The sequence below is a fragment of the Dipodomys spectabilis genome, unplaced genomic scaffold (assembly GCF_019054845.1).
Source record: "Dipodomys spectabilis isolate Male_0828 unplaced genomic scaffold, ASM1905484v1 ptg000784l, whole genome shotgun sequence".
Taxonomy (NCBI): Eukaryota; Metazoa; Chordata; class Mammalia; order Rodentia; family Heteromyidae; genus Dipodomys; species Dipodomys spectabilis.
In genome coordinates this window covers 79,618-357,756 of record NW_024871461.1, presented here as the reverse complement: position 1 = coordinate 357,756, position 278,139 = coordinate 79,618, and the positions used below count along the sequence as shown (strand labels likewise).

General features: G+C 55.8%; 7 protein-coding genes and 1 long non-coding RNA gene across 17 annotated transcripts in view; 3 read left to right on the top strand and 5 right to left on the bottom strand.

The window, feature by feature from the left end:
• The window catches only part of Sec61a1 (SEC61 translocon subunit alpha 1), a 12,406-nt gene extending 12,170 nt beyond the window's left edge, over nucleotides 1-236 (bottom strand). For both annotated transcript variants that reach the window (XM_042673245.1, XM_042673246.1), the window contains exon 1: nucleotides 121-236. In XM_042673245.1, the coding sequence (XP_042529179.1) occupies nucleotides 121-127 (7 nt within the window). In that variant the 5' untranslated portion in view covers nucleotides 128-236. The remainder of the gene's footprint in view (nucleotides 1-120) is intronic.
• An 11,602-nt stretch (nucleotides 237-11,838) lies between these two features.
• Kbtbd12 (kelch repeat and BTB domain containing 12) lies at nucleotides 11,839-53,147 on the bottom strand. Of its 6 annotated transcripts, none has more exons than XM_042673255.1 (8): nucleotides 53,016-53,147; nucleotides 47,864-48,091; nucleotides 44,051-45,224; nucleotides 41,647-41,718; nucleotides 41,222-41,492; nucleotides 38,869-39,019; nucleotides 22,682-22,879; nucleotides 11,839-12,631 (listed from the first exon to the last, which is right to left on the bottom strand). In XM_042673255.1, exons 3-8 carry the CDS (start codon nucleotides 45,118-45,120, stop codon nucleotides 12,453-12,455), a joined length of 1,941 nt encoding a protein of 646 aa, XP_042529189.1. In that variant the 5' UTR covers nucleotides 45,121-45,224; nucleotides 47,864-48,091; nucleotides 53,016-53,147; the 3' UTR covers nucleotides 11,839-12,452. The 6 variants fall into 6 exon arrangements, with proteins under 6 accessions (XP_042529189.1, XP_042529193.1, XP_042529188.1 ...); XM_042673259.1 differs by lacking the exon at nucleotides 47,864-48,091 and having other exon boundaries at nucleotides 44,051-44,424; nucleotides 44,635-45,224; XM_042673254.1 differs by lacking the exon at nucleotides 47,864-48,091.
• A 516-nt stretch (nucleotides 53,148-53,663) lies between these two features.
• On the top strand, nucleotides 53,664-70,860 carry LOC122102519. Its single transcript, XR_006146518.1, has 3 exons — nucleotides 53,664-53,936; nucleotides 66,477-66,570; nucleotides 70,572-70,860. It is a non-coding gene; the product is annotated as an uncharacterized LOC122102519 (long non-coding RNA).
• A 44,194-nt stretch (nucleotides 70,861-115,054) lies between these two features.
• On the top strand, nucleotides 115,055-205,469 carry Mgll (monoglyceride lipase). Of its 3 annotated transcripts, none has more exons than XM_042673249.1 (8): nucleotides 115,055-115,087; nucleotides 116,947-117,091; nucleotides 155,397-155,503; nucleotides 181,618-181,754; nucleotides 182,850-182,960; nucleotides 192,176-192,265; nucleotides 199,012-199,227; nucleotides 203,220-205,469. In XM_042673249.1, the coding sequence occupies exons 2-8, from the start codon at nucleotides 116,967-116,969 to the stop codon at nucleotides 203,343-203,345; spliced, it is 912 nt and encodes a 303-aa protein (XP_042529183.1). In that variant the 5' UTR covers nucleotides 115,055-115,087; nucleotides 116,947-116,966; the 3' UTR covers nucleotides 203,346-205,469. The 3 variants fall into 3 exon arrangements, with proteins under 3 accessions (XP_042529183.1, XP_042529186.1, XP_042529185.1); XM_042673252.1 differs by lacking the exon at nucleotides 115,055-115,087 and adding an exon at nucleotides 116,027-116,114; XM_042673251.1 differs by lacking the exon at nucleotides 115,055-115,087 and adding an exon at nucleotides 116,032-116,114 and having other exon boundaries at nucleotides 199,147-199,227.
• On the bottom strand, nucleotides 115,200-116,658 carry LOC122102511 (basic proline-rich protein-like). Its single transcript, XM_042673244.1, has 2 exons — nucleotides 116,526-116,658; nucleotides 115,200-116,401 (listed from the first exon to the last, which is right to left on the bottom strand). Exons 1-2 carry the CDS (start codon nucleotides 116,656-116,658, stop codon nucleotides 115,200-115,202), a joined length of 1,335 nt encoding a protein of 444 aa, XP_042529178.1.
• A 5,084-nt stretch (nucleotides 205,470-210,553) lies between the features above and the next one.
• On the bottom strand, nucleotides 210,554-220,551 carry Abtb1 (ankyrin repeat and BTB domain containing 1). Of its 2 annotated transcripts, none has more exons than XM_042673260.1 (12): nucleotides 220,432-220,551; nucleotides 220,270-220,332; nucleotides 220,143-220,198; nucleotides 219,610-219,754; nucleotides 218,980-219,139; nucleotides 218,864-218,909; nucleotides 218,395-218,511; nucleotides 218,195-218,313; nucleotides 214,317-214,418; nucleotides 213,226-213,393; nucleotides 211,057-211,257; nucleotides 210,554-210,955 (listed from the first exon to the last, which is right to left on the bottom strand). In XM_042673260.1, the coding sequence occupies exons 1-12, from the start codon at nucleotides 220,485-220,487 to the stop codon at nucleotides 210,749-210,751; spliced, it is 1,440 nt and encodes a 479-aa protein (XP_042529194.1). In that variant the 5' UTR covers nucleotides 220,488-220,551; the 3' UTR covers nucleotides 210,554-210,748. The 2 variants fall into 2 exon arrangements, with proteins under 2 accessions (XP_042529194.1, XP_042529195.1); XM_042673261.1 differs by having other exon boundaries at nucleotides 214,317-214,415.
• A 33,814-nt stretch (nucleotides 220,552-254,365) lies between these two features.
• Mcm2 (minichromosome maintenance complex component 2) lies at nucleotides 254,366-267,589 on the bottom strand. The gene is made up of 16 exons (XM_042673253.1): nucleotides 267,506-267,589; nucleotides 266,734-266,963; nucleotides 265,356-265,531; nucleotides 264,968-265,231; nucleotides 264,111-264,330; nucleotides 263,735-263,942; nucleotides 262,652-262,786; nucleotides 261,937-262,128; nucleotides 260,306-260,399; nucleotides 259,158-259,408; nucleotides 258,922-259,048; nucleotides 258,466-258,578; nucleotides 256,946-257,194; nucleotides 255,447-255,629; nucleotides 255,225-255,380; nucleotides 254,366-254,987 (listed from the first exon to the last, which is right to left on the bottom strand). Exons 1-16 carry the CDS (start codon nucleotides 267,509-267,511, stop codon nucleotides 254,877-254,879), a joined length of 2,715 nt encoding a protein of 904 aa, XP_042529187.1. The 5' UTR covers nucleotides 267,512-267,589; the 3' UTR covers nucleotides 254,366-254,876.
• A 1,491-nt stretch (nucleotides 267,590-269,080) lies between these two features.
• Tpra1 (transmembrane protein adipocyte associated 1) lies at nucleotides 269,081-277,323 on the top strand. Its single transcript, XM_042673248.1, has 11 exons — nucleotides 269,081-269,111; nucleotides 272,697-272,838; nucleotides 274,124-274,256; nucleotides 274,966-275,052; nucleotides 275,127-275,199; nucleotides 275,298-275,377; nucleotides 275,503-275,613; nucleotides 275,724-275,784; nucleotides 275,871-275,973; nucleotides 276,075-276,155; nucleotides 277,024-277,323. Exons 2-11 carry the CDS (start codon nucleotides 272,711-272,713, stop codon nucleotides 277,277-277,279), a joined length of 1,113 nt encoding a protein of 370 aa, XP_042529182.1. The 5' UTR covers nucleotides 269,081-269,111; nucleotides 272,697-272,710; the 3' UTR covers nucleotides 277,280-277,323.
• Nucleotides 277,324-278,139: the final 816 nt, after the last annotated feature.

Genomic DNA, 278,139 nt, shown 5'->3' with positions numbered 1-278,139 from the left:
GGGGAGCAGGCCGGGCTGGGGCCGGGCGGGCGGGGAGCAGGCCGGGCTGGGGCCGGGCGGGACCCGGACCCCCGCCTCGCGGGCTCCGGATCGCGGGCGCGTCGGGCCCGCCGGACTCACTCGCCATGGCGGAGGCTGCGAGGTCCCGGCGTCCCGCTCCGCTCCTCTGCCCGGCGACACAGGCTCCGCGGCCCGAGCGACACGTCAGTGCTAGCCGGGCGGCGAGCGGCGCGGCGCGGCGGGGCGGGGCGAGCGCGCCGCTTCCGCTTCCGCTTCCTGCCACGCACAGCGGCGGCCGCGTCGCCTCCGCCAGGACCACGACGCCCGGCGTGCGTGCGTCGGAGCGCCCGGCGCCTGCCGGGAGGACGGCGCGAGGCCTGCCGGGACGACGGCGCGAGGCACGCCGGGAGGCCGCGCGGGCTCCTGCTTCCTCGTGACCTGCCCGGCAGCCCGGAGGCGGCGCGGCCGGGGGGGGGGGGGGGGGGCGCGGCCGGAGGCGGGGGGCGGGGCGGCGCGGCCGGAGGCGGGGGGCGGGGCGGCGCGGCCGGAGGCGGGGGGGGGGGCGGGGCGCGGCCGGAGGCGGGGGGGGGGGGGGGCGCGGCCGGAGGCGGGGGGGGGGGGGCGCGGCCGGAGGCGAGGGGGGGGGCGGGGCGCGGCCGGAGGCGGGGGGGGGGGGCGCGGCCGGAGGCGGGGGGCGGGGCGCCGGCGGGGGGGGGGCGGGGGGCGGGGCGGCGCGGCCGGAGGCGGGGGGGCGGGGCGCCGGCGGGGGGGGGGGCGGGGGGCGGGGCGGCGCGGCCGGAGGCGGGGGGCGGGGCGCCGGCGGGGGGGGGGGCGGGGGGCGGGGCGGCGCGGCCGGAGGCGGGAGGCGGGGCGCCGGCGGCGGGGGGGGGCGGGGGCGGGGCGGCGCGGCCGGAGGCGGGGGGCGGGGCGCCGGCGGGGGGGGGGGCGGGGGGCGGGGCGGCGCGGCCGGAGGCGGGGGGCGGGGCGCCGGCGGGGGCGGGGCGCCGGCGGGGGGCGGGGCGCCGGCGGGGGGGGGGCGGGGGGCGGGGCGGCGCGGCCGGAGGCGGGGGGCGGGGCGCCGGCGGGGGGGGGGGCGGGGGGCGGGGCGGCGCGGCCGGAGGCGGGGGGCGGGGCGCCGGCGGGGGCGGGGCGCCGGCGGGGGGCGGGGCGCCGGCGGGGGGGGGGGCGGGGGGCGGGGCGGCGCGGCCGGAGGCGGGGGGCGGGGCGCCGGCGGGGGGGGGGGCGGGGGGCGGGGCGGCGCGGCCGGAGGCGGGGGGGCGGGGCGCCGGCGGGGGCGGGGCGCCGGCGGGGGGCGGGGCGCCGGCGGGGGGGGGGGCGGGGGGGCGGGGCGGCGCGGCCGGAGGCGGGGGGGCGGGGCGCCGGCGGGGGGGGGGGGCGGGGGGGGGCGGGGCGGCGCGGCGGGAGGCGGGGGGGCGGGGCGCCGGCGGGGGCGGGGCGCCGGCGGGGGGCGGGGGCGCCGGCGGGGGGGGGGGGCGGGGCGCCGGCGGGGGGGGGCGGGGCGCCGGCGGGGGCGGGACGCCGGCGGGGTGGGGCGGGGCGCCGGCGGGGGGGGGGGGCGGGGCGCCGGCGGGAGCGGGACGCCGGCGGGGGGGGGGCGGGGCGCCGGCGGGGGCGGGGGGCGGGGCGCCGGCGGGGGCGGGGCGCCGGCGGGGGGCGGGGCGCCGGCGGGGGCGGGGCGCCGGCGGCTCATCCCGGAGGCCGAGATCTCGCCCCAGTCCGGGGACTTAACCTACCGTGAACGCCCGCCAGGGCCGAGGGCCGCCCGTGAGCCGTGACCCCGGGGAGAGAGGGCAGCTGGGCCTGGGCGCTGGGCAGCTGGGCCTGGGCGCTGGCCGTGGGCAGCTGGGCCTGGGCGCTGGGCAGCTGGGCGCTGGGCATGGGCAGCTGGGTGCTGGGCAGCTGGGCCCTGGGCAGCTGGGCCTGGGCGCTGGGCCTGGGCAGCTGGGCGCTGGGCAGCTGGGCCCTGGGCAGCTGGGCCTGGGCGCTGGGCCTGGGTGCTGGGCCTGGGCAGCTGGGCCTGGGCGCTGGGCAGCTGGGCCTGGGCAGCTGGGCCTGGGCGCTGGGCAGCTGGGCGTGGGCAGCTGGGCGTGGGCGCTGGGCAGCTGGGCCCTGGGCAGCTGGGCCTGGGCGCTGGGTAGCTGGTTGCTGGGCCCTGGGCAGCTGGGCCTGGGCAGCTGGGCGCTGGGCCTGGGCACTGCCCCTCAGCTCTGCAGCTTAAGGCGGGTGTGCCACTACATGAGCCACAGTGCTGCTTCCCGCTTTTTCTGCTAATGTGGTGCTGAGGAATCGAACTCAGGGCTTCGTGCACTCCGGTGAGCAGTGCTCCACCCCTGAGCTGCCTTCCCACGTGTTTCTTTATGAATACAATGCATCTTTTTCTCAGAATAACATATAATATCTTTTACTGCACTTTAGTATTTACTCATACAAAACATACAATTGGCTGCGTCAACTCTAGATACTATCGAGCTATTGTAATTTATTTCCTTCCAGAACAAAAATTGGATTTTATTTCTTAATTCAAATAAATACAGGAATACACCTTTCCATGAGAGGATCCTGCTTCTCCATTTAGAGTGGGTGGATGGGTGATTGGATGAGGAATGGGTGGATATACCTATGAGGAGCATTTCTATGCGGGTCTCACCTGCACAGTATCTTCATGAGTTCTTTTTGTTCTTCTTACAAACAGCAATTTTCTAAATATTCAGGCTAGAAGCATTGGCATCACTCTCACTCTGAAATGTGAGTTCTAAACTTGTAGCACAGTGCATCTTGATAAAGTCACCTCTAGTATTTTAAAATATGTAAACAGACATGAGTCTTGTTTACCTACAGAACAATAGCACCGGACCTCAGCCTAGGATATCTTTTGCTACTGTGAAAGAATCAGCACACAAACACAAGATCAAAGTCAGGAAACTCACATTTTTCTGTCAAACTTTTACTGCCTCATGGTATCAGAAGTAATTGCAAATTGATAGGAATTGGACTTTGATGAATGACTTGAAATGGAAGTCTACTTTCTGTATGTTCAATGTAAGAGCAATGAATAGAATGGCTAACCATTGAGAAATATGTTCTATAGTGTTTTGACCTTAACAAGTGATATATATATTTTTTGGTTGGTCATGGGGCTTGAACTCTGGGCCTGGGTGCTGTCCCTCAGCTCTTCAGCTCAAGGCTTCAGCTCTACCACTTGAGCCACAGCACCACTTCAGTTTACAGGTGTGAGCCACCGGCACCTGGCTAACAAGTGATATTTTAATGAAATGACAAAAATGTTTTAGTTGAGTGCCAGTGTGCCTCAATGTCTGTAATCCTAGCTATTCAGGAGCCTGAGATCTGAAGTTTGTGATTCAAAGCCAGCCCTGGCAAGAAGGTATGAGACTCTTATCTCCAGCTAATTGCCAGAAATGCCAGAAGTGGAGCTGTGGCTCAAGTGGCAGAGCACCGGGAGTGAAAAAGCTTAGGGCAACTTTGCTGCTGAGATTTATTATTTTTTTTTGGGGGGGGGGGGGGTCCGGTCGTGGGCCTGAACTCTGGGCCTGGGCGCTGCCCCTCAGCTCTTCAGCTCAAGGCCAGCACTCTACCACTTGAGCCACAGCACCACTTCCAGCTTTTTTTTTTCCTGCTTATGTGGTACTGAGGAACCAAACCCAGGGCCTCGTGCATGTAAGGCAAGCGCTCTACCACTGAGCCAACTTCCCAGGCCTGCTGCCAAGATTTATTAAAGATGTAAAACCCTAGCATCATAAGCCAGATGGAAGTCCAGGTAGCACTCAGCTCAGGCTCCACTGGAGGGCTCCCCTCCTTAAGGGTCCCCATGCCCCTCTGGTCTTCTGAGGTGGAAGAAGGGCAAGGAGAGGGTCCTCTTGATGCACAGCCTGGAAGTTGAACAGCATTCTCTCACTCCATGCATGTGCTACAGGACAGACCACGCTTACCTGAGGAGGGGGCTGGGAGACAGCCATCCCCCTGTCTCAACAGGTTGTAGAGAGAAAGGGGTCCCTCAGAGGGAGGAAAGTGGGGGGAGGAATGTGGAGAGTGGTTTGGACAAAGATAGACTCCGGTGGCTACGCTGGGTAATAGAGCACCAGAGCCAGACTCCATCACAGCGTTGAGACCTAGCAGAGGTGGACAGTTGGGCCTAGGCCTCCAGAGGAGGAGAAGGGGAGAGGAGGGAAGGCAGGCAGATGTGCTTGAAACCGTGGCCAAAGGGGAAACTCCAAGAGGCTCCCAGTGTCTGGGATCAGACAACACAGGAGTAAAGTATGGGATAACATTGCCAAGGTCCTACCACAGATGATGTGTGCAAAGGTAAAAACAGATGGAGCCAGGCTCCAGTGACTCGCCCTGTAATCGTATCTATTCAGGAGGCTGAGATCTGAGAATTGCATTTTGAAGCCAGCCCAGGCAGAAAAGTTCCCATGAGATAAGTTTTAACTCCAACTAATCTCTCAAAAAAGTGGTGTTGTAGCTGGGCACCAGTGGCTCGTGCCTATAATCCTAGCTACTCAGGAGGCTGAGATCTGAGGATCGAGGTTCAAAGCCAGTCCAGGCAGGAAAGTCTGTGAGAGTCTTATCTCCAATAAACCACTAGAAAACCGGAAGTGGTGCTGTGGCTCAATGGTAGCGTGCTAGTCATGAGCACAAAGAGGCTCAGGTACAGTGCCCAGGCCCTGAGTTCAAGCTTTGCGAGTGACAATAAAAATAGATGGTACGTAGGTAGGTTGAAAGATGTGATAGAGAAACAACTAGAAAAATTTACTACACGTACTGGAGTTCTGGCTGGGCAAGTCTTGAAGTCCTGATAGGCCGGCAGGCTAAGAAGAGGCAGGCCTGGTGGTCCACAGCAATATGCTCACTCAGGGAAACCGCACCTGCTCTCACAGTCTCTCATTGGCTGGATGACGCTCTGCTACGCCTACAGAATCTTGTCAGCTCTGCATCTGTGGAATGGAATCTCTGGGGATGCAAGCATCTGAAGATGGAAAATATTTACTACGCAGATTGCATCTGTATGGAACATCTAAGACTTGCCCTTGATCTCAACAGTGCAGTGTAACAAGTGCTTGGACATTTTTAGTACATGAGGTGGTGTGGCAACATGGAACAAATTTACAAAGGGGCACAGATGTAAACAACATGCAGACGCTGCTCCACTTCAAGCGGAGTAGAGCATCCAGGCCCTGAGCCCTCCATACTGACTGCTCACCTAGAGCATCCAGGCCCTGAGCTCTTCATACTGTCTGCTCACCTTACCAGTCTCATGGAGCACATTTGTCCCCTGTCTAGGATGATCTCCATCACAGCACCCAGAGTTTAACACTGGAAGGGTCCGGCAAGCCCTCAGGAGCCACTGGGTGGGAGGGGGGGCACCTCAGGCCTCTAGGTGTCTGCCATTCACTCCCCACCCTTGAGTTCAAACTACAGTAGTGCCAAGATGAGTATTTATTACAACACAATTAACATTTCTTTCTGTGAACAATTATGCAAGCTTGAGAAATGCGGTCATTCAGTCACCACCACACCGGTGTATTTCCCTATCGTTCAGATGAGTTTTTCGCCTTTGAAAGCAGGCTTCTTCCCTGAGGATATTGTATTTGAGACTGCTTCATACCTGTTACTCAGCTAAGCAAAACCGCGTATTGTGTTGCATTTCTTTCCTTAAATTGTCTGTAACTGACCCGCCATCTTTTAGTTGGTTTGACTTTGCAAGTACTGGTTGGCGTTTTCATGTTCTCTGGTGGGGCTGGTGTAGTAAGGCATCAGCCAATCTCTGCAGGCTTCCTCGAGTCCGTGTTTGTGTTTTAGATTCTGTCTTGCTTCTCTACAGCCTATCTGGCTGCTCTTCTGCTAGCCTAGAGTTTTGCTGTGCTTGGAAGTCCGAAACCATTCAGATTACCAGATCTTTGTGTCTTCTCCCCTTCTGGAGCCCTCAGCAGTGCGGGGGTGGGGCTGCCAGCCGTCTGGTTGCTGAGGAGGAGAGAGGGCGTGGAGTTTGAGACTTCCTCGCGTCCACACGTCACCCGTGTCTGCAGCTTGGCCTGAGCACCCCACCCAGGGTTTCCTGGTCCATTTCTCTTGGCTGCCGGAGGACAGTGCTGCTTACCCCCACCCCGTTGAATCTGAATGTCAGGAAAGCAGGGAGGGGAAGCCTCTCACAGGTAGCACTCGGGATGTAGTTTAAAATGTTCATGAAAATCAAACGTAGATGGCTATCCTGGCTTTCTTCCACTAAGTCTGTGATCCTTGCGCCCATGGCAGCCTTCTCTTCTAGGAGGAGCATCTGTGTTTAATACTAGGGTTACTTTGATTTCCAACCTGTTTCTGTGTAGCGTCCACCCACCCGCCCACCCGGCCCCTTTTGTGCGCCAAGTTCAGCAAGCCCTTCCACCTCTGCCCTGGTCCTGCCGCTTGCCCTTTCCCTTTGGCCTTGCAGGAAGTTTGCCTTTTCGGTTTTTTTAAAGTGTGTTTACTTTTGCTAAAACACATACAAAAATACACAAATTGTGAGTCAGAGCTCAGTGAGGTTTATAAAGTGGACACAGCTGTTCAGCCGCACGCAGGTCAGAAGTTCTCTGACTGGCTGTCTCTGCCACACTTCTTAGAAGCAGCAGATGGAAAATACTGTGGGTCTCTGCTGTGATGTTCGGCTCTGCTCCTGTTGCACAAAAGTAGCTAGAGACAATAGTAAGTGGGTGGACATAGCTATGCTACATTCTAATAAAGCTTTATGAAGAAAGGCGGGGCAGGATTGACACTGCAGGCTCTGACACTTACTTGCGCTCAGCCCTCTGCTGCCCAGTGGTGTGCCACCGAGTCTAAGTGCCACCGAGGTTCAACTCCGCAGACTCTGCCTCACAAAGGTACCCAACCCAGCTCCTGAGCTTGCCACCCACTGCCCTCAAGAGCAAGAGGCTGCCTCACTCCCTGCACGTTGGGTGTCATTTAAAACTGTTCAGAGCTGAGGCCAGACCTTAAATTCAGAGAGTGCCAGGAGAGCCCTGAGGACATGGCCTTGTCACAAAGCATGGGACATGTTGGGCCAGTGAACTCAGAAGTGACGTGGGTTTTGGTGGCAAGCAGTTAAAGGGAGATTGGTGATTGCAGATCAGCCAGTCATACAATGGAAGAAGACCAAGACCAGCTCTCCTGGGCTCAGCAGAAAACCACACCACAGGAGAGCAATGCCTGGTATTTAATGAGAGCCAGTATCTAGGTGTGGGGCACTCAGAGGCAGCCAGTCTGGGAAAGCAGCAGCAAGAGAACCCTGAGGGTCCACCATCCCCGAGTGTCCTCTCAGAGTGGAGCAAAAGCCAGCGACAGCCGCACTGGTGCCAGAGCGTGCAGTTGCTGCGTGGGGCTGGTGGCACGTTGCCTTTGGGGTGCCGCTAACAGTGAAGTTGTGACCCAGTAATCCCACGTCGTCTTCTGCACACCTATACACACAGGCTTGAAGTCTTCTTTCCCCATTGTTCCGCTCTGGAGATGACCTGGTGAGTGAGTAAGGCCTTCATCAAACAGCAGACTCACCCAGCCCTGAGACAGGATGGAACTTGGGTGCATGGCATTCTTGTGAGCCATCGAAGCAGAGCTCCAGAGAGGGGCCGGGAGCCCAATGCAGGTCATAGAGTGTATGTACAATGTATAGGAAAAACAAGGCGGACAGCAAACGAACCTGTGAGGAGCGTGTCACCCTTCTCCCATGCTCTTCAGAGCAGCTGTTCTGCATGAGCTCAGACATGGAGGACAGCGTTGACGGCAGGGGTGTGGAAGACAGTGTCACGCCAGAGATGTCAGAGAGGGAAGGGAAACTGCAGAAAACCCCAGTGAACACTGCAAAACAGCAAACCTTCACTCGGTTCAGTGGTGGATTTGAACTGGCCGAGAAAAGAAACCTCAGATCTGCACAGAGGCCGTGAGCAGAGAGTAACACAGACACCACAAAGCTCACACATGCTCAGGGGAGAGGAGAAGTGGAATGTGACGAAAGTCATGAGCAGACACATCCAAGAGCCTCAAGAGTATCAAGTAGGACCTTTACAAAGACATTCACCTCCAGAGCACGAGCACAAAAAAGAAAATGCTGAAAGACAAAAAGAAGTGGGCTGGGAAGGCGGCTCAGTGGTAGAGCGCTGGCCTTGCATGCCTGAGGCCCTGGGTTCCACTCCTCAGCACCACATAAGCAGAGAAGAAAAAAGCCGGAAGCGGCGCTGTGGCTCAGGTGGTAGAGCGCTAGCCTTGAGCTGCAGAGCTGAGGGACAGCGCCCAGGCCCAGAGTTCAGGCCCCACGACTGGACCCCCCCCCCAAAAAAAAAAGAACAAATGGAAACGAGGTATTTAGGGAAGAAAAGTATGTTAGCAGACATAAAATGCAAGTACGTCAGTGGTGGTGTTCGAGTGCACTAAATCCAAGCAAAAGGCAGAGGGCAAGCCCCTGGGACTGCAGCCAGGCCGCAGGCCTGCGAGGAGTCACAGCCCTGTGCCTGTGCACAGGACATGCCCTCGTTCTGGCCAAAGCTTGGGGGTCTAGGTCTTGAGAGCTCCAGGTCTAGCCCTGTCTTGAGAAGGTCCTGGCCCCAGCTGGCCACTCTGCCCACAGCCTGCCCAGTCCAGGCGCACTCTGCAGACCTTCCTCAATCTAGGACTTCCCAGACTGCATTTGTGTTTGACCTTCACTTCCTGCATCTCCATGAACTTGCTAAGTACGTTTAGCTTGTTTATTTGTCTCTGGCTTTGTATCTGACTAAGTTATTTCAGAAGGGTTTCAGTGGCAACCTGGCTTCACTCATCAGAATGAAGATAAAGTATGAAAGTACCAGTCACAAAAACCAAGCGGCACGAATTGATGTCTCTCCAAGGCCAAGGTGTGTGGCCGTTTTGCTCCCGCTGGGCAGTGCAGAGACCTGCTAGAGGGGAGACACTACCTTGCAACAGACGGAATGGGGGAAAGGAAATGGCTTTCCACAGGAGTCTGGGCTCTTCCCCGGCCGCCACCTTGTACTGGCAGGCCCGGAGGGCACACATGGGGGGGGGGGGGATTCTGGCCCCTTGGCTGGCCTCTGAGCCCTGCTGCCCTCCCTGATTTGGGCTATCTGATCAGCGTCCAGAACCTTCTCCAGCACAAAGCAGGCCAGAGGCCATCTGCGGGTATGGCTTCCTCCCGCCCCAGAGGTGTCAGCTTGGAGTGTCACTGCAGGCGGAGCACAGGCCACGCGGGCCACTGCAGGCTCCCTGGGTGCTGGTGACAGGCTCACCACCAGACCAAGGTCCAGGACAGCCGAGCCCTCCCAGATGGCAGAGATAACAAGTGTGCTACCCAAAGACGGTGGCTTCAGAGAGCATGCTGGGGACTCACTATGACATTGTAGCAGCCAGCAGCAGACCCGGCTAGGCAATCATGGCTTGTGGGTTACCTAGGCTCTCCCTAGCTTAGCTCCCTCTAAATGAACAGCCGGCATCTGCAGCTCCCCAAGGCGAAGGGCAATCACCCGATCCAGGGGCCGGGCATGGACCTCCTGCCCGCCGTCGGACTTCCTGGCCACCTTTCTGCGGCAGAGATGCCCCTGGCCGGGAGGCTGTGTGTGCTGGGGCAGTGGCCCGTCTCTGTGAGGGGTGCCCACCCAACCCAACCAGGTCTGAGGGCACGCCTGCACCTCTCTCCTGGGTGACCTGGGATGGCCTGGCCAGGCCCCAGCCCTCCCCTGGGGCCTCCCTTGCTGACGGGAGCCTGGGCCTGGGCCCAGCCTCTGCCCAGCAAAGGCTTCGTCCTTGAAGCCCTGTTGCTGGGGCTCAGGGAGCCGCTTTGGTGAGGCCTCAGGACTCCTGTGAATGGACCTTTCCCCCCTCTGATGTCTGAGGACAGGTCACCGAGGCCCTCACTGCCCCCCGCCCCCCGCCCCCACTGTCCCCCCGGGCTCACCCTCTGCCTGTCACTCCTGGACAGGGGACCCATCTCCTCCAGGCACTGGGGCCTTTGTTCAAAGGAAACACTTCAAATTGCAATATGAAAACCAAAGTGCAAGCGGTCTTCCGTTAGTCAACTTTTATTGGGTGTCTGCAGCCTCAGCCTGACTGTGGTCCTGGGGGGGGGGGGGGGGCAGCCCGGCCACACGGGAGAAGGAACGGAGCTGCTGGAGCCCCGTGGGCGGGGGGTGAGGGCAGCAGGCTCTCAGCCGCAAGCGTGAGAGCCAGACACGGAGCCCAGGCTCGAAACGCCCCCGAGCGAGCGCTGGCAGCTAGAGGTGGGGCTGGGCCTGATGGCACAGCTGTCCCTGCCAGGGCACCGCCGTCCAGCCCCACCAGGGCTCACCCCGGCTCCTGCAAAGTTCCCTCTGACCCGACCTCTTAGGTTGCAGGTTGGAGGAAAGACTCGCGGCCTCTGGGGGAGACATTTGGAAATGGAGCCTACTTTCCCTCGACGCCAGGGCTCCCTGAGCTCCAGCCCCTTCCCATCTCTGCCGGCAGCAGTGCCACCGCACGGGGTCCAGTCCAAGTGGGGGAAGAGGTGAGCTTGCTGACAGGTGAGCCGCCCTGAGAGCCTCTGTGGGAGTCCCTGCAGCCAGGTGTGCGTGGACAGGCAGGTGAGTGTGTCACAGGCAGGTAAGCGTGGACGGGCAGGTGTGCGTGTCATGGGCACGTGAGTGTGTCACGGGCAGGTGAGCGTGTCACGGGCAGGTGTGCGTGTCACGGGCAGGTGAGCGTGTCACGGGCAGGTGTGCGTGGATGGGCAGGTGAGCGTGGATGGGCAGGTGAGCGTGTCACGGGCAGGTGTGCATGGGACAGGCAGGTGTGTGTGTCACGGGCAGGTGTGCATGGGACAGGCAGGTGTGTGTGTCACGGGCAGGTGAGCATGTCACGGGCAGGTGTGCGTGTCACGGGCAGGTGTGCGTGTCACAGGCAGGTGTGCGTGTCACGGGCAGGTGAGCATGTCACGGGCAGGTGTGCGTGTCACGGGCAGGTGTGCGTGTCACGGGCAGGTGTGCGTGTCACGGGCAGGTGTGCGTGTCACGGGCAGGTGAGCGTGTCACGGGCAGGTGTGCGTGGATGGGCAGGTGAGCGTGGATGGGCAGGTGAGCGTGTCACGGGCAGGTGTGCATGGCACTGCGGGCGAGCGTGGTGGCTCCTTGGCCGGGGCAGCGAGGCTTCCACACGTGGCAGTGGGTGCTCAGCTTGGGCTGGTCAGGGGACGTGTGTGGTGCCCACCCTAGCTGTGCGGCGCGGCGCGGCATGGTCGGGAGGTAGCTGCCTTGCAGAGAGCTGGCCGTTGCCCCACTGGGTGCTGAGGGAGCAGCCTCATGGCAGGCCCTGGGGCTTAGACGCCCGCTCTGGTCACCTGGGTGCACGGGGACAGCCCCAGAGGACAGACGTGGCCCCAGGGCGCAGGGACCTCGGGTCACCTGTGGGTGACTACGCTGGGCTCTGGGTCGTCCCCTGCCAGCCTCAGGGACATGGCCAGCACAGGGCGCCACAGAGGAGCTGTCCATCTGCGCGGGGCCAGCCCTCTGGGAAGCCTGGAAAGCTGCTCGGCCCCCAAACGCCTCTGTGGTGCTTGAGAGTAAGCGGGAGGCGCGGGTGCTATTGGGTGCCCACTGGGCCGGCGGCGGGGCGGTGTCCCTGCGGGCTGCAGCGCTGGGCGTGAGGGGCAGCTGAGCACAGGCAGCGGCGGCGGTGCTCCCCCTCCCCCCCACCCCTCCCCCCCTCGCCCCGCACCCCTCCCCCTCCCCCTCCCCCCCGCACCCCTCCCCCTTCCCCCTCCCCCCCGCGCCCCTCCCCCTCCCCCCCTCCCCCCCCTCTCCCCTCGCCCCGCATCCCCATGCCGGCTCCACCCCTGGCTGTGTCCGGCTGGCCCCAAGCTGCAGAAGGGTAGAACCTGGTAAGTCGCAGAGTCTCAGAAGCCACTCTGGGCTGGACGCAGACTCGGCTGCTCATGGTGGTCTGGTGGCACAGACCGAGTTTCCAGTGTGGCTGTGTGGCCGCTGCCAGGCCGGGAGCTCACAGCATGTGCAGCCCGGGCCACAGCACACGTAAGGAGCTTTTGGCACCGTCCCCAGGCCCTGCCTGCTAGGGCCTTTGTGCTTCAGGTGTTGACCATTTAGCAGCTGTGTTCCTGGGTCCCAGGTAGTAGTGCCAGCAGGCTGTGTCTGCATGTTCCTGCCCCAGGGCCTTTGCCTGGAGTCTCCCATGGCCTCCCCATGGATGGAACCCTCAGCCACTTCATACGGAGAGGACCCCTCTGGTAGCACAGTTCTTGAGGCCTAGCTGAGCAAGGTCCTCGCTTGGGATGCTGGTCCTCGGCCATCCCTCCTCCTGTCCACCCATATGGTCCTCCCAACCTTATGGAGCGCCCTCGTTCCCTGGGCTGCCACACACGGCTGCTCTACGCTTGCAGGCATGCCCCTCCCCCCCTCCTCCGGCAGCCATCCTCAGTGCTCACCGCCCTCCACCAGGTCCGAGGGGGGGGGAATGAGGTCCCGGGGGTTCATCCTGGCCACCAGGCAGACATCATAGCTGTCGTGCATGAGGGCGTTGGCCGCCACGACGTTCCACTGGTTCTCCCAAGGGTCCAGCTCCAGGATTTCTTTGGAGATAACCTCGTGGCGGTCTGAAAGGCAGTGCAGTCACAAGACACAGCCGCATCTCTAAGCCACCCTGGTGTGGAGCTGAGGCGGAGCAGAGCCCGACGCAGCCGCCTCTGCCCCGGCATCACGCACCACCGGCAAAGACACCCGAATGGAGATACTTTAAGCAAAGGCACAGTTCCTGACACTCGAGAAACCTTGAAAAGCCACACTGCAGTTTCCATTAAAATACTGGCCCAGGACTGGCACCCTCGTCTCCAGCCAGGAACTGGTGTGAGCCAGGCCGGAGTCCTGTCCCTGTGTGACTGGCCCCCGCGTGTTTTGGATGGAGAGGGGTGCGGAGACTCTGGGTAGCTGGGCTACATCCTGAGGGTTTAGCAAAGGATGGAGGAGGGGTTCAGGACAGCTCAGGACCCACGCCCAGCCCGGGACCTGGAGGAGGACAGCTGTCTGGATGCAGACAGAGCACCTGGCGGGGTGGGCAGCGCCTGGCGGGGTGGGCAGTGTCTGGCGGGGTGCAGCGCCTGGTGGGGTGGGCAGTGTCTGGCGGGGTGGGCAGTGTCTGGCGGGGTGCAGCGTCTGGTGGGGTGGGCAGTGTCTGGCGGGGTGGGCAGTGTCTGGCGGGGTGCAGCGCCTGGCGGGGTGGGCAGTGTCTGGCGGGGTACAGTGTCTGGCGGGGTGCAGTGTCTGGCGGGGTGCAGTGTCTGGCGGGGTGGGCAGTGTCTGGCGGGGTGGGCAGTGTCTGGCGGGGTGCAGTGTCTGGCGGGGTGGGCAGTGTCTGGCGGGGTGCAGTGTCTGGCGGGGTGCAGTGTCTGGTGGAGTGGGCAGTGTCTGGCGGGGTGCAGCGTCTGGCGGGGTGCAGCGTCTGGCGGGGTGCAGCGTCTGGCGGGGTGCAGTGTCTGGCGGGGTGCAGTGTCTGGCGGAGTGGCCAGTGTCTGGCGGGGTGGGCAGTGTCTGGCGGGGTGGGCAGCATCTGGCAGGGTGCAGTGTCTGGCGGGGTGCAGCGCCTGGCGGGGTGGGCAGTGTCTGGCGGGGTGGGCAGTGTCTGGCGGGGTGCAGCGTCTGGTGGGGTGGGCAGTGTCTGGCGGGGTGGGCAGTGTCTGGCGGGGTGCAGCGCCTGGCGGGGTGGGCAGTGTCTGGCGGGGTGGGCAGTGTCTGGCGGGGTGGGCAGTGTCTGGCGGGGTGCAGTGTCTGGCGGGGTGGGCAGTGTCTGGCGGGGTGCAGTGTCTGGCGGGGTGCAGTGTCTGGTGGAGTGGGCAGTGTCTGGCGGGGTGCAGCGTCTGGCGGGGTGCAGCGTCTGGCGGGGTGCAGTGTCTGGCGGGGTGGGCAGTGTCTGCAATGTCTGGCGGGGTGCAGTGTCTGGCGGGGTGGGCAGTGTCTGGCGGGGTGCAGTGTCTGGCGGGGTGCAGTGTCTGGCGGGGTGCAGCGTCTGGTGGGGTGCAGTGTCCGGCGGGGTGCAGTGTCTGGTGGGGTGGGCAGCATCTGGCGGGGTGCACTGTCTGGCGGGGTGCAGCGTCTGGTGGGGTGCAGTGTCCGGCAGGGTGGGCAGTGTCTGGCGGGGTGGGCAGCGTCTGGCGGGGTGCAGTGTCTGGCGGGGTGGGCAGCGTCTGGCGGGGTGGGCAGCGTCTGGCGGGGTGCAGTGTCTGGCGGGGTGCAGCGTCTGGCGGGGTGCAGCGTCTGGCGGGGTGCAGTGTCTGGCAGGGTGGGCAGCGTCTGGCGGGGTGCAGCGTCTGGCGGGGTGCAGCATCTGGCGGGGTGCAGCGTCTGGCGGGGTGCAGCGTCTGGCGGAGTGGCCAGTGTCTGGCGGGGTGCAGTGTCTGGCGGGGTGCAGTGTCTGGCGGGGTGCAGTGTCTGGCGGGGTGGGCAGTGTCTGGCGGGGTGGGCAGTGTGTGGCGGGGTGGGCAGTGTGTGGCGGGGTGCAGTGTCTGGCGGGGTGGGCAGTGTGTGGCGGGGTGCAGTGTCTGGCGGGGTGGGCAGTGTCTGGCGGGGTGCAGTGTCTGGCGGGGTGCAGTGTCTGGCGGGGTGGGCAGTGTCTGGTGGGGTGGGCAGTGTCTGGCGGGGTGCAGTGTCTGGCGGGGTGCAGTGTCTGGCGGGTGGGCAGTGTCTGGCGGGGTGCAGTGTCTGGCCGGGTGCAGTGTCTGGCGGGATGCAGTGTCTGGCGGGGTGGGCAGTGTCTGGCGGGGTGCAGTGTCTGGCGGGGTGGGCAGTGTCTGGCGGGGTGCAGTGTCTGGCGGGATGCAGTGCCTGGCGGGGTGCAGTGTCTGGCGGGGTGCAGCGCCTGGCAGGGTGGGCAGCGTCTGGTGGGGTGCAGTGTCCGGCGGGGTGCAGTGTCTGGCGGGGTGGGCAGCGTCTGGCGGGGTGCAGTGTCCTGTGGGGTGCAGTGTCTGGTGGGGTGGGCAGTGTCTGGCGGGGTGGGCAGTGTCTGGCGGGGTGCAGTGTCTGGCGGGGTGGGCAGTGTCTGCAATGTCTGGCGGGGTGCAGCGTCTGGCGGGGTGCAGTGTCTGGCGGGGTGGGCAGCGTCTGGCGGGGTGCAGTGTCCGGCGGGGTGCAGTGTCTGGCGGGGTGGGCAGCGTCTGGCGGGGTGCAGTGTCCTGCGGGGTGTAGTGTCTGGTGGGGTGGGCAGTGTCTGGCGGGGTGGGCAGTGTCTGGCGGGGTGCAGTGTCTGGCGGGGTGCAGTGTCCGGTGGGGTGGGCAGTGTCTGGTGGGGTGGGCAGTGTCTGGCGGGGTGGGCAGTGTCTGGCGGGGTGCAGCGTCTGGTGGGGTGGGCAGTGTCTGGCGGGGTGCAGTGTCCGGCGGGGTGGGCAGTGTCTGGTGGGGTGGGCAGTGTCTGGCGGGGTGGGGAGTGTCTGGAGGGGTGGGCAGTGTCTGGCGGGGTGCAGTGCCCGGCGGGGGGCAGCGCCCGGCGGGGTGGGCACATCCACACACTCTATTTCTGTGCTGGTCACACAGCTTCCACAGAGGAACAGGCCGGGTCCCAGGGGAGCGGGGGTGGCCCGCCATGTTGGACCATGTACAAACCAGGGGCAGGGAGGAGAAGCAGGCGCTTTCTCCAAAATCAGGTTTCTGCCTATAGAGGTCTTTAAAATGTAAGATACTGCGCTTCATCTTTGTAAGATAACAAAATTGTGATTTCTCCAAAATATTTTCATGTTAGAAAACTGAAACATAACCCTAAACTCCTATGCAATGATTTTTTATAACAATGTTAATTTTAGACTAAAACATTTTCTAGTAACAATAACAATTTTCTCAGCAAAAGATCCCTTCTATAGCTCAGAAACTTGGCCTCCGCAAAATGAGACCCTTTTGCACAATAGCGTGATAATGATTGACAATTAGTTGAGCATATTAAATGACTACTAGTGAGGAGGCCTTCCTGTGGCTCAGGTGGCTCACACCTGTCATCCTAGCTACTTAGGAGGCTGAGATCTGAGACTCTGGTTCAAAGCCAGCCAGGGCAGGAAACTCTGTGAGACTTTCATTTCCAATGAACCAGTAAGAAGCCAGAAGTAGAGTTGTAGTTTGAGTGGTAGATACAATCCTTGAGCAAAAAGGCTCAGGGCCTGGGCAAGTCCTAGGACTGGTCCAAAGAGAATGAAAAGGAAGTATAGATTTAAAACATGGAAGACCTGGAACTCTAGCCTACTGCATTTTGTGGCCAGCAGGTGGCAGCAGTACAAGAGTTATTTAAACCAAAATTTGTACGTAGAGGCTTCAGTTCAATGTGTTCATTGCAGTAGGGTCTCTGAAGTAGGGCTTTGCCCCCGGCCGCCCCAGCCCCAGCTTCATTTCCACTCACTTCCCTTCCAAGCTTTCAGTCTGTCCACACTCGCTGAGAGCCAGCCAGTGCTGTGTGCCTGTGTCCGCCTGGTCCCATGGAAGGGGGGGGGGGTTGGCTGGAGAGGCAGCCTGGCCGCCAGGTCTGGAGTCTCCAGGGACCCAGGCTCCTTTCAAGTCTGTTTTTCACCCTCCATCCCCATTTCCAGGCTGTTTCCAATTACTTATCCCACCCTGGAGGACACGTGTGGCCGGCAGCGGAGCGCTCAACCGAAGGAGGTAAAGGCTTCTCTGCGCAGCGGCAGCCTGGCTCTGTGGTGGAAGCAGGGACGTCAGGGGGGACTGCGCGTCTCTGCGCCTCTTTCCCCGCATCTGTGAGGTGGGCCTGGGCGCGACCCCGGCCTGGGTGGAGAAGGCCGTCTGCACCGGCATGCACGGATGTTTCCTGAGCAGTGTCTCAGCGCAGGTTTGGTGGCAGTGCTGTTACGTTACACAGGGGACTGGGCACAGGGGTTTTCCTCAGGGGTCCCGGAACCAGCGCCCCTCGATGCCTGTCTGTGGCAGAAGGGAGTCTGAGCCCCCAGCTTCACTGGCCTCCACGCACTCCACCCACTTGCGGTGGAGGTCCCGCCGTCCCTTCCTAGTCCCCTCTGCCTGCCGCAGGGACCGCGTAGCTTCTGCCAGGCACGGGCTCCTCTGTGGGACGGGCCTCTGCGGGACGGGGCCTCTGCGGGACGGGCTCCTCTGCGGGACGGGGCTCCTGAGCTCCTCAGTCCTTGAGGCAAGAGGGGCCCCGCTGCACGGGCCTGCCTCTCCCCTCCCGGCCGGCAGGGCTCCCCTCTGCTGCAGTCCACCCAGCTCTGCCTCAGCTCCTCACTTCCAGCGCGGGAGGGCAGGGCGCGCTGGCCACCCGGACTTGCTCCGTGTCACCGTGACAGAGCGCCTGGAGACGAAGCTTCTTGGAGCTTGCAGGTTCTGCGGTTCCAACCCCTGTTGGTTGGTTCCTTCACTTTGGGGGCTCCAGCGCGGGCTGGCCCCTTGACTGCCAGCCCGCGGGGTGGCAGCAGGGCAGAGCTGCTCACCGCCTGGCCGTGGGAGAGGCTGGGTTCCCTTGGAAGACACCCCAGGGACCTCACTTCCCCCCTCCCCACAAGGCCCGGCCTCTTACAGCCCACCGCCTCCCAAGGCACTGGGCGGGGCTCTGGAGCGCAGTCCTGACTCAGCGACACAGGAGGCCCGGCCACAGGGATTGGGTGCCATCTGCTGGGCCTGCTCCTTTTGCTGTGAAGTTCTTCGTGCTCTGGTCTGAGCTGCTCTTTTGATGGTAGAAAACATTTTCAGAGTAAGATTTTTCTTTGGCCTAGGATAATGATCCTCACATGAATGCTTCCCTCGTATCTGGGGTGCCAGGAGCCCCCAGATTTCTGCTGGCTGCGGTGGAATCTTACGAACTTCTTGCCCAGGCTGGCCTGGAACCTCAACCCTCCTTGGGCGCTCCCATGTCGCTAGGATCACACCGCCGCTCTTCACGGTTATGATTTCTCATATTCAATTCTTCTGAACTTGGCTGGTGACGGCCCCTTTAGCCACGAAGAGTGGATGTGGGCTGGGCTGGTGGAAGTGCTGCTGAATGGCGGCCATGGGCGGCCAGTCCTGGGTGTGGCCAGGGCTGCCGATGAAAATGGCGGGGGTTGAACACAGAGAGGTCTGTGTGCAGACTCCGGGGGGAGCCTCTTGTCTGCAGCCAAGGCCAGCTGGCCCGCCAGCGTGGGGCTGGGTGTCCAGCAGGCCCTGTGCCCCCGGCTGGCCCGCGGAGGGCACACGGGCCAGTGCACTGCCAGGCTGCGGTGCTGTGGGAGAGCTAGGGGACAGAACAAAACCTGGAGCTGGGGGAAGATGCAGCGGATGGAGCAGGTGGGGGCTGATGCTCTTCCTGAGTTGGTGCCGGCGCTGGGGGGGCCTGGCGGGAAGCTCTGTGCTCAGTCCACTGTGGGATGGCCAGGATGCCCAGGGCCCACGCCCTGGCTTGCCCTGGTCACAGGACTCTTGCTGGGTTCTCAGAGCGGGAGTAACAAGCTCCTGCCGCTAGGCGTCCTCAGCCCCTGCTCTTCTCTCTTGAGAGGCCCAGGACTTGGCCTGAGCTGTTTCTGCCTCTTCCAGGCAAATACCGGCCTCCAGCGGACAGCTCGGCTGAATTCTCACGGTGGCAGCCCACAGCCAGGGAGCAGAGGGAGGGGCACGACCCTCTCTTTGAAAAACAGCATTATTGATGTATAACGTATACACCATGTTACCTTTTAAAGCCTATATAACCCAGCAGCTTTCAGCAAAGAGTCACAAAGATGTGAGGCCCCCGTGTCCACCTAATTTCCAAATATTATCAAATCACCCCTCAATAAATGCTGCAGCAAGAACAGGTGACACCTCCCCGCTTTCCCTGCTCCCCGCCGTCCCCGGTCCACCGCGTGTGCCTGCGTTTGCCGTGTGTGGACACTTCAGGCCAGCACGAAGATGAGCCGTCCCCCTCAGATCGTCTCCCCACGGCTTGTTCACACGGCGGCAAGTCCTTCCTTTTTCTTGCCCAAGAACCTCCCACCGTGTGCATGTGGCTGAGGTGAGAGCATGCGCATGAGACAGAACACACTTGCACCAGTGCGCAGGCCAGCTCCAGACTGCTTTTCTCAGCAGATGCGCAGCTGCGGTGGGTGGCCACCAGCACAGGAAGGGGCGGGTTCTCCACTTGGTTGACACTTCCTGCTCTCCAGCTTCGCGTCGGCTCCCCCAGGGTAGGAAGAACTCTCTCACAGTGGTTTTGACTGTTTCCTGAACAGCTGACTACGTTGAGCACTTGGCCATTTCTTTTTCTTTTTTTTGGGTCCGGTCATGGGGCCTGAACTCTGGGCCGGGGCGCTGTCCCTCAGCTCTTCAGCTCAAGGCTAGTGCTCTACCACTTGAGCCACAGCGCCACTTCCGGCTTTTTTCTTTTTGCTTATGTGGTGCTGAGGAATCAAACCCAGGGCCTCAGGCATGCAAGGCAAGCGCTCTACCACTGAGCCACCTTCCCAGCCCACTTGGCCTTTTCTTTATGTGCATTGGGAAAATGTATGTTCAGGTCTCTCTCTTTTTCTTCTGCTAGCCCTGGTGCTTGAACTCAGGAACAGCTCCCAGGCCTTTTTTTTTTTTGTTTTTGTTTTGTCGGTCCTGGGGCTTAAACTCTGGGCCTGGGCTCTGTCCCTGAGCTTCTTTTTGCTCAATGCTAGCCCTCTACCACTTCAGTCACAACAGTACTTCTGGCTTTCTCTGAGGAGTTTATTGGAGATAAGAATCTCATGGACTTTCCTGATAGGCTGGCTTTGAACGGCAATCCTCAGATCTCAGCCTCCTGAATAGCTAGGGTTACGGGTGTGAGCCATTGGCTATTTTTTATTTTTGGTTTGTTAGTTTAGAATATAAGTCTTTACCTGGTTGTTAAATTTATTTAGCATATTCTATGTATTTTATTCTTTTTGATGATACTCTAGATTGTCTTCTTAATTTCATTTTGGATTGTTCATTATAAGAATATGAAAATACTTTTCTTTTTTTGGTATATGAGTCTTATGTTCTACAACCTTGATGAATTTGTTCATTAGCTTTAATAGCTTTTTTTTTTTTTTTGTAATTTCTTAGGATTTCCTAACTACAAGATCATGTCATGGGTAATTACTTATTACTTTCCGACCTGAATACCTTGTAATTTCTTTTTCTTTTTTAATTGCCATGAATAGAACTTGAGAACAATGCTGAAGTGACAAAAGTATATAATTTGTCTTGTTCCTAAGCCTTCAGGGTGAATCTTTCGGTCTTTCGTCACTAAACCTGATGTTAGCTGTAGATCTCACAGATACCCTGTCAGGTTCAGAAAGCCATCCTCTATTTCTTTTGTGCTGAGTATTTATATTATGAAGTGATGGATTGTGTCAAGTCCTTTCTTTGCATCTATTAATATGACTGTTGGATTTTGTCCTTTTCTTTGTTAATATAATGTATGGCATTGATTTAATTTTCAGTGGACAAGTCGACCTTGCATTTTTGGGATAAATCCTGATTTGTCTTGATGTATGAATTTCTTGAGTGCTGTTGGATTGTTTGCTGGTATTTGAGCGAAGACTTTGCATTTATATTCTCAAAGGTATTTATCTTTCTTTTCTTCAGTATCTCAGTCTAGTTTTAGTATCAGGCTAACCCTGGCCTCATAGAGTAAGTTGAGAAGTTATCCCTCGTCTGTATTTCATTGGAATCTGTAAAAGCTTGATGCCATGAGTTCTGACCATTTTGGAATACAGCACTGGGTTCCTCAGCCTGTTGGAGAGCAAAGACTGAGGCCAAGTCCTAGGCTCCCTCAAGAACTGTGAAGGGTCGAGAACCGAGCCACAGTCTCGTGGGTGCTGAGGGAAGATGGAGGCTCTGTGTCACGGGTGAGGCTGAAGACGTGCCCAGCTGGCGGCCGTGGCGCCCCGGATCTCCGGCCCTGCTCTCATGGGGAGACCCGAGGAGTGCCGACTGTGCAGTGCGGCCAGGGTTGTAGGACTGGAAAGTGCCCTGAGCCAGGAGACCCGAGTCTTTCCCAACAGGCCCTTTGCTTTAGAGGGAAGTTCTACATCTTCTAGGGTGTCTGCTTTACAAAGGTGCTTTAGAAGATGGTCCACACCAGAGGCAGCCAGTGTCCCAGCTCACAAGACGCACGAGATCCACTGACAGCACCGAGAGCTGTCTCCACCAGACAGACAGACCTGCTAATATCCTTAATACTCCCCTGTAATTCCTCTATTAATGTATTATACCTGTACATTTAAAATTAGTTTGTATTTACTGGTTACACACCTACACAATTTAAGGACCAATAAGTTTACAAGTTTTCTTTTAAAGAGAATTATCCCTTATTTGTGTATTTTCTCTCCATTCTGGCTGACTCTCCTGGCACTGATTTGTATATCTATGTTCTTTTTTCAAAGGCCTCCTCTTATTCAAATGTTGGACCTCCTGGGCTTGATTTTTCTTTCACTTTTCATCTTTTTTTTTTTTTTTTTTTTGGTCAGTCATGAGGCTTGAACTCTGGGCCTGGGCGCTGTCCCTCAGCTCTTCAGCTCAAGGTGAGCGCTCTACCACTTGAGCCACAGCGCCACTTCCAGTGTTCTGGTGGTTAATTGGAGATGAGTCTCATGGACTTTCCTACCTGGACTGGCTTTGAACCATATCCTCAGACCTCAGCCTCCTGAGTGGCTAGGATGACAGGTGTGATCTACTGGTGCCTGGCTAAGAATAGATTTTTAAGATTGGTAAATATTTGTAATTGCTGAGGCTGGATGATGGGTAGTTAACACTTTTACTATTTTACTACTATGTGCTTAAAAAGTTCCTGTGATAAAAAAAAAAAGCTTTGCTTTTTCATTCTGTCTGTTCTTAGGGAGCTTTCCCAAAAGGACTTTTTAAAACTGTCTTAATAAGGGCTGGGAATGTGGTTCAGTGACAGAGCGCTTGCCTAGCATGCGTAAAGCTCGGGGTTTGATTCCTCAGCACCACATACACGGAAAAAGCCAGAAGTGGCGCTGAGGCTCAAGTGGTAGAGCACTAGCCTTGAGAAAGGCAGCTCAGGGACAGCGTCCAGGCCGTGAGTTCAAGCCCCAGGTCTGGCAAAATAAATAAATAAAAGAAAAAGAAAAAAGAAAGAGTGTGGAATGGGTTGATAAAGAGCAACAGGCCTCAGTGAGTCTGGCTCTCCCACAGGCGCCTGTGCCTGTCTGGCTCTCCCGCGGGCGCCTGTGCCTGTCTGGCTCTCCCGCGGGCGCCTGTGCCTGTCTGGCTCTCCCGCGGGCGCCTGTGCCTGTCTGGCTCTCCCGCGGGCGCCTGTGCCTGTCTGGCTCTCCCGCGGGCGCCTGTGCCTGTCTGGCTCTCCCGCGGGCGCCTGTGCCTGTCTGGCTCTCCCGCGGGCGCCTGTGCCTGTCTGGCTCTCCCGCGGGCGCCTGTGCCTGTCTGGCTCTCCCGCGGGCGCCTGTGCCTGCCACTTTGAAGTCTCTCCTCACTCCTGCGACTTCTCTGGTTTCTCTTCTCCATATTCAATTGCTATGCGTCTGTGGGCCAGAAGCATCATCAACTCAAACCCACTGAGTGCGCAGGATGGCTGGGGACGCGATTGCTCTGCCCAAAGTCACTGGGCTCTAAAAGTGATGCCCTACTAATCAGGCCGGCTAAGTTGGCTAAGGGAAGTCAAGATCAATGCCAAAGAGGTCACAAACCATTTAAGACTGGCCCAGTACCTGCTCCATGGAAGCCCCCACAGACATAGAGCTTCCCGTCCACTGCTCCCGCGTTGGTGGAGTTGGTTCGGAGGGAGAGGAGGGGAGTTGGCATGGAGGGGCCCTCTCGCCAGAAGCCCCCGTCGGGGTTGTAGATCTCCACCACCTCAAGGCACTTTCGAACCTGGCCCCGGTCACGGCCCAGGCAGCCAATTCCACCTGGGGAGAAGCAACCAAGGAAGGAGGTGATTAGGAGATACTGACACCACTCCTTGTGGCCTAGCTGTGACTGTAGTTTTGTGGGCCCTGACTTTGCTCTTTCTCATCTACTTTTAAGATAATTTCATGTCTTCTATGTGGTCACAGCCAAGTTCAGTGCCATAGTTCACAATGCTTTCTGTGTTTATGCATGAGACTGATTCCACGTAGATTCTACAATATCCAATGTTGGTTGTGGGGCTTAAGCTCAGGGCCTGGGCACTGTCCCTGAGCCTCTTTGTGCTCAAAGCTAGTGCTCTACCACTTGAGCCACAGCACCACTTCCTGTTTTGAGTGGTTTAATGGAGACAGAAGTCTCACCGACTTTTCCTGCCCGGGTTAGCTTCGAACCACGATCCTCAGATCTCAGCCTCCTGAGGAGCTAGGATGACAGGCATGAGCCACTGGTGCCTGGCTATGAGTGTCCTTTTCACAAGAACATCAGGTTTGGATGTGAGGGTCATCTGTCTGGGGCGTCAGCCTCACCTGGTCTATGGGGCTGATCTTTCCCATCCTGATTCAGTGCAGGCCAGTCTCGCCTTTCTTTAGTTGTGTGAACATTTCCCAGTTAGGAAAGGGTGTTTTTTTGGTACATCTCAAGTTTGTAGTTCCAGGGGGGCCCTAACTCAAGTGCCTAGGACATTCTTCATGTTGGATGATGCAGCTCATTCAACCCACAGTCATTAATGGCCTCTATAGGCAAGGTAATGTGCCAAGTGAGACTGAGTTTGAAAATATCTTCCAGGCCTTTATCCTGTGCTCCAAAAACGAATGAGGCAAAGGGCATGTATTCAAATAAGCAGAATAAAAAGCATCTTAAGAAATGCAACTATGATCCAGAATGTTTCTATGATTCTAGCAATGCTAACAAGTAACAGAAATAACACTCACAGATCTTCAACTTTAAGCGTAACCCTTCAGGCTCTCCTGCACCACTGCATCAGGCTCTGCACAGCAGGCCTTCAGGCCAGTGTTCGTTCTTTGCCCACCGGCAGGGGTGGCTGCCGGGCTGCGGCGACACGCCCCTCACCCACGACCCCGCGGTACCTGAGCCCGTCACTGCCTGGGCTGCAACGGCCCACTGAGAGGTCCGTACAGCACCTGCGTGGCGCGCCCAGCTCTCTCACGGAGACGGCCCTGGAGAGCACTGTACAGGAGGCTCAGGGCCCGCACTGGCGGCGTGTTCAGAGCTAGGCCATACTCGGATGCCAAGCGTTCGCCACGTATCACTCGCTGGGACTCAACCCAGCAGTGCTCCTGCCACTCCTCCTCTCCCCTCCCCCCTGCCGCTCCACTCCTCCTCTCCCCTGCCCCCACCTCTCCACTCCTCCTCCCTTTCCCCTGCCTCTCCACTCCTCTCCCCCTCCTCCCCTCCCCCCTGCCACTCCTCCTCTCCCCTCCCCCCTGCCACTCCTCCCCTCCCCACTGCCTCTCTACTACTCCTCTCCCCTCCCCCCTGCCTCTCCACTCCTCCTCTCCCCTCCCCCCTGCCTCTCCACTCCTCCTCTCCCCTCCCCCCTGCCTCTCCACTCCTCCTTTCCCCTCCACTCCTCCCCTCCCCCCTGCCTCTCCACTCCTCCTCTCCCCTGCCCCCTGCCGCTCCACTCCTCCTCTCCCCTCCCCCTGCCACTCCTCCCCTCCCGCTGCCTCTCCACTCCTCCTCTCCCCTCCACTCCTCTCCCCTCTGCCGCTCCACTCCTCCTCTCCCCTCCCCGCTGCCTCTCCACCCGATGGCATTGGGTGGGCAGTGTTCCCATTGTCTCCTTCCCTTCTGCTCATGGGTTCAGCTCCAGCACCAGCCCAGTGCCTGGCACACAGTGCGCATGGCATGAATGAATGAGGCATTCAACTTCGTCTGCATTTCCCGCCCACCCAAGTGTGCACACCGTAAGCTCATCAAACACCAAGGCCACCTTTTACAGCCCCGCAGATCACAGGGCCTGCACACAGCACCCAGTGAGCCCGGGGGGAGGGAAGGCTGCCCTGACAGCTTGTTCTTAACAAGGCTGCGGCTTACACCAGGAATCATTTTTCCTCTCTGCTGCTGGGGTCTGGCCTGTTTTCTAAGTGAGAATCCGGGGACTGAGGCTCCAAACTTGGGTGCTCGTAGCTGCCATTTCTCTTATCTCTTATCCACCTGGATAAATAATCCGTTGCAATGCCATATCTGCGTTGCTGGGTCTCAAGGTGACGCCCTGGCCTCAGCCACTGGCATAGCCTGCTGTCACGTCTACTTTCAACATGGCACGGTGGTCATAACAGGCTCTGGAATCTCCTACTTAGGGGCAAGAGGCTGCGAAGAAGAGGGTTTGTCCATGATGCAGTGCTGAACACCCACAAGGTAGGAGGAACTTAACTGTCTCTTTTTGGACAATCCAGGAGAGATGCTACAGGACTGGTTTGTATCACAGTTACTTCAGAACCAGTGAGTGGAGCAACAAAAAGTTAAATGCAGTCCGTGGGAGTCAGGCCCAGGCACGTTCAGCATCGGCACCCTGGATCTGATGCCGAGGTTTCAGAAGCACCAAAGAAGAGCTGCCCGGCACAGTGCCTAGAAAACAATGGCTCTGGTCTTGTGAAGAATGAGAATGCTTGTCATTTCCATTCCTCTGTTAGCAAGTGTCTTTAATTATAACGTTCAGCACTTACTCAACAGCGTCAACCTCTGGACCACGTGCCCTTTCTCCTTGACTGGCAGACTGTTCACAAGCTCAGCTTCCTGGTGCTCTTCTGTGTCCTGGGGTTGGAGCCTGGATCCTGCCTCTCTCTCACGCAGGTGCAAGTCCACCTCCAGTACACACCATTACCAGCAGAATTAATGAGCTTAAACTGACGGTGAATCTTGATTAGAAAAATAATCAAAGGCACGATCTTTATTAATAAGTCAGTACTGGCACCACAAGTAAAACCTTTTGATGAGAGAAATCCTAGGGTAGGATCTGCACATCTTCAGAATTTCAATGAGATACTGCCCTATCTTTAATTTATATGCCAGCAGAGTATCAGAGCACGACTCTCCTTTATTCAAAAACAGGCAAATGAGTACAAGTTATCTTTATAAGTCACACCCAAAAGGACCTCAGATGCAAAATATATACCTGCGTATTTTTTGTGTGGGGGTAGGAAATCCTAGGCCAATGTCTCCTTCCTCATGTTCATTTCTGTGCTGATAAGACTTCCTGTTCTGGTGTTTGGCTGGTGGGTCCTTGCCTTCTGAGTGTGGGACTCAGCCTCTCCTCCCAGAGGGCGGGGAGCTGGCTGCCGGAATGAGTGTGGGAACGGGATGCAGGCCCCTGTGCCCTGCAGGTGGCAGGCTTATTCTACTCTGCTCTGGGCTTGATCCAAACAGGAGGGAGATTTTGTGATGGTTCTGACAAGCTCCCAACCTTCACAACTGCAAAGCCAACCTTGGGCAGTGGGGCTGTGGGGGCTCTCGATGCATTAAAAAGCACCTGGACTTCTGGAGACTGACTCTAGCTCGGGCGCCCGTGTCACCACTTGCTGACTCCATGAGGCTGGCCAGCCGAATTCTTCTATGCCTCCAAAGGTCTCAACTGCAAGGATAAAAACTGTTTCATAAAGTCTCAGGGTGAAAGACTGGAGCATCAGCAGAGGAGAGGGGAGAAGGACTCTGAAGTATCGCCGTGGGAGTTTTCTTTTATAGTCTCATGAACTGAGTGGCCACCATGCAGCTGGTACTTGAAGTGGTAACACTTGTTTTCTGTTTCTAAGTAAGCAGACCAGAGTTTGCTGAAGTTGCTGGAAGCTAGTGTTACTGTAATGATTTGCTGTGTATAGAGTCGCTGATTCTGCGGTCAAACTGCATGTAGATGACTTTCTGGAGGCTGGATAGAGAAGCAGAAGGCAGAGGGTCCTTCGGCCAGTCTCAGGCGGAGGAACCTGCTTCCTGGCCCCCGCAGTCTCCTGACACAGGAGCTGCAGGCTCCTTCTCTGCTGACACAGGGCCTGGTGACCGGGTTCCTCATCACTCTAGTTATCAGCTCTGTGAGTTCTCTCCCATGACCATTCTAGAGCCATAGCCTAGAAACCACGGTGCCTCACCTCCTGACGGCCAGGGCGGGGGCTGAAAGAAGTCCTTACCTGCCTTTTACCAGACTGTGGGTGGCGCCAGGCGACCTCAACTAACCGTATGTCTGGGATCCACAGAACTGGGCAACCGTCACTACACATACCGGCCACTGTCTTCCCTGCTAACACTTCACTGTCCTTTGTTGTATTTCCTAAGAATATCAAATAAATAACTGAAAGCAAACACCTTGCTCCATGGAGCAGCACTTAATTTGGAAAGAAAAAACATGTATTTGAATTGTCTTTTTCTGTTCGAGTAGAAATGTAGACAGCTAATAGAAAGTTCTGGAGCTAAGCACATAAAACAGCTGCAGTGTTGTCCTGTTTTATCTCCAATGACTCCCCCACGCTCGGCTTTCTGCCTCAGCCCAGCACTGGCCAGCCGTTTCCATTCACACAGGCCCCTCTCCCTTGTCTCCCCTGGGCTGTTGCCAGCTTGTCCGACAGAGGTCTCTGCACAAAGGCGAGTCTGGGAGCCCTGATCTAACAGGTCAGAGGCAATGCCGTGGGTGAATGTCTCAACTCAAGCTACCCGGTTCTGTAGACTTAGCCCTGCCTGACTCCTGTACCCTCGCCTTCCCTTCTTCACATCCCTGTGTCTCATCTTAGGCTGCCACAATGCAAGTTCCCCCATGGCCAATCTCCCTCTCCCTTTCTCTCTAACTTGACCCATGCTGCATTCCTGTCAAACTCCTGTTTCTTCACGGCTCGGCTGGCTACATCTCTCAAAAAAGTCCTTCCTGTGTCCACACAAGATGAGCCATTTTCTCCTTGGGCTTCCATGGTCCTCTGACCAGAAATCAAATGTTTCCATAAATACATATTGCTATCCACCCACCTACCTACCTACTTAACTCATGCCCACCTCTCGTTTGTGCGCCTCCCCCCGTGAAGTCAGAGTAGCGTTTCACCCCCGTCTGTGCCCCAGCACCCCCTACGCTCAGCACAGTCACATCACGGGCCACTGAACGTGTGGCTGGACCAGCTCTTCTCAGATGACCTCATCCCAGCTCTCCGGCTCTCTTACATCTATTAGGTCAAAACTGAGCAATGAGTACTTTTGCAGAAGTGGCAGATCCTGAGTCCAAGTAACTCGTATAGAATGCTTGGCAGTATGTAAGTCTGGTATATTCATTTTGTGTCGAAATAAAAGGATTTACAGAAAGTGTCATTTGTGCTGGGCGCTGGTGGCTCACACCTGCAATCCTAGCTACTCAGGAGACTGAGATCTGAGGATCACAGTTCAAAGCCAGCCCAGGCAGGAAAGTCTATGAGACTCTTATCTCCAATTAACAACCAGAAAACCAGAAGTGGCACTGTGTCTTAAGTGGTAGAGTGCTCGCCTTGAGCTGAAGAGCTGAGGGACAGCGCCCAGGCCCAGAGTTCAAGCCCCACGACTGACCAAAAAAAAAGAAAAAAAAGTGTCATTTGTGCTCATTTCTGTATTGATCCAAGAAATGATAGATGAAGAGTGATAAAAAATTGATTTCATGTATAAATTAGGATCAACAAACTGAAGATTATATGTTCTATTTAAAATGACATTTCTTTGGATGATTGATGTTTTTCTTTTTTTGAAGAATGGGTTTGAACTCAGGGCCTCAAACTTGCTAGGCCCTCTACTGCTGAGCATGTCCTCAAGATTAGTATTTTCCTTTTATAAGAAAATGTTTCCTTTTTAAAAGCATGACTTTTTTGTTTCAACTTCTAAGATACAGTGTTATTCTGTCAGTGAATTGAAGGTTACAGTTGATTATATTCTTAAAGACTGAGGAGTGACAACATGAACAGTACCTATAATGCATACAGATGCACATGAAGTATTACCCATACCCAGGATTGTCTTTCTTTGGAAGAGTTGCTGTTGGCACAGCTTTTAGCAAGTTCTTGTCTGTTTCAGTCAAGCTGTTGTGGCAGGTCAGGGGGTGGCGCGGGCACTGACTGAAAGGCCCACACCCAGGGCTGAGAGCACTGCCAGCGGTGCTCCACCGCCAGCACATCCCACTGGGAAAGCTGCCAAGCATGCTGACTGCAGAGTCAAAAGCATTTGATGCTTCTAGATAGTTGGTTTTAAGCAACCTAAAATTTTATATGCCTATTACGCGTTTGTACCAGGTGTGATGGAATAACAAGTTTCAAGTTTTAGTTTTTGTCCCTGAGACACTTGGAGCCTTCTGGGAAATCCTATCAACTACAACAGCCTGGATAACAGCACGGGGGTTATACCCAGATTGGAGATGCAGAGTAAGATCCTGACGCACCACACAGCCAGACATGCAATGTGGGCCCTCTGTCGGTGAGGAACACAGCTACAACCAGGCTGCAGTCTGGGAGCCAGAGGTAACTTCGGTCTTTCAGAGTATTCATTTCTGGGTACTCCACTGAGACTTCCAGAAGATGAAGGGTTAACACACTTGGTATCTTAGCTAGGAGTAGCTTGTAGAGCTGCACAGCCAAACACGGTTCAAAGCCTCTTCAGCTATTGAATTGAAGCCTGGAAAACTCTAGCAGACAGAACATGGCAGATAGCTTGCTCTGGAACCTTGTCAATACCGGGGTACCTTGACCACTTCTCGGAATACTGGGGTTTATGCATGCTGTTTAGAAGACATGCTGTATGGCCGTGGTAATGCCTTGTCTAAAAGCTAGCCTGGGAACTGCTTGCGTGTCACACCACCTTCGAGCAGGGGCTCCCTTGGCACTCCCTCACAATGTCTGCATCCCAAAGCTCCGTCCTGCCAACATTCATCCCACAGTCACCGAGGGGTTCCCTACAACTTCCATTCTAGGCCCCACTTCAGGCCTACTGACTCAGGTTGTCAAGGGTGAGGCTGGGAATGTGCCATTCTAATATGCAACGCAGGCAATTCCAGAGACATCTAGGTTATAAAAAATGGCTTCAGGAGGAAGAGGCAATATCCCTTCACAGTGAAATCTGGCCCTCTCACCTCTGAAATAATTCACCGTTAAAGTGATCTTTGCAGTGCATTTACTGTAATAACCTTTTATGTAACGTTCCCTTCACTCCTCTTTGATGGCATTCAAGCCGAGTCAGCTCAGACAAGGCTGTAATGTTTGCAGCAAAGCAAGGAGGCACAGAATGGGTTCCTGGAGGAACAGCTTTAAAGGTTGAGACATTAGCTGTGTAGGAAGACTTAACATTAGCTGTCTCCCTTGACAGGAAAATGTAAAGCTCCTTCTTAAAAAGAATTCAACACAATGGGCTGGGATGTAGCTCAGTGGCAAAGCGCTTGCCTAGCAAGTGCAACGTCCTGGGTTCGATCCCCAGTACCAAAAAAGAAAAGACAAAAAAAAAACAAAAACTCAACACAAGACCTGTAGGGCTAATTTTTTGGTGGTCTTTTATGCGATAGTGGGATGGAACTGGCTACACAGGTGAGAACATTCAATTCAGCTAACGAATATTTACCAAGCATCTTCTACAGAAAGCTAGGCCCCAGGCCGGCTCTGAGGACAGACCCAGAGATGAAGAAGACAAGGTGTCTTCCTCCTGACAGTCTGAGGGAATGTCACAAGGGCAGGGACAGGTGAGAGGGAGCTGACTGGGGAACTGCATGCCCCTCGGTGAGGGCCTGACGTGTGTGGCAGGCAGAGGTGGCAGACGCTGTGTGCAGAGGGGCTGCCGCCACCGTTGGGTTGGAGAGAAGGGGCAGGAGGTGCAGGGCTGTGAAGCAGTGGGGGCCGCTGTGCACAAGGCCCTCTGGAGCTCACTTTCCTCCTTAATTTTGCCTGCCCCATCAAGCTGAAGCCACTGTGAACACATCTGACTTTTAAAAACACGTCACAGCCCATTCATGAACACACATTTGAGAAGCATAATTTATCAAGAAACATAACTAACAGTATGAGTTATAAAATACTTGGACGTTTATTTTGCTCACAATGATTTTTTTCCAGAGAGAACCCCCTATGCCATCGTTAACCAGCATTTCATAACACAGCACTTCAACAAGGACCCTTGACTAGGCTGAAGAGAAGTGGAGCACTGGTGTCCCATCGTTCTCAAAACTTTACTAATAAGACTCAAGCATTTTATTCACTTTTTGATGCATGACAATGAAATTTAAAACAAACATAGGACATACATTTCCTACAGCGTAGGCTATATTATCTTAAGTTTTCTGAACTACCTCTGGGAGGTGTTTAAGATATTTTAGATTAAAGCAGCCTAATTATCTCTTAAAACCAGTTTTCACCAACCAATGACAAAGGTATCTTAAAAGGCATGGCTCACTCCTGTGATCCTAGCTTCTCAAGAGGCTGAGATCTGAAGGATTATAGTTTGAAGCCAGCTGGGGCAGAAAACTCCATGAGACTCCTCCAAAATAACCAGAAAGAGCCAGGCCAGAGGCATGGTTTATGTGGTAGAGTGCCAGCCAAGCAAGCAAGCTCAGAAAGTACAAGGCCCTGAGTTTAGGCCTGGTACCAAAAGACCAAAAAAAGAAAAAGAAAACATGGCAGTAGCAGCGCTCCAGTGTTGGCCTCTTTCTAAAGGATCCCGGTGGCTTGTCACTGGAAACAGCATCACCGCCACACTTCCCAACAAAACGTCACCTTCCTGAGTCTTTGGGCGGAAAATGTCACAACGAAAGTCAGCCAGTTCTAAATGTCTGCATTCCCAGTAAAGGTATCACTTACTTGTATAGCTTATATAGATGAAGTCATTTTAAGCTTTCCAGGAAATTATCCAAAAAAAGCCAATTACAGTGTGGTAAAGCTGATAAAACACACATGTAACCATGTGAACAATGGAGTCACTTAAGCCAAGAATCCAACCATACCTTTATCTTTATGTGAAGAACACAATTTGCAGATTTTCAGAAAATATCCACTGTGCAGCTAATGTGCTCTTTGCCTAGTGTGCCATAATCCCAGATGCTGAAATCCAAATCACTCATGGTATCTGAGAGCATGCTTTTCTAAACCAAACATTTCTAGAATAAAAAATTAGCACAGATTTTAACTGAGGCCAAAATTCTCAAATCTTTATAACTCAAGACTTTAAAAATGGGCTTTAGGAAGCATTCAGTTTCTGGGGTTAATTCAAAGGTAAGGCCTCATGTGTCTGTTCTTCCTTCTTGCAAATGGATTCAAATCTGAAATAGGTGTCTTAGGAAACAAAGATATAACTCAGGACAGAGAATCTGTCTGTCTGAGAATGTATCCAACTTTGACTGAGCACATTCAAAGAGCTGCAGAAAGTACAAGGAATAGGTCACTCACCCATTAGGAATGGATTGGAGATTTTAAGTTTTGAAAGGCGAACCACTCCTTTTACTCTCCCTCTGGACAATACAAGGGCTTTGGGACACTTTAATGACATTTAGTCCTTTCCTATTTAGATGCTATTAATTGTAGTTTTTAGGACTACCCTTTACTACTGTTTTATTATCACTTTAGAATTATGAATTATCTTAGAAGTCAATGTTTCAGTATTTATAAGGTACTAAAATATTCTGCCAGTTTCTTTCTTTCTGTTAGTAAACTTTCTTTAAAATCCTGGAGATGGTGGTCTGCTTAGTAACTGCTGTCAGCTTTACGCTGTTGGAGAATGTCCTCGTCTCATCCTTATTCTTTGGGCTTAGATTTCTAGGCTAGCATTCATTTTCTCCTGCAGATGAGTGTTTCCTGAATACCATTAGCCTGTCACTTTAGGCCACCAGTCTAGTCTCTAGGTTCATTTAATATCTTGTCCTTGGTATTCTTTAGCTTCACTGTTGGATTTTCCTTTCCATGTATACATTTCTGGTTTATTTGCTGAGCTTGACCTTTTTTAAAAATAAGTGTGTGTGAATTACCATCATTCTTTAGTTTTAGAAAATTCTCACAGTTTTTGTTCAGACATTGCCTTTGTCCCTGAATTATTGCATTTTATTGCTGTGGTTAGGGGCTCTATAAAGAAATGAGGATATTTCGTCCACAGTTCTGCTACTGTGTGCAGTGGGGACAGCCTCTTAGTGGTGGACGTTCATGTGAGAAGAGGAAGGTGCAGGTCCCGGGAAACCCCACACTGCTTGCTCTAACAACTCATGCTCGCATGAGAACTCACTGGGTGAGCACTCCTCCCTGGGCAGTGGCCCTCCATGAAGTAATGACCTACAAGGTCCCACTGCCTTGGAAGCTCTCAGCATGGGGATCAAGCCTTCCACACAGGAGCACTCAGGGACAGACTCACCAAGGGCAATGCAGTCCAGTCCACTCTTACTCTCCTTGTGGGGCTTTTAAAAGATGATTGGTCCTCCACGCTTGTTCTCCACACACTTAACCTCTGTCTCTTTGTGTTGCATTCAGAAATAAGTTATTTCTTCAGAACTCTCTTCCAATGTACTAAATCTCTTTATCTTCATGAATTCTCTTAATTTTGAGTTATAATTTTATTTATTATACATTTTTTATTCTTGGTAAAGTTGATTATTCTTGATCATCTTCCGTAATTTCCTATTTCCTCATTCTAATTTCCTCATCTTTTTTTTGTTTAAACACAGTAAGTTATTTTATGCAATGTGGAAACTTTGGTGCATCTGGCCCCTACTTTTTCTTTTTTTGCTATTACTCCATTGTTTCTTGCTGGAGGTGCCTTCTTTCTTGAATTTCAGTGGTTCTTTTCCTTGAAAAATTATTTGTGAGGAATTATTTTGTGGTATGTGATAAAGATATATTCTTCTAGCTGATGAGAATTTGCTTCTTGAAGGTAATTGAGGACACTGAAGTGCTCCAAAGCACTTCAAATTTAAGAAGATTTTTTTCTCTCTGACTGTGAACTCTGGCTTATTTGTGCCAATGACTTCTCAGTACTTCTCAGGGCTGGGTGGCGTGGTCTTTCACCCAGAAAGCTCCAGCGTTCCAAGGCACGTGCTCTGTGGTCTTCTGAGATGACAAGTGAGAATCACACTTCCAGCACAGTGATGCAGGATGGAGCTCTTTGGAGCACCGGCTTTATACAGAGTGCTCCTCAGTTTCTGACTTGGGTGGTTTTGGCACTGAAAGCCTGGGGAAACTGAAGCTTAGATTTTTTTTTTCAGTGTAACAAATTCACTTAGGGAGACATAATTTACATGCTATGTTATACAAGTGTGTGCATAGTTTAACCATCTTTTAGTACATTTACAATGCCGTGCAGCCATCCATACAAACCGGTTCGGGGTAGCCCAAGATTGGCTGTGCTGGTTGTCTTTGTGACTGACTGCTCTACCAACTGTTGACAATGGATGGGTTTGACGCTATTGTCAGAAGTTACAAGAAGTTACACTTGTAACTGTTACCTTATCTGGTAACTTTCAGTTTTCATTTGTAAGTAATTTCAGTTTTCACTGTGAGTATGAGTGCTGCCTCTTGTAGCCCACACAGCTGAGCTTTCTAGGCAGCCCACCCTGGCAGAGCTAGCATGGAAGGGAGCTCCATGGGGCTTGAGACAGCTCAGGTGAGAACAGCACAACTGAGTTCAAGCTCAGTAATATCTTTTTACATTTTTGGCCAGTTTTCGGGCTTGAACTCAAGGGCTGAGCACTGTCCCTGAGCTTCTTTTGCTCAAGGCTGGCACTTTACCCCTTGAGTCACAGCACCACTTCCGGCTTTTTCTGTGTATGTGGTACTGAGGAATGGAATCCAGGGCTTCCTGCATGCTAGGCAAGCGCTCTACCACTGAGCCACCTTCCCAGCCCAAGTTCAATAATTTCTTATAAAAAAGTGATGGCATTCCCCCCATCTCAGGTCCTCAGCCCCTCCCACTACATTTCCCGGGGCAGCTTGTACCCAGACCTGAACTCCTCCCTGCTCTGGAGCTCCTGCCAGGATAGGTGGGCACTTCTATTTTCTGCCCAGACCTACCTGTGCACACAAAGGACCTCCCCTTCTAGCCTGGAGTTACAAGCTACCACCTGGATGGGGACAGATGCCATATTTCTCCCTCTCCCGTGGGGAAAATGGCCCCATCAATAAACCTCTTTATAATCCTTCTCCTTATGTGCCTGTCTCTGTGTAATCTTCCTCCTGTGTGTGACTGTCTCCGCATTGTCCCCTAGGACCGCTGGGATGGATTCTAACAAAAAGTTCTCAATTTAGCCAGGCTCCAGTGGCTCACGCCTGTAATCCTAGCTATTCAGGAGGCTGAGATCTGAGGATTATGATTCAAAACCAGCCTAGAAAGTCTGTGAGACTCTTATCTCCAATTAATCACCAGAAAACCAGAAGTAGCACTGTGGCTCAAGTGGTGGAGTGCTCACCTTGAGCTGAAGAGCTGAGGGACAGCGCCCAGGCCCAGAGTTCAAGCTCCATGACAGATGACTGACCCTCCCCCCCCCCAAAAAAGTTTCAATTTGTTGTTTGTCTCTGATTTCTAGAGAGCTGAAAATTTTATTTATTTTTACAAACTTGTGTGCCCTCAAATCTTCTTTTCTGGGAGTAGTGTGTCAGCATCATAACTCCACAGCTAGAGATCACTTACTTTGACTCAGCATTTTGCTAACTAAATTCTTACTAACATAACAGAGCTTAGGAGCTTAAAAAAAAAAAAAAACTCTTTACCCAACATTTTTAGTTGGAACACTAGTCTGGTCTGGGTCCCCGGCCAGCTATGCAGAAGGGAGTAACACTTTGTCCATATTTATGACTACCCAGGGAAACTTTGTACAAACAACTCCAGCAGAGCATCTCTGTTAGTCGGTGTCCATCACCAAGATGCAGTGCCTGGGGTAAGCATCTCACAGGGAGGAAAGCTTTGTTCTGGTTCACAGTTTCAGAGGGCCCAGCCTTGTTCTTTTGGGCTTGAGGTGGGAAAGGGGGAGAGGAAAAGAGAATGGAGGGAGGGAGAGAAGGAGAAAGAGGAAGAGAGAGAGAGAAGAGAGAGAGACAGAACTGCTGTGTATATGACTTCCTCCCATACTGCGTCTAGCACCTCTCTCCAACATCACAGCTAGTGGCCAGCTTTTAACATATGAGAATTTGGGGGACACCTAGACTCAAACTGTAATAGTCTATAATATAAATGGCTCCGTAAATAGCTGCTATAATGCCTAGATGCTTATTCTTCGGGTATTGTAATACGTTACTTAATTTAATCTCAATAACTCTAAGTAGGCAGGCCAAATTTAATATAAATAATAATATTAGAAAGATTTATGGGGCCAAGATTAGTGATTGGTAAAGAAAGGATTTTAGTCTGAACCTACTGAACTCCCAAACTGGGTTATTCCCCACTCTAGGTCAAGCCTCATGGGGAAGGGCATGGGCGGGGCTCTCTGGGGGATTTCTGGAATCTGTCTAGGAGGGGGAAGAATTGTATTTACTACATGGAGTAGGGAGAGGTCGCACCATTAGATTGTCAGTGACACTGGGGGTACTATAGTTCCCCCAAAGCAGATAGGGCTTCTGCTCTAACAGTGAACCAAAATTATAAGGTACCCTTGGGTAGTGTTTTAGGGTTGAACTGTATATGGTATTTGCCCAAATTCCAAATATATACACAATGGACAGTGAAATATAAGAACACCACAAAATCTTAAACAATGGAACTCCATTTCAAAGCTTATAAAATGAGTTTGGGCTCTTTGGGTTGAACTTTACAAGGCAGCAGATCTACCCCCTTTTTACAGGGCACAAAGCGGTCCCCAGTTCTGAATAGCAAATAGCTAGGCACTGCATTTTAAGCCCCCAGTAATACTTTTCTGAGTCACCCTTTCACTTCCAATTCCCTGTTGTCATTGATGTACTCCTTTTCTGTGGGTGCCAGTCCTCAGGGCCTAGGCACTGTGCTCAAGGTCAGTGCTCTGCCACACTGAGCTACCTGCACACTCTCGGTGTTCTGGTGGTTTACTGGAGACGAGAATCTCATGGACTTTCCTGCCTAGGCTGTCTTTGAACCATGATCCTCAGATCTCAGCTTCTTGAGTAGCAAGGAATACAGGTATAAGCTACTGGCACCGAGCTTGATTTGTTCTTTATATCATCACTTCACTAATATTCTTAAATTATGCTGGTTCTGTATGATTTCTCCTTTTCATGATCATTTTCTTAATTCTCTAGCTCATGTCTTCATAACCTGCTTCTCAATTTTCCTATAGTACTGGCTCTCACAACTGTCCCTATGGGTTCATTTGCTTGTCTCTTTTATCTTCTACTCGTATAATCCTCATTCTTACCTCTCATGCTGCTTTCCCGCTTGCTCTTCCCTGCCCCTCCCTGAGCCCCCTTTCTGGAAGACTATACTTGTTTTCTATTTCACCTACAGGAATTTTATAGTCTGTTTAGAGCTCTATGCCATGAAGTATTGGCTTCCAAGTGTCTAAAAGACGTATTTGCCCATACAAATTACCAAGAAACACCTGATCATTTCACCCCACATTTAGCCTAGCCTGTGGCTCCACATTTCAGGATACCTCATTCTGGTTCAGTTTAGACATCACTTTCGCTTTTGGGTTGTCCTAACTTCAATTTTCTTAGTAGATCAACCCTTTACTACCGTGAGCAATTTACCTACCCTACGCAATTCATCACAGCTTATAGCTATTATTTCTTCTTAGGCCATGACATAGCATATGATCTTAAATAAGGAATATTTATTCAAAGGAAAAAATTATGTGAGTCTCATAACTGAAGTAGTCATAAGTTATGTTACACAATGTTCTTGCTCTTAAAACCATTATTAATACATTGTACAGTGAGTACATGAAATATTTTCTTCATGCTGTGTGCAAACAGCCTAGAGATATCAGCCTTTCTTCAGTTTTTTTTTTAAAATTTCTATTCAGATGCTTGGTTTGCTTTTAACTCACATTTCATGGCTTCCCTTGTGTTTCTTTCCCATATTTCTGTCAGTTATCCACAGTGCATATGGGAGGAAATAAAGAGTTGGCACAGTTAACCATTTTAGGAGTCTAATCAGCCTCCTGTACACAGGCTTTCCCAAACTTAGGGAAAGGGCAGGGTAGGGAAGGAACCGAGGAAGACGGGGGGGGGGGGGGGGGGGGGGGGGGGGAAGGGGAGGGGGGGCAAGGGAGGAGGAGGGGAGGGAGAGGGAATGCACTTAGAAGAGCAACAGGCGTAATAAACCCAGGAGAGCAACAGGCGTAATAAACCCAGGAGTAAAGCCAGAACTACAGGGGGTGTCTGGAATTTTACCCACTTTAGTAGAGGTGCATTGAATTCCTTCACCAATCCCTGTGGTTAGAGTCAGACCACACATGAGCAAGAGACAAGGAAAATGCATTCAGCTGAACATCAGTGGCAGCACCTCTATAGACTTGTTCGGGTGAGTAAATGAGGAAGACTGGCAGAACCTGCAACCCAGGCTTACTACTGCCGCCCTTTCTTCTAATGGCACACAGTGGTTCACACCCCACACCCAATCACTCAAAGTGTTAAAGACTTATTCCCATTTCACAGTATACCACCTGGCAGTATTTAAAAAGATGTATCAGTTTCACTCCAAGGCACTCAAATATGCTCTTTTTTTTTTAATAGTTTATTATTTTTTTGGGGGGTCCGGTTGTGGGGCCTGAACTCTGGGCCTGGGCTGTCCCTCAGCTCTTCAGCTCAAGGCCAGCGCTCTACCACTTGAGCCACAGAGCCACTTCCGGCTTTTTTTCTTTTTGCATATGTGGTGCTGAGGAATCGAACCCAGGGCCTCATGCATGCAAGGCAAGCGCTCTACCACTGAGCCACCTTCCCAGCCCTCAAAAATGCTCTTAATGGACTTCTATTTAGTCTTATTTGACAGTGTTCTAGAAAATTAGAAAAGAGGAAACCCTTATCCAGTGTTTGAATTAGAAGGAGAGTACCTCCCTTCACTTAGAGGCTGAGGAAGGTGAAGGTGTCATGAATGGTAGCAGTGTGCTGCTTCTTACCCAGAACGTAGATCTCGCCGCTGGCCACAGCTGCACTGAACCGGTACTTGGAGTACTGCATGGGTGGGAGCTCTTGCCATTGATCCTGGGTGGGGTCATAGCGCAACAGCTTGTTGCTTAATCTATCAGGCTCTTCCTCGGGAAGATCCATCTGTGTGAAATATGACAGCCAATGGAACAATGTATCATTTCGCTGTCTTTGTGAATAATGGTGGCAATTAATCAGAACAGACAGTGGAGGAGATAAGTAGAGGTTAACTGTATGGCTCACATTCAAAGTCATACCACTCTCTGGCCTTAGAGTTATAAATACACAGTCAACATCAGGGGAATTTATATATTCTGTAGTAATGGGACTAATGTGCAGGGTTAAGAGGCTGTAATCAGTGATTTTTAACAGCAAAATACTTTTTAAAAAAATGAAACAATTGGAAAACCTTAAAAATGAAACCAAGGTCTCTTGTACTCTTCAAAGTAATATTCTATTTTTTTTTTTGGGGGGGGGGGGTCTGGTCGTGGGGCCTAAACTCTGGGCCTGCACACTGTCCCTCAGCTCTTCAGCTCAAGACAAGCGCTCTACCACTTGAGCCACAGCACCACTTCCAGTTTTTTTCTTTTTTGCTTATGTGGTGCTGAGGAACTGAACCCAGGGCCTCATGCATGCAAGGCAAGTGCTCTACCACTGAGCCACCTTCCCAGCCCATAATATTCTATTTTTACCAAACTTTATAATTGTAGATTCTAAGATCTTTGTGAGAAACTAATTTTAGTAAGTCATACTTTATATTTTTCCAGTCTAACAGTTTCGCAAACATTTATGTTTTAGAATTTTTACATCACAATTATGTGAATGGTCTGAATTCAATTTCCAAGGTATATAGATTAATACAATTTATTTAAGGATATTTTATATATCCACTTTTTTAATGACTAGAGATAGTAAAAGTGAAATAATTACTCTGACACAAATGTAAATAGCTTCTACTTATAAACATTAGGTGAAATACTTTTTGTATATAATTTACATGAAACTTTTATGACTTAAGCTAAGATCTAAGTATTCAGCAAAGAAATAATTACCATACTTATGAAAATTATACACAATTTTAAAAGACTAAGAATTATGATCGCCATAGTGCACTGATGGCCCATTTATCTTGCAATTATAATAAAATTTATTATAATGTATTATAAATTTATAAATGTGATCAGATTAGCAAAAGCCTTTGTTATGTAATACATACTCATGTTGTCTGTTCAGAGACTACAAAATTAGTAAATATTTGCTTTTCCTTCTAATATAAGTATTTAATCTCCAGTAAGAGAAAAACCTGTCAGCTGTTTTTGGAGCTCATTCATGCAAATTAACTATGTAAGTGGAAAAGTTTAAAAAATATTTAACTACAAATAATGCATCAGTCTTCAGCTACTGTGATGAACTCTGTACTGCTTTTGGATCTAAAGCACAAATAAAAATGTCACAAAAATTTTAAATGTATGAATAAAAAATAAAGTATGAAGCTTAGGCTTTGAAAAGTTACGATATACTTGTAAGCAGCAGAAATCAAGCTTATGAAATGGATGCAAAAGTATGAGTTGAACCATGAAGCAACTCTAAAGAAACAAGACATAATATTAGGCAAAAATGAATTCACTTTTTATCGGGGAGATGGCCAATGAGCTAGTAAGACTCATTCCTGTAAGAAAGACAGGAGGCCAGGCCAGGCTGGAGAGAGGACTATGAGTGTCCTAGGCCCCAAGAGGAATCATAAGCAGGGGTTACTGTGGTCACACAGCTTACTGTTTAGCTTTGGCTTGCCTGACTTTGGCCTCTCTCTCTCTATATAAACAGTATTCTGGTTTTTCCATCTGTTGATGCACAGAAAAAAATCAAGCATTTATAATGAAAACATCTTTCTTGGAAGTGATGGTGCTGTACCTCACAGAATCTGTGCCTCACTTTCCCATCTGCAGTTAGAGTGTTAAGTGTGGAAAAGACCTAAACGTGCCTTGCCCTCGGTCATACAGCTGTTGGGCAGGCGGCCTGGGATGCGGCCGCTGCCATCCACTTAGATGTTCCAGGAAGAGGACCCTTCCCCACAGCATCTGTCATAACTAGCAAGAATGGCAAGGGTTGTGAAGAATGAATACTGAATGAACTTCTGTCTGAAAAGCACACTTCAGAATCCATTCTCCTAAAATTGCTTTGCTACTTAAAACCTTAGTTTGTATTTTATGAGATGTAAGACATTTTGCAAAATGTAAATCACACTGTTAATATCCAACAGCTATGTTTTTCAGCAGTCAGACTCTCCACAGACATGCCAATTAGATACGTAAGAAGTTTCTTAACCTGAGGGGTCCAGCCTCCAATCACATAAAGTTTATTATTCACCGTCAATACAGCATGACAGGCTAACTGTAATGGCAGGGGAGATACTCGCTTCCAGCTGTCCCGTTCTACAGAGTACTTATCAACACAGTTTGTAATAAGATACTGGTTTTTTATTTTCATCTGTCCTCCGACAACATAGAGGTCATTCTGAATACTGCCCAGAGCATAGAGTTCCCGAAATTCAGTTGTGCATAATTTTTCCCAAAACTGGTTTCCTCTGTCATGATACCTGTAAGTTAAGAGAAAAAGAACCCAGGATTAGGATTAACTTTAAAACAACTCACCCAAGAAATATATTTACGTTTCTTTTCCAACTAAACACAATGAAATCTGTCTAGTTCAAGGGCAGAGGCATTTAACACAAGATAGTGGTATTGACTCACTTTGTATTTTTAGGGACTGGTGAATAACATATAGAATGCTGAAAAACGATTAATGACATCTGCTTTAAACATCTGTAGGAAAAATAATACACACAAAATTATAGATTATCTGAGACCTGCCGTTACTTCAAGAAAATCAAGAATTGGAAAGACTTTCAACACATCATTTATTTTATCATGAAAGAATCAGTAAAAAAGAGATAATGATACAAAATTGTCTTACACCATGGAAATAAAGTATCACTTTAAAACCAAATTTAAAAAATCATGGTTTGAGGGCAGAAGATCTAAAAATACTACAGCTTAGGATTTCTAACTGGGTAAGCTGAAGGAGCTAGAAAACTAAGAATTGCTGCAGTTTTAACTGGCTTAAATTGGGTCATGAAAATGGCATAAAAATTCATCTGTAGATGTCTGTTGGGCATTGAACATCTATTTTAACCTGTGTATGTTAATTGTGGCCACTTCTTTCATGAATAGTTATATTGGTGAAGGAAGTCTTGGGAGAAAGACATTCGGGGCACACAGATGATTTCCTGACACCTCCCAGAATCCAATTCACAGCTGATTATGGGAGGTGTGAGTACACTAGTCACTGACTGTACAGGCTTATGGATATACTTTACTGTGCTGCATGATTATGGTAAGTGTAATGTTTTAGTTTTTATTTTGTTTTTGGGTCAGGTCGTGGGGCCTGAACTCTGGGCCTGGGCTCTGTCCCTCAGCTCTTCAGCTCAAGGCTAGCACTCTAACACTTGAGCCACAGTGCCACTTCTGGCTTCTTTCTTTTTGCTTATGTTGTGCTGAGGAATCGAACCCAGGGCCTCATGCATGCAAGGCAAGCACTCTACCACTGAGCCACCTTCCCAGCCCCAAGTGTAATGTTCATATTTTATTTAGACAAGGTCTCCCTACGTAGTCCAGGCCGGCCCTGAACTTGTGATCTACCTATTTCTCCTCCCAAAGGTTGTTATTATATAAGTTGACCAGCATGCCTGGCTGGTAAGCACTTTTTCCATAACTTGATAGTCTTAAAATATGTGGACTAAATGTTCCCATAAAATCTAGAAAATATGCCTGGAATTAAAAATAAAACCATGAAATACCAGGGAAATACCACAAAAAGGTGCTATTTGGAACACAAGAATAAAATATGTTTTTTTTTTTGTTTTTTTTTTGCCAGTCCTGGGGCTTGAACTCAGGGCCTAGGCACTGTCCCTGAGCTTCTTTTGCTCAAGGATAGCGCTCTACCACTTGAGCCATAGTGCCAACTCAGGTTTTTTTCTGTTTATGTGGTACTGAGGAATCAAACCCAGGGCTTCATGCATGCTGGGCAAGCACTTTACCACCAAACCACATTCCCAGCTGCAGGACTTATGTGTTTTGTTCAGAGTTCAGTTTTAGAGTAACCTCTGACAGATAATCATGTAACAAGCATTTCTTCATTTGTCCTGACCCTCACTCCTCAGAGAAAGCACTTGGCTCCAGGATTGCCAGGGAAGCTGGATGGGGTAATCTTTCCCTTGAACACAGTTTGTCAGGGCTGACTGCAGAGACACAGCAAATCTTATGATGTCTGTCTTCTAGGTATTTTAAGGTAGGAAGGCAGTCCCTAGAACCACAGGGAGTATTTTCACTACTATTTTTAACTGTATGGATTTGAGGAGAGAGAAAGATTAAGAATCTGTATGGGGCTAATGAGACAAATTAGTAGAATGAATATGTACCTAGTTCAGAAAAATGGGTTTTGGTTTTCTGTGGCAAAGTTTAAGAAAACAGGCTTGAGTTGAAATATACCCTACCAAGATTGAGAAATACATGTTTTCTGGGTGAGTTGCTATTTAACTTTTGTAATAATACTTTGAACTAAAATGGAGAAACAAAATGCCCACAAAAAACTCTAAAACTTACTAAGAAAAATGGATATAGCAAAAAAAAAAAAGGATATAGCTGTGTCTGGTGGTGCATGTCTGCGATCTCAGTACCCAGAAGGCAGAGGCAGAGGATCAAGTTCAAGGCCTTACTGTGAGACCATTTCATGGTATACACCTGTATTATTAGCTACATGGGAGGAAATAGGTAGGCAAACTGTGGGCAAAAACACAAGACACCATTCAAAAAATAATGAAAGCAAAAAGAGTTGGAGTGCCTTCTGAGTGCCTACCAAGCAGGGGATCCTAAATTCAAACCTGGTCTGCCATAAAACTACGGGAAGAATACAGTAATTTAAAAATGTACATTACTTCATCATCAATGCTGTATTATGCTTATGCCTTCTCAGGAGCCTTCAGGGTAGTTTTCATTATGTATCATTTAAGATGTGACGACCCTCTCAGTAGTATTTTCTTCTACTGTTGCCAGTGTCAAAACAGGATTTTAAAAAAGATTGCAGATAGATACAAACCTATAGATTTCCACATTCTTATTCTTTTGTCTTGAGAGCCTGGAGGCGCTTGCTTCTCCAGCCACAATAACAGTGTTGTTTTCCATGACGACACCAGTGCACACAGTTCCTAAACCATCCCCATACTTGGGGGATGAAATAAAGTAGGTCTTCCGTGACACAGGGTCGAAGCAAAAACTGGCATCCCCATAGTTCCTATGTCGTGACCTGATTCCTGAAGCGTTGTTGCCAATACAAAGCAGAAGACTGGTGGTTTCCATGCCATAGCGAAGGTTCAGGGGGTGCTGCTGGGGTGTCTTGCTGGCTTTGAATGCATTTTGAATGATGTCAATGCAACCTGCGTCACACAGAAGCATTGTGTTCCTTTTTAGGGCCTGTCTTAAGAAAGAAGGATTTATAAGTTCTAGCCTGACTTGCTTCAAGAGTTCAACAAGATGCTCTTTACGCAATTCTTGGTTATGATTTACCCATCTTAGAACCAAGTCCAGAATGCTCTCCTCCCTGGAAATGTTTAGATCATCTGATTTAATAAGTGCCAAAAGCTGGTGCACTTCAATGTCTAGTATTTCTTCATGTAAGCTCACCTCGGCAAAGTGCTGATATAAGTACTTCTTTGACTGGTCAGATAAATCTTCAGCTCCAATCTGATTTGCGAAGTAGTGGATTCCTACACAGTTGGAGGCATCCATGTGGTCCATCATGTATTTTTGGCATACACTAAATACTTCTTCCATCTGCATGAAATAGGCAGCTACAGCCACGGTCTGCACGTTGGTGTTGCTGATCTCTAAAGCAGCACTGTACATGTAATTTAGTATCACTGACACACTTTCTGCTGTGATGTCATGGAGTACGACTTCCCTCTGAGTACATTCAAGTAGTCCACAGGTGAACATAGCTTTGAAATAGGGACTAAACGCAGCCAGAACCAGTCTATGGCAAGGAAATTTCTCCTCTTCTGCTATGAGTACTACATCAATCATTTCTGCAAATTCTTTCATGTTTTTAATTCTATTCAGTAAATTTAAGCTATGCTGGTATTTTTCCTTTCCCTCAATCTTGTACTCCATGACACTCTCTAATTTCTACGCGTCTTCTTTAAGTTTAGCTTGATTCCTGAAGAGCTATTTGCATTTCTGATTACTCACAAATAAACAGATGCCATGAAACAGTCCTGAGGGTAAGAAAAGAAGCAGTTTTTCTAAGAAAAAAATGTGCCATAATTGAAATATGCCATTAGTACTATGAAGTATTTATTAAGTATTCATTCCAAGCAGAGAAGTTTAACTACTTTTTTAATGAAAATGACTTTGATAGGTAATCTGCAAATTATTAACTGCTACCACTACTGCTTTTCTGACCTGCAGGGGTGAGGTCTCCTCACCCCTGCCACCATACCACCTAGTAGTAGATATTTTCCTAGAATTGGACATTTCATCTTCCCTCTGTGTGAACAAAGAAAAACAGTCTCGTAAGATGAACACATTTTACTAGTTACTGAATATGGCTGGCTGGCAGGCAGGCAGAGCACACAAGGACATCAGTATTCTAAGAAGGTATAGTATCACTCCCAAGGTTATAGCCACTGCCTCCAGAATATATACCCAATGGCCAACTCACAAAACCACAGCAGGACCATCCATCCCCTGAAGTGGGATGGCTGAGGGTCCACTAAAACTGCACTCAAGCTTTGATATGGGGCAAATAATTCAAACTAGTAGAAAATAACAATTTTCCCTTTTATCAAGTGTTGGAAAACACAAGCAAAATGTCTGCTGACCTGAGAAATTTGTGACCTTTGAAACGTAATCATCCTACACAAGATACTACACAGAAGCCTTCCTGCTTCTCTATCTTTCCTCCTGGCTCAGCTCTATTTTGTTCTCTATTTCATAGTGTCAGAGACTGAATTACATCAGGCTTTCCAAAGCACTGGTCTAATTAAAAGTGCCTTTAAGCTAGTGGAGTCATCTTTGCCTTCCCGGGGGCAGTGGAAACGGGGGGTTTCGAGGAAGTTAATTAGCTGCTTTGATTTAAAGGACTTTCCCAGAGTCAGAAGCCCCCTTCTGAGGGGAGGGAGGGTCTCCAGGCGCCCTTTCTTGCTCTTACTTGGCTGTAAATGGCAGAAGAGTTAGTACCTGGAGTTAAGAAAGGAGAGGCAATTATTTCAATAACAAGAACTCAAAAACTGTCAGCTATACAGGCTAGAAAATTTCTCACTTTCTGTAACCCTGAAAAAAGAATTAAAAATCTCACCGGAAAGGGCAGTTTTGTGTGTGTGTTGAATTAACAAATTTATGCATGATAGAAATGTCCAATTGTAGAATGGCAACTGTAAGAGCTAAGAAACACTGTGCTGAAGTTTGTGTAATTAGAATAACCAGTCAATCTCAGAAGGTGTGCATTTCAAATAGCAACAAAACCCTCCCTGCTGGATTTTCTGGCAATAATGATTCAGTCTTGTTTCAGTAAAACATAAGGCTTTCTTGGAAAGGCCTTGCTGGTGAAGAGTGAACTTTTGCTTTGGTTTCTATTTTTTTGAGAGAATTCTACCATGTGCAGTTAAGAGGCCATTGTATTTCTCAACTTCTCTGACACTATGACTAGCTCAAATCATATAGCCTTCTTGACACACAACCATACCAAAGTGCTTTACACATGGCAGCTGCTATGTGGAGCTGAAAAGAATATAAGCCTTTCTCCCAGCACTGGGAACCAAATTTGAGGCTTTACATGTTAGGTAAACTCACTACTACTGAGTTACATCCCCAGTCCAGAAAACAGACCTTCTAAGGAAATAAGTATTTTTAAATGTTTATTATTCCATTAGTGTTGACGTAAGAATCCCCCAAAGGTCACAAGGCCAGAGGACCACGTGCAGGTCCTCACTGCAGCCACAGCAGGCATTTCCAAACCACTTCCCAGAGCCCTGATCTTGACAGTGTTAGGAGAATGAGGATGCTGAAGACCCAAATGTATTGACCAAACCCTCTAATTTTCTATCTTTTAGACAGAAAGCAAACTGCTTTTGAGAGACATTTCAGCAAAAGAGCTATTTTAATTAAAGCACAGGTAAAAGTAGTTTCAGATGTTAGGTTGAAGCCGGGCGCTGGTGGCTCACGCCTGTAATCTTAGCTACTCAAGAGGCTGAGATCTGAGGATCGCGGTTCAAAGTCAGCCCGGGCAGGAAAGACTGTGAGACTCCTATCTCCAATAAACCACCAGACAACCAGAAGTGGCGCTGTAGCTCAAGTGGTAGAGAGCTCGCCTTGAGCTGAAGAGCTGAGGGAAAGCGCCAAGGCCCAGAGTTCAAGCCCCAAGACCGACCAAAAAAAAAAAAAAAAAGATGTTAGATTGAAATAAGTAGTTAATTGTGTACTTATTTTCTTTCTAAACATGCTCTAGGTAATCTCATCCTCAGCTTCCTATGGGTGGTGTGGGTGTGACTGGCAGTAGATGGCTCCCATTCCCATCATGGCTGACTCAGGGCCAGCCAACATGAGCTCAGGTCTCTGGCTCAAGGATTGGGATGCCCGTGGGATGGAGATGAGACGGTGGCCACAGCTGGAGACATGCTCCTATCAGCCGATGAGGACATAACAAATCTAGAGAACAGTGTGGACTATCCATAGTAATGGAATTTGAAACAGGCTTTATAGTTTTGAGATAGTTTAAGTTGGTTTGAATTAGGATTGCTGTGGTGTATAATCAAGCATCTTTATAGTTTTGTGTAAGTGGTATGTGCAGAACTACTGAGAAAAGTTGCCTAAGGTAGTTATAGTTGTACATCATATGTCCTTGTCATGTTCTTACATTTTCTGTTATCATACTGTCAGCAAGAAGAGCATAGAAACCTCTTGTCTTCATTTTTCCTTGATAAAAAAGCATTAATTACTTGTCACTATTCTGTTTGCTTCTCTGATGAAATGGCCAGAACTTCTTTTACAGATGAAGGCACCGAATGATGAATCTAATTCCATCTAGCTCCAGCATCTGCACTTTAACTCACTTACTCCAGTGCAAGGGTCAGCAAACTAGGGCCTGAAAGTAAATATTTAGACATTTTAGGCCAGATGGTTTCTGTCACAACTACTCAGCTTTGCTATAACAGCACAAAACAGCCATGAACAAAAAAAACAAATGAACATGGCTATATTCCAAAAAAGATTTGTTATATATTAAAGCCCGAGTTCACATATTTTCACATGCCCTGTTTTCATTGTCACAAAATACTCTTTTGATTTTTCAAGTCATTTAAAAATGATGAGATCTATTCTTAGCTAGTAGGCTGTAGGAAAACAAGTGGCAGGTTGCTGACTGCTGATCTAATGTTATAAATAAACCGGTTCTCTCAACTGTGAGTATGACAACACCCTGTCCGGTTGACTAAGCTACATTTCCCTTAAGTGCAGCTGAAGGATTTGGAGAAAGTGGTCCTGTTTTTAAAAAGATCCTTTAGTTCTCAGATATAAAACAATTTATTGGATAAATACTGTCCCTGGATGTAGTTCTCTGCCTCAAATAACTGACTTTGAAAAACAACAAAAACAAGAACTTTCTTAAATATAGAAATAACTGTTTCAAATATTCTAAAGAAACATTTTACTTTTTTTTTTTTGCTAGTCCTGGGGCTTGAACTCAGGGCCTGGGCACTGCCCTGGGGGCTTGAATTCAGGGCCTGGGCACTGCCCTGAGCTTCTTTTATTCAAGGCTGGCACTCTACCAATTTGAGCCACAGTGGTGCCACTTCCAGGTTTTTCTGTTTATGTGGTACGGAGGATCAAACCCAGGGCTTCATGAATGCTAGGGAAGCACTCTACTACTAAACCACATTCCCATTCCTACTTTTTTTTAATGGACATACATGTTTCCTAAGTATCCCTTCTTTCCACTTGCCTGAAAACTACTCTAACTGGTATGGATTAAATGCATTTACAGATGAGAATCCTGAAAAATGCCTGCGAAGTTAAATTAGCCACTATATTCACAGTATTGTCTTTTGAGAGTGCATAGAAGATACTAATATGGCAGATGTGGCCTCTGAAGCGAGGAATTCTGGATTTGAATCTGAGTTGACTGCTAACTTGCTATAATCTTAAAATTATTCAACCTTTCTAATCTTGTTTCCTTCATCTGTATAATGGGGTGTATACAGTATATAAGTAGTTGTTAGTTTTTGCCATTCAAGTGTTCAATAAATACACTTTACAATGAATGTAGCTGAAAGGTTAGGAACAGGGATGTAGACTTGGTTGGGTTTGCATTATTGAGCTCTGGGTTTGAATTCTTGTTTTAGTGTTGAGTAATAGGACCAAATTTCTCAGCCTATTAAGTCTAGTTTTCTCAGGTGGGATTTCTCTTGAGAATTTTATTAAGAATAGCTGGGAGAAAAAAGGTCATTCACCTACAATATGTGATTTGCTTAGTAAAACTTACTTGGTAAAGTTGATGAAGGATATACCTATATGCATGTTTTTCAAACAGAACAGTTATTTGGTTTTGTATACAAATCACTTGTAGACACACATATGGCTCATAAATGAAGAGAGATGGCATCAACTTTTCCTCATAATGAAGGCAGAGTGCATTCTCCTTTCATTAGCAAAATAAAATTGTGTAAATGTTCTCAGTGATATCAATGGGAAGTTATTCTCTGCTCCAATTTATAGAAGACTTAACTGGAGCATTCATAACAATAGTACCCACAATAATGAAGAAAAATGAGTAGCAAAGATAAATATAAACCACAAGAATAAGGCCTAATTACTTTGTGAATGCAAAATGCAGTTATATCCATGGCCATTATAGTTTTGAGAAATGGACTCCTATAAATTTAATGTGGGGAAAAATTTCAATTTCCTTAAAATACTTGTGTTTTGCTTTTATAGTGCCTAACTTTTTTTCTTTTACATTGTCTTACAGTTGCTAAATATGCCTTCTTTTCCTAAAAAGTTCTCCATGTTTTACAGAAGTTAAACTAGCTTAAATGTATAGCAATACTGTTTAAAACCACAAAAAATTGGAAATAAATTCAGACATTAATAGACTGTGATATATTCATGCAGAAGACTGTTGGTACAACAGAAAAAAATGAATTCTACATGTGTGAAAAAGAGCAGAATATGTGCTGCATACCATTAATGTATTTAAACAATGCCAAACATTATTATATTTTCTAATGGAGTAAACCCAGACCATATAGTAAACAATTAATGAGTCTGATAAAGGTTACTATGGGACTAATGGTTATCACATCCTATTCTCAGAACTTCTCTGTAAATTTAAAATTAGGTTAAAACTTATATTTTCTTTAAGGACTCAACTGTAGTGCAGTATAAAGAAATAAAGGATAATTATAAACACCAAGTTCAAGAGGTGGGGAAGAAAGGACGGGTAAGTAGGAAAAGGTGACAGATTCAACTGTAAAATGTTTACTACCCTCAGTGGTAGAGTGCTTGCCTTGCGTGCATGAGGCCCATGCACGAGGCCCAGCACTACATAAGCAGAAAAAGCTGTAAGTGGCACTGTGGCTCAAGTGGTAGAGTGCCAGCCTTGAGGTGAATTGCTGAGAGACAATACCCAGGCCCAGAGTGCAGGCCCCATGACAACAACAAAAACAAAAAAGTTTAAAATCCCCATCTGAGTGGTGGGTACACCACTTTACTCTTCTGTATGCCTTTTTGCATATCTTAAGTATTACATAAAACAAGCTGAAAATAAAAAATTAGTATTAGTCACTCAGAGCTTTTGAAAACTTAACCAACCCTGTTTGTGTATTATCTATAAATTTGTTTGAAAAAAATGACACATTGAGTTTCTTTTTAACAAGTCAAATTGTAGGCAGTCCAACTAATCAAAGACTAGCAAGCACAAAAGATTAAAAACTTTCCATCCAGTCTGAATGAGAATTGCTTTGAAACTGTGGTCCCATCCCTCCTTCTTCCTTAATTTCTCTGGCATTAACCTGTATAATGGAAAAGTTTACTAAATTCTTGAATCTGTACATATATTTTCCCCCACAAAAATGTTCAGTAGCGTGAGTAGGCTGAGTAGATTATAATTGTGATAGAGTTGATTAACATCAAGTCCTTGATTTTTATCAAAGAAAAAACTGAAGAGCAGAGAAATGACGTGGACAGGGCCTTAAAGCCACACAATTTGCTTAAAACTCCTTAAAAGCAGGGGAGATAAATCATGAACTTGTAATCTAGGGCTAAAACAGAAAAGGCATAACTGAAAGATTTTGGTTAGCAAACTAAGGAATACTGATATAATGTCAACCTTATATCATGTTATATTTTAATGCATTTTAATATATATGTAAATATGTCAGAATATATAACAATGTATTACTATAGCAATATGATATATTCACTATATTAATTATAATACATAGTATATAATGTACTTAATATACAATGTCCTAGTACAAATGTTTAAAGCAACTTCTCCTTTTTGGTTGGGGGGGGTTTGCAAGTTGGAGACTGCAATGTACAAATCATCCCACATTTAGTAAAACTATCGTGGGCCTATCATTCAGGCATAATGACGCTTTACAACCTAGAAGCTCTCACCTTTTCCTTCCTCTTCTAACTTTTCCTCTTTATACTTTTCAATCTTTTAGTGGTAATGATGTGCTAACAATTCTAATGCATATATGTGGTTTTCTTGATTAGAATATCCTCCTGTCCATCTGCAAAAATGTAACTGGCTCTTCAAAATTCAGCTTAGATATCACTCTCCCAGTGAAGCCATCTTTTGCTTTCTGGCTGGCTCGATCTTTTTTTTTTTTTTATTGTGAAAATACCATAAAGAGGGGTAAAAGGCTGGCTGGATTTTGTCCATTATGCTGTTGCACTGTTAGTATCATTTACTTAAACATCTCTCTCCCTTTTCAAAGATGAATGTACTGAGCATAAGGGGCTTGTCTTAATGACTTCAGGATTCTTGATAAGAGCTGCTCACTGTGGTTTGTTCCGTGAAATTAATGCATTAAATTTCTTTCCTTCTTTCTTTTTATTGGTCGTGGAGTTTGAACTCTGGGCCTGGGCGCTGTCCCTGAGCTCTTCAGCTCAAGGCGAGCGCTCTACCCCTTGAGCCACAGTGCCACTTCCGGTTTTCTGGTGGTTTATTGGAGATAAGAGTCTCTTGGACTTTCCTGCCTTGGCTGGCTCTGAACTGTGATCCTCACATCTCAGCCTCCCAAGTAGCTAGGATGACAGGCGTGAGCCACCGGCGCTGGGCTAAATTCTTTTTTTTACCCCCAGGTTACAAAATTCATGACAACTTCCCTGCTCTTGGGTTTGTACATAGTAAACCGGAATCTTGACTATTTTCTCTTTAGCTTCCAGAAGTCAGGCTTCAAGTGGCTACCGTCGCCTTGCCCAAGGCCGGTACAGCATTCAGCATTGTGGCTGTGATGCCTTGCCCACAGCTCCATGCAGGGTGACGCGGGCTTCCCGCGGAAAGCGGACGCCGCGCCCCAGCACCCTCTGGACAGCACGGAGGCGGGCACTGACCCCAGAGCTGCAGCTCACCTCGTCGCTGCGGTTGTGCGTGCCGTGTCCACGTGCAAAGCTGACACATCCCACGGTTACTGGGGGGAAAAGCTCTGACAAGGGGGTCCCGGCTTCCGCCGCAGCCTCTGCATTTCCCGCGGGGGCGCTGGGGCCCTCAGCTCCGGCCGCGGCCCCGGCCCGGCCCGGCCCGGCCCCGGCGACTCCCCTCGGACCGCACCCGGCCCCGGCGACTCCCCTCGGACCGCACCCGGCCCCGGCCCCGGCCCCCGCCCTCGGACCGCACCCGGCCCCGGCCTCCCCTCGGACCGCACCCGGCCCCGGCCCCGGCGACTCCCCTCGGACCGCACCCGGCCCCGGCCCCGGCGACTCCCCTCGGACCGCACCCGGCCCCGGCCCCGGCCCCCGCCCTCGGACCGCACCCGGCCCCGGCCCCGCGCCCCACTTACGGCTGCCGCTGCGCGCTCGCCGCTGCCCGATATGGCCTTGCGGCCGGGCTCAGCGACCTAAACAGACGCGAGGAGGGCGCTGGCGGCCGTCCGGGTGACAGGTGCGGCGGGTGGCGGCCCGGACCACGCGCCGCGCGGGCGCCGGCGCCAGGATAGACGACCGCGCCGGCGCAGGGCCTTCCCGCGCGAGCCCACAGGACGGCAGCGCCGCGAGGGACGCTCTGGGCCTGCGCAGGGCCTTCCCGCGCGAGCCCACAGGACGGCAGCGCCGCGAGGGACGCTCTGGGCCTGCGCAGGGCCTTCCCGCGCGAGCCCACAGGACGGCAGCGCCGCGTGGGACGCTCTGGGCCTGCGCAGGGCCTTCCCGCGCGAGCCCACAGGACGGCAGCGCCGCGAGGGACGCTCTGGGCCTGCGCAGGGGCTTCCCGCGCGAGCCCACAGGACGGCAGCGCCGCGAGGGACGCTCTGGGCCTGCGCAGGGGCTCCCCGCGCGAGCCCACAGGACGGCAGCGCCGCGTGGGACGCTCTGGGCCTGCGCAGGGGCTCCCCGCGCGAGCCCACAGGACGGCAGCGCCGCGTGGGACGCTCTGGGCCTGCGCAGGGGCTCCCCGCGCGAGCCCACAGGACGGCAGCGCCGCGTGGGACGCTCTGGGCCTGCGCAGGGGCTCCCCGCGCAATTCCACAGGATGACAGCTTTGTGGGACACTCTGCGCCTGCGCAAGGCCTTGCCGTTTAATTCCATAGGCTGACAGAGCCTCGTGGGATGCTCTGCGCGTGCGCAGGATGTTCCCGCGCATCTTTCGCTCGCCGCCAAGCCTCGCGGGATGCTGTGTGCGCGTGGTCTTCCCACCGAAGGACAGGCACCAGAGCGGCCGTGAGGGGAGTGTGAGGACGCGTTGAAACACGATTTGGAAATCAGAGGTGAAACGTGTGTCATTTAATCTTTTAAAATTGCACACCGGAGAGCTGGGAAGGTGGCTCAGTGGTGGAGCGCTCGCCGTGAGCCGAAGAGCTGAGGGAGCGCCCAGGCCCAGCGTTCAGGCCCACGGCCGACCAAACAACCCGGGCGTGCGACCTCAGGGCGCGGGGGCAGTGGCGGGCAGGACCGGGGGAGGCAAGCCTAAGACGCGCGCCCCGTTTTGCAGTATAAATGCGGCCCCACGTGGAAGTCGTGGGCCTGAGCTCGGGGCCCGGCGCGGCCCGCAGCTCTTCAGCCAGGGCCCGCGCTCCACCGCTGAGCCACAGCGCCACTTCCGGCTTTCTGGTGGTCCCCTGGGGTTGAGAGGCTCACGGAGTCTCCTGCCCGGGCTGGCTTTGAACCGCGACCCCCAGCTCTCAGCTCCCGAGTGGCTAGGATGCGGCGCCCGGCGCATTCTGCTCTCTAATGGCTTTGTGGCCCAGGGCCTCGCTGTTGGCCAGGCGGGTGCACTGCCACCTGAGCCCCGTACCTGGTCCTTTGGCTTTGATTACTTTTTGGTAGGCTCTCCCTTTTTGCCTGAGGCTGACTTCAAACCATGATCCTTCTACTTACACCTGCTGTGTAGCAAGGATGATAGGTGGCCTCCACCTACACCCGGCTTGTCTGCTGAGATGGAGGTCTCACTTTGCCCAGGCTGGCCTGGAGCTGTCGTTTACCTGATTTCTACCTCCGGAGTGGCTTGGGATGACAGACGTGGACTACCACGTTTAGCAAGTTTGCTCTTGTATTTGTTGCTGCAGCAGGCAGCCCTCCCTGGACCATCAGTTTCCGATTTTTCTCTGCTCCTCTAAAAGCGGGAAGTGGCCTTCACTCATGAGGATGGTGGAAGGACGACTGGCTATATGGTACAGGGAAAGGACGCCTCCCTTAAAAGAAGAGTCGTGTCAGGAATTGTGTCTCACACCATCTGTAATTCTGCCTATTCTTGAGGCTGGGATCAGGAGGAATGTCATTACAGAGTAGCCTGGACAAAAAGTTTTTGAGAGCTGGTCTTAACCAGTTAGAACAAAAAGCTGGGTGTGAGGCATGCACTTGTTATCCCAGCTGCGCAAAAAGTCTAGGAAGGCTACAGTCCAGGCTGGCCAATGCAAAAAGCAAGGCCCTATTTATAAAGTAACAGAAGCAATAATTACAAAGCAAAAGGGTAGAACATCTGCTTGGTAAGCTTAGGCCCTGAGTTCAAATCCCAGTAATGCCAAAAAAGTGTTACAAAATATTTACTGTTTGGATAAGGAAACGGTATTAAGTCAGTGGGTTTAAAACAAAACAAAAATAATGAGATCTGAAGATTGCTGTTCAAAGCCAGCCTGGGCAGGAAAGTCTGTGAGACTCTCATCTCCAATAAACCACCAGAAAACCAGAAGTGGCTCTGTGGCTTAAGTGGTAGAGTGCTCACTTTGAGCTGAAATGATGAGGGACAGCGCCCATGCCCAGAGTTCAAGCCCCATGACTGACAAAAAAATACTGCTTTTAGTAGTGGTAACACCAATTTGTTATCTTTAGTATTTTATAGCTCTGGAGGCCAGAAATACAAAATAGGTTCTCAGTGGTTTAAAATAAAGGTGTCATCAGGAATGTGTTGTTCTTTCTGTAAATTGTAGCAGTGATGTCTCCTTGCCTTTAACAGCTTCTAGAAGTAGTTCTCTCTCTCTCTCTTTTTTTTTTCTTCTGGTCGTGGAGTTTGAACTCAGAGCCTGGGCACTGTTCCTGACCTCTTCACCTGAAGACTTGAGCCATGGTACCACTTCTGGGTTTTTTGATGGTTAATTGGAGATAAGAGTGTCAGGGACTGTCCTGCTGGCTTTGAACTGTCTCCTGAGAAGCTAGTATTACAGACATCAGTCTGTAATCATAGTTCTCTTTCTTTAGCATAGAGTTCCTTCCTCCATCTTACAAGCCAGGATCACAAAGCTATGATTTTGGCAACATCTCTTAAAACATTTTAGAAGGTACATGCCAGTATTCTTGCATGCATTTGTATTTGAATTTATTTACAGTTATCTGAGGAAATTCTCGTAACCATTTCTCACAAACATCACAGTTCATCACTCTGATACAAACTCTTCTCTTTATGTCTTTGTATTGTTGTGATAAAATATGTGCTACACAAAATTTTCCATTTAGGGGACTGGCTTAGTGGTAGAGCGCTTGCCTTGCATGCCTGAGGCCCTGGGTTCAATTCCTCAGCACCACATAAGCAAAAAGAAAAAAGCCGGAAGTGGCGCTGTGGCTCAAATGGTAGAGCGCTAGCCTTGAGCCGAAGAGCTGAGGGATAGAGCCCAGGCCCAGAGTTCAGGCCTCACGACCAGACCCCCCAAAAAACAACAACAACAACAACAAAATTTACCATTTAGCCATTTTAAATATTCGATCTGGTGTTATTAATTATATTGACAACGTTGAAAAACTCCAAAGATCCATGTATTGAAGCGTGGTCTAGGTGGTGCTGTTAGGAGATGGTGGAACCCCAGGGTAGCCTAACAGGAGGTCCTTGGTCACTGGAAGCATTGGGAAGAATTGTTATTGACTGAAGGAAGGGATAAAAGATGTCCTCTTCTGCTTCCTAGCAATGCTGTAAACATTTTGTTCTATCACACACTCCCACTCCCCACCACTGGTAAACCCAGGTGCCACCAGCCACCCAAACCAGTCTTGGACTGTACCCCACAAAACTATGAGCCAAAGTAAAGCCTTTTGTCTTTATAAGTTAGTTATCTCAGATATTTCATTATGGTAATGAGAAATGGACTAACACAACCACCATCATTGTTTCCAGAAGTTTTTCATCATGCTGAATGAAAACTTTGTACTCATTAAAAAAGCAAAACAAATCAATTCCCACTTTTCCCTTTCCAGAAGCACTCACTAACTTATATTCTGTTTTCTGCCTTTCAATTTGCCTAGTTTGGGTGCCTTACATAGTCAGAAGCATGTACTACTTGTCATTTTATGTGTATTGAATTTAGCATAATGTCCTCAAGGTTTATCTATATTGTAGCATATCCCAAAAATGTCCATATTTTTCATGGTTTAATAATATTGCATTATGTCACTTTGAAAACAAATATGAGCCAGGCGTGATGGCTCATACCTAGAATCCTAGCTACTCAGGAGGCTGAGATCTGAGGATCATGGTTCAAAGCCAGCCCAGGCAGGAAAGTTTGTGAGACTCCAATAAACCACTCAGAAAACCGGAAGTGGTGCTGTGGCTCAAGTGTTAGAGTGCTTGCCTTGAGCTGAAATGCTGAGGGACAGCGCCCAGGCCCAGAGTTCAAGACCCATAACTGACAGACAAAAAAAGGAAAAGGAGAAAAAAAAGGAAACAAATATATCTTGGCAAAGCCCCTTAAAATGTTTTAGAAGGTATACATATCAATGGTGTGCTCTCTAATGCATTTGTATTTGAATATTTATTTGTAGTTATTTGTGGAAATTCCTCTCACCATTTCTCACAAACATCACTTGATCTATTAGACCCATCTAGATCTTTCTGTAATTGTTTCCATTCCTGTATTTTATGTATGAAGCTCATGAGTCTTTCTCAGCTTTCTTTGAAATACTCTGATTTCCTATTTGGCTATTTTATTTCACTGTTTTCATTTGTCTCAAGAGGAAGTGGGATATCACATGCAGAGTTGGAGCTTGGAGTCCTGGCTCTAAGTGACTTTAGTAGAGTCTCAAAACAATCATTTAATTATTAATGAAGTGTTAATATTTATCAGCCATATTGATTTACCAAAAACTAAGTCCAGGACACTTGAAATTGGGGGTTGACTTTTTTTTCTCTTTTTTTGTTTGGCAATATTGGGGTTTGAACTCTGGGTCTTGCTCTTGCTAGGTTGGTGCTCTTCCACTTAACACCTCTAGCCCAGTTTCTTTTTCTGATTATTTTGGATATCTATAGAGTCTGCAAACTGCTCTGAGCAGACCGGCCTTGAACTGTGGTTCTTCAGAGGAGCTAGGGTTACAAGCATGAACCGTCAGTGTCTGACTGGGTTTTGACTTCAAAAACAAGCTGGTGGCCACATGTTCAGTACTCGGGGAGCTGTGTGTGTGGGAGCACTGCTAGCTCTCGGGGAGCTGTGTGTGGGAGCACTGCTAGCTCTCGGGGAGCTGTGTGTGGGAGCACTGCTAGCTCTCGGGGAGCTGTGTGTGGGAGCACTGCTAGCTCTCGGGGAGCTGTGTGTGTGGGAGCACTGCTAGCTCTCGGGGAGCTGTGTGTGGGAGCACTGCTAGCTCTCGGGGAGCTGTGTGTGGGAGCACTGCTAGCTCTCGGGGAGCTGTGTGTGGGAGCACTGCTAGCTCTCGGGGAGCTGTGTGTGGGAGCACTGCTAGCTCTCGGGGAGCTGTGTGTGGGAGCACTGCTAGCTCTCGGGGAGCTGTGTGTGTGGGAGCACTGCTAGCTCTCGGGGAGCTGTGTGTGTGGGAGCACTGCTAGCTCTCGGGGAGCTGTGTGTGGGAGCACTGCTAGCTCTCGGGGGGCTGTGTGTGGGAGCACTGCTAGCTCTCGGGGGGCTGTGTGTGGGAGCACTGCTAGCTCTCGGGGAGCTGTGTGTGGGAGCACTGCTAGCTCTCGGGGAGCTGTGTGTGGGAGCACTGCTAGCTCTCGGGGAGCTGTGTGTGGGAGCACTGCTAGCTCTCGGGGAGCTGTGTGTGGGAGCACTGCTAGCTCTCGGGGAGCTGTGTGTGGGAGCACTGCTAGCTCTCGGGGAGCTGTGTGTGGGAGCACTGCTAGCTCTCGGGGAGCTGTGTGTGGGAGCACTGCTAGCTCTCGGGGAGCTGTGTGTGGGAGCACTGCTAGCTCTCGGGGAGCTGTGTGTGGGAGCACCGCTAGCTCTTGGGCCTCCAGCAGTTGCAATGTCTTTTCTTTTCGTGTGGTCCTTTCTGGGATTCTTGTTAGAAAAGCTCAGGCATTTTTGTTGGTGCCTAGCACATTGTGTTTCTCATTTAGAGATTCATCTTCCAGTCAGGTACATCCACTTTTGAGTTTTCCCAACACGTTAGCTTTCCGCTGTTTTAACAAATCCTTGAGATAATTAGCTTATAAAGGAGCAGGCCTCATCTGTATAGCATCTTTGCAATAAAAAAAATAAAAGGAACAGGCTTACTCTGGCTTAACGGTTCTGGAGCCTTCACCCCGAGAGCAGGTGGCCTCATTGTCTTTGGGCTTGGGTAGTCCACCAGGCAGAAACATGAGGGGGGCAGAGTCACTCCTTTCAGAGCCAGGAGGCAGAAGAGGCCCATCCCTACCAATCTGAAGACTTCCCACGAGACTGCAGGTCTTCAAGTTGCTACCACCTGCTAGTAACACTAAGCTGGGACCAGATCCAAACCGGAGCACCACCAAAACTGAAGAGGGCCATCAGCCAAGACCTCTGTCCTGTCCACCTTTGTGGCCCACTCATTTGCCTAGTTCAGGCTCTCAGTAGAACAAAACAAGTGGTCAAGGAAGGGTTACTGATTTTGGATGATTGCTAAGGAAGGTGAGCTTGTGGGGTTCTGCTCCCTGCAGCCTCCTGGCTTCCCATAGCTCACTCAGGTCCCTGGGGAAGACGCAGATGGTAATCAGTCTGTCTCACATCTAGGTTATGAGGGGGAAGAAATAGGAGAGCTGGTGGGTGTGAAAGTGCTTTAATAAAGTATAAAGTTACACCAAATCATTTTCTCCTGACAAGGCACATATTATTAAATGTGAATCTTTTCGTAAAGATCTAGAAAATGAAAGAAACCCAACTCCTATTGATAATCTATTTCATCCTGTCATAAGGTAGATAAGGATCATAATTCATTTGGAGTTTCTTCTATTTTAGGATTGTATCACAGAGAAGCTCGGAGGATAGAGTTGTTTGCTAAGCCACACTTTTCCTCTTGTGTGATGGTAAGCTATGTTCAGATACCTCTTCCGTCTATCCTGAGGTTATTTGAGGCTGCACACAATTTAATCCAGTAGATACAAGGTTTTAAAAAGTTATGAAACCTAGAAGCCAAACTTCGGTCTGTGTCCCACGTCCATTTCTTTTTGTATAGCAATGAAATCCCCAAATCCTGATTAGATGAATAATAAAACCCTGTTTTAGGTAGGTTCTGAGCAGTTTCTTTTTTTTCTTTCTCTCTCTCTCTCTCTTTTTTGGGTCCAGTCGTGGGGCCTGAACTCTGGGCCTGGGCACTATCCCTCAGCTCTTCAGCTCAAGGCTAGCGCTCTACCATCTGAGCCACAGAGCCACTTCCAGCTTTTTTTTTTCTTTTTGCTTATGTGGTGCTGAGGAATCGAACCCAGGGCCTCAGGCATGCAAGGCAAGCGCTCTACCACTGAGCCACCTTCCCAGCCCTCTCTCTATCTTCTTTTTGTCAATTGTGGGCCTTGAACTTTGGGCCTGGGCACTATCCATGAGCTCTTCAGCTCAAGACTAGTGCTTTACCACTTGAGCCACAGCACCACTTCTGTTTTTTTGGTGGTTAATTGGAGATAAGAGTCTCATGGCCTTTCTGCCAGGACTGGCTTTGAACTGCGATCCTCAGATCTCAGCCTCCTGAGTAGCTAGGATTACAGGCTGTTGGGAGCCAACAGTAAAGCTCTAAGGTCATCTTGACCCCTGTGCTCACTTGAAGGCACGTACAAGGAGCTGACTTACTTAAAAAACACCAGATGCCCGGGATTGCTTTGCTATGTTTGCAGAGTTTGTTTTACTTTCTACCAGTTGACCTTGTCTTGTTTTTACTGCACTGTTTTTACTGAAATTTTCCTTGTTTTTCTGGACTATTGTAACCTTATGTTACCTCTTGACTTCAATAGTATATAATAAGGAGAGTTAAAAATAAACGGTGCTGCAGTCTTGAGCTGCAGACCTCCCGACCCCATCCTTTGTCTTATGTCTTTATTTTTCCGTCCTCGCCCCCTAATTCAGGATTCCATTTTGTTGCCGGCAGGCTCCGGCATCAAGCATGAGCCACCAGTGCCTGGCTTGAGCAATTTCTTAACATGAACGTTATTGTTATTGTTCACTGAATTATTGAACAGAGACATGATTTATCGCACATATTAAGATATATGACCACTTGGCTTGACCAGTCTAACAAATAATTAGAATAGAGTTCTCTAAAGTAGAGCACATGTATTTTCTTTTGCACAGCTGCCTGGACTGGAGCGTTTCAAGGCTGCTGAGGTGGCTCCAGGGTTTCAGCGACCCAGGCTTATCTCTTGTTTCACTTCCACCAAGTATTGCCCATGTTCCCCACTGCTGCCAGCTACAGGCAGGAGAGGGGGAGGGCAAGCCCTTCCCTCTAGTGGATACCCAGAGGTCACAGACATGACTTCTGTTTCCTGTCACTGCCTCCAATCAAGCTGTTTGGTCAAAGAACTTCAAGGGAAACTAGTTTACTCAATTACTAAAACAATACTGAGAATCAGTATATTTTTACTCATAAGAAATGGGGAGTGAGATTCTGATATACCTAGAGATAGCATTTTTTCCATACACCTTGTCTATAGATTTGTTAACTCACAAACATTGATTTCATATTTCACAAAACTTTAAACCTGTCCTTGCTACTGCCCCCTAGATGTAGTTGTACATCGTTGAGGTAATTGTGTGACTACGGATTCTTTGAGGGCAGGAACTCAGTTCTTTACTGTCTCCCCAAAGGCTAACACAGTACTTGGCACAGAATTGGTTCCCAGCCAGCTGTTGTATGAATAAATAAATAAATAAACTTAGGGGCTTCTCATCACCTCCTAATTCCAGTTCAAATGCCATTTCTCTTTTTATCTCTTCCAGAGCAGATCTTGGTAGATATTGGTTCTGTCGTCTGTGTTTCCAGAGCACCCCCACTTCATCCCACCACGGGCAGATAGCTTCAGTCCTTAGCATTGAAGTCGTTTAGGGTTTCATGCCTTGCCAGATGGTGAGATTCTTCAGGGAAGCACGATCCACTGATCTCTGTGTCCACAGGGATTATTAGCACATGGCTCCTATGGCCTGAATGTTCCCTCCAAAATTTACGTTGACATTCATTTGCCACTGTGAAGTACAATCATTAAAAAGTGCTAGATCAAGAGAGCAATGCCTTCAAGATGGATTAAGGCCATTATCAAGGTAGTGGGTTAGTTAGTGCAAGAATTCTACCCAGGTGTCTCTCTTTGTAACATGTGTTCTCACTTGCCCTTCTGCCATGTTACAGCATGTTACAAACCTGACTTGATTGTATGCACTTATGATCCTATATACACAGGAGGCCTTAGGGAGGACGATTCTGGCCTAAGGCCAGTCCTGGGTGAAAATGTATCTGAAAAAAACTAAAGCAGCCAACCAATGGTAGCTCACACCTGTAATCCTAGCTACTCAGGAGGCTGAAAACTGCAGTTTGAATCCATCTGGAGCAGGAATGTCTCCAATTAACTACCAAAAAACCATAAGTGGAGCTATGGCTCAAGTGCTAGAATACTAGCTTTGAGCACAAAAGCTCAAGGATAGTGCCCAGGTCCTGAGTTCAAGCCCTAGGACTGGCGTGCACGCACGCACACACATACACCTTATAACAGAAGAACCTTTGGGCCTTAGTTAAACAGTTTTGATGAACAGCTACTATATGCAAGCCACTGTTACAAGTACTAATAATATAACACAAATAGAAAACCACTTCCCTGTGAGACAAACACAATACAAACAAGATTTGATAGATTCCCAAGCAACAATAAGGCTGTAAAGGAAAACAAAACAGGCCCAACAACTGATGAATAGATGTACATATATCATGGATATTATTCACCCATAAAAATGAAATTTTGTCATTTACAGAGAAATGGATGGATATGGAGATCATGTTGAGTGACATAAGCCAAACTCCAGAAAATTTCTCATGTTCATGTTCATTTCTGGAGTATAGACATACAATGATGATGAGGTACTGGACCTGAATTTTAAATGAGGACAGCTTGGAAGGCATCGGTGGGAAAGGGATGGAGGTAGAAAGGTTTACTAAGGAGTAAAGAGGATTGAAGGATATTACAGATATGTGTATGTTTCTGTCTTCATGTGTGTAAGTATGGCATTATGAAAGCCATCAAACACTGAAAAGTGGAGGGAAAAAGAACAGGAATAAGATGGAGAGCTGTACATTAGGTATATCTTCCTTTCATTGAAAGATCTCAGTGAAATCCCCTGCTATGACAAATGAATGGTAACACAAAACTTATTTTTAAAATTCAGGCTAAGGGAATAGAAAGGGGTGGGGTAGGGCAATTAGAAGAGTGCATGTCAGCGATGACCTGAAAGATAGGAAGGAATCACATGGGAATTCCAGGTGGCTGTTCCTGGCCATGTCTGTTTACTGCAGACGTTTCTTCTAAGTGAAGAAATCCCCTAGCAATTGGGAAAGAACAATCTGGGGCATGGGTGTAAGGTTTAATGAGTTGCCATCAGCCTGAGGCCCTAAAGCAGTGTATGAATGAAATGATAGAAACTGAGGGGTCAGTCAGGAAACTATGTGAGAGCATAACACAAGAGAGAACAAAAGCTGGGCGTGAAGATTGTGTGTGTCACAGTCCCAGAACAGAAAGACTTGCAGATACTCAGACAACAGTGAGCAAGGTCAGATGGCATGGAGAGGTTTGGTCTGGGACAAGGATTCGGTATTTGACAGAAGTCAAGTCTGAGCCAGGCGCCTGTCATCCTAGCTACTCAGGAGCCTGAGATCTGAGGATCATGGTTCAAAGCCAGCAGGAAAGTCCCTGAGACTCTTATCTCCAATAAACCACCAGAAAACCAGAAGTGGCGCTATGGCTTAAGCGATAGAGCACTCAGAGTCCAGAGTTCAAGCCCCACAGCCGACACACACACACACACACACACACACACACAAAGTGTGTGCTCATGGGCTTTCTCAATGACAATGTAGAGAACAGAAGGTAAATTAATGGGAGTGAAAGAGAAAACAGGATAGTATTACTCAGTGAGGCTGACTAGTAAGTCTTAAAGTGTCATGGCTTCCTGTTACAATGTTACATGTTATTCTGGGGCTTATTTTACTGATGAAATAGTCCTAAGCAGGCATTGAGCGGGTTGCAGCAGTTCCTCCACATGGCCAGTCCAGGACCTTGGCTGCAAATGGCTTTCTGCTCTCCCAAGGGCTCCTGGGTGTTTCTTTCTTGGTTCAGGAAGAGGGAAAGAGCATGGAGAAGATTGTGGAGGCCCAGCGCTGGTGGCTCACGCCTGTAATCCTAGCTACTCAGGAGGCTGAGACCTGAGGATCATGGTTTAAAGCCAGCCTGTCCATGAGCCTCCTATCTCCAATAAACCACTAGAAAACCAGAAGTGGCTCTGTGGCTTAAGCGGTAGAGTGCTTACCTTGAGCTGAAGAGCTGAGGGACAGTGCCCAGGCCCCGGAGTTCAAGCCCCTCCTCCCCCTCCAAAAACAAAATTGTGGAGGCTTGTGTGGGCCAACTTTAGATGAGGAAATTCTGTTATCTATTTACCTTCTGCCCCAAGGACTGAGTGGTAGGCCACTGGCTGCAGGGGAGATGGATTGTTCCAGAAAAGATAAAGGACTGAGGCAAAAGATGAGCTATCTCTTTCCTAGGCCTGGAAGGAGTGGAAACTACGTGCAGTCCTACGAAATGGAATGTCTGTCGATCAGGATGGTTTAGGAAGCAGAGTCCTAATTAGGACAGTTTAGGAAATGCTGAGTTCTGTGCCCCTTTTGGAGGATCAAAATGCAGTCCAAAATGTTTCCTGGGCGTTTTTGACTTTGAGACCTCTGGATTTCTGAGGTGAAGATGGGTCTGGATATAATGCAAACTACAATTCAGTGGGATGCATGTAGGAAAATGGCCAGGCAAGGGTGTGATAGAACAGAAACTCCCAAGTCTGTATAGAGCCTCAACCCAAGTTATTGGACATGGGCAGATTCTGTGCAGAAAGGAGGAAATTGTGGGGCCCAGGTTGAAGAAGTCAGACAGAACAGCAACCAAAATGGAGACAGAAAGGCTAGCCATTTTCACTGTGGAGGAGCAGAGAAATGAACGCTCTTACTGTAAGAAATGTGAGAGGAAAAGAAATAAATTTTTAGTGACTTCTGGTTGCTTGTGGGAAGAGAAGGATGGGAGGTCTGAGCAGGTATCTAGGAAAAAGCCACATAAAATCTCTCAGAGTGTCGAATGCCTAAACTCTTTTGAAGAATAGAGAAAAAGGGGAAATTCTCACAAATAAGTTTGTCAGTTAACACATGTAAGGTGTTAGGCGAGGAAAGAACACGCAGGAAGAGGTAAAGGTGAATAAAAGAAAAGTTTATTGGGGCACGCTCCCAGGCAAGCTTCCTGGTTGGGATCAGAGAGGTCCTGCAGAGTCTGGTTGTAGCAAGGTTTATATGGCTGGAGTCAGCAGGAACTTTTAGCACAACTTGTTTTGCAAGTTCGAGTGGTTTCAGACCAGTGCCCCCGAGGTTGGGACAGGTGGTGTAAAAGGAAGTGGCTTTTCTCTGCCTCTGTCCTCCATGGGCCTGACAACACATAATTAGATTTGTAAATTAGTGAGTCCCTGTCTCCCAAATCTTCTCAAAGCAGCTGTAAAAGAAGTAGCGGAAGCTGGGCACTGGTGGCTCACGCCTGTCATCCTAGCTACTCAGGAGGTTGAGATCTGAGGATCATGGTTCAAAGCCAGCCCAGGCAGGAAAGCCCATGAGACTCTTATCTCCAATAAAACCACAAGAAAACCGGAAATGGGGCTGTGGTTCAAGCGGTAGAGCGCTCGCCTTGAGCTGAAGAGCTGAGGGACAGCCCAAGCAAAGAGTTCAAGCCCTACGACCGACAAAAAAAGAAGTGGCAGACTAGATTTGTTCATGAATTGAGCTGCTGTCTGTGTCCCATAGAGCTCTAGTTAAGCTTTGCAGCAGGCAGTAGTGTATAATTACAGGATATTCAGCACTTGTAGTTTGCACAGTGCTTTTTTTGCTTAGTCTCTTGTTCCTCCTCACATCACAGTGGGGTGCGGGGCATGCAGTGTCCAGGATGTAAGTGGTAAATGAGAGGATGGCACCCTCCCTACATAAGGGACCTGGCACTGGAAACTCCATCTTTCAAGTTCATATTTCCTGTACTAGCTTCCTCTCATACTACTTCTGATTTTCCCTTTGCATCTCTGTACCCCAATTTTCATATTTCTCCAGATGTATGAACTAGGTTTTGTGTTGTCCTCTCTTCATAGAGCTTAATGGAGAAAGACTTTGTGACGCTGTCCTAGACGCTCTCTCCAAGGCAGCTGGAATAGGGACAGGTGGTGTGGGAGTCAAAACCAGCCAGAATTAGGAGTTAGGGATGCATGGTACAGCAATTCTTTTGACCAGAAGAGTGCCTATAAAAATGATAAGAATCAAAGCAACTGGTGTCTGGGTCCCACTTTGTACTCTCCTGAGTGGTCTTTACTTTCTCATTACTGAATAAACTCTTTACAACTGTGCTCATTGTTCCTCTTTTATTTTTATACTATCAGTGAACAAGAACGCATCGGGCTAGAAAAAGGATCGGATGGTAACAAGGCTCATGCATTATCTTGACACCCAACATGGGGCCAAAGACAGCAAAAGGTAATGTAACCACTGAAATCCTGACACTGGTCTCCAGAAAAGGCCTTGATTTTCTGGACATTGTCTGGCAGCTCAAGTGTTGAGAGGAAGTGAGGTGGAACTTCCCAGTGGGGTATCTCTTTTTCTTTCCCCTTAAGACTTCCTCCCAGGGAATGGGAAAGCTCCTCTCAAGTCTCCTTTAGCTTAAAGGCAGGGAACCTGGGACCTTCCCCCCTCACAGAAGGGAGCTGCTGCTCCAGGAGCCAACCAGGGATTCATACCAAATGCCAAGGCCATGTGGATGGGGGTGGGGTGGGGGCTCAGAGGTAACTCTTTCTGGGCCAGCCTGTTCCTCCTGTGAGTGGCTGGCCCAGCAGCAGTGGAGGACTGTCTTTCACCAGGTCTGGAAGGCCTCTGTGTTGCCTGAGATTAGGACTAATTCCTGTCTTTGTCCCCAGGCAGTGCAGTGGTCATGCTGCTCTCCAGGCTTTGCTTTAGCCAAGGGAGTCAGTCCACTTCCTCAGAAGGAGCTATAAATTGTAGCTTATCTCTGACATTCACCAGCCATCCTGTGGTCCACAGTTTGTCTTTTTCCTCTCTTTGGAGTTCTTCTCTGATCTCCCTCAGGAGTGGGTGACCTTTACAGTTCTGGAACCCTGCTATAAGTGGTCCGACATTGGACTCCAAAAGCCCCTTTGGTCCTGGTCCACACTTCTGTGAGCAAGTGGACAGACAGAGCCACTCTGACAGAGTGTGGGTGCTCTCACTGTGCTCAGACAAGTGTTGATCTTTGCTCTCTTGATCACTCTTGGTGTTAACTATTGTCACCTGGGCTCAGGGGCTCTGACATGTTTGACCATTATGTTTGGGCATCCCTTCTAGGGAAAAAAAAACCCCAGCATGCTAGGGAACATGTTTATCCTTTCAATAAGTGCTTTGTCCTGGGAGGGGCCAATCTCCTGGGTGTTTGCTTTTCCAGATGCATGTCTTTTGGAGATACCCTTTCTCAGTTTGGCAGCACATTAATTATTTGGGGCCAGAAGACATCGTTAGCTGGGAGAAGCTGCTCTTCCTCTTTTCCTAATATTGCAGCTTGTGAGAGAGTATAAGGGTTGAGGCAAAGATAGTATTTCCCTACTTCTAAGTGCACTGTTTGTTTCCAAATTACTGGCTCCTGTCTGCCATGCCTCATTTCCCCTAGTCTATCCAGACTCAACTTTACCCTTCCAGCCAAAGTACAATTTGAGATCGAGGCTTTCCAATTTTGGCAGGATTGGTGATATTGGAGAAAGAAAATCCCACAGGAACTTAGAGAGCGGCAATGACCCGTAGGGTAGAGTAGGTGCAGTGGTAGCAGTCTTACCTACAGACATATGGGACACAAGCGGGAGAGATGGCTCCCTGAAATTAAAGGGCCCTTTGCCCTGGGGATGCCTGGGGACAAGGCGTACCCTCAGGCCAGCTCTGTTTCCTTCCCATTTTGCAGATGGGAACCCATAGAGATGGTCATAGGTATGTTTATATTGAGGACACAGAAAATCCCAGGGGTGATTCCCACAGGGATGTTTAAGCTTGGCCTCAGACACTGCCAAGATAAATAAATAGTATGCCTTAATCACAATCCAAAAAGTCCAGCCTTTCTCCTTAAAGATCATAAACAAACTAAAACCCATGCAACAGGGTTCAAAGGCTAATTCATATACTAATGTTAAGCCTTGTTCCAATAAAGTTCTAAAAGTATTCATTCTTGGTTACCTATGTTTAAGAGTAGAGATTCTGTTTGCTGTTGGCAAAAAAAAAATTTTTCTTTTGGGTCTGGTTGTGGGGCCTGAACTCTGGGCCTGGGCACTGTCCCTCAGCTCTCCAGCTCAAGGCTAGTGCTCTACCACTTGAGCCACAGCGCCACTTCTGGCTTTTTTCTTTTTGCTTATGTAGTGCTGAGGATCAAACCCAGGGCCTCAGGCATGCAAGGCAGGCGCTCTACCACTGAGCCACCTTCCCAGCCCCAGCAAAAGTTTTTTTAGTCTTTGTTTTTCTAACATTAGCGATGTGATTTCATCCAACTTAAGCTTTAAGATGGTCTGTGCCATCTTGTCACCCCGCTCCTGCATTGGTCTATCAAGTATTGGGCAAAAATATGTCATTTACCACTGGAATTCCAGATGAAAAGCGTTAGCACTCTAACCAAGGGGTACCTGACTCAACAGGCTGAAAAAGGGGATGGGGGAAAGCTACCTTAAACATTTTAATATTTGTTAGTACCTAACAAATGTATCTAAGGGTTATAATTTAAAAAATTTGGAATGTGCAAATTGTCTTAAATACTGATTTAAAGATTATTTTCTAAGAACAAAATTAATACACTGGTGTAAAACTAAGTAGTAAATAAGCCAACATTCATTTAAGTGTTTATGTCAGTGTTCTACAAGTGGTCACTTTTTAACTAAGTATCTAAGCCACCTTGGATACAAAATGGGGAAGGACATTACATTCATCATGTAGCTTTAATGCCAAATTAATGTCCCAAGCACATACCTCATTGTGATTAAAATGGCTTGGTTGCATATAATACTGTCAATCTTAATTAGTATCCTAAAACTCTATATACAATAAATATAACTAAATTGTTTAAGCAATTACTGTTTCAAACTTTCATCATGACTATTCTTAAGTCTTTTGTCATAACAGATTCAATACTCTACAGTATTTATAGTCAGACTTATAGAGGAATAAATAACTCTTACAAGTACTTATTGGCCAAACTTAACTTTTATTCCTAATAAGTTCCAGATAAACCTTGATTGGAAACTATTTCTGTGATCTCCTTGTTGCTTAAATTTGGAAATAAAGGGATCTTATTGGCACAGACAGACTCATCTAAACTCTCAGTCACCCCTCTCCAATATGGGATTGAACCAACCTTATCCCAGCAATAAGCAAAAACACCAACTGGAACATTATCCCAGCTTACAGAGGAGTGCAAGGCCCTTACCAGATACAGACTCCAAAGATGAGTCAAAATAAATTTGTTTGATTTTTTTTTTTGGTTGTTGTTGATTTTACTAAATTACCAACCCTCAGGTGTTTTCTTAGAGCCACAGAAACTAGCCAAGACAAGAGCTGGCTCCCAGTGTCGTGAGTTCTCATCTCTAGGTAATGAGTTAAGCATGTAATCCTAGAACAAGCACATTCCTTTAAATATGTATGCATGATTACTAAAAGGAAGCTCATGTCACTAAACAAAACATTGCAGTCCATGAAGTCCATACTAAAATTGGCCCAAGTCCTAAGAGTGTCCTTTACATCATTTTCCCTAAAGCAAGACCATGTGTTCCACTTACTTCTTATTTCTCTTTGGTCTCCTTTCATGTGAAATAGTTATTCAGCTTTCTTTTGCTTTGAGTGACCTTGACATTTTTGGAAAATTCAAGCTGGTTATTGAGTCATTCTGTTGAGTTTGTTTTTCAATATTTTCTCCTGCTGTGTTAGATTCAGGTCATGCACTTTTGACACACACGTTAACTTTGAGGAAGATTTGAAGAAAAATATACTGAGCAACTCTTCTAGTATTATCCTGCTTACATGCCTCCCAGTGCTAGCCTGCTTACACCCCTTTCATTATTAGCCTGCTTGCACCACTTCTGTCCAAAGCAGAGCTTTCTCTTCTTTGTTCTTGTTGCCAGTGTGTCTTTAAAGGTCTTTTGGGATGCCATTAGCTGTTAACATTTTTCATTTTAGTTAATCCAAACAAGGCTTCATCTTTGGGAGTTAATTCTGGGGGTAGAAAAGGCTGTGGACCAAAGGTTTTCTGTCTGGGTTTAAATCTTAATTCTGCTTCTTAGACAAGTTTTACTTCTATCATTGAGCTTTAGTTTCTATAGATAGAAAAAAATGATGAAATCAAGCACTTGGCTTATACGACTTCTGAGATCAAATAGGAAATCAGAGAGTAGCAAACCCATGGCTTGCAGTGTGTGGCATATTAGTTCTGATGTTTTTTTCCTTCCTTTCTCTGTCTGCAGGCCCCACTTGGTGCCTGTTCCAGGACTGCAGATGCTGTGGTGTCAGCACAGAGGCACATTTGTCCATGAGGCCTCTTGGCTGAGTCTGATCCTGGAATTGCTCTGGACTGAGGTGAGCAGCCTTGGCTAGGTTTCACCTCCTCCCTGGGGACAGTCTGTGTACAGTGACTGGTGGTTGAGGGGGTACAAAGGCTCTCATTTGGGATAACTGAAGGGCATCCTAGCTCCAGAGTCCTGTCTGAAGGCCGCAGAGGCCTGGGCTGCTGTTGCATGTAGCTCACCTTTCCTTCTGGTCATTCCTTCCCCGATGTTCCTCACTCCCCAATAAACCACCTGCACACACATCTAAGAGCTCTGAATCTTCTTTCCTAGTTACATGACTAGCTGGTCATGTAACTTCCATCTGAGTCTTAGTTTAATTTATGTCATTTATTTTGGGGGGAGAAAACTATACTGAAAAATATATCCAAGTTAATAAAATATAGTAAATACAAAGAAGTTCAAAGAAAAAAGTAAAGTTCTAAGTCTCAGTGATTTTGTCAGCATCCATTGGTCCGTCAAGGTGCATGTGTGTATAATGTGGGGGTATGTTCTGTACAAATGAGATTGTGTGCTCTGTGTGTGTATACACATACACACACACACACACACACCAATCATATTCATTGTTCCAACAACCTCTCATTTCCCCCTCTAATACCCACCAGTTTCACCCAACAATCCCCCTTGTACATTCTTGTCAACTTTCCCCCTTGTACATTCTTGTCAACTTATTATTTTAGATAGATTCAGCATATGGAACTTTTAGCTATAGAATTTAAAATTTATTATCATCAGATTTGTCCCTTTTTTCCTTTTGGAGCTTCTAGGATTCTCATACTTAGAAGTAAAAGGTTGATTAAAACCCTCCACTGTTGGGTTAGTAGCATTCTTGTCTGCATTTTCTGCGTTTGATTTTTTTGTAGCACTGGGATTTGAACGCAGGGTATCACACACGGCAAGTGTTGCACTGAGTTGTATCCTAGTCCTTCTATTTAAAACGTTAATAAATTCATAGTCAAAGGAGAGTATCCACTATTTTTCCTATATAGTCAGTAATTTCTCCATCAGTATTTATTAAACAATTGATCTTTTCTCTACTAACTTAAAATTTCCAGCTTGATGATCATAAGCTAAATTCCTGTATATGACTGACTAATTTTTCTGGACTCCCTGTCCACCCTCTTAATTTCAGACTTCTGCCTGCCCTTCCATCTGTATCACTATTCATGTTTCCAAACAGTAATTTGACTCTGTCAACAAGGTAAATGTCCCTTTCTTATATTCTTTAAAAACATTTCATCATGCCCTTGTCATCCCAATGCCCAACAGGATATAAGTGGATGTAAGTGCAATGTAAATAGTTGTTACAGCGGTAGTTCTTTAGGAAATAATAAGACAGAAGTCTGTTCAGATAGATAAGTGTCGTGTTGTGTTTGTTTTTTTCATTGAGAATTGAGCTGCGGGTCTAGCACCTATATAGACCTCTACCCTCCCATACCTTTTGCTTTTAATTTGTTTTTTTAGATAGCCTTTCATGCTAACTTTACCTGGCTGGCCTTGAACCTTGATCTTCCTACCTCTACCTAAGTAGCTAGGTTGTTTTGTGATAGGGTCTTGCTAACTTCTGCCTAACTGTCCTTGAACTGTCTTGAACTCCACTTTCCAAGAAGCTGACATCATAGATACATGCCACCATACTTGGTTAGATGTGAATATTTAACTATGTATTAAAAAATGTTTTTGTACTGGTTCTGGGGCTTGAGCTCAAGGCCTGAGTACTATCCTTGAGCATTTTCACTCAAGGCTAGCACTCTTACCACTTAAGCCACAGCTCCACTTCTAGATTTTTGGAGGTTAATTGGAGATAAGAGTCTCATGGACTTTCCTGCCTAGGCTGGCTTCAAACCACAGTCCTCAGATCTCAGCTTCCTGAGTAGCTAGGATTACAGGTATGAGCCACTAACACTTGTCTTAAAATATATTTTAAAAATAGATTAATTTAAATGTTTTTTGAATCTGTGGATGCAGAGGAATACCTGTATTTATTATTGCTTAAGGTTTGATGTATAAATGACATTGAACACTAGCTTATTTATTGTATTATAAATATTTCTTTCCTTTATTTTTCAATATTTTAGAGTTAAACATAATTGTTTCTGGATGCCAGTGGCTCATTCCTGTAATTCTAGCTACTCAGGAGGCTGAGATCTGAGGATCACTCAGGGTTCAAAACCAGCCCAGGCAGAAAAGGCCGTGAAACCTATCTCTAATTAACCACCAGAAAACTGGAAGTCGCACTGTGGCTCAAGTGGTAGAACACTTGCCTTGAGCTGAAGAACTCAGGGATAGTGCCCAGGCACAGAGTTCAAGCCCCACGACCTACCAAAGGAAAAAAAAATGTTAATGCTGGTCACCTGTATCTCATGCCTCTAATCCTAGCTATTCATGAGACTGAGATCTGAGGATCATGGTTCAAAGCCAACCTGGGCAGACAATTCCAAGAAATTTTTCTCTCTAGCCAAAAGCCAGAAGTGGAGTTATGTTTCAAATGGTAGAGCACTAGCTTTGAGCAAAAAAGTTAAGCAAGAGCACAAGGCCCTGAGTTCAAGCTCCAATACTGGCACTCACAAAAATACTTGATGATTAATGGTTTTTGCATCATGGTTAAGATATATTTTTTCCATTTTAATTCATAAACAGTTTTTTTCTTCTAAGGTCTTGATGGCCTTGTCTATCTTAAATCTTTAAATATTTTATCCATTTGAAATTTATTATGCCCAAGAGGGATGTGGAGATGTGGATTTTCCCCTTAAGTATTTAAATTTTCTAACCCCTTTATCACCTGCTCTATTTGGAGTGTTCTGATCTGAAATCCCTTGTTTTTTCTCTCTTAAAAAAGATTATTTTTAGCCGGGGGCGGTGGCTCACGCCTACAATCCCAGCTACTCAGGAGGCTGAGATCTGAGGGTTGCAGTTCAAAGCCAGCCCTGGCAGGAAAGACTGTAAGACTCCTATCTCCAATAAACCACTCAGAAAACCGGAAGTGGCACTGTGGCTCAAGTGGTAGAGTGCTAGCCTTGAGCTGAAGAGCTGAGGGACAGCGCCCAAGCCCAGAGCTCAAGCCCCACGACCGACAAAAAAAAAAAAAAAAAAAGATTATTTTTAAATGGATAAATACAATATAAAATTGTAAAAATTATGGTGTACCATGTCATGCTTTGATATATGTACACATTGTATAATATGTTTAAATCAGCTATCTCTATAAGCATTTATCATCTAACTTTTCTTATATTCACTTTCTCTTTTTATTGCTGTGTTCCCTTTTCCTCTTGTTCTGTTTGTTCTGTCTTCCTAACATTCCACTTTAATTTCTATATCTTGACTTAATATTCTTTGACAAATACTGAGACAAATTTCTTTTTTTTTCTTTTTTTTATTGGTCCTGTGGCTTGAATTCTGGGCTTGGGTGCTGTCCCTCAACCCTTCAGCTCAAGGCTAGCGCTCTACCACAGTGCCACTTCCAAAATTTCATCTTTTTCTTTCTTTCTTTTTTTGGCTATTTCATGTATGTTTTTCTGTATCAATGTTAGAATAATTTTTAAGAAATATTGGCTTGTAATTTCATCTAGAATTCCAAAAAATGTAAAATATTACTTTAGGGAAAGAATAATTTTTCAAAATTGAGTATTCCATTCCAAATCTAGTCCATACCATCTCATCTATTAAAGTATTCTGTGGTTTACCTTGGTATGATACATATTTATCTTTTCACGAGATTGGTTGTTTAACTTATTCTTCAGATATTAGTTAATATGTGAACTTCTTTTCTACTTCTTTTCTAACTGGCAAATGATTGACAAGTAAGAGGTAAAGCAGCTTTCTTACATCCCAGCGCATCTTGGGAAAGGCCTTCCTTGTCTTGGTGGGTAGCACATGTGTGTGTGTATCTCTTGTATGTAAACACTGCTTTACACATCGGAGGTGTGGTGGGAAATGTCATGATTTTTTAAAATTTTAGTATTTTTGTTGTTATACAGAGGAGTTACAGTAACATAAGTCAGGTAATGAGTATATACCTTTTTGGACAATGTCTTGCTGTCTCCTAGTTTTTCCCTCTGGTCCTGCCACAAGTTGTATAGTTCATTTTCAGCATAGTGTCTCGTAAGTTCCACTGCTGCATTTGTTTACCCTTTGTCACTTCATTTCTGTGCGATGTAATGATTCATTGAGTGGGGTCCTATACACAATCTAGCTCCTTTTCTGCTTCATTGCAGGGCAGCTGGAGTTTTTTTGAGGGGCAAGACAGTCAGATACAAGCCATGTGTCATACATACACTTTTGGTTGTTCTCTGTGTTAGTTAGCTTCATGTTACTGTAATAAAAATGTGAAATAGCCAGGTACTGGTGGCCCATGCCTGTAATCTTAACTACTCAGGAGGCTAAGATCTGAAGGGAAGCTAGCCTGGATGGGAAGGTCTGTAAGCGTCTTATCTCTAATAACCACCAAAAGCCAGAAGTGGCTCAACTGGTAGAGCAACCAGCCTTCGGTACAAAAGTTCAGGGACAGTGCCCAGGCTCTGAGTTCAGGCCCCAGACATGGCACAAAACAAAGAAAAAAAAATCCTGTAATCACCACCTGAACAGAAATGGTTTATTTGGGTGCACAGTTTTGGGTGTTTCAGTCCGTAGTTGGTTGGCTCTATTGTTCTGTGCCTGTAGCAGGCAGAATATTACAGTGGGAGCATGTGATGGAGGAAACTTCTCACTCAGACTTAGGAAAAAAAGAGGAGAAGCTGGTGGCCTCCCACCACACCTCAATTCCTAAAGATCCCCCACTTTCCAACAGCGCCACGGGCTGAGGCTCGGGCCGTTAACACGTGGTCTGTCAGGGAGCACTTCCATACCATGGCACCAGCCACCCAGTCTTTAGCTTCCCATGCGTAGAGGTATAAGACTGCCATGTGGTCTACGGCCTTAGAAGGCCAGAGTGCTGAAGACATTTTTCTTTTTCTTTTGTTTTTGTTTGTTTGAAATAACTTTAAATGAAGGAGGCTATAATTGCAGGAAAATCAGGATCCTTTGGATATTGTTTAATCCCTGTTACTTATGTATTTTTAGCACCATGTGATTTTCTGCAATTGGCCATTACTTTCCAGTTTGCCAGGATCTTGCTGTGATTTCTGAGGACAGGTGTTTTATGTAATTTTGCACCCATGTGACTTTGTTTTATTACAAGTGAGTTTTGACGACTTTGTGGCCCTGATGTGGCCTAGAAATGTTAAGAAAAAGCTTATGACCAAGAGGAGTTAGGGGAGTGATGTCCTGGCAGTCAGGGCTTCACAGCAGAGCTCTCTGGAAAGCTCCACATTCTTGCCTCATTAGTTTGAGTCTACTTCCTGAGTTCTCCTCAAAGTCCCAGTGTTGTAGGGTGAATAGTGATATCTGTGGACTTTAAAAATCTAGACCTGGAGACTCTGTTCAGCCCAAGATTGGCTTTCATTATAATTATTTCTGACTTATTTAGTGGCTTTCCACTCCTGCCGCCATCCTCCTGCCTTTCTGTCCCTTCAGTGTGCTATGAAAAGGTGACCAACCACTGGGGAAGTCAATTTAGGGCCAGGATGGTGGGATTTAAATATGACTGTGTAACTGACAGAATGATTCATTACCTCTTAGGTCCTTGGAAGAGATCAGAGTTTCTCAAACTGAGTTTCATGGGCTGATATGAATCATAAAATGTCCTAAGCACAAAAAGTTCTCAGGGTTCCAGGGCCAAATTGGCTTAGGGATTGCTGCATACTAATTCCCCCTCTCAGAGCTGTACAATGTACATTAGCATATTAAAAGTTCTGAGAAGTACAGCGGTAAAGAGTCCAGTTTTAATTCTGCTGAGTGATTAAGCAAGTTTATTAGTCCAAGGGACAAATTTTTTAAAAAACCAAACAGGTTTCCCTTAACACCAATTTTGGAAGGTCTTGAAGAGATTTAATGGAATTTTTCTTCTTTGGTCACAGTCCCTGCAGCCCATTAAAATGTGTATCAATGTGGAATTCCTGGAGCTAGATTTTAAGTGAAATGCAATCAAAATCTAATTTTGATGAATTTATTTATTTTCCCAAATGTCATTGGTGTATTTAAGTGCATTAGGTACAAGAAATGGTGGGCCTTTTGCCTCCCACGGGTCCTTTGTCAACTTTCAGAAAATAAGTTTTCAGTTACATTTACTGATTAATTAATTCAAACAATAAGTGTGCAGTGTCTCCTGGGTCCGCTGTTCTGTGTTGAGTGTGAAAGCTAGAGGAATTTCAGAATCCATGCATGGTAAAGGAAGAAAACTTGGAGCCGGGCACCAGTGGCTCATGCCTGTAATCCTAGCTATTCAGGAGGCTGAGATCTGAGGACCACGGTTCAAAGCCAGCCCGGGCAGGAAAGCCTGTGAGACTCTCATCTCCAATAAACCACTAGAAAACCGGAAGCGACGCTGTAGATCAAGCGGTAGAGCGTTCGTCTTGAGCTGAAGAGCACAGAGACAGCGCCCAAGCCCAGAGTTCAAGCCCCAGGACCGACAAAAAAAAAAAAAAAATAGGGAAGAGAACTTGGAAAATACGAGAGTGCATAGACATCACATATGTGGCTTCTAGCCATTCGGTGAGTACAGTGTTGCCTGACTGTTGGAAAGCCATGGGAGGGAAAGCTCCAACTTGGGCATGAGAGGAAGAAATAGGTTGTCTGTTCCTTGAAGCCCCTGAGGGTTTTTCTAGGATCATAGCACAGACTAAATCCCAGTGTAGGGCAGCTCACAAATAGCAGCAATACTGCTGTATAAAAAGCCACCTCAAAACTCATCTGTTTAATATACTTGCAGGAACTCTGGCAGGCTTGCTGGGTTAATTAAATCTAGGCTCTTTGGGAGGCGCTGTTTTAAGCTATGGTCACCGTGGAGGCTCTGCCTCTCATTGCAGATCTTTAGATCAGCTGGAACATCTCTTCTCAATGTATCTTAGCCTAATTGGATCAGTGGACTAGCCAGGGACATTTTCATGGACATAGCAGAGGCAAAGAGGGAAAGTGCAATTTCACAAGGACGCTCAGGCTTCTGCCTCTGTGAGGGACCGGGGAGGCAAACCTCCTCCCTGCTGGCTGCTGGTGTCTTCGCATCTGATAGGGGAGCCAGTGATGCCACCAGGGCATTTGAAAACTCAGCACAGGATCTTGGATGGAGAAGTGCTTTCTGGGTTCAGTGAGGTCTGAGTTGAGGGCTGAATGCTGACTGTGAATAAAAAGTAACTGCCCAGGTATGGTAGTTAATTTTGTGTGAACTTGATAGGGACATGCGGACAGCTGGTGAAGGACTCTTTCCAGAATATCTACCAGGGTGATTTTGAAAGACTTAGTAAAGAAAATCTTCCCTCGCCAATATGGCGACATCACCTGATTTATGGAAAGCCTGTAGAACAAAAGGCAGAGGCAAGGGAGGCCATTCCCTTTTCTTGAGCTGGCATATCCACCCCTCCTGCTCCTGGATATCACAGCCTACTTTTTAGGTGTCAGACATGACTGGAAAGTTACACTATTGGGTCTCAGAGCTGAGTGACACCCTCGGCTCACTGGGATTCCAGTTTCAGATGATGGATTGAGGAACTTCTCAGCCTCCATAATAATGTGGGCCAATTCCTATAGTAAATATTTTTGCCTCTCTGTTTTTCTCTTTCTCTCAGTCTTGTCCCAGTCTCTATCTCTGTCTTTATCTCTGTTTCTCTCTCTGTCTCTCTCTGTTTCCCTCTGTCTCTTCCTCTGATACATGAGTAGAGTGGCCTCCTAGCCTGTGTTCTAACCACATTCTTGCCCTTGATAGATACCTGCTTTCTCTAGTGCAACTGAAGATCAGGGCTGCAGGCAGTGCATACAGTGTTTCTATATACATTGGAAGATAATGTTCTTCCACCTCCCCTCCTGGCCCCTCCTTAGGGACCCACTGGAGGATTAACTCAGCCAGCCATAAGATGGCAGGAATCTTCAGAAAAGGATTGCATGGTGGATACATTTAACAACATATCTTAGGCAAAAAGCAAGGCAAAGAAGAATGTATTAGACTAGGGGTAGACTCATGATGAAGAATGGTCCTCTGCCTCACCCCGAGTCTGGGGTTGGCCCTGTGATTTGGCCACTGGAGCAGATGTAGAGGGGAGACAAGCTGGGGCTTTTTTGAAGAGCTGATGAGTCAGGGCTTGCCCTCCTGCTGCTGGAGGCCCCGACTCCCAGGGGGCAAGTCCAGGCCGCCTGCTAATGACTGGAGACGGATGACATTAGTCAGGCCAGCCCAAATTTCTGGCCGCATCACTAATGATGTGGCCACTCTGGTCTGTACCTGAAGAGCCACCAAGCCAGTGCACAGGACTGTAAGAAATAAGGACCATCATTGATACAAGCTACAGAACGTTGGGGTGTTTTGTTAAAGGGGAAGGTAAGTTATATGTAATATTAATATGTCATAACTCCAAAACATTCTTAATTGTAAGATCACTATAATTTTAATCATTTCTATGTACAAAAAATATTGCCCAATTAAGCCATGACATACCATTCACTTTAAGACACACCTCAGTTTTAAAGATGTTAAAGTGTGAAACAGTTTAAGAATTGTTAAAATACAGTATATAAAAGAGATATAGAATATCACAGAACTAAGATTAAACATATATGTTACAGTAGCAAATGGAAATACAGCTTAGTCATAAGGAGAAAAAGATTTTCAGGCTGAAAATATCTTGTTATAAATACCTATTTATCAAATATTAGTAGGTTCTTTTATGAAGCCTGTATTAGAGAGAGGTAAGGAAAAAATAGTAAAGAAAAAAGGGCTGGGAAGGTGGCTCAGTGGTAGAGCGCTTGCCTTGCATGCTCAAGGCCCTGGGTTCGATTCCTCAGCACCACATAAGAAAAAAGAAAAAAGCCGGAAGTGGCGCTGTGGTTCAAGTGGTAGAGCGCTAGCCTTGAGCTAAAGAGCTGAGGGGCAGCACCCAGGCCCAGAGTTCAGGCCCCACGACCGGACCCCCCCCCCCAAAAAAAAAAACCTAATAGACCTTAGTTTACCTTTTCTAGTCTAAGAGAAGTTGACTAAGAATTGTTATAATCAACTCCACTAAATTGTTATATTCACTGTATAATTATGTTCCAGTCATTCTAAATGACAATTATTTAGTTTAAGGGAAAAGTTACAATCTATGAGAAACAGTAGCTCATGTACTTAAGGGACATGTACTTGTATGTGACAGTAGCTCATGTACTTGTATGTGACAGCTTATTTAAGAATTGTACATCTACAGGTTTTAGCAAATTATTTTGATGATGTAAGTTTTGTTTTGTTTTTGCCAGTCCTGGGCACTTGAACTCAGGTCTGGGCACTGTCCCTGAGCCTCTCTGTGCTCAAGGCTAGCATTCTAATACTCAAGCCACAGCACCACTTCCATTTTATTCTGAGTAGTTTTGGAGATAAAAGTCTCATGGACTTTCCTGCCTGGGCTCAGATCTCAGGCTCCTGAGTGGCTAGGATTACAGGCGTGAGCCTCCGGCGCCCCGCTGATGTAAGCTTTTTAAGAAAGATGGCAATGAATTCTTTGCCATAAATCTATATTTTTGTTACAGAGAATGACCATAGTAATCCATGGCCTATGAAAGGCCATGGAGGGATGGAATTCAAGCATGAAGTACAGTCATTTATGAATTATTTTATCACATAACTAATGCAGAGCTTATTAGTTTTCTGCCACTGTGAAAAAGTACCTGAGGTACTAAGCTTAAAAGGAGGAAAGATGGGAAGTGGCTCTGTAGCTCCAGTGGTAGAGCGCTAGACTTGAGCTGATGAGCTGAGGGACAGCACTCAGGCCCAGAGTTCAAGGCCCACAACTGACAAAAATAAAATAAAAAAAGGAGGAAAGATGTGTTCTGGCTCCTCTTTTTAGAGGTTCCAGTTGGTGGCTGCTTTGCTGCTGCCGCTTGGGCCTGTAGTGGCGCTGTATACCAGGCATGGCAGGAGCACGTGGTAAAGGCGGCCTGCTCTCCTCTGGCAGTTGGGAAGCTAAGAGGGGGAGGAGAGGCCAGGGCTCCAGTGTTCCCCTCAAGGCCACGCTTCTCCGACTTCACCAACCAGGTCCCACCTTCTAAAGGTTCCACCATCTTGCTCAGGTGCCCCAGGCTGGGGACCAGGACTTTGACACGCTTTGATCCAAATTATAGCACAGAGGATCTGACTTCAAATGTGAACAGTTAGTCTTGAGAGTTTAGCCAAGACATGGGCAGATGCATTTGCTGGCTTTCCTGTGCTTTAAAGATTAGCCTCACCATGGGAAAAAATATTCCCATACTGTTCTTTCATTACAACAGAGTTGCAGTGATTACAACAGAGTATATGAAACCAACTCACAGTATTCTCAGAGAATTACTTCTTCAAAAGGAAAATGAGCCGGGTGCTGGTGGCTCATGCCTATAATCCTAGCTACTCAGGAAGCTGAGATCTGAGGATTACGGTTCAAAGCCAGCCCAGGAAGGAAAGGCCGTGACACTCTTATCTCCAGTAAACCACCAGAAAACCAGAAGTAGAGCACTAGCCTTGAGCTGAAGAGCTGTAGGACAGTGTTCATGCCCAGAGTTCAAGCCCCATGACCGGCAAAAAAAAAAAAAAAGGAAAATGTATGATAAGATGACCAACCTTGAGAAACCATTGGGTTCCAGATAAGGAAACTGAGGCCCAGGTTGTATAAATGACACCCCTTTAGTCATGCATCTACACAGAATCAGGCTTGGATTAGAACAGTATCTGCCTTTTAGGAAGAAAAGTGTTAATGTTTCTTCCACAACCTAAATATTCATTAGATTAGGATAAATGTTACATTCTCTGAGAAGTGCAGTCAGCGCATTTATGGATTTGGACCTGTAAGAGTCCACTCGGGGATCGTGCATCTCAAGGCCGTTCCTTTTCCCACAGAGTCACGTCACAACTGCGGCAGCATTCCTTTATTAGTTCTCTCACGGCCACGGATCCCCTTTTTTGTTTGTTTGTGTTTTAAAACCATTGCAGCTGTTTTGCTGATCTTATTTCCTCACTGGGAATGTGCCCGGTCAGCTGTGGGGAATAATATTTAAGAAACACAAATTTTAACAGTTGCATACATCTATTTAAGAATAACAATGCATTCAGGGCTTCCTAGCGTAAAAAAATCTTCCACAAGCGTGTTTCAAAGCCAGAGTGCGCCAGATTTCCAAAACATTGTGGAACCATTAGCAGGCGTGCATGGACTTAGTAAGCTGGTGCTCCTCCAGCCAGGTGTGGAGATAAAACGCTGTGGAGAGATGCAATAGAATTTCCCAAATTAAACAAATTTTTAAAGTAGTAAACGTGACTAGAGATAGGGTCTTGAGTCAACAAAGAAAACCATAGTAGAGTTTAAGTATGACCCAGGATCAAAAGGATCATTTATTTCTGCCTGGCACTGTTGGGAACTAGTGGGCCTTTATGACCAGGGTGGGGGAGGAGGGGACGGGAAATGGAGCCTTCTCAGCTGCCATGGCATACTATGTGCTTCCACTGTGATGAGCCAGGCCACCACAGAGCCAGAGCCAAGAGACGACTGAAGCCTCCAAAAAAATGAGCAAAACTAAGCCATTTCTCCTTTGAGTTGTTCACTGTAGGGATTTTGTCACAATGATAAAAGCTAACTAACCAGTAAGGAACCGAAAGACCAACCTTGGAATTAGTGGCAGGAGCTTACCTTAGCAAATGGCGAGAGAGCAGCATGGCTCCCCACTCTCTGCAGAACACATGCTGGTGAGAATGGTGTGGGGAGAAGGCATTCCCCAGAGGATGGCTAAAACAAACAAGGAAGACATGAGCATCCTGCGTTGAGAGCATGCCCTCCAAAGAGACTTGGCCCAATGATCCAAAAGTTGGTTTTGAAGGAAGTTACTGCCCAGCAAGGAAGAGTTCAGGGGAAAAAGGGGTGTGGTGTCTCAAGATGGTATGTGGAGCCCTGGCTGTGCCATGGGTCTGTGTGCCGGCTGGCTCCCTACTGTATTTCCTTGAATATGCACTGGACGGTAGAAACAGCCTGGGCTTTGGAGCTAGACAGCTCCCAAGTTCTGGTTTTGCAAATTGACTGCATTACTGGCTTCTGCAGATAATTGAACCTAATTTAACCAAGGCTTAGTGAGATTAGCAAGGCGGCTATCGGCCACACCTCTGGAAGGAACATTGCAGAGGTGTCAGGCACTGAGGTTTGTCTTACCTCAGAGTTCATGGTCTCCACACAGATGTTCACGCACTGGCCTGTACTGCACCTGTAATAATGTTTAACACACTGGAGTATGACTCAGTGTTTGCGTTAACTTCAACACATGTACTTGAGTCTCAGAATGCAAACTCACTTAGTCTGACTTCTTGTGTACAGTAATATATCCCTTATTTGTAGTGTGCATGGCCCAAGAGGCCCAGTTGGTGCTTGAAACCATAGTGTGTTCGTTTCATTGCTATGACAAAATCCCTGACATAAAGAATGGAAAGGAGAGCTGTCTGCGGGTCCATGATTTGAGTGTCAGTCCATGGTATCTGACTGTACGTCAGTAGGCCTCTGGTGAGGAGGAGCACATAACAGAGAATGATGGGAAGGGAAGCAACAGACAGGAAGGAGCCAGGGACAAGACCTACTCCTAAATCAGCCTCCACCTTTCGCAGCCCACTCAGTTATGAACCCATCAGCGTATTAATAATCTGTTGATGGGGCTAGCGCCCTCAGGATCTACCACTTCCCAAGGCCCCATCAACCACCAGGGCGCCCAGGCCTTTAACATATGAGCTTTCTGGAACATTTCAGATTCAAACCGTAGCACATATAGGAACCCTATAGATAAGATGTTTTTTCCTAAACATATATGTATATGATAAAACTTAGCTTATAAAACAGGCACAGATGGGCTGGGAAGGTGGCTCAGTGCTAGAGTGCTTGCCTTGCAAGCATAAAGCCCTGGGTTCGATTGCTCAGCACCACATAAGCAGAAAAAGCCAGAAGTGGTACTGTGGCCCAAGTGGTAGAGCACTAGCCTTGAGCTGAAGAGCTGAGGGACAACACCCAGGCCCAGAGTTCAGGCCCCACGACCAGACCCCCCCCCCCAAAAAAAAGTTATAAAAACAATTACATTTGAGATGATATAGCAAGAAAAACATCTTTTTTTTTGTATGCAAACCTTCCTGTCCTACCTTCAAACTGTGATCCTCAGATCTCAGATTCCTGAGCAGCTGAGATTATAGGCATGAGCCACCGGCAACCAGCCCAGATACTTTTTCTAAGTAGAACCATATAATATATGTACGTTTGTGTCTGGATATTTCACTTAAGATGTTTTCAAGGAACATATATGCTGTAGTATATTTCAGAATTTCATTCCATGTTAAGGCTGAATAAAATTCCATGATATGTAGTTAGCCTTGTGTCTACAGGTTCTACATTTGCAGACTCAATCAATCATGAACAAGAATATTTAGAACAAGTATTGTGTCTGTACTGAACATGTGTAGATTTTTTTGTTGTTATTCTCCTCCGACCATTACAACATAGCTAATATTTACGTTGTGTTAGTCTGCAGGTGACTTGAAGTATAAAGATGGTTCTATGCAAATACTGCACATCATATAAGGGACTTGAGCCTCCAGCAGATTTGCATCTTGGAACCAAGCCCCTGCCGATTACAAGAGACAACTGTGTATACCATATTTGTTGAAGTCATTTGTCATCTTTCAGTGGACATGATCAGCTGTCTCTACGTTTTAACTGCTGTGAAAAGAACTGCTGTTGACATTGTTGCAGACATTGATACCTGTTTTCAGTCCCTGATTCCATTCTTTTGGCTGTCTATCACAGTAGAATTTCTAGGTCATATAGCAATTCTATTATTATTTGTTGGAGAAATTGCCAAACACTTTGCCTTAACAATGCACCATTTTAAATCCTCCCCATTAGTGCATAAGTGCTCCAATTTCTCTACATTTTTGCCAACACTTTTTTCCGTGTTTTTCTTAATAGCCATAATAACTCTGAAGTGCCATTTCTTTTTCATTATGCTACTCCCATACCTCAATCTCCGGATATATATTGCTCCCTCTTTAAAATAATAACCCATGTAGAATTTTCTATCCTATAGCCAAAATAGTTTAGAATTTTCAAAAGGATCTTATTAAATGTTACGGAGAACAAACTAAAACTCTGAATATAGAAAAGCATAAAATAAGTTCAGCTTATTAAAATCTGAGTTTGTAGACTTAGAACGGAGGCTTCATTCCTCACTTCCTACTTGCCTACCTGCTAGAACAGCTCTTCGGTAGAACAGCTCTTCATGAGAATTCTTTATTTCCATGTCCGTGTGGAAGGCATCCTCCAGGGTCCACAGACTCAGCCTCTCAGTCACATTGTGACAGTTGTTACCTACGCAGGGAATGGCTCTAATTTACTGCCTCTTCAAGGCCTTCACACTTGGTCTTGTTTCTGGATTGGTAATGCTTTTTTCCTAGTTCTTAGGTTGTGGGCAAAATGTCCATGCCGCCTTTCATATAAGATCTAATGTATGGGCTACATTTCCAGCAGATGGCCGTGCCTGCCCCTGCTCCCCACAGCTCCCACACAGCAGATGTCATTAGCACATTACAACAGTGGGCTGCAAACACCCAGCTCAGATATAAGTCTGTGGGATCTGTACAGGGCTTCTCTGCTGTTGTCTTACATGATATTTTAGTATCAAACTACCCCAAAGGAGTGGTTTGGAAAATAACAACTATTTGTTTATGTCTGTGAGTCTGGTGGCAAAATGGATTACCTAAGAAGCCTTGTCTAAGTTTCCTTATGAGGTTCTAACAGTTGGTGGCTGGCCTATGATCCTAAAAGCCTCCTCAGCGCCTGTTTGACAATGGGCCGGAGGAGACTGACTGGCTTAGGCTCCTGGGTGCATCCCTGGCTCTGAATCTTGTCTCAGACAAGATTATCAAAACCTTCTCAGCCTCCTTCCCCTCCTTTGAAAAATGAGAATGGTGGCTTTTGAGAAAAACCTTGTTAGGCTTTTGTAAAAAAATATGTATTTCACCACAAGCCTTTAGAACATGTTGGTCACAGAGCAGTGCCCAATCAATTATTGGCTATTATTAATATTCACTCAAGGTCTCAGAATTTTTGCCATGAAGCCTGAGAGTTTTATTGACAAGGTTTTGGCCTGATGTCCCGAACTCTGAAAACGTTGATGTGAGTATACATGAGTAGACATAAATAGAGAGAAGAATAAAAATGTTCAGATTGGTCTGACACAAAAGACAGTTCTCCTTCAGCAATTATGAGGCTATAAAAAGAATGAGAGCAGTATTAATCTTCTCAACACATTTCCAAAACAACTTGACTCAAAGATAAATTACAGTACAGACAAGTACTAAGTACTCTGGAAGCGCCCTTGCACATCCCTGTGAAAGTTTCAGGGTTGAATGCTTTTTTATTTGGAAGCAAGAAAATTAGCCAGGCAGTATGAAGACTGGAATTGCCAAGACTAGACAAAAGCAAACACACTCTGCCTTTTAAGGAGGCGTCCAGGGTGAGCATCGCAGCTGTTCTCCTGTTGGAAAGCAAACCCCGCCCCTGGCTCCGGGGACAGGAACATATAACTACATTACGATGACCGAGGGGAAATGGCAAAGGAAAAGGACAATGCAGAGCATGGTGCGTGCTCTCTCGCCGATCGAGGCTGCTGGGGTGCGGCTGCAGAGTGAAGCCGCAGAGTGAGTCTTTCTACCAATCTGGTGAGGCAAATGCAGCAAGATACCACATCCTTTTGCCTTGTATTTTTTCCGTATAGTTATGTCAGGTTTACAAAATGGGTTGTGGAGTCATTGGTAATGAAAACAAAATGGACATACAAGGTTGAGGCAAAAAGCTGTAATTCTGTGGAGTAGAGATGTCTTTATTGATGTATGTTTTGAAAAGTATTTGGAGGTCTTTTAAGGTCATCTATGAGAACACCAACTCTTTCTGGAGTACATGATGTGTGGATTTCGCTTATATCAAGTCAGTACTTAATCATAGTTATTTATTTATTTTTTGTCAGTCGTGGGACTTGAACTCAGGGCTTGGGCACTATCCATCAGCTCTTCAGCTCAAGGCGAGCACTCTACTGCTTGAGCCACAGTGCCACTTCTGGTTTTCTAGTGGTTTATTGGAGATAAGAGTCTCATGGACTTTCCTGCCCAGGCTAACTTTGAACCATGATCCTCAGTTCTCAGCCTCCTGAGTAGCTAGGCTTGAGCCACCAACGCCCAGCTTTTAATCACGTTTTAAATCGTAACTTATAGCACAGAAGCATAACTGAAAGCATTAATGAAGGAGACAGGAGCTATTTTCCTCCTGTAAAGGGTGCAGACTGGTGGCATTTGAATATATCCTCTTCACATAGCAGGAAGGTATAGTCTGCTGTATGTTGTATTTTAGTTTCATACATTTTTGGGTTAATAACTTTATAACTAGATCAGAAACCTGAATGGCAAGTCAGATATTTTAACCCATTATTCCAAGTATTTACTTTTTAATGAAAAAGTAATCATTTCTAATTCAATAGATAATCATGGAAAGAAGGCAACTGTATGTACATGCCACAGTCAAGAAATACAACTACTGCAAAGAAGATGTATTTGAACCATTTTACTTAACAGAAAGAACACTAGATGGACAGGTGCATGATTCAGAAGCAACTTTGGGATTGAAGTCGGATGGCTTTCAAAGGATCATGGTTGGAAGCCTGCCCAGACAGGAAAATCCATGAGACTGCTCTCTCCCAATGACCACCAAAAAGCTGGGAGTGGGAGGGTGCCAGTCTTGAGTGAAAAAGCCAAGTCGGGGAGTGGGACCCTGAATTAAAGCTCCAGTACCAGCACCCAAAAAAGTAACTTTGGAGTTCAGCATACAGGACAAATTGGCAGCTGAGAGACTGAGACACAGAGATAAATGAATATATGATCTCAGTGGTCCAGGAACAAGCTGAGAGGCATTTGACATGCATAGCCACTAGTGGAGAAAAGGGCATGTTCTTCTAGTCAAAGAGGAAAGCTGTCTGAGCACATGGATGATGAGCGGTGAAACAAGGCTTTTGGATAAGTTGGGTTTCGTGATAGAGCTCTTGCCTTGCATGCATAAAGCCCTGGGTTTGATTCTCAGTTCCACATAAACAGAAAAAGCCAGAAGTGGTGCTGTGGTTCAAGTGGTAGAGAACTAGCCTTGAGCCAAAGAAGCTCAGGGACAAATGATTTTCACATAAGGTTTTATCTTTAAATAAAAGATTCTTTCAAAATAAAAATACAGGGCTGGGAAGGTGGCTCAGTGATAGAGTGCTTGCCTTGCATGCATGAGGCCCTGGGTTCAATTCCTCAGCACCACATAAACAGAAAAAGCCAGAAGTGGCGCTGTGGCTCAAGTGGTAGAGCGCTCGCCTTGAGCTGAAGAGCTGAGGGACAGCGCCCAGGCCCAGAGTTCAGGTCCACAACCGGCAAAAAAAAAAAAAAAGCAACAAATAAAAATACATAAGATAAAAGTAGGACAAAATATGGAAGAATTTAAAAAATAAGCTTATTGCAAAGGGCTGTGTTACTGCTTATAACAAAATATAATCGTTACAAATCCCAGTGCTGTCTTGGTAAACTTACCAAAGATTCTCTAAAAACTCCCCCTTAAACCTCAAGAAAACGAAACCCCAGAGGAATATGACATTGATTGTGTGTCTGCGATGACCTACCCTCCTCTCTGGGGCTACAGTCTCTCTTCCTGAAGTAAACTCTGCTTTCCTTATGACCTTTGCTGTTGCTTTCAGTAGACTTCACATCTTGCAATCTTCTCTGGCACAAATGCAAGGACAGAGGACGCAACTAAAACTTCTGTAAACAGCAGCAAGTAACTACAGCTCCCCCACCCCCCACCTCCGCACCCAGCACTGGGCTCCGAGGCTGACGCAGGCCTGGTGGTGAGGAGAGGCTCCCTGCCAGCTCCCGCGGGCACAGGATGATTGCTCCTGCGCTTTGCGACTGAGGGCGTGGAGTGCTTATGGCTCCCTTGCCCTGTCGGCAGAGTCTCCTCGCTTCCATTGCCACCGTGTTGACAGGTTACTGTCTGGTGTGGCTGCTGCCTTGGCTTCCATTACCAGTCACTGTTGGCTCTGTGCCACTCCCGCCACCAGCTCCTTCTCAGTTTAAGTCCCAGTGCTGCCTCAGCTGAGTTTTCCACTCGACCACTTTTCTGTGTATGTGTTGGGGCAGGTGTGTTGGGGGGAGGGGGGGGCAGCACTGCTGCCTCAGCTGCTACTTCTCTTTTTTTCTTTGTTGATGAATCAGTTGCTCCCAAGTAGGCAAGAAGACTACTCAAGGAGTTTTACTGGGGCTAATGTTGCAACCCCTGAGAGCACCATAGGATGGTGTTGCCCTCCTGACTTACAGGTTTGGCAAGCACCCTGCTTATGTAGCCACAAGGGACTGTGGCAACGGCATTTGCTCTGCTTGTGGCACAATTGCTATCACCAGTCAGGACAGTCCCTTATGTTAAGGAAGGGTTGTGTTTACACCAATCACAGGCTTTCTGCTGGGCCACCAAGGGGATTGGTCCCCCTCTGACCTGAGTGGGAATGGCTGCAGGGTCATCTAGAGTTTGCCAAGGCTTGGGTGCAAGTGAGTTGCTGTGGCAGTGTCTTCAGGGCCCTCCACTGTGTGCTGGCAGCGGGCTGCTGTGGATCTTACGGAGCTTCCTCAAGGGGGCCGTAGAATGTTCAAAGCTTCCAAACAAAGATGGTGCCAGGGTCAGTTAACTGGCTGCTTTGCTGATAATCCTCTGCTCAAAGGGGGCTCCCAGGGGGGATCTGAGAGTTGTCAACCAGTGTAAAGTCATCTCAGCCCACTGAAAGGAAAAACAAACATTAGAATGGGTGCTTACCTAACCATTACACCAGCAGTGCTCTAATAACATTTAGCAGTGCTTTGATAATGCTTGACAATGCTCCAGAGAGAGGTGCATCCCTTCATCTGTTTCCAAAGGGAATGCTGTGATGTTACCACACTTTCTAGGCCAGGAGGCAATAAATCTTGTAAATACTGCTGGATAGTAAGTAAGTAGGTTTTGCTGGCCATCGGGCCAAAGCATCAGCTGCAAATGCCCAACTGTAACTTGAAAGTAACCCTCACAGCATGCAAACAGACAAGTGTGGCTCAGTGAGGCATCCTTGATAGGCACTGGAATTTGGGGTATTTTTCAGTCAATTGTGGGGTTTGAACTCTGGGCCTGAACACTGTCTCACAGCTCTTCAGCTCAAGGCAAGCACTCTATCACTTGAGCCATAGCACCACTTCTGGTTTTCTGGTGGTAAATTGGAAATAGGAGTCTCACAGCCTTTCCTGCCCGGGCTGGCTTTGAACCGTGATCCTCAGATCTCAGCCTCCTGAGTAGCTAGGATTATAGGCGTGAGCCACCAGCACCTGGCTAAGTTCATGTATTTTTCACAGTGTAGTATATATTCCACTCTAATCATTCTCCTTTTGACTCTTTTCATGAAAAAAAAAAAACACATTCATACCTTGCAGGTCACACAAAAGCAGTAGAACTGGATTTGATCAAAGCCCATGTTTTTACCTGCTACCTTCTGCTCTAGTCAACAGAGAAATCACTTTGCCCTTTTTGTATTTATTTTGTTGATACTGTATATCCTCTCTTTCTCTTAACATCTTCTTTCCTAACTAAAAGCCTTGATTCCCTTGATGGCCTTTGAAAGGAGAAGCAAGCAAAGGCTAAGACTGTACATAGAGTCGCTTTGGTAACTCCAAGGGAAGGAAGAGCCTAAGGGAATGTGCACTTGACCTAGATAAGTGTAAAAACTCCAACTTACACAAACATGTATGAAGAATAAAAGATAAAGACCTAAATATTTGCTGTTTCTAAGTAAGTTACTATATTGGAAACACATTCCCACAGTCTGTCTTAATAATTAAGTTGATTCCGTTACTGTCCTATTTCTAAGAAAGTACCAGTAGGCTGAGCAGAATGGTTGTCCCTTGGCATCCAAGGGGGATTGTTTTGGGGCCCTCATGGGCACCAGAATTCATGGGTGCTCAAGCCCATTTGCATAAAACACACATTTTTTTCACTTGCTTTAGATAATCTCTAGATTGTGTATAGTATCCAGTACATGTAAACACCAGGCAGTTGGCTGCCTTAGTGAATTGTTCAGGAAATAATTACAAGAAAAAAGTCTGTACATTTAGTATAAGTGTAATTGTTTTTCCTGAGTATTCTCGGGATAATTCTCAGGTTGAATACATCTACCCATGCAAAACCCATGGATACAGAGCACCCATTACATCTACACTACTAATGTTTTCCTAAGTCATTAACACTTTCGCTGCATCAGGGAATTTCTTGAGTATCGAAGCTTTTAGAACTATTTTCTGTGCCCCTTGGCTTTTTCCCCCCATGTTTTTTCCATTTGTCTTTTTGCTTTATATCTTAGGTGTTTTACTTGATTATATTTTCTGAATCCTTAACTTGGTATTCTCTCATGCCCATTATGTTTGATGTGCCCATTGATAGTTTCATTTCAGTAGACACATTCTAAATACACTGGGGTTTTGACCATTTCTTTTACACAGCAGCAAATAAGGCTGCACATGCAAATTAGAATATATTATTTCATACGAATGTCTGCCTTGTCATCTCTAAATACCATTTATCACACAAAAAGGAAGGCTTTTTAGAGGAAAGCCTGACTCCAAATGCCAAGTGGGAAATATACAAGAGGGACCAGCAACAACTCAAGAGCGGGAACAGCAGGGAGAGTCACTGTGGTGACAGAGGTTGTATCCAAAGAGTTCAGGAACCAATTAACACAGTCTTTGCTGGCCAAAGATAGGACAACTGGGCATCAGTAAAGATCATTACTATGACATATTGGAGTATACAATATGCCGAAGTTAATAATAAACATCTCCCATTTGGAGAGTCCTAAGAAGCCCATTACTGTTCTTTAAAGTGGCCATACAAGAGAGGAATCAAGCATTTATCAGACTTTGCTATACTTCCAGTTCATCGAGTAGTATATGAGAAAGTTCTGTTTAGGGTGTAGTCTAGGAGTATAAAAAGTCCAGGGACGTCGTGGTCTTTTCTGGCTACTTCTGCCAACATGGGGGCGTCAAGGAATCACTGAGACTGGGGTCTTCAGGGTCCAGCTCTGCACTGGGCAGGCAAAGCCTCTGGTTGCCTGCAGGAATAGGATGGCCTTGACTTGTTCCCAGGTGGGGTCCTGTGAGGTCAGGCAAAAGGCTGACAAGGGGCAGGGCCAGTTAACATGAACAGCAGGGAAAACACACCCTGACCACATTTCTTCTTCCGTGTTAAACCCTGTATAAGCCCACCCCAAAATCCAGTCCCTTGCACAACCTCCAAACCCATGGAAGATCTGTGCCCTCCTGTTCCTTAATAAACAGGGCTCACCTGTTGATGATTGAGTCTGGCCTATTCCTTTTCCGTTCTCCTCTATTTCCCCAACAAAATGGTATAGCAAATAGATCTTCCCCTCCCCTTCCTCTTTCCTCTCCTCTCCTTTCTCGGTGCTGGGATTACAGACATGTAGCACTATGTCTGACATAACATGCCTCTTAAAAGAGACGCAGCATCACCAGTGATGCTGTCTTGCTCTCCTCCGATCACACATCAGATAAAGCCTGTAGATCTACTTACCAATTTACAGAAATTTCAAGGACAGAGGGACATGTTGAAATCACAGTAGAGATGCATACTGCAAAGCTCAGACTATGGGAAACCCTGCCCCACTAGGAACCCAATTTCTCAAAGAATAAAATTCATGGATGACTATAGATGAAAAGAGATTTAAAACATATCTACTAATAACAGCCTATATTCAGGGAAATTTGACCATTGACAATTTCCTGATATTAAGGAAATCCTGTTAATTTTGTATGTGTAATAGTGATATTGTGGTTAGATTTTATTTGAAAAAGATACAACTATAATCCTTTGCAGATCCCACTGGACTGTTTACAGAGGAAAGCTACGTGACGGACAGGTGGGCGTGGCGGCATGCTGGAGGAGCAGGACCCTGTGGTGCTGGCTGCTGAACTTGAGTGGTAAGCACAAGGGGCTCATTCCATCACTCTCCACTTACGCACACACCTGGAAACCTCCAAAATGAAAAGCCAAAAAAAGCTAAGTTGGTAGACAAATGATGGATTTGAGAACATACCTGTGTCTCACACCACAGCCAGAGGGCTACTCTGGCTAATGTAAGAAGTGTCTAGAAATCTAGAATAAAATGAGGCAACTATCCAACAAGAAAAGTCTCAACTCTTGGATGAACCAGGAATATGTGGAAAGACACTTAGCCCCACCCATGAAAGGAGTGAGAACTAAACAATACAACGAAAGCAGATTGGCAAGAATCTGAGTAAGCTGTACTTCCCCAGCAAGGCTGGAGGAACAAGCCTCCTGAACGAGGTGAGGAGCCACAGCTCCACAGATGAGATCCTGGCTGGCGTTGCTGTTAGGTTACAAATGCACAGGCAACCTCATGACTATGAGAAGATGCCGGACGAACCTAGGAGTGAAGCCTGGTTTCCAGCAGTGGCCAAATATAGCAGACTGGTCAGATGAACCACGGTGTGTCCTCTGAATGAAATGGTAGGAAGTGAGAATGTCTCTAGGAGCAGATCCTTACCTGGGATAGAGAATCATCACCCATAGTATTATGAGTGGAATGTGTCCCCAGCATGGGTCCTTACTTTATACATAGTCACAGAGCTGATCCAGTCAAAGCGAGGTCCGACCCAAAGGGACTGTTGTCCTTAGAGGGAAAACTTAGAGATACACACAGGAGAAGTCCCGAGGAAGTGATGGTAGAATTTGAGGAGCATCTCTGTGCAATGTCTATTGTACTGGTGGATCAATAATACATCTCTGAGCCAAGGAGAGAGGCTTAGAACAGATTTTTTTTCCTCACAGGCCTTTAAAAAGGCCTCAACCCTGCCAGGTGTGTGTGTGTGTGTGTGTGTGTGTGTGTGTGTGTGTGTGTGTGTGTGTGTGTGTGTGTGTGTGTGTGTGTGTGTGTGTGTGTGTGTGTGTGTGTGTGTGTGTGTGTGTGTGTGTGTGTGTGTGTGTGCGCGCGCGCGCACGCACACACACATGCGTACATGCACCAACACTGGGATTTGAACCCAGGGCTTATGACTGTCCCTTAGATTTTCACTTACGGTTGATGCTGTGCTGCTTGATCCATACCTTCACTTCCACCTTTTTGCTGGTTAACTATGGATCAGAGTCTCATGGAATTTTCTACCTGGGCTGGCTTTGCACCTTGTTCCTCAGATCTCTCAGCCTCCTGAGTAGCTCGGATTACAGGCATGAGTCACCGGTACCCAGCAATCACATTTATCTTTGGCATCAGCATCTTTTCTGCTTGAAACCTACTTCTTAAGTTGCCTAGTATAGATTTCTAAAGTTCGTCATCTGTACTTAGTTCTGTCATTTGGATCTAGACTGTTCTCCAGCAGCTCAGGTGTTACAGGCTCAGTCCCTAGCCTGGCACAGTCCCCAGTGTGGCACTCCTGGGGGGGGGCCCTTCGGAGGTGGGGCTGGTGAGAGGGCTGGAGGGCTTTGGAACACGTGCTCCTAGTGGATTGGGGACCCGCCGTCCCCTCCCTTTCATTTCCCTGCCATGACTAGGCAGTTCTTCTCTGCCAGGTGTCCACCGTAGCATACTGTGCCACCACAGGACCCTGGACTGAACTGCTAACCTTTACTCTCGACACCTTGATTTAGCTTAGGAATTGTTTTCATTAACAAGGAAACCAAAACTCATTCTTTGCTTGGATAGCTCCTCTGAAGTGGATTCAGGAGGCTCCGGGAAAAAGTCAAACATTTTATACTTTATTTTGGAAAAATTTGAATGTACCTAAAACAGAATAGTTTCTGTCAACAACTATCAATTACCAATCCATTTTAACTTACCTCTCTTCTCTTATATTGTGATGGATTATTTTAAAGTCAGCCTCAACTATAGCAGTAATATTGTCGGGTACCCTACATTCATATTACGCTCACGTATTCATAACTCATTGTACTAGTTTATCAGGAGAGATTAGGTATTGTTTTTGTGGTGCTGGGGATAAAGTCCTGGCCTTTTCGAATGCCAGGTATATGCTCTACCACTGAGCCATACCTCCCATTCGTTTGTGTGATGAGAACTTTATATTCTATTTGCATCTTAAATCTCTTTAAGATAAGGAATCTCACCTGACTTCCTTACCTTCTTCTTCTTCAGACGGCCTGTCCTGTAGTTTTCCCTGTCCTGTGTGCTATGATTAGTTGCACATGGGTGATGTTTACCAAGTTCTCTTGTTACCTTTGTTTCTGGTCAACTGGTAGATCAGTTGAGAGAATTCAGCTATCAGCCACACCCACCCACTGTCAAGGTCCCCATTATCTGTGGCCATCTGGTTTTAGTAGGAATAATGGTGTTTGTCCAGGTCCATTGTGTGACAGAGTAGACACTGGCGATGCTCCAGTTCTGTCACCTGCAGAGCAGGGAGATGAGGGCAGTTTGGATGAAGGGCATGCAAGTGGCCTGGGCCTCAAAAGATGTGGGATGAGGGAAAAAGTCTTCTTTGTAGAAGAAAGCCACTCTTCTACAAAGCACTGTGTCTTGACCTTTTTGCCCTCTGGCTGTTCTACCCAGCAGCCCTGTTTTTTCTGTCTGACTTTCTCTGGTTGGGAGCCCCTGTAATACAGGCACATCATCGCCTCTTGGCACGTGCCTTCCACCAAGGGCCTTGCGCAGAGCTCAAGCCTGCAGATGGTGGGGGTGGGGCCGGGGTGGGGGGTGGCAGGCCGAGGAGGGTCGTTCAGTGAGAGCTGGTCAGGGCTGTGTCCCAGGCAGGGGCTTGTTCCTCTGAGCTGTAACCTACCCTCTGTCACCAACCTTCCGGAAACCACCAAAGAAAGAAGCAATAAGCAGCCTGCTGGGAATACCACACAGCCTGGGGGTGTTGAAGGAGTAGGTGTGGTTAGACATACTGGAGTCAGAAATCTGGTCTATATGGAAAATAGCAGCTCATTAGCATGTGTCAAGTACAAACCTGGGAGGGGGCCTCGTCAAGGCTGCTGAGTGTCTGGCCACTGGCAGGACACAGCATGGCTGCTGGCTCTGCTCGGTCCACTCACCAGAGCAGCTGTGGGTGGCTCTTCCAGCCCCCGTCTCGGCCTGCTCTTTTCCTCGAGTGTGAAATAACACCATCGCTTGGACTCACCCATGCATCTTTAATTTCATCTTTAAAACCCATGTCCTCCAAGAACATCTCTGATTTTTACTGTTTCCCAAGCAGGCGTTCCTGCTGGGAAGAAAATGTGGAACCCATTGGCACGAGTACCAGAGTGTACTTGGCAGTTACATTTAGGCTCTGTAAAAATAGTGCTTATTTTTTTCAATTATAAAAATAATGCATGCTTTTAATAGAAAATTGGGAATATTAAAAACTAAAAGGGAAGAAATAATTATCTATGATTTCACTGTGTAGGCCACCCACTGTTAACATTTTAGTGATTTCCTTCCATTTGTTTTCTATGAATATTTATACGGTTTGATTCATTTTCTGGGTACGTTCTTGTACTTTTAACTTAAAGTGGTCACATGAGGATTACATTTGGTCTTCATGACCGAACATAATATTTCTTATCTACTGTGTATAAAAGTTCTTCACAAACCCCAGTAATTTTTTTTAATATGTGTTAGCTGGGCAATGCAATGCTAGCTAAGTAGAGAGGGAGGCCGAGACCAGCCAGGCATAAAAGTTTGTGAGAACATATCATAAGCAATTGTGTGTGTCTGTCATCCCCAGAGACACAGGAATTGTAGCTCAGGCTGGAAGTAGGAGAATTGTAGCTGAAGCTGGCCTGGGCGCAAATCAAGGCCCTACCTAAAAAATAACCAGTGCAAAAAGGCTCTGGAGCAGGGTTCAGGTGCATGCCTAGCATGGTTGAGGCCCGTGCTGCAAAAGTAAGCAAATGAAGATAAGCCCTATTTTATAACAACTACCACCACAACAACAAAAAGCAAAGATGATGTGAATAGCTAATTTGGAAGGGAAAAGTCCTATTTTCTCTCCCTCTCCTCAAATATAAATTTCATGGGTTGGTGAAAGAATTTACTGAGGTTTATTGGGTCAAAGATGTATCGGCAAAGATCTATTAGGACCCCATGAAAGAAAAGTGCCAGGCGACTAGAGAGAACACAGCTCACAGAAAAAGGTTTGAAAGTCGGGTTTATTCCGGGGTCCTGGGCGTGCAGGGTGGTTCCCCCAGGAGGAGCCGGTGTCCTGGCTCCTCCGTCACCCTCTAGCAGGACCCTCCCGTCTCCAGATAGACTGTGGAAACTGAGCCAGCTCCCCGGCTCCCCGCACTCATCTCTTCCTGTTAGGTTGGGAGGAGGGCAGTTGCCAGTGGAAAGGGCTGGGTCTGGCTGCTCCTCACAAGCCTGCCACCCTCTGCCCTAGACTTCCTCTACTTCACCCCTACTGTCAGAGGCAAGTTCACAGTCTGGATGGCACGCCTGGTTAGTGCAGGTGATCCGGCTATATCTCCTCTGCTGGGCTCAGGGCTTCCTGGCTGTGCGGTGTGCCACTGCGGCTGTCTTCCGTGCCCTGGCTCCCCGAGCTGTGCTGTGTCTCCTCCCTGCTCCCTCGCTTCCCACTGTCGAGGAGACCAGCTGGGAAAGAATCAGGGACAATCCTGGGCTCAACCTGCTGTCTTAGCTAGTGCTGTCTTACCTAGTGCGTTGGAGTCTTTTAACCCTTTCCACTTTCACTCAACACAATCCTTTCATGTAATAGTCAGGAAACAAGCAAGGTAACAATGTCTAGAAGACAAATGCTGTAAGAAATGGGAGCTTTTTTTTTTTTTTTGCCAATCCTGGGCTTGAACTCAGGGCCTGGGCACTGTCCCTGAGCTTCTTTTGCTCAAGGCTGGCACTCTACCACTTGAGCCACAGTGCCAGTTCTGGCTTTTTCTGTGTATGTGGTATTGAGAAATTGAACCCTGGGCTTCATGCAGGCTAGGCGAGCCCTCTACCACTGAGCCACCTTCCCAGCCCTGAGAGCACTCATTTACTGAACGGTGTGCACACTTCCCTGGCAATGTGTGTGCCCGTGCGTAGTCATCCAAGTGTCAGAGGCAGTGGATTAATAGTTCTAAGCACATTAAGTTTTTATAGAGACATTTTTGCTGCAGCTCAAACCCCATTTCACTGTTTTAGATTTTAAACAGAAATAAAAACTTTAAAGGCACCCATACAAGAACAAAAGAATTATCTTCCTCATGAAAACCACTGCATTACTGTCTTTTTAAAATCTGTTTAAAAGTAGGAGTGTGAGCTGGGCACTGATATTTCATGCCTGTAATTCTAGTTACTCAGAAGGCTGAGATCTGAGGATCAGAGTTCAGTCAGGTTTGTTAGCCCCGGCACACCAATTAATCACCCAAAATCCAGAAGTGGTGTGGCTCAAGTGGTAGAGTGCCAGCCTTGAGCACAAAAGCTAAAGGAGAGGGTGGGGTCCTGAGGTGAAGCCCCCTACCAGCACAAAATGAAGTGAATAAGATAAATACAAACAGGAACATGTCGGACATGTAGACATCCAGAGAGAACTCTTGTAATTCCAAAGGGAGCGTCCATGCTGGGGACCAGCTGTACCACTGGGAGTTCTCGGGACCCACTGCAGAGTACGTTGTGGACTGCATTAGCTTTCCATGCTGTGGCAGAGCGCCCGAGGTAGCTCAGCTGAGGTGCAGACAGGTTTCAGAAGTTTCGGTCTGTGGTCAGGACCTCTTGCTTGGGGCCAAGGTACCACGGTGTTCGTGAGCGTGTGGCTGAGGAAAACCGCTCACCTTATGGTATCCGGGGCTACCCAGCATGCTGTACCCAAGCACACTGCGGTCGCTTACCCCAGAGTGGTCCTAGAGATCACAGCGCACTGAGGTGAAACCAGGGCAGGGCTTCCACTTGGCAGGGCCAAGCGTCCACTCTCCCTCTTTCTCCCAATCCACTCTTGAAGACAGATGCCCGTGTGGCTGTCAGGACCAGAGTCAGGTTTCCTGTGCCCAGGTGCCTCATCCCTGCTCCTACCGTGTCAGCACACACACGAGCAGTTTTGCAGCTTCTCGGTTGTAGCACACACACGAGCAGTTTTGCAGCTTCTCGGTTGTAGCAGTCTCGTAGGGAAGAGGCGGCCCTGCCCCCTCAGCAGAAGGTGAGTGAGACTTCATCACACGATGGAGCACAGAGAAGGTAAGGAGACTACAGAGCACTAATAGCAGGCAGGAACACAACGTGACCCTCTGGCCCTCTGACCAGATCCGTGCCCTAACTGGCTGGCACGAGCCACTGGCACCCTGCTAGAACTTTCTTTTGTAAAGTCAGGATGATTCAGGGATTTTTTTAGAGCAGCGACACTGATGTACAAACCGACACCAAAACCACAGTAAATCTTACCTCACCCCTCTTCCCTCCCTCTCCTCACAGGACCGCATGTCCAGCCTGGCTGCTGCTCCTCCCTCTCCTCACACGGCCGCGTGTCCAGCCTGGCTGCTGCACCTGCTCCTCCCTCTCCTCACAGGACGGCGTGTCCAGCCTGGCTGCTGCACCTGCTCCTTCCTCTCCTCACAGGACCGCGTGTCCAGCCTGGCTGCTGCACCTGCTCCTCCCTCTCCTCACACGGCCGCGTGTCCAGCCTGGCTGCTGCACCTGCTCCTCCCTCTCCTCACAGGACCGCGTGTCCAGCCTGGCTGCTGCACCTGCTCCTTCCTCTCCTCACAGGACCGCGTGTCCAGCCTGGCTGCTGCACCTGCTCCTCCCTCTGCACCTGCTCCTTCCTCTCCTCACAGAGCCACGTGTCCAGCCTGGCTGCTGCACCTGCTCCTTCCTCTCCTCACAGGACCGCGTGTCCAGCCTGGCTGCTGCACCTGCTCCTTCCTCTCCTCACAGGACCACGTGTCCAGCCTGGCTGCTGCACCTGCTCCTTCCTCTCCTCACAGGACCGCGTGTCCAGCCTGGCTGCTGCACCTGCTCCTTCCTCTCCTCACAGGACGGCGTGTCCAGCCTGGCTGCTGCACCTGCTCCTTCCTCTCCTCACAGGACCGCGTGTCCAGCCTGGCTGCTGCACCTGCTCCTTCCTCTCCTCACAGGACGGCGTGTCCAGCCTGGCTGCTGCACCTGCTCCTCCCTCTGCACCTGCTCCTTCCTCTCCTCACAGGACCGCGTGTCCAGCCTGGCTGCTGCACCTGCTCCTTCCTCTCCTCACAGGACCGCGTGTCCAGCCTGGCTGCTGCACCTGCTCCTTCCTCTCCTCACAGGGCCGCGTGTCCAGCCTGGCTGCTGCACCTGCTCCTCCCTCTGCACCTGCTCCTTCCTCTCCTCACAGGACCGCGTGTCCAGCCTGGCTGCTGCACCTGCTCCTTCCTCTCCTCACACGGCCGCGTGTCCAGCCTGGCTGCTGCACCTGCTCCTCCCTCTCCTCACACGGCCGCGTGTCCAGCCTGGCTGCTGCACCTGCTCCTCCCTCTGCACCTGCTCCTTCCTCTCCTCACAGGACCGCGTGTCCAGCCTGGCTGCTGCACCTGCTCCTCCCTCTGCACCTGCTCCTTCCTCTCCTCACACGGCCGCGTGTCCAGCCTGGCTGCTGCACCTGCTCCTCCCTCTCCTCACAGGACCGCGTGTCCAGCCTGGCTGCTGCACCTGCTCCTCCCTCTCCTCACAGGACCGCGTGTCCAGCCTGGCTGCTGCACCTGCTCCTCCCTCTCCTCACACGGCTGCGTGTCCAGCCTGGCTGCTGCACCTGCTCCTCCCTCTGCACCTGCTCCTTCCTCTCCTCACAGGACCGCGTGTCCAGCCTGGCTGCTGCTCCTTCCTCTCCTCACAGGACCGCGTGTCCAGCCTGGCTGCTGCACCTGCTCCTCCCTCTCCTCACAGGACGGCGTGTCCAGCCTGGCTGCTGCACCTGCTCCTTCCTCTCCTCACAGGACCGCGTGTCCAGCCTGGCTGCTGCACCTGCTCCTTCCTCTCCTCACAGGGCCGCGTGTCCAGCCTGGCTGCTGCACCTGCTCCTCCCTCTGCACCTGCTCCTTCCTCTCCTCACAGGACCGCGTGTCCAGCCTGGCTGCTGCACCTGCTCCTCCCTCTCCTCACAGGACCGCGTGTCCAGCCTGGCTGCTGCACCTGCTCCTTCCTCTCCTCACAGGACCGCGTGTCCAGCCTGGCTGCTGCACCTGCTCCTCCCTCTGCACCTGCTCCTTCCTCTCCTCACAGGACCGCGTGTCCTGCCTGGCTGCTGCACCTGCTCTTTTGCTGATGCGCATCTTGGCTTTTGTGCCTCTCCCTCCTCTCTCATGTCTAGTAAACTCCTACTTATCCTTTGATAACCCACTCAGATATTCCCTTCTTGGCAGCCTTCCCTGATTCCCAGCCACTACTAGGCAGACTTTAATATTCCTCCTTTTTGAGCCTGTATTAAAGCTTCCACATCTCCCTTTGCACTTCTGACACAGCACTCTAATTATTTACCCATATGTTGATGTTTTACACTAGACTGTCATTCTTTAAAGTCAGGGACTCAACCCTGGCTTTGTAAACGACGGGAATAGACCTGCAGTGACTGATGAATGAGTACGGATGACATCACCGCATGTGTACCCATACAGATCTTCATTGTTTAAAAGATTGTTCTTTCTCTGCTAAGACACCACTTGTGTCTAGCACACTCTTCCTCCTACAGAAACCCAATGAGCACAGATTTACTCTTATATAATGTATAAGCCAGGGGACTGATGATACATTTGCCTGCAAACTTGCATTGTGGGTTTGTCAGGTCTCCTCAGCTAAATAATCCTGTAAATGGGCCCCACACCCCGGTACTGCAGGCATTGCAGAATTTTAACTCAAAGCCTTTGCTTGAGTAGCTGTTCCTCCTTTCTGCTCTAAATGAGCCATCTGGGCTGCTGTGTTAGCAGTTTCCAGAAAGTGCTCAAGGATGCTAAAAGCTAGGAGAGAGATGGCCGTCCTGCCCTGGGACACTGTAGAAGTCAAAGGTTTTCCAGGGAGTAGCTTCTGTTTGGTGGGCATTATGTTTTGCCCTGCTATGCTTTTCCTGAGCCAAATATCACAGCCACGGTAGCAGTCCTGCAGGTGCATTTTGTGCTAGTGCTATTCCAATGCTGGAACTGATGTCAGCATTTTCTAGGCTTTGACATGTAACTGGTGTGAAGTCTTGGAGCCGTGCATGCCAGTGACCCTCCGCCATCCACAGAACTTAGCAGTGGCCTGAGAAGCTCTGGGGCAGTGTCCGCACACACTTGGCATGCGCCCTTAGAAAGCGGACTCCGTAATCTCATGTCCAGCATGAGTTTTACTTCTGTAGGTATTCACTTTAAATAGCCTTAATTTATAAACATCTTAAAACTAAGAGGACTTCTAATGTCTGACTGTCCCCGAACTAGATTTTAAGCATTGGACATGTAAAAGCAAAACATGTATACTTACATGTATTATGTCTTCATTTGCTCATTTGTTCATTTCTTGACTCCTCTAGCTAGGATATAAATACCCCAGAAAGACTGAGTCCACGCATAGGGACTCCTGCTTACGCTCTCAGACATTTAGGAGGCAGAGCCTGGGAGGACTGTGGTCTGAGGTCAACACTGGGAAAGATGTGGGGCCTTATTTGAAAGATAAACTAAAGCAAAAACTATGGGGGTGTGGCTCACGTGGTGGAATGCTTGCCTAGCACGACTGAGGCCCAGAGTTCAAACCCAAGCCCCAGTACTCTGCCTTTGTCTCCTCTCTCCCTCTCACACACACACGCACACGCACATGCACACAGAACAAATAGAGCCTCTTGTCTCTTATTCTCACTGTATGTATAGAACCAGGCACTGGGAGGAGTCTCTTTTTTGTAGATTCAGTGGCCACATCGGCCTGACCCAGTGGTGCCTCCTGGACTAACCAGGGAGCATCCCGGTGGCCGTCCCCTGCTCTGCCTTTGCTCCTGTCCCTTGTCAGGCGTGTGGCCCATGCTGACTACAGGCCTTTGCCTCTCCTGACCTGTGAGTGCTGTTTCCCTCCACAACTTATTATCTTTGTTTTGTTTTCCATTCTCTTTCACGCATTCTCTCAGGTTAATTTTTAATGAAACATCTGCCCACAGGTTGGATGCTATGGTCTCAGTGTGGGTGTTTCCAACATGTGTCTTGGAGGCTCATTTCTAAGTGTGACATTGTTGAGGTGGGCCTCGTGAGAGGGTCTTAGAGCAATGGGGTGTTTCCCCTGGAAACACTTGTGGGAGACCTACCCTGTTTGAGGCTAGCCTGGGGAAAAGTTCAACAAAGATGCTGGGCGCCTATGGCTCACACCTGTAGTCCTAACGTAGGAATTTGGGGTTGGGGAGAGAGAAGCTCTGGGTAGAAGAGCTTGCAGACACTTTTCACCCATGGCTTGGGTGGAGTGGTATCTAGCTGGCATCCCAAGGTAGGAGGGGGACTAAGATCAAGAGATCCCGTGGCTCTCGATCAGCTGCAGAAAGGGTCTCCATGGAGAAAAAGACTAGAGGCGTGGCTCAGTGTAGTCCTGGAACCCAGAGCTCAAACCTCAGTATGCCAAAAATGACAGAGATAGATATATATCTGTTCAAAAAGAGGCTAATCAGATAAGGAATGTTGCCAGCTTATTTGCAAGGACAGAAGGAGGCGGGGGAGGAGGACTAAGAGGGACCAGGAGCAAGAGGAGAAAAAGCTTAGCATTTTATTAAGTTTTCAACAAACACACTCAACTAAGCCTGCTGTATGTGCCCGGCAGTCACGAGCCTTATTCTCAGGGAGAATCTATTTGGAAATATCCAGGATACAAATACAAGACATGAGCAACTTCAAACTTCCTAGTAAACCTGCTGCCAAAGTAAAAAGATACAAAAAGCAGTTAATTTTAATCATTATGACGAGATCAATATATCCAAAATAACCTCATCTCAAAGTGTTAACAACATAAGAACAATTGATACTATCTATATGTTAGTTACTCTTTTAATCTGGCTTCAAAACCCAGTGTGTATTTGATGCTCTAGATTTCAAGGCGTCAACAGCCATCTGTGGTCCCGATGCCCTATTGGTCAGTGCTTTTCTACTCAGTAAACAACAAGGCAAGCTATGGTACACAGTTAAATACATAGAAATAACCAGTTTGAGTATTGCACATGTGATGCTTTGTGGAGTCTTAGAAAGAGTGAAGTATCAGTAAACAGGGCAGGTGATAGGACCTGTAGCTACTGCCCAGAGTGCAGGCTTCCATCTCTGAAGCTGACGCTCGGGGAGCCTGGGAAGAGCCTGGGAGGAGCTGTGCGGGCTGGGAAGGTCCCTGTTTCCTAGACCATTAGCTGAGATTCTACCCTTTCATGGTACAGGGAGTAGGGTCTAAGAGCAGTTCCTCCGTTTTAGTGTTTCAGATGTAGCTTGCTAGCTCCCTCCTCTTTTATTTCCAGCTTTTTGTTTTTTAATCTAGAGATTTTAATGAATCCACCATGCCCTCCAGACTTACAGTTACTCTGTGCTGGTCTTAGTAAGCACTGGGTGCCAGGAACACTTAAAAACATTTTCTCCCACATGCTCTCCTATGCCACTGGCACGTCCTTTGAATGTACAGCTCCCTTGGTATCCCTTAAAGGATGAGCCCTAGAACTCCCCCCACGAATGCCCAAATCCACAGCTAGGCCGTCTCCTATGTAACACGGCAGAGGATGTGCATGGAGCCTGTGCACTACGCAGAACCCGGGCACTTAAGCTGTCTCTAGATGATTTGTAATGCCAAATACGGTGCCTATAGTTTTATATTGCATTCTTTGGGAAGTGACGATCAGAAAAAGTATTGGTACCTGTTTAGTAGTTTTTCAAATATCTCCAAACTTTTGTTTGATTGAATCTGTGGAAGCAGAGGCCACAGATATAAAGGCTGGCCTGTGTTTACCTCCTGTGCATCATAGTTACGCCTACACAGAGGGAATGCACAAGTGTCACCAGCTCTTCCCTGGGCAGCTGCAGGATTTTGTCCTGTCTTTTAAGCAGGATGCCTGACACCCAGCAAGTCTTCGTGCCTCTGCTGGGCTTGAATTCAGAGTGCTGTCCCTAGCCGCCACCACCAAGGCAGGCGTGAAGTGAGCCTTCTGTGGGCCCCGTGGGCCGGAAGTACTTGTCCCTAACGGTGGGGTGGGGGGTTCTCCCGGGAGCAGCACCTCCACTCCTGTCTGTAGACGGGCCCCACTGAGTCCAGGCCCTCCTTGCTTCCTCCTTCCCCCTCTTTCCCATCGCCTCCTCTTCCCATGCCTTCCCATTCATTCCCAAGTGCCCCACGTTCCTCCAGGAAACTCTCAGCTGAGCTCAGGGAGTCAGCTGTGCTCGGCACGTCCATAGAGGCGATTAAGACACCCCCTCTCTGGGAAGGACGCCGGGGTTCTCTCACTGTAGGCATGCCACTGCTGGCTTCTTGAAAATTTTGTTCCAGATAAAGAAAGGAAATGTTTCTTTTCTCTGTGCTACCTCTGCTGGATCCCTTCTGGATCCTGTCTGGGCTGCCCCTCATCCGTCCGACTGAGTTCGCCGTGTCCGTACAGGAGTGTTTTTATTACTATACCCATGCTCCTTATAACCTCTAAACAAATGAGTTTAAAGTTAGAAGTACACCCACACATTATTTGCAATTTTCTGGAACTTGGACTTTGGGGGTTCCAAGACTGTCTCTTTGAGAGTGTCACATGCCCACACTCTCTATGTCCCTACACTGCTTGCAGTCATCTAGCTACTCTGCTTAAACGGTGCACATCCTTGTGCTGACATATCATAAGAAGACTGAGGCAGGGAAGAGCTGAAGGACTCCAGCATGCTGGGTTACTGATTGTGGTAGCAACAGTTCAAGCGCCGTATTAATTAGAAGGATGTTAGCTGCTGGTCACAGGAAGGATCCACATCTCAGTGACCTAACTCGTCAGAAGTGATTTCTCATTTCACTGCACAGCCCAAGTCAAGTTGTTGGGGTGGGGTATTTCTTTGCTCTATACAGCCATTCAGGACCCACATTCATTAGGTTGTGTGGACCACAATGCCTTCTAGGAATGCTTTTCCCCCATGATTGGGAGACAAAGGGAGGGAGATGAAGGGAGGAGGGGAGAGAGGGAAAGGGAGGAGAGGTGTCATGGGTTAAGCCTGGTTGTTGGCACATTCATTTCCTGCCATACTCCATTGGCAGGATGGGAGCTCCGAGGGCAGCTGGAAGCTCCATGAAGGACAGGGCTAGCAGTCTCTGCCAGGGATGACTTTAATACACCCTGCAAGTCCTTTTCTTTTCTTTTTTCTTTTTGTCAGTCTTGAGGCTTGAATTCAGGGCCTGGGCACTGCCCCTAAATTCTTTTGCTCAAGGCTAGCACTTTATTTACCACTTGGAGCCACAGCTCCACTTCCAGTTTTCTGGTGGTTAATTGGAGAGTAGAGTCTTGCGGACTTTCCTGCATGGGGCTGGCTTTGAACCATCATCCTAACATCTCAGCTTTCTGCGTAGCTGGAATTATAGGCGTAAGCCACCGGCGCTGGCTCTGTAAGTCATGTTTCATTTCATGACACACAGGCCGATGGGCCAGAGGTGGTCTAAAAACCATAAAGAATATATATTACTAGGGGGACTTTCTGCATTAAGTCACTTGGCCAAAAAATAGTTTAAATATCAGCTTCTGAGAGGCTACACAGACAGGAGGAGTTCCTGACATCAGTAGTTCTCTAAGAATGTAGATCTCTGATCCATTTGGAGTTTGTTCTCCTGTAGGGTATGAGTATGACTTTAATGTGACTGCTTCCCAGATAACCTTGTTTGAAAGGCCATTGGGCCCCCCTAGACCTTAGTGACCATCTTTACCAAATAGTACGTTTCTGTATGTACTTGGGTCTGTTGTTGAACTTTGTATTCTTTTTGAAAACTGGGCCATTGGTCTATTTATGTGCTAGTGCCACACTGTTCTAAAAGGTATGCTTTAATTTCTAATAAGGCTTTATTGCATGACCAGATATTAAAAAGTTTCTTCTGTTTTTTCCTCCTGAACCCAACATAATAAGCATATGTTCTACTACTTAGTGACACGCTCAGCTCTTCTCTGGAATTAAAAGAAAGTAAGAACAAAGCTGAGCACTGGTGGTTCACACCAGAGAACTGATCCCACAACCTTCCTCTTCTCACGATACCCGAGTCAGGGAAAGTTCAAGTTCCTTACATAAAATAGCATAGTATTCTTACATAACCTCTGTATGTCATCTCGTGTAACTGAAATAATCCCTATGCTTCTTACCTAATAACAAGACAGTATGAAAACATCTGTACGTGTTTCATATAGATCCCAAATTTTTCCTCCACCATTGTCAATCCAAAGTTGGTTGAATTCTTGAACGCAGAGTCTGGCTTCAGCACTGCGTGTGCAACCACTCTGTTTTCTTCTTGCTCTTATGATTTTTTTTTTTTTTTTTTTTGGTCCGGTCGTGGGGCCTGAACTCGGCCTGGGCGCTGTCCCTCAGCTCTTCAGCTCAAGGTTAGCGTTCTACCACTTGAGCCACAGCGCCACTTCTGGCTTTTTCTGTTTATGTGGTGCTGAGGAATCGAACCCAGGGCCTTCGGCATGCAAGGCAAGCGCTCTACCACTGAGCCAACTTCCCAGCCCTGCTCTTATGATTTTGTCTGTAGAGGGGTTGAACTTGGGACATGTGCTTACTGCATGAGTACGCTACCATTTGAGCCGTGTGTCTAGTCCTTTTTGCTTTTGTTATCTTTCAGATAGGGTCTTTTACTTTTTCCTGGGCTGGCCTCCTATTCCAATCACTCTTCTTATTGTGCCTCACCAAGTAGCTAGGATTGGAGGCATGAACCACTATGCCTGGCCCTAGCACACAATTGTGAGAAACTATTGTATATAAGAAAAAGTCAGGCAAACAAACCAGATAAGCCTGCCCATAGACCTCTTAGGGCTTTGAAGGAAATGTAGAAAGTCCGACCCAGGCCTGCAGAAGGATGTGGGAACCCAGGCGCCCCAATTCCTGTTATCAGATTCTTCCCTCACCTGAAACCCTAGGAATGTACTAGCAGTGCAGAATGTTAGAGCAGTGTCCAAGGCGTGTGTGTGTGTGTGTGTGTGTGTGTGTGTTTGTGTGTGTGTGTGTGTGTGTGTGTAGGTGGGGGGGGGTTCCTCCCCCCTCAAGCAAGTGGCTTCCTCTACAAAATGGCAGCCTCCTCCCAGACCTGCCGGGCGCTTTGGTTGTTTGAGGACCATGCGTGTGACAGTGGGTGAGGGAATGGGGCTTCACAGGACGGGGGGTCTCTGCTCCGGACCTTTCGCAGGCAGCGTGGAAGAAGCACGATGCCGTTCCCTCCTGATCATGGGCCAGCACTTTTAATATATGCAAATTCCCTTAATGTCCACAAAAATTCTGTGAAGGAAATATCCTTATTACCCCTATTGTATGGATGAGGGAACAGGCAGAGAGGCTAAATAACTTGGTCAAAAGTCTAAGTCCCGAGGGTCTTCTAAGTCCCGAGGGTCTGTGTCCTTTGCACCACATGCCCTTTGTGTTCCAAACCAGACAAGAAAAATCAGAGTTGGAGGTATGGCTCAGTGGTAGAGTGCTTGTTCGGCTTTAAGGAGGTCCTGGGTTTGGTCCCCAGCATCTTACACACGCGCACACACACGTGCACATATTTAGGATTATTAAGGAAAACTGTAGTTCATTTCCCCCTCCCCAATCTCAATTGTCTGTCCATGTCTGTACAGGGTAGTGCTTTGTGTACCGCTGCCCAGCCCTTCACTGGCCTCCCCTGTGGGCCTCCCGTGCTAGGTCAGTGGCACCGCTTCAGAAGAAGCCCAAACAACCGTGCGTACATGTGTCCTGGCACCTTTTGCTCCCGCACACGGCCTGGCACCTCTGTTCGCTGGCAGTCTGTGCTTCTTATGCCTATAGTGACTCCAGTGGAGTAATTTTTATGAGAACCACTTTCCTCTGCCTCACTAACCTGATTAGCCTGTGGGAGAATTCTTCCTCCTCCACCGAGTCCAGATCTCATTACAGTGCTTGGGCCCAGTTACTGGCATTCAGCACTTGCCAAATGCAGTTAAAGGAAGTGACATGTGGGTGGGGACGCATACTCTCCTCCTGGTAGATTTGATTGTACTTAATGGCCATTCCCAAGAGGCCTGCCCTCTGTGCATAAACACATGGTAAAAATAGCCCTTCACTGGCTGACTGTCTCTGAGGGCTGGAAGGACCGTTGTAGACCATGCGGCCCACCTTGATCTCTACACAAGAAGCTGACTGCAAAATTGAAATCTGCTGGGGTGAAGGAGCCTGAGCAGGAAAGAGCCCTAATTCAGCCCTCCCTCCTGAGCGCTACCCTGCGTCCCGACCCTCTTGGAAACCAACACTTCCATGATGGCCTGCTTTATCAAGGCCCCGGGGGCACTCTTCTTTATATAATATCTTCCCTTAAATGAAGCCATGTTTTAAATCTGTTACACTTAATTTTTTAAAAGCTTTCGTAAAAACACATAAAGATAACCCTACAAATACAGTCGATGCAAGTGAAGCTGAGTGTTAATGCCCAGCTGCACATGAATGCCTTTGTGGAAAGGAAGACGGCAGCACCCAGATATGTCAGACCCCTCCCCCAGGACTGACAGGAAGGACGGAAGCTGCTAGAGGGGGACTTTCTCACAGTGGAGCGTGATGTTACCTGATGCCCGCCTCCCTGGCCTGCTCCACACCTCACTATACAGGCAGGAGAGGGGTGACCCATGAGGTCAGGAGGTGCCCTGCCACTCCTGAAGGTCGGTCGCCTCAGGCACACCAAGAGTCCACAGAAGGGCCTGGTGTGGTGGGGCTCAGGCCTGTAATCTCAGCTGGTTAGCAGGGTGAGATCAGGAGGCTGACCCTGTGAGGCCGCCCCCAGTGAACAGCAAGAGCCCATTTTGTAGCCGGACGTGAAGGGGTTGGAGTGTGTGGAGGACGCACAGGAGAGCAGACTGGCTGCATCGGCCAGCTATTGCTGCATAACAAGCCAGTCGAACTTGCAGGCCTACCAGGCCGCAGCTTCTTCAGCTCACGGTTTTGTGGAACAGCGGCTCGGGCTGGGCTCTGCTTGTGGTCTTTTAGTCTTAGTGGAACTTCCTCCTGCATCACTGGACGTCTTCAGGTCACAGTCTCCAGAGGCGCTGGCGTTTGTCTGCCTCAGGGCCTCGGCTCCCCACATGGTCTATGACCGCGTGTGCTATGGCTGTTGTCGGGGGGTTCACGTGGCAGCAGGAGGGGAGGGGAGGCGGCCTCTTGACACCTGGCTCACTCTGGCCTGGTGTCCTTCTAGCCACTGTATCATGGCCAGGGAGGTCAACCAATCACTCCACCTTTTGAGGCAAGCGCCTCCAACCAGTACAGAGGGCGGGACACAGGGAGGCCATTCCCTGGGGCCGTGGATGAAATGGATCATCACACCATCCAGGAGTGCTAACAAACTGTCCTAATTCCTACCCGCACCAGCGTGTCCTGGTACGAGCAGCCCGGCCATCTGCTGCCACCAGGATGCTCACCACGCTAGCTACGGTGGTGTCCTGGCACCTTCCCTGCTCTAGCTTGCCTTGGTCTTTCCCCTCAGGCCACATAGAACTGGAGACTCACAGTACATGGCTAACTTAATCTTATTTAAAACTTTAACTTGTGCATCTATAGCTTTTCTTCTTCTTATTGTTGTTGTTGTTGTGTACCAGTGCTGGGGCTTGAACTCAGGGCCTGAGTCCTCTCCCTGAGCTTTATTTGCTCAACGCTAGTATTCTACCACTTGAGCCACAGCTCTACTTCAAGCTTTTTTTGAGTTGTTTATTGGAGATGAGAGGAGTCTCAGGCTGACTTTCCTGGCTGGCCTGGCTTCAAACCACAGTCCTCAGATCTCAGCCTCCTAAGTAGCTAGGATCACAGGTGTGAACCACCAGCATGGGTCTATTCCTTATTTTTAATACTGTGTGTGTGTGTGTGTCCTGAGGCATGAGCTCAGGGCTGGAGGAATGGTCCCTTAGCTTTTTTTTCTCAAGGCTGGTGCCCTACTGCTTGAGTCACAGCTTCACTTCTGGTTTCTTGGAAATAAGAGTCTCATGGACTTTCCTTCCCAGGCTTGGTTTGAGCTGTGATCCTCAGGTCTCAACCTCTTGAGTAGCTAGGATTATAGGATTACAGTCATGAGCTACCAGGGCTTGGCTGAATACAATTTATTTTTAACCAGTACCTACAGACATAAAAATTGTACATAGAGCCAGGTGTGGAGATACACACCTTGAATTCAAGGTCAGCCTGCGATACATAGTGAGACCGTGTCTCAGAAAGATTATACGTATTAATGGGGTTGCATGTGATGTCTGGATTCGTGTATAAACTGCAATATTTAAATCAGGTTAAATCATATCTATTTCTTCAAGCCTTTGCCACTCCTTTATGCCACTCCTAACCTTCAAAATCCTTTCTCCGAACCCTAAAATGCACAGAACACAGAACACTCAGCTAGTAGCCCCACCAGTGTTTCCCGTTCCTTCCTAACGTAGTTTCCGCACCCTGAACTACTCCATTTTCTGCCACAAAGTAGACAAGTCTTTCATTCATTAATCCTCATTTTATAGAGACACAAGAAGTCAGTCGGGCACCTGTCTGTGATCATGGGGTTCCAGGCTAGTTGAGCTCGGGTCTGAGCCCAGGGCACCCAGCTCTGAGGCCTGTTGACCTTGCGCCTGTGCTCATGGTCGTCTCTACTTGCCCTCTCCGTCGATTCCCCCTCACTTTCTAAGTCTGCCCCGTTTGCCCATGAGCTGACCTCCCCAAGGCCAGTCACTGAGCCGAGGCACAGGCCCCAGGCCTTGTGCCTGACGTCTGCAGGCCACAGCCTCTCTCTAGAAGCGTACTTGGGGCTGCAGTCTCTGAGACTGTACCTTCTTCATACCCTCCTCCCCCTCCTCCTCTTCCTTCTCCTCCTCCTCTCCCTTCCCCCCTCCTCCTCTTCCTCCTCCTTCTCCTCCTCCTCTACCGCCTCCTCTCCCTCCTCCTCCTCCTCTCCCTCTTCTCCTCCTCCTCACAGTGCTTTCCCCAGGATCACTGTCCTTCCAGTCGACCTCCCCTGGGCAGTCTAACCCCTGCTGAAGACATTGGTGATCACAACTGGCAGACCGCTTTCAGACCTTCACCTCCGCCTGGACCGCCACTGCGGTCCCCATAACCTGCGGCACCTCCCTTCCTTTACGTTCTACAGTTCAGGAAGGCACCACCAACCAGTGACATGAACCAAAACCGCAGGCTGGCTTTTCCGGAGGTGATGGGTAGGCAGAGACCGGCACTACCTGAAGGGGGCAGTCTCTGCCCAACGGCGGGCAGGCCGTGGCCAGGCGCAGCCCAAGCCTGGACCTTCAGAGGAAACCCAGCCCAACACGATTAGGTCCTGGGCGTTCACTGTTGGCTGCCTGTTCAGATATTGTAAACCATCATGCAGGCCGAATCTTCTGCAGCCCAGGTACACGGCAGCTGCCAGCCATGCCACTGCCTAATCTCCCAGGCGGCTGGCTGTCTCTCCAGCTAAGTGGCTATGTCTGGACTGAGTCCTAGTCTGCCTCTAGCCTGAGCTCTCCGGGGTTTCGGATCCACAAGCCCAGCTACCCAACAGCCCCTCCTATCCCAAGCCCACATGCGGGCTTCTGCCAGAGGAACTGAGAATCTAGATTTGCCATGTGAAATCACCAGCTTCTAAAATGTATGGTAACAAGGTTTAGATGGAAAGGCAGTTTCTCTTGGGTCAGAGTTGATGTGTGAGCCACCAGGCTGCCACCCGACTTAGCATGAGCTAAGCCACCACACACCACAGACAAGGCCTCGCCAATCTCCACCAACCCGAGGGGGTTGTCAGGTGAGAAGTGGGTGCCAGGCCAGGGACTCCCCGCAGGCACACTGCTCCTCAAGGCAGCTGCTGCTCCGCTTTAGTAACTTTGCTCAGCTTTCTTTTCCCCCAGGGTCAGTCGTGGTCTTGGTTGTGTCCCTCAACGCAATCCCTGTTCCCGCCGCTGCTCCTCCCTACGTGGAGGGGCATAACTGACCACCCAGACTCCTGTCATTGTAAGAAGATGAATTCATGGCGCTACTGCGCGTAAGACAAACTCCTGGCTCTCTTAGGCCTCTGAGATCCATCCCACCCTTTCTCCTCACAAAAGTACCCAGTACTTTCTACTCTCCTCTGGCCTCAGAGAGACTCTGAAGCTCATTAAGAACACTTATGTGGGCAGAAAAATGCCACTTTTCCTTGGGTTGTCAGCCAGCCTCTTCATCTTAGGCGCAGGAGCAGATTCTGCCAGCCAGCTCTTCTCTTGAAGATCTTTACATCATGTGTCACCCAAGAGGTGAGGGTTTGTTGGCCCAGGGAGCTCCCTGCCAAAATAAAGAGCCAGGCACACTCTCTAATAAAAGTCTTCTGTGGGGCTGGGAAGGTGGTTCAGTGGTAGAGCGCTTGCCTTGCATGCACGAGGCCCTGGGTTTGATTCCTCAGCACCACATAAGCAAAAAAGAAAAAAGCCGGAAGTGGTGCTATGGCTCAAGTGGTAGAGCTAAAGAGCTGAGGGACAGCGCCCAGGCCCAGAGTTCAGGCCCCATGACTGGACCCCCCTCCCCCCCAAAAATAAATAAAGTCTTCTGCGTCTGAAAAGGTGGTGTGCTTTCTCCAATTATCTTGCTAAATACATCAGAACACCGTGAACATTGGACAAAGAAGAAAGAGAAGAAAACTGAAAGAAATACCTGACCAATGAAGGGGCCAGAGACCATGGACGACACGGTGGAGCGTCCCTAGATTTTGTTTGCTTTACGTATCTCTGGTGTGGGACTAAGGAAGCCCTAACCCAGACATGCCATGCAGAGACTGAAGGGGAAGGAATTCACCTTCAAGTCATCCACAGGAAACTCACTTCACAAATGTAATGAGGCTCTGAATAGAACAACTCAAGCAAGCTGCAAACAAAACAGCCAGTTGGGGCTGGGAAGGTGGCTCAGTGGTAGAGCGCTTGCCTTGCATGCATGAGGCCCTGGGTTGATTCCTCAGCACCACATAAACAAAAAAAAAAGCCAGAAGTGGTGCTGTGGCTCAAGTGGTAGAGCGCTAGCCTTGAGCTGAAGAGCTGAGGGACAGCGCCCAGGCCCAGAGTTCAGGCCCACGGACCAAAAAAAAACAAAAAAAAAATGCCAAAAGCTGGATACAAGATCCATATTTTTAAAAACCCACAAATTTTATCCTCATATACTAGAAATTAACGTGAAAAAACTGAAAGTAGAAAAATAATATTTGCCAGGCACCAGTGGCTCACGCCTATCATCCTAGCTATCCAGGAGGCTGAGATCTAAGGATGGAGGTTCAAAGCCAACCCCGGGCAAGAAACTCCGTGAGACTCTTATCTCCAATGAACCACCAGAAAACCAGAAGTGGCGCTGTGGCTCAAGTGGTAGAACGCTCACCTTGGGCTGAAGAGCTGAGGGACAGCGCCCAGGCCCAGAGTTCAGGCCCACGACCGACCAAAAAAAAAAGACACTCCTAAGCTGTTTGGCAAATACGGGTATAACCACCATCAGAAACACACAGGGCAATTAATGGGACATTCAATGCTGGCAAGACTGCCAAGAAGCTGGAGTGCTCGCGGCTCATATGTGCAAACACTGCTTTGCGGCCTCTGAACACGCACACGCACACCCTAAGCATGCAACTTCTATGAGCCCAGAAACATCACTCCAGGACATCAGTCCCAGATGATGAGGACACAGTAGGGGGGAAAACCCTCAATATCCTTCCACGGGTAGGTGGTTAAATAAAGTGTGCATCTACCGTGGGATGGTCCCGTGCCGGCCAGGGCTGCGGGGCGCGCACGCGCGCGGACAGCCCGCGCGGTCAGAGGGCTCCTGATTTGGCTTTGATTGTTCCTGACCGGGTCGGGCTACGGGTGGGCTGCGCCTCCTCCCCGCCTGGGCCGGTATAGGCGCGCGCTCCGGCCACTGCAGCCCCAGACACCCGAGGACCCTCGGCCCGCGCCTCCCAGCCGGCCCCTCCCAGTCCTGCCCTTGGGCGGCGGCGGTGCGCGCCCGGCTGCGGCCGCCCAGGGACGCCTTCCAGGTGTCCCGGCAGGGGAAGGAAGGCCGTCCCGTCTGGCAGCCGCCCCGCCCCGCCCCGCCCCGGCGCCCGGGCCGCCTCCCCCCGCCCGACTTCCAGTTCCAGGCTGGGGCAGCGGAGGGGAGCGTCCGCACGCGGTGAGTGTGTGCGCGCGTGTGCGGCCCGGCCAGCGTGCAAGGGCGTCCAGTGGAGGCGCGTAGGCGGGGCGCCGGCGCGCGGGGGGCCGCGGGCCTGGGTCCTGCGGTGCTGTCAGTGGGGGCGGGCGCGCGCGGGCGGGCTCGCCGGGCGCGGGTCGGGGGGCGCGGGGGCGGGCTCGCCGAGCGCGGGTCGGGGGGCGCGGGGGCGGGCTCGCCGGGAGCGGGTCGGGGGGCGCAGGGGCAGGCTCGCGGGCGCAGGTCTGGGGGCGCAGGGGGGCTCGCGGGGCGCGGGTCTGGGGGCGCAGGGGGACTCGCCGGGCGCGGGTCGGGGGGCGCGGGGGCGGGCTCGCCGGGCGCGGGTCTGGGGGTGCGGGGGCTCACCGGTCGGGGGGCGCGGAGGCTCGCCGGGCGCGGGGGCGGGCTCGCCGGGCGCGGGTCTGGGGGTGCGGGGGCTCACCGGGCGGGGGTCGGGGGGCGCGGAGGCTCGCCGGGCGCGGGTCTGGGGGCGCGGGGGCGGGCTCACCGGGCGCGGGTCGGGGGGCGCGGGGGCTCGCCGGGCGCGGGTCTGGGGGTGCGGGGGCTCACCGGGCGGGGGTCGGGGGGCGCGGAGGCTCGCCGGGCGCGGGTCTGGGGGCGCGGGGGCGGGCTCGCCGGGCGCGGGTCGGGGGGCACGGGTCTGGGGGCGCGCGGGCGGGCTCACCGGGCGCGGGTCGGGGGGCGCGGGGGCTCGCCGGGCGCGGGTCGGGGGGCGCGGAGGCGCGGCGGCCCCGTGACAGCCCCGGGCGGGCGGGCGCGCGTGGCGGGTCCCCGTCCGCCCCGCGGGGCCGGCACCGCGGCCCGGCGCCGCCCCCCGCGCGTCCCCACCCACCGCGCCCGCCGCCGCCGCGCGGCCGCCCGCGGATAAAGTGGCGGCGCGGACGCCGCGCCCAGTCGCCGCGCAGCCCGCCGCGCAGCTCGTCCGCCCTGGCCGGCCGCAGACCCGGACCCGCGGCGCTCGGGGGAGGCGACGGCGGCGCTCCAGGCCCCGGTAACCGCGCCCCGCCCCGTCCTCCCCGCCGGGGTCGCCGCACGCGCGGCGCGGGCGCCCGGTGCGGGTGCGCGGCTGTGTGCGCGCGTGCCGGCGCGGGCGCGCGCCCCGGGCCCCAAAGCGGCTCGTCCCCGCCACGCCGCCTCCCGCCGGGCGCGGGGGCCCCCGCGCGGCCCCGCGCCCCTCCCGCCGCCGGGCTCCGCTCCCCGCGCCATCCCCGCGCCCGGCGGGAGGCAAAGTTTGTCGCAGCCGCGGGGCGACTTTGCGGGGAGAACCCGCGTTGTGCCCTCCAGGGAGCGGGGGGGGGGGTGCGGGGAGCGCGGAGCGGGAGCGGGAGCGGGTGCGGGGACGGCGCCGCCCGCGGTGGGTTTGGAAAGTGATGACAGGAGCCGTGGCGGGGCGGTGCGGCGCCTTCCCCGCCCCGGAGGGAGGGAGCCAGCCGGGCGGCCGGGAGCCCGGGAGCGCAGACCCGCGCGGCGCGGCGCGGGAGCCGCCGGACGCCGCCCGCACGCAGGCCCGCCCGCCGCGGCCCGCCCGGCGGCATGGACGCAGGTTGGTCTCCCGCTCGCGCGCCGCCCCGCGCCGCTGCGGCTTTGTACGGGGCCCGGCCGGCGCCGTCTCCTGCCGATCGCGGCCAAAGCAGGCTTGAGGAAGAAGTTCCCGCACGATTTAAGCGAACGCGGACGGGAAGGAGGGCGCAGCCGCAGCGAGGCCCCCAGAAAATAAAGTGGGCACCCCCGGCCGCCCGGCGGGGCGGGCGGGTCAGCGAGGACTCCGAAGGAGACTTTGCCGTGCTGTCGGTCTGACCGGACGTGTCCGCCTTTCTTTGCAGGACTGGAAGGACCTTCCAGAATGCCAGAGGAAAGTTCCCCAAGACGGACCCCTCAGAACGTTCCGTACCAGGACCTGCCCCACCTGGTCAACGCAGATGGACAGTACCTCTTTTGCAGGTACTGGAAGCCCGTCGGCAAGCCCAAGTAAGTCCTCACGGCCGGCCTGGCTGCCCTGCACCTGCGCCGGCCTCCCCTTCCCTTTCCCCCTCCCCGTGCCCTGCTTCCCGTGCCAGCCAGGCCGGGCACCCCGCACCGTACTGGTTGCTGTAAAATGAAGACGCACACATGTTCTCTTTTCATGGTAATAACTGGGATACAGATTCTACGGGGTGGCGATCTGCAGAAATGTCACTTGACGAGTTTTGTCCAGCATTCACCAAAAATCAGCCCAAACAATTAAGGAATCCCCGAAAGGCACAGGAAAATGAACATTACGTGTAGTGTGTGTGTGTGTGTGTGTGTGTGGACTAGTGTGGCCTGGTGTGGCCTTGCTCCCTCTTCCTGCTGTATTCTGAGCTTTGGAACGGGGCGTCTGGGTGCTGCTGTGAGAAGGCCCCTTTCCTATGAACCGCCCGGTCCTCCTTGTTGTTGGAGATAGGCCTTGGGCAGGCTGACAGCTGCCCTCCGCTGCTCTGCTGCTCTTGGACGAAGCAGGAAAATTCTGCTGTGGGTGTCAGTCAGGGAAAGAGATTATTTGTGGCAACCAGTTGGCCTGGTGACAAGGGAATGTTTCCTGTGCCCTCTTCCCTTTCCAAGGGCTGTTTACCTGGCCCCTCAGAGCTGGGCCTTCCTCCCTTGTCTTCAGTGGTGGTGTGTGATTCAGGCAACTGGGTGCTCCCAGAGTAGACTCGAGGACTTTGGAGTCCTGGGTTGGAGCCATAACTTCAGGGGTGGCTAGAGGGCTTGTGGTTGTTTTCTCTAATGGACAGCAATCCCGTCAGTGCTGCAGGATCTCCTCCGGAGGAAAGGGTGTGCGTGTGTGCATGCGCATCACCTAGTCATTAATTCTGACTGAACTGGCTTAACTGGCGGTCACATCCTGGTTTAATTTCTAAAAGTGTTGTGTGGCGAGTGATTTGATTCATGCAACACAGAGGAGTCCATTCTTAATGCCCAGCCCATACTTGGGGGGCTTTGTCGGTTCAGTGTAGTGAGGGTGTCCTAGTTTGGAGTTAGAAAAAGAAAGAGGGCCTGGAGGCCTCCGGGGGGTGGGGGGGACTGGCGGGGTGGCCCAGTTGGCTGCCCTCGCCTTCACTGTGGGTGGTTTTCAGAACCTCCGCCCAGTGGCCCACAAGTGGCTCTCTGCCAGGCTGCTCTTGCTCTGCAGAGGTAACCCACCTCCGTGGACAAGGTCAGCGTCTGCTGTGGGTGTGGACAGGATTGAGCCCTGCGGTCAGAAGAAAGGCAGGTAGAAAAGGGAAGGAGAAGTACCGTGGGGAGCAGCCCTGACACGGATTGTGACCAAACCAGCCTTTGCCGCTCACGAACTTCCATCCCATGATGGCGGTGATTCCAGCCCATTGTCACCACCCACCCCTGCCTCCTGGAGACAGGATTGATGAGCTCCCTTAGGGGCTTGAGGGCAGTCTGGAAACATTTTACAACTGACTCTACCTAGAACAGGGTCCTGGAAGCCCCCTGGAGTAATAGGTGCAGCCCCATGATTGCTGGGCCAGGAGAGGGCCAGGTGGCTCTGGAGAAGGCCCATAGCAGTGGGGGTGTTAGGGAGGTACGGGCTGTGGGCCCAGGGGTGCTGCGGGGAGTGGGCTCAGGGTTGGGCAGCTGCTGGACAAGCATCTCCAGATCTGATAGGAGAGCAGCTGCTGGCTGGCTGGCTGCCCCCTTACGTGGCCTCTGGAGTCAAGTAGTTTGCTGTCTGGAAGAGGCTAGGTACCTCAGGTCATCTTGGACTTGAGCCCTCTCCTCTCCCAGGCCCTTTTCTTCTGCTCCCTGCAATAGGGCCCCTCCCGTGCACAATCCTGCCTCCTCCCAGCTGGGTAGGAGGGAACAGGAGGGGAGAGAAAGAAAGGAAACTAATCCTGGCTGAACTTGTTCCACCAGTCAGGACCACAGGAACCCACCTCATCTCCACCTGCTTCTCTACCATCTTTCCCAGAGTGGTTGAGACCTGAGGAGGCCTTGTGGCGGAGGGAGGGCTGGGTCTGCCTTGGTCGCTTGGCTCTGGCTTGGGTTGATCTTCTGGACAGCAAGCTGCCCTCTGCTCCCTGGACCTCCCAGGAGCATTCCACCCTCAGCAGAACTTGCCGGACGCCAGGACTGGCGCCGCAGGTGCTCACGCACAGTCTCTGCTGCACGCTGGACAACCGGCCTAGCCTGCTTTCTGGAAACGTTACGTAAATTCCTCAGACTGACAGGCACGGAGAAGAAAGCGCGCGTTGGGTAGTCACTGCGCTCTGTACAAACACAAGGCTGTGTTTAATATGGCAGGCTAGGGTTTCTGGGCTTGGTTATTGTGATCAAAGCATTCATACCTCCGTGTGTCAGTCCTACTCAGCAGTATATACAGTCCTTAAAAAATATTTTTACTGGTTCCGGTAGATGTCTTCTGAACTGAATACCAAGTAGGGATCTGGGGTCTGGAGTAGACTGGCACAGACTAGATCGCAGTTAGGGTTCACAGTGGTCTGCGAGACCAGCTTTGGTGGTGTCCTTGCTGCCCTCTGTGGGAGGAAACAGGTCCACCGTGGTGGCTTGACCTGGACGCCCCAGCTAGCAATACCTGGCCTTGTTCTTCTTCACAATCCACCCGCCGTGCCTGTCAGACTTTACCCATGGGGTTGTGTTTTCCTGTGCAGATCATATCCTAGGGTAAAAAGAGTAACCAGTTCTCCAGAATCTTGTATTCCATCTGTGAAGCAAGAAGTAGATTAAAAACAAATATTCAGTCTTACGCCCTGGCAACTCTTATCGGGACCCCATGCTGGGACTCCTTCAAATACTGTGGGTTTCTTTCTTTTTTTTTAAGCTGGACTCCCACTGCAGGTGTAGTCATTGCCAGGCGTCGAGGGGCCCAGGGGTCTGGGACTCTAGAGCTGGGAGGCTCAGGGTGACTCTGAGTGCTGGTCTGTTCCATCAGGTGGCCCTCGTCCGCCGATGCGGAGCCTTGAACGGATGACTGGGAGTGGTGTGGACACAGGGCCGCAGGGGAGGGGCCTCCGGCCCCTGGCAGTGGCTGAGTAGCACTAGGCGTAGGGGTAGCAATTCGTCCTGAACGCTGATCTGATGACCCGGAAGGCTGGAGAGCTTGGTAACTCTCCAGCTCCGACCCCCACCAGGTGGCTGCTCAAGGCAGGAGCGAGTTTGCTTCACCTGCGTGCAGGTGCTAAGTGTTTGGGTTGAGCACAGGTGTGTCCTTCAGTCCAGTGCCCCCTGTGCTTCCTGCATTTGACTTCAGTGGTTGTCCCGAGACAGAGTGTCCTGGGCGGGGGGTGAGAGGCCTCGAGAACTGAGTCTCGGGCCCTCAGAAAGCCTCTTTCTCTTGTATCTGTCTTGGCATTTTGTTCTGCACTCCCCCACACTTGCTGAGCTCTTCCCAAACCTAAGCCTGTCCACCAGTCCTCCCTGGCTCTGCCTTTTTGTTTCTCATTTCAGACTTCAGCACTGTGGTCTTCCTTCTACCAGCCTGCACCAGTGTCCTCCCCCAGAGCGGCCTCCTTCTGGCCTCCCAGCTCCCCAGGCCCCGGCAGGATGCTCCTGTGTGCTTGTCAGGACTTTGCTGTGGGCGACTTGGAGTCAGGACTGTGATTGGGGTGCGTGGCTGGGGATGAACTGACGAGGCTTTGTCACTTCTGCCTTTGCCTGCAATCCTGCGGGGGCTGTCTCCTCTCCGTTTCGGGACCACCCATCTGCCCTGTTTCTGGGTCACTTTGGCTCTTCCTAGGCACTTTCTAGAACACTGGCCGTGGCGTGCTAGCACACTTCTCCCACACATCGCCCCAGCTGCAGTGCACGCATGGGGTGCACGCTGCCCTCCAGCCCCCACAGCGCCCTCGTGCCAGGCACTCCGGTGCCACCCTGCCACCCGTTCCAGGGCTCAGGGCCCCTCCCAGCCATCGAGATCTAGACCCTGGAGAGGAAGAATTGTCACCATCTGCCTGGGCTTGACTTCCATCCCCTCTGCCTTCCGGAAACTTCATTCTCAAAGATCAGCCCACACTCCTCTTGTTTTCTAGGCGGGTTGTGGCCAGTTCCTCACCGGCTCTCTTGCCCCAGGTGCAATACATTGGTTCCAGTTTAGTGAAGGCAGCCCCTGTCTTGAGCACACAGAGGAGCAGGAAGGCCTGTCCCAGTCCCACTTCCCCTTCTTGCCTCACGCACCTGGATGGTGTCTCCACACCTCTGCCTTGTTGCCTGCTGGAAGGCCTGTGCTTGCCATCTTCCTGAGCTACTTGGTGGCCACCTGAGTTACCTTCTGGTGGTCTCCTTCGATAAATGACCATCAGGCCCTTGCAGGTGCCTTTGCACCTTTACCGTGGCTGACGGGCCGGGCTGTCCCTGGCTCCGCAGGCCCCCAGCAAGCAGGCAGCGCGGGCTCCTCGGGGCCTTCCCTTGCTCGTCAGGCCTCATTCTGCAGATCCACTCAGCACACACTTCCTGTTGCCCTCTCGTGTGCAAGCGTGTGGCTGCCAGGGGGGCGTGCTTGGCACAGGCCTCTATCTGATGAAGGGACGGTTAGAGGCCACGTGGAGAGCCACCGTGTGGCATGGGTCCAGCACGGGGCTCCTGCCAGCCCGGTGTGAGCTCTGTAAAGCCCCATGCCGCACGAGCACAGTGTGGGCTGGACCAGCTCCTTCCACTCGCCCGGGGCCTCTGACCAAGTCCCACCTTTGGGAAGGTGCGCCTTGCACCGCTCTGGGTGGCAGGTGAGGGAGGCCAGGCCTCAGCAGAGCGGCAGGTGGCACGGTGGCGACCGTTGAGGAAGATAGAAGTTGACCATGCTTGCTGAGAGAGGGCGCGAAGGGAAGGGGTGAGCCCAGGTGAGTCACCAAACGTCAGGGAACAGCGCGTCCTAGCAGCACACGCCGTTAGCGTATCCGTCGTTCAGGAGATGCACTCCCACGGGGAGCACACATGCTTCCCCAGACACGGAGACATTCATCCGAGCAGCTCTGGAATAAACCCTGGGCAGGGTGGAGGACAGAGCCTGGGCTCCCCAGGCCAGCCTGGCCCCCGGCTGAAGCCAGGTCCAGCATCACCGGGAGGACCCGGGCGTCGGGACCAATGAGTTCCCAGAGGAGAGGAATCACACGCACCCTGTCTCTTCACCGCGGGCATCCAGAGTGGAAAGGCTCGGAAACGGGCCCCGCTGTAGATAGCTTCATCAGATGGCGCTTCTTTGTGCACCTGTCTATTCTTTTGCCTATTTTAAGGATCTCCCAAAGTTTCCTTCTCTCAGGAAGCTGTTATTTTCCTGCCTCGGCTTTTTCCTTTTCCATAGCACAGCCGACTGTCTTCCTTTTAAATAGGGCATCTCTTCTGGGCTCTTTTTTCCCCCACTCCTCGGACAGCAGAGATCTTTTGATGGTGAGAGGGGAGGCCTGCCGCGGCTCTGGCAGTTGATTTTCCAACTGCTTCAGTAAGGGATAATTTCTTCCAGTTGCTCTAAGAATGTTCTACAGATACAAGTCTGGCTTTGTTTTGCAGTGGAGGCTAAGAAACAAAATAGCAAAATAAGCAGCTCTCTGAATAGCAGCCATTGTCCACCATTGTCTATTTATCGGCACCTTTTAGGTTGAAATCTTAATCCCAGATGCTTTGTCCAAGGGTGCGAACCAAGCTCTTGGTCTTTGTGTAAACGGAGGAAATAGCCTTTGGTGGTGCGAATTTTTACAGCTGGGGTGACAAGCTGACCCTTGTCCCCATCTGTGAGGGTCGCCCCAGGCTCTTTGATGGGAGGTGTTTGTCATTTCTCACAGCCTTGCTCCCTCGGGGCAGGGGCGAGTGGAACGTGGGGGCGCTGCAGAGTGCTGGCCGTGGGTCCCCCCGTTGCAGCGCCCAGGCCGAACACTCCGGCTCCGTCTGACAGGCAGAGAATGCTGCCCGCGGGACCCCCGTGGCGTTCTGTGTGACCATGCAGTCGTGCCTACCTTTCCCACAAAGGTGTTTCCTGAAGGGGGGGGGTCATCATTCTATCAACTTTCAGAAAGCAAAGAATGAGGGCAAAAAGGAAGGACAGAGAGGAAGGAGGGATAGAGGAAAGAAAGAGGAGCCGGGTGCCGGTGGCTCACGCCTGTCATCCTAGTGACTCAGGAGGCTGAGATCTGAGGATCGCGGTTCAAAGCCAGCCTGGGCAGGAAAGTCCGTGAGACTCTAATCTCCCATAAACCACCACAAAACGGGAAGTGGTGCTGCGGCTGAAGCGGTGGAGCGCCCGCCTTGAGCTGAAGAGCTGAGGGACAGTGCCCAGGCCCAGAGTGCAACAGGCCTCACAACTGACAACAAGTAAAAGATGTGGAGAAGGGCAGAGGAAAGAGATTCATCACATGGCACGGCCATGCCATGGGGAGACGTCTTCAGATGAGAAGGTTTAAACAGACAGGTAGAGGCACTGGGGGAGAAAGAGATGCATAATTGGTCCTAAGTCATAGACGTCTGATGGCAGACTTGGCCAGTTCACATCTGAGGACTGGTTGTCTGGGGCCTTGTCACCTGGCAGGGGGCCTAGGCTTCTGGTTCCAAGATGGTTACAAAGGGACTGCAAGAAAGACTGGCAAGGCACAGGACATAGATCAACATGGAGGCAGAGACACCCAGTTCTATCCTGCGTTTAGTTAATTCATGGACCCAGGTAATTCTTTTGTGCCCTTCAGCGAAAGCAGCTTTACTCATGGATTTAAAGGATTAGAGATGAAAAACATCTAGTCATGAAAGCTCTGCCTCTGTAGACATTTTAGAAGTTTCACTCTCTGTGTTGGCCTTGAAGGAAGCCATTCAGGAAAACCTTGTCTGTGGGCGACAAAAATGATGGGCAGTGGAGAAGAACTGAGGTACTGGGGAGAGATACCGGAACAGAGCCAGCCCGGGCCAGACCAAGGTCCCTTCCCACCCCTCCCCCAACCCCCCACGCCCTTGGGGAGTGACCCTGACGGCCCCCTTGCTCTTTCTCATCTGTAAGATGGAGAAAGAAAGTAGCCCCTCTCCCATGGAGTGAGTCCACAGGTTTAATGGAAGTGTGGGGTGGTTTGGGCACTTGGAAGGCGGTGGAAATGTGACCTCTCACCTGGTCAGGTCTGTTCTGTGGCTGTTACTTTAGAGTTGCTTCCTGTCCCACCCTCTTCCGCCCCAAGCCCTAGCAACGGAGCAGACGAGTTTTATAAACGGCCTTGGCCTGCTCCAGCAGCCACGGGTCCCTGCCTCCCCTGCCCTAGATGACTTGCTATTTCCAACCGTCAAGTCTCACTTCCACTTCCTATAACCTTCCATGGGTGCTACAGGCTCATTGACTTTACACGAGAAAGCCTCAGGAACAAGTCATTGCTGGTGAAGTTCTTTGTAAAATAACACACAGATAATTTGACACGCTTAAGTCACACCAGTATTTCTAATTGTGTGTATGTCCGGTTTTTTTAAGTGCCTTAAAAAGCATAATTTCATTAAGGTGTTGAAGAGAGGAGTTACTGTTTCGTAAGTCAGGTGATGAGTACATTTCTTTTTGGACAGTGTTACCCCTTCCTTTGCTCTCCCCGTTTCCCTTTCCTGTCCCTGCCCACCAGCTGCAGAGTTCATTTTCCACGCAGTGTCTGCTGAGTACTTTTAGCATTGTTCTAATTGGCACATAATAGTTGTGTGTATCCTGGGGTACAGTGTGATGCTGAATGGCCAGGTCAGGATGACCGGCATTTGCCATCTCCCGATGCGCTGACCGTTTCTCTATGTGAACAGGGCTTGGACTCCTCTCCTGTGGTTCTTTATAAAATATAGAATAAGTTGTTGTTGTGGCCTGTAGTTACCCCTTGTGCTATAGAGTGCTAGAACGTAATCCTTTTCTCCAACCGTGCTGTGGTGCCTGCTCCTCTCCTCTCCTCTTCCGCCTTTCCAGGACTTTATAGGTGGACTGTTGTGCTCTCTGCATTATAAAATTAACTTTAAAATGCTGCATCTGGTGAGGTTCTGCTGCACTTGTCTTTCTGGGCCAGGTTTGTTTCCCGTATTAATGTCTTCTGGTTCCATCCACAGTGCTGCAAAGATAGTGTTTCCCTCATGTTCACAGTTGAGACTGTTCATTTTATCCAGTTACCACGGGAATGCAGGTTTCTCAGTTTCACCTCCCTTGATCTGTGCTCAGGAGAGGTGGGGCTGGACGGGCTGGGAGGTCTCGTCGTAGTATTTGGAGGAGCCCCTGTTGGGAGGTCTCGTCGTAGTATTTGGAGGAGCCCCTGTGTGTGTTCCGTCGGGGCTGCACCAGTGTGTGGGAACTTCCTTTTCTTCTGCGTTTTGGCCAGCATTTTTAAAATTGTATTGCTTATTATTTTAATGTGTACACACATGGGATCACTGTGGTCATGACTCTGTTATCTGTCTTTGCTACTCAAATGACCTTTATAGACACATCTGATGATCAGATCTACGTGATCATGTGATCATGACTCTGTTATCTGTCTTTGCTACTCAAATGACCTTTATAGACACATCTGATGATCAGATCTACGAGATCATTATTCTGTTATCTGTCTTTGCTACTCAAATGACCTTTATAGACACGTCTGATGATCAGATCTACGTGCTAAGGCAGCCGTTCCAGGTAGACCCATAGCTAGGGCGTGGCCAGGAGTGAGCTATGGGTGTGGGTGCTGTACTGCGCTTCCCAGACTGCAGTGGCAGAGCCCTGGGAGTGTCCAGCATCCCCCCATTGCTGTTATGGAGTCTGTGAGGTTCAGTCCAGCAGCTCTTTGCTGGCCCTGGCCATTTCCCTGGCTGTTTCTGAGGTGGGCTGCTGGAGAACAGGTGCTGACAGGCCCGGGGCGGGGGGGGGGGGGGTGCCACAGGCTGAGACCCTGGGGACACTCCAAATAGCAGAGGTCAAGAAGGAGTATGTTCTGATGCTTTTCAAGTCTGGTTGTATCAGGTTCACCTGTGTCCCTGTGGCCAAGCAAACCAGGAGGCAGAATGTGAATGTCCAAGAAGCCTGGGTGGGAGAGGAAATTTCATGGTCATTTTTGAAATCTAACACTTTTCTCCGTCTTAGGGCTTGAAGTCAGGACCTGGCACTGTCCCTGAGCTCTTTTGCTCAAGGCTAGTGCTCTTTGTGACTTTGAGTCACAGCACCACTTCTGAGACAAAGATCTTTGTACTGAATTTGGACTATGGTGTTGAAGTTTTATTATTGCATTTGCCTTTGAGTGACTTTACATGAGATACCACCTCTAATACCTTCCAGTAAGTTCCCAGAGGTTGTTTTGTTTTGTTTTGTTTTGTTTTTGGTCCGGTCGTGGGGCCTGAACTCTGGGCCTGGGCGCTGTCCCTCAGCTCTTCAGCTCAAGGCTAGCACTCTCCCATTTGAGCCACAGCACCACTTCTAGCTTTGTTTCTTTTTGCTTATGTGGTGCTGGGGAATGGAACCCAGGGCCTCATGCACGCAAGGCAAGCGCTCTACCACTGAGCCACCTTCCCAGCCCTCCCAGAGGTTTTATATTTTACATCATTGACATGTTTTCCTCTCATGGTAGTAGAAAAACCTGGAAGCGTCTCCAGGGCTCATCTGTAGAGTTTTGTGACTGGTGCAGAACAAGGGACCAGAACATTTTCCTTGCCTGAATAGAGGAGCTTCCAGTGTTTACTGTGGGGAATCAGGTCAGATGATTTGCAGTCTCTGCTGCTGTGGAGCTTTGGGAACAGAACAGATCATGGTGTTGAGACTGTTTCAGAGGGGCTGACTTCCTTTGCAGGAAACGGAGTGCCTAAATCTCAAAATCTCCTTGTAGAATAAGACGCCAAGAATAAGAGCATTCCTTGCAGAAAACCCTTGAGATGATGGATGCCTTTGTCCCCTAACTCTGATATAAAACTGTGCGAATAAAAACATACCTGCAAGAGTGAGCTGCAGGGTTGCTGATACTTTCCATTCTAGCCCCTGAGTCAGCATAGGTGGCAAAATCTGGAGGTGTCTGGTTCCTTGTTTTGTTGTGAGACGGATGGTACAACTACTGACTTACTCCAAAGGGAAACGTGAACAGCGGTGGAGGGCCACCAGCAGCCTGGATTCCTGGCCTGAGTTCAGCTCATGCCTTACCTGAATCAGGTCTCACTCCATGTGGAGACACAGAGGGAGAAGGCCCTGCACCATCTTGAAGAGGGCTCTGTATAGGAGTCTGCCCGTGAGGGCCATGGACTCGGCCTTGGGATGCTAAGAAGTTCAGGGAACTTTCAGCCGGCTCTGTAGGGTGGAAAAGGGCGTTGTTGACACAAGGCACCCACTTTTGCATAGGTGGGAAAGGGTTTAGTGTCCCTTGAAAATGCCAGGAACTCTTTGGAAACCAGGGCAAAGTGCATGGCAGAAGGCGGAATTGGAGTGTCTAGTTCGGGAGCCTGATTTGGATGGTTGTTGTATTTGTCTGCTAGGACCACTATAACCAAATTCCACAAGTGAGGCAGCTTAAAAAGCAGAACTTACTTTCTGACAGGTTTGGAGCTTGCAGTCTTCAGGCCAAGGTGAGAGCAGATGCTTCTCCTGAGCCTCTGCTAGCTGTGCCCCTCTGTGCGCCCTTCGGAGAATGGCAGCCAGAGAGAGTCCTGCCACAGAATCTGGGCCTCCCTGGGAAGGATGCAGGGTTCACACGAGGCTAGTTGTTGTTTACAGTCTCATACTTCAAAAGCAACTGGGAGGTCTTCAAGGCTCCATATGGCCGAATCGCTAGAGTTGGATGAGCATCCTGCCTCTTGACATCTGTGCTTCTCTGTGGGCTTGTGCGGATGCCCAGCCCATGTAGAGTGCTGGTCTGTCCCTGCCCCGGTGGCCACCTGGCTCAAGGACAGCAGATGGGAGCGTGTCTGCAGTAGGCCCTGCATGGAGAGCACACCCTGAGCTTGTCGGTAGATGCCTTCCCTTTGGCATCTCTCTCCCCTTCCCACGGCTGATTTTCCACCTCTAGGGTAAGGCACATGGTTGGTCTTGATCAGACCGTTTTTCTATGTGGTTTGCAACCACTGCTAGCTATAGGACTTCATGATGACTGAGACAAGTTTCCATGTGGTTCCAAGACATGCACATACTCTCTGTCTTTGGCGGGAGTCATACACGTGCAGTTCAGCGCCTGCCTTGCTGGTCTCGGACAGCCAGACACACAGGCATTCCCAGGATGACCAGGCGTGCGCAGCAGAGTGGGGGAAGGGCTGAGAGTGTGTACCAGTTCTGCCTCCAGACGGACTGATAGGAGAAAATCCACACCCATGCATCGCAGCCTCTGTCTGTGTTCTGATGGAGGGGAGTGGGCGTGGGGTGACTGCTTACAGCTCAAAGGGCGCCAGAAGGCATCCAGGGCTTGAGAGGACCAGGGTGGGTTGTAGCCCTGTGTCTCAGCATGAGTAAAAGCCCTGTGTGGTGCTGGGAACAGTGGGTGCTGAGCAGGAATTGGCCAGCTGTCTCCCCAGTACCCATCTCCTTTTCCATCAGTAGGCCCCAAACCTGAGACCACGGCTGTGCTTCCAGCCCCTGCATCAGTGGTGTCGACCCTCCTGCTCAGGGGCTGATCCTGCGCCAGGCTTAGCTTTTTTCGCTTTAAATGCTCCCCTCCTTGCCACCAAGCCACAGTGACTGATTCTCGTACCTTGTATGAGTGAGATTTTTTTCGCCCAGCAACTTCTGGGAAGAGGCTTAGGGCATGAAGGGAGGTAAACTAGACATGGGCCCGGCTTCAAGAGGCACTGTGAGGTAACGAGGTCAGGCTGTGTGACCCCTTGGATAGAGCCCTACAGGGCTGAGCGAACAGTTGCATGAGCTAGTAGGTGTGGCAGCATTTGCCTCCACAGTGCAGAGAATCGGTCTATGTGGAAAAGCTGCCAGCCTGGGGGCACCAGGCAGGTAGGAGACTGATAGATTAGAAGGGTAGATGCTGGAGCCGAGGAAGGAGTGAACCAGAGTGTGAGCAGAAGACATCATACAATGTTCTTGTGATGTTCTCTCTTCTTCAAAGGTCAAGAGAGGTTGTCTTCTCTCTCCTTGCCCCTTGCAGAGTCTGCCACCCAGAGGTCTGCATACTAAAATTCTCCCTGAAGATATATCTTAAAAGCCTAAAGCAGACAGGAAGAAAGAAATGATTCAATTAGGGCAGAAATTAATGAAAAAGAGGATAGAAAAATGGTAAGAGGAAATGAATCTGAAGTTGGCTATTAGAAAATATCAACAAAATTGGCAAATTATTAATCTAGAAAAAGTAGAAGACTCAAGTTACTAGATCAGGAATGAAAAAAAGGATGTTATTACAAATTTTCCAGAAATGAAAAGGGTTATAGAAGACTATGGCAAACAATTGGATACCAATAAATTGGATAACTTGGAAGAACAAGGAAAAATTTATAGAAAGATATAAACTACCAAAACTGACTCAAAGTAAATGGGAAATCAGAATAGACTTGGAGCAAGAATTGTACCAGTAGCAAATAAAACTATCCACATGCAGAAGCCTCAGTATGCTCTAGCAAGCAATTTTCACCCGGGCCAGTGAGGAAAGTGTTGCTCCTGGTGCCCTACAGTAAGGCCTGTGATTGGTGCTAAGTTATCAATTTGCATGGAGGGCCTGCTGTGGATGGGACTGACACAATCCTTCATTTGCTTGAAGGTTGCTGAGATAACCCTTCGTTTGCATGAAGGGCAGTGATCGGTGCGCATGCCTTTGCCACACACACCCCTTTTTGGTATGTGAGTAGGATCTGCAGCTTTTCTAGTCAGTCTGAATATGCTTTCTTTACTACGGTTGTTGCAACAGGAGGACCATTAAAAGTCTTCTCTCTAGCCATTTTCTTGCTTATTTTGATCTAGCATTAGAGGAGCACGCTGTACATAGTTCCAGACAGCAGCCAAGATAGAAACAGGAAGGAGATGTTAGAGCAGGAAAGAATGGGAAAGGGTGGACCACTAGGCCTGAAAGAAAATAGAAGGCCACAAAGAGCCAGAAACACAAAGTTGCAGGTTCCTAGTGCTAGGAGAGCTCTAAGAACAGTCAAGCCGTAGGTTTTGTTTTTGTTTTTGTTTTTTAGAAGGCTGATGTCTCAAGCTTGTAATTCTAACTACTTAGGAGGCTGAGATCTGAGGTTCAAGATTCAAAACCAGCCTGGCAGGGAAATCTGAGAGATTCTTTTCTCCAGTTATTTACCAAAAGATGGAAGTGGAGATATGACTCTAGTAGAGTGCTAGCCCTGAGCAAAATAGTCAAGCAGTGTGAGGCCCTTCAAGCTCCACTATCAGTGTGTGTGTGTGTGTGTGTGTGTGCGCGCGCGCGCGCGCATGGTGCACACATGCACATACACACACATACACGAGGCCAGCAGACCCAAAACCCCAGGCTGGAGAGCTGTAACACTTGTTGCTAAGGGGGCTGAGGGTCCAGAGACCCCACACAAGCCTGCCACAAAGTGTGCACTCAAGAAGTGTTTGTTACCCATCTGCTGACTTGGGTTTTTCTGCAATTCCTGAATAAAATCATGAGTAAGGAGAAGCAGCTCTTCTTCTAGTTCTGGTAGTCCCGGCCCTGGAGTGCCCAAGAACCTTCCAAGAGCCCACACAGTGCTGGAGACGGCAGGTGGCAAAACACTAATGCCCTTGCTGGGATCTGAGGGCTAAGTGAAGCCCTTCACCCGGAGAAATCAGAGAGCTTTGCCGACGAGGAAACACTAGGAGTCCCTTCCTTACACCCTTCTAGACCAGGTGCTGCCTTGGGAGTTCCCTACGGCAGGCCAAAGAAGAGCGTGTCTGGCTGGCTCTCTGAAGTCAGCTCCCAAGAGCCTCAGACATCCTGGGGCACCATCACCCCTGAGCTCCCAGGTGAGACCCATTCCTTTGGATACGTGTCTTAAGAATGAATGTTTTGTTTAAGCCTGTATCATCTTTGGAAATGGGAAGGAAGCTAATTTTTAGGTGTCTCCAAGCCTGTGTCTGCCATATTGGCTCCCCCTCACCACCACCCCCAACATCTGTGGTGTGGTTGGCAGCATTCTTGCTACTTTATTGCTATAGAAATTGCGTCTCATGCAGTCTGATGCTAGTTAGTGGCAGAACCAGGACCAGAACCCAAATCTGTTTGCTCCAAAAGCATCGTTCTTTCTCCAGTACTCATCTCCGCCACATGAAGCATCCACGGGGCTGCGAATGTGACCCAGTGGTGTGCAGCAGCTGCCCAGCCCTCAGGTCGGTCCCAGGAGGGGCGGTGATAGCTGCGTTCTACTGTGACGAGGAGTAGGCTGGGAGAGACCCGGTGGCAGAGACGCCATACCTAGGAATGACGGGTCTCGTGTCGCATGTGGGCCACGTGACACCTTAGGCGTCCAGCTGCAGCCCCTGCCCTTGTTCACTGGCCAGTCGCAGCTGCCTGTGCAGGCTGGAGGCTCCACCACATCTGCAGCTAGTGCTGTGCCTGCAGCTCAGCGCAGAGCTCCCTCACCTCAGACTCCTGATCACTCACTGCCATCCATTTGGCATTTTACCACCCAAAAGAACTGGGAGCCATCTGCAGCCCTGGGGAGTTCATGCTGTTCTCCTTCCAGGAAAAAACTGCCGTTACGTAAGCCCAAGCCCAGTGCATTCGGGCAGGGAGGTCCGGGAGCCCCTCCTCCCGCTGAGAGACTCGTTTCAGCTGCTCTACCTGCTGCTTCCTGTCTTGTCTTGGTCCAGAATCTCACTGCAGCTGTCTTTCCAATCATTCTCTCTTGTAGAACCTTTAAAATAGAATCAAATGCTAGCTCAGTATCTGCAGAGAGAGGCCTGCCCTCTCAAAGATACTTCTGGGATCTGTATTGGACTCCCTATCCCTGGTTTTTGGGTGGGGTTAGTGTGGTCTCACGGGCCTGGGGCCTAGAGACCCACAGGGACCCTGACTCAGCCCCCTGGCACCTGCCTCCCTTGTAAATTGGCTTATCTTGGGTTATTCAGTTGTTACCAAAAAAAGTGTGTGTGTGCATGCGTGTGCACGTACACACACGTATGCACGCATTGCGTGCTTGTGTACATGTGTACATGTTCATTGAAGGAGGATCACCTGAGTAATGGCTGTTAACCTGCCCACACTCAGAAGTTGGATAGCATTGCAAAGATAATCTAATTCGTTGGCTGTGCTGTGTAGTGGGAAACTGAGGCACAGAAGACTTGGGGACACAGGTGGTAGCAGTAGGAGCCATCCTCAGGGACCTGACAGCTGGCAAGCAAGCAAGTGGGCCAGTGTGAGGTGAAGGAGATGAGCAGAGGTGGTTAGCTGGCTCGGGAGCTAGGACCTCTGTCTGAGCAGGCGTAGGAGCCTGATGGCCAGGCTGTGGCCGGAGCGCTGTCCACCCTCTGCTCACTGCCAGAACGCTGTCCACCCCCTGCTCAGTGCTGGGACACTGTCCACCCTCTGCTCAGTGCCGGGATGCTGTCCACCCCTGCTCACTGCCCACCTCATTAGATTACGGCCCCTTTCTCATCCCAAGGCTACATTAGAGGTCGTGTTCTAACCAGTTACTTTGTTTCTGTTGCAAACCCCAGTTGCCTACCTGCTTTCCTCCAGGATTTTGCTGCAGCTATTTTAATTCCACATTATTTGTCCTTATTTTTCTTTTAAATCAGATTTCTTTCTTTCTTTTTTGTTATTTTTACTTTAAACCTATTTTGAGAACAAACTTTATTCTAATACAGGACATAAGAAACTGTTTCTTGTTAGATACCACAAATACAAGGTGGGCACAGGGAGAAAACAAACCTGGTGCCAAATTCCAGTTCCACACGGAGGCCTGCCAAGAAGCCGCGATCTGGGGTCTTGTGCTGGAAGCGGTGCCGAGCATGTGCACGTGGCAGGGCCCCAGCTTCTGCCTTTTGTCGTCAGGGTTTTGTGAGATGGCAGGGAACGGTAGTGAGCCCGGTGGGCTCCGTGTCACTGGGTGCCACACCAGCACACCGTAGCCATCCTGAGCGCGGCTCTGGCTCTTACCCCAGACTGGGTGCCACACCAGCACACCGTAGCCATCCTGAGCGCGGCTCTGGCTCTTACCCCAGACTGGGTGCCACACCAGCACACCGTAGCCATCCTGAGCGCGGCTCTGGCTCTTACCCCAGGAGACTCGGGTCCTACACACAGCAGAGGAAGGGCACCCTGGTAAACTCGAGGGCTTTGGCCTCCCTCTAAGAGGTGATAGGTTAGCTGTCTTCAGATTGTTTTCTTCTTTCTGTTGCACATCCTGATCAAAAGCTGTCCTCTCCCCTGCGTGCTGTTCCTCCCTCCACAGACTGCACGCACAGTAAGAGCACCCGGACTCCCGCAGCATGTTGGCTGTGGTTTGTTACAGGGCCTGTTGGTGCTGCCGCACCCCTTCACCCTTCGGGTCTGGAGCTGTGTCTGTCATTTGGCAGGAGTAAGCGCAGGCCCCTGTACCCCGCAGAAGTGACTCAGTCTTGGAAGTTGATCTTAGAGCTCTTGCATTGCGGTCAGTCAGACTCACCAGCACCTGCCCTTGACTGTCTTTTTCTGGAATCTTGAGATGGCTGTGAAGCTCTTCATTAATGGACCAGCCTAAAAGTCACACCATGCACTATCATAGGCCATTAGAGACTCCCAGAAGGCCAGTTCCGAACATTGATTTGGGTGCGGCCTGAGGATCCCTTTGGTTAAGAGCCTTTCTGGAGCCAGCCAGGCCCTGTGGAGGCTCTGAAGAGGTTCTGCCTGCTAATGAAGCTCCTTCGTCTCCTGGACTCAAAGCAGAGCCGCCGTTCCACACAAACAAATCGCTCCAGAGGCTGCAGCCCCCAAGCTCAGGGAACTGGCTTGAGGCAGAGATACCCGGTGTTCTTAAGTTTTGAACCTAGTTTGTGGAAGGCAGTTACCCCTCTCACTTCACCGGCACTGACATGTTTTCTGCACCTTTAGGAGATTACAGGAGGAAGGGAGATGTGGGAGAGAATAATTATGCCTAATTAGGGGAGTCAGGATGTCAGCTTTGCTCGTGATTAGAGCGTTTTGAGCACCAGTACTGTCGACTGCTAACGGCCTGTCTGCACGGTATCGGCTGCCCCTGAGGGGGGCATCCTCTCTGGCCAGACCCAGGCGCCTGGCCCAGGCCAGTGCTGCTTAGCCCAGGGGGCATGATCTGAGAGGCGCAGTTGGTTCTGATGTTGTGCAGGCAGGGTGGGGTGGCCGTGATGTCACAGGACGTGTGGCTTTGTGGGGCACGGTCACCTGAGTAGTCTGCCCTCCACCAGCTCGTCACACTGGCGTGGCACTTTACTTTTCTAAATTTAAAAATCAGACGCACAAAATCAGGCATGCTTATGGGATACTATGTAACGTTTCAGTACATGCATACGTTGTATAAAGTTCTAATCAAGGAAGGATAATCTGTCTTCTCAAATATTTATAATTTATGAGTGGTTAAAAATATCCAAGATCCTTTCTTCTAGCTTTTTGATCTATACAGTTTATTGTTATGCATAATTGCCTAAGCCATAGTGTATCTCTTCTGTGTAACTTGGTATCCAATTTGTATCGCCTTCTTTTATTCCTTTGTTATTTTTTGTTGGTTACTGGGGTTTGCACTCGGGCCTCAAGCTGGGAGCAGGTGCTCTGCCACTTGAGCCGCACTTCCTGCTTGAGGGTGACAGCATCCTCAGTTTTCTGAGTTTTAGCTGGAATTACAGGTGTAAGCTGCTCTGCCCAGCCCATTGTCTGCTGTCTGTCTGTCTCCACCCTCCCTCTTCTTTTGCACTCAAGCCCTCATGCTTGCTAGGCAGATGCTCTGGCACTGGCCTTGGCCCCAGCCCCGTATCTCTTAAATCCTTCAACTCCAGTATCTCGTACTGTGGGAAGCAGTTCTGTGCTGTGAGGGAGGGAGGAGGTGGAATGCCCCTGTCCGAGGCTGCTTCGTGGAACCCGCACGCAGTCATCGGTTAATTATCCTGCCTCTGAAACTAAGCTGGAAGCTCTGGAAGGGTAGAGTGTCTGACGCAGCCGACCCATCCCTGCAGGACAGCGCTCTGGCGACTCTGCATTCTCCCGCTTTCTTAGCGGATATCAGCTGGGCAGGAGTTTCACTCTGATAGTCTCATGTCTGCACACAAGGTGGCCTGGGCGCAAGTGGCCTCTTTGCCTCACCGCGTAACCATAGCAACCGTCTCCTCTCCTTCACATATCATGTGAAATTTACTATGACATATGCTTACAGACTATTATGTACACATTAAAATACACATTTAAGATTTAGGCTACATAGGTACATTTTTGTCTCTTGGAAAGAATACCTAGTGTACATCAGAACTTTGTAAACATGGCTCTTTTTTTTTTTTTTTAACTTTTTCTTTTTGTTTTGCTGGTCATGGGGCCTGAACTCTGGGCCTGGGCGCTGTCCCTCAGCTCTTCAGCTGAAGGCTAGCACTCTACCAATTGCACAACAGTGCCACATCTGGCTTTTTCTGCTTGTGTTGTGCTGAGGCATCAAACCCAGGGCCTCATGCATGCGAGGCAAGCGCTCTACCACTGAGCAACCTTCCCAGCCTTCATGGCTCTTTTTTAATTAGTGACTTGGTCGATTTCCTATTACTAATAATACAGTACCACAGACTGCACATGCTAGTAAAGCAAGACATTTATTTTGGCTCACACCTCCGATCAAGGTTCAAGGGCTTCGCATGTCTGCAGCCTCTTGCTGAGCCACTGCGGGAGGCAGGGTGCATGTGGCTGTTCCTGTGTCCCCAGAGCCAGGGGGTGGGGCCCCGGGGCTCCCCCTGCTGACCTCACCGTGCAGCTACATCCTAAAGCCCCCTCCTCCGGCTCCACTCCTCCCATGGCTTCACCCACAGCACCGCCATTGTGCTCCCTCCTTTCCACCTTCTCTGCGTGCGTGTAAGTTCAAGTCCAAGTGGCTGCTTCGAGGCTGGCCTGGAGCCCAAGAGCTCTGTGGGATGTGGAGTTGAGTGTGGAGGCAGGAAATGAGAGTCAGCCACAGGCCAGGCCCTGTGGAAGCTGTGCTGGGGGGGGGGAGTCTTTACCACCTGGAGACTTTGCAGTTAAATGAGACACATGGTTGACCACACAGGGACCAACATAAACCTGTTCTACTGTGAGGTGCCATATTGTAGTGTGGCACATGCCACGGAGGGAATACCCACAGGATCAAGATTGTCCCACACCAGGAAGCAAAGGAGGCTGAGGGTGGCCAGGCTTGACCCAGGAGGAAACAAAGGCGGCCCAAGGAGAACTGTTGTCTGAGGTCACATCCCCAGCGATCAAACTTCTGCCACCAGCTGCACCTTTAATGTCCTCTCCTCCTCTCCACACGCCCCCAGACCACGCCTTCAACACAGGGACACAACTGAACGACACCCAAGTCAGAGCAAGTGAACCCTGGTTGTGCAGTGATGCTGGGCTCCAGGGCGGAGATCCCGGCAGAGGAGCCGACTCCCAGTCGGTGCCTTTCCCACGCTGCCACAGCACCTGGGATGAGTGTGGCTCCACCCTCACTGCCGCCGTGCAAGGCTCCTGTGGACCTCCGGGACAGCCGTGCTCTTTGCAGAGCAGAGGTGCGGAGGTCATGTGTGCAAACAGCACTATTGCCGCACGCGTGGCACCTGACAGGACTTACCAGGAACCTCTGCTCATCCCAGAGGTGCCCAAAAAGGCTTCAGTATTGATCAGGTGTGTGCATGACCAAGTGTCTGTGTGAGAATACTGAATACATACAATACTTTCCACTCTGTGGCTTTGGGCAGGCGCCTGGCCCTCTCTGGCCCCGTCCATGAAGTGGAGCTCTTAGTAGGGCCTGCTAAGCCTTCAGAGCTGTGAGCTAAATACCCCAGGCTTCCTTCACAGGAAGCTCTGCCAGGTATTCTACTGCACTGCATTGTGGTGGCGGTACCTGACTAACGGAGGGATGCAGGGAAGGCCCACCGAGATTAACGGTTTGGATACGGGGCTGCTCCCTTACTGTGGGTTTTCTTTCCCTCTGGAGTTTTCAGAGCTTTTGGTCCCTGACAGTCTGTGCTGCGTACTGATGATACTCCAAGAGGTCAGCTGGCCTGAAACCAGCTGACCCACCAGCCCTGCTAGGATGTTTCCATCAAGTCCTGGCTGTTCCCCTTGCCTCCTGGCCGCTCCGCCTGATTTCTCCTGGGTGCCCTCCCGCTTGGCCACATTGCTCGAGGTGCCTGCTCGTCGTGAATCCCTGATGCCTACGCCCTTGCCCATGACGGTGGTGGGGTGCAGGGACGGCCATCAGCAAGACCTTGTGATGGTGGGCGGGATGAGCAGGGGGAGGGGAGGGGGTTGAAGCTGTGGGATAAACAGGGTTGGTGCAGGCGCAGAGACGAGCTGTTGGCAATGTCTGGCTGGCAGCACAGCAGAAAGATGAAGTTTGTGCGAGCACGGATTTGAGTGGGAGAGGCTGGGGGCAGGGTGTCAACTAGGAGGCTGCCATACTGCTTGGGTCTGGGGTGAGAAGGGCCGGGGGTGGTAACAGAGGGAGTAGAAGGAGCAAGTGAGCAGAGGCGAGGCCTGCAGGGGGAGTCTGTGGAGGGAGGTCCTGCACCCATGGAGGCAGTCCGCAGTCTGCAGGACAGACACTGGCGGAGGCCGAGGGGAGGGGACCCAGCCAGCCCTCTGGAGCCCAGGGTGTTGGGGACAGAAGTGGCCGTGGGAGTGGGTGGTGCGTGTGTACCTTCGGGGCACCCAGGAATTCACTGTGTGCTGGCCAGCACCCAGAATGCTGGTGCGCTGTCCAGACCAGCTGTTCGTGTGGATCCAGAGTTTCTTTTCACCTAAGCTACTCTTTGATGGGAGGAATAAGGTTTTCTCTAAGCCTGATGAGGTCCATCAAGAACACTTTGAGCCTGATGCTGGTGGCTTACGCCTGTCATCCTAGCTCCTCAAGAGACTGAGATCTGAGGATCGAGGTTCAAAGCCAGCCCCTGGCAGGAAAGTCTGTGAGACTCTTATTTTCAATTAATCATGGAAAAAGCTGGAAGTAGTGTCATGGTTCAAGTGGTAGAGTACTAGCCTTGAGCAATAGGAGCTCAGGGACAGTGTCCAGGCCCCGATTTCCAGCCCCAGGACTGGGGGGTGGGGAGGGGGAATAAAAGAAGACATAGAACAGCCACTCTGCCAGGCACTGTTCCAGACAGCAAGGAAGGACAGTGTGGAGACTGGGCGATCGGGCAGTGGTGCCGTCAGCAAGCTGCTGGGACCCACAAGCCCCCTGGGAGCTGCAGTTTGAGCAGCAGGCTGCCAGGCAGAGGCGGCGAAGAGCAGATGAGCCTGAGAAATAGGATGTGTGTGGTCGTGGGGGTGCGTGCCAGCTGGGCCCAGGAGACTCAAGACATGGGCAAGAAGACGTAGACGTGCAGTCTCCCCAGCCCCACAGGACAAGAAGTGTTGCTCTTACGAATTCCACATCGGCGTAAGGACGGAGCAGGTGGCAGTCAGGGACACTCACCCTGCAGAGGCAGGAGGACACCTTCATGCTGGTCTGGGACTCTACCATGAGCTGGAGATCTGTGACCCTAAACTAAAAAAGAATAAAGGAAACAACAGCCAGATTCTCCAAAGAATACGAATAGTAGTTTGAGAACAGCAGAGCTCTGTGCCACGGCAGACCACGGGCATGCTCCAGCAGGGAAAGGCAAGGGGGACATTTTAAAGATAGAAATGTGGGACTGGGAGAGGTGGTGCACCCCAGGGACGGGGCAGGGGATTAAAGTTCAAGGCTGCGAGTTACGTAGCCAGGCCCAGGCCTTCCTCTCTCCTCTGAGCCCCAGACTTCCAATTAAAAAAAACTACAACAGAGCCGGGCGCCAGTGGCTCACGCCTGTCATCCTAGCTACTCAGGAGGCTGAGATCTGAGGATCGCGGTTCAAAGCCAGCCTGGGCAGGAAAGTCCGTGACACTCTTTATCTCCAATAAAACCACTAGAAAACCGAAGTGGCGCTGTGGCTCAAGCAGTAGAGCACTAGCCTTGAGCTGAAGAGCTGAGGGACAGCACCCAAGCCCAGAGTTAAAGCCCTACAACTGACCAAAAAAAAAAAAGTCCAACAGAACAAAAAAATAAAGATAAAAAAGAAGAGTGTTACGTCAGATCGGATATTTGAAACAATAGCCCTCCAGCAGCGTGATTCCTCACCGCGAGGTACCTGCCCGAGGCCGGGGCCAGTGTCGAGGCCCCTGGCCCTCTTTGTACAACGCCTCTGTGGCTGCCACCTGGCCAGGTCTCTGTGACTGTCCCCATTGGCAGTTGTGTTAAGAACTGTGCTTCTGGTTTCACCTAGTTGTTTTGTTTTACAAGCAACCCCATCTTGATTCAGACAACTTATATTTCATGAGAAACTTGGGCCCCTAGGCATCTAGCGACACAAGACTGCCCAGATAGCGGGACTGGAAACAGGTCCAACTGGAGATGACCACGTGACTGTCAACAGGAGGCTGGCGAGGGAAATACTAGAAGATCCTGAGAGCACTGAGTGTTCACTGCTGGTACACAGAGCAGTTCAGCTGAGACACCATAGAAACAAGACTTAGAAAGTTATCAGCATGAAGCCGTTAGTGTAAAAGCTTACACATGGATGACCCCAAACAGGGGTGTTTACCTGCACACTTTGTGATTAAAGTAGGAAGAGGACAGAAGTGGAGACCCCGGCAGCTTCTGTAGGGAGGGGGCACACATCCCTCTGAGGACTGCAGCTACCTACCAGCGAGGTTTCTCCAGCTGGAGGAGGTTAGCAGACCGGCACAGGTGGGGTGGATTGCTTGTTTCTTTCGTAGTTGTGTCTCTTTTTCAGTGGGAAATCACACAGGCCTGCTGGTTGTGTGCTACTGACCCAGGTTGTAGCTGGAGATGTGGTTTGGGGACATTTTGGCCTTCCCAAGCTGTATAAAGGAACTCTGACTTTTTTTTTTTTTTTTGCTCTTTTGTTTTTGGTGGTGCTGTGGAGTTTGAACCTGCGCTTGGTAGAAGAGTGTTCTCTACCACTTAGGAAACACCTCCAGCAGGAATTTTGACATATTTTAGAATATGGTCAGTGTATGTAGTCTTAGGCATTTAAGTAAAAAGACACGGAAAAGGTTCACGCCCCACATTTTGAGCTGGGATTGTTTTTCATGGGTCTCACGGATCAGAAAGCAGGCTGTGTGCGTAGCACGCGGGACCACATCTGGAAAGGTCAAGAGGAAGTGCTCCTTAATAGACACGGTGCTCTTGTTCATCTTGGAGACAGTCTTCTTTGCTTGCAGGAAGCCGGGCTGGAGACTGAGGAGGGAGTCTTACCTTGGCTCTGCTTTGCATGTGAAGAAAAGAAAGGAGCCAGCCTTGGGGGTCTCAGACAGCAGGGAATGATGGACATTGACCAGACAGCTGTCTGGGACACGTTCTCTGCAGGGACACGGGCCAAGGACAACAAGAGTATGAAGGCACCGGGCGCCCTCCCAGGCCTGGGGACTGCCTGGCCTGGCTGGGCTCTTCTGCCACCCCACCTGACAGCAGGCTTCCCCGGCTCGATTGCCACGTGGGCAAGACATGGGCCCTCCGGAGCCTCTGGCTCCACAGGCTCCGTAAGACTGTCAGTGTGAGGCTGGGGGAGGGTGAGTGCAGAGGAGAGGGGTTGGCAGCGTGATAATCAGGTTACATGCATCCAGCCACCCAGCCCCCTCTGCCGCAGACTGTCAGGATGCCAGATTCGCTTGGTGCATTTATATGGAAACACATCTTTACGGGGGCTTGTAATTTTCTAGTTGAATAAGTCCAGGGCAGGCCCACTTTGGGGTTTAATGATGCTCCGTGGTGGGAGTTGCTGAGGTTGGGGCTCGGGGAGTGGGCAGTCACACAGGGTACCTTTGCCTGTACCACATGACTGGTGTGCTAACTGGTCCCGTGTCCTGTCAGCTCCCGAACCCAGAGGGACAGACTGAAGGTCTGCTGCTCAGCCAGCAGCAGGGACGTGTCTGATGCTCCCAGTGTCTAGCCTGAGGTTTTGATTCCAAACCCTGGTTTCAGGGACCCAACACGGCAGCTCCACAGGGCTTTTTTAGTGGCATTTCAACTGCAGAGTAATCAATTGCTATTAGTGGTGACTTAGTCCTAGGGGAAAATTGAGCTAGAGCTTCTCAGTCAGTCTTTCCAAAGCCAGGGCCCAGTGCAGGAAGGTAATAATGTAGTTGTTGAGAATGTGGCACTAAAAAGACTCACAGATACTGGGGCTTCCACCAGGAAAGGAAGCTGTCATTGAGTGGTGATGTCCACTCTGAGTCCAGTAGGCTGACTGACCAGCGATGTCCGTTCTGAGTCCCGGAGGCTGTGACTGATTAGTGATGTTTGCTCTGAGTTCAGGAGGGGGCATGGGCTCTAGGTGTGGGGTGCTGTACTGGGTGTCTAGCGTTCTCTCCAATTGCCTTCACCACAACTCTGGAAGTGGATGTTGGTGTTATTCCAGGGGGAAAATGTCCGTAGAAAGATGTTGAAGAGAGGCTGGGAAGGTGGCTCAGTGGTAGAGTGCTTGCCTTGAATGCAATGAGGCCCTAGATTAGATTCTACAGCACCACCTAAGTACTGTGGCTCAAGTGGTAGCGTGCTAGCCTTGAGCTGAAGAGCTGAGGGACAGCGCCCAGGCCCAGAGTTCAGGCCCCATGATGGACCAAAAAAAAGGATGTGAGGACTTGAAAGCAGGCCCCAAAATGTAACATGCTGTGCGGTTATAATTACAGTGGCAAATTCTAATGATAAATGTGTGGTTAAAGAACAAGTATTATAAGCAAAGCTTAATATATGCAGAAAGGGAGAAACCAGCGGGAAATAAGTTCCGTTGTTCCTGATGGTACTCTGTGACTGTGGGTGGATATTCTTTTCTTTGTGCTTTCTATGTTTTTCTGTTTTTCTGCAGTGACCCATATTCCTGCCTCAAGCATACATAAATTAAGCATGTGAGTGGGTAGGTGCTTTTTGTGCTATTACATAATTGGAGATTCAGTGGCATGCTTTTTCACTTCATAAATTCACCAGAAACATTAATGACTCCTCCTCGACATAATTTTAATAGCTATTTCTGGTAGTTCTAACACTTGTGTTTTGTCTGGGCTGAAGGATTGGACAGGAGCCCCTGTAACCACCTCCTCCAGTACTAACACGAGATACACCTTAGCCTTGGGAAGGGAGGAAGTCCAGAGACACACCCATGGTTTGGTCCTGTGAGCCACAGGCCATGCGTTGGTGCAGGAGGATGCCAGTGCTCAGGATGTTGTGACAGCCTGGAGAGGCAGGTCCTTGTCGGTTTGGTGGTGCACACCCATAGTCCCGGCACTTGGGAGGCGATGGCAGGAGAATCTGAGGCCAGCATGGGCTACATACAAAAACAAAAAAACAGGCAAAACAAAAAAAGAGACAGAGCCTGCTGGGAAATCACGGGTGGCCTGCCTGCCTGCCTGCCTGTGCTGGGCTGTGGGAACCTCAGCCCCCACCACACACTCCAGGCTGGCGGCCTGGGGACTCGCACCACACCACGCTGGCTGGCGTAGAACAGCCCTAACCTGAAGGGTCTACGCCTGGGGGATGGGCCTCAGCCCAGGAGTGAGGCGCATATGCATGCTCAGACTGTGCGCTGCCACTTAAAAGCTAAACACAATGCATATACTGCTCGGTTCTCTGGTGTTTATCAGGGTCAAGTGGCACTTGTAAACTTCCCTGGGCAGGGTGGCTGGCTGTTTCCTGCCCCTCCTCCCTGGACACCAGCGGGAATGGGTGGAGCTGCTGGGCAGCCAGGCCCCGGCCACTTCTCCCGGAGCTGCGGTGGTCAGCGCACTGGAGCTGGGAAGGCCCAAAGGGGCTAGGGGACCGTCCCACCTGACAAACTGGACTGACAGACGCCTTCTTTGGTCCCCAGTGACAACTGTGAAAAATGAGGGGCAGCGAGAGCAATCAGCGCAAGGCTTATTGGGGGCAGACCTGCCGGGCTGCCCCAAGCGGAATGGAGGCAGCAGCCACGACAGGTTTGGGCAGGATTTAAACAAAATGTTAGGGGCTGTCACATGGGTCACATTACAAAGACTATGGAAATTCGGGGTAGGGTCGTTCTGAGAGGAGGTGTTATGAAGGTGTTACGAGTGTTCGGCAAATGGAGGAGAAAGGAAGGAAACAGGCCAGGATTGCTCTTCTACAGGCTTGGAGACTGCACGAGTTGGAACAGGAGCTGGGTTCTTGTGAGGTCTGAGCAGGGAGGCAGAGGTGATAAGAAAGCCAGTAGGCCCAGGGAGGTGGGGCTTTCCGTTGAGCCAACAACGGGAAGTTTACAGCCCAGGATCATCCTGCGGGCGCCTCATACAAGCTCCCACGTACCTGGCATTCTACCTGGCCCTGCACAATAGGGTGGGCTCCTGGAGCTGGGGGAGAGTCACATTCCGATGCGGAGGGTAGCCAGACGGTGGCAGGAATTTGTAAGTCACACCAGGGAAAACAACACTGCAGTGTCTGAGGTGTAGAAACTTAACTGATTTCTGTAAACAGGTGGAGACACAGGTGGGGCCCTCATCGGCCGGCAGACACCTTAGAACAATGTCACCGTGGGGTCCCAGAGGGACTAGGGCCCTTAGCTCTTGGCACCAGTGGAGTACTTCCTGGGCCAGGTGAAGTACGCAAAACCCAGACCCAGAAGGCCCCGGTGAGGGGGATGGGCAGGGATGTCTGGACGTCTTCCCACAGCGGGCACCCCTCCGCACACTCTCCACCTGAAGGCTGGGAGGGTGGCCAGGGAAGGAACCAGCAGCTATCAGGGAGGAGAAAGGAAGGATCTAGGCTGGGACTGTTTACTGAGATAGAGCACCCAGGGGCCTTCCCTCCAGCTTGGAGACTGAGTGTAGAGCTGGGCTCAGGAAGGGGTTTTATGAGGTCTGAGCAGGGAGCAGGGGTTAATGAAAAAGCCACTAGATCAAGGGAGGGGGTGGGCTTTCCGGGATGTTTGCCGCAGGCCTTAGATAAAGTGCCACGCAGGTCTGGCTGTCTGTGTATCTTTGGTGGCTCTCCTGGAAAACGGTGGGGGTGGGTCCTTCAGTGTGTGCCTCCAGGCTAGAAGGCCAAGGCTCTGGGCCCAGACTTCCCGGTAGGGCCTGGGAGGCTGTGAATGACTGTCAGCTTTCTCTGGACCCTCCCATCACCGTGCACATCCGGCTTGGGGCCCAGGGAGGGCTTTTCTGCTTTGTGGGAGGTATGTGTAACACAAGTGCCTTTCATGCCCCCTTTTGGTGCTAGAGGTGGAATCAGGGCCTTGCCCCAGTGAAAGTCTCTTATAGCCAGAGTGATGGATACAGATGTCTGCAGAAGGAGCTTTATCCCACAGAGTAAACAAATACAGCACCTCCACCTGACTCAGTAACGAGGAACCTCTCCCCTTTGACAGTAGAGGTAACTAAGAGACACACAGATATTTCCAACATAAATACCAAAACAGCCAAGGGCAGCCGTGTGGAATAATCAGGACATGGAATTCCAGAGTGGCTGTCTGAGCATTTACCCTGGAGGCCACAGATTCTTCTCCGGGAGCTTTCTAATGACAGCTCCGAGACAAAGAGGAAAGGAAGAGGGGATGGGCAGACGGTGCTTCTGCCAAGCCCCAGGGAGGTAGGGCCTGGAGGTGAGCGTTCCCACCCGACTCGGAGTCCAGTGATCTCAGGAAGGCTCATGAAATGACACAGCTGGAAGTCGGGGCGAGGCTTGCTGAGCAAGCCTACCACTCAGGGATGGCCGGCGTCACTCCCAGAGGCCCAGCTGGAAGTGTCCCTGCCACGCCCAGGCCAAAGCCGCTGGAGTGGGAACTAGCAAAACAAAAGTGTTTACCAAAGTAGAACACGCCCGCTCAAAGGTTACTGGGGAGAACAATGAGAGGTAGGAATTTTAACAGCCTGGCGCAGGTATTTCCTGGAGCCTAACAACCCATGACACTCTGGGTGTTCCGTCTGTAGTTTTCAGAACTGGGTAGAAAGCCCCATCATTATTAAGGGGCAAGGTGGCCCTGAGGACAAGACCGGGTTTTATAGGCCCGGTATCCATAGTTCAAGGCTAGGCACTCTGTCTGTGGCTGGGCAGAGAGGGAGAACAGAGAGCAGGGCACCGGGCAGGGCCACCCTACAGAATAACCCACGTCGCACATCATTGCTGGGGAAGTAAATGCCCTGTTCCTACTTCAGTACCCAGAGAGCTTAGAGCAGATTTGAGCAGCTGAGCGCCAGGCACGGTCTGTCCCTCTGACTGGGATTCGCCATCCTAGGCCCTCCTCCCGAAGAGCGGCACCCTTCCCCAGAGCTGAGCACGAATGCGAGGTCTAGGTCTCTCCCCAGTCTACCGTGGGTAGTGTTTACATGACAATACCTTATGTGAGGGTAGGCACGTGCATTTAAAGTTGAATTCTCTGAAGGTCAAGTTCTGGGTGTGACTGGTGTTAGGTTTTTAAAAAGAGGTGGCCGAGTAAGAACTGTACCAGCACGCACGTGGTATTCAGGTAAGGGGTAGGTTTATTCAGTGGACCTGCTGGGACCAGGCAAGGTTGGCACTCCACGTGGCTGGGAAAGAGAGAGGAAAGAGCTAGAGCAGAGAGAGAGCAGACAGAGCTAGAAAAGAAGAGCAAGAGCAAGAGCTAGAAACGAACAGAGAGAGAAAAAAGAGAGTCTGGGCCTGGGCTAGGCCTTATGTAGGGTATGGGCGGAGAAAGGTGTGGCCACATCAAATTCAGATGTGACCTCAGCGGATGCAGATGTGACCTCTTCCAGGTGTCCCAGTTGCCTAGGTAACGCAGGTACTGGGTGGAGACTTTGCTGCGAGGAGGGTGGAGTCTGCTCACCATCCAGGAGCGGACCTTACATTCCAGCCTTTTAATAATCATGAAATAGGGCGCTGATTCTCTCTGGCTACTTCCTGCTGACAAGGGGCGTCGACAATAGGGGTAAAAGGCTGGAATTTGGTCTCCTCCCAGAGAAGGCAGTGAGCAGCAGCTGTCCCTTGGTGGTGTGAGTCCTTAGGTGAAGTCTGAAGAAGTCTCATGAGCATTGAGGGGCTGGAAAAAAAAATACTAAACAGCAAATAAATGGCAAGAGGAAGGACTTGGGGCTGAAAATGTTGTTAGAAATGTCCCTAGCTACTTCTGACATCTGGCTACTAGGTAAAGAAGTCAGGTGACAAAGGCAAGAATATAAATTCCTGTTCAGTTAATAGCTACACAGGTATAGACATTAGCTGGGTAGGCTTCTTACTTCCACTGACCTCCCGGCTCTGGTTAATTTTGAAAGGGCAGACACAAAGTAGCTGATGTGACATCTCCTCTTACTCCTCTCCATGTTCCCTTGTTCCCCAGACTGGCTGAGTCTAGGTGCTCGTTGCTGGGATGGCTTGTCCCAGTTGGTATTTAAGATTTGAACTCAAGGCCTGGGTACTGTCCCTGAGCACTTCTGCTCAAGGCTAGCACTGAACCACTTTGAGTTACAGTACCACTAGTATTCAAGGAGGTTTGAACTCAAGGCCTGGGCACTGTCCCTGAGCACTTCTGCTCAAGGCTAGTGCTCTACCACATTGAGTTACAATAGCACTTCCAGTATTTGGCTGGTTAGAGATAAGAGTCTTGAGCCATGCTTCCAGCCTGGCTCTTTGTAGGTTAGTTGGGAGATGGAGTCTTAGGGATTTTTCAGCCTGGACTGGCTTTGAACCGAAATCTTTGCCACAAAAGCCCTTTATTATTTCCAATTAAAGCAACAAGGAGATCAAGTAGAATAAGTAGAGCTTACCTGGTTCTTATCAAGAATTGCCAACAAATGTTCTGAAATGATGAAACTCATTAGATGTGATGAGAATTTTAGCAGATATACCCAGTATTTTAGAACCACATAGTCAGTAGAAGAATACACAACACAAAACAAAAAAGGCAAAACTTAAAACCTAAAATTTCGACAACTTTTAGACATCTTTGCTAACAAAACATCAGCTGGTTGGGCCTCCATTACCAGGGCCTGTGAAAAGAGCTACTTGTTAGCAAGGCACCTTAGAATAGATGAAGTAGTAAACTTAGTGGAAGGTTAAGGGTCAGATGGGGCCAAACCCTTAACCCACCACGTGGCCAAGATGGCGAATTTAAGATGGCGAATTTCTGAAAGAATGCAAAGAAAGCCTGAATAGATTAAGCCTATATTGGCTAGCCTTTGAGAGGGAACCTAGAGGGCGATCCCTGGGACCCAGCCTGCGTCGCACTCTTCAAGGCACAAGCCAAAAAGTTGTAGAAAAAAAAGGGTAGAAACTTGCCCATGAATGGCAGAGAGCAAAGAGAGCCCGAAAGTAAACAGACTTCTGATCATTTACCATTGCAGTAGCAAAAACTGTACTTCTGAGAATGGCATAAAAATGAGGCTCTCTGGCTTTCCAGGGAGCGCAGGAGACATTTCAAAGGGGTTTTACGGCTCAGGTGTGATTCGTAGCACCCCATTAAATGAGTAGAGTCAGTCTGGTGAGTGAAGGAGAGCTGACCAGGCAGAAGCGGCGTCCCGACTTCCCCCAGAGCCCTCTAGAGAGAAATGGCCAAGCCCCCAAAACCAAGCGTCCTCGGCTTCAGAGGTGACCGGCCTTTCAGCTAAAGGCCGTAGGAGCTCTCTGGCGTGGCGCCACGTCTGGACAGAGACTGAGTAACAGAGAGCCGTAGAGTAGTTTTACTCACCAGAGTAGAGAAGTGGTGTGGACGTGAATGTGAAGGCAGCAATGGTATCGATGCGCTGATTCCGCCGCAGACAGACTGGTTCGCAAAAGGCCGTCAGAACTGTGGGTATTCCTCAGAGCAAAAAGGGAAGAACAAAAAAAAGAAAAAAGAGGAAAAAAAACAGAGAAATCCCAGCTTTCCTGACTATAAGCCTTTATCCGAGTCACGGCACCATTTATGTTAGGTTTTTAAAAAGAGGTGGCCGAGTAAGAACTGCACCAGCACGCACGTGGTATTCAGGTAAGGGGTAGGTTTATTCAGTGGACCTGCTGGGACCAGGCAAGGTTGGCACTCCACGTGGCTGGGAAAGAGAGAGGAAAGAGCTAGAGCAGAGAGAGAGCAGACAGAGCTAGAAAAGAAGAGCAAGAGCAAGAGCTAGAAACGAACAGAGAGAGAAAAAAAGAGAGAGTCTGGGCCTGGGCTAGGCCTTATGTAGGGTATGGGCGGAGAAAGGTGTGGCCACATCAAATTCAGATGTGACCTCAGCGGATGCAGATGTGACCTCTTCCAGGTGTCCCAGTTGCCTAGGTAACGCAGGTACTGGGTGGAGACTTTGCTGCGAGGAGGGTGGAGTCTGCTCACCATCCAGGAGCGGACCTTACAACTGGTTTTTGTTGTTGTTTTCTGCGGGTCACTGGGCTTGAAATCATGACCTGGTTACTGTCCTGAGCTTCTTTTGCTCAAGGCTAGTGCTCTACTTCTTGAACCACAGCTCCACTTCTGGCTGGTTTTTGTTGTTGTTTTGTTTCTTGGTGCTTAACTGGAGATGACTGAGCCCGTGGCCTTTCCTGCCTGGTCCGGCTGTGAACTGCGTTCCTCAGATCTCATCCCTGAGCAGCTGGGATTGCTGGGTGCTGAGGGATTAGGCTAGGATTACAGGGCGGAGCCACCAGCTCAGCTGACTGTGCTGCTCTGAAGGCTGTACTGAAGGACAGAATGCTAGAAGAATACTTGGGCTGTGGCTTTGTTATGAATTTCATCTTGTTTTCTTCTTGAAAAGCTCGTCTAAGAAAGGAAGATTGGGTTGGCCTTCAATCAGATGAGTCATCCAGTTCCCTTTCTGTTTATGGAAATCTCAATTCTCCCTTCCAATCTCAGGTCCCTGACTCTCCAGTCCTCAGAAGCCCGCCGTGGTGCCGGAGGGAGCCCTCTCAGTCCTTCCTAGCTGGCCCCAAGCTCATCTTTCTCCAGTCTTCCCTCTCCCGTCTCCACCTTGCCTGGAAGCTGTGTGCTGCTCCACCTGGGCCAGTCACAGATGACAGGCAGGAAAAGGGGTTTGGTGGGGGAAGTAGGTGCTTTCCGGGCCCTGGAGTAAACACACTGTGGCTGTCTAAATGCTCTGTTCATTCATCTGTCCACGTGTGCATAAGTCCACGCATGCACGCACCCATCTACCCATGTGTGCATCCATGCACACATGTTGTTAGGTTTTTTAAAAAGAGGTAGCCGAGTAAGAACAGCACCAGCACGCACGTGGTATTCAGGTAAGGGGTAGGTTTATTCAGTAGACCTGCTGGGACCAGGCAAGGTTGGCACTCCACGTGGCTGGGAAAGGCCTGGGAAGGAGAGAGAGCTGAGAAAGAGAGGAAAGAGCTAGAAAAGAGCAGAGAGAGGGGTAAGAACAGTAGCACTCACGTGGTATTCAGGTAAGGGGTAGGTTTATCCAGTAGACCTGCTGGGACCAGGCAAGGTTGGCACTCCACGTGGCTGGGAAAGAGAGAGGAAAGAGCTAGAGCAGAGAGAGAGCTAGAAAAGAAGAGCAAGAGCAAGAGCTAGAAACGAACAGAGAGAGAAAGAGAGAGAGTCTGGGCCTGGGCTAGGCCTTATGTAGGGTATGGGCGGGGAAAGGTGTGGCCACATCAAATTCAGATGTGACCTCTTCCAGGTGTCTCAGTTGCCTAGGTAACGCAGGTACTGGGTGGAGACTTTGCTGCGAGGAGGGTGGAGTCTGCTCGCCATCCAGGAGCGGACCTTACACATGTGTTCATTCCATTTTGATGGAGCAGAGGCTTTGCCCTCACTAAGGACTGGGCACCAGAATGAATCAATGGAACTTTGTCTTCAAAGAGCACAGGGTCTACTCACACTAGATTATGATGAATGCCAGTTGATGGAGGTGTGAACAGAGATTTTAGGGCCCCAGGAAGGGGCATTAGCTCTGGGGAGAAAGTGTTAACAACCTCACAGGGAAAGTCTGGCATGTCTGGACCTGGGGCATAGACAGGCAGGTATTAGCGAACCAGTATCCTCCTCTGTCTAGAGGACAAGGTGGGAGGAGGGAATTCACTTTCCTCATCTGAAAATGGAGAACATGCCAGCGTGTGCCGCACGCACCCACAGCCATGGTGGTGTTATGAAAGCAGCTCACTTAGGGTAGCCTTCTTAGACCAGGGCCTGGCCAGAGCCAGTGTGCTGCGGGCTTGCTGATTGTATAACACATAACTGCTCCAAGACTGCCGCTGCCAGTGTGCCCAGGGCCCTGTGACGCCACGCACCCTTGGCACGATCTGGCTCCGTCGCTGGGGACAGGCCAGTCTCCTTTCCTCTGAATACTTGGTGTGTTTGGCTTTACTCTTGTCTTGTCCTCTGTGAGAGATGGGGGTGGGGAGGTGGAGCTGGAGCCATGGGCCTCCAAGGGGAGAGGCCGCGGAGCCCTGGGGTCCCCGTGGGGAGAGGCCGCGGAGCCCTGCCTCCCCCTCCCCCACGGGGCGGGCGGGCAGGGGGTGGGGAGGACAAAACTCAGACCTGAGGGTTCCTCCCGCTGCTGCTCTGGAGGCTCACACCCAGCCTGCGATAGATTGACTCGTTTTAAAGCCAGGAGATTTGGCAGGCAGGGGGAGTCTGGGGTGGATATGGCTGATAAAGGGACTCAGGGAGCCAGCGGCTGTTTCTGAAAGATGCCAGAGCTCAGAGCAGCGCGCCCCTCACGGCGGTGTGCAGGTCACTGGGGCTTGAGTTCACAGTGTGTCCCCGGGGAGCCACCCTGCGGCCCTGTGGTAGGAATGGGCTCCATCTGCCCGGGCTCACTGCCCACAGCCGCTGCCTTCCCAGGCCTCTCACAGGGCAGGTCTTCAGCCGGAAGGTCAGGTTCTCCTCTCGAAGCCTGGCGCGGCGTGGCACGGCGTGGAAGGCGCCCGCCCCCCAGTGCACCGGCGTGGCACGGCGTGGCAGGCGGGTAGAGGCCTGTGCCCCTGCGCCCGCCCCGCAGTGCACCCGCGTGGAAGACGGGTAGAGGCCTGTGCCCCTGCGCCCGCCCCCAGTGCACCCGCGTGGAAGGCGTGGCAGGCGGGTAGAGGCCTGTGCCCCTGCGCCCGCCCCGCAGTGCACCCGCGTGGAAGGCGTGGCAGGCGGGTAGAGGCCTGTGCCCCTGCGCCCGCCCCGCAGTGTACCCGCGTGGAAGGTGGGTAGAGGCCTGTGCCCCTGCGCCCGCCCCGCAGTGCACCGGTGTGGAAGGCGGGTAGAGGCCCATGCCCCTGCGCCTGCCCCGCAGTGTACCGGCGTGGCACGGCGTGGAAGGCGCCCGCCCCCAGTGCACCGGCGTGGAAGGCGGGTAGAGGCCTGTGCCCCTGCGCCCGCCCCGCAGTGCACCCGCGTGGAAGGCGGGTAGAGGCCTGTGCCCCTGCGCCCGCCCCCAGTGCACCGGCGTGGCAGGCGGGTAGAGGCCTGTGCCCCTGCGCCCGCCCCCAGTGCACCGGTGGAGGCATCGAGGCCCACAGTGAGCCACAGCTGCCTGGCACGGGTGCAGAGGGAGCCCACTTCACAGGGACAACACGGAGGGCTTTCCAGAGGCCAGAACAACCTAGAACAGTCTTACCTCACAGTGGCTCCCCACTTCACAGACAAGTCAGCCAAGTTAGGTCACCTAAAATAAGCAATTCAGAAATGGGGGATGCTGGCTGGGGGAAGAAAAGCCATGCCACCCTGGTGGGCAGGGCGAGCAGGCGAGTTTATACATTCTGCGCTCTGCGTCTTGTTCATCTCGGGGCTTCAAGCACTCGACTTGGGTGGGACCCGCCTCCAGGGCCGGCTGCCAGGGAGGCCATCTGCTTCTGGGGCTGCCCCGCCCGCTGCCGGCCTCTTCCCAATGACGCTCCCTCCGGCTGGCTCCAGCCCCAAGGGAAGCTCCAGGAAAAAGATTTCTGCAGCCTCTTCTTCAGAAGCCTCCTCTTCAGCCGCGGGGGCTCCGGCTCGGGGGCACTGGCCTGTCAGATGGGACAGACACCATCCCTGTTCCTGATCCCAGCAGCACTTAGCTTGTGAGCTTCCCAAACCTGAGGTCATGCAGGGTCACCACCTGCCCAGCTCCCGCTCTCCCTGCAGAGGACGCCGGGGCCTCCTCTCCACAGTGCCTTGACACCAGCTCCCCTTCTGGGCCTGGACTGGGCACCGTGTCCGCCTACCTGGACGGCTCTCCTCAGGCCTGGACGGCTCTCCCCAGGCCTGGCCTTGGGGTCCCTCATTTTGCCCCTCACAGCACAGCCTCATGCCCTGGGCCTGTGGAGGTCTGTCTCTGACTCTAAGCTAGCTGGCAGGGTTGACAATGGTCTGTAGCTCCCAGGCCTGGCTCCAGCAAGCTCAGCCATGCTTCCAGATGGCCCTGTGCTGTGGTGGCTGCCATCCTGGGACACACGGGCCTCTTCCTCTCCTTCTCACCGCGTCAGGCGACCTGGCAGGGTCCATGTGCCGTGACCCCTTCACAGTGCTCTGAACAGCCTTCCGGCAGCCATGAGGTAGAGCCACTCACGTGGCGTGCTGGTCCTGGCATTTTCCAAGCAGACACGTGATCCCAATATTCTGTGCAAACACAAAGGAGAGCTTCCACATGGCAGGCAGCAGCCAGGGTTGAATGTTCACCCTGGGGACAGGTATGGAGGCTGGAAGCCTAGCCAGGTTAGACCTGGGGGGGAGGGAGGGAGCTGAGGGAGCAGGAGGAGGGGCCATGGTGGCCACTTGCTCACCAGCGCAGCCTGGCTGGCTCTGGAGGCTCCAGCCTGGGACCTGGGGCCTGATGGCCAAGTCTCTAGTCAGGTGACCTGCGGGTTTCCTGGCTGGGGGCATGGCTCTAACTGAGAGACCCCCCCCCCGCCCAGCTACCTGAGTGGGCGTCCCCACTGCTGAGGTCAGAGCCGGCCACACAGGGACCACCCAGCCACAGAGGTCCAGCGGATGGGGGGCGGGGCTCAGGTAGGCAGGCCTTGCCCACTGGGCCAGCACCCAGGCTCAGATCTGGGCACGGGGAGGGGTGCAGAGCTGGCAGGGACGGGGCAGGTGGATGGGTCTGCTGGGGTGGGGATATCCTGGGGGTCCCAACTGCCCGAACACAGGTTTGGCTTCACGCTTCCAGACGCGCTTCAGGATGGGTCTGGGGAGGGGTGGGAGACACAGACTTGTGAGGATGGTTGTCCTGGCCAGAGCAGAGTCCCGGAACCCAGGCAGCAGCTCACCGTGGCAGTGGAGGTCCGTGTGGTTCTGAGGACAGCTCAGCCCTCATGCCACCTCCACGTGCAGTGCTGGGCCTGGCGCCTGGCTCTCATCACCCAGGGCGCAGTGCTGGGCCTGCCTCTCATCACCCAGGGCGCAGTGCTGGGCCTGCCTCTATCACCCAGGGCGCAGTGCTGGGCCTGGCTCTCATCACCCAGGGCGCAGTGCTGGGCCTGGCTCTCATCATCCAGGGCGCAGTGCTGGGCCTCGCTCTCATCACCCAGGGCGCAGTGCTGGGCCTGCCTCTCATCACCCAGGGCGCAGTGCTGGGCCTGGCGCCTGGCTCTCATCACCCAGGGCGCAGTGCTGGGCCTGCCTCTCATCACCCAGGGCGCAGTGCTGGGCCTGGCTCTCATCACCCAGGGCGCAGTGCTGGGCCTGGCTCTCATCATCCAGGGCGCAGTGCTGGGCCTCGCTCTCATCACCCAGGGCGCAGTGCTGGGCCTGCCTCTCATCACCCAGGGCGCAGTGCTGGGCCTGGCGCCTGGCTCTCATCACCCAGGGCGCAGTGCTGGGCCTGGCTCTCATCATCCAGGGCGCAGTGCTGGGCCTCGCTCTCATCATCCAGGGCGCAGTGCTGGGCCTCGCTCTCATCATCCAGGGCGCAGTGCTGGGCCTGGCTCTCATCATCCAGGGCGCAGTGCTGGGCCTGGCTCTCATCACCCAGGGCGCAGTGCTGGGCCTGGCTCTCATCACCCAGGGCGCAGTGCTGGGCCTGGCTCTCATCACCCAGGGCGCAGTGCTGGGCCTCACTCTCATCACCCAGGGCGCAGTGCTGGGCCTGGCTCTCATCATCCAGGGCGCAGTGCTGGGCCTGGCTCTCATCATCCAGGGCGCAGTGCTGGGCCTCGCTCTCATCACCCAGGGCGCAGTGCTGGGCCTGCCTCTCATCACCCAGGGCGCAGTGCTGGGCCTGCCTCTCATCACCCAGGGCGCAGTGCTGGGCCTGGCTCTCATCACCCAGGGCGCAGTGCTGGGCCTCACTCTCATCACCCAGGGCGCAGTGCTGGGCCTGCCTCTCATCACCCAGGGCGCAGTGCTGGGCCTGGCTCTCATCACCCAGGGCGCAGTGCTGAGCCTCGCTCTCATCATCCAGGGTGCAGTGCTGGGCCTCGCTCTCATCACCCAGGGCGCAGTGCTGGGCCTGGCTCTCATCACCCAGGGCGCAGTGCTGGGCCTGGCTCTCATCACCCAGGACGCAGTGCTGGGCCTGGCTCTCATCACCCAGGGCGCAGTGCTGGGCCTGGCTCTCATCACCCAGGGCGCAGTGCTGGGCCTCGCTCTCATCACCCAGGGCGCAGTGCTGGGCCTGCCTCTCATCACCCAGGGCGCAGTGCTGGGCCTGGCTCTCATCACCCAGGGCGCAGTGCTGGGCCTGGCTCTCATCATCCAGGGCGCAGTGCTGGGCCTCGCTCTCATCATCCAGGGCGCAGTGCTGGGCCTGGTGCCTGGCTCTCATCACCCAGGGCGCAGTGCTGGGCCTGGCGCCTGGCTCTCATCACCCAGGGCGCAGTGCTGGGCCTCACTCTCATCACCCAGGGCGCAGTGCTGGGCCTGGCTCTCATCATCCAGGGCGCAGTGCTGGGCCTGGCTCTCATCATCCAGGGCGCAGTGCTGGGCCTGGCTCTCATCACCCAGGCGCAGTGCTGGGCCTGCCTCTCATCACCCAGGGCGCAGTGCTGGGCCTGGCGCCTGGCTCTCATCACCCAGGGCGGCTCAGGAGCCCCCGCTCCCACGTGGCCACTGTTAGGATCCATCACAGACGTCCCAGGGGACCACAGCGGCGGGCGGGCCAGGGGAAACACAACTGTAAGGTTTATTAGAGGGGCCACATCTCCCCAGGAGGGGAGCAGAATGGCATCAGCTCTCGTCTGGGTGGGTAGCTCTGGGGGTAGTGGCATTTGCAGGAAGGTCTAGGGTTGTTGGAGAGAGGGAGTGGCCAGCTATATGGTGGGAACTTTAGGGCAGGGAGGAGCTCAGGTTGGGCTGGAGCTGAGGACCAGTAGCGGGATAATGCTAAGGGCTGTGAATTGAGTTCAGGTTCCAGCTGTGCCTTCCTGACCGGCTCCCTCTCCCCTCCAGGGCCCTGGTCTTTGTGTCCCATGGCGCCGGGGAGCACTGTGGCCGCTATGAAGACCTGGCTCAGATGCTGCTGAGGCTGGACCTGCTGGTGTTTGCCCATGACCACGGTGAGTGCAGGGAGCAGGCTGTGGCCGCCTCTCTCCTCTGCCTTCTTCAGGGCTGAAATGCACAGCTCTCTCTGTAAGTAGAACAGTCCTGCCCAGTCTGAGCCCACGTGCAGGTGATTGGAACTCTCCGGTGAAAACCTCAGGTTGAATTTTGTGTTTACATAAGCACTTGCCCCAGGGCCAAGCAATCTTCAGTTATGTTTATAAAGTGCTTTCTCTCCAAATGGGCCTGGTTTTCTCCCAAGGGACTCCAAATGGATGAGGTGAGGCAGTTCAAGTTCAATTTAAATCCAGGATTACCCGGGAGAGACTCACAAAGCATCTGAAGCCAGGAGAACCAGGGGCTCTCAAGAAAATACAAAGCACAGACACAAGAGCACCGGCACGCACACGCGTGGCCATGCACACTCACACATAATCTATGTAACACAAGTGTGCACATGTATGCACAGCACTACGCACATGTGTGATACACGCAGACCCATGAGTGCATTGTGTGTGCTGTCTGCGCATGTGTACATGTATCTGAGTGTGCACACACACCTCCACATGTAACTCCACCACTGCCATCACAATGTGTGGCTCACACATCTGTGCAAATTCAGTCCTGCCTGTGGTTCCCCCAGTTTTGTTCTTTGTCTATCAGTCTTTAAGCATTCCCTGTGGCTGAACATGGTGTTCTCCCTCAGCCTCAGTGCAGACACACACATCTGGCTTGAAAACGTGTAATTAGGTAATGCGGCTGAGAAGAGGGCACAGGAGCCAGGCAGGGGCCATGAGTCCTGGAAGGAGAGGCTTGTGTCTGCACAGACATTAGCCCAGAGGGCGGCCGGCTGGGCATTGCCTATGGAAAGATCTGCTCATTTGCTTTTCCAGGAGCCCTTTCTGAATGTATATATGCAGTGTCCCCCAACTGAGGGGAGACTAAGTGCTTTCCTGTCATAATTGTAGTGTTCTCTAGTGCTCTGCAGTCATCTGGCAGATGATTTTCTAGATTACTCCCAGCTTCTTCTGTGGGACTGTGTCATCACTAGCTGGACCTTTGCATACCCTGTAAAGGCCTGGCTCCCTCCTCCCCCGCCCCTCCACTAGAGATGATGGTAATCTCATCATTGTGCTGGAGATGTCTTCAAGGAAAGGAAGAGTTACACTATGCAGTTTCAATATCTGCCTTGAACTTCAGTATCTCTTTATCAGATGGACTCCCCCAAATCTGCAGAATTAAGTAAACGTGCTGAGGGTGACATCTGAGAAAATGCTTTTCTGAAGGGACTCTTTTCTGAAATCTTTTGCGTTGGTCTTGGCCTTGAGCTCAGCATCTGGTCACTGCCTTTGAGCTTGCCTTTTCCTTCCTTCCTTCCTTCCTTCCTTCCTTCCTTCCTTCCTTCCTTCCTTCCTTCCTTCCTTCCTTCCTTCCTTTCTTTTTTTTTTTTTTTGCTCAATGCTAGCACTCTACCACTTGAGTCATAGCTTTACTTCTGGTGTGTGTATGTGTGGGTAATTGGAGGTATGAGTCTCACAGACTTGTGTGTGTGTGTGTGTGTGTGTGTGTGTGTGTGTGTGTGTAATTGGAAGTATGAGTCTCACAGCCTTGCCTGGCCTGAAGGGACCTTTCTTAAAGTAGAGGGAGAGGGACTGGGAAGGTGGCTCAGTGGTAGAGTGCTCACATGCATGAGGCCCTGGGTTCGATTCCTCTGCACCACATAAGAAGAAAAAAGCCGGAAGTGGCACTGTGGCTCAAGTCGTAGGCACTAGCCTTGAGCTGAAGCGCTGAGGGACGTGCCCAGGCCCAGAGTTCAGCCCCCATGACCAACCAAAAAAAAGGAGATGTGTCTGGGGCAGCATCTGACTGGGGTAAAGCCTTTGTGACTAAACAAAGTGAGAGTAGCCATTGTGCCTGTGTTGAGCTCTCTAAATGACTCGTGACAAGCGCCTAATGGGGAAGTTGGTGTCAAGAAATGAGCCCAGCTGAATGTGTGTGAGAGAAGAAGGTACCTCCAGGGACGGGCATCTCCAGGGACAGGTAGCTCCAGGGACAGGTAGCTCCAGGAACAGGCAGCTCCAGGGACAGGTAGCTCCAGGAACGGGCATCTCCAGGGACAGGTAGCTCCAGGGACAGGTAGCTCCAGGAACGGGTACCTCCAGAGACAGGTAGCTCCAGGGACAGGCATCTCCAGGGACAGGTACCTCCAGGGACAGGCATCTCCAGGGACAGGCATCTCCAGGGACAGGTACCTCCAGGGACAGGCATCTCCAGGGACAGGTACCTCCAGGGACAGGCATCTCCAGGGACAGGCATCTCCAGGGACAGGCATCTCCAGGGACAGGTACCTCCAGGGACAGGCATCTCCAGGGACAGGCATCTCCAGGGACAAGTAGCTCCAAGGACAGGTAGCTCCAGAGACAGGTAGCTCCAGGGACAGGTATCTCCAGGGACAGGTAGCTCCAAGGACAGGTAGCTCCAGAGACAGGTAGCTCCAGGGACAGGTAGCTCCAGGGACAGGCATCTCCAGGGACAAGTAGCTCCAAGGACAGGTAGCTCCAGAGACAGGTAGCTCCAGGGACAGGTAGCTCCAGAGACAGGTAGCTCCAGGGACAAGTAGCTCCAGGGACAGGTAGCTCCAGGGATGGCCATCTCCAGGAACGGGCATCTCCAGAGACAGGTACCTCCAAGGACATGCAGTGTTTGTTCTTTCCTATGGTTTTAAACTAGGAGCAATTCACGTTGAGAGGTGGTGAGGGCACTCACTGTGCATATGTCTAGATCTGAAAGTCCTGTTGGGGGCCTGTGGGCTGGCAGTGCCAGGACAGGCCAGCCCTCCCCTCAGCCACACCGCCTGCCAGCCCTCTGATGTGTTGGTGGAACTCGCTTCTGCACCCTCTTCCCTGATGGCAACCTCTCAGACCTGGGCCTCGTGTGCCCCTTCCCCAGCCCTACTTGGTGCACCTACGCATGGGTGAGACAGCCCTGTCCCATGCTGCAGCTGGTTCAGTGGGGCTGCACCTCCCCTCTGCCTGGCACACCTCCCCTCTGCCTGGCACACCTCCCCTCTGCCTGGCACGGTGCAGACCAGCTCGTGGACGTGACCCGAAGGCTCAGAGCAGGGCATAGCAGGGGGACGTGGGGTTCTTGTCCCGGCATTGCGGGGTCATCTCTGCAGAGGTGAAAACACAGCATGTAGGAAATGCTTTACAAAGTGACAGAGACCTGTAGTGGTTTCATTGCTGCGTCCTATAAATCTCACACTGACCGGTTTGATTCTCGGTCTCACCACACAGTGACTTCTAACATTTCACGGTGTGGGCAGGAACCTCGCAGGGCTGTGGTTGTAGCTGTCTGGCGGGTAGCCTGGGGTGCACCAAGTGGGCTCCATAAGGATACAGTTTAGCTTTGTTTTCTGTTTTAACGTAAAGAAATTTCTGGAATGTTCTAGTGGGTGGCCTGTCAGGACGGAGTCCCTGTGGGCCCACGCTTGGTGCTTGTTCTGTCGTGTCTCAGATTCCTCCTAACAGTTAGTGTCCCCATCTCGTCACAAGTCCCTGTGCCAGGGGAGGAAGCGGGGTGGGTGAGGAGCCGTGGGTGCCCCAGCTCCAGCCATTCTCCAAGCGCGTGACTGTCACGCTGGTGTGCCCAGCACGGCCGCACACCCCTACCCGAGGAATACGAGGCCGGAAGCCACAGGGGAAGGGCTGGGCTCACTTGGGACGGCAGCCCTCCCTGCGTGTGGCATCTCTCTCTCAAATCTCACGGCCAGCGCGCGGCCCCGGGCAGCTCGCAGGAAGTGAGGCGTCAGAGGGCGACTCGCCGGGGGCCGGCTGAACAAGGAAGGGGTCTTGGTGAGGGACCAGCAGGCGGTGGACAAGCTGTCCACCTCTGTCACACCCGCGCGCTCGGGTGTGCCCCATAGCGGGAGGCCTCCGGCATTTCTGGTGTGTCGGGGAGCGCGTGTTCCCCCGAGTCCCATGCATCCGCACGCTCTTGCAGGGCGTCGGTGCCTCGCTGGCGTTTCCTGCATGCGGGCGCTGTGTGAACAGGGCACACACAGCGGTGCGCTGCCGCCCTGGCCAGCGCCCGACCCGGTCCCAGCACACACAGACTACGTCTTACATGCTGTGCGTCAGGGCCATCACCCGTGACAGCCCAGGACCAAGCAGACGAGAGGCATCCAGAGCCTGTGGTGCAACACCACAAGACTTCGTAATTCAAGCCGGGCGCGGGTGGCTCACGCCTGTCATCCTAGCTACTCAGGAGGCTGAGCTCTGAGGATCACGGTTCAAAGCCAGCCCTGGCAGGGAAGTCCATGAGACTCTTATCTCCAATAAACCACTAGAAAACTGGAAGTGGCGCTGTGGCTCAAGGGGTAAGCACTCTACCTTGAGCTGAAGAGTGCAGGGACAGTGCCCAGGCCCAGAGTTCAAGCCCCACGACCGACAACCACAACAACATAAAAAAGAATTCGTGGGGCTGGGAAGGTGGCTCAGTGGTAGAGCGCTTGCCTTGCATGCCTGAGTCCCTGGGTTCGATTCCTCAACACCACATAAGCAAAAAGAAAAAAAAAGCCAGAAGTGGCGCTGTGGCTCAAGTGGTAGAGCGCTAGCCTTGAGCTGAAGAGCTGAGGGACAGCACCCAGGCCCAGAGTTCAGGCCCCACTACCGGACCCCCCCCCCCCCAAAAAAAAAGAATTCGTCATTCAGATTAGATCCTCCCAGAAGTTTTTTCAGTGCAGGGAGAAGGATGTTGGTATTCCAGCATCCGTGGGAGCATCGTGGTGAGGATGTGTTGCCCTGGAGCAGGTGCAGACATGTGGTTACTGGAACCCGCGTCTAGAGGCAGGGGATCGAAGGAGTGGGCAAAGGCCTGTGGATGTGGCAGAACAGAGTAGCCACAAGGCTGCAGGGCTCCTTGGAGACAGCGGCGTCCCAGATCCTGGGGCCTGGTGGGGGCCATGGCTCTATCTCGTCTGTGGATGGAGTCCCTGGTGGGGGCCGGGTCATCCATGAGAGCCATCGCTTTATCTCGCTGTGGATGGAGTCCCTGCAGGCCCTAACAAAGATGGCTGCCTGGCTTCTCCCTGAGGTCCTAGGTCTTTGGTGGGGCAGACACTGGGGTTTAAATCATCTAGGTGAGTCTGATGTGCACTCAGTTGAGCATCTGCTGTGCTGTGAGCCAGAGAAGCCACGCAGCCCGCAAAGCTGAGGACATGATGCCCCCACCTGGCCCAGAGCTGAGGAGGCACCGTGCCAGGCACCTGTGTCCTAGTCAGGCAGAAATCCCCACCGACGACGTGGCTGGACGCTAAGCCTGTGCAGCGGCGAGAGCAGAGGGCGGGCCCTGGCCTGCAGCTCAGAGTCAGTGAGCAGTCCCGGAGCCACAGCAGCCGTGCGGCAGGGGAGGCGCAGCTGGGCAGCGCAGGAAGGACTCCGGGCGGTGTGGGTGGGTCACCAGAAGAGGGAATCCAGGGCAGAGCCCCTGGAGAGACAGGTTGGGGGTTGGCGGGAGAGGAGTGGCCCACTGCATCTGCACTGATGGGTTTCCTGTGACATTCTAAATCTAGCTGGGAGAAAGCCCAGGTGGGCGTGCCCGTGGCCCCCGGGGGCCAGCTGCCTGCCTGACTCACTGGAAGTGCCATCTTCCCCACGGGCAGCTGGCCAGGATGACTAGAGAGATGGCCAAGTGAGGTTGGGATGGACGGAAGTCTGGAGCCCGTGGCGCCCCGGGCATGTCTGACCCAGCTCCCTAACGGGCACAGTAGAAACCAGCTTGCTGCTGGGCATGTCTGACCCCAGCTCCCTAATGGGCACAGTAGAAACTGGCTTGCTGCTGGGCATGTCTGACCCCAGCTCCCTAACGGGCACAGTAGAAACCGGCTTGCTGCTGGGTATGTCTGACCCCAGCTCCCTAACGGGCACAGTAGAAACTGGCTTGCTGCTGGGCATGTCTGACCCCAGCTCCCTAACGGGCACAGTAGAAACCGGCTTGCTGCTGGGTGTGTCTGACCCCAGCTCCCTAACGGGCACAGTAGAAGCTGGCTTGCTGCTGGGGCGGGACTGGGGCACAGTACCCACTTGCTCTACTCCGCTGAGGAACACTGCCCGGGAGCAGGCGTGTGGAAATAATTTGCTGAGGTCAGAGCCTTCTCTGTATTTACAAAGTATAAAGGAGCCATCCTGGACCGATTAACAGTGAATTAATTATCTGCAAATATTTGAGGGAAAGTGCTAAAGGAAGGCTTTTTTTCTTCTTCTTCTTTTTTCTCCTTTTAGCCCAGCCAGGCTGAGAGAAGAGGGGCTTGGAGGGAGTCTGTGGGTGGCAGCGGTGCTGATTCTCACAGAGATGGGCCTGGTGCGGACAGGAAAAGAATATTTAGAAAACAGTGGGGGAAAGATGATAGAAGTGTGTTTTCCACACATAGGCAGATCTGAGTTGAGGCCCCTGGCGGGGTGTATTCTAAAATAGATTGCCATCAGTTACAACAAATATATTTTTGTTGGAAATGTTTGAAAATGTGTTGACAACTTTCCTCGCTTTAGTAAATACGAGAGTGGAAATAATGGGTGGAGGGGCCATGATTAGCTCCGGAGCTCCCAGCCCGGTGCGCAGGGGTGAGGACGGGGCGCCCCGGCGCCTCTGCCCCTCCCGCTCCCCTCCCGCTCCCCTCGTCCTTACTCAGCTACACAGCCTTCGAGTTTGATGTAAATCTCTAGTAAGAGACAGTCATTGCCTCTTTCTTGAGTTCTCAACGTCCCCAAGAGGCTGTAAAATGGAGGTGATGGTTACACACCACATGCGCACACGCATGTGCACGTGCACGCACACACGCACACCAGCACTGTGGCTGTGAGGATGAAGAGAGGAGAAGCAGGATCCCAAGCCGAGCAGACCTGAGAGCCACGGAGGGCATGCTCCCTTCCCCAGAGCCGAGGGAGGGCGTGCTCCCTTCCCCAGAGCCGAGGGAGGGCGTGCTCCCTTCCCCAGAGCCGAGGGAGGGCGTGCTCCCTTCCCCAGCGCCGAGGGAGGGCATGCTCCCTTCCCCAGAGCCGAGGGAGGGCATGCTCCCTTCCCCAGAGCCGAGGGAGGGCGTGCTCCCTTCCCCAGAGCCAGAGCCAAGGGAGGGCGTGCTCCCTTCCCCAGAGCCAGAGCCGAGGGAGGGCGTGCTCCCTTCCCCAGAGCCAGCGCCGAGGGAGGGCGTGCTCCTGTGGCCTCAGGTCAGCCCACACTAGGGGGTGCCCAGGGCACAGCAGAGGACGAGGACTGAGGGAAGGGAAGGGCAGCCATGGAAAGCTCAAGACTGAAGACGCTGCTTCCACAGAGGAGACAGGATGGACAGGTGTGGGGAAGGAAGGCTCAGGTGGCTCCAGCCTACCCCCGGATGGTGCCCTGGGCTGGGAATGAGCAGTGAGCCAGGAGACACCAGCCTGGAGGAGCAGGGCCCGTGGGGAGCAGCAGGCAGGACCAGCCTGCCGCGCGGTGGAGAAGGCCGGCCTCCCCCTCCAGCCACTGAGGCCTTTGGAGGCTGCAGCAGTCAGGTAGTCAGAGGCCAGGAGTGGCTAGTGCAAAGGCCCTGAGCGGGGCTGGCAGAGACGCCCGAGCCTCAAGCCAGCAAGAGCGTGGGCAGCACCGGAGAACGGCCCGTGGGGCCTGTGTTGGAGGTGGGGCAGAGGCCGCTGTGGTGCTCAGGGAGGCTCTGGGAGGGAGGAGGGGCTGATTGCCTGAGGGACCCCTGGGAGCCAGCCGGACACAGCAGGAACTGGCTGTGCACCGTGGGACCAGCTGTGTTTGTTTTTCCTGGTTCTGGGGCTTGAACTCAGGAACTCGGGTTAATGGGAGAAAGTCTCAGGGTCTTCCCCGGCTTCACAGGTCAATTCTCAGATCTCAGTAGTTAGGATTATAGCGTGAGCCGCAGTGGCTGTCCCGGTGGCCCCTCAGTGGGGCAGTTGGAATGAAGAGGCTGGACCCGTGGTGAGCTTGCGGGGGTGAAGCCGTGGGCCTGGCAGAGGTGGCGTGGGAGGCGTGCGGGTCGTTTTGGAGGCAGTCTGGTTGGGTCCGCAGCACACAGGGCTCCTCCTGCACGTGGGGGGTTTGTTCCCAAGACCCTGTGGCGTAGGTGCCACTCCTGCGGTTCCCTTGAGATTTCGGCTGACGTGGGGGTGGCAGCGTGCAGAACACAGAGGGGAGCGTCGGCTTCCCGGGCTGTGAGTAGGGACCTTGGTTTCCCCGGGGCGCCGGGCCTGAGGGAGGTGTGGAACAGCACCCAGCCATTCCCCCGCCAGCCCTGGAGACAGACCGCAGCGGTGTCTGCACGTCAGTGGCTCTGACTTCATAGTGAAGGACTGCGGGGTGTGGGAAACTCCGGTCCCCGCCAGCCCCTCGCATGGCGCCGGGCATGTTCACAGCGTGAACAGCGGACGTTTACCACTCACAGGTGTGGAGGTGCTGAGGCCACCGTGTGACCCAGCGCAGCGCAGCTCAGGGGAGCGGGGAGGGGCCCTTGCAGGGAGCCAGGTCCTTGGCAGGTGAGCGGATCCATAGGCCCCGAGGTGAAAGGACTGGGATCACCGCTGGGGGCTTTTGTAGAGGATTTGCTTTGAGGGGACACTGTGCGTGTGTGCACGTGCGTGTGTGAGCGTGCATGTGCGTGCGTGCGCGTGCGTGCGTGCGCACGCATGCATACTCATGCACACACATGACGTTTTCATTGAGCAGATACAGCAGGTGGTACACAAGGACCTACTGTGTGCTCGCAGGGTGGGAGGGCACCCAGCCCATTACACATTGTGAGGGAAGCACAGATTGGGGATCTGAGGACTCTGGGAGGGGGACCCCAGTCCACCGAGGGGAGACCCTCCCAGCCGGGCACTGGAGGAGCCTCCCAGAGCTGCCTGCTGAGGGTTAAACCTGTGGCGGCTGTGGGGCTGCGGTAGGGATTCGGGAAATGCCCATGCTGCCCCCCCCCCCAACGCACAGACCCCCTTATATTTTGTCATCCATTAGACACCATCTTTGAGGAGCTTTCCCATTCGCTCCTGAAAATTCCGCCGGCATTTCCATCTTCCTAAATGGAAATCTTCCCCATTTACCTCCTAAAACCAAATGGGGAGGCGGCCCCCTCTGCGGTCCCCTGCTCTCGTCCACCACGGGCCTGGTCTTTCACCACCCTGGGGGCGGCCTTGGAGAAGGCCTGGCGAGCCAGGAGCTCTGGCCACACAGCCTCCTGGAGGAGGAGGTGGGGGTGGGGGTGGGAGCCGGCGGCCCAGGGCCCGCCTCTCGGGCTGTGGCTGCCAGATTGTCTTCCCAGAGGAGTCTTCCTCAAGGACACAGTCACTCCTTCAGGATTCCTCACATGACAGTGTTTAAGGCAGTTTCTGAAGGGTTTGAATGAGTCACTTGTTGAAGGAGAGGAAAAGTCAAATTCCATGTGATCCTGTGTTCATGGAGAGGAGAGCCCTGCCCTGCTGTTGTCCCTGGTCCAGGAGCTGAGAAGACACCCCTATTTAGGATGTTGTATTTGAGTGCCGCGGAATCTGAGACCCTGAACCTCCCCGAGAGTCACTGGGGGTTGAGGAGGAAGCCGCTGAACTCGTCTGTGAAGAAGGCCCCCAGCATACTCCCCAGTGCTGGCTAAGGCTGACGGGACTGCTGGCCACACTGGGGCGGCTTACTGTGCTGGGTGCACAGGTTTGCCAGACTCAGAGACACACACTGCCTGGTGTCCTTTTCACATTTGAAAAGGGGATATAATGCTACAGATCTAGTGGGGTTTTTATTTATAAGATTTCCCAGGCCTGGTGGTCCCTGCTAGGAAGCCAAGGCAGAGGTTTGAGCCTAGAAAAACAGCCCAACTAACATGTGAGACATGGGGAAGGGAGGAAGGAAGGGAGGGAGGGAAAGAAGGAAGGAAGGAAGGAAGGAAGGAAGGAAATTAAATGAATAAGTAAAATGGCACTGGTAGCTCACATTTGTAAGTCTAACTACTCAGGAGGCAGAGACCTGAAGATCATGGTTCCGAACCACCCTGGGCAGAAAAATTCATGAGACTGCCCAGGCAAAGAGCTTTTCAGACCTTGCCTGGTGACTCATGACAGTTTTAGAACAGTTTGGTTATTGCTGTAGATGGGAACTCTCAGACCTAGACGCCTGAACCAGACACGCATCCCAGACCTGCACCCTTGCCCAGGGCAGGGAGGCCCGGAGGCAGGCTGGGGGCTCTCAGAGAAGGAGGCTTGTGGGGCTGGGAAGGCGGCTCAGTGGTAGAGCGCTCGCCTTGAGCTGAAGAGCTGAGGGACAGCGCCCAGGCCCAGAGTTCAAGCCCCACAACTGGACCCCCCCCCCCCCAAAAAAAAAGAGGAGGCTTGTGAGCGGAGGGCACAGTAGCTCTGGGAATTCCTAAACTTCAAGGACCAGTCCAGGGAGATGACGGGGAGTCGGCCTGTCCTGTCCCTTGGGTCCTGCCCCTGCATTCAGAGGTGAGGGCCGGGCCTGGGTCAGGCAGCTGGGAAGGCACTCGGCTGCTGAGGAGAGGGTCAGGGCCGCATGGCGGGGCCTGGGCTGGGTCCTGGGCAGGCGTTTGGAGGAGGACGCGGTAGGCATGTGGGCAGCCGTCCCTCTCCCCGAGCCCCCCGCAAGCCCCCGAGCGGGCTGGCTGCCGTCCGGGCTGTCCGCTGCTGGGTCTCCACGTCAAGCCGCTCTGCGCCCGGCTGCCGCCCTCCAGCCAGCCTGCACACACAGGTAGCACCTGGAAACCCGTGGAGGCGCCCCAGTGGGGCTTCCCACGCCCAGAGGCCTGGGCGTCCCCACCCGCCAGCCCCAGCCCCCTTCCCCAGGCTCCAGTGCGCACTGCGGGTGCTATTCTTGTTTTTGTGAACTAGAGCCTTGAGCCAGGCTGCTGCTGCCCGCTGGGCCACACCCCCAGACCCTCGTTAGCTGTTTGTGTGGGTCTGCTTCCCTGCCCCACTTGGCTTTCTTGTGTTGGATGCCAGTCTGAAGGTCTATTTTTTTTCCCTTTCCATCTCTTAGAGTACCACTGAGGCTTAGTTGGGGAGGCCGGGTGGAATGAGGCCCATGATATAAACAAGGTCTTGAAGACCCTGTTCTCAACACCATCACCCCTCTCCTGAAGCAAGGGTTCCCTTTCTGGGTGAGTTTGAGGCCTGAAAGCAATAGGAAGAGGAGGCGAGGGAGGGAGAGGGAGGAGGCAGGGCAGGGAGGGAGGTGGGAGAGGAGGGGGGCTGAAGGAGGTGGCGAGAGGGGAGAATTGCAGTGGCTGAGGCAGGCAGTTTCCTCCGGCTAGGTTGGGACCACAGGATAAACCCAGGAGGGCTGTGGTTGGAGGGCTCAGGTTCTGGCAGGCGTGGGGAGCAGAGACCATACTCCTGGCCTCTGAGGTCTCCATTGCAAAGGAGTAGGACGGGCCTCGGCTGGAGGAGCTGGGCTGCCTGGGTGCTGGCTGCTGGGTGCTGGGCTGCCTGGGTGCTGGGTGCTGGGTGCTGGGGGAGCTGGGCTGCCTGGGTGCTGGCTGCTGGCTGCTGGAGGAGCTGGGCTGCCTGGGTGCTGGCTGCTGGGTGCTGGGCTGCCTGGGTGCTGGCTGCTGGGTGCTGGGTGCTGGAGGAGCTGGGCTGCCTGGGTGCTGGGTGCTGGGTGCTGGGTGCTGGGTGCTGGAGGAGCTGGGCTGCCTGGGTGCTGGCTGCTGGGTGCTGGAGGAGCTGGGCTGCTTGGGTGCTAGCTGCTGGCTGCTGGAGGAGCTGGGCTGCCTGGCTGCTGGCTGCTGGCTGCTGGAGGAGCTGGGCTGCCTGGCTGCTGGCTGCTGGCTGCTGGGTGGTGCTTTCCTTCCACAGTCTGCTTAGCGCATGCTCTCACTGGAGTCTTAAATCTCACTCTGGCTAGGTGCTGCTGTTCCTTGAGAGGCTGGGGTCAGCCCTCAGGATGGAGATTCAAGGGTGTCCACTCTGTCTGTAAGCTGGGTGTGGCGGCCCACACCTGAGGTCCTGGCTCTGTGGGAGGCTGCATGTAGAAGAGCCACCGTCCCCGCGGGCTCTGGGCAAACATGCACGACTCCTCCTGAAGAGGAACTGAGCCAAAAAGGGCTGGAGGTGTGGCTAACGTGGTGGAGCACCTGCCTAGAAAGAGGGATGCCCTGAGTTCAAACACCGGTGCCACTAGGTAAAACAAGCCCAAAACAGCGAAAGAAATGTGCTCTGGAGAGGCCTCTCTGGACTGTCTGCTCTCTGGAGCCTCTCCCCGCAGAGCACGCCCAGCCCCACCGCGCGCCACACCTGGGCTGCACATCCTGGTTAGGTGACAGTGGCGGGGGACATAGCCCCAACTCCGAATTCTGCACGTTTTCTTTATGGAGAGGGACTGTCTGTCCCTAGCCAGCCAGTGTGACACAGTGTGGAAGTGAAAGCTGGGAGTCAGGCTGCTACGGCCGGCAGGCAGATGCCACGGATGCCCCTGCGCTCCTCGCAGCTCCCGGGCAGGCAGGGACCTGCCGTGGGCCGAGGCGGGGCCCCACCACGGGGCGGGGGTGGCGCTTGGCATGGGGCTTACTCCTGTAAGGGGCTGCTGCACAGCACAGCCCTGCTGGTGGCACCAGGACCAAAGGCGCACGCCCAGCCAGAGCTAAAACACAGACGTGCGCGGTTGCTGTCTCTGAGTGGCAGAGAGGCCCTTGTATGGCGTGATGGGTGGGCGGTGGCCTTCACCCACAGAGCACGGGCAGGTGGGAGCCTGGAGCCCCCAGAGCCGGTGCTTCTGCCCACACTGGGAAATCGCAGCTCCTCCCCCTCGGCAAGAGAAGATTGGAAATAACTAGCTGCAGATGGCTCGGAGCGCGCGGAAGGCCGCGGGCTGGCCGCCTCGCTGCAACGCCCCCGTGTGGGACCACCCTGGAGGCCGTGGGGCAGAGGCTGCTTGGTGAGCCAGCCTTTCTGAAGCTGAGCTCCAGCAGCATGTGACCAGGAAACGGCCAGCCCACTGAGAGCTAAAAATAAGTGGCTGCCACCCTGCCAACTGTCAGGGCAGGCCGGGAGAACATGCGGACGGGGAGGGGAGGGGACGCGTCCCGCGGGCTCCCCCGCTGGAGAGACAGCCTCGTGAGGGCACGGGGGGCCTGGCCAGCCTCTGGGGGTGACGTAGAACCCACGCGACCCTCTCAGAAGAAAGAAAGGACTGTTTGCGTTCCTGCCATGGCTTTCTGAAGGTCTCCGTGGCCCTGTTTAACGCCGGTGTGTGAGTGGCTTTGCAGGCAGGCAGGAGCTCGCCTCCCAGAGGAGGGGCAGGCGGCAGCGCCAGGGCCTGTCCTCCCGGGCCTGTGCCTGGGCGGCGCAGGCAGGCAGGCCTAGCTGGCCCGTGCCCTGGCGTGCCACGCACAATTAGTGTCTTCCTTCTCCCAGTGAGTTCCATGGGAGACCTGCCACGAAAGAGTGAGGCTCCTGGGGGCCCACCGGCATTGTGCGGGGCGGGGTGGGGGGCCTCCGTCCGCTCAGGGCTCATGTGCACAGCTTGCCAAGCAGCCACAGACCCTGACCTGGCCGGCCCAGCCTGGACCACCGTGGGGTGGTTACTTGGACCAAGCTCCCTGTGGGCTCCGTTGAGGCTCCCCCGCCCCCCGTCCCCACGGCGTTCTGAAAGCGCCAGCCTTGGAGAGGTACCTCCTGCCCATTCCCCTCAGCATCTCACCCCACCCCAAGGCATCAGCCCCAGTCAAAGGCCCTGGTAGATGGCACCCAGTGTGTGACACCCATTGCCCTGTGAGCCCCGCAGAGCCAGGCGGCCCGTCTGCCAGCCTCCAGGGCCCCTGTGGGCAGAATGGGGCCTGAGTGAACCCTTCCACTTCAAACTGCACACACCCCGCCTGGTCCCCAGCTCGCTCTAGCTGCTCAGCCAGCACTGCCATAGTGTAAGGCATTTGGTAGAACCGCAGCTTCGACTCATGAATCAGCTGTGTGGGGATGTACATTCGGACCCGAGGACGGCCTTGTTGACATCATACCAACAGGGAGGTCTGGTCGTGTCTGTGCTGGTAGCAGTGCCCTCAGATCACACCACTGATGTCCCAGGGCTGCACGGAGCTCCTCTGGAGACAAACTCAAGGAGACAGAGCCCGCCCACCTTGCTACAAGCTTAACTTGGGGAAATGCTCTCTCTGAGGGGGCGCCGTAGAACCCTCCCCCGCCCCCTGCATCTGGGTGGAGCCATCTCTGGGCAGGTGGCCCTGGGCGTTTGTACTGTGTGACCGATGTGCAGCCGAGGCTCCAGGAATAGCTGGAGAAGCTGGGCCAGGGTTCTGTGCCAGCTCCCCACCCCAGCCAAGCTCTGCTAGCGCCCCACCTCCCATCGGAGGGGAGCTCTGCAAGGCGCCCCACCTCCCATCGGAGGGGGGAGCTCTGCTAGCGCCCCATCTCCCATCGGAGGAGGGAGCTCTGCTAGCGCCCCACCTCCCATCGGAGGGGGGGAGCTCTGCTAGCGCCCCACCTCCCATCGGAGCGGGGGGGGGGACTCTGCTAGCGCCCCACCTCCCATCGGAGGGGGGAGCTCTGCTAGCGCCCCACCTCCCATCGGAGGGGGGGGAGCTCTGCTAGCGCCCCACCTCCCATCGGAGGGGAGCTCTGCTAGCACCCCACCTCCCATCGGAGGGGGGGGAGCTCTGCTAGCGCCCCACCTCCCATCGGAGGGGGAGCTCTGCTAGCGCCCCACCTCCCATCGGAGCGGGGGGGGGGGGGGGGAGCTCTGCTAGCGCCCCACCTCCCATCGGAGCGGGGGGGGGGGGAGCTCTGCTAGCGCCCCACCTCCCATCGGAGGGGGGGAGCTCTGCTAGCGCCCCACCTCCCATCGGAGGGGGGAGCTCTGCTAGCGCCCCACCTCCCATCGGAGGGGAGCTCTGCAAGGCGCCCCACCTCCCATCGGAAGGGAGCTCTGCTAGCGCCCCACCTCCCATCGGAGGAGGGAGCTCTGCTAGCGCCCCACCTCCCATCGGAGGGGAGCTCTGCTAGCGCCCCACCTCCCATCGGAGGGGAGCTCTGCTAGCGCCCCACCTCCCATCGGAGGGGGGGAGCTCTGCTAGCGCCCCACCTCCCATCGGAGGGGAGCTCTGCTAGCACCCCACCTCCCATCGGAGGGGGGGGAGCTCTGCTAGCGCCCCACCTCCCATCGGAGGGGGAGCTCTGCTAGCGCCCCACCTCCCATCGGAGGGGAGCTCTGCTAGCGCCCCACCTCCCATCGGAGCAGGGGGGGGGGGAGCTCTGCTAGCGCCCCACCTCCCATCGGAGCGGGGGGGGGGGGGGGAGCTCTGCTAGCGCCCCACCTCCCATCGGAGGGGACCTCTGCTAGCGCCCCACCTCCCATCGGAGGGGGGACTCCTGAACCGGTGAGAGCCAGGTGCCATCTGGATAAAGCCCAGGAACACAGACACTGTCTTCGCACGGTGCTGCGGGGCGCTGCGGAGCTGTTCTGAGTCTGCCGGTGAGGCGGGGCCTGCCCACGTGTGTGCCGCCAGCGCCGCCCCTTCCCTCTCCCTCCAGGCTTCAGGCTCCCTAGCTAAGGGCCGGGCTGCCACTTCCTGCAGAAACACTAAATACAGAATGTGTCACAGACTCAGATCCGGGAAACGCACGCCGGCTCCTACCCACAACACCCTGCCTTCCCTCCCCAGCTCCTGCCAGCTGGCTGGCCAGGCCCGTGCAGGCTGAGTGGCGGCCCACAGGCTGCCCGCCGGCCGGGGCTGCCTGCAGGGTGGCAGAGTCCCCCTCACAGTGCTTTCCCCCCGTCACTGCAGGGCGGAAAACGGCTTACGGCTTTTTTCCAGCGCAAACTTTGCTACCATAAAAGGGAGAAGAATGCTTTATTTAGTCTACGGGCAGGAGGGAGAGACTGGTCCCGGAGCCAGTGTGGGAGGAGGATAGGTTGATGGGCGTGGTGGGGAGGTGCCGGGCCACCCTCTGCTCTCCAGGCACACACAGAGCTGCTGGGCCTGGCTCCTGTCACCAAGCGTCCGCCTTCCTCCCCAGGGGGAGGCATAGAGAACAGACCGGCACCCCAGAGGAGTGTCCTGTAAACCGTCAGAGGGAGGCACAGGGGCCTCAGCCCAGCACCTGCTCAGTGCCTGACATGCGGCCAACTCTGCTCGCACATCTGAGGGGCCCAGGCCCCAGAGGGGGTGAGGTGCTGGCTGGGGTCACCGCGGCTTAGTGGAGAGCAGAAGTCACCCGACCTGTGCATCCCAGCCGCAGGGGCCGTGCTGGTGCGAGCTGTTAGAGCCAGAGGCCAGGGCTTGCCAGAGGGACAGCCCTTCACAGCCAGTGGCGCCTGTGTGCTAGGGTGCTGGTCCCATCCCCCGCGCACAACGCCCGCTGTCCGCGGTGGGCTTCGTCGGCAGGCTCTCCCGGTCTCTCTAGAGAGTGGATCTGATTCTTAAAGGCCTTTTGAAGGCACAAGAGAGAAAGGAAGACCGTAGGGCCTGCCCACTCTCCCGCTGCGCGAACGGCAGCATCGTGAACAAGCAGATCGACGCCCTCCTGCGGGCCCCGAGCAGGGCACCTTCCTCAGCAGCACAGCACAGCTGCCGTGAGGGCCGCACTCTGAACTTGGTTCATTCACTCACTAGCTCATTTACTCTGTAACTTAGAGCAGCTGCCACAGGCCGACGGGGTCCTCGAGGTGTCTCCTTCCCTAGGACTTGGATTGAGAGATGCAGACTCCTGCCCTCAGACGGCAGCGACCGCTACAGCATAGGTCCCCGTGAGCCGAGGCCACACACAGATGAAACAGGTCAGGGTGGATGCTGGCTGCCCTGGCTGGAGACTGCGGGGCTGGGGGAGGCGGACAGCCGGTGCAGAGGTCCTGAGGGAAAGGGTCCCTTGCTCACGTTGTGAGGCTCAGGATGAGTGAGACACCGGACGTGGCAGGGGCCGAGGCCAGGGAGTCGAAGACCTCAGATGGGCCAGTGCCCACAGGAGGTGCTCCCGGGGTGAGCCAGCGAGCACGAGAGACTGTGGAGCCTGCCTTGACAAGAAGATGGTGCCCATGGCCCCGTGGGAAGGGTGCGTCCGTCCACTCTGGGCTCTCCGTGCATCCGTCCACTCTGGGCTCTCCGTGCGTCCGTCCACTCTGGGCTCTCTGTGCGTGCGTCCACTCTGGGCTCTCCGTGTGTCCGTCCACTCTGGGCTCTCCGTGCGTCCGTCCACTCTGGGCTCTCCGTGTGTCCGTCCACTCTGGGCTCTCCGTGCGTCCGTCCACTCTGGGCTCTCCGTGTGTCCGTCCACTCTGGGCTCTCCGTGCGTCCGTCCACTCTGGGCTCTCCGTGCGTCCACTCTGGGCTCTCTGTGCATCCGTCCACTCTGGGCTCTCTGTGTGTCCACTTTGGGCTCCCTGTGTGTCCGTCCACTCTGGGCTCTCTGTGTGTCCACTCTGGGCTCTCCGTGTGTCCGTCCACTCTGGGCTCTCCATGGGCTCTCCGTGTGTTCACTATGGGCTCTCCATGCGTCCGTCCACTCTGGGCTCTCCATGTGTCCACTCTGGGCTCTCCGTGTGTTCACTATGGGCTCTCCGTGTGTCTGTCCACTCTGGGCTCTCCGTGTGTCCACTCTGGGCTCTCCGTGTGTCCACTTTGGGCTCCCCGTGTGTCCGTCCACTCTGGGCTCTGTGCGTCCATCCACTCTGGGCTCTCCGTGTGTCCACTCTGGGCTCTCCGTGCGACCGTCCACTCTGGGCTTTCCGTGTGTCCGTCCACTCTGGGCTCACCCGCAGCATTCTGGAACCCTCCAGAGAGCAGGGTCCAAGCCATGTGCAGGTCACTCCTGAGCACATGCATGAGCTGTGCTGTGGCCGCTGCTGCCCTGCTCCTGCGCTGCGTCGGCGTGCGTCCAGGGGCCGCTCCTGCGCTGCGTCGGCGTGCGTCCAGGGGCCGCTCCTGCGCTGCGTCGGCCTGCGTCCAGGGGCCGCTCCTGCGCTGCGTCGGTGTGCGTCCAGGGGCCGCTCTGTGCGCTGCGTCGGCCTGCGTCCAGGGGCCGCTCTGTGCACTGCATCGGCGTGCGTCCAGGGGCCGCTCTGTGCGCTGCGTCGGCGTGCGTCCAGGGGCCGCTCTGTGCGCGCCCAGCAGCACCGTGTCCGTGTGTCAGGCTCGCCCCCCCAGGGTCTTCTCACTGAATCTGTGTTCATCTTCAAGCTCAGCAGAAGAAAGTGTTTTATTTCTTTAATGAGGGATCATTGAGGCAAAAAAAAAATCAGTTGAGGGTGATTTTTCACTCTCTTACGAAAAAATAGCCCTTGCGTATGCGTTGGTTAGATTAAAGTAGGGGAGAGGAGGCCTGGCCAGCCCATGCTCCATAGACGGGGAGGCTGGTAAAAGGCACTGCACGGAGCAGGCAGAGGAGGCCAGGGGCATGGCGGGCAGCTCCGATTTGGGAAGGGTTAAGCTGCTTGTTGGAGAGTCAGGAACAGCGAGGGACGGGCAGGACAACCAAGGCATACTGAGACCTGACCATGACAGAAAGGAGCTCCACCCGGGCACCCGTGGCTCACGCCTGTCAGGAGGCTGAGAGCTGAGGATGGTGGTTCAAAGCCAGCCCGGGCAGGAAGCCCTTGAGAGACTCTGGTCTCCAATTAACTACTCAGAAAAAGCTAGAAATGGCACTGTGGCTCAAGTGGTAGAGAGCTAGCCTTGGGCCCAAAGAGGCTCAGGGACAGCGCCCAGGCCGAGTTCGAGCCCCAGGATGGCTGTGGAAAGGACTCCATGATATTAAGGGGGAAGACAAGAGTGGAAGGGAGGCACATGGAAGTAGGAGTCAGTGTGAACAGTGTGCCTGGGAGTGGGCGTGATGTGTGTGTGTGTGTGCAAACAGGATGTATATAGTAAGTACTGACTTGAAGTCAGTAGGAGCAGTGGTCACCTGAAATCCCTCACTGTGGGTTGGAAACCAGAGGCCCTCATCACAGGAACGGTGGCCAGAGCTTCATGTTCTGGACCAGGATTCTCTGAGGGCCAGTTCAAGTCCGGCTATAGTCTGTCCAGATACATGACAGCTGTCAATCCATCGGCAGTGACTGCGCCCCAGGACCCGAGGCTTACCACTGCAGGCATCTGTGGGGCTGCTCTGGTGTCTGTCTGTCTCTGCCTAGGAGGGCTGGCCCGCATGCGGGTGGTGGCTGCAATGGGGCAGTCGGCTCTGAATGGGGCTGACGTGGTAGGTAGTTGGGGGGAGAGTCCCGATCCTCTGCAGGTCCAGGTGGAGCCCACCAGGGAACTGCGGGCCCCTCCCAGCCCCGCCTGGCTCAGCACCAGCCCTGTGAAGTCCAGCTCGCCAGGATGCGCAGAGCGCTGGCTGTGCTTTGCAGTCTGCCTACGGAGCAGCTAGGCTGTGCCTCCCAGAGTCTCTCAGAGCAGGATGAGCATTGCTTGGGGCCACCAGCCGGTGGCTGGAACCCAGGCCAGCAGAAACTCTGCTCCAAAAACGCTGTGCACATGTTGCTGGCCCGCCCCCACCCCGCCCCTGCGCACACTTAGCCCATTCATTTTCCTGTCCTCAGCACCTCACCGCGGCCAAGCACCTCGGTGCAGCGTACAAACGCACCAATTACGGCCACATCTCCAGAGCAGCTGGCTGCTGGCTGCAGGCCACACCGGGCAGTGTGACTTTCACGCTTTCTGCGTCTGTACATATGTACAAGTGTGATTTTTTTGTCTTTGGTTTTTTTCCTTTCATGACAAAATGCTAGCTCATCGCAGAAATTTTGAAAATCCACAAAAGCAGACCAAAAAATGAAAATAACTTTAATCATTGATGACCCAGCAATACCCCAGAGCCTGTGTGTGACATGTCTTGTTGTGTATGTGTGTGAGACAGACACACAGAAAAAGGGAGAGAAAGAGAGACGGGTGGGAAAGCAGCAGGCCGGTGTCTTGCCAGCACGTTGGGCACCCTCCCCCGGTGTCTTGCCAGCACGTTGGGCACCCCCCCCCCCCCCCAGACCCTGGGTCAAGCCTCACCTTTTTGCAGGCCTTCTCCGATTTTTGCACTACCTGAAAAAATGGAAAAAGCGCTTCAGGGAGCATCTTAGGGCCTGGTAGGAGTGGATGTGGTGAAGCAGCTTATGGAAGACATTAATTCACACCCATGCATGTGTGCACACGTGCCTGTGCACAGACACACATGCACACCAGGGAGACTGGCCAGCCAGGATCTGTTTTGGATTACTTGAAACACTTGTCAGTTAGATGCTTCTGTACGGGGCCCTGGGCTTCAGCCCAGCTTGGGAAACACAGGGCTGCGAGAATCCTTCTGAGCTTCCTGCTGACAGCCAGGACCCGGCCACCCTCTCAGAGCGCCGAGCGCCTCTGCCCGACAGCAGCCCTCAGAGTGTCAGGGCTGAGCCCAGGTGCCCCAGGATGTGGCCTGGTCACTTTTCTGTGCAGAGCCAGCCCCCTCAGGACCACAGTTTGCAAGGAGGCGGGTCTCAGCAAGACAGCACAGGAGCCGAGGCCAGACTCCAGCACACAGCTCTGGGACTGACTTGTAGGAGCTGTGTTCAGAGCCCCACAACGTCTTAGTTCCTTGGAGTGAACCTCTTGTGAGTGACCCACAGGTTACTGCTGCTCATTCGGATCCCTTCTCCCATTCCCGAGACCCCTCCCCCTCCCCGAGCCTGGTCGGTAGAGATGGTGTTTCTGTGAGCATAGCCTTGTGCCCTCGTAGCAGACTTGGCTCTGTGGGCGCACAGGGAGAGGAGAGGAGGCCCGCAGGAAGTGACCCAGCAGAGCAGGAGCAGGCCAGGCCCCCAGTGCCCAGACATAGGATGGCTGAGGGGCCCTGGGGAGCAGGGTGACCACCGTCCTGCCTGAGCTCCAGGCCGGGCTCAGACATACCCAGGCAGAGGGTGCAGCTGAAGAGGGAGGGAGACCCCCTCCTGACGGGGTGCAGCCGCCAGATGCACAGGCCCTCCTGAGGAAAAGGGGAAGAAGGCGGCCAGGAGTGTCTCCAGGGCCGGGGTGTGGGGTGTGTTCTGTGGAACCGGCGGGGCTGGGGGAGTAGTGTCAGAGAGGGGGCGGGGAGAAGGTGCAGGCCTGGCCCCAGTCCCGTAGACATGCGGGGAGTGAGGAGCGTGGCAGAGAGGAGCACACATTCCTTCAGAGGAATGGGTGAGCGGGAAGATGGATGCGGTCCCACTGTGCACAGAGACGCTCAATTCCACATCTGGTCTTAAGAGGTCAGAGCACCTTTCTCCCTGTGAGGGCTGTACTCAGGAGGACAGTTGCCATAGCAACAGCACCCTGAGACCAGGTCTTGCTGGAGTCCAACCACTGCAGCCGCCTCGTTGGCCGCAAGCAGAGAGACTGGGCTGGAGAAGAGGCCCAGCCACCACGTCCAGAGCTTACATGTTCTCAGCAGGCCTTCTTGTTCCGGAGCGCTGCCTGCAAGAACAAAGCCTGGAACGAGGACGAAGGAAGACTGGCATGCGTCCGGAGTGTACTGTGTGGTGGGTGGTGGGTGCTGTCTCATGTAACTCCTCAGCAACCTGCCAGGTAACCAGTTCCCCCTGGGCAGAGCGCAGCGTGGCTCCCCATCCAAACCCACGACTCCTGCTGAAGCGTGGCTTTGTTCTGCTGCCCTCAAAAAACACTACTCAACAGCATTACGACATGGAGGAAATACATTAGGCAAAGCACAGTCTTCCTTTCTTTTTCCTTTTTTTGCCAGTCCTGGGACTTGAATTCGGGGCTCTTCTCTTCCTGAGCTCATCACTTGAGCCACAGCGTTCCATCTTAGTCGGAGCTAAGGATCTCACTGACTTTCCTGCCAGGCTCTTCCATACTTGATCCTCAGATCTCAGCCTCCTAGGATTACAAGCATGAGCCACTGACAAAAGAGCCTCTTTAACTTGTCTGCCAGGGCTGGGAAGGTGGCTCAGTGGTAGAGCGCTTGCCTTGCATACCTGAGGCCCTGGGTTCAATTCCCCAGCACCACATACACAAAAAGAAAAAAAGCCGGAAGTGGCGCTGTGGCTCAAGTGGTAGAGCGCTAGCCTTGAGCTGAAGAGCTGAGGGACAGCACTCAGGCCCAGAGTTCAGGCCCCACGACCGGACCCAAAAAAAATAAAATAACTTGTCTGCCAACACAAATAAAGGTTATTTTAGGGACAGGAAGAAAATATTTAACATGAAGAGTTCTGAAAAACCCAGACACGCCAGGACCTCACTGACTTCCAGACGTGCCGACCCCTCTGCCCTCCTCCCCTTGATCTGGCTCTGTGAATATGGAAGGTTGCTCTTCGGTTAAGCCTTTCTCTGGATTTGAAGAGGCCCTGGGCTTGCTGGCAGAGTGGCGCGCTGCAGCCCACCTCAAGCATTCTTTGGAACTTGCAGGGCATCCTGTTACTGTGTCACAGACTTTTTATTCCTAGATCTGTCACGTCCTGGCAGTCTGGTGGTAAAAGCTTCTGTCCGCCCCACAGCTACTGCCTGTTTAGAAGCCAGAGGCAGTTTTCTGTAAGAGCCACTTGTGCCAGAAGAATCTGGGGACAGGGAAGTATCTCTGGGTGATTCTGGTCAGCCTGGAGTGGCCAGAGCCTCATCAATGCAGAGAGAAGCCCACAGGGGAGGGCCAGCACGGCCAGGCCTTGGGAATGCCGCGGCTGAGCCCCCGGGAATGCCGCGGCTGAGCCCCCGGATGCTGCCCCCTGCGCGGCTGAGCCCCCGGGAATGCCGCGGCTGAGCCCCCGGACGCTGCCCCCTGCGCGGCATGGAAGGACGCCAGGAACCACAGTTATGACACTTCTTGTCCTGCTGTTTCCTCTTATTTATACAACCGAAGTGGGGTGTTCCCAAATAAATCCTCTAAATATGACATCCTGAGGATGCATTGCTTCGAAGACGCAGCGCAGATAAGTCTTTTAGTCAGTTACATTATAAAGCATGTTGTAACAGCTTAAAAAAAATCTGAGTTGAAATGTGTCTCCGTAGCCCATATGCTAAATTCTGGCATCTTTGTACCTCTCCCAAGCTGTTGTCAATTAGCACAGAAATTAATTTCTGCCTTGGTCTCCTTTGTAAAATACGGCTGGTGCTGGATGCTGAAGAGGGGGCCTTCTGCTCTCAGCGAAGGTGCCCAGGGGCCAGGGAAGAGTGGACGGCACGGCCGGTTCCTTGAGTGTGCAGGTGCAGACTGGACAGAGGAGAAGCCAGCCGCCCGCCCCGCCTGAGCTGGGTTTGAGACTTTTGCCAGATGTACTTTTAGGAAAAGGGAGGAAGGGAAGTGTCTCCCGCGTGGCCCTGGCCCCTGCTGGGGGGGAAGGCCGTCTCCACACACACACGCCACTCTTGCCTGATCTCCAGCCAATCCCCTCCCCCCTTTTGGGGGGCTGATACTCTACCACTTGAGTCACAGCTCCATTTCCAGCTTTCTGGTGGTAGAGATAAGAGTCTCACAGACTTCCCTGCCTGGTCTGGCTTTGAACCATGATGCTTAGATTTCAGCCTTCCAAGTGGCCAGGATTACAGGCATGAGCCACTGGCGCCCAGCTTCTGTCCTGCTTTTGAGCTCTGACTTTGAGCCCCTGGTCTGGTGAGCCCTGCCGTCGATGGGATGTTTGTCTTCGGTACTGACAAAATGTTGGTGGATGGCCAGACATTGTTTCTGAGGGCACAGATGGACATGCGTCCTCTCGTCTAAGGACGCTGTTCTTCGACTTTGTCACTGTCTAAGGGGTTTCTGCTATCCTCAGGGCCTTGCAGGACAAGAGACAAGCCAGACCCTCACTAGAAAGCTCAGTTGGAAAATGTGACCCTGAAACTTGAGTATAAAGAAGAAAGGAAGCACATGGACTCTGGTGTCTTCGTTCCAACCAAGCACGGAGGTTAAAGACCGGAACCAGAAGACAAAACAATAGCGGGAAGGGCTGAAATGGAGGCAGTTCCTGTGCCCCACGCTACGGGGGGTGGCGATCAGGACGTCACACAAGTTGGTCCAAAGCCCAGGCTACTTCGTGACCTGTTGTCGGGTTCTCTAGTTCTCTCCCAGCCAGGGTGAAGATAAGGGATGCTTAAAAACAACGGAGAAGCGGAGGTGGAGCCGGTGGTAGAGTGTGTGCGTAGCGGTGTGTCCTGGGTCCAGTCTACCCCCACGCCAGGGAAAGAGAAAATGGAGGAGGAAGGAGAGGAGGAGTTGTTGAATGTAGTAGCACTCTGCCCCTGAGCCACATTCCCAGCCCTGCAGAGTGTTGTGTGACTCTCTGAAAGCCTGTGAGGCCAGCCCCGAGGCGCTGCTCAAGCAGTGGGCATTTTCTCATTCTGCGCTGTGGCTTGGAGGCCTCTCTAGGCATTTCCACCACTAATAATTATCGGCCACTCCTGGGTCCAGCGCCGCCCAGAGCGGTCAGCCGGCATGGACTTTGACGGACTGGTGATCCAGAGGCCCGTGGCGACCCTGAATAAGAGGAGGCGGCGAGACCCGGAGGAGTGGGAACCCGCGCTGGGGTCTTCCTGGGGCGGAGGCGGGCTGGTTGGGAAGTCAGAGCCCACCTGCTTCCCCCCACCTTCACCCCCTAGCAGGATGCAGCCCTGGGCCTGCGCAGCAGCAGGGGAAGCCCCTGGGGACCTGCTGGGGGAGCCCCAAGTGTTCCCAGCAGATTACTCCCACGTCCCCCTGGAAGATGTTGGCCTCCTGCCTGCTTTGCCCTGACCCATGACTGCAGGTGCTAGACTGGAGACGGCAGAGTCTCTGCCTACCCCCCTCGCTGGCCAGGCCTTGAGCTCCACCACTTAGTTCCTGAGGGTCAGCATCCTCAGGCAGCAAAGGGAAACGCAAAGCCCTGGCCCACACACCTAGGATGTCTTATGGGCGCTGGCGGTGCTTTGTAACCCGCTCTGCGTCCGGTCTGCCTGTCTTGCTTGCTTTACCAGCTTTCTCTTCCGTGAGAAAGTGAGTCCTAAGTAGGGTTCTGGAAAAACAGGGAGGTGGACACCCCAGGTCTGTGGCCATCAGCTTTCTGGACGTGCCCCTGGGAACATGGGAAGTTGTTCTCAAGTAGAAGCATTTTCTGGGAACAAAGACATGGAGACTAGTTAATTGTTAGATGTATTAAGTGCATATTTTGTGTCAGGTACGTCTAGCTGTCCTGGTTTAGTTTTATTTTGGGGTACAGGGATGGAGCCCAGGGCCTTGCTCTGTGAGGCGCTCACTGACTTGTGAACTGCACTCCAGCCCCTGCCAGAATGCTTTAGTGTCCTGTGCTGTAGTGGATGATGGTAAGACAGGGCGATGCAGAGATGACTGTGATGAACGAAGCGCAGTCCTGCTCATGGACCCCTAGAAGCAAGAGGCCCAGCCGGCCGTGCTGGCCGAGGCAGGGTGAGGCGAGGGTGCGGGTGCACTGGTGCAGGCCGGGGAGGTTCAGAGACGCAGGCCCTGCCTGACCCCTGTCCTGGGTGACTAAGGCGAGCAGAGCCTGGGAGCCTGGGGGGAGGTGGCTGACCACGGGGGCCTGGTTGGCTGGTGTTTAATAAAGGTGAGCTCAGGCTGTTGCTCCGCCTCCTGGAGTGAGCTGACAGGGAGCGTAGGGAAGGAGCAGCCCCTCCAGGATCCACAAGGCACAAGAAGTCAGCATCAGGATGCAATAAGAACACAGTGGAGCTGCCTGCCATGGCACTCACCTGTAGTAACAACACTCAGGGCTGAGGCAGGAGGATCACCTGAGACCAGAAGTTCAGGGCCAGCATGGGCAACAGACCCTCCAGCTCCAAAGAGCAGGTAAATAAACAGAATAAGATGGATCCAGAAGCAGACCGGACTTCATTGATAGAGCAGCTTTTCTGTGGAAGGGTGACATCACCGTTTGGGGACGGGAGCAAGGACTTTTGCACACACACACACACACACACACACACACGTGTTAGAATGTGGCGTAGAGTGTGGCCAGGCGGCATGGCGGGCAGAGCGCAGTGTTTCTGTGGTGATGCCCTTCTGAGCCCTGCGGCCCCGGGCCAGTTCCTTAGCCACTCGGTGCCTCAACTTTCTAATCTGCAAAATGGGTGGGGACAAACTCCAGCACTCCAGACTGGCCTGAGAGGCTGAAAGAGGACCGTGAATGAAGGGCACTGGTGACGGAGCTTCTCCTTCCTTCCTTCCAGTGGGCCACGGGCAGAGTGAGGGCGAGCGGATGATGGTGTCTGACTTCCACGTCTTTGTCAGGGATGTGCTGCAGCACGTGGACCTGGTGCAGAAGGACCACCCCCGGCTGCCCGTCTTCCTCCTGGGCCACTCCATGGTAAGGAGAGAGAGAGCGCCTCGCCCTGACTCCCTGCGGGTCGCATCTCCCCCAGCCCTGCAGGCCGAGCTCCTCTCCCCTCTCCACCCTCCTCAGGGCTGTAGGGCCAGCGGGCACTGCCAGTGCACCCAAGAGGCCCAGGCGGCCATTCCATAGCAAGGCCAGCAATTGCCCCATCTCAGGAGTGCAGGGCTCCGTCAGTGAGAAGTACCTAGAAGGTTCCCAGACCCCCACCTTGTAGGCGGCCACAGGCAGGAAAGACCGTGGTGGGAACTCCCTGAAAGGGGATTCAGCCATGTTTAACCTCTGAACCCACAGCTGTGCAGGCCCATCTCCCCACAGAAAAGCTAGGTAGGGCGTAGTAGAACATGCCTATAAACCGAGCACGGGAGGGGAGGCCAGGCAGGAAGGAAGTGAGGTTGAGGCCAACCCAGGCGAAAAAGTAGCTGTACCTTGTCTCCATTAAAAAAAAAAAAAGGCAGAGTGATATTAGAGGCCCTGGTTCAATATCCAGGCTGGGAGGAAGGAGGAGGAAGGGGAGATAAAGGGAGAGAGGAGGAGAAGGAATGTAATGAAAACACATTCCTCCTGGCTGGCAGGTCAGGGTCTGGGCAGTGCTGGGGGGGGGCTGCATCCCCACCGGCCCCTGTGAACCCTGGAGGCTGAGCCTTAGGTCTAAATTACCTTTGAGCTCCAGACAGACATGGCCTCTCTCCTCGCTATCGGCACTTCTGGAATGTTAATTTCTGGGATCTTTAGTACCCAGCAGAAACCCTTAGCAGCCCTCCGCTGCTGACCATATTTCCTCTTCTTCCCCACCCCACTAAAAACAAAAACTCATCAGAATGGTTGAGGCCGACCAGCTTGGGGCTTGAAAGAAACAGGAGTGTGTTAGTGTTTAGCTTCCAGGCCACCCACGGCAGAAACTGATTTCATTTTATTATTTTACTCTACATCTCTGACACGTTTGCTCGTGGAAACCGGCCGGCCTCGGCCTGCGCCTGCGCCTGCCCCAGGCATGAGCCGCCACCGGCCTGCCCCTGCCCCAGGCATGAGCCCGCACCCACCGCAGCCACTCTGTCGTTTGCCTTGCAGGGCGGGGCCATCGCCATTCTCACTGCAGCCGAGAGGCCCAGCCACTTCTCGGGCATGGTCCTCATTTCACCTCTGGTGGTCGCCAGCCCCGAGTCAGCAACAACGTTCAAGGTAAAGCGCCTTCTGGGCCACACTGTCCCTGCGAGCCCCAGCCTGGGACGTGGCTGCGGTTGGGCCCGTGAAAGGGCTGGAGGCTACTCCCATGCTCTGTGCGTCACTGTGCAAACACCTGGGCGAGTACCAGACGCTGTCGTCACTGGGGCTGAATAACTTCTAAAGGTCCAAAGACAGCAGGAAGAGGTCTTCCTGTTTGTGCCGGCTTTATCGGCAGAAGTTAAGGGGAAAGGTTGTGTGTATTGTGTGTCCAGCAGAATCACACTCGCCAACAAATCCCATTCAAGGGGCTTGAGCTGTTCTTCATGGAGCCTCTGCAGAAGGCAGGAGTCGGGGGGATGATGGGGCATTCCCAGCCCACCCCAGCTCCCGGCCCTCATTGCTGCTTTGTTTCTCTGGATATAGAGTTCCACATGAACCGCACGCATTGGGCTCCTCTTGACAGGTGAAATGAGCCCAGAAATAGTACCTGGAAGTAGGGGGAGAAGGGAGACGGGGCCAGCAGCCCACAGGGGTATCTGCTGGTGAGCAGGGGTTGTGGTGTCTGTGTAGACCTGTCCTTAGGGCTGACACCGTGCCAGATGATTCTGGTGAGGGCACAGCACCAGCCCGTGTGCCCTCAGGACCAGCCCCCTGCCCAGCACGGCCCGCCAGGAGCATCCCAGCATGTCCATCCCATGCCACGGGCTCCACCAGAGGATCTCTTTCCTCTGAGGAGGGGGTGGGATGGCAGACGAGGAGCCTCCCCAGCAGAGAGGGGGAGAGCAGCTCTGCAGGGCCGCGTGAAGCAGAGCACCATGACGATGCAGCCGTTGCCTTAGGACCATCGGTAGATGTCCGTGCTGAGTGGACGCAGCTGGGGGAGGCTGTGGGAGGCCACGGGCCTTGCGCGAGGCAGGGGCAGCGCGGGTGTCACCTCTAGAGCATCCGGCAATCGCGGTGGTGATGTGGTGGGGGTGGAATAAGTCTCAGGTCCTTACTACGGTGGAGTAGGCAAGGCTGGGCGTGGAGGAAGGTGCCCTGTGCACCGCTGCGGCTCACCAGGCCCGCAGCTCACGCGGATTGACCGTGGACCGCTGCGCCTCACCAGGCCCGCAGCTCACGCGGATTGACCGTGGACCGCGTGCGGCTCACCAGGCCCGCAGCTCACGCAGATTGACCGTGGACCGCTGCGGCTCACCAGGCCCCCAGCTCACGCGGATTGACCGTGGACCGCTGCGGCTCACCAGGCCCGCAGCTCACGCGGATTGACCGTGGACCGCTGCGGCTCACCAGGCCCCTAGCTCACACGGATTGACCGTGGACCGCTGCGGCTCACCAGGCCCCTAGCTCACGCGGATTGACCGTGGACCACTGCGGCTCACCAGGCCCCTAGCTCACACGGATTGACCGTGGACCACTGCGGCTCACCAGGCCCCTAGCTCACGCGGATTGACCGTGGACCGCTGCGGCTCACCAGGCCCCCAGCTCACGCGGATTGACCGTGGACCGCTGCGGCTCACCAGGCCCGCAGCTCACGCGGATTGACCGTGGACTGCTGCGGCTCACCAGGCCCCTAGCTCACACGGATTGACCGTGGACCACTGCGGCTCACCAGGCCCGCAGCTCACGCGGATTGACCGTGGACCGCTGCGGCTCACCAGGCCCCCAGCTCACGCATGTTGCCTCAGCGTAGGGAGAGGTCAGGACCAATGTTCCTGGCGGGGAAACTGAGGTTGTTCCGAGACCATCCCCTCCGCCGCCACACTTGTTGATGAGTCAGGTGGGGTCTGTTGGGGGTCTAGTCTGGGCGCTCCACATGTCAGGTGCTTCCTATAGAAGACGGTGCATGTCTGCTGCCCCTGAGAGAGAAGCCGGGGGCCAGGCAGCGTGCACAGGGAGGACACGGCAGCTGTGCTCAGAGGAGGGGCTGACTGACTGACAAGGCTCCGGGAGCCTTGCGCAATGCAGGCCAAGACTGCCCTTCGGGTGCGGGCTGCGTGGTGACCCTGTGGGTCTCCTCTTATTAACCAGGCCTCTGCCCTGCCTGCTGGCCGTTTCAATTGACAGCATGTGTGATTCACTGGTCTACCTGCCCGGGACAGGAGCCTGCCTCCCACAGGTGACCAGGCCTTTTCTGACAAGGTCTCAAGCATCTCAGAATCTTTTTCTCTTACAGTTCGGTCTGAAATTTAGCAGTAATTTGCCCAGTCAGTTCGAGATGGAAGTGGGAAGGACCTAGCTGGGGGGAGGCCCGGCAGCGGTGTCCGGCTGTACCCCGCAGGTGGCGGCCCGACTCATGGGGAGCACGGTTGGTTCCCTTTCCCGTGTGGTTTGGTTTTGCTGTGGTTGTTTACACGCTCTTCTTGGTGCTCTGGGTCTCCCTTTAGTGACAGCTCCTGGCTGCACCTGACCTCAGGTCACTCTGAGCCTCGGTGATGCCTGATCATCTCGCTGTGCTCTGGGTTGGGGTTCTGTGGAGGGGCAGCAGAGCGCGGCCTGGAGTCCTGATCTCGTTCCTCAGCCCTTCCAGCCTCACCCAGCGTGTCTGAGGTCCCGGCGTCCCCAGGACCCACGGAATGAGGGGTTCCACAGCTTGTCTCCTGGCTCTGGATACCCGCAGGTAAAGCAAGTCCAGCCACTGCTGAGGTGGACGCTACAGGGGTCTGAATCCTTGAACCGTGCCAGGTGTGAGGCCCCAGAGATGGGGACACCACATTCCACTCCCAGGCCGCTGAGGCTTGAAGAATACGGCCTCCAAGAAAGATGAGGAGGAAGGGGACCCTCCTCCCACCAGGGAAGCTCTTAGAAAGACCCTGGAGGCACAGAAATCTAGCAACAAAAATTCCACAGAGCTGAGTGTGGGGCCATTTCCTGGGCCTCCTGCAGCCCGGGGGCACAGGGGCACCGGGGCCCTGGCCCCAAGCTGTGCCTTGATTCTCAGATGGACCTGGTCACGCCCCCCCCCCCACCCCCACCCGTGGCCTTGGGTCTCCTGTTCTGGGCTTGTCTGGGACCACACGGAGCGTTGTAGGGTACAGGCCGTGTCTTTCTCTGAGTAGAGTTGTGGCAAGGGCTCTGCCTGGCCAATGGAGCACATGGTAAACGTCTGTCCTGCCGTGCTGGGAGCAGGGGTTGTCACTGTGGGCAAAGTCCCGAGGTCCGTGGGTCCCAAGGCCTGGCCTGTGCTGTTTCCTCTTGGCACCACGACTGGAAGGACGTGGTGGCCATATTGTGGGAGAGGAAGTGAGGCATTGTCTTGCTCAGGGTCTGTTTGAGCAGCAGCGGGCAGGAGGGCTGGGACAGCCCTAATGTGCCTGAGCCACTTACCTCTCAAGGCCAGGGGTCTGCTGTTGGCCACAGGGCTGGAAAACCCGGCAGTGCAGCCGTGTGAGGGAGCAGAGGTGGCAGAGAAGGCTGCCCTCGGCCCGGTGCCTGGCGGCTCCCCAACAGCTGGGAGACGGGACTGAACGAGCAAGTGTCTTCCACACGTGCCACCAGCCCCTCACAGCGCGAACAGCGGTTCCTGTGGCAGGGGAGCCCCACGGGGCATAGCTGGGCGGCCTCAAGTTCTTGATGGTCTCACAGATGCGGCGGTCCCTTGCCCTGGCCGCCACACTGCCCCACAGAAGGCACAGGGTCCCGTCTCCACGCCCGACAGAGGTCAGCTGCTGAGCCACTCTGCCGGAAGAAAAACGATAATCACCTCTTCCCGACAAGTCCTCCACGGGCAGATGCTTAAACACGATCAAGGGAGCCATTAGAACCTTGAGGATCAATAAAGGCCCTTAGTGCATCTGCTGCTTATGGTGATGGATGCTGTGCCTGACGGCCCACTGCCCCGCCCCAGCAGGCCAGCTGGCCTTGCCGGTGGGGGAGCAACAGGCTCCCCAGTGTCCTGTCCCCACGCTCCCCAGTGCCCTGTCCCCACGCTCCCCAGTCCCCTGTCCCCACACTCCCCAGTGTCCTGTCCCCACGCTCCCGAGTGTCCTGTCCCCACGCTCCCCAGTGCCCTGTCCCCACGCTCCCGAGTGTCCTGTCCCCACGCTCCCCAGTGCCCTGTCCCCACGCTCCCGAGTGTCCTGTCCCCACGCTCCCCAGCCCCCTGTCCCCACGCTCCCCAGTCCTCTGTCCCCACGCTCCCCAGTCCCCTGTCCCCACGCTCCCCAGCGCCCTGTCCCCACGCTCCCCAGCCCCCTGTCCCCACGCTCCCCAGCCCCCTGTCCCCACGCTCCCCAGCCCCCTGTCCCCACGCTCCCCAGCCCCCTGTCCCCACGCTCCCCAGCCCCCTGTCCCCACGCTCCCCAGCCCCCTGTCCCCACGCTCCCCAGTCCCCTGTCCCCACGCTCCCCAGCCCCCTGTCCCCACGCTCCCCAGACCCCTGTCCCCACGCTCCCCAGACCCCTGTCCCCACGCTCCCCAGTCCCCTGTCCCCACGCTCCCCAGCGCCCTGTCCCCACGCTCCCCAGCGCCCTGTCCCCACGCTCCCCAGCCCCCTGTCCCCACGCTCCCCAGTGTCCTGTCCCCACGCTCCCCAGTCCCCTGTCCCCACGCTCCCCAGTGTCCTGTCCCCACGCTCCCCTGTGTCCTGTCCCCACGCTCCCCAGTGCCCTGTCCCCACGCTCCCCAGCGTCCTGTCCCCACGCTCCCCAGCCCCCTGTCCCCACGCTCCCCAGCCCCCTGTCCCCACGCTCCCCAGCGCCCTGTCCCCACGCTCCCCAGCCCCCTGTCCCACGCTCCCCAGCGCCCTGTCCCCACGCTCCCCAGTCCCCTGTCCCCACGCTCCCCAGCCCCCTGTCCCCACGCTCCCCAGTCCCCTGTCCCCACGCTCCCCAGCCCCCTGTCCCCACGCTCCCCAGTCCCCTGTCCCCACGCTCCCCAGCCCCCTGTCCCCACGCTCCCCAGCCCCCTGTCCCCACGCTCCCCAGCCCCCTGTCCCCACGCTCCCCAGCGCCCTGTCCCCACGCTCCCCAGCCCCCTGTCCCCACGCTCCCCAGTCCCCTGTCCCCAGCTCCCCAGCCCCCTGTCCCCACGCTCCCCAGTCCCCTGTCCCCACGCTCCCCAGTCCTCTGTCCCTGCTTCTCTGCATGGGTGCTATTTGCTTCCTCGTGCTGCTGGCCAGATGGCAGTTACCTAACTTCTCAGGGCCAGAGGTCAGGACTGGACGTGGGGAGAGTGCTGTGGAGAACACAAGTCTGTGGAATGTGGAGGTTTGAGAACCATGCGTGTGAGGAACACGTGTGTGCTCATGGAGGTGTGGTGACCATGCGTGTGAGGAACACGTGTGTGCTCATGGAGGTGTGGTGACCATGCGTGTGAGGAACATGCGTGTGCTCATGGAGGTGTGGTGAACATGCGTGTGCTCATGGAGGTATGGTGACCATGCGTGTGGTCATGGAGGTGTGGCGACCATGTGTGTGCTCATGGAGATGTGGTGATCATGTGTGTGCTCATGGAGGTGTGGCCATGCGTGTGCTCATGGAGGTGTGGCGACCATGCGTGTGCTCATGGAGGTGTGGTGACCATGTGTGTGCTCATGGAGGTGTGGCCATGCGTGTGCTCATGGAGGTGTGACCATGCGTGTGCTCATGGAGGTGTGACCATGCGTGTGCTCATGGAGGTGTGGTGACCATGCGTGTGCTCATGGAGGTGTGGTGACCATGTGTGTGCTCATGGAGGTGTGGTGACCATGTGTGTGCTCATGGAGGTGTGGTGACCATGTGTGTGCTGATGGAGGTGTGACCATGCGTGTGCTCATGGAGGTGTGACCATGCGTGTGCTCATGGAGGTGTGGTGACCATGCGTGTGCTCATGGAGGTGTGGTGACCATGCGTGTGCTCATGGAGGTGTGACCATGCGTGTGCTCATGGAGGTGTGGTGACCATGTGTGTGCTCATGGAGGTGTGGTGACCATGTGTGTGCTCATGGAGGTATGGTGGCCATGCGTGTGCTCATGGAGGTGTGGTGGCCATGCGTGTGCTCGTGCAGGTGTGACCATGTGTGTGCTCATGGAGGTATGGTGGCCATGCTTGTGTTCATGGAGGTGTGGTATCCGTGCCCGTGTCCCCATGGGCTTCCTGGTCCTTGGACTCTGGGACAGGGCTCTGAGGCGGCACATGGTTGCAGGAGGCAGGCTGCAGCCCGGCTGCAGAGCTGGCCAACTCCTCCCAGGTTGGGCCCATAGGTGTCTCCATACCTCACAGGATTATCCGAGGACTGTGCGAGACTGGACACGAACAAGATTGAGATTGACATTTGTTTGGCTACCATTTCTTGTATGGGTGAGCATTCCTCTCCCCACTGCACCTCCTTGACTATCTTTGCCCTGGAGGCTCGGCTCTGAGGTCCCTGGTGGAGGCTGACCGTCTGTCCTTACACTGGAGATCGGGCTCTGAGGTCCCTGGTGGAGGCTGACCTCCTGTCCTTATACTGGAGATCGGGGTCTGAGGTCCCTGGTGGAGGCTGACCTCCTGTCCTTATACTGGAGATCGGGCTCTGAGGTCCCTGGTGGAAGCTGACCACCTGTCCTTACACTGGAGATCGGGCTCTGAGGTCCCTGGTGGAGGCTGACCGTCTGTCCTTACACTGGAGATCGGGCTCTGAGGTCCCTGGTGGAGGCTGACCACCCGTCCTTACACAGGGGACTGGGCTTTGAGGTCCCTGGTGGAGGCTGACCTCCCGTCCTTACACTGGAGATCGGGCTCTGAGGTCCCTGGTGGAGGCTGACCACCTGTCCTTACACTGGGGACTGGGCTCTGAGGTCCCTGGTGGAGGCTGACCGCCTGTCCTTACACTGGAGATCGGGCTCTGAGGTCCATGGTGGAGGCTGACCTCCTGTCCTTACACTGGGGACTGGGCTCTGTGGTCTATGGTGGAGGCTGACCACCCATCCTTACACTGGGGACTGGGCTCTGAGGTCCCTAGTGGAGGCTGACCTCCCGTCCTTACACTGGGGACTGGGCTCTGAGGTCCCTAATGGAGGCTGACCTCCCGACTTACACTGGGGACTGGACTCTGAGGTCCATGGTGGAGGCTGACCTCCTGTCCTTATACTGGGGACTGGGCTCTGAGGTCCATGGTGGAGGCTGACCATCCGTCCTTACACTGGGGGCTGGGCTCTGAGGTCCCTAGTGGAGGCTGACCTCCCGTCCTTACACTGGGGACTGGGCTCTGAGGTCCATGGTGGAGGCTGACCATCCGTCCTTACACTGGGGACTGGGCTCTGAGGTCCATGGTGGAGGCTGACCTCCTGTCCTTATACTGGGGACTGGGCTCTGAGGTCCATGGTGGAGGCTGACCATCCGTCCTTACACTGGGGGCTGGGCTCTGAGGTCCATGGTGGAGGCTGACCATCCGTCCTTACACTGGGGACTGGGCTCTGTGGTCCATGGTGGAGGCTGACCATCCGTCCTTACACTGGGGACTGGGCTCTGAGGTCCATGGTGGAGGCTGACCACCTGTCTTTGCACTGGGGACTGGTGGAGGCTGGAGATGATGGTCACACTTACCTGGGACTCGCTGTTGGCTGTACCTTCCTGCTGCCCAGGGCCTTGTGTGCAGTCTGCCTGCTCTGCTCCTCAGGCTCTTCTCCCACTCTGCCTCCATCCCCAGCCCACCGTAAAGGAGGTGGAAGGTGGGGCTCAAACCATCCTGCTGGAGAAACAGTTCCCCACTCTCTTGCTTTATTATGGGAAGAAGCTAACGCATTCATTTCTCCTTTTTAGTTGTGGGGCTTGAACTCAAGGCCTGGCTCTGTCCCTAAGCTCTTTGGCTCAGGCTAATCCTGCCACATGGAGCTGCAGCGCCACTTGTGGTTTTCTGGTGGCTCACTGGAGATGAGCGTCTCAGTTTCCTCTCGGGGAGTGCATGTCTCTCTGGAACACCACGCCTTTCCCACGCATGTGTGCAGAGCTGGCCCACAGGACGGCGACCACAGAGATACCAGGCCCCCAGTGGGACTCCTCAGCACCCCACCCCCGGAGCCCAGAGACAGAGCCCTGGACAGTGATTGAGCAGCAGTCAGCAGGAATGAACTCTCACTGTCAGGTGTAGGTCAGGTGTTGCAGAGAGCTGAGACACTGTCAGAAGCAGGCTTGGCATCCGTCACTATACCCTCAACACGCTCTGTCCATTCTGAGTCCTGCATTTCACAGCTCACGCTTTTTTTGTTTGTTTTGGTCAGATGTGGTGCCTGAACTCTGGCCTGGGCGCTGCCCCTCACAGTTCAAGGCCAGAGCTCTACCACTTGAGCCACAGAGCCACTTCGGGCTTTTTTCTTTTTGCTTATGTGGTGCTGAGGATTCGAACCCAGGTCCTCAGGCATGCAAGGCAAGCGCTCTACCACTGAGCCGCCTTCCCAGCCCCTCACAGCTCAAGGCGAGCGCTCTACCACTGAACCACCTTCCAGCCCCCACAGCTCAAGGCGAGCACTCTACCACTGAGCCACCTTCCACCCCTCACAGCTCACTTTTGAAGTAGCATCTTCACCTTGAGTATGTGCTCATCACAGCCCCTTTGAGTTCTCTCCTTCCCTGAGAATGCGTTAATCTAAAAGGGGAAAGGGGAGGGGAAGAGGGAGACCAGAACCAGGTTCAGGTTCGATGTGCGTGTGTTAAACACCTGCTGTCTGCCTGGCTTTGCCCTCAGGGTGTCCATAATTCCCCCTGTAGCCTCTTGGAGCCCCAGCTAGTAAATTGGAGAGGCCTGGTGGGTGAAGACCCAGCTCCCGCTCGCTCACGGCGGGTGTCACAGCCGGGCCGCCTGCCCTCTGCCGGCCCCTCCTGAGGGCCCTGCGACTTCCTCCCTCCTGCCCTCTGCCGGCCCCTCCTGAGGGCCCTGCAACTTCCTCCCTCCCAGCTTGGAAGGCCGTGCTTCTTTACTCTCCGCTGGTCTGGATGGTTCTGTCCCTGCTGCAAGGAAGGGCTGAGCACACTGTGCATTCCGGGCAGCAGTGCGGCCGCGATTCCCTAAGACCCTGTGTGACTGTGGGGTGGCTGCTGTGCAGACCCCAGAGCAGGCAGACACGTAGAGCGGAGGTCCTGCCGCCCACGGGCCCTGGAGCTTCTGAGCGCCCAGGCCTGGGAGGGCAGCGGGGGGGGGGGGGGCGGTCAGCTGTCTCCAGGGAGGGCCGGCCCAGGCCTGGGAAGGCAGGGGCGGGGGGGTCAGCTGTCTCCAGGGAGGGCCGGGCACGGGTCCAAGGGTGCTCATGGCTTCTCTTTTGTCTTCCTCTCTAGATTCTAGCCGCAAAAGTACTCAACCTGGTCATGCCAAACATGTCACTGGGGCCCATCGACTCCAGCGTGATCTCAAGGAACAAGACAGAGGTGAGAGTTTGGGGCGAGCCTGGAGTGGGTTCATGGCCTTTGAGTAAGGTCAGTGTACTTCCCGGTGGGAAGCTGTTTGGGGTCTGTCCTGCAGTGGTTTGTGTGGCCCTGTGTCCAGCGATGGGAGACACAGGAAGGAAGCAGTCCCGTGGTCTTCCCGCTGATGGTTTGAGCTGTGTCCTCACAATCCACGGGGCTTACCAGGGGACCGGCAGCAGCCTGCTGGCTTTGGAGTGCAAGTGACCAAAATCCAAAGTGAGATTAGGCAAAAGATTTATTGGATGCAGCAACTGAAAGCTTCAGGCATGTCTGGATCTAGGGAGTTAAAAGTCCTGTTTTCCATCTGCCTCTCCTTGGCCCTCATCCCCTCTGGCTTGACTTGGTTCCCAGGCTGGCTGGGCCTACACGTGGGCAAAGGCGGCCGCTGACAGCTCTCCCCCAGCCGCCCTGGGGCACAGACAGCCCCTTTCAAGCGGATTCTTACTGACTGACTGTGCAGGCCTGGGTTATTGCCTAGGAAAGGAGTGGTGTTAGCCCCACCTAAATTCATAGCCTGAGAGCAGGGGAAGAGTGGCTCCAGGATTGGGCTAACAGGAAGGACAGACCGCCGCACAGGCCTGTGAACAACTCACTTCCTTGGCTCACTGTTGGGCTGGCCTGACCTGCTGGGTCCTGGGTCTGGACATGGGGAAGCCTTCCTGTTGGTGAGCTGCCAGGTGGCCCCCGGCTGAAGCCACTACTGCGTGCGTGGAGCCTTGGGGGGCGGCAGGGGTCTCTCACCTGCCCACCCCGCACACCGTGGCTTTGGCCTGAACGTGGGACCTGTGGAGAGCCCAGCTATCTTCATCAGAGACAGACAGACAGACTGGCTTGCCTGTGCGGTCTTTAGGTCGAAGCACCCAGGTTGCTCTCTTCCCCTCTGCAAAGGTCTGGGAGATAAAGAGAAAAGACAATTATTTCAGACCCCTTCCCTGCTGAGAAACGTGGAGTTACAGAGCTTTGATCTATGGGTTAAATTACTGACGGTCTGATCGGGAGAACAAATGGAAGGGACCTTTCTCCCCGCTGGCCTCTACCATGGCCAGGGTTGGGTCAGGGGAGGGTGGGGCTGTGAAAACGACCCCCTTTTCCTACTGGGAGATGCAGGAAGGGTGCGGACTCCAGTGACCAGATCTGGTGAGAGTCAGCGGTCCAGCCCGGGGGGCGGGGGGGGGACCCCCTGTGGGGCCCAGGCGCCCTGGACGGAGAGACAAACACCCGCAGGTGTAGCTAGGAGCGCGCGGGGCTGCGCCCCTCGGACCCCTCACCCGCACTGTAGCTGGGGAGCGCGCGGGGCTGCGCCCCTCCGACCCCTCACCCGCACTGTAGCTGGGGAGCGCGCGGGCTGCGCCCCTCGGACCCCTCATCCGTGCGAGGCACAGCTTCCGCTCGGGTATTCCAGGACCCCTGCAGCTATAGAAACCTCCGAAGGCAGCTTGTTCCCTGACAAGCTAGGTAAAGGGGTGCTGGCGGGGTCCCTCCGGGGCGTAGGTGATGTAGGCCGGCGGGCGGGCCTGCAGGCGCAGGCCAGGCACGGGGTGGATGGTCGAGGAAGCAGGTGTCGCTGTGGTGGACGTGGACAGTGAGCTGCGTGTTTGGGTTGCTCCGTGCCCCGCCCCACCTCGAGCTCAGTCTCCCCACTTCTGTGCGGCCCAGCCGGCCCAGCCCAGCTCCAGGGGTTTGGACCAGGTCTGGCTACCCTGGGCCTGGCGGCTGTGACTTTGGCCTCTGCTGCTCTGACCACCAGGGGGCCTGGCTTTCCCTCCCCAAAGCCTTGGTGTGATTCTGCATTGTTCTCTGGCCCCAGCTACAGTGCGGGTGAGGGGTCCAAGGGGCGGAGGAGCGCGCGCTCCTTATTGATTCCTCCTCCTCCTCCTCCTCCTCCTCCTCTTCCTCCTCTTCCTCCTCCTCCTCCTCCTCCTCCTCCTCCTCCCCCTCCTCCTCCTCCTCCCCCTCCTCCTCCTCCTCCTCCCCCTCCTCCTCGTCTGACCTGGGGACAACATACCTCTCCCCCGTGATGTCTGGCGTGCTGTCACTAGGGTGTCTGAGTGTGGGCCACGCGGGAGGTGCTCGGTGAGGGTGTGCGGGTGGCTGGCAGCTGGGGAAGGACGTACAGACGCTGGGACAGCAGGGCCAGGGCTCCGCACAAAGGAGGAAGGCTGAGGGCCAGGACAAGGCCCAGGGGCCCTGGGAGGGGCCAGGCAGCTGAGCCAGGTGTCCATCGTTGTGGCCATGCAGGGGCAGAGGTGCCCGTGGAGGAGGGGTTGGGCGTCCCCGCCGGGCGCTGATGCACACGGCCTGGCCAGCAGCCGCGTCCCAGCAGGCCACAGGGTGGGCGTGCTGAGGTCTGCACTGCTGCTCCCCACATTCATTTCCTGTGCTCCGTGCACAGCCCAGTTCCTCCGGCATTTTCTACGTGCGTTCAGAATATTCCATAAGCCTGCCCCCCCACACCCAGCACGCTGCGCAATAGCCAGTGACCCCCTGGCCACACACCAGGCCCTAGTGGGGAGCAGGCAGACCACGCCTGACCCCCAAGTTCCAGAAGCAGGCAGGCTACCCACATGAGGCTGGAAAGGGCTCAAGGGAGACAGAAGTTTCATCCAACAGAGACAGGCCAGACGAAGGCGGTGGTGAGGGTGTTCGCATCGTCTTACTGTGATTATCAGGGGGTCGCACGGAGGTCAGGGCTTCGCAGTCCCCCTCTCCTCAGCAAACCCATCTCCTGCTCAGGACAGGAGCGGGCAGGAGGCAGCGCTGCCCACCCCGGTCCTGCTGGTGCCCACAGGCCTTTAGTGGGGAGCCATTCTCTGCTGTGCCGGAGAGCTCTCATCTCCCAGATGAATGAAGAGTCTGGGCCGTGGAGGGAGGGGGTGGGGGTCCCAGGGGAGGCGGGTGGGGGTCCCAGGGGAGGCGGGTGGGGTCCCAGGGGAGGCAGGTGGGGGTCCCAGGGGAGGCGGGTGGGGGTCCCAGGGGAGGCGGGTGTGGGTGGGGGTCCCACGGGAGGCGGGTGGGGGTCCCAGGGGAGGCAGGTGGGGGTGGGGGTCCCACGGGAGGCGGGTGGGAGCCCCAGGGGAGGCGGGTGGGCAGGGAGACCCGCCTCCAGAGGGCCTGCGGGGCGTGCTGCTGTCCCCTGAGCACTGGCCTCCGGGGCTGGCTCTGTGGGCGGGAGGAGGGCTGGGAAGGAAGCCTGCCCAGGGCCCCATCCTCCCCTCGCCTCTGGGCTCTGCCGAGTTACTTCGCAGTCTGACCAGCTGTGTGTCCTGTGCCTGTCCTTTCTGCCACTTGCTTGGTTTCTGGTGGACCAGCGGCCACCCACTCCGTCACGGGTTGGTAGGCCCGGCTGGCAGTGGAGAGCGCTGGCAGGCCGAGGTCCGCAGCATCATCCTAGCACACAACGCAAACACTGACCTTGTTGGTGAGTGGTGGCTCAAGAGCACAAGTTTGTTTTTTGTTTTTTGTTTTTTTTTGGGGGGGGGTCCGGTTGTGGAGCCTGAACTCGGCCTGGGCGCTGTCCCTCAGCTCTTCAGCTCAAGGCTAGTGCGCTACCACTTGAGCCACAGCACCACTTCCGGCTTTTTTCTTATGTGGTGCTGAGGAATCGAACCCAGAGCCTCTGGCATGCAAGGCAAGCACTCTACCACTGAGCCACCTTCCCAGCCCAAGAGCACAAGTTTTGAGGAAAGAAAGGAAAAGAAACAAAGTCAGGGACAGCACCTAGGCCCTGAGTTCAAGCCCCAGGACCACGGTGTGCACGAGCGAGAATGCCGCCTCAGTGCGGGGCCTGGCTCAGTGAACCCAAGGTCTAGGCTGCGCTTCTGATCATCGCCAGAAAGAAGTTTCTGTGGCTGGTTCAGAATCGCTGCTTGGGGGGCCTCAGTTTCTCCCTGTGCCCCCCTCCTCTCTACTCCTCTGCTTCCCGCCACCTCTCCCTCTATGCTCATACCACAGCCTGCCCTTTCCCCGGCTCAGTTCACCTCCCCCCACCCCCTGCACAGCCCGCCCTTTGGCCTTGCTCACACACACACACACACACACAGAGTTCACCTTCCCCCCTCCCCCGCACAGTTCACCTTCCCCCCCCCCCCCACAGTTCACCTTTCCCCCCTCTCCCCCCTCCCCCGCTCAGTTCACCTTCCCCCCCCCACAGTTCACCTTTCCCCCCCTCCCCCCTCCCCCGCTCAGTTCACCTTCCCCCCCCACAGTTCACCTTTCCCCCTTCTCCCCCCTCCCCCGCTCAGTTCACCTTTCCCCCCGCATAGCCCGCCCTTTGGCCTTGCTCACACAGCCCTTTCCCCTGCACATCTGGCAGCTTCAGATAGAACATTGTGTAAACAGGGTCTACGTGACCAGGACAGGAAACTGAGCCCTGGCGGGAAGGAAGCCCCAGGCCGGCGGAGAGGCCTCCCAGGGGAGCCAGCCCTCCGCGCTGCAGGTCAGAGGACTGGACGGCCCCTGCTGTCCAGCTCGGGACAGAGGCGGTCAGGACATGCATCTCAGCCTCAGGCTGGACTTCTCGTGTGTACAGACACACCTCTGTGTACACACACATACACACCAACACACATCTGCATATCCACATACATCCATGCCCACACACAACACATATATACACACATACCTACACTCACATGTATACATAGACATCCACACACACCACCACACATATTCACACATATGCACACCAACACATCCATATATGTACATACACATCCACACACACATACACACGTATACCTACACGTCCACATATCCATACACATATCTACACCCACACATACCAACACAATACACACACACACACACACACACACACACACACACAGGGCCATGGTCCCAGACCCCTGGAGGAGACCCAGGCTAGAGCTGACCAGACAGAGTGCAGCTTGCCTGCCGGAGCAGAGACCTCAGGCCACAGGTCTTGCCCAGGAGGGGGCTGGTCCTTGGTAGACATCTGTCTGTGACCGTGACCTTGTCCACATGTCCCCACCACTCCCTAGCTCACCTATTGGCCAGAACGGGGTCATGTGGCCTGCACTTGGCTGCAAGGGAGGCTGGGGTGAGGAGCTGGTTCTCAGAGAGTAGCAGGCTCCCACGGGGAGAGTGGACTGCTTCCGCCACGGCAGCAGCCGCTGAGCCTCCTACAGGGAGCACAGGCCTAGCCACGACACAGCCAGAGAACACCTGTGGGTGCAACGTGACCAACACGAGTCAACTAGGGAGGCAGCGAGGGTCAGGTGGCGTCCTGCTAGTGCGAGGTGCCGCCCGAGGGTCAGGTGGCGCCTGCTAGCGCGTGGTGCCGAGCCGCCCGAGGGTCAGGTGGCGCCTGCTAGCGCGTGGTGCCGAGCCGCCCGAGGGTCAGGTGGCGCCTGCTAGCGCGTGGCGCTGAGCCGCCCGAGGGTCAGGTGGCGCCTGCTAGTGCAGGTGCCGAGCCGCCCGAGGGTCAGGTGGTGGCGGCCTGCTAGCGCGTGGTGCTGAGCCGCCCGAGGGTCAGGTGGTGGCGGCCTGCTAGCGCGTGGTGCTGAGCCGCCCGAGGGTCAGGTGGTGGCGGCCTGCTAGCGCGTGGTGCTGAGCCGCCCGAGGGTCAGGTGGTGGCGCCCGAGGGTCAGGTGGTGGCGCCCGAGGGTCAGGTGGTGGCGCCCGAGGGTCAGGTGGTGGCGCCCGAGGGTCAGGTGGTGGCGGCCTGCTAGTGCCAAGTGCCAAGCCGCCCGAGGGTCAGGTGGTGGCGCTGAGCCGCCTGAGGGTCAGGGAGGGTCAGGTGGTGGCGCTGAGCCGCCTGAGGGTCAGGGAGGGTCAGGTGGTGGCGCTGAGCCGCCCGAGGGTCAGGTGGTGGCGCCCGAGGGTCAGGTGGTGGCGCCCGAGGGTCAGGTGGTGGCGCCCGAGGGTCAGGTGGTGGCGCCCGAGGGTCAGGTGGTGGCGCCCGAGGGTCAGGTGGTGGCGGCCTGCTAGTGCCAAGCCGCCCGAGGGTCAGGTGGTGGCGCTGAGCCGCCTGAGGGTCAGGGAGGGTCAGGTGGTGGCGCTGAGCCGCCTGAGGGTCAGGGAGGGTCAGGTGGTGGCGCTGAGCCGCCTGAGGGTCAGGTGGTAGCACTGAGCCGCCCGAGGGTCAGGTGGCGGCGTCCTGCTAGCGCGTGGCGCTGAGCTGCCCGAGGGTCAGGCGTCCGCTGTTCTTAGTCTGGTCATGGCTCCAGCACTGCCCCGTGTGGCCCTTCCTGTGTCTCAGCGTTGGCGCTGGGCTCTGCTGGGGCCGCAGCTCTCCTCCAGCAGGGCTCACAGTGGCCTTAACTGGCTGCCCAAGCGCCGCCAGCCTCCTGTCCTTACAGCCTGCCAAGCAGACGGCCTGGCTGGGCAGGGCTCAGCCTGGCGGAGGGAGAGGCTCACTGGGCCCCGTGTCTGCGCAGGCCTCTCCTGGCATCAGGACGAGGGGGGGGTGGTGACTGCAGGAATCCTGATGTCTCTGCAAGGAGCCGCAGTTCTTGCCAAGGCCTGCAGGCCAGGCAGCGGAAGCGAGGCCCCCCCCCCCCCCCCCCCGTCTGCGACTGTAAGACCGGAGCCCTGTCGTGTCAGGAGGTGATGCCCTCTGCCCCCACCAGGCCCCTGCGTGGCCCTCCACCAGTCTGCCCTGTGGTGATGGGGCAAGGCGCACAGGGGACTGGGCCGGGAGGTGTGGGGCCTCCCTCGCCGCTGACCTGGCCTGTCTGTTTCCGCAGGTGGAGCTTTACAACTCAGACCCCCTGATCTGCCGCGCAGGGCTGAAGGTGTGCTTTGGCATCCAGCTGCTGAACGCGGTGTCGCGGGTGGAGCGCGCCCTGCCCAAGCTGACGGTGCCCTTCCTGCTGCTGCAGGGCTCTGCTGACCGGCTGTGCCACAGCAGGGGGGCCTACCAGCTCATGGGCTCCGCCCGGAGCCTGGACAAGACACTCAAGGTGAGCACGGCCCCGCTGCCCCTCAGGCCGCAGGCTCAGGTGCCCTGCGGCGGGCTGCGAGCGCCGGCTCACGCCTTGAGCTCAGGGAGAAGGGGGCCGTCGGGAGACGGTGGTTAGAAAAGAACCCAGAGGACACTGGGCAGATAAGCTCTGGGAGAGTGTCAGGTCCAAGCTCCAGGGCGGCCTTGAGCCTCCAGGAAGAGCAGGGGTTATATGACGCCCGTGGACCCTTGTCTGTGTGACACCCGTGGACCCTTGTCTGTGTGTGACACCCGTGGACCCTTGTCTGTGTGTGTGACGCCCGTGGACCCTTGTCTGTGAGTGTGACACCCGTGGACCCTTGTCTGTGTGTGACACCCGTGGACCCTTGTCTGTGTGTGTGACCCCCGTGGACCCTTGTCTGTGTGTGACGCCCGTGGACCCTTGTCTGTGTGTGTGACCCCCGTGGACCCTTGTCTGTGTGTGTGACACCCGTGGACCCTTGTCTGTGTGTGACGCCCGTGGACCCTTGTCTGTGTGTGTGACACCCGTGGACCCTTGTCTGTGTGTGACGCCCGTGGACCCTTGTCTGTGTGTGTGTGACACCCGTGGACCCTTGTCTGTGTGTGTGACGCCCGTGGACCCTTGTCTGTGTGTGACACCCGTGGACCCTTGTCTGTGTGTGTGACACCCGTGGACCCTTGTCTGTGTGTGTGACACCCGTGGACCCTTGTCTGTGTGTGACACCCGTGGACCCTTGTCTGTGTGTGTGACACCCGTGGACCCTTGTCTGTGTGTGACACCCGTGGACCCTTGTCTGTGTGTGTGACACCCGTGGACCCTTGTCTGTGTGTGTGACACCCGTGGACCCTTGTCTGTGTGTGACACCCGTGGACCCTTGTCTGTGTGTGTGACACCCGTGGACCCTTGTCTGTGTGTGTGACACTCGTGGACCCTTGTTTGTGTGTGTGACACCCGTGGACCCTTGTCTGTCTGTGTGACACCCGTGGACCCTTGTCTGTGTGTGACACCCGTGGACCCTTGTCTGTGTGTGACGCCCGTGGACCCTTGTCTGTGTGTGTGACACCCGTGGACCCTTGTCTGTGTGTGTGACACCCGTGGACCCTTGTCTGTGTGTGTGACACCCGTGGACCCTTGTCTGTGTGTGTGACACCCGTGGACCCTTGTCTGTGTGTGTGACACCCGTGGACCCTTGTCTGTGTGTGACGCCCGTGGACCCTTGTCTGTGTGTGTGACACCCGTGGACCCTTGTCTGTGTGTGACGCCCGTGGACCCTTGTCTGTGTGTGTGTGACACCCGTGGACCCTTGTCTGTGTGTGTGACGCCCGTGGACCCTTGTCTGTGTGTGTGTGACGCCCGTGGACCCTTGTCTGTGTGTGACACCCGTGGACCCTTGTCTGTGTGTGACACCCGTGGACCCTTGTCTGTGTGTGACACCCGTGGACCCTTGTCTGTCTGTGTGACACCCGTGGACCCTTGTCTGTGTGTGACACCCGTGGACCCTTGTCTGTGTGTGTGACACCCGTGGACCCTTGTCTGTGTGTGACCCCCGTGGACCCTTGTCTGTGTGTGACACCCGTGGACCCTTGTCTGTGTGTGTGACACCCGTGGACCCTTGTCTGTGTGTGTGACACCCGTGGACCCTTGTCTGTGTGTGACACCCGTGGACCCTTGTCTGTGTGTGTGACACCCGTGGACCCTTGTCTGTGTGTGTGACACGCGTGGACCCTTGTCTGTGTGTGACGCCCGTGGACCCTTGTCTGTGTGTGTGACACCCGTGGACCCTTGTCTGTGTGTGACCCCCGTGGACCCTTGTCTGTGTGTGACACCCGTGGACCCTTGTCTGTGTGTGTGACACCCGTGGACCCTTGTCTGTGTGTGACACCCGTGGACCCTTGTCTGTGTGTGTGTGACACCCGTGGACCCTTGTCTGTGTGTGTGACGCCCGTGGACCCTTGTCTGTGTGTGTGTGACGCCCGTGGACCCTTGTCTGTGTGTGACACCCGTGGACCCTTGTTTGTGTGTGTGACACCCGTGGACCCTTGTCTGTGTGTGTGACACCCGTGGACCCTTGTCTGTGTGTGTGACACCCGTGGACCCTTGTCTGTGTGTGTGACACCCGTGGACCCTTGTCTGTGTGACACCCGTGGACCCTTGTCTGTGTGTGTGACACCCGTGGACCCTTGTCTGTGTGTGACACCCGTGGACCCTTGTCTGTCTGTGTGACACCCGTGGACCCTTGTCTGTGTGTGTGACACCCGTGGACCCTTGTCTGTGTGTGTGACCCCCGTGGACCCTTGTCTGTCTGTGTGTGACACCCGTGGACCCTTGTCTGTGTGTGTGATGCCCGTGGACCCTTGTCTGTGTGTGACACCCGTGGACCCTTGTCTGTGTGTGTGACACCCGTGGACCCTTGTCTGTGTGTGTGACCCCCGTGGACCCTTGTCTGTCTGTGTGACGCCCGTGGACCCTTGTCTGTGTGTGACACCCGTGGACCCTTGTCTGTGTGTGTGATGCCCGTGGACCCTTGTCTGTGTGTGTGACACCCGTGGACCCTTGTCTGTGTGTGACACCCGTGAACCCTTGTCTGTGTGTGACACCCGTGGACCCTTGTCTGTGTGTGACACCCGTGGACCCTTGTCTGTGTGTGACACCCGTGGACCCTTGTCTGTCTGTGTGACACCCGTGGACCCTTGTCTGTGTGTGTGACACCCGTGGACCCTTGTCTGTGTGTGTGACCCCCGTGGACCCTTGTCTGTGTGTGTGACACCCGTGGACCCTTGTCTGTGTGTGTGACCCCCGTGGACCCTTGTCTGTCTGTGTGTGACACCCGTGGACCCTTGTCTGTGTGTGTGATGCCCGTGGACCCTTGTCTGTGTGTGTGACACCCGTGGACCCTTGTCTGTGTGTGTGATGCCCGTGGACCCTTGTCTGTCTGTGTGACGCCCGTGGACCCTTGTCTGTGTGTGACACCCGTGGACCCTTGTCTGTGTGTGTGACACCCGTGGACCCTTGTCTGTGTGTGTGACACCCGTGGACCCTTGTCTGTGTGTGTGACACCCGTGGACCCTTGTCTGTGTGTGTGATGCCCGTGGACCCTTGTCTGTCTGTGTGACGCCCGTGGACCCTTGTCTGTGTGTGACACCCGTGGACCCTTGTCTGTGTGTGTGATGCCCGTGGACCCTTGTCTGTGTGTGTGACACCCGTGGACCCTTGTCTGTGTGTGACACCCGTGAACCCTTGTCTGTGTGTGACACCCGTGGACCCTTGTCTGTGTGTGACACCCGTGGACCCTTGTCTGTGTGTGACACCCGTGGACCCTTGTCTGTCTGTGTGACACCCGTGGACCCTTGTCTGTGTGTGTGACACCCGTGGACCCTTGTCTGTGTGTGTGACCCCCGTGAACCCTTGTCTGTGTGTGACCCCCGTGAACCCTTGTCTGTGTGTGACACCCGTGGACCCTTGTCTGTCTGTGTGACACCCGTGGACCCTTGTCTGTGTGTGTGACACCCGTGGACCCTTGTCTGTGTGTGACACCCGTGGACCCTTGTCTGTGTGTGTGACACCCGTGGACCCTTGTCTGTGTGTGACGCCCGTGGACCCTTGTCTGTGTGTGTGATGCCCGTGGACCCTTGTCTGTGTGTGTGATGCCCGTGGCCCCTTAAACACTAAGACCTCCTGGGGAGTATAGGTAAATGCTGTGGGCAGGAAACTGGAGGAAAGTTCCAGAGTCATTTCATGTGGAGGGGTGTCTTGAAATTGAAGGAGTGTTGGGAGAGGGTGGGCTAGGGAGTCCCTGGACAGGGACGGTGGCTGGAGCTGAGCAGGAGGGCGGGAATGGGTGGCGGCTCAGCAGTGGGCGCAGAGGGCACAGCCCTCCCGCCGTCCTGGCTGTGTGGGCCGCCCTGGAGTCCAGGTACAAGAGGCATCGGGCAGTGTGGGGACAGGCCGCGGCCGTGCCGGGCCGGCCCTGACACCGCTGCGCCCCACAGATCTACGAGGGTGCCTACCACGTGCTGCACAAGGAGCTTCCCGAAGTCACCGACTCCGTCTTCCAGGAGATCAACACGTGGGTCTCGCAGAGGACAGCCCAGGCAGGGGCAGGGTCCCTACCCTGAGGGCCGCACGCCGCGCATGGCCCTCACGCCCGGCACACGGGAGACGAGGGCAGAGCTGGCTTCTCAGACGTGGCTCGCAGAAAACCCCAAAGCCAAACCAAAACAATTGGAGAAATCCTTAGCACAATTTACTTAAAAAGAAAAAGACGTCCTGGTCTGCCGCCGGACCTGCTTAAGGACGGGGGCCTCGTGCGTAGGAAAGGCCAGGCCGGTGAGATGGCTGAGTTCCCCCCCACCCCCCGCAGGGAGATGCCCCAACCGAGAAGCACAGCCTCCACCCACCTCCCCCAGCGCCGGGCGCGGGGTCACCGCAATAACCCAGCCCCCTCACCACCCTCTCCCTGGCCATTCTGGGCCTGAGCTGAGTGGCTGGTGGCAGGTCCCTGCGGCGCCAGCTGCCCCCCCCCCCCGGCACGTGCCCCGCACGCCCCTGGGACCCCGGGACCTCGTAGGTCCCGGCCGATGGGGAAGTGGGCATCCGGGCCCTGCCCAGCTGAGCCTGGCTCTCGTCTACCTTTCCTCCTGCCAGGAGGCATGGCCGCCCGCGGGGCACTGTGCACATCCCCCAGCCCCTTCCCCCCAACTTGCCTGAATGTGGAGGAGAGCCATGCGGAAGAGGAATTTCTAATAGAAAGCATATTCTAAAGCAGAGACGTATGGGTGGGGAGGTGGACTGCACAGAAGCTAGGCCAGCCTTTCCCCTCCCGGGTGGGGCAGTACCTCCCCCTCCCCGTGGGCGCCTAGGAGGCCATGGAACACGCGGTGTCCACCTGGGCCTGCAGTGGCCTGGGGCCCTCTGGTGGCAAGAGACCACCGTGCAGCCCCGGAGGACATAATGCAAGTGCCTGGCGACCCCGGGAGCCAGGGACGCCCCAGCGGGCCCCAGACCACAGCAGGACGGCTGCCCTCTCAGGTGCCCCGGCCCACCTGCCCTTGGCCTTGGCGCCAGCAATAAAGGGGGAGCGTGCACCACCCTGCCCCCGCAGCGGCTCTTCCATCTTTCAGTCAGGACTTGCGTTACCTCAAGCGTCTCATTGGTGAGCTGTGGGGCTGCAGGGCAGGACAGGAGGCCTGCTCAGCCCCAGGGCAGAGCCGGTGCCCAAGCCCCACACAAGGTGCGCTTCAGGGCCCATGGTCCTGCCCGCCACGGGCCCCTGCGTGGAGGCTGCTCCCTCCCTGAGTCAGGTCTGAGCTCCCAGAGCGTGGACCCTTGGCCCCGGCAACCCTGGCTGCACCGATGCTGAAGATCCTCTGGGGGGGCAGGTCGTGTCCACCGCCCAGGGCCTACGCACCCTCCAGGCAGAGGCCAGAGCTGACCCCGCCAGGCCCCTCTGCCCCGTGAAACCAGGCAGCCACGAGGCGTCGCTCCAAGCAGAAATCTCTCTCGGCCCCAAGTGCTCGGTGCCGGGGCCTGGAGCTGCGACTCCGCTTGGCGCCCGAGTCTTCCTGTCTCCCACCGTCCCCACACCCAGTGACGGCACCTGCTTGGCCCAGGGTGTCACTCAGATGCATGGTATTTTTTACATGAAAGCTCTTGTAGAGAAGCATTCAAACTCAGACATATTGATGTCTGGTTAAAGGATTCATACTGGTAAAGGGGGTGGAGTGATCCGGACTGGGACTGTTAGGTGGAGGGTGGAGGGTGGGGGTGTACTGCATTGGTGGATTAATCTGGAGATTCTGGGACCCGCCAGGTGCGCGCTGCTGCCTGCCCACTGCCCACTGCAGGGCGCCCTCTCTGGCATGCCAAAGCTGGCAGCTCTGGGCTGACCGGAGGAGTGGGTTTGGCAGGAATAACACAGCTCTGCCTGAGGGAGGAGGCTGGAGGGCAGGACCCAGGGCCCGGCTCCTGAAGAGCATTCTGGGAGACACCGGCCGGGAGGGGTGTGGCAGCCCCCGCCCCACCTCAACCCACAAGTGCTCTGGGAAGCACCCGGAGCACTGCGGCTGGAGCACCTCCGCGGCCTCCCTCCTGTCTGCCCCACACTGTCCTCTCCTCAGATTGTCACACACCGCTGCCTAGCGGGTCACATGACTCCTACTTGTCACTGTCACTGCGGCCTGACACGTGTCCACGTGTGTCTGCTTAGAAATATTAAAGGAACCAATGTGCGCTTCTGCGAACCCTAGTAAACCGGGTGTTTTCCGACAGTGTCCGGTGCGTGTGTGCCTGCCGGTCGGTCACAGCGGCCTGGTCTGTGTGACAGGCGTTTTGCAGAGAGGTTGCCATGCTGTGGCCAAGCAGCAGACGCCGCCTCAAGGCCAGTTCCAGACAATCCCACAAACCCACCCCGTCCCCACCTCGGCCCTCCTGCTGCACTGGCTCGGTGTGGCGCCAGACCCCCCTCCCCTCCCACTCCGGAGGCCCAGCGGCTCCACCCGGACAGTGTGGCCGTCAGGTCCTCCAAACTGAGGTACAGCCACTATCTCCGGCTCCACGGGGTCTGGAGCCACACACCCGATGAGGGACAAGCAATGGTGGCCAGGCGGCAGTGCCCAGTGGGAGGCACCTGTGGACTCTTCTCCCTGGGCTTTGACTTTGGGTTTTAATAGGAGAGGGGTAAGGGAGGGGCGGGGTTCCAAGGGTTAAACAGCCCAGGGGCCAGGCAGGAGGCCTGGAGGTCATTGTCTCGGGATTGCTTAGGTGGATCCTTCCATAGTACCAATCCCTGTGGCCTGCAGATGGTTGTCCTGTATGGGTGAGCCGTGGGGAGTCTGCTCCGTCTTTGCTGTTGTAGAGATGTCATCCACCATCTTCCCCACAGTCCAGGGTAGCTGCTGGAGAGCAGCTCGGGGCAGAGCACACAGGCTGGACAGTGTCCCACGTACAGGGCAGCACGTGAGGGCTGGGTGCCCTTAGCATCCAGGTGGATCCTGTCTGCAGCTCATTTGTGGCCAGAGTAAGGAGAAGGAACGCCCCACCAAAGCAGCTTCCAACACCTGCCGTGGGGAGGTGAGGGCCATCACAGACGTGCACTGTGGAGTCAGGGGAGGTGAGGGCCATCACAGACGTGAACTGTGGAGTCGGGGCCAGGGGAGGTGAGGGCCATCACAGACGTGCACTGTGGGGGGCCAGGGGAGGTGAGGGCCATCACAGACGTGAACTGTGGGGGGCCAGGGGAGGTGAGGGCCATCACAGACGTGAACTGTGGGGGGCCAGGGAGAGAGAAGACAGTGGCACATCCGCACAACCTCCACGGCCAAGGAAGCCTCCAGGGAGGGATCTGTGCATGGCCGCACTGGACCAGGCCCAGGGTTTCCCTCTCTTCCCCGCTGAGCCCTCAGCGGGCCCCTGCCCTTCCCTGGTACTGTAGCCTTGCCCTGAGAGAAGTAACTCCGCCAGGGCCGAGGGTGCAGTGACTGAATCCCTGCAAGAAGCTGGGCCAGGGCCTAGGCAGCGCCGCTCACAGTCAGCAGCCACTGTGGCCTGAGGTGGCTTCCGAGAGCCCAGCTCTCCCCTCAGCCCTACCTCATCGTAACAAAGCAGCAGGAAAATACCAACAAGGGCGCAGCAAATCCCAGACCCTGCACATAAATCCCAGCGAGAGATCACAAAATTCATAAACAAGGCAACATGTCTTCCTCAAAAACCAATAATGCCAGAATAAAGAAGTGACAACAGAGAGGAAGAAAGTCCAAGTAATGAGTTCAGCCAAACAATGATAACATGAACAAAGTAAACAAGTAGATGTGAACAAATGAGAATACAGCCAGCTGAATGAACCAAAAAAGACAATACAAAGTGTAGGAGAGGAATTCCAGAAAGACGGAAACACTGAAAAAATAAATCAGAATTCTGGAAACGAAGAGCTCAATTGTCCAAATGGTAAAATAATTAAATCTAAAAGTAATAAAGGACGTTGAAAACGGTCTGCCAAAGCTCCATGACAACGCATGGAAATTAGATAAAGCAGGGCATACCAAGATGACTTACAAGTTCTGGAAAATCTAGAAGAAATGAATAAAAATTTAAGTACAGTTGATCCACCAAAATTGAACCATGAGACTATATAAGCCACTTAAACAGCTATAACAAGTAATGAAATAGAAACAGTACTAAAGAGTCTTATAATAAAGAACCCAGGGCCAGACTCACAGCTCAGTTCTACCAGACCTTCAAAAAAGAACAAACACCAATACTCCTCAAACTCATGAAACAGAAATGGAAGGCTACCACACTCATACTATGAGGCAAGAATTAGGCTCATTCCAGGACTGGGAAGGTGGCTCAGTGGTAGAGTGCTTGTCTCACATGCATGAAGTCCTGGGTTCGATTCCTCAGTACCACATACACAGAAAAAGCCAGAAGTGGCACTGTGGCAAGTGGTAGAGCACTAGTCTTAAGCACAGAGAGGCTTAGGGACAGTGCTCAGGCCCTGAGTTCAAGTCCCAGGACAACCAAAAAAAAAATTATGCTCATTCCAAAGCCAGATGGAGATATAACAACAAAAAAAGATAATTTGAGAACATTGATGGGTAAAACAAATCATGAGAAGGGGTGTCCAGTCTCTCCACTCTTACTTAGTATGGTGCTAGAAATCCTAACCAGAGAAATGAGGCAGGAAATAAAAGGGATACAGATAGGAAAAAAGAAGAAATCAAAGTATCAGTATTTGCTAATGACATGATCCTGTACTGTACATGATCCTACAGAACCCATCATAAAACCTTCTAGAACTGATAAACACATTTGGAAAGACAGCAGGATATAAAACCAATACTCAAAATTCAATGCCCTTTCTACATACTAACAACAGGCTGGGAAAGAAATCAGGAATAGTTACAGTCACAAGTAGTTCCTAAAACCATCTCATACCTAAGCATTAACCAACATAAGAGACCTCTACATTGAAAACTATGAAACCTTGAAGGATAAAAAAACAGGTAAAAAAAACACCAGAACATGGAAAGACCTCCCACACTTGGGGATTGGCAAAAATCCATATCATTATGGCCATACTGTCGAAAGCAGTCTAGATGCAGTGCAAACTTACCAAAACTCCATTGTCACTACTCACAGAATTAGAGAAATCAATCCAAAAATTCATGTGCCGGCATAATGCTGAGCAGCAAAAGTGATGCTTTCTGCCGTTCATTACACGGGAGTAAGGCGGCGTGGGCGGGGCGCTGCCCAGCAGTCCCTTCAGTGGACCCCTCACCGTCCCTCTGGGGACCCTCAGCAGCTGCAGAGATTCACAGCACAGCTGAAGACAAGCTCCAGTTGTGTGGGCCCAGAAGCCCCAGCTAAGCAAGACCAGCCTCCCCCAACTCTCCATGACCCAACTGCAATTCTCACCCGGCCAGAGGGGGCGCACTGCCTCCGTGGCCCAACAGAGTGCTGTGATTGGTGCAAACACAGCCCTAATTTACATGAAGGGCTGCTGTGATTGGTGGAATGCCCCAGCCACGCCCCTCTCTGGCTGTAGAAGCTGGCTGGTCTCTTCTGCAGTGTATCTTTACTGGACCCAGCCTGGGAAAGTGGCAGCAACCCCAAAACTGATGAGGAAGCCGGGCACCGGTGGCTACTCAGGAGGCTGAGACCTGAGGGTCGCGGTTCAAAGCCGGCACAGGCAGGAGAGACCGCGACACTAATAAACCACTAGGGAACTGGAGGTGGCGCTGTGGCTCAAGCGGCAGAGCGCTCGCCTTGAGCTGAAGAGCGCAGGCCCAGGGCTCAAGCCCACGACGGACAACAAAAAAAGAACCACAGAAATGTAGAGCCAGGTCAGCTGAGGCTGAAGGCAAGGTCAGTGCGGCCTTGGTGGGGGAGCTGCACCGCTGGCCATGCAGCGTGCCGAGGCTCTGCCAGAGCAGTCCCGTGCCAGGGAAGCTGGTGGCTAAAGCCCAGGGCCCTGGGCCGCTACTGAGAGGGCATGGCCACGGGCCTGGCTGTGACCAGGGCCCTGGGCCGCTACTGAGAGGCCATGGCCACGGGCCTGGCTGTGACCAGGGCAGCCCTGGCTCCGGAGGCTCCAGCCCCGGGGAGGATTGCCTCGAGTCCAGTCCCAGCCAGCTGAGGGGACAGGGCCGTTTATTTGCCTACCACAGCAGCGTACCCACGGTCCCCATTCTTAAGAGGAGGTGCTGTGTGCTGCAGTGGGGAAGCTGCCCACGCCCCAGCCCGCGGCCCGGCTTCGGGGCGCGGTGCTGACACGCCTTGGCTGGAGGCCTGCTCGCCACAGCAGCAAGCCAGGAAGCGTCGATCCGTTTTCCCGACTTCCTCCGTGGTCTGGAGTGGAGATGGAAGCTACAAGAAGGCAGGTCAGTGTCCTAGCGGGCTGTTCCACAGAGGTCTGAACAGAGGCCCGAATGTCTTTTCCTGACCTTGGCACACCAGGGTGGGTGTGGCCGGAGGCCTCTAGTCTGGCCTTTCTGGCCACCAAAGCAAGGTTTATTGTTTTTTTGTTGGTTGCCGGGCTTGAACTCAGCCTGGGCGCTGTCCCTCAGCTCTTCAGCTCAAGGCTAGCGCTCTACTACTTGAGCCACAGCGCTGTGGTTTTCTGAGCGGTTTATTGGAGATAAGTCTCACAGACTCTCCTGCCCAGGCTGGCTTTGAACCTCGATCCTCTCAGCCTCCTGAGTCGCTAGGATTACAGGCGTGAACCACTGGCGCCCGGCTTAAAGTGAGACTTTGAAAATGCAAGCCTGCTGACTCCTCCCACCGGGCAGCCTGCACCTGGCATCAATATGGTCCTTATACCTTCAACTGCCAGTGCACTGGTGGGTAAATGGAGGCAGAGCAGAGCCCAGTAGGGAGAGGCACGGCAGACCAGGGTGACACTGGCCTCTTCCCGCAGATGAGCCCAGCCCTGAGGCCCCCGGGGAGCCGTCTCTCTGGCTCCAGACAGGCAAATGCCCTCTGCCAGCTCCTGGTGCAGCCCCTCCCTCCCCATCTTTACCTCCCCCAGTGCGACTGAAAGAAACAAAAAATGAAAATGTTCTAGACAGGGAAGATAAGATCCGAAACGTTCTAGGAAAGGGCAGGGGTGGGGTCAGGGCCGCTGGGTGGACGCCCGAGCCACCGCTCCCCAAAGCCTGCCCCACCTGGCTGCGCTGGACAGACAGCCTCACGGTGAATTCAAGCTTTATTACCACAGACACCCCTGGCCCTCCCACCCCGCTTGCCAGGGTGGGCAGGGGCAGGCACCACAGGCCCGAGCGCCCACCCCAGCCCTGGGCCCCACGGCTCCCCCCCCCCAAACCCTCCCCATCACCCAGGGCCGTGGAGAGGGGAATCCCAGACCCCTGCACAGCAACAGGGCCCTCAGGTACGCAAGGAGACGCCCACGCACACACACACCTGTCCCCAAAGACCCTCAGGTGTTCAAGGAGACCGCTCCTGCACCCCCCCCACACACACACACACACGCCGCCCCTGGACGGGGCTCTGGGCTCCACGAGGCTCAGCAGTCCAGGCCGATGGACACCAGCAGGTCCTCGAGCGCCCGCAGCCGCTGCTGGGCCTCCTCGATGGCGCTGTAGGTCTGCACCGTGCTGGCCACGTGGAAGCGGATGTCATCCACCAGGGGGATGGAGTCGGTCTCCTGCCGGGCCGCCACGGCGGCCGCCTCCTCCCTCACCGCCTCCTCGAAGTCCTCCCGCTCCACCAGCTGCGGACAGGGACGGTCGCTCAGCCCGGCCGCACCCCGCCCTGGCCCCCGGCCGCACCCCGCCCTGGCCCCCGGCCCCCCGCCCCCCGGCCCCCCCCCACCTTCTCGATGACTTTGGCCATGTACTCAGTGCACTGGTCCTCGAGCCGCGCCAGGCGGAAGAGCTTGGCCACGCGCCACACGCTCACCACATTGTCCTCGTCCAGGGTCTGGGCCAGGCTGCGGCCACACAGCCGCTTCAGGCCTGGCAGCAGGTACATGTCAGCCACTCTCAACACGTCGTAGGCTGCCTCAGGCAGCAGCTGTGATAAAAGGAGGAGCAGAGTTGCGCCCCACAGCAGCGCGGGTTCCCTGGCCCAAGGGCTGGTGCTGGGCTCGTTTGGGAGGAGGGTGGATGTGCTGGTGGGAGCAGCAGCAGCCCCCTGAGCTCCTGCAGCCTGGCCCTGGTCCCCACCAGGGGCCAGCAGGAGAAAACATCCCTGCCCGTCACAGCCGGGGCTCCGCCTCGTGTGGCTGTGGGGCCCAGGGCAAATCCCTTCACCTCTCCAGCCTCTGTCACATGAGACCAAGGAGGCCGCCAGGCGCGTCCCACCGTCTCCAGTGGGCAGCAAAGAAACTTGCCCCGAGTCACACAGCCTGAGAGGCCAGCTCCAGGTCAAGCCTGGTTTGGTGTCCCATCCACTCCCCACAGACCTGGGCAAGCAGGCCTGAATTCTGCACGTGCAGAGGACAAGGTCCTGCGCAGGCGGGAGGCCGAGGTGGCCCCTCCTGTACACTGAACTCTCCTGGCCCAGGCCCATCCCCGCGGCCCCAGCTGCTCCATCATGGAGCCTGGAGCCTGAGACCCCAGCCTTCCGAGAAGCCTGGCGGCCCTGCCGGGCAGGTCAGCACAGCCACCCACAGGACACACGCCTCAGACCAAAAGACAAGCTCCTGCATCCATGGGTCAGCTGACAGGGCCCACGCCTGCCACGGAACCCCACACTGCCACGTGACAGGGGCCACACCCGCGCCTGCCACGGAACCCCACACTGCCACGTGACATGGGGCCACACCCGCGCCTGCCACGGAACCCCACACTGCCACGTGACATGGGGCCACACCCGCGCCTGCCACGGAACCCCACACTGCCACGTGACAGGGGCCACACCCACGCCTGCCACGGAACCCCACACTGCCACGTGACATGGGGCCACACCCACGCCTACCACGGAACCCCACACTGCCACGTGACGGGACGCGCTCACGCCTGCCACGGAACCCCACACTGCCACGTGACGGGCCACACCCACGCCTGCCACGGAACCCCACACTGCCACGTGACATGGGGCCACACCCACGCCTACCACGGAACCCCACACTGCCACGTGACATGGGGCCACACCCACGCCTGCCACGGAACCCCACACTGCCACGTGACGGGCCACACCCACGCCTGCCACGGAACCCCACACTGCCACGTGACAGGGGCCACACCCACGCCTGCCACGGAACCCCACACTGCCACGTGACAGGGGCCACGCCCACGCCTGCCACGGAACCCCACACTGCCACGTGACATGGGGCCACACCCGCGCCTACCACGGAACCCCACACTGCCACGTGACATGGGGCCACACCCACGCCTGCCACGGAACCCCACACTGCCACGTGACGGGCCACACCCACGCCTGCCACGGAACCCCACACTGCCACGTGACAGGGGCCACACCCACGCCTGCCACGGAACCCCACACTGCCACGTGACAGGGGCCACGCCCACGCCTGCCACGGAACCCCACACTGCCACGTGACAGGGGCCACACCCACGCCTGCCACGGAACCCCACACTGCCACGTGACAGGCCACACCCACGCCTGCCACGGAACCCCACACTGCCACGTGACAGGGGCCACACCCACGCCTGCCACAGAACCCCACACTGCCACGTGACAGGGGCCACGCCCACGCCTGCCACGGAACCCCACACTGCCACGTGACGGGCCACACCCACGCCTGCCACGGAACCCCACACTGCCACGTGACATGGGGCCACACCCACGCCTGCCCTGGAACCCCACACTGTCTGCAGTCAGTGCAAGAGAAGGCGCCCGCCCCTCTCCCTCCCACACGGAAGGGGCAGCCTGACATGTCCAAGTGTCACCACCTCAGGACAGGAAGCCTGCCCCCTTCTGCCCCCCCAAAAACCATCCACTGCGATCCTGCAGCCCCCTTCTGTGGGGAGAGTGTGGCTTGGGGGGAGAGCGTGGCTGGGCCCCACTTGGACGGACCTCAGTGTGGTCACTGTACACGTAGAACAGCACGTGGGTGAAGACCTCGGGTGAGATGCCCTGCAGGGTGACGGTTGTGGGCGCCCCGGGGGCCCCTGGCTCCTTGCTCTCGCAGAAGTGGTCCTCCAGCAGGGCCCGGAAGTAGTCGCTGCGGCCACAGAAGAAAGCCTGGGGGCGGTGGGTGCCGGAGAGCCGGGGCTGGGGTCTCCCCGGGGTCCCTGGACCCGGGCCGTGGTTCTCTGCCCACAGGCCCGGGGGGGGGGGGGGGGGGAGAGGGCTCAGGGCGGTGGTGGGGGCATGCGGGGGGGGGGGAGGGCTCAGGGCGGTGGGGGGGCATGCGGGGGGGGAGGGAGGGCTCAGGGTGGTGGTGGGGGCATGCGGGGGGCTGAGGGGGGGAGGGCTCAGGGTGGTGGTGGGGCATGCGGGGGGGGGGAGGGCTCAGGGCGGTGGTGGGGGCATGCGGGGGGCTGAGGGGGGGAGGGCTCAGGGCGGTGGTGGGGGGGCATGTGGGGGGCTGGGGGGGGAGGGCTCAGGGTGGTGGTGGGGGCATGCGGGGGGGGAGGGAGGGCTCAGGGTGGTGGTGGGGCATGCGGGGGGGGGGGAGGGAGGGCTCAGGGTGGTGGTGGGGGCATGCGGGGGGGGGGGAGGGAGGGCTCAGGGCGGTGGTGGGGCATGCGGGGGGGGGAGGGCTCAGGGCGGTGGTGGGGCATGTGGGGGGGGGGGAGGGCTCAGGGTGGTGGTGGGGGCATGCGGGGGGGGGAGGGAGGGCTCAGGGCGATGGTGGGGCATGTGGGGGGGAGGCTCAGGGCGGTGGTGGGGGCATGCGGGGGGGGGGAGGGAGGGCTCAGGGCGGTGGTGGGGGCATGCGGAGGGGGGAGGGAGGGCTCAGGGCGGTGGTGGGGGCATGCGGGGGGGGGGAGGGAGGGCTCAGGGCGGTGGTGGGGGCATGCGGAGGGGGGAGGGAGGGCTCAGGGCGGTGGTGGGGGCATGCGGGGGGGGGGGAGGGCTCAGGGTGGTGGTGGGGCATGCGGGGGGGGGGGGGGGGGGAGGGCTCAGGGCGGTGGCGGGTATCGGAGGGGGGACAGGCACACCTTGTGGCAGAGAAAGCTGCAGTCCTCCACGCGGAAGCAGATGTCAGGACAGCTGTTGAAGTTGTCCGGGCACGGAAAGGGCAGCTCACCCAGGTCGCCCTGCTACAAGATGGCAGCCGCCTCAGCCCGAGCAGCGAGAAGGGAGACCAGAACCCAGCCACCGCAGCCGGCTCCGTGCGGCCTGCCCTGCCCCACCCTGCTCCTACCCCTCACCCCTGCTCCTGCCCCACCCTGCTCCTACCCCTCCCTGCTCCTACCCCCACCCTGCTCCTACCCCACCCTGCTCCTGCCCCACCCTGCTCCTACCCCTCACCCTGCTCCTGCCCCCACCCTGCTCCTACCCCACCCTGCTCCTACCCCACCCTGCTCCTACCCCTCCCTGCTCCTACCCCACCCTGCTCCTGCCCCACCCTGCTCCTACCCCCACCCTGCTCCTACCCCTCACCCCTGCTCCTACCCCCACCCTGCTCCTACCCCCACCCTGCTCCTACCCCCACCCTGCTCCTACCCCTCCCTGCTCCTACCCCCACCCTGCTCCTACCCCTCACCCTGCTCCTACCCCCACCCTGCTCCTACCCCACCCTGCTCCTACCCCACCCTGCTCCTACCCCACCCTGCTCCTATCCCTCCCTGCTCCTACCCCCACCCTGCTCCTACCCCCACCCTGCTCCTACCCCCACCCTGCTCCTACCCCCACCCTGCTCCTACCCCTCCCTGCTCCTGCCTCACCCTGCTCCTACCCTCACCCTGCTCCTACCCCACCCTGCTCCTACCCCTCACCCCTGCTCCTACCCCACCCTGCTCCTACCCCTCACCCTGCTCCTACCCCACCCTGCTCCTACCCCACCCTGCTCCTACCCCTCACCCTGCTCCTACCCCCACCCTGCTCCTACCCCACCCTGCTCCTACCCCTCACCCTGCTCCTACCCCACCCTGCTCCTACCCCACCCTGCTCCTGCCCCCACCCTGCTCCTACCCCACCCTGCTCCTACCCCCACCCTGCTCCTGCCCCTCACCCTGCTCCTGCCCCTCACCCTGCTCCTGCCCCCACCCTGCTCCTGCCCCACCCTGCTCCTGCCCCACCCTGCTCCTACCCCCACCCTGCTCCTACCCCTCACCCCTGCTCCTACCCCCACCCTGCTCCTGCCTCACCCTGCTCCTACCCCACCCTGCTCCTGCCTCACCCTGCTCCTACCCCACCCTGCTCCTGCCCCTCACCCTGCTCCTACCCCCACCCTGCTCCTACCCCCACCCTGCTCCTGCCTCACCCTGCTCCTGCCCCACCCTGCTCCTGCCCCACCCTGCTCCTACCCCTCACCCTGCTCCTACCCCACCCTGCTCCTGCCCCCACCCTGCTCCTACCCCACCCTGCTCCTGCCCCACCCTGCTCCTGCCCCACCCTGCTCCTGCCCCACCCTGCTCCTACCCCACCCTGCTCCTGCCCCCACCCTGCTCCTACCCCCACCCTGCTCCTGCCTCACCCTGCTCCTGCCCCACCCTGCTCCTACCCCACCCTGCTCCTGCCCCCACCCTGCTCCTACCCCACCCTGCTCCTACCCCACCCTGCTCCTGCCCCACCCTGCTCCTACCCCCACCCTGCTCCTACCCCCACCCTGCTCCTACCCCTCACCCTGCTCCTACCCCCACCCTGCTCCTACCCCTCACCCTGCTCCTACCCCCACCCTGCTCCTACCCCACCCTGCTCCTACCCCTCCCTGCTCCTACCCCCACCCTGCTCCTACCCCTCACCCTGCTCCTGCCCCCACCCTGCTCCTGCCCCCACCCTGCTCCTACCCCACCCTGCTCCTACCCCTCCCTGCTCCTACCCCCACCCTGCTCCTACCCCTCACCCTGCTCCTACCCCCACCCTGCTCCTGCCCCACCCTGCTCCTGCCCCACCCTGCTCCTGCCCCCACCCTGCTCCTACCCCACCCTGCTCCTACCCCTCCCTGCTCCTACCCCCACCCTGCTCCTACCCCTCACCCTGCTCCTACCCCACCCTGCTCCTGCCCCACCCTGCTCCTACCCCCACCCTGCTCCTGCCCCACCCTGCTCCTACCCCCACCCTGCTCCTGCCCCCACCCTGCTCCTACCCCACCCTGCTCCTACCCCTCACCCTGCTCCTACCCCTCACCCCTGCTCCTACCCCCACCCTGCTCCTGCCCCACCCTGCTCCTGCCCCCACCCTGCTCCTACCCCTCCCTGCTCCTGCCCCACCCTGCTCCTGCCCCACCCTGCTCCTACCCCACCCTGCTCCTGCCCCACCCTGCTCCTGCCCCCACCCTGCTCCTACCCCTCACCCTGCTCCTACCCCACCCTGCTCCTGCCCCACCCTGCTCCTACCCCTCACCCTGCTCCTACCCCCACCCTGCTCCTACCCCCACCCTGCTCCTACCCTTCACCCTGCTCCTGCCCCACCCTGCTCCTGCCCCACCCTGCTCCTGCCCCACCCTGCTCCTGCCCCACCCTGCTCCTGCCCCACCCTGCTCCTACCCCCACCCTGCTCCTACCCCTCACCCTGCTCCTACCCCCACCCTGCTCCTACCCCCACCCTGCTCCTACCCCTCACCCTGCTCCTGCCCCACCCTGCTCCTGCCCCACCCTGCTCCTACCCTACCCTGCTCCTACCCCACCCTGCTCCTGCCCCACCCTGCTCCTACCCCCACCCTGCTCCTACCCCTCACCCTGCTCCTACCCCCACCCTGCTCCTACCCCTCACCCTGCTCCTACCCCCACCCTGCTCCTACCCCACCCTGCTCCTACCCCTCCCTGCTCCTACCCCCACCCTGCTCCTACCCCTCACCCTGCTCCTACCCCCACCCTGCTCCTGCCCCCACCCTGCTCCTGCCCCCACCCTGCTCCTGCCCCACCCTGCTCCTACCCCCACCCTGCTCCTGCCCCCACCCTGCTCCTACCCCACCCTGCTCCTACCCCTCACCCTGCTCCTACCCCTCACCCCTGCTCCTACCCCCACCCTGCTCCTGCCCCACCCTGCTCCTGCCCCCACCCTGCTCCTACCCCCACCCTGCTCCTGCCCCACCCTGCTCCTGCCCCACCCTGCTCCTACCCCACCCTGCTCCTACCCCACCCTGCTCCTGCCCCACCCTGCTCCTACCCCCACCCTGCTCCTACCCCTCACCCTGCTCCTACCCCCACCCTGCTCCTACCCCTCACCCTGCTCCTACCCCCACCCTGCTCCTACCCCACCCTGCTCCTACCCCTCCCTGCTCCTACCCCCACCCTGCTCCTACCCCTCACCCTGCTCCTACCCCCACCCTGCTCCTGCCCCCACCCTGCTCCTACCCCTCCCTGCTCCTACCCCCACCCTGCTCCTACCCCTCACCCTGCTCCTACCCCCACCCTGCTCCTGCCCCACCCTGCTCCTGCCCCACCCTGCTCCTACCCCCACCCTGCTCCTGCCCCCACCCTGCTCCTACCCCACCCTGCTCCTACCCCCACCCTGCTCCTACCCCCACCCTGCTCCTACCCCCACCCTGCTCCTACCCCTCACCCTGCTCCTACCCCACCCTGCTCCTGCCCCACCCTGCTCCTACCCCCACCCTGCTCCTGCCCCACCCTGCTCCTACCCCCACCCTGCTCCTGCCCCCACCCTGCTCCTACCCCACCCTGCTCCTACCCCTCACCCCTGCTCCTACCCCACCCTGCCTGCTCCTGCCCCACCCTGCTCCTACCCCACCCTGCTCCTACCCCCACCCTGCTCCTGCTCCTGCCCCCACCCTGCTCCTACCCCTCACCCTGCTCCTGCCCCCACTCTGCTCCTACCCCTCACCCTGCTCCTGCCCCTCACCCCTGCTCCTGCCCCTCACCCCTGCTCCTGCCCCCATGGGGCCTACCCCCCCACACCCGCCTGTGCTTACTCGCAGCTCCGGAGGCAGAGCACAGTGGGCCAGCAACGCCATGTCCTCTCGGAGCCGGGGGTGGGTGGGAGGGGGCTCAATGGTCAGCACTTTGACACACGTGCCCGGCTTAGAAGCCACTAGGAAGGGAGAGCAGCTTCAGGGGGCCAGGCTGGTCCTGCCTGCTGCCACCCGGGGCATCGGCTGGGGCCTGGACGCACCGAACTCAGACACCTTCTCACACTTGGCCTCCAGATCGTCCAGCAGGTCCCACAGCTGGCACTGCTTAGCCAGGCGCTCACAGTCACCAACGTGCTCCACACCCACATCCAGGCGGCCTGGGCAGGGGGTGGGGGAATCAGGTGTGGGCGGTTCAGATGGGGAGGGGGAGGGTCAGGCCCTGGGGGGGTCAGGTGGGGGGCACAGCGGTCTCCCTGGGTGAGGCCCTCCCGCTCAGCCCACCTGCCAGGACAAGGATCACTCAGGGCCTGCCCTCGCCTGGGTTTCCCCTCCAGGGCCCACGGGTCTGCTCAGGCTGCATGTGGCTCAAGCCCCCAGGCCTCAGGGACAGCCGGGAGGCGGGTCCACCCCCCTCCTCCCTGCCCTCCCTATGCCCTCCCCCTGCCCTCCTCCCTTCCCCCGCCCCCCCCCCCTGCACCCAGGGGCTCCCGGGCGGGCAGCCGGGGTCACCTGTGTACAGGTACTGCAGTAGGGCCCCAAAGGCCACGGGGTTGATCTGCGGAGACACGGGCAGGGGTCAGGGTGGCGGCCGGGCGGCGAGCCCCGCGCCGGGCCCCGGGCCGCACCAGGGGGTGCCGGAGGACCACCGCGCTCTTGCTCTTCCACTTGGTGTCCAGCATGTTGGCGAAGTAGGCGCTGCGCGCGCCCAGGATGCAGCGGTGCGCCCGGAACGGCTTTCCGTGCACGACAAACACCACGTCGCTGTGGATGCCCTGCTCCAGGAGCCTGTGGGGCGTGAACGGGCATGGAGGGGTCACGGTGGGCCCGCTGGGTGCGGGGAGGGGCGCGGACCAGAGCAGGGCGCGCGGGGCGCGGACCAGAGCAGGGCGCGCGGGGCGCGGGGCGCGGACCAGAGCAGGGCGCGCGGGGCGCGGGGCGCGGACCAGAGCAGGGGGCGCGGGGTGCGCGGGCCCCGCCCTCCCGGCGAGCCCCGCCCACCCGCGGCCCAGACTCCTCCTCCGCCAAGCCCCACCCACCACCGGCCCCCGCCCCGCCCAACGCCAGGCCCCACCCACCACTGCCCCCCTGCCCGCCGCCAGGCCCCACCCACCGCCGGCCCCGCCCCGCCCGCCGCCAGGCCCCACCCACCGCCGGCCCCGCCCCGCCCGCCGCCAGGCCCCACCCACCGCCGGCCCCGCCCCGCCCGCCGCCAGGCCCCACCCACCGCCGGCCCCGCCCCGCCCGCCGCGGCTCACCGCTGCAGGAAGTCGTCGTAGTAGTCCCGCCTCCGGCAGGCGGCCGTGACGTGCTTGTAGTCGCGCAGCGCGCGGCGGATGGAGTCGCTCAGCGCGCCGTAGAGGCAGCGCTCGCCGTCGAACGTGTTGGCCTCGCAGCGGGCCCCTGGGGCGGCAGGGCTCAGCCGTCAGCGGGCGGCGCGCCCTCCTCCCGCGCCCCGCGGGCCTCCTCCGCCGGCGGCCTCCCGCGCCCCGGGCCTCCGCCCTCCGCCCTCCTCCGCCGGCGGCCTCCCGCGCCCCGGGCCTCCGCCCTCCGCCCTCCGCCCTCCTCCGCCGGCGGCCTCCCGCGCCCCGGGCCTCCGCCCTCCGCCCTCCTCCTCCGCAGGCGGCCTCCCGCGCCCCGGGCCTCCGCCCTCCGCCCTCCTCCGCCGGCGGCCTCCCGCGCCCCGGGCCTCCGCCCTCCGCCCTCCGCCCTCCTCCGCCGGCGGCCTCCCGCGCCCCGGGCCTCCGCCCTCCGCCCTCCCGGCGCGGCCCGCGCCGGCCGCCGTGCTCACCGCTGGCCAGCAGGTAGCGCACCAGCTCCTCGTGCCCGCACAGGCAGGCGTAGTACCTGCGGGCGGCGGGCGGGCGCTGTCAGCGGAGGCCGCCCCGCGCCCGCGCCCGCCCGCGCCCCGCACTCACAGCGGGGTGCTGTCCCACTTGTCGCGGACGTTCACCTCCGCGTCCCGCTGCTCCAGCAGGTACCTGGGCCGAGGAGGAGCGCGGGTCAGCGCGCGGGCCCTCCTCCGGGCGCCCTGCCGAGGCCCCGGGCCCGGCCCCCGCCCGCGCCCCGCGCGTCCTCACCGCACGCGGCCCACGTCCCCCTTCCTGCAGCTGGCGAACAGGTCGCTGGTGTCCATGACGGGAGGCTCGGCCGGCGGAACGACCTCGGGAGGCGCCGGCGGATGTAAACACGCCCCGCCCCGCCCCGCCCTTCCCGGCCTACCCGGGCAGGTTGGCTCCGCAGCGGCGCCTGGCGCCCGGAGGACCGGTGCCGAGCGTAGAACGGGCCGCCCGGAAGGCCGCCCCGGGCCCCGCCCACCGCCCTGAGGGCCGCCCCAGACCCCGCCCACCGCCCTGAGGGCCGCCCCGGGCCCCGCCCACCGCCCTGAGGACCGCCCCGGGCCCCGCCCACCGCCCTGAGGGCCGCCCCGGACCCCGCCCACCGCCCTGAGGGCCGCCCCGGGCCCCGCCCACCGCCCTGAGGACCGCCCCGGACCCCGCCCATCACCCTGAGGACCGCCCCTCGCCCCGGAGGACTGCTCCGGCCCCGCCTATTGCCCTGGAGGACCGCCCCGGACCCGCCCACAGCCCTGAGGACGCCCCCAGGCCCCGCCCACCGCCCTGAGGACCGCCCCATACCCCGTCCATCACCCTGAGGACCGCCCTCTGGCCCGCCCATCACCCTGGAGGGCCGCCCTGGGCCACGCCCACAGCCCTGAAGACTGTCCCAGGCCCCGCCCGTCACCCCGGAGGACCGCCCCTGCCCCGCCCATCGCCCTGAGGACCCCCAGGCCCCGCCCATCGCCCCGCCCCCGGGACGCAGGAAGGAGGCGTCAAGCAGAGGCCCACGCGGTCTCGGGCGGCTTTAATGGAGTCCGAGCGGGCGGCGCCCCGGCGGGCGCGGCTCCGGGGCCGGGGCCGGGCGCGGCGTCACAGGTGGGTGTCCTCCTCGAACGCGTCCGAGTCCTCGGGGTCGCGCTTGGCGCCCATGAGCGCACTCCAGCCCCCGGGGCCGCCGTTGAGGCTGGGCTGCTTCTCCTGCGCCTCCGTCTGGCCGTCGCTGGCCACGTCCAGCGTGGGGTTGTCGTGGCAGCCGTTCTCCACGAAGCGGAGCTCCTCGCCGTGGGCCTGCGGGGACCCAGAGGCCGCTGGGGCCGAGCGCGAGCCAGGCCGGCCGGCCCCGCGCCCCGCGCCCCGCACCCCGGCTGCGGCGGGCCGGTGCGAGCACTTCACCCCGGGGACCCGCCCGCCCCGCACCCCGCACCCCGCACCCCGGCTGCGGCGGGCCGGTGCGAGCACTTCGCCCGGGGACCCGCCCGCACCCCGCACCCCGCACCCCGCACCCCGGCTGCGGCGGGCCGGTGCGAGCACTTCACCCCGGGACCCGCCCGCCCCGCACCCCGCACCCCGCACCCCGGCTGCGGCGGGCCGGTGCGAGCACTTCACCCCGGGACCCGCCCGGCCCGGCCCGCCGCGCTCACCACGCGCTCAAGCTTGGGCAGCCGGCGCTGCCAGCAGTTGTAGAGCAGGCCCAGCACGATGATGAGGAAGCAGACGACGCCGATGACCACCAGCACCACGAACAGCGTCCCGTAGTCGCTGCGCACCTGGGTGGCCCGCGCCTGGCAGCTGCTGGTGGTGGAGTAGTTCTGGATTCCGATCTGGGGTCAAGGGGCAAGTTCCTGAGGGGGGGGATTGGGGGGGACGGCGGGGGGGGGGGGGGGGGGGAGGGAGAGGACGGGACGCGCCTTGCCCCGGGCTCGGGAGGAACTAGGACTAGAGCACCAAGTAGGCCCTGGGGCCTGGACCCAGGCTCAGGGAAAACCCCACCCCACCCCCTGCCGGGGCTGGCACCCCAGCCCTCCCTGCTGCTGACCCCACACCCCTGCCGGGTGCTCACTCCACTCACATGGACCCCAAGCTGCTGGCCACAGCCCCACTGGGCGGGACCCCTGTTAAGTAGAGACAGAGCCCCCCCCCCCCCCAGCCCGCACCTTCAGGGTGGGGGGCACAGTGCTTGTGTTTGGCTGCTGAGACCCGGGAACACTGTGGACACAGCAGCGGGCATCGCCAGCCTCCCTCTCCCAGCACAGGGGCCTGAGGCAGGCCCGCACCAGCAGAAGGAAGGGAGGGCAAGGAGGGCCTGCGGGACTGGGCAGGCTCTGACGCGCAGGCCAGGGCGCACTGCACCCCTTCCCGAGATCCTGACGCGCAGGCCAGGGCGCACTGCACCCCTTCCCGAGATCCGGCTTTGGCCCCTGCAGTTTTGTTGAACCGCTTGTATATTCCCAGCAAGTCTCTCCAGGTTTTATCTGTTTTGGTGCCAGGCCTAGGGCTTGAACTCAGGGCCTGGGCACCGTCCCTAAGCTTTTCTGTTCAAGGCTACTGCTCTACCACTTGAGCCACAGCACCTCTTCTGACTTTTGGTGATTAATTGGACATAAGAGTCTCATGGCCTTTCTTGCCCAGGTTGGCTTCAAACCTTCATCCTCAGATCTCAGCCTCCTGAGTAGCAAGAGACACTGCTGCCCGGCTCTCATTTTTTAAGTTAGCAGACGTCATGTTTTTGCTAGTCACCGACCAACACGCCAACTCTACCCACTTCCATACTCTACCAAAGACCCAGCATGCTTTTGAGCCAAGTGAGTGTGAACTGAGAACCTGTAAGGGCAAAACGCCCAGATGCGAGGAGCGGAAGTGGACCAGCGTGCACAAGGCGGTCAGCCAGCCCAAGTGTCCACACTCTGCCCCGCACACCCGTGTTCCCAAGATGAAGACCCTCAGCCCTCAGCAGCCCCAGGCAATGCAAAGGTGCTTGCCCCCCCTCCCCCCTGCAGGCTCTATTGGAGTGTGCTCACCCCCCTCCCCCCTGCAGGCTCTATGGGAGCACGCTCCCCCCCCCCCCCCGCCCAGCCCCGCCCCCAAAGGAGCCTGTTGGAGACTGAGGGCTGCACGGAGTGGTCTGTGCATGTGGTATTTACTAAGAACAATGGTGCCTCCCTGGCCTGTGGCAGGTGAGGAGGCCCGTCACACTCTCCACTCAGCCCCCAAGAGCAAGGAGGGCCGGCCACTCCTGCTCAGGTCCACGAGATGGCTTAGGGCCAGAGGCTCACACCTGTGATCCCAGCTACTCAGGAGGCTGAGATCTGAGGATTGCGGTTCAAACCCAGCCCAGGCAGGAAAGTCATGAGACCCTTATCTCCCCAAGACTGGTGCACACACACCAGACGGCTTGGGTCAGGGTAGCAGCTGTGAGAATGGAAAGGCTGTGGGGCCCGGGCCTCTGTGGGGGCCAGGCCCAGGCCCCCGAGATCGGGGCCCAACCCAGTCTCCAAGCCGGGACTGGGGCCAGGCCGGAGATCCTGTAACTGTCCTGCAGCCTTGCCCTGGGCATTCCCGTGTCCATGGCGGCCCACTTTCCACCCCTCAGGCCCCGCCCCGCCCCGCCCTCGGCCCCGGCCCTGGCTTTGCTAGCAGCGTACACCTGTCCCGAGAGCCCGCACTTGTCGGGCCGGGCCAGCTGCCGACACACAGCGTTGGCCCACTCACCTCCTCCAGGCTCCGGCGGATGCTGCCCAGCACGGAGAGCACATCCTGGGTGGGCACCACCCCTAGGGGACAAAGTCACCATCAGCAGACGGGGCCCCGGGGCCCTCCAGGGGACGCCAGCCCCCTCCCCCCCACTGAAGCCCCACTGATCACAGCCCTCAGCGGGGAGCACGTGGGGCAGGCGTGAACACGCGCGGCTCCCACAGCTCGGCCCGCCAGCCGGTCCCCCACGCAGCGCCAGGCCCGATCCCCCGCCGCCCCAGGCTCGGGCCGAGCCTGGCCGCCCGGCAGCCCGCCTCACCCTGCTCGCCCACCAGCGTCATCAGCAGGTGTTGCTCCTTCTCACTGGGCTTGCTCAGGGAGATGCGCCAGGCGCCGCGGCCCCGGCCGGGCAGCGCCTCCTCCACCAGTGCCAGCAGCTGCAGGCCCCGGTGCCGCCGGAACGCCTCCTGCGTGGAGAGGCCTGCTTCAGGACCGGCCGGACGCCCCGGCGCGGTCAGTGCTGGAGATGGCCACGAGCCTGAGCTTGACGGGGAGCGGAAACTCCAAGACCACCTTCACTGTGGCTCTCGGCTCTGGCCAGAGGCGGCCTGGGCTGCCCAAGACCCCTGCGTGGAGCCAGGGGTAGGCCTGGGACTTGCTGGTGTGGGGGTTGGGCACAACCCAGATGCCTCCGCAGCTGTGGGCAGAGACACGGGCTGGCCCCGTCGCCTTAATGGGCAGAGGACAGCCGGCAGGGGCATGGCTGGCTTGCAGACTTCCTCTGTACACATGTACGGTTTCATAATGTGTACCAGAAACAAGGGGCTGGCCTGCTGTGGGGCTCAGAGCCCTGTGGGAGCAGCCGCTCTGGCCCCTCTCCCCGTCCTCCCGCTGCACACCCGGCCTCTGGAGGGCGGGCAGGCCCTCTCCCAGCTGCCTGGTTCTCTGCACGCATGGCCACCAGGGCCTCCAGCACTCCCAATCTCTGCTTTTCTGCTACAGCCCAGGCTAGTGAGCAGTTCCCTGGTCACCATGCCAACTCCAAAGGCCACCAGGCTGGCTGCCGTGCAGGCTCTCACCTGCCCCGATACCCCTAGGAGCCTGCGTTCTGCGTTCTCCTGTGTTCTCTGGTGGGGGGGGGGCAGGCTGGGCTCCAAGCTGCCTGAACCAGGTGGCAGCTGCCCCTGCGGCCCTCGTGCCCCGCGTGCCACGCGGCCCTCCCCGCACAGCCGCCCTGCTCCCCACCACGTGCGGCCCACCCGCTGCTGTGCCAACCATCATCAGCTGGGAAGCTGAGGGCTGTCAGGGAGCCACGCTGTGGCCGTTCCTGTCCTTCCTGTCAGCTCTGAGGCCTCAGCAAAGTGCTGTGCCTCTGAGCCCCAGTTCCCCCAACACCACCAAGAGGGTGGAGGCAAATGCAAGACAGTCCCGGGTCCTCACGCCCAGGGCTCACAATGCCATGGTATGCTCCGCCAAGGCTCCCGGAGAACTGGATGTCCACGGAAAAGGGACTGAAGTTTCTAGAAATACAGAACTCAGAGTTCCCTGTGTCTTTGTCAGGCTGCAAGGGGGCTCCGGCAGGAAGGGGGCAGACCTAGACCACAGTCCTTCTCAAAGATGGCTGCATCCCTGCCGCCAGACTGCCTGGAGCCCAGATCCTGGTTTCAGAAGAAACCAAGGCTCCTTGGAGAAATGGCTGACCCCAGAGCTGGGCTGGGAGAGCACCGTGGTCTGGGCCCTGGTGTGAGCGTGCCCGTGGCCTGGGCCCTGGTGAGAGCGTGCCCGTGGCCTGGGCGCTGGTGTGAGCGTGCCCGTGGCCTGGGCCCTGGTGAGAGCGTGCCCGTGGCCTGGGCCCTGGTGAGAGCGTGCCCGTGGCCTGGGCGCTGGTGTGAGCGTGCCCGTGGCCTGGGCGCTGGTGTGTGCCCGTGGCCTGGGTGCTGGTGTGAGCGTGCCCGTGGCCTGGGTGCTGGTGTGAGCGTGCTGCTGGTGTGAGTGTGCCTGTGGCCTGGGCGCTGGTGTGAGCGTGCCCGTGGCCTGGGCGCTGGTGTGAGCGTGCCCGTGGCCTGGGCGCTGGTGTGAACGTGCCCGTGGCCTGGGCGCTGGTGTGAGCGTGCTGCTGGTGAGAGCGTGCCCGTGGCCTGGGCGCTGGTGTGAGCGTGCCCGTGGCCTGGGCCCTGGTGAGAGCGTGCCCGTGGCCTGGGCCCTGGTGAGAGCATGCCCGTGGCCTGGGCGCTGGTGTGAGCGTGCCCGTGGCCTGGGCGCTGGTGTGTGCCCGTGGCCTGGGCGCTGGTGTGAGCGTGCCCGTGGCCTGGGTGCTGGTGTGAGCGTGCCCGTGGCCTGGGTGCTGGTGTGAGCGTGCCCGTGGCCTGGGCGCTGGTGTGAGCGTGCCCGTGGCCTGGGCGCTGGTGTGAGCGTGCCCGTGGCCTGGGTGCTGGTGTGAGCGTGCCCGTGGCCTGGGTGCTGGTGTGAGCGTGCTGCTGGTGTGAGTGTGCCCGTGGCCTGGGTTCTTGGAGTGTCCCGTGGCCTGGGCGCTGGTGTGAGCGTGCCCGTGGCCTGGGCGCTGGTGTGAGCGTGCCCGTGGCCTGGGCGCTGGTGTGAGCGTGCCCGTGGCCTGGGCGCTGGTGTGAGCGTGCCCGTGGCCTGGGCGCTGGTGTGAGCGTGCTGCTGGTGTGAGTGTGCCCGTGGCCTGGGTTCTTGGAGTGTCCCGTGGCCTGGGCCCTTTCCTTGAGGTGCCAACCAGCCCTCTGCACAGGTACACGGGCCTTTGTGGCTCTCACTAAATGGCCACCAACAGGTCTTGTGGTAAGCTGGGGAAAGGCTCGGACCCTTGGATCTCTAGAGCAAGGGTCTGCTTCGACTTCTGGAACTCCAAGCCAGCTGCTCTGGCTTCACTGCTTTCTGCCTCCATCCTCCACACAGCTCCCTCCCAGTGTCCTGTGAAACCTCAGGTAGATTCCAAGTTGGTGAATCTGATGCTTTTCCATATTGCTCCATCTTGAATTCCTATTCTCTTCAAATACATCACAAAGTCTGAGGAACTGTGAGTAGGACAGGCTGAAGATGGACATAACCTATGATTTAGAACAAGAAGGCCCACACACTGCTACAAAGCACCTGCTGGACACTGGTGAAATGCGAATGAAGCCATGGCGTGGGCAGGCACCTCTGTTCATTTCCTGATTTTTTTTTTTTTTGGTCCGGTCGTGGGGCCTGAACTCTGGGCCTGGGCACTGTCCCTCAGCTCTTCAGCTCAAGGCTAGCGCTCTACCACTTGAGCCACAGCGCCACTTCCAGCTTTTTTTTTCTGCTTATGTGGTGCTAAGGAATTGAACCCAGGGCCTTAAGCATGCAAGGCAAACGCTCTACCACTGAGCCACCTTCCCAGCCCCCATTTCCCGATTTTGAAAAGTGTGCTATGGTTATCTACAAAGATACTCCTGAGTTAACACAAACCAGTATTCTGGAGGGGAGCAAAAGGGAGGGATGAGTTCCAAGATTTTCACAAATGATTTGAAAACAATGCTAAAAAGCTGGGCACTGCTGGCTCCCGCCTGTGATCCTACTCAGGAGGCTGAGATCTGAGGATCATGGTAGTTATCTCCAACCAAAGAGCCAGAAGTGGCGCTTTGGCTTGCTGCTAGAGCGCTCGCCTTGAGTGAAAAAGCTCAGGGACAGCGTCCAGGCTGAGTTCAAGCCCCAAAATACATATGTGCGCACAGCTAAAATGTGGTGAACCAGGTTGAAGCGACGTCCGGTTTCTCTGCAGGATTTTTTTTTGGTTTGGTTGGTTGTGGGGCTTGAACTCTGGGCCTGGGTGCTGTCCCTCAGCTCTTCAGCCCAAGGCTAGCGTTCTACCACTTGAGCCACAGCACCACTTCCAGTTTTCTAGTGGTTTATTGGAGATGAGTCTCACAGGTGTTCGTGCCCAGGCTGGCTTGAACTGTGATCCTCAGATCTCAGCCTCCTGAGTAGCTAGGATGACAGGCGTGAGCCACCAGCGCCTAGCCACAGGATTCTTTTGTAAGTCTGAAACTACAACCAAAAACACTATAGAAAATAATGCAAGAAAATGCAAGACTTTCACACCCGTGCCGGCTGAGACTCCTTGAGGGGAAGGGCGTGGCCATGGCGTGGTCCTGAGCGCCCCCCAATGCCCCGTGGCACTGCTGGAAGTGGTCATGGGCCCAGCCTGGAGGGGCCCTGGGCCCTGGGGCCTCGCCCACCCTCCCCTCTGCTTCCAGCTTCCAGAGGGCAGCTCCTCTGCCACTCACTCCCTTCCCCCACATCCCACCTCTCCTCAGGCCCCTGAGCAACAGAGCCAACTGAACAGAGCACATCTGAAGCCAGGAGCCAGGCGACCTACGACTGAGCGCAGGTGTGTTGGCCACAGACGGCTGGCCCACAAGGATCCACGCAGGGAGGAGGAGGCTGAGCCAGAGCAAGAGCTGCAGGTGGGGCAAGTCGCATAAGGCAAAACACCGACCTACTGACAAAGCAGGTTAAGGCACCGGCTACTCGCGATGATTGATAACACGGTAAGCCCTCACGGATGACCGCTGCCCCCCACACTCCCCCGGGGAGAGACGCTGCCTCTCAGGGCTCATTTGATCGCCGCAAGGCTGTGGGGATGGCCTTGGTTTACGAACAGTGGGCGGGTGTGGAGACACCGGAGCCCTGTGTGCTGGAGCTGTGGGAATGGGAGCCCGTGAGCCGCGGGGCAGCTGGGACGGGGCTCCTCCAAGAGCGGCCCGGCCTCTCCCAGGAGCCAAGAACACGGGGCTCGGCGGATGAACGGATGGCAGGGACGCACTCTCCAGTCTTAAGGGAGAAGGCGGTTGTGACACCAGCCACAACACAAACACCTTGAGGCTGACATGCTGAGGGAAAAAAGCCAGACACGAGATGACAAATGTGGTCGGATCACACGGACATGGGATGGCTAACAGCATGGCGGAGGCCAGGGGCCGGGAGGGGAAGCAGGGCCTTGCTAGTGGACACAGCTTCAAGGACAGCCGGGCTTCATACCAATAGGAGTATGCTTAACTACAAGTGGTTAGACGGTAAATGGGGTTTTCTTAGTATAAGGAGGTAGCCTTGAAAACAGTGTTGATAACCACAGCAAAGATGATGGGCATGAAATGAGATTAACACAGAAGACAAGACCAGGGCAGACAGAGTAACTGCATTTAATATCCACGTTGCCTCGGGACACAACCATACTAAGTTCCTCCTTTCTTGTTCAGGCAGACCGCAGGACCCGAGAGCAGGCTGCACACATGCGGGAGAATTCGGGGTCCCCTGGGAGGAAAGTGTTGCGGGGGGGGGGGGGGGAGGGGGATGAACCGAATGTCTTACTAGACGGGGGGGGGGGAGGGGGGAGAGGGGGGGTGAACCGAATGTCTTACTAGATGGGGGGGGTGAACCGAATGTCTTACTAGACGGGGGAGGGGGGGTGAACCGAATGTCTTACTAGATGGGGGGGGGGGGTGAACCGAATGTCTTACTAGACAGTGGAGGGGGGGGTGAACCAAATGTCTTACTAGAGGGGGGGGTGGGGGGATGAACCGAATGTCTTACTAGACCGGGGGAGGGGGGGTGAACCGAATGTCTTACTAGGGGGGGGGGAGGGGGGATGAACCGAATGTCTTACTAGACCGGGGTAGGGGGAGAGGGGGGATGAACCAAATGTCTTACTAGACTGGGGGAGGGGGGGTGAAGGGAATGTCTTACTAGACCGGGAAACAAGGCAGCTCTCAGCTAACAGGGTAGCAGACAGAATACAGCACTGCTTCCCAAGCGCTCACTGGTGTTTTTACGAGGTGTTGGGCGTCCGTAAGAGTTACAACACACTGTCTGGCTAAAACCCACCCGTTATGACGCTGCTGGGGCCCAGCCCCTCCACTGGACGCTGCCGATCTTCCTCCCCATACCCGCCCGATGGGCGTGGAGAACGGATGGTCTACGCCACAGGGACTGACACAGGCACACAGGAGGGGACAGAGCAAAGGAGTGGACACGGGAGGCAGGTGGATGAGCAGAGCTTCCCAGCGGCCGCACCCTGAGGCAGAACGGGGAAAGCCAAGGAGAGTCACCGCTGCTTCCTGCTTGGGGCTTGCCCGTGGGCGAGAGCCCAGAATCAGGAGCAGAAAGTCTGCCCGGGGCCGGCCGGGCCCCGCTCTCTGCGACGGCGGCTGGCAACCAGTACTTTCCCCAGCAGGGAATGCTATTGAGTTTTCTTGTCCTTTTATTTTCTACCCCAGCTGGTGCCCAACCCCAGGCCTTGTTCCTGGTGGACCGGAGCTGGACCAGTCCTGGCTGCCTATTCCTGAGGGCCCAGAGGGCTGGAGGCCGCCTCGGGAGTGGACAGCCTGCTACCAAGTGGAGGCCCTAAGTTCAAGCCCTAGCACCGGCACCCACAGAAGAGCATGGCCAGGCGACACAGAGGGTCCCTGAGAGAGCCAGAGGACACAGGACAGGCACGTCCACGGGCCACCAGCCGCCCAGCTCGGCCTCTGGCCCGCACACCCTTTCCAGGGGTCAGTCCCCTAGCGCAGACGCCCTCTCCAGGCATCATGGAGAACCTCCAGCTCCCAGGCCAGGCCGGGCCGGGCCGGGCCGGGCCGGGGCCGGGGGGCACAAAGGCCTTGCCGAACACAATCAAAACTCTTTTTTATCCCTTCCAGAACTGAGGATTGATCTCAAGGCCTGTGCTGCTGGGCAGGTGCTAAACCACTCGAGCCACGCTTCCAGCCCTTTTCTACTCTCCTTGCTTCTCAGATAAGACCTCCCTCACGGTGCTCAAAGCAGGTCGCGTGGTCTTCCTGTTTGTGCCTCAGCGTGGCTACAATAACAGGCATACCACACACGCCTCACAGCTCTAGCTGGCCTGGCCAGGAACTAACACCGACAGATAGCGCGGAGGGCGGACACAGGGAAGGACTGACACTGGGAGACAGTGTGGAGAGGGAAGGACTGACACCGGCAGGCAGCAGAGGGCAGACACAGGGAAGGACTGACACCGGCAGGCAGCGGAGGGCGGACACAGGGAAGGACTGACACCGGCAGACAGTGGAGAGGGAAGGACTGACACCGGCAGGCAGCGGAGGGCGGATACAGGGAAGGACTGACACCGGCAGACAGTGGAGAGGGAAGGACTGACACCAGCAGACAGCGGAGGGTGGACACAGGGAAGGACTGACACCGGCAGGCAGCAGAGGGCAGACACAGGGAAGGACTGACACCGGCAGGCAGCAGAGGGCAGACACAGGGAAGGACTGACACCGGCAGGCAGCAGAGGGCAGACACAGGGAAGGACTGACACCGGCAGGCAGCGGAGGGCGGATACAGGGAAGGACTGACACCGGCAGGCAGCGGAGGGCGGATACAGGGAAGGACTGACACCGGCAGGCAGCGGAGGGTGGACACAGGGAAGAGCAGAGCCAAAGTGAACCACCAGGCCAAGTGACTCTCACAGGGAGAAAGCAACTTTTTTTTTTTTTGGGAAAGGGTCTGAGTAGCCAGGCTGGCTTTGAACTTGTGGCCCTGCTGCCTCAGTCTTCTGAGTGCCAGGATTATAAGTGTGCATTACCACACTGACAGTGAAAATAACTTGGTAAGAAGACTCTATGGGACACAGAAGTGCATGGTGTAGTCCCCAAACTCAGGAGGCTAAAGCAGGGGGATTACTTGAGCCCAAGGGTTCAAGGCCAGCCTGAGCATAAACAACAACGAAGACCTTGTCTCCAAAAGCAGAGCTGAATATGCTCAGAGAGTTAAGATACTGCCCACAGAGACAAGCCCACCCTGTCAGCCTGGAGAACTGTAAAGCTGAGATCTCCAGCACGGGGCTCTGAGATCAAGTCCCAGTACTAGGAGAGAAGGAAAGAGGGAAAGGAAGAGGGCTGGGAAGGTGGCTCAGTGGCAGAATGCATGCCTTCCGTGCATGAGGTCCTGGGTTCAATTCCTCAGCACCACATAAGCAGAAAAAGCTGGAAGTGGCGCTGTGGCTCAAGTGGTAGAGTGCTTGCCTTGAGCTGAAGAGCTGAGGGACAGTGCCCAGGCCCAGAGTTCAGGCCCCACGACCGACAAAAAAAAAGAAAGGAGGGAGGGAGGGAGGGAAGGAGGAGGCAGGGAGGGAGGGAGGGAGGGAAGGAAGGAGAGGCAGGGAGGGGGAGGTCTTAGACGGTTGAGCACAGGAGAGCACCGTCTCGGGAGGGCGGTGGCTAGCCCTGGCCGCGCCGGGGCCCTGGCCAGCCCCTCGCCTTCAGGACACTCACACAGTCTACATTTTCTGTCATGTTCAGAATGACGTAGCTCTTCCCAGCCAGATTGCTCCAGTCCTTGCAGATCACCTGTGAGCAGAGACAAAGGAGGCCTGAGGGGCGTGGGGGGGGGGGGTGCGGGGAAGTGGGTCTGGGTCTGCAGGGCTCTGCCTCTGCTGTGCCAGGCTGACAAGTCCAGGGCTGCAGACGTGTGTGTGGTGTGTGTGTGTGCGTGCATGTGTGCGTGTGTGCATGGTGTGCGTGTGTGCATGTGCGTGCATGTGTGGTGTGTGTGTGTGCGTGCATGTGTGTGTGCATGTGTGTGTGGTGTATGTGTGTACGTGTGTGTGGTGTGTGTGCGTGCATACATGTGCGCGTGTAGTGTGTTCATGTGTGGTGTGTGCATGCGTGTGGCGTGTGCGCATGCGTGTGGTGTGCGCATGCGTGCGTGGTGTGCGTGCGTGGTGTGTGCATGTGTGTGCACGTGTGTGTGGTGTGTGTGTGTGTGTGTGCTGTATGTCCGTGTGTGGTGTGTGTGCGCGCGTGTGTGCATGTGTGGTGTATGTGTGTGCGTGTATGTGTGGTGTGTGTGCATGTGTGTGGTGTGTGTGTATGTGTGTGCATGTGTGTGCATGTGTGGTATGTGTCCATGTGTGGCGTGTGTGTGCATGTGTGTGTGATGTGTGTGCGTGTGGTGTGTGCATGTGTGTGTGTCCGTGTGTGTGTGCATGTGTGTGCGCATGTGTGTGTGTATGTCTGTGGGGGGGGGCGGTGCTGGGGTTTGAATTCCGGGTATGGAGTGTTGCAATCCCCAGGCCCAGCTCACCCCCTGACCCCCCTCTCCTGAAGGCACAACATGTACTGGGATCACAGAGTTCACCACTTCATGTGGCTTATTAACTGAGGTAAGGGTCTCACTAACTTCAGATAATGGAACCATCCTCCTCCTGGTCTTTGCCCCGTAGTAGCTGGGAGTTAGTGTCTTTTTCCAGAGCATAGGCAAAAGAGAAGAGAAGGAAGGCCAAGCAAGGTACCCAGGGATTGGGACTTGTCCAACATCCAGGCTTCAGAGGGCTGGTCTGCTGTTCAGCCAGGCACACGGGCTGATGACGTGGGGTCTCCCTTCCCTCCCCTCCCTTTCTGCGCACACACTGACTGGAGTGTGTGTGAGTGTGAGCACATGCCAAAGGGAGGGGGAAGCCTCACTCCTCGCGTGGTTGGGAGCGCGAGGCGGGGCCTGAACCGAGGGAAGCCAGGCTGGCGCCAGCGTCTCCAAAGGCTTTGCATCCACTGAGGCCTTGTCCGGCACCCCAGGCCCTCTGCCCCTGCCGTCCCCCCCACCTTCCTGCCCTCCCCCCCCCCCCCCGGCATCTGGGCAGGGAGGAGGCGCACCATGGAGGCAGCAGCTGGTGCGGGGCTTACCTGAGCAGAGTCCCAGGGCTGCCGGCTGGGGTCTCCTTGCCTCGGGGCGGTGGAAGAAGGTGCTGGGTCTGAGTCTTGGGGGGTGGGCGGGAAGGAGGCTGGAGTGCCAGGGTACCGGGGGCCCTCTGTGGGCGGTGCAGCCCTGCCTCCTGCGGGGGAAAGCCAGGTCCCCGTCCCCGCGGTGGCCCCGGCGCCCACCTCCTGGGCTGCCTGGAGCTCTGCCCCGGGCCCGGGCTCCCGACCGGTGATGTCCGAACCCTCCGGGGACGCTGGACTTGGGGTGGCTGAGGGCAGCGCCAGGCTGGGCTGCACAGTGCTCTCCATCTCGGCTCGGGGCACAGCCTGGTCCCCGGGATCCTCCTGACTGCGGCTGGTGGTGCTGGGAGAGGTGGCCAGCGTCGGGGCTTCCTCCTGGGACCTGCTCACAGGGAGCAGCTCCTCCTCCTCCTCTTCCTCCTCCTCCTCCTCCTTTTCCACTTCTTCCTTCTCCCTCTCCTCCTCCCCCTCCTCCTCTTCCTCTTCCAGAGGCAGATGCCAGGGAGGCTCAGCCAGGCTCATCTTGGGCAGAGCGGAGGGGAGGTCAGGGTCCTCCGGAGAGGCGGCCTTGCCCGTCAGGTCTGGGAAAATGTAGTCTGAGGGCAGAGACGAGAGTTCACCTGTGAGCGGCATTCTTGCCACGCGCAGGAAGCCCGCCCGGATAAGCCCGCGGGACTCCAGCCTCACACAGCCTCCTCCGACGGAGGAACACAAGGCCCGGGGCCTTCCGAGCTCTGATCATACAAAACAACAAAGCAAAATGAGAAACTCAAGGGTTTTTCTCTTCGTTGCCGTCTCCGTCCTATTTATCTGTCTTTGGGCAGGTAAGGGGAGGCACAGGAATGGAGGGCAACAGAAGCAGCAGTGGCACTCACCGGACACGACACTGAAAACGCAACGAACAACTTGTGGGTGGGATGGGAGGGAAAACCTGGGAGAGCGCGAGGGAAGGGGCGGCCGTGTCCACAAGGACATGTGCCTGGCATGACCGCACCCCTCTCTACCCCACCTGTATAATATTTCTAAAGAACCCCAATATGCTCACAGAGACGGAGGGGCAAAAGCAGACCGCGGTCATGTCTGGGAGCACAGAGGAGGAGTGGGGAACGAGGCTGGGGGGAGGGAAGCCTGAGCACAGGGACCGCAGCGGCTCCATTTCCCTTTGATGATAGAACTCATTTGGGGCTAGGAATGTGGCTCAGAGGCAGAGTGCTTGCTTCACACGCGGGCCCTGCGTCCAGCACTGCTCATATTAATAAAAATAGTGAGCCGGGCCCCCGTGGCTCACGCCTGTCATCCTAGTTACTCAGAAGGCTGAGATCTGAGGATCACGGTTCAAAGCCAGCCAGGGCAGGAAAGTCCCTGTGAGATTCTGATCTTCAGTTAACTACTCAAAAAGCCAGAAGTGGTGCTGTGTCTCAAAGTGGTAGAGCACTAGTCTTCAGCAAAAGAGCTCAGAGACAGTGCCCAGGAAATAAGTTCCAGCCCTATGATCGAGAAAAAGGAAAAAAGTAATTAGTCACTAGAAGATGACACACAAGGGACCCAGGAAGAAGGCGCGGCACTCCGAGCACCAGTGTCCCTGAGAATTTTTGTTGTTTATTGTCGGTCGTGGGGCTTGGACTCTGGGCCTGGGCGCTGCCCCTTAGCTCTTCAGCTCAAGGCGAGCGCTCTACCACTTGAGCCACAGCGCCACTTCCAGTTTTCTGAGTGGTTTACTGGAGGTAAGAGTCTCACAGTTCCCTGCCCGGGCTGGCTTTGAACCGTGATCCTCAGATCTCAGCCTCCTGAGTAGCTAGGATGACAGGCCTGAGCCACCGGCGCCCAGGTAAAATGTCTTCTTTTGTGTTTAAAAATGTGCATAGTCTGGTATTACTGCTAGCCTAACAAAGGCAAGTGCAGGGTTCTCCATGCTGCTATCAGCTGACTCTGTGGGCGCCAGCCCACCGCTGCGGGGGGCACGTGCCTCGGCCAACTCTGGGCGGCCATCCCACAGCAGGTCCAGCCCAACACAAAGCCAGCCCCGGACCCCAGCAGAAGGCTTCTCCCAACTGCATTGCAGCAAGCTGCCTCTCAGCTGACTGAGCCCAGGCAGGATGGGGCCTGACGGGGAGCTCAGCCGGAGAGGCGCTCTGGGGCCTCAGCGCCGTGTGAGCTCTCCAGCCAGCATTACCAAGTGTGCCGATCAAGATGACACGGACACACCCATGGTGGCAGAGACTCAGGCACTCTCCCGAGAACAGGATCTGCAAACTAGGATGCTCGACCTCCCCCTGTGGAGTAGCAGGGACTACAGGCAGGCAACACTACACCTGGTTCACACTGAAATCCAATTGCCATTAGCCAGGCACAGTGATACCTGCGTCCTGTGCTGGTGGGCTGACTTCAGCCCAGGAGTTCAAAGCCAGCCTGGGCAGTACAGCATAGTGAAACCCCATCTCAAAGCAGCAGCAACGAAAACCTAGTACTGCCCATCTGTCAGCTAAGCCCTCAGGAGGCAGAGGCAGACGGCATGAGTTCCCCAACCAGGATGACCTACATAAGAAGACGGGAGGACGGAGGAGGGAAGAGGGACGGGAGGGAGGCAAAGGGAGCAGAAGAGAAGGCAGGCAGGCGGAGGAAGGCCCATCGGGCCTCGGGCTTTGCTCTCCTCTGGTGCGCGTGCACGCTGGCCCATCTGCCCTTCCCTGCAGAGGCCCAGGCTGGAGGCCCTGGCCTCCACAGCTGGAGCTGAACCAGCTTCTGTGCACTGCACCTGACAGGTCTGGCCAGGTCGGCGCAATGCCTGTAATCTCCGCTGCTTGAGGCCGGCCTGGACAAAAAGTAAGCGCAGGCTGGGCCCAGCGGCTCAGGACCGTGAGCCCACCTCACGCAGGGCTGCACAGGAGCCAAGGCACCAGACTCTATTCAAAAAAAGCTAGAGGGCTGGAAAGGGGCTCAGTGTAGAGCGCTGGCCTTGCATGAATGAGGCCCTGGGTTCGATTCCTCAGCCCCACATAAGCAAAAAGAAAAAAGCCAGAAGTGGTGCTGTGGCTCAAGTGGTAGAGCACTAGCCTTGAGCTGAAGAGCTGAGGGACAGTGCCCAGGCCCAGAGTTCAGGCCCCATGACTGGAACCCTCCCCAAAAAAAGAGCTAAAGCTGCCAGGCAGCAGTGGCTCCCGCCTGTCATCCAAGCTACTCAGGAGGCTGAGATGTGAGGATCTTGGTTCAAAGCCAGCCCGGGTGGGAAAGTCTGAGACTCTCATCTCCAGTTAACCACCAGGAAACCACAAGTGGCGCTGTGGCTCAAGCGGCAGAGCGCTCGCCTACAGCTGAAGACCGTCGAGCCCCATGACCGACAAAAAGAAAAAGAAAAGGAGCTAAAGCAGAGAAAGGGCTGGGTCTGGCCCAGAGGCAGAGGCCACCGTGCTACGCTCCCAGCGGGGGCCCCTGCAGCGGGCAGGGCCCTCAGCGGTGAGCGGCTGGGCGGGCTCCGGCGTCACCCGCGCTCACTGGGCTGGCAGCTCCTTTGTGCCCCGTGTGCACCCCACAGTATGCAGCTGCTCTCCTGGGAAGACCCCCCATGCACACCCTCCCACCCCCGGGAGGAGGCCAGGGAGCCGTGGGTGAGTCCCACGGTAGGCAGTGTGGAGGGTACGTGCCCATGCACGGCCAGCCCCTGCCTAGCCTCCTTCCCCCGCCAGCCTCCTTCCCCCGCCAGCCCCTGCCAGCCTCCTTCCCCCGCCAGCCTCCTTCCCCCGCCAGCCTCCTTCCCCCGCCAGCCCCTGCCAGCCTCCTTCCCCCGCCAGCCTCCTTCCCCTGCCAGCCTCCTTCCCCCACCAGCCCCTGCCAGCCTCCTTCCCCCGCCAGCCCCTGCCAGCCTCCTTCCCCCGCCAGCCCCTGCCAGCCTCCTTCCCCTGCCAGCCTCCTTCCCCCGCCAGCCCCTGCCAGCCTCCTTCCCCCGCCAGCCTCCTTCCCCCGCCAGCCTCCTTCCCCTGCAGGGGCTGCGTCCCCAACACGGCTCGGATTCAGTGAGTGGCAGCACGTCCTACTATCGAGAGCCCACGGGGCCCGCAGAGGCAGCTGCGGCATGAACACACACGCCTCTGGATGTCCACCGGCCCAGGAGGCCCCGGGCACGCAGCTGCCCCCCCCAGGAGGCCCCGGGCACGCACGCAGCTGCCCCCCCCAGGAGGCCCTGGGCATGCAGCTGCCCCCCCCAGGAGGCCCCGGGCGCGCAGCTGCCCCCCCCAGGAGGCCCCGGGCACGCAGCTGCTCTCCCCCCAGGAGGCCCCAGGCACGCAGCTGCCCCCCCCCCCAGGAGGCCCCGGGCACGCACGCAGCTGCCCTCCTCCCCCCCCCCCCGCCCCGGCCTGCCTCCCCCCACCGGAAGAGCCTGCCCTCTCACACCACACACTAAGCCAGTGACGGCCAGATTAGTTATGTACAAAATCCAGTCAAATCAAGAAGCGCGCAGCTCAAAAAGGAAATGCAAAGCAAAGCAATGTCCGGGGTGGCGGTTCATGCGAGGTCCCAGCTACTCTGGAGGCTGAGTTTAAGAGGATGGAGGTGCCAGGGTCACAAGACCCATCTCAGCCAAAGACACACAAGTGGGCACCGTGGAGCATGCCTGTAGGCAGCCGCAGGGGAGGCATCAACTGTGAGCTGCAGGCCAGGCCCGGCCCAGCCTGGCATAAGCTCAGCTGGGAAGACCGGGGCCCCAAGGACACCGAACGGTACGGAAGCTCACAGATGAGACGCTTCGGTGTAACAGGCGCCCTCACGGTCCCGGCCTTGCGGTGACAGTGACAAACAGAACTGCCCCAAAACTGTGAAGAGCAATGACCCTTTATTTTATTATTTGGGGTATGTGTGCGCGCACACATGTGGCGGGGGGCGGGGTGGGGCAGAAGCTTGAACGCAAGCCTACACACTATCCTACACAGCTCCGCTTCTGGCTTTCTGGTGCTTAACTGGAGACAGAGTCTCAGGGATTCTCCTGCCAGGCTGGCTTCAAGTCTCGATCCTCAGATCTCAGCCTCCTGAGCAGCTAGGATTGCGGCGTGAGCCACTGGTGCCTGGCGCTATTAACCTTTTACTATTAGGCAAAAAGTGCTTCTATTCCCTTGTGTTATTTTTCTGTTGTTCAGATGTTCTACAACGTTCACACGTTCCTTCTGTAATTAGGAAAAGCCCAATAAGCAGAACGTCTTCGGCACATGAAACGGCCCCCAGGGGACCTCGCTGCCGCCGCCGCCTTTCCTGGCCCTGGAAAAGCCCGCTAGCCAGGACCAGGGCACTGTGGCGGAGCTGGGATAGAAGTTGCCTTGTTGACACGCCCATTCATGAATTGGGTTTCCTAGGCTCTGAGTTCATATCCCAACACTGCCAACAATTGGATCATGTAGTAAGAAGCGGAGTGTGACACCAGTTTTCCCTTTCTCTGAGAGTCCTGGGTGTCAGACATGATGGAGAACACGTCAACAAATCTAGATACCATGTGATAGGATGTTATCAATATAATAAATGGAATGTGTGTTATCACAGTCAATAAAATAAATGGTAAATAAATGAATAAAACAGAAATGCAATAAATAACCACACAAAACAAGATATGGACTGAACATCTATAGGTAATTACAAATCCCAGGGCTGCGGGCAGCTCACCCAACACTCTGTCCCAGACTCGGCCTGACGTGCAGGCGAGCAGCTGTGTGGTAAAATCCAGAGAGCAGAGGGGCTGGGAGGGAAGTTGCCCACCCCGCCCCACCCCGCCCGGCCCGCGCCCTGTGTGTGCTACCTGCAGTGGGACCCAGGTCCAAGGCGGAGCCGTTCAGCGTCTCCTCCTCCTCCCAGAAGTACTGGGGGGGCTGCAGGATGTGGGACTCCTCGCTGTCCTCGCTGGGAAAGCCGGAGCCGGGGGCCTCGCTGGGCTCCTCTGGCTCCAGCGGTCCGAGGCCGGTGGGCAGCAGCAGGTCCAGTAGCGAGGTGGAGGTGAGGCCCTCGGGGCTGGGCTCGTCGGTGCCCGGGGCACAGGTGCCCAGGGACGCTCCTGCACAGAGGAAGAGGGGACACTGAGAGATGCGGGCAAGGACCACGGCCCCGGGCGCAGAGAGGCCAGGCTGGGGCTCCGCCGCGAGAGCCCGGACGCCGCCTGCACCGCACAAGGCCAAGCTGCCGGGCCTGCGCGTGGCAAGGGCAGAGGAGGGAGACAGCTCGGGGACCGGCACCTGGGGGCTCTGCTCCCCCGGCACGCACTCCGAACCCAGCCTGGCTGCCGCTGGGCCAGGACCAGCGGCAGCTTCACTCCTGACCCTCTCCCCAGCTTCCCGCCCAGAGCGCTCCAAAGACCTGGTTTGTTCTTCAGCAGCACAGAGCCCTGAATACTGTCTTTAAAAACCCACACAAGAGCCGGGCGCCAGTGGCTCACAACTGTCATCCTAGCTACTTGGGAGGCTGAGATCTGAGGATCACGGTTCAAAGCCAGCCCGGGCAGGAAACTCCAGGAGACTCTTATCTCCAATAAACCATAACTGGAAGAGGCGCTGTGGGAAGTGGTAGAGCGCTCGCCTTGCGCTGAAGAGCTGAGGGACAGCGCCCAGGCCCAGAGTTCAGGCCCCACGACCGACAAAAACAACAACAAAACCCTACACAAGGCCATAGGTCATTTGACATATTCGTTTAAAACTTTGGATCCTCTCTCTGAATGTATCAAAGCAAGCATACAAATGAACAAAAAGAATCCAAAAACCCACACTTGGCGAACAAATGAAAGGCGGCGCCATTTCCTTTCCTCCCGCCCTCCCTGGTGGAGAGCAGACAGGGTCCTGTCACTTCGGACTTGCTACCTGTCTTCTGAACAGACCCTCGGGCGCCTGGGCCTAGGTCTCCACCTGGAAGGCAGAAGGTGCGCCCTGCCATGGGGTGAGGGCGCTGGGCCGCCGCCCTGTGCTGGCCCGCAGTGCCGGAGCACCTCAGTGGTGTCGGGTGCAAGTGAGCCCTCACGGCACCCACCGCGTCCTGAGCATCTGAGTGCCGTCCCACGGCCACGAGGTAGGAGGCCTGATGCTGGCAGGGGCAAGACGCAATGCCCCTGTGAAACCTCAGCATCTCAGAAAACAGGGAGCACGGGCAGGCCTCTGCACGCCGTGCACCACCCAGCAGGCCCAGGGACCCCACGCCGGCCCGCCGGCAGCCCCAGGACCTGAACGCTTTGCTACAGAGAGGGCTCGCCCCCAAGACGTCTGCTTTTGTTGGGCTTAGGGCCCCATCCCACACAGGTGGTTTTTGTCTTTAAAAGCCTTGTGCAAGCTACTTTCTGGGCTGCAGGTGTTTGGGACAGGATTCCACCTGCAGTGGCTGGCTTTCTAATAAAGACTCCCAAATCAGCCTCTGAAAACACAGCTTCTCTGTATCATCGTCACTGAACTTCCATGTCACAGTTGCAATGTAGGGCACCTGCCTGGCAAGCCATAGGCCCCGAGTTCAAATTCCAGCACCGCCAATAAAGAATAAATAAATAAGACAAGTCCCCTGCCAGTTTGCAGGATGAAAGCAAAGCCTTGAGGTGTGGTGGCGGCCACTCAGCGGCCCCCGGGGAGTCCTGTGACAGCTGTGCAGACCCAAGAGGAGCAGCCACACCAGGACAGCGCAAACCCGCTGGGCCTCGGGACGTGGGTTCCCATCGCCAGGGAGGGAACACGTCCCTCGGGGCAGCCTCCCCAGCAACCCACTTTCCAGTCAAGCAGAGCCGCCTCCTTCACCCCTCGCAGGGCCAGGGCTGAGGAGATGGGTTTTGGGAGCAAGGGGCTGGTTTGGGATGGCCGCCAGCCCCGGCTCCTTCCTCCTCACAGGGGTCACAGGTGTGTCCGGCCCCCAGGCGCTGGCTGGCACCATCTGCTCTGCCCTTTCCCGGTGTGATGAGCGCATTGCTGGACCAGCCCGTAGCTAGAGAAACCTACAAGGTAGAGCTGGTCCTAAGCACTCATCACCCAGCAACCTGAGCCAGATCCTTTAAGGCCTCAAAGCCCTTTACCAGCAAATCCCCTCCACACCCTCACCCATGCCTCAAACTGGAGCTTCTAGCAATGTCCAGGACGTGAGGCCCTCCTTTGCCTTTCGGGTCTTCCTTCTAGTTCAGGGTCTGTTTCTCGGCCTGTCTCCTGTTCTCCTGCCTGCCCCCACCCGGCAAGATCAAGGGTCACAGCGGCCTGTCACGGAGCTGCCCTGGGGCAGAGCCAGGAGAGCCGTGGTATCCACGACACAAAAAACAATGGCTCGACCACTCAGGAAGCAGAGTTCAGAGCTTCACCACAAGCACTCTTCCAGGATCTTGCTTCTGCTTCAGCTTCTGCTGAGACATACCAACTCTCTACAAATCTCGCTCTTCACTTAGATTAAGCAGTCCCTTTCACCTTGCTCTTTGGGGAGGTAGAGATCACACGTGATTTAACACAGGGCCTGGGCTTCTCCACATCCACTGAGCTCAATAGTGAGTGTACAGGAATTAATAAGGGCCTCAAGTACCCTGGGTTATTTATGTAGACCACGCTTGGTCAAAACCACATGTAATCAATCCGTGATCACAGTGGGCTGGGTGCCCTTTCTCCAAATGACACATAAAAGAAGATGACATGCAGACTGGATTCATGGCTTCGGGAGTGCACCTGCCTGGAAACGTCACAGCTCTGAGTTCAAACACAGGTACCACCACCACGACTGTGCATACATGCATGCGTGCGTGTCGCACGCGCACGCGCGCACACACACACACACACACACACACACACACACACACGAGAAAACAATACATATTTAGATATTTCATGGGACTTCAGGCCTAGAGAAGGAAACACATGCTGAAGGCCAGAAGACACCCCCTCCTTCTAATATCCTTTCCAGGGCTCCACACCAAGTCCACACCAGACTCTGAACGGAGGAATCCATCCCCCTGCCAGGGGGTCCCAACGTATTCACCACCAATTCTCCTTTCATTCCTATTTGTTTGGGTTCTATGTCTGCAAGTATTTCTTCCATTTGTTGTTTTTTTTTTTTTTTTTGTCAGCCGTGGGGCTTGAACTCTGGGTCTGGGGGCTGTCCTTCAGCTCTTCAGCTCAAGGCGAGCGCTCTACCACTTGAGCTACAGCACCATTTCCGGTTTTCTGGTGGTTTACTGGAGATAGGAGTCTCATGGTCTATCCTGCCCGGGCTGGCTTTGAACCGTGATCCTCAGATCTCAGCCTCCTGAGTAGCTAGGATTACAGGCGTGAGCCACCAGCGCCCGGCTCCATTTGTTGTCTTTATTTAGTATTTCCTATTAAAAAAAAAAAAGTGGATCCATGGCCAGGCACTGGTGGCTCATGCCTGTAATCCTAGCTACTCGGAAGCTGAGATCTGGGAAGTGGTGCTGTGGTTCAAGTGGTAGAGTGCTAGCCCTTGAGCTGAAGAGCTCAGGGACAGCACCTAGGCCCAGAGTTCAAGCCCAAGGACGGAAGGACGGACGGACGGAAGGAAGGAAGGAAGGAAGGAAGGAAGGAAGGAAGGAAGGAAGGAAGGAGGCAAGCTGAGATCTGGGAGCTCACGCCTGCAATCCAGCTACTCAGGAGGCTGAGATCTGGGAGCTCACCCTGTCATCCTAGCTACTCAGGAGGCTGAGATCTGAGGATCGCGGTTCAAAGCGGGAAATTCCATGAAGCTATCTCCGATTAATTACAGAATATGAGAAGTGGCGCTGTGGCTGCAGTTGCCCAGCTGCACGGGCAGCACCCCAGGTCCAGGGAGGGCAGATGGCAAAGGGCCAAAGCACAAGAGCGAACCTGGAAACGCTCACTCCCGCAGGTGACAAGATGGTTGCGCAGTGCGTAGCGCACAGGTTGGCAGGGGGCCTGCAGAGCCTCGCACCGAGACCACCGTGAGGTGGTGCTGGGGAAGACGTTCCCTCAGCCTGCTTAGGAAAGCGTGAACCCTGAGTTCCACCTCATAAGCACACAGGAGGGTGAAAAGCACATGGCCAGCTAGGCCGTGGTCCGGCTCCCCAGAGCTGCTCCTGGGACTCAGGTGTGACCAGCGGAGGCTGTGCATGCCCGTCTGGAGGACAGATGCTTTTTACTCAGTGGGGTCTGGGCAGGGAGCTGAGTCTGAAGCACCCCCACATTCCCGTACCCAGTGGGAGCCTCCATCCTTCCAGAATCTCCTCGATGGTCAAATTGCAACTCACAGACTCCCCAAAACCTCTCTTTCTCCCTCTTTGTCTTCCTCTCCTGTTAACAAAGACCTTGAAATCCTGCGGGAAAAAAGGAACCTAGTGTTTTCCTGGCCTTCCGTTCACTCTCCAGTGAACAGTTTTCTTTCTTAGAAGTTATTCTTCCTGTGAGGATGGGTTTTGTTTTTATATAGAGCAGATGTTTCCGAGACCTTGGCAATGGTAATTATTTAGGTACTTCTTCTCACACGCGCCTTGTAAAGCATGACACCGAAATTGTAGCTGAGCCCCAAGCTTTCTGCATGTCATTATTTTTGTGCTTAATAATTAATCTGCCTCATCTGAGACTCCACCTGGCTTTAAATTTCAGATTTTCATCTCTCCCGTGATTTATTTTCTTCCTTATATAATTTCCTGTTGCTTCGCCACCCCCAAGGGAGGGGGGAGGAAAAGAAGGCACAGGCAGAGATGAGGGGTCATCCTCAAGGAAACTCTGATCCCAGAGAACTCGGAAAAGAGGCCCACAAGCCAGCTGACACTGGTGGGAGGGGGCTGAGAAAGGAAGCCAGACTCCTGTAATGTGCCTGTTTCCCTCCTCTGTCCCCTCAGTCCCTACAGACTGCCCAAGGCATTACAATGGTCATTACCACGGTCAGCAGCACACCCAGCACTCCCCACACCAGCAACTCTTTTGGGCCGGTCGTGGGGCTTGAACTCATGGCTTGAGTGCTGTCCTGAACTTTTTCACTCAAGGCTAGTACTCTACCACTTTGAGCGACAACACTACTTCCCTAACTGCAGGTAAGAGTCTGGCAGGATGCCCTGGCTGGCTTTGAACCACAATCCTCAGATCTCAGCCTCCTGAGTAGCTAGGATGGCAGGCATGAGCCACTGGTGCCCAACTACGAACCAGCAGCTTTTAAGCCTTCATCTTCCTAAGTCCCTGAAGACCCTAGCAAGGGAAGGAGGTGTCAGGCAAGAGAGGCGCCAGGCAGCATCTGCCTTTCAGCCCCCACCCGTGAGCGTCAGCCACAACACAACTCACCCGTGTGCCGTACAACCCTGCCATCTCTGCGCACGCGCGCACACACACTCCCACACACACTCACGTTTGTGCCGTACGAGTCGGAGCAGCTCTGCTGACAGGTTGTCCCAGGGCTTCCACTGTGAGACCCAGGCCCAGGCAGTGCCCTCCTGGCAGAGGGGTGATGGGGCCAGCAGGAGCAGGAGGAGCAGGGGGAAGAGAAGGGAGGGTTTCTGGCTGCAATCTGCCTCAGGACCAGGTTTTCACTGACGTTACAGGAAAGTTCTGGTATGACCATCTCACAAGGAAACAGTAGATCTCCCAAAGAGGGCTGGGTGCTCAAGGACACAGGCAGGCCCATGTCCACCGTGGACATGTCCTCCTGTGCCTGCTACATAGATCCTTTATCCATGTCTCCTGGGAAAATGTGTCCTCACCAACGAAGTCTGTCCAGGGCAAGCACAAGACAAACAAGGGCCACGTCTCCTCCTGGCCATTCTCCCTGGGCTTCTGCCACCGGGACCTCGTGACTGTAGTCAGGACACATCTCCCTGCCACGTCGGCATGGCCTCACAATTCTCTCCTGTGGGATTCTCTCTGTGAGACCGTCCCTCTGGGATCCTCCCCTGTGAGACTCTCACAGAGAGGATTCACAAGAGGGAGGATCTCTGGGATCCTGGAGGCCCTCCTCCGGGATCCTGTGGGATCCTTCTCTGGGATCCTGTAGGGCCCTCCCTCTGGGTTCCTCCTCTGGGATCCTCCCTCTGGGATCCTGTAGGGCCCTCCCTCTGGGCTCCTCCTCTGGGATCCTGTGGGGTCCTCCCTCTGGGATCCTGTAGGACCCTCCTCTGGGATCCTGTGGGGTCCTCCTCTGGGATCCTGTGGGGTCCTCCTCTGGGATCCTGTGGATTCCTCCCTCTGAGATCCTGCCTGGTCCTCTTCTGGGAGCCTGTGGGGTCCTCCTCTAGGATCCTCCCTCTAGGATCCTTTGAGGTCCTCTTCTGGGATCCTGTCTGGTCCTCCTCTGGGATCCTCCCTCTGGGATCCTGTGGGGTCCTCCTCTGGGATCCTGTGAGGTCTTCCCTCTGGGGTCTTCCCTCTGGGATCCTGTGGGGTCCTCCTCTGGTATCCTGTGGGGTCCTCCTCTGGGATCCTGTGGGGTCCTCCTCTGGGATCCTGTGAGGTCTTCCCTCTGGGGTCCTGTGGGGTCCTGCTCTGGTATCCTGTGGGGTCTTCCCTCTGGGATCCTGTGAAGTCCTCCTCTGGGGTCCTGTGGGGTCTTCCCTCTGGGATCCTGTGAAGTCCTCCTCTGGGAGCCTGTGGGGGGTCTATCCTCTGGGATCCTGTGGGGTCTTCCCTCTGGGATCCTGTGGAGTCCTCCTCTGGGATCCTGTGGGGTCTTCCCCCTGGGATTCTGTGAGGTCCTCCTCTGGGAGCCTGTGGGGTCTTCTCTCTGGGATCCTGTGGGGTCCTCCTCTGGGAGCCTGTGAGGTCCTCCTCTGGGGTCCTGTGGGGTCTTCCCTCTGGGATCCTGTGGGGTCCTCCTCTGGGATCCTGTGGGGTCCTCCTCTGGGGTCCTGTGGGGTCTTCCCTCTGGGGTACTGTGGGGTCTTCCCTCTGGGGTCCTGTGGGGTCCTCCTCTGGGAGCCTGTGGGGTCTTCCTCTGGGAGCCTGTGAGGTCCTCCTCTGGGGTCTTCCTCTGGGGTCCTGTGGGGTCCTCCTCTAGGAGCCTGTGCGGTCTTCCTGGGGTCCTGTGGTGTCTTCCCTCTGGAATCCTGTGGGGTCCTCCTCTGGGATCCTGTGGGGTCCTCCTCTGGGAGCCTGTGGGGTATTCCTCTGGGGTCCTGAGGGGTCTTCCTCTGGGATCCTGTGGGGTCTTCCTCTGGGGTCCTGTGGGGTCTTCCTCTGGGATCCTGTGGGGTCCTCCTGTGGGGTCTTCCCTCTGGGGTCCTGTGGGGTGTTCCTCTGGGATCCTGTGGGGTGTTCCTCTGGGATCCTGCGGGGTCCTCCTCTGGGGTCCTGTGGGGGGGGGTCTTCCTCTGGGGTCCTGTGAGGTCCTCCTCTGGGGTCCTGTGGGGTCTTCCTCTGGGGTCTTCCCTCTGGGGTCCTGTGGGGTCCTCCTCTGGGGTCCTGTGGGGTCTTCCTCTGGGATCCTCTGGGGTCCTGTGGGGTCCTCCTCTGGGGTCCTGTGGGGTCCTCCTCTGGGGTCCTGTGGGGTCTTCCTCTGGGGTCCTGTGGGGTCCTCCTCTGGGGTCCTGTGGGGTCTTCCTCTGGGGTCTTCCCTCTGGGGTCCTGTGGGGTCCTCCTCTGGGGTCCTGTGGGGTCTTCCTCTGGGGTCTTCCCTCTGGGGTCCTGTGGGGTCCTCCTCTGGGGTCCTGTGGGGTCTTCCTCTGGGAGCCTGTGGGGTGTTCTTCTGGGGTTCTGCAGGGTCCTCCTCTGGGGTCCTGTGGGGTCTTCCTCTGGGGTCCTGTGGGGGTCCTCCTCTGGGGTCCTGTGGGGTCCTCCTCTGGGGTCCTGTGGGGGGTCCTCCTCTGGGGTCCTCCTCTGGGGTCCTGTGGGGTCTTCCTCTGGGGTCCTGTGGGGTCTTCCTCTGGGGTCCTGTGGGGTGTTCCTCTGGGGTCCTGTGGGGTGTTCCTCTGGGGTCCTGTGGGGTGTTCCTCTGGGGTCCTGTGGGGTCCTCCCCTGTGGGGTCTTCCTCTGGGATCCTCTGGGGTCCTGTGGGGTGTTCCTCTGGGGTCCTGTGGGGTGTTCCTCTGGGGTTCTGCGGGGTCCTCCTCTGGGGTCCTGTGGGGTCCTCCTCTGGGGTTCTGTGGGGTCCTCCTCTGGGGTCCTGTGGGGTCTTCCTCTGGGGTTCTGTGGGGTCTTCCTCTGGGGTCCTCCACATCCCTCTCACCTGCGCCCAGCTGGTCTTGGTGAGCACCTTCCTGCGCGCGGTGCTGCCAATGCCCGCCGCGACCCCGCACCCTCCCCTCACGCACAACCCCATGAGTCCGGAAGATGACGGGGGGGGGGGGGGGGGGGGGGGGGGGGATGACAAGGAGGGCGTCCGCGGCCCCCTCCCCCGCATGCGGCGGGCGGCCTCGTCCTCGCCTGACCCGCGCCGCAGCCGCAGCCGCCCAGGCCGCGTCCTCTCACCCCAGCGGGTGCCCGCCGCGCCCGCCCCGCGCCCGCCCCGCGCCCGCGGCTCCCGCAGCCCTGGCGGCGGCGCGGCTGTCACAGGCCTTTGTCCTTTCTGACAAAGTTGCGGGCGCGGGGCGGCCTCCCGCGCCCGAGAGCCCGGCCGGCCCGCGGCCTCCGCGACCCCCGGCCCGGCCGCCCTGCTCCGGCCCCGCCCCAGGGGCCGCCGCCCCCGCCGGGCGCGGGCCCCTCCCGCGAACCACCGCGCACCTGCCGCGGGCGCGGGGCGGGGGCCACGGCGGGCCGGTCCGGCCGCGCCCGCGTCCCGCGCTGGGCCCGGGGGTCGCCCGCCCCGCCCCGCCCCGCGCCCCGCCCCGGCAGCAGCCCGCCGGCCACGCGCGCCGCCGCGCGGCCTTTGTTGCGGCGGGAGCTGTCCAGCGCGGGCGCCCGCCGCCGCCCGGCCCTCGGCGCGGCCCGCCGGCCGGCCGCACTCACCCGCGGCCAGCAGCAGCAGCAGCAGCGGCGGCGGCGGCGGCGGCCGGGCGGCCCGCGGCGGCCGGGCCATGGTGCAGCGTCCCGCCCGCAGCCGCAGCGGCGCGGCGCCCGGGCCCGCGGCGGGGGCGCGCAGGCGAAGGCGGCGGCGCGCGCGCGCCCCGTTGGCCCGCGCGCCCGTCACTCAGGCGCCCGGACGGCCAATCCGCGCCACGCGGGCCGCGGGGGGCGGGGCCGGACCCCGGCGGAGCCCCGCACCTGCCCCCCGCGCCCCTCCCGGCGTCGGCGGGCGGCGCGGGGCCTGGAGACGGGGAGGGCGGGAGCACGCGGAGGGTGTCCCGGCTGGCGGGCCGCCTTCGGGCCGTGCCGGCCCCCGAGCCCGGGGCGGACTTCGCCGCCCGCGTGCCGACGGTCATGGCAGGCGTTCACAGGAGCCCGCACCGCCGGAGGGGCCCCGCCCGCCCAGCCCCGCGGCTGTAACTCGGGCCGCTGAGGGCCTACAACACCCGGCCACGGCCCGCAGCCGCCGGGGTCCCGCACTTCTGCTTCGTCCCAGCCCCGCCCCGCCCCGCGGCCCACCCAGCTCCGGTCCCGCCCCAGTCCCGCCCCACAGCCAACCCCAGCCCCGACCCGAGGCAAACCCCGCCCCGCCCCCGCCCCACATCCATACTTGGCCCCGCCCCGCGGCCAACCCCGCTCCGGTCCCGCCCCAGTCCCGCCCCACAGCCAACCCCAGCCCCGACCCGAGGCAAACCCCGCCCCAGTCCCGCCACACAGCCAACTCCGCCCCGGCCCCGCCCTACATCCATACTTGGCCCCGCCTCACGGCCAACCCCAGCCCCGCCCCGCGGCTCACTCCGCTCCAGCCCCGCCCCAGTCCCGCCCCCCAGCCAACCCCACCCCGACCCCGCTCCGCCTCACATCCATACCTGGCCCCGCCCCGCGGCCAACCCTGCCCCGCCCCTGCCCCGCCTCACATCCAATCCCGCTGCGGCCACCCCGCCCCGGCCACGCCCAGGCCTCGCTCAGGTTTGGGGGGTTCCCAGTCAGGAGCCTCCACGGTGACCTGAGGTGTACTGTGGTGACCCGAGTACTTCCTGGAGAAAGCCGAGAAAGACTGGTGCGGACCAAGTACTCCGTGTCACTGCAGGTGGTGACTGGTGCGGACCAAGTACTCCGTGTCACTGCAGGTGGTGACTGGTGCGGACAGGCCCTCCGGGTCACTGCAGGTGGTGACTGGTGCGGACAGGCCCTCCGGGTCACTGCAGGTGGTGACTGGTGCGGACAGGCCCTCCTTGTGTCACGGTAGGCAATGGTGACTGGTGTAATACAAGCCCTCTGTGTCACTGTAGATTGAGTCTTTCTCACAGGACGCTGCCAGGTTTGGGGTAGGATGATACAGGCCATAAAGGGACCAGGCTAAAGGAGGGGCTCAGATCCCATGACTGGGTGGCCCAGCCTTCAGGGGACTGTCACCATCAGGCTGGAGCAGCAGTCTGGAGACACAGTTGGGGACACATTGGCTGTTCTGTAGAGCAGGAAGTCCTTGCTGTATTTTTGTTTTGTTTTGTTGGGGGGGGGGGTCCGGTTATGGGGCCTGAACTCTGGGTCTGGGCGCTGTCCCTCAGCTCTTCAGTTCAAGGCGAGTGCTCTACCACTGGAGCCACAGCGCCACTTCCAGCTTTTTTCCTTTTTGCTTATGTGGTGCTGAGGAATGGAACCCAGGGCCTCATGCATGCAAGGCAAGCGCTCTACCACTGAGCCACCTTCCCAGCCCCAGGCCCCAAGCCAAACACAAGGAAGTGACCAGCTTTATGAGAGGAGTAGCATGGTTAGAACACTGGTTTTCATCCTCATAGTACTGTGGTACCCATCCGGCGCTGCACTTCAGCTGCACAGCCCTTCCTATGTGGTACCATGAGCAGCAGGTATGTGGGATCCTGGTAAGTCCTGTGCAAATCAGGATGAGTTGACTTTCTATGGTAGGGGTACTGGAGTCTGAACTCAGGGCCCTGCCCCTGCTCTACCAAGGGTAAGCACCTAGCCCTGTCAGTTTTGCAAGCCCAGTCTGGACTACAAGTTGCACTTCCTTCACGGCTGGGGTGACAGGTGCATGGCTCCTGTTGTTCTTGAACCACAGCCTCTGCTCCTCTCCTCCACTCCTCCCCCAGGTCCCCCTCTTCACTGGCTTCTGCCTCCCGAGTAACAGGATTCCAGGAGTAAGTAAGCCATGGTTCCTAGCTAAGAAACACACGTTTAGTACAGGATTCATGATCTGCTTAGGTCTGTTATTTTACACAAAGGATTCTGCCAGCCAACCGTGTAACAACCAGAGCGAGGAGGGATAAAAAAGCAAAGAGCAAAGCAGGCCAGGCCAGGAAGGTTTTGTGGGTGTCCTGGCAGGCAGATGTGACCTAGGGCTGGTTCGGCTGTGGGGCGGAGGCCTGCGAACACTCCACAGGAGCACATCCGAGGCTGACAGCGCTGAGTTCTGCGGGCTGGCGGTGGGGTGCAGTGCTCTACACCACACAGACTCAAGAGGATCCAGTTCACAGTTCACACCGAGCCCAAGAGGGAAACAGCCTGAGGACATAGCCAATCACGTAAACGGGGAGTAAGGTGTGCAGAGTTCATGATCTTGCTGTTCTGGACTGTCTGAACTTCCTCAACATTATGTTTGTACAGGACCACATCTTAGTGACAACCAAGTGACGGAGAAATCTGGAGAGATGTCATGAAGCAGTAAAGTCAAGAACTTGGCTTGGGAGAGGAGATGCGTGCTGAGGCCCAGACCCTGGCTCCACAAGCTGGCTCCCTCCACTTGGGCCGCAGCATACTGGGCCTTGGCCTTGTCAGACTCCCGGACACCTCCGCCTCACACCTCCGCCTCCTTCTCATCAGGTACAAACATGACCCAGCATCCCTGGTCATTGGAAAGATCACAATGGGGAGACCAGCTCAGGCTGCTGGTGCAGGATCCACAGGGGCCTGCTTTTCCCCATGAAACGTGTTCACACACACACACACACACACACACACACACACAGAGGCACCCCAAGTAGGGCTATACTGGTAAGACATCATTGAGAAAGAAAAAGCAAATGAGATTTCACCAATAGAGGAAAGAGTTCAAATGCAACCCAAGTAACGCTTGTATCCTAAATTCTAATCCATTAGAAATGAATAGTGTGAGGGTGTTGCTTATCACAATCAAAGGAATGCAGCTAACAGGAGGAAGAGATTTTACAGCTGATAGTTGATTTTTCTTTTTCTTGGTCAGTCATGGAGCTTGAACTCTGGGCCTGGGCGCTGTCCCCAAGCTCTTCAGCTCAAGGCGAGCGCTCTACCACTTGAGCTACAGCACCACTTACGTTTTTCTGGTGGTTTATAAGAGTCTCATGGACTTTTCCTGCCCGGGCTGGCTTTGAGCCGTGATCCTCAGCTCTCAGCCTCCTGAGTAGCTAGGATTACAGGTGTGAGCCATCCATGCATGGATGAATTTTCTTTTTCTTTTCTTTTTTTGTTGGTTGTGGGGCCTAAACTCTGGGCCTGGGTGCTGTCTCTCAGCTCTTCAGCTCAAGGCTAGCACTCTACCACTTGAGCCACAGCACCACTTCCAGCTTTTTTCTTTTTGCTTATGTGGTGCTGAGGAATTGAACCCAGGGCCTCATGCATGCAAGGCAAGCGCTCTACCACTGAGCCACCTTCCCAGCCCTAATTTCTGTTGTTAAAGCAGAATCATAAACACAGAGGAAATGGCAGCACTAAAAGCTGTCTGTAGGAAGACATGAAGCTTCATGTGGTCCAGGAAGCCACTCTGAGGGACAGCGTGGGTAAAACAATAAAAAGAAAACCCCACAACTGATTGCTGCGTGCCTAGCATTTTAAAAGATAAATCAAACCTTTAGGATCAAGGGGAAAAAAAGACATAAGTAGACAGGAAGGAATAAGAAAGAAATAAAGCACAAGATTTAAAGATGAACAACCTGACTAAAATTTACCAATAAAATCTAAAATCTCATTGAAGTGAAAGCCGGGTGCCGGTTGCTCACATCTGTTATCCTAGCTACTCAGGAGGTTGACATCTGAGGATCATGAATTAAAGCCAGCTAGGGCAGGAAAGTCCATGAGGCTTTTATCTCCAATTACCCCCAGAAAACCTGAAGTGATGCTGTGGCCCAGAGCGGTAGAATGCTAGCCTTGAGTTAAAGAGCCCAGGGACAGTTCCCAAGCCCTGAGTTTAAGACACATGATCAACATTTAAAAAAAAAGTCTCATTCAAGTAAATCATCTTAAGGAAAAGCTAAAGACTCCAACAATGGAGAAGACTGGACAATGTCCAGACATTACAGCTACTGGGAAATGAGTATAATTGATCAAAGGTTCATATAACTCTCCCACAGGAAAACCAATTTACTTGATGCAACTAATTTACCAAATTTACCAAAACCAATTTACCAAAGCAACTAAGAACAACACAAATAAGGGGTGGAATTTATCTGAGGATCACACACTGTTGTATATTAGAAAAAGCCACTCATTTTCATCTCTGCATTGAGACAAAAAGAAAATCCATCTTTGGGGCTGGGAAGCTGGCTCAGTGGTAGAGTGCTTGCCTTGCATGCATGAAGCCCCAGTTTGATTCCTCAGCACCACGTAAGCAGAAAACGCTGGAAGCAGGTGCTGTAGCTCGAGTGGTAGAGCGCTCGCCTTGAGCTGAAGAGCTGAGGGACAGCGCCCAGGCCCAGAGTTCAGGCCCCACAACCGACAGAAAAAAAAGAAAAAAAAAAATCCATCTTTCTGAGATGCAAAAAACAAACAAGAGGAACAGAATGCAGTTAACATCCAGTCTTATTAAATGGAACAAACAGACGTCATGGGTGCCTGTGGCTCCCACCTGTAATGCTAGCTATTCCAGGAGGCCGGGAAGGAATGCAATTCAAAGCCAGACTGGGCAGAAAGTCCACGAGACTCTCAGCTCCAATTAGTTACCAAAAAGGTGGAAATTGGTAGAGTGCTAGCCTTGAGCACAAAAGTTCAGTGCCCAGGCCCTGAGTTCAAGGTACAGGACTGACGCACAAAAAAGAGAAAAACGTTCATGGGTTCAATGAACAATAACAACCATCATGCTTGGTAAAAGAAACGGGATAAAACTATTGGGAAGAACTTAGTGAGACTAATTTTCAGGTCTATTTGGAAAACAAGTTAATCAACTGACATCGAAATTGATGGATACAGCATGCATTAATCAGAAAATTTTGTCATAGATAGGCAGTAGAAAATACAGGGTGAAGTGTGGCTTGTGGGTAGAAATCTGTCCTGCGTGCATAGGGCCCTGGGTCCCACCCACAGTGCTACTCAACAAGAGAAGCATACAATTGGCAACCTCAGCAAAAACAGTAATTGAGAAGCCAAGAGAAATGAAGAAAACCCTAAAGATTTATAACGTCTTAAAAACCATGGACACAGACCTAGCATCCTGGACAGGAAGGCGCAACTGTGCATGTGTCAGTTCTCCGATGTGTTGTCAGCTCGCGTCCTGGCAGACTCCGGAAGGTAATGAGTGAAGTCCAGGCTTTAGTTCTCGCTGGAATCCAGTCAGCTGGGCCTGGTGTTCTGGAGGCTGTGGTGGCTGGGGGTCCTCAGGATGCCCAGTGTCTCAAGGCGACGGTCAGTGACCCAGACCCGCCTCCCGAGGGCCCCATACCTCCCTGGGCCGGGGCCGGCACCCAGAGTCAACACTAGACCTCTGGGGTCATTTAACACCCACCTAGCAAACACCACTTTTGGTTCATACACATCCAAACAGTGACCAGACCCATCTCCCACAGAAACCCAAAGGCGTTGGGCAGAAGAGCCCTCAACCGGGCCCAGGGAACCTGGGTCCCAGTACTCAACACTGAACAAAATCGAGGCCAACAATTGTCTTCCAGCTGAATTTTACAAACTATCTTCATTAAATTCAACTTTATTAAAAAGGTTTAAAAAGCGAAGCAGGAAAATGTGCGAGAAGCCAGACTAACAGCACTAGCTGGCGCGGTGGCCGCGGGACCGCCCTTCGTGGCTCACACCCCATCCCCGACTCGGCATGACCAGAAACAGGAGCACCCTCTTCTACCTCAGGGATTGGAGACACCCACAGGACAGCCCCGGGCCTGCAGACACCTCCATGCTGCGGCGGGCGCAGGTGGTACCCGGCCGAGTCAGGAAGCGCACACCATAACCAGGGCTCTGGCAGTGACGTCTACCCGGACACCGGCTGTGAGCACGCAGATGCAGGGCACCTAGTGGAGACCAGCCGGTTTCCAGGCTGCTGCAAGTTCCCACCCAGAGGCGGAGAGTGGAGTGGGAACTGAAGAGACAGCCCGACCCTCTCAGCCCCGCGGCCCCAGACCACTCCACTCCGTGCCCTGGGCTGGCCGTATCCAGGACGCCCCACGACCGCCCGGGAGGGTCCCAGGGCCTAGAACTGCTGAAGGATCATCTTCCGTTTCAGGTCGCGGCTGAACTTGTTCATCCTGAAGAGCTCGCTGTCATAAAAGGCAGAGAGGTTGTGGATGTGGATCTGCCGAGCCTGAAGACAGGAAGCACAGGACGCGTCAGGGCCAGAGGCCCGTGTTCCACCTGCGCCTCGTGCCCCACGCTGTCAGGAGCGAAGCGCCTGGGGTGGAGGCGGAGCCAGAGGACGGGCTTCAAGCCCAGCTGCCATGGTGCCCTGTTCCGGCTCCTCCACCTGCCGCCCGCCCCGCCCCGCCCACTGGCGCACACAGCATGCCTGCCACCAACGCCGCCTCCACCCAGCACACTGCACCTTGTCCACGAAGTCCTTCTCGGGCACCTCGATGGTGTCCTGCTGGGCCCCAAAGCGGTTGCGCTGGTAGGTGACTTGCTCGGCCACCAACTGCTTCAATATGAAGAGCAGCAGCTCATTGTTGTCGCGCCGGAAGGAGAGGTAGCGGGCGAAGGTCTGTGGGAGGAGAGGGGGTCAGAGGCCGCACACACGGGTGTACCCTGGCGAGCCGGCCACACCCACCTTGCGCATGCTGCGCATGACGCTGAACTTCTGCGTGTCGATGAAGCTCTCCAGCATCACACGGATGGCCATGTTGACGTCATCCTCTATCACGTAGTCCCGCAGATGCATCCGCGCGTGGGCCTCTGCCATGCGGATCATGGACTCGATGTGCCGCACGGTGATGGGAATGCTGCCCGTCGCCTGGAGGGGAGGGGGGGGCAGGGCGTGGCCTGAGGCACAGGGAGGGGCTGGGCAGGGGAGGGGCCCGGCTGGAGGCCAAGTTCAACTGTGCCAACCAACACATCCCACTCCTTCCCCAAACAGGGCTGCTCCAGTGCCCACTGCTCGCCCAGCGTGTGCCCGCTGCTCGCCCAGGGCCTGCGAGCGTCTAGTGTGCCCGCTGCTCGCCCAAGGCCTGCGAGCGCCCAGCGTGTGCCTGCTGCTCGCCCAGTGTGTGCCCGCTGCTCGCCCAGGGCCTGCGAGCATCTAGTGTGCCCGCTGCTCGCCCAGGGCCTGCGAGCGTCTAGTGTGCCCGCTGCTCGCCCAGGGCCTGCGAGCGCCCAGCGTGTGCCTGCTGCTCGCCCAGTGTGTGCCCGCTGCTCGCCCAGGGCCTGCGAGCATCTAGTGTGCCCGCTGCTCGCCCAGGGCCTGCGAGCGTCTAGTGTGCCCGCTGCTCGCCCAGGGCCTGCGAGCACCCAGCGTGTGCCCGCTGCTCGCCCAGGGCCTGCGAGCGTCTAGTGTGCCCGCTGCTCGCCCAGGGCCTGCGAGCATCTAGTGTGCCCGCTGCTCGCCCAGGGCCTGCGAGCGTCTAGTGTGCCCGCTGCTCGCCCAGGGCCTGCGAGCGCCCAGCATGTGCCCGCTGCTCGCCCAGGGCCTGCGAGCGCCCAGCGTGTGCCTGCTGCTCGCCCAGGGCCTGCGAGCGTCCAGCGTGTGCCTGCTGCTCGCCCAGTGTGTGCCTGCTGCTTGCCCAGCATGTGCCCGCTGCTCGCCCAGGGCCTGCGAGCGTCCAGTGTGCCCGCTGCTCGCCCAGGGCCTGCGAGCGCCCAGCGTGTGCCTGCTGCTCGCCCAGTGTGTGCCTGCTGCTCGCCCAGCGTGTGCCCGCTGCTCGCCCAGGGCCTGCGAGCGCCCAGCGTGTGGTATCACGGTGGGAGGCACGCGGGCACACACTGACACTGTACAGCCAGGGCTGGGATTTCATGACATCTCAGCTGAACACTCTGAAAAGACTTTGAAGAGGTTGCACTCAGGGCCTCACACCCGGCTGCCAGCCTAGCTTTTCTGCTGGTTACTTTAGGGAGTCTAGCAGACCTTTCTGGCCCGAATGGTCTCAAATTGCCATCTTCCAGATCTCTGCCTCCCAAGTAGCTGGTATTGCCAGTGCGCCACCAGCTCACACCGAAGTTTTAGCCAATCCCCAGACATTACAGTACAGAGGCGCTGGGGGAGGGGCACCCCCAGCCCCTCCAGCCCCTCCGAGTGCAGGTCTGGAGGCCCCACCCCGCTGGAGGAGTGCTCACCATCGACTCCTTCCGCAGGTCGCTGTACATCCTGGCCACCTTGTCCTGGTCCATCTGGTGGAGCTTGGGGTGCACCCTTTCCTTGGCATAGATGATGTACTTCTTCAGGACCTCCTGCGGCAGGGGCTCCACGCCGTACGTGTTGGGCATGACCGGTTCTGAGGTGCTGCTATCCAGATCCTCGTCCTTCTTGTTGCTGGGGTGGTGTCTGACGTGGCTGCCCACCACGAAGCGGGCCAGCATCTCATCCTAGATGGGGTTGGGAGAGGCGTCAGGGGTGGGGGGCCGCAGGCAGGGGGGAGCGACAGGCAAGGAGACAGGCTAGAAGCTCACTTGGGTGCTGGCAGGAGACAAGCAGTTTAAAAGCTAACTAAGGCTGGTCATCCTAGCTACTCAGGAGGCTGAGACCTGAGGATCGCGGTTCAAAGCCAGCCCAGACAGGAAAGTCCTCAAGAGTCTTATCTCCAATAAACCATCAGAAAACAGAAGTGGTGCTGTGACTCAAGTGGTAGAGTGCTCGCCTTAAGCTGAAGAGACAGGGCCCAGGCCCAGAGTTCAAGCCCCACGACTGACCAAAAAAAAAAAAAAGAAAGAAAAAACAAGCTAGCTAGCTGGGAGGCAGTGTGCTCACCTGCAGACCCACTCCTACAGCAGCAGAGCCAAGGTGGACCTGGAGCTCAGCAGCCTGAGCCAGCCTAGACCTCAGAGCCAGCCCATCCCAAAACAAGAGAACAGGAGAGCAGCTCAGTGGCAAAGCGCTTGCCTGACAAGTACAATGTCCCCAGTACCAAAAAGAAAAGACAAAACAAACAAAAACCACTGGGGCTGGGCTCAGTGGTGGGAGCTTGCCTAACACGCACGAAGCCCTGGGTTCGATTCCTCAGCACCACACACACAGAAAAAGCTGGAGGTGGCACTGTGGCTCAAGTGGTAGAGTGCTGGCCTCAAGCAAAGAAGCTCAGGGACATCGCCCAGGCCCTGAGTTCAAGCCCATGACAGACCAAAAAAAAAAAAAAGTAGAGGATGGGACGATGACACCAGGAGACGCCGCCAGACGCAGCTGGCAGAGGAAGCAGAGCATGCGAGCTACGACAGGCGTGGGGCAATCCAGCAGAGGAGCGTCCAGGGGGAAGAGAGCATTCCGGAAGGTGGAAGACAGGCCTGGGGTTGGCTGGGCACAGGGCAGGACGGGGGCAGACAGCTGGGCACAAGGCGCCAGCCAGCCATAGGTCATCGTGGGGGAGGGTGGAAGCTGACTCGCGTCTCAGAGGTGGGAATGGCCACAGCAGGCCCTCGGGTGAGGTGAGGGGTTCGGAGGTAGTAGGGGAATGGGTGTAGGAGCGTTTCCAGGAGCACCCTGTCAATCAGGCTGATGAGCAACCAGGGAAGGAAAGGAGTCAGGAGAACTGTGGACACGGGGGTAGGGGTGGGGAGGGAGAGGGGCACAGATGCCACGTCCACCCTTCCCAGCGCCTGGTCCCAGGCTGGCCCGGGCCCAGGCTGAGGGTGCAGGGCTGTACCTGAAGTGGGTCCACGGTGTCCCTCACCACACACAGGATGTCAAAGCGGGAGATGATGGGCTCCGTGAGGTCCACGTTCTCGGAGAAGGTCAGGGAAGGGTCGTAGCGGCCCCCTGAAACACGGCAGCACGCTCAGCTGCCCTCCTCCACCTCCAAACACCCGTCCAGACCCAGCTGCTCCAGCGGCAGAGGCAGGCCCGCGCCACGGACCGGTCATACTAGCTGCCTATGCACTCCACAAGGGGGCAGTAGTGCCCAGAGCCGCCTAACTGGTCAACCGTGTCTCAGGGAAGACACAGAAGAGGAGTAAGATGGAGGTGCCTGCTGATCACCTTGGCTCAGCCTGGCCCAGCCTAGGCAGTCCAGACAAGGGCTGTCTCCTGAGCGTGGTGCAGACGGTGGCCCCACCATCCCCAGCCCCCGGCCTGGCCGTGGAGGGGCAGGGGGCCTGCCTACCTATGGGGTTGGCAGCAGCGATGACGGTGCAGCGGGCCTGCAGGGAGGTGACGATGCCGGCCTTGGAGATGGAGATGCTCTGCTGCTCCATTGCCTCGTGAATGCTGGTCCTGTCCTGGTCATTCATCTAGACCCAGGGGCTCCCCTCAGCGTGGGCCTCGCCCCCATGGCACAGGACCCAGTGCTTCCACAAACACCCTCCCAGCAAGCCCACACCCCCCCAGAGCCCCAGCCACCTTGTCAAACTCATCGATGAGACACACGCCTCGGTCCGCCAGAACCAGGGCACCGGCTTCCAAGGTCCACTCCCTGCTGACTGGGTGCCGCTGGACATAGGCCGTGAGGCCCACGGCGGATGCCCCCTGGCCAGTGGTGAAGATGGCCCGGCTGGACACCTTCTCGATGTACTTGAGGAACTGGGACTTGGCTGTGCCTGGGTCTCCACACAGGAGCATGTTGATGTCCCCACGCACCTTGTGCTTCCCACCTGGGGGCCAGACAAGGACCGGAGGGGGGGGGGGGAGGGACAAGGGAGGGGAGGGACAGAGGAGGGTGGATGGACACGGTAGACTGCTCATCAGCAACGGCAGGCTCTAAAGACAGGCTGCAGAGCCCTAGCCCAGGCCCCTTTCTGAACACTTACTCAACGCACAGAAATGTACTTAGCTCTACAGAGGGTGGGCTAGGACAGGCCTCTGTGATGGGGAAAAGCTGGAAATGACCTGAATCTTTCTCCAGGGAAGCAGAGAGCTAAGTATGTGGCACCGTCCAGGAAGCAGCAACGTGTGCCACATGCTCTACTGAGGAGAAGCCAGATGCACTGCAGTGGGAAAGAGCAGGGCCATCCCTCCCTCTGCATTCTATAGCCACAGTCCCATGCACAAGGCAGGTGCTGTGTGTCATGAACCCTGTGTGCATGCTGCACCGCATAAACTACAGGTGCGTGCGTGCTGTGGCAGTGAGTACACAGTGTGTGCTGCTGCAGCCCCACGAATGCACGGGTACGGGAGCACACAGCCACACAGACGGTGGCCCACAAGAAGGGCTCGGGATAGAAGGGCTGTCAGTGGAGACTGGCCTCACCCGAGGCTTCTATTATACTTATGTTCCCACCAACTACTGGTGTGGCAAAACCTTCTTTTAAAGGAAGACGAGCTGAGAAGAATAGAAATGTGCTCAAATTGTAAGGGCAGACGGCTGTGGGACAAAAGCAGCCACCGTCTACCCACAGCTCTCTCGCCTCATGGAGTGGCCACAGGGCTGTCACTGACTACATCCTGTTCCTAGCCCCCAGTCGTACGGACACGCGGTCTGCCCATCCACAGGCAGAATCCTGGCTCCCTGCGGAGGGGGAGGGGGAGGGGGAGGGGGAGGGGGAGCTCACCTGGGTTCTTGGGCTCTCCCCCGAACAAGGCCAGAGCCAGGCCTCTCTTGATGTCTTCGTGCCCATAGATGGAAGGAGCGATGCTGGCAAAGATCTGAGGAAGAGGAAGAGGCCATGGTGAGGGGGGGTGTGCGCTCTGCCAGGGGCAGAGCCTGCAGCTCAGCAGCAACCCGCTGCGAAGTCCCATCATGCCCTGGGGCGCTGGACCCTCCTGGGGGTGTTCTTCCAGGGCAGCAGGGCTTGGGAACTGCCTAGACCCCAGTCTGACCCATTCATTCTGTCCGGAGAGGCCTTGTCCAGGACACAGACCCAGAGCAGAGATGGGGTGAGCCACTGTGGCGTGGCTGTGACAACAGACACCCACAGCTGGTCCCTGCGCTCCACGCCAAAGCCTGCGGCCTCCCACGAGAGCCAACACCAGATCCCAGCAGAGATCTACAAGACACTGCTCCAAAGCAGCCGGGGCAGGCCAGGCTGTGTTCAGATGACAGCTGTGGCGATCTGGGAGGTAGACTCGTCAGTCCACGTTTCTCTGTCTCCCGGACAGAAATGCCAACTCTAAGGGAGAAGCAGGGGTATGCAGGACTCCTTGACTGTGGGAGAATGCTTTCCACCTCGCTGGCCGCTGCCCTCCACAACCCCAGCACTGCACGCTCTGCAGGCCAGGGTCTGAGGCAACGCTGGCCTCTGGGGCACATCATGAGCTCAGAGGGAGACTGCTCCTACTGGCCAAATCAACACTCAAGAATGATCCCACAGGGGCTGGGAAGGTGGCTCAGTGGTAGAGCGTTTGCCTTGCATGCGTGAGGCCCTGGGTTCGATTCCTCAGCACCACATAAGCAGAAAAAGCCAGAAATGGTGATGTGGCTCAAATAGTAGGGCACTAGCCTTGAGCTGAAGAGCTGAGGGACAGCGCCCAGGCCCAGAGTTCAGGCCCCACAACGGACAAAAACAAACAAAAGATCTCCACAGCTGGGCACCAGTGGCTCACACCTGTAATACTAAGTACTCAGGACAGGCTGAGATCTGCAGATCATGGGTCAAAGCCAGCCTAGGCAGAAAAGTCTGTGAGAGGTGGGCAGGAAAGTTTACTAGATTCTGTTCAGCAAAAGCAAAAAGAAGGGCTGGAATCGTGGCTCAAGTGGTACGTGCCGGCAAAAAAGAATTGTCTCCAAATTCTATTTCCCACTGAGAAAAGTCATAATAAACACCTTCCCAGGCTGGCAAAGAACCAGCTGCCCCGTGAACCCGGGTCCTGGTTGACTCAAAGGGCCAAGATCCTCAAGCACAGAGCTCGGCCATGGCATGGTGCTAGCCAGGTCAGGGGTGCATTTCCCAGAGCCACGACAACAAGCAATCCCATCCTATCAAAACACAGGACCAGGGCCTGGCTTTATGGAAGAGCCCTGCCCGGCACCCACAAGACACTGGGTGATTGAGGAGCAGAGGGGGCACAGAGACACTGGAAACTCACGTTCTGGGGCAAGAACCCACACAAACCCTGAAGCCAGTGTCAGCGGCTGCACGGCAGCTGGACCACGTGTGCCTGTCTCTGGCGCCACAGCCCCCCACCAAGGCTGAGGATGAGGGAGCCAGGCTGCCGGGCAGCTGGGGGACCCCCTTCCACCTGCCTTCTCCCCGATCTGCTGGTCCTTGGAGAGGCTAGTGATCATCTTCACATCCTCATCCGTCAGCTCCCCGAGAGCGACCTTGTTGTCTCTCTTGGCCACGTGATTGGCCAGGATGATGGTAGCGAAGACGGGGAAGCCATTGGAGGTGTTGAGGGAACCGTCGTAGTTGTTGTGGTAAATGCCAGTCAGCTCCTAGGAGAGAGTCCGTGTGGCCAGAGGCACAACCCAGGGCAAGGTGCAGCTCAGCCACCCCACACTGCCCTCCGTCTCTTCTAGCGCTCACCAAGTTCTCCGCACTACAGCGCAGCAGCTCAGGGACGTCCAAGCTGCTGCGGCTTCGCCCAAGATGCTTCCCGAAGGCCTGGTTCCCTGACTGGTGTGACCCGTTAGGAAGCGGGGCTGCCCGTGGGGACTGCCCTTGAAGCGACTGTTGGGACCCAGCCCCTGCCTGCCTGCATCATGGACTGCACGAGCCCACGCTCTCTGTGACATGCTGGGCCATAGACGAGGGACTGTAACCTCTGGCCCCGTGGGCTAAAACAAACCCTCTCTCCTTTAAACCGATCATCTCAGCTGTGGGAAGCTCTACACTCCAAGGATTCAAGAGCCAACCCTAGTCCAAGCCCCCCGCATTAACGCCCACACGCCCACGGGCGGGAACGCCCGGGCCAAGGCTCCCTGCACCCCGGCTCCCCCGCCACTGCTGGCTACTCACGATCTCATCCCCCGGCTTGCAGCTGTCCACCAGGTCAGCCAGGAGAATGGCATCTTTGGAGCGGGGTAGTCGGCCGGCTGCCACTTTACCAGGGCTCTCCTGGATGCGGATACGCTGGTAGTTCTGATAAATGGTCTGCAGGAACAGAGAAAGGCGGTGAGCCCAGCCCTGCAGGAAGAGTGCTTCCTGTCCCACCTGACCTTGCGCTAGGCCCCCAAGGATGGGGGTCGGAGAGCCAGGCTCCGCTACCTCCCCACTGGGAAAGAGGGCCACAGCAAAAGGGCCTGAGGGCTTGTCCTATCAAGTCACCTTCTGTCTAGGAAAGCAACAGTGCCACAGTGTGATCTCAAATATCCAGAGGGCTGGGAAGGTGGTGGCTTAGTGGCAGAGTGCTTGCCTAGCATGCATGAGGTCCTGGGTTCAATTCCTCAGTACCACATAAACAAACAGAAAACTTCAAATGTCCAGAGACCAATGTGGTGAAGGTTTGGTCCTCAGCTCACGCGCTACTGGGACACGGCAGGGCCCTGGGGGCAGGGAGGTCTCTGGGGGCGGGGGTGCTGGCCCCTGGCCTTCCCTGTGCCTGACACGAGGCCAGCAGCCTCCTCACCACACACTAGTCCCTTCCTGCTGTCTCGCCACGGGTCCTGACGGGCAGGGATGAAAACCTAAAAACCTTGAGCCACAAGTGCCTTTCCTCTCCAGTAAATTTACAGAAAAGATGAGTCGCTGCGGTTCAAAGCACACGCTGTGCCTAAGATCACAGAACAAGAGGCGCCCGCCAGCCAGCATGGGGTCCCGCAGTCTGAAGTGGTCACAGCCTCACAGCACCCCGTGAAGGGCCCTCAGTAGAAACCGGAGTCCAGCCTGGACTAGACACCACAGCGATAGAACTAGACTGTACCTATGGGAGCAGACAGGCAGCGGGCACTGGCCTGCGTCAAGCAAAAGCCAGACACAAGGATGGCCCTAACACAAGTGCAAATGAACAGAATTCCTAGAAGACATCGGAAGGACCAAAACATTCCATGCTGTGCTCTGTGGGGTCCCTGCTTGGTCCCCCCACCGCTGGTGTCAGCTCACCTCCTCCATGTTGACCTCGAAGGGCCCAGTGGACTGGCACTCCGGGCAGGAGCCTGGCTTCACCTCCTGGTTCTGGGACTGGCAGAAGGGCCCCAGCACAAAGTTGCACTTGCTGCAGTTGTACTTGACCATGCTGAGCTGGGGCAGGACGCCGGTGCAACTCGTCACCACGCCGCTGGTGCGGATCAGCTGGTTCAGGTGTAGCTGCCTGCGGGCACAGGTCGGTGGCTGGAGCTCAGGCACGTGGATCACGCCCCCTGGGCACCCCGGCTACCCTAGCACTGGGCCTGTCAGCACCCGATGAGGCCATGCTAGTGCCCTCCTCACAGCCAGAGTGCCACCGGGCCACCCCCCCATCCCCATCCTCCTCCCTCACCTCAGGGACCGCAGCTCCTCCACCAGGGGCAGGTGGGAGATGCGGACGTGGATGTGGCTGGCGATGCGGTCATACTTGGGGTACATGGCCAGCACCACCTCCAGAGCAGCCTCGTCAAAGATCTGCAGCAGCTCGGCCGGGGCCTCAGGCAGGAAGTAGGCCAGGACATGCTCCCGGGCGGCCAGGTCCTCGTAGTTCACCACCAGGCTCTCCCGGTTTTCTACAGGCGGATTGGGGGGTGGAGGGGCTGAGTGGGGCATGCTGGGGCCAGGGAGGGGACCCCCTTGCCACAAGGCCTGCCTGAGGGGAGGGGACCCATGCCTCATCCCAGAGCCCAGAGCCATGAACTTGGAATGCCACAGGACAGAAGCCCATGGATAGCCCTGCCCCACACGGGAACGGCAGGCAGTGCAGGTACAGGGGACCAGGCCTGCGTGTCCTGAGCCCCGCCCCCCAGCCATGTCTGCTGATTCCCAACCCAAGTCACCCTGCAACGCAGAGTGCACCTCGGTGCCAGCATGTGCTCAGGACACATGGGCTCTGGGTTCAACCCCGAGAGCCACAAAATGAACAAGTAAAAAGTAGAGGAGTAATCCAGACTTTCGTTAAAAACAAAACAACAAATTCGTGCCCGCTTTTAAGAGTATCAAAAACAAATGCCTTGGGTCCCCACTGTCCCAGGCCGATACCCACAGGTGACATTTCCTGTGTTCCTTCGAGTGAGACCCCCCCACCCCTTTCAGGACACGTCACTGAGTGTCCGAGCAGGCAGGATCGGTGTGCCTATGAGGTCAGTCCGAATAACCTTCCGGAAAGGGACACCAGGAGGCGGCTGGGTCCCAGTGACCGTGCCCCACCTTTGCACATGTCACTGATGCGCTCCTTGAAGACGTTGTGGCCATGGCTGTCCACGTGAGTCCGCAGGAAGTTCTTGAAGCGGTGGTGGATCTCCAGCCGGGGGCCGGCCATGCTCACCCACTCCCGCACGGAGTGGCCCTTGAGGTCTTCCAGGTTCTCGATGCTCTCTATCATCTCCTCGTCCTCCTCCGCGCCATCTTCCGTGGCCCGCTCCACCTGCCGGCGCCTGCGGGCAGGGCGCTCTTCCTCGTCTTCATCGCTGTCTGTGCAGGCAAGGAAGCCTGTAAGAGCCTTTCCCAGCACCATCTCCCCTGACCCCAGACCCGGCCACTCAGCACACTGACAGCCACACCCAGACCAGCGCGGCACGCAGACAGGCAGGCCTACCGTACAGAAGGCCTCGCCGCATGCGGCCCAGGCCCCGACCAGCCTCCCGGTCCCGTTGCCGCATGGCCCGCTCCGCCGCCTCCCGCTGGCTGGCTGTCAGCTCCTCCACGTCCTCCTCATCCAGCGCTAATCCCTCGGCCTCGTAGGTGTCCAGCTCTGGGATGGCACGGTAGTCCCTGAGAGAGCCCCCACAAGGCAGTTAGTCCCCCGCAATTCCACCCAGAAACTGGCCAGCCCCATAGGCAGCCTGGGCAGGCCTGCGCCTCCAGGAACGGAAGGCCAGAAAATAGCCACCGAGTTCCACGTAAGTTCTCTAGACACTGTGGTGAGTAGCACCCCCATTTGAACGTGGGATGCCTGTGGAAACACCCTTCTAAAGTGTCCAGGATGGAAGGAAGGAGTAATTTAGGTGGGGGGATTTAAGGTTTCTGGGATTTCAGTCAGGTGACAAACATTTGGGTGAGGTGGTCACACCTCCCCGGTCTCTGGTGAGGTGAGGCTGGGAATCTCCACAAGGCTCCGGGCACTCCTAAGACTTGGCTGGCGCACTACCTAGTGTGTCCCACCTGCAGCCAGGATCAGGGCAGAAGCAGTGTTCTCCTATGGGCAGACCCACAGAGCCCCAAAGGGCACTGGCTACAGCAATGGCCTGGCTCTGATTGGGTAAAGTGCATGTTTACTAGCTGGAAGTCAGCCAATGCCAGTGAGTCAGACTCCCCCACATAGTGTGCTGTGGCTTCCTGTCTGAGATCGCGCCTCCTATTGGATGCATTCCCAGGGTACACATCTCTAGCAAGTGGAGCTTGTCCAGGCTCAGGGCAGGGTTAAGAACCTTTCATCTGCCAAGGGCCATGTGGATATTTATTTGTTTTTTGTTTTTGGTCCAGTCGTAGGGCCTGAACTCTGGGCCTGGGCGCTGTCCCTCAGCTCTTCAGCTCAAGGCTAGTGCTCCACCACTTGAGCCACAGCGCCACTTCTGTTTTTTTTTCTTTTTGCTTATGTGGTGCTGAGGAATCGAACCCAGGGCCTCAGGCATGCAAGGCAAGCGCTTTAACCACTGAGCCACCTTCTCAGCCCCCATGTGGATATTTATAACATAGCTCGGCTGTACAAAATGATCAACACAGGCAGAAGTCCACCTGCCTGTCCTTTGATGTATCACACGACCTTAGGGACTGGCCCACGGGCAGGTTTCCCACCCGCGTCCGGGTCTCCAAACGCGGCACCTTCAGTGGATCTGCACTGTAGCTTGTGACCTGTCTCCCTGACACCCCAGGTCCACACTACACTCAAAAGGCCACACACCACCAGATCCATCCCAGCGCCTGAGCTGGGCTCCCTGCCAAGCTGAGCGTGGAGACCAGTGCAAAGAAGATACCTCTCCATGCCATCGCCAATGAGCTCTTCTCCATCCTCTTCCTCCTCCACGGGCCCCTCGGTGCCCAGGAGCCCCTCAGACTCATCCTCAAACGGAGGAAGGTCCCGGCCAGGGCTGGAGGTCAGGGCGTCCGTGCGCCGGGAGCTCCGGCCTGGGCTGGAGGTGAGCGGATCATTGGCTCGTCGCCGGCGGCCAGGGCTGGAGGCCGCAGAGAGGGGCTCGGAGGACTCCTGCGGGAGAAGCGGCGGGTCAGGCACGGGGGGGGGGGGAGAGGGGGGCACGGCTCCGCCCCCCCCGCACTTCCCAGGCCCGCGTTCGCCGGGCCAGGTGGGTCACTCACGGCCTTTCACCCGGGAAAAAGCACGGAGGCCACGTCGCTTTCTGACCCTATGGTCCTGCCCTGGGCGGCCGCGGCGCCGTGGGCACAGCACCCACGCACGGTGGGGCGTCCCGGGGTGCGGGAGCCGCCAATCGAGGGCTGGAGCCGAGGCCCGGGCTCAGCCCAGCACCGGCGCCGCGGCGGGACGGCGCCCGGCCGGCACGTGCGGGGCGAGCGCGGCTGCGGGCCGGACCGCCGCATCCCCGCGGCCCGGGCCGGAGCGGAGGGCTCGCCGCGCCGGGCTCCCGCAGGGGCGCGCGAAGCCGCCGCACAGCCGGGCCCGGGCGCGGGAGAAAGCGGGGCCCAGGCCGGAGGGCGAGAGCGCGGGGGACGCCCGCCCGCCCCGGCGCCCGCCCGCCCCGGCGCCCGCCCCGCACGCGGCCCCGCGCTTACCGCCATGACCGCGCCGCGCCGCGTTCTGATCAGCACTTCCCGCCACCGCCAGATTTCGCGCGAAAAGCGGCCCACGTGACGCTCGCCAGCGTCATGACGTTTGCTTGCGCCGGGCTGCGAGGGAGTCGGCCACGCCCGCGCCGGCTGGAGTCCGCCCGCACTTCTTGGAGCCCCGCCTGCGCGCGCCGAGGCCCCGCCCACATACCCTGAAGCCCTGCCCGCGCCGCACAGAGACCACGCCCACCGCTCCCGGAGCCCCGCCCTCATGGAGACCGCGCCCACCGCTCCTAGAGCTCGGCTCGCGCCGCACGAAGACCGCGCCCGCAGCTCCTGGAGCCCCGCCCTCATGACCCCGCCCACCGCTCCCGGGGCCCCGCCCTCATGGAGACCACGCCCACCGCGCCTGGAGCTCGGCCCGCGCCTCACGAAGACCGCGCCCGCAGCTCCTGGAGCCCCGCCCGCCCTCCGCGCCAGCGGGGCCGGACACGGCGTGAGCCCCGCCAAAAGCTGGACGCGGAGGCGCAGCGCGAGCGGCCGAGCACCATTGAGCCGGGGCGAGTCGGGCACCGCGCCAGGCCCCGAGTTCAAGTCCCAGCCCGCTGCACCAAAGCAGGCGGAAACGTGGCCAAGAAGGCCTGGGACGGGGCTCGGGGGCTCCGGTGTCCCCGGCCACCCTGTGCTCTGACGCCGGGTGGGCCCGGGGCTGCGTCGGGGGACGAGGAGGCCTGGAGGATGGCGATCTGGCCGAGGGGTCCTCGTCGGGCCAGCTTCCCGCGCTCTGCGCGGCGCGGCCCGATGTCGCTGCCCGCACCAGCCTCGTCCGGCCCTGCCTGTTACCTAGAAGGACTTCCTTTTCCCGCTCCCGCGGGCAGGCCCGGCCTGGGCCCGGCGACCGGGCCGCCCTGCCCGCCCGGGAGCACGGAGAATGGACAGGTGGAAAGCCGCCCGTCCCCTCCGGAAGTGTGTGTGTGTAAACACCAGCACGTGGCCGGGCCTGCGGCGCGGGGACGCGGCGTCCCGCCCGCACGACGCCGGCCCGCCTCGAGGGCGGCCGCACGCGGCGTCCTCCACGCAGGACTTCCGGGCCCCGCTGCCCTCCCGGCCCCGAGGCTCCTCGAGGCGGCCCGCCGCGGGGGCCCCGGCAGCGGAGGGCGCGGGGCGGCAGGTGGGGCATCCGGGATCGGCGGGCGCGGACCGGGCCCGCGGTCCCGGTAAACACCCCGGGCCGCTTCCCGCCGCGCGTCCCTGCGGCCTCTTTAAGAGTCCTGCGAGGTCCCGCCCCCGAGGGACGTGATTGGCTGCCTCGGCTGGCCTCGGCGCAGGCCCGCTGCCATAGGCTCCCGGGGCCCCGGGGGCGGGCCCGGGCGCCTCCGGCAGGGACCGGGGCTGTTTTCGCCGTCGGCTCCGGGAGCACCCGGCGCAGCCTCTGGGTTGCTGGTGACCGGAAGGGCCGCTCGGAGTCCTCGGGCGGGCGGCCCGCGTCCCGCCTACCCCGCCGGCTCGCTTCCGCGGGGCCGGGCGCCGCTCCCGGCCGCCGACTGGGCGCCGGAGGCCGGAGCCCCGCGGCCCGAGCGGCGCCGCGCTGGGGCCGGGCCGGGGCTCGCAGGTAAGGGCGGCGCGGGGCGGCGTCCGGGGCCGGGGCTCGCAGGTAAGGGCGGCGCGGGGCGGCGTCCGGGGCCGGGGCCGGGCCGGGGCTCGCAGGTAAGGGCGGCGCGGGGCGGCGTCCGGGGCCGGGGCCGGGCCGGGGCTCGCAGGTAAGGGCGGCGCGGGGCGGCGTCCGGGGCCGGGGCTCGCAGGTAAGGGCGGCGCGGGGCGGCGTCCGGGGCCGGGTCCGGGATCGGGGCGGCGCGGGGCGGGGCGGGGGCCCGGCACCCCGGCGGGCGCGGGCGGGCGGCGCGGTGACAGCTGCAGGCTGGGAAGCCCGAGGGGCGGGGACGGTCACGTGGGCGGACGGGGGAGAACTCGGCCGCGGTCCCCGGAGTCGGGTCACCCCCCCCCCCGCGTGCCCGGGATGGTGGCCCGCGGGGCACGCCGGGGGGCGGGGGGAGGCCCGGCCTGAGCCGTAGGTGGAAGGATGTGTCTGGAATGTTCCTGGGGGGAGCCGCCCTTCTGGGTGCGAGGATCTCCGGTTCTGGGAGGCTGGGCGCCTTCCTGAGCTGTGGTGCCCGGCACAGCCAGGGGCTCCCCCTGCCCCCCCTGCACCAGCCTGCCCCTGTGCCAGGGCCTGGAGGCCGGCCCTCCCCACCACAGGACCCCTGTGCCAGGGCCTGGAGGCCGGCCCTCCCCCCACAGGACACCTGTGCCAGGACCTGGAGGCCGGCCCTCCCCACCACAGGACCCCTGTGCCAGGACCTGGAGGCCGGCCCTCCCCCCACAGGACACCTGTGCCAGGACCTGGAGGCCGGCCCTCCCCCCACAGGACACCTGTGCCAGGACCTGGAGGCCGGCCCTCCCCACCACAGGACCCCTGTGCCAGGACCTGGAGGCCGGCCCTCCCCCCACAGGACACCTGTGCCAGGACCTGGAGGCCGGCCCTCCCCCCAACAGGACACCTGTGCCAGGACCTGGAGGCCGGGCCTTCCCCCCACAGGACACCTGTGCCAGGGCCTGGAGGCCGGGCCCCTTCCCTGCTGGTCCCCGTCGGCCCCGGGAACCGTGGGACCCATCTCACACCCCCCAGCGTGGCAGGTAGCAGAAGGCTTGGGCTGAGGCTGGCTCGGAGCCTGTGCCTTGGCGTATGGATTGTCATTTCACGCAGTATTTTAGGGATGTCTGCACACCTCCAGTGGCTGGTTAGTGGGTCAAGGGGCCTCCTGGCTGGAAGGGGGGGTCTGGTGCAGATGTGTAGCTCTGGTGCCTGGCCGGGCCCCTGATCCCCAAGTGGAGAAACTGAGGCACAAGGTGTGCCTGCCAGCTGCCGACGGGGCCTGGGCTGCGGCTGCTTGGCCTGGTCCTCAGAGGGGACAGGAGGCAGCCTTTCCCCTGATCCCTTCCGCACTGCATAGCAGCAGGGCTTCGAAAGGGCTCTCCAGCCTGAGAGACCCCCAGCCTCCCTCCCACAACTCTGCCTGTGTGTGTCACCTGGCTGAGCCTCCTGGCAGCCTTCTTAAGCAGGGGCCGTGCCCTGGGCACTGGGGGGAAATGCCCCCCCCCACCCGAAATCAGGCCGGACGTGCTGCCCAGGCCGCTTGGCGTCTCAGCTGGGACCATGGGAACAAAACTGGCCTAGGCAGAAGGGGGGTTGGAGGGTGAAGGTTGTGCGAAGGTGGAGGATTGGGGTGGCTATGGCGAGTCTAGGGAGTTCCCCAGCTCAGCAGGGTCTTTCCGGTCAGCCCCTCCACTCTGGCTCAGGTTCTAGTCTGTGGGTGGGGGAGGCATCCTGCTGGGCCAGGCCTAGGTCATGGGCACGTTTCCTGTGCTGTGCGGGGCTGCAGCCAATGATCCCTAAGTCCCAGAGGCAGCAGGGAGTCTTGGTCAACCCCAGGAAAGCGGGTCCTCGTGCGGCTGGCTCAGTGCCCACACCAGCCCGGGCTCCCGTCTTCTCTTGCCTGGCTGGTAGCCGTTGCACCCCACCATCTCCCTGGCTCCATGCTGCACACCTCCGCGGTCTGGCACCTGAGCAGAATCACATGGCCCGCGAGCACACCGCCCATCTGACCGGCCTCTCCCCCAGGCACCCGGCTGGTCTTGCTCTTGAACTCAGCTTGTCTGCCGCAGCCAGGGCTTGGCACTCGCTGCCCTACCTTCAGTGCTCTGGGGCTTTCCAAGGCTGTCTCCTCATCTCTTGTGACTCCTCTGTCCAGAGCAGCCCCTTCAGGCTGGGGGCTGAAGCCGGGATAACAAGGTAGATAACAAGCTCTGTGCCACGCTGTGTGCCGGCAGCTGAGATGGGCAGGAAGGGCCCTGGCCCTTCCTCTCCGCTGTTGTCCCTGGCGCGTGCTCTCTACCCCGGCCAAGGGTGAGGGTGGCCGCTCCTGAGCCCACCGTCATGTCCACAGTGCAGTTTGAGAAAAGAAAATGTCCTGACAGGAACCTGGTGCCCCTCACTCTTGTCCAGTAACCCTTGAATCCCAGCCAGGAGGCTGAGCCCTGTGTGAGGAAGCAGCGCGTGGCTCGGCGGGGAACGGTGGGTGTTGGGACCCCACAGCCTGCCTCCTTCCCACCATTCTGTCTGCTCAGTCTTTGCTCCCAGGTGTTATGTCTGGGAGTTTGCTTCTCAGATGCGGGGTTCCCGCTGGCTTGCTCCTGCCCAGGCCCTGCCTCAGGACACTGGGCCGGGACCCGGGTGTGCAGGGAGCTGCCTGGCCCTCTCCCCCAGGGGGCACCATTCCCCTCCTCCGGTCCCCACGGCTCAGGCTGGGGTGCAGCCAGTGGCCTGAGGAGAGGACAGGAGGCCTGAGCCCAGGGTTTGGGCCACCCCTGGCTTGTTTCCTGTCCCTTACCCAGAGGTGGCCCTGAGTATGTGTCCTAGCCCAGAACTGGGACTGTGCCCCACCTCCTGCACAGGGACAGCGCGAGGGCTCCGACCCCACTGCCCCAGCAGGCTGCCCGGAAAGTGCCTGTGGTGCAAGCCAGCTGAGAGCCCCCCCTCCCCGCAGTAATCCATCCTCAGGCTGGGAAGGCGCACTCCTCACTGCCACCTAGTGCTGAGTGGCGTGAACTGCTGCCTGTGTGCGCTTAGGCCCCCAGGGTCCCTGCAAGTCCCCTTGGCCAGCCTGCCCTGTGGAAGGCCCTGCCGATGTCCTCAGTGTCCTCCGTTCCAGCCCCTCCATCATCCCTCCCAGGGTGACCCCCAGGACTCCAGTGACGGCTCTGCGTTTGTTCACGTTTCCAGGGCAGCGCAGGCCCCACAGAGTGTGTCTGCCCTGCTCTAGCGCTGTGCACCGTGGTCACTTTGGGGCCTTCAGAACGTGGCAAGGGCCATGCTGCGAGGAGGTGTGGGCTCTCCCCGCCACCCCGCCCCGGGTGCTGAGGCACCCCTGTGCCTCAGGAAGGGGGCAGGCAGCATGTGAGCTGGCCCTGGCCGGGTTCAGACGGACAGGGGTGCTGAGTGGGTGTGTCCAGGGGAGGGGCTGGGGAGGCGGGGCAGAGTGAGGAGGGGGGCTCTGGCCTCTGGGGAACTGGAAACCCACAGCAGGCAGGCGTGGCCCAGGCAGGCCTCTCGACCACAGGCTTCTGTCTGTCTTCACAGGGTCCTTGGCCGGCATGATGGATGCCCTGCAGGAGGTGAGTTGGGACAATGGGAGCACGGCTCCACCCCCGCCCCTGGCACCGAACATCAGTGTGCCCCACCGCTGCCTGCTGCTGCTCTACCAGGATATCGGCACCTCCAGGTGAGAGGCTGCCTGCGCTGGGCTCCCTGGGGGTGGGCAGTGAGCCACCGTCCTGTGTGAGCCCATTCCTGCTGGGGTCGGAGGCAGGGGCACATACAGCCCCACAGGAACCCCATTGTGGTGGGCAGGAGTGCACACGGCCCACGCTTCAGCACCCCAGGGTCTGGTTCTGGGGGCAGGTGTGCACGTGACCCCATGCTTCTGCACCCCAGGGTCTGGTTCTGGGGCAGGTGTGCACACGGCCCACGCTTCTGCACCCCAGGGTCTGGTTCTGGGGGCAGGTGTGCATGTGACCCCATGCTTCAGCACCCCAGGGTCTGGTTCTGGGGGCAGGTGTGCATGTGACCCCATGCTTCTGCACCCCAGGGTCTGGTTCTGGGGGCAGGTGTGCACGTGACCCCATGCTTCTGCTCCCCAGGGTCTGGTTCTGGGGGCAGGTGTGCATGTGACCCCATGCTTCTGCACCCCAGGGTCTGGTTCTGGGGCAGGTGTGCACACAACCCCATGCTTCTGCACCCCAGGGTCTGGTTCTGGGGGCAGGAGTGCACACGGCCCACGCTTCTGCACCTTCCCCAGGGTCTGGTTCTGGGGGCAGGTGTGCACGTGACCCCATGCTTCTGCACCCCAGGGTCTGGTTCTGGGGGCAGGAGTGCACACGGCCCACGCTTCTGCACCTTCCCCAGGGTCTGGTTCTGGGGGCAGGTGTGCACGTGACCCCATGCTTCTGCACCTTCCCCAGGGTCTGGTTCTGGGGGCAGGTGTGCACGTGACCCCATGCTTCTGCTCCCCAGGGTCTGGTTCTGGGGGCAGGTGTGCACGTGACCCCATGCTTCTGCACCTTCCCCAGGGTCTGGTTCTGGGGGCAGGTGTGCACGTGACCCCATGCCTCTGCACCCCAGGGTCTGGTTCTGGGGCAGGTGTGCACACAACCCCATGCTTCTGCACCCCAGGATCTGGTTCTGGGGGCAGGTGTGCATGTGACCCCCATGCTTCTGCACCCCAGGGTCTGGTTCTGGGGGCAGGAGTGCACACGGCCCACGCTTCTGCACCTTCCCCCTTCCCCAGGGTCTGGTTCTGGGGGCAGATGTGCACACAACCCCATGCTTCTGCACCTTCCCCAGGGTCTGGTTCTGGGGGCAGGTGTGCACGTGACCCCATGCTTCTGCACCTTCCCCAGGGTCTGGTTCTGGGGGCAGGTGTGCACGTGACCCCATGCTTCTGCACCCCAGGGTCTGGTTCTGGGAGCAGGTGTGCACGTGACCCCATGCTTCTGCACCCTCCCCAGGGTCCGGTTCTGGGATCTCCTGCTGCTCATCCCCAATGTGCTCTTCTTCATCTTCCTGCTCTGGAAGCTTCCATTTGCTCGGGCCAAGATCCGCGTCACCTCCAGCCCCATTTTCATCACCTTCTACATCCTGGTGAGTTTGCTCAGCGGCATGGGAGCCAGGGGATCACAGATGTGAACGGTGCAAGGACATTCCCGCGGGCAGTGGAGAGCGGCTCCGGCCGTGGGCCAGCTGTGGCTGGGTTGGGGACTGCGGCTGCGTTACTGCCCTCTTCTGGTCCTAGAGGTCCTAGAGGGGATGCTGAGTGATCTTGAGCTAAAGCCTGGCCTCTTCTCCTTCAGGGAGGGGGAACCCCGCCTCCTGCTGGGCCAGGGCTGGCCTGGTCCCCTCTGATTGGCCCATGTCTGGTCCACATGTGTTCCTGAGCCAGTCATTGGCCAGCGCAGATGAGGGCACTTGGCAGCTAGTCAATGGGGGGTGGGGCACTGTCCCTAGAAGCTAGTGGTGTGACCTGGGAAGGGGAGGGGAGGAGAGGCCAGTGTTAGGCGGGAAACAGGCCCAGTGGGGCCTGAGGGGGCCACAAGTGTGACTTCCATGCCTGTGAGCTGGACCGCCAGAGCCCATGGCTGCTCCCTGTGTCCATCCACTTCCTTGTCCCTTCCTTGTTGTGAAACCCTCTGTTTTGGTCCCCAGTCCTCCCGTCCCCCCCCCCCCCCCCCCCCCGCCCTCTTGTCCTCTCAGCCTCCCATCCTCCCATCGCCGTCCTCCATCCTGGGGCCTCCTGTGGAGGCCTCGCAGCTCCTTCCGGTCTTTCCTAGCTCCACCCTATCCTTGTCTCCAGGTGTGTGTGGTGGCGGTGGTGGGCATGGCCCGGGCCGTGGTGTCCATGACCGTCAGTGCCTCGGACGCGGCCACCGTGGCTGACAAGGTGCGGAGGTAGAGGCCGGCAGCTGCTGGGGGGGCTCGGGCTGGCCTGGGACTGACACCGTCTGCTCTTCCCAGGTCCTCTGGGAGATCACCCGCTTCTTCCTGCTGGCCATCGAGCTGAGCGTGGTCATTCTGGGCCTGGCGTTTGGTGAGTGTGTGGGGCTGGGGCCTTGTGTGGGGGCTGACCCTGGGCGCGGGAGGCCGGCGGGGCCCGGGGCAAGCCCGGCTGACGCCCGCCCCTCCCAGGTCATTTGGAGAGCAAGTCTAGCATCAAGCGAGTGCTGGCCATCACCACTGTGCTGTCGCTGGCCTATTCTGTCACCCAGGTAAGGCACAGCGGGGTTTCAGCAGACCCCTGGTAGTCGAGGGGGGGGGGGGAGGGGTACAGACCCTGGGTGGCCTGGTCGGAGGTCGGGGAGAGCTGGTGACAGCTCTGTGCTGGCTCCCACAGGGGACGCTGGAGATCCTGTACCCGGACGCCCACCTCTCAGCCGAGGACTTCAACATCTATGGGCACGGGGGACGCCAGTTCTGGCTGGTCAGCTCCTGCTTCTTCTTCCTGGTGAGTGTGGGGCCCTGGGCTGGGGGGGTGGGGGAGGGGAGGGGTGGCGGGGGGGGGGGGGGGGGGAGGGGACCGCCCTGGCCCACCCTCACACCCTTCCTGCTCTGCAGGTCTACTCTCTGGTGGTGGTCCTCCCAAAGACCCCGCTGAGGGAGCGTGTCTCCCTGCCCTGTGAGTGCCGGGGCACCCAGGGGACCCCGGAGGGAGGGCGGGGAGGAGGAGGCAGAGCCCCGCTCACCCCTTGCACCCACCTGTAGCCCGGCGCAGCTTCTACGTGTATGCAGGGATCCTGGCGCTGCTCAACCTGGTGCAGGGTCTGGGAAGTGCGCTGCTGTGCGCCGACATCACTGAGGGGCTGTGGTACGTGGGGGGGGGAGGCAAGGAGGGGGAGGGGTGCACAGCGGTTTGAGTTTCCCCGCGGGCCCCAAGGCTGCCTGCGCTGACAGCCCGCCCCGCCGCAGCTGCGTGGACGCCACCACCTTCCTCTACTTCAGCTTCTTCGCGCCGCTCATTTACGTGGCCTTCCTCCGTGGGTTCTTCGGGTGAGTCGGGGTCCCTCCCCCCGCGCCCCCCGGCCCCTGGGTGCCTCTGTGAGGCACCTGGTGGCACTGGTGCTCGAGGCTCAGCCGGTGCTAAGGCCCACTGTGTGTGTGTGTGTGTGTGTGTGTGTGTGTGTGTGTGTCTGTCTGTCTGTCTCCTGTGCTACCACACAGAGCCCCCTGGGGTCCGGATGTGGGCGTGGGGCTGGGCATTGGGCACTAGCAGACATTCCCAGGGGTGGGGCTTTGGGACAGGGTGTGGGGGGGTGTGGGCATCGGCCTGGTGGGGTGGGGTGGGGGGTGGGAAGGCAGGGGTTGCCCTGGCTGCTCCCCGCTCAGTGCTGCACCTCAGGTTCTCTGTGGCTTGGGTGTACCCTGCTGTCCCCAAAGGGGCACAGGGCTGGGGCCATGGTGGTAGTCAAGCCCATTCTAGCCGGCGCCCAGAGCCAGGCCTTGGTGAAGGTCAGGACTCAGCCTGGCCCCTCGTTAGGCAGAAGCCCTGCAGACCCATGCTGTCAGCTTTTGGGGTGTTTTTTTGGCCCTGAGGCTTGAACTGTGGGTTCTCTTGCTCAAGGTGCGTGTTCCACAGCTCGAGCCACAGCGCCACTTCCAGCATTTTCAGTAGTCTATTGGAGATGAGTCTCCTGGATTTTCCTGTTTGGGCTGGCGGTGAACCGAGATCCTCAGATCTCAGCCGCCTGAGAAGCTAGCGATCCAGGCGTGCTCCACCGGTGCTCGGCCCCAAAGCAGTGCTTGTTTGGTCCAAGGCCCAGGACGGGGCCTCGGGGTGGGCATGGGAATTGGGGGGCATGTCTCCTGCCCTCCCTCCCTTGGGGACGTTCTCCGAGTCCATCCCCTCCCGCCCGCCCAGGTCGGAGCCCAAGATCCTCTTCTCCTACAAATGCCAAGTGGACGAGGCCGAGGCGCCCGAGGTGCACCTGCCCCAGCCCTACGCCGTGGCGCGCCGCGAGGCCGCGGAGGCCGCGGGGGCCTCGGCCGCCTGCTACTCCAGCACGCAGTTCGACTCGGCCGGCGCGGCCCACCTGGAGGACGTGGCGTCCATGCCCTGCCAGGCGGGCAGCGTGCGCAGCACGGACAGCGAGCGCTGGAGGGCGCTCGACGCCTGAGCCCCGCGCGCGGGCTGGACTGGGCCCCCCCACGAGCGAGCGCCCCCCCCCAGCACCCCCACCGCCGGGCGCCCCCTCCCCCGGCCCCCCCCACCGCCGGGCGCCCCCCCACCGCGCGGGGCCTGCCCGGGCTGGACTGGGCCCCCCCACGAGCGAGCGCCTCCCCCAGCACCCCCTCCCCGGGCGCCCCCTCCCCCAGCACCCCCACCGCCGGGCGCCCCCTCCCCCAGCACCCCCTCCCCGGGCGCCCCCTCCCCCAGCACCCCCTCCCCGGGCGCCCCCCCACCGCGCGGGGGCCTGCCCGGGCTGGACTGGACCCCCCCACGAGCGAGCGCCTCCCCCAGCACCCCCACCGCCGGGCGCCCTCCCCCGGCCCCCCCCCACCGCCGGGCGCCCTCCCCCGGCCCCCCCCCACCGCCGGGCGCCCTCCCCCGGCCCCCCCCCACCGCCGGGCGCCCCCCACCGCCGGGCGCCCTCCCCCGGCCCCCCCCCACCGCCGGGCGCCCCCTCCCCCAGCACCCCCTCCCCGGGCGCCCCCCCACCGCGCGGGGCCTGCCCGGGCTGGACTGGACCCCCCCACGAGCGAGCGCCTCCCCCAGCACCCCCACCGCCGGGCGCCCCCCACCACCGGGCGCCCTCCCCCGCCGGGCGCCCTCCCCCGGCCCCCCCCACCGCCGGGCGCCCTCCCCCGGGCCCCCCTCCCCCGCCGGGCGCCCTCCCCCGCCGGGCGCCCTCCCCCCGGCCCCCCTCCCCCGCCGGGTGCCCTCCCCCGCTGGGCGCCCTCCCCCGCCGGCCTGGCCCCCCCTTCCCCCCATCCCTCCCCCTCCCCCCGCGCGGTGCGGGACCGGACGGGCCGAGCG

What these genes read in the sequence shown, in the direction of transcription:
- Kbtbd12 (XM_042673255.1), bottom strand. Translation starts at nt 45,120, where the DNA reads ATGGAGTACAAGATTGAGGGAAAGGAAAAATACCAGCATAGCTTAAAT. An exon ending in CCAGTCCCTAAAAATACAAA is followed by an intron (nt 41,493 to 41,646) that starts GTGAGTCAATAC and finishes CTTAACTTACAG; the next exon opens with GTATCATGACAGAGGAAACC. An exon ending in TGGGGGCTTCCATGGAGCAG is followed by an intron (nt 12,632 to 22,681) that starts GTACTGGGCCAG and finishes ACTGCCTTTCAG; the next exon opens with ACCGCCACGAGGTTATCTCC.
- LOC122102511 (XM_042673244.1), bottom strand. Translation starts at nt 116,658, where the DNA reads ATGCCGCCGGGCGGGCCGCGGCGGGCGGGCCTGCGTGCGGGCGGCGTC. An exon ending in CTCCCTCCGGGGCGGGGAAG is followed by an intron (nt 116,402 to 116,525) that starts GCGCCGCACCGC and finishes CGCTCCCTGGAG; the next exon opens with GGCACAACGCGGGTTCTCCC.
- Mgll (XM_042673249.1), top strand. Translation starts at nt 116,967, where the DNA reads ATGCCAGAGGAAAGTTCCCCAAGACGGACCCCTCAGAACGTTCCGTAC. An exon ending in AGTCAGCAACAACGTTCAAG is followed by an intron (nt 182,961 to 192,175) that starts GTAAAGCGCCTT and finishes CTTCCTCTCTAG; the next exon opens with ATTCTAGCCGCAAAAGTACT. An exon ending in GCCTGGACAAGACACTCAAG is followed by an intron (nt 199,228 to 203,219) that starts GTGAGCACGGCC and finishes TGCGCCCCACAG; the next exon opens with ATCTACGAGGGTGCCTACCA.
- Abtb1 (XM_042673260.1), bottom strand. Translation starts at nt 220,487, where the DNA reads ATGGACACCAGCGACCTGTTCGCCAGCTGCAGGAAGGGGGACGTGGGC. An exon ending in TGAGAAGGTGTCTGAGTTCG is followed by an intron (nt 218,314 to 218,394) that starts GTGCGTCCAGGC and finishes CTCCCTTCCTAG; the next exon opens with TGGCTTCTAAGCCGGGCACG. An exon ending in GCAGCTTTCTCTGCCACAAG is followed by an intron (nt 213,394 to 214,316) that starts GTGTGCCTGTCC and finishes CACCGCCCCCAG; the next exon opens with GCTTTCTTCTGTGGCCGCAG.
- Mcm2 (XM_042673253.1), bottom strand. An exon ending in GCGGCGAGGCCTTCTGTACG is followed by an intron (nt 265,232 to 265,355) that starts GTAGGCCTGCCT and finishes TTGCCTGCACAG; the next exon opens with ACAGCGATGAAGACGAGGAA. An exon ending in ACACCGTGGACCCACTTCAG is followed by an intron (nt 257,195 to 258,465) that starts GTACAGCCCTGC and finishes AACCCCATCTAG; the next exon opens with GATGAGATGCTGGCCCGCTT.
- Tpra1 (XM_042673248.1), top strand. Translation starts at nt 272,711, where the DNA reads ATGATGGATGCCCTGCAGGAGGTGAGTTGGGACAATGGGAGCACGGCT. An exon ending in GCTCCTGCTTCTTCTTCCTG is followed by an intron (nt 275,614 to 275,723) that starts GTGAGTGTGGGG and finishes CCTGCTCTGCAG; the next exon opens with GTCTACTCTCTGGTGGTGGT. An exon ending in GACATCACTGAGGGGCTGTG is followed by an intron (nt 275,974 to 276,074) that starts GTACGTGGGGGG and finishes GCCCCGCCGCAG; the next exon opens with CTGCGTGGACGCCACCACCT.